Source organism: Hermetia illucens, chromosome 1, assembly GCF_905115235.1.
Source record: "Hermetia illucens chromosome 1, iHerIll2.2.curated.20191125, whole genome shotgun sequence".
In the NCBI taxonomy this organism is placed as follows: Eukaryota; Metazoa; Arthropoda; class Insecta; order Diptera; family Stratiomyidae; genus Hermetia; species Hermetia illucens.
The window spans coordinates 129654890-129870202 of record NC_051849.1 but is presented as its reverse complement, the minus strand read 5'-3'; the positions used below and the strand labels follow the sequence as shown (position 1 = coordinate 129870202).

The 215313-nt window shown below is 42.2% G+C and overlaps 1 protein-coding gene across 2 annotated transcripts; it reads right to left on the bottom strand.

The window, feature by feature from the left end:
- Nucleotides 1–10642: 10642 nt before the first annotated feature.
- LOC119660700 lies at nucleotides 10643–194679 on the bottom strand. Of its 2 annotated transcripts, none has more exons than XM_038069346.1 (7): nucleotides 194574–194679; nucleotides 61783–61932; nucleotides 61498–61661; nucleotides 54480–54585; nucleotides 28888–29219; nucleotides 28495–28741; nucleotides 10643–11229 (listed from the first exon to the last, which is right to left on the bottom strand). In XM_038069346.1, the coding sequence occupies exons 1-7, from the start codon at nucleotides 194584–194586 to the stop codon at nucleotides 10694–10696; spliced, it is 1548 nt and encodes a 515-aa protein (XP_037925274.1). In that variant the 5' UTR covers nucleotides 194587–194679; the 3' UTR covers nucleotides 10643–10693. The 2 variants fall into 2 exon arrangements, with proteins under 2 accessions (XP_037925274.1, XP_037925267.1); XM_038069339.1 differs by lacking the exon at nucleotides 194574–194679 and adding an exon at nucleotides 193867–194441.
- Nucleotides 194680–215313: the final 20634 nt, after the last annotated feature.

The window sequence follows — 215313 nt, the reverse complement described above, 5'->3', positions numbered from 1 at the left end:
TGAAGAGATCGCGGTGTTACGGGATGCATGTTTTCGTGCTAGAAGGATCTGCCAACGATCTAGAGCAAGACCAGACTTCGACGAAAAACGGCTAGCATATGTGAACCTTCGAGGTAAGCTTAAGCAGGCTATACGGACCAGCAAGCGAGAATGCTTCAAGGAGCTTTGCACAGAGGCAGACCAAAGCCCCTGGGGAATAGCGTACAGGATAGTTATGAAGAAGATGAGAGGGCGAACACCACAATTGAGCTGTCCGCATCTTCTGCTCGATATCGTGACGGCGCTCTTCCCCCCGGATAAACGGGAGCGCAAACAACACAAGCGAGCACTCGACGTCTACACCATACCTGCGGTAACTGAGGAGGAACTTATGCAAATTTGCCGGAGAATTGGTGATAACAAAGCACCCGGTCTGGATGCTGTTCCCAATAGAGCCCTTAAACTCGCTGTTAAGACCAGACCCGACTGGTTTATCAGCGTGTTTGAGACATGCATGATAGAAGGAATTTTCCCCGATCGGTGGAAGAGGCAAAAACTAGTTTTGCTCCCGAAGCCGAATAAACACCCAGGACACCCTTCATCATACCGACCGATTTGCCTTATCGACACGGCAGGAAAGATGCTCGAAAGGGTCATCTACAACAGACTGCTCCCTATCATCGAATACAAGGATGGACTATCGGAGCGACAATTTGGATTTCGTCAAGCCCACTCAACGATCGACGCCGTAGACGTTGTTTTGAAGCTGGCTCGAGACGCGATGTCGTCTAAAAAATGCTGCCGTAGTGACGTTGGACATCAAAAATGCGTTCAATTCCGCAAGCTGGGAGTGGATAAAAAGTTCACTGGCTAAAACGGGTGTCCCTAGTTACTTGACTAAGCTCCTCAACAGTTACCTTTCGGAGAGGACACTGTGGTACGACACGGATGAGGGATCCAAGCAGTACACCGTCACCGCAGGAGTACCACAGGGCTCAGTGTTGGGTCCTCTCCTGTGGAACGTCATGTACAATGGGGTCCTTGTCCTTCCCGTGCCAAAGGAGGCCACGATAATCGGTTTCGCAGATGATCTAGCTGTGGTTGTCGTCGCGAAAGAACCTGAAGACGTGGAAATGTACGCTAACGAAACCATTAGCGCCATAAAAGCGTGGCTGGAGATGGTTCAGCTTGACCTTGCGGAACAAAAGACGGAGGCGGTCTTGATTACCAATCGTAGGAAGAGGAATACGATTAACATTCGCGTTGGTGGTCACGTCATCACTTCGAAGCCGGTTATCAAATACCTAGGGGTGATGATTGACGCTAAGATCAATTTCAGGGGACATCTGGACTATGCCTGTGAGAAAGCGGCAAATACCAGCGTATCATTAGCGCGGATGATGCCTAACATTGGAGGTCCAAGGTACAGTCGCAGATTACTTGTAGCCGGAGTGGTTCGCTCCACACTATTATACGCGGCACCAGTTTGGGAGGAAGCATTAGCGTGTGAGAGTAATCGTAGGAGAGTAAATATGACTTACCGCTTAGTGGCGCTAAGGGTGTGCAGCGCCTTCAGAACAATATCAGGCGAGGCAGCGTGTGTTATTGCAGGAATGATCCCGATAGACATTCTGGAGAGACACGCTGCCTGTACGAGACAAGGAAAATGAATCCTCTTGAAAAGGATGCAGAATGCCGAAAGGCGGCAAGGCGAGAGTCGCTGGAAAAGTGGCAGAAACGGTGGGATGACTCGCAGAGGGGTCACTGGACCCACACTTTGATTCCCCGTATTGAAGAGTGGATCCAGCGACGACACGGTGAGATTAACTACCATCTGACGCAATTCCTGTCAGGACATGGTGGTTACAGGAAGTACCTGCACCAATTCAGGCTGGATGATTCTCCCTTGTGTCCTGAATGCGGTTGCACACCTGAGGACCCGGAGCATGTTATGTTTCACTGTCCACGATTTCTCTCAGAGAGGAGGAGACTGGAAGACTCCCTGAAAACCACTCTAAGCCCGCAGAACATCGTCAGGGAAATGTTGAAATCGGAGGGAAACTGGTGTGCGGTGAACACCGCCATCAAACGAATACAAGAGGAACTGGGAAGAGCGGAGCGCGCAAGGAGGACGCGAAGAACGGAAGGCGTGGTCGCGTAAAGCGCAGTCCACCCCGCGAAGTAATGCTTTGCGGCGGTCCCGCGGGGAAGGAAAAAGGAGAAAGTGGGGGTGGTTTTAGTGGGTGAGAATCCCACACGCTGCTGCAACCTGGCGCGGCAGTGTCTTTCTAAGATTTCCACCTCCATCCATAAAAAAAAAAAAAAAAAAAAAAAAAAAGAAGCAGACAGACAGACAGACAGACAGACGGACAGACAGACATCGAATCGATTCTAATAAGGTTTTGTTTCACACAAAACCTTAAAAAGGAAAAAACTGGGCTCATCTGACCTTGTCCAAGATTCTATCGATGTTTGGCAAAGGATAATTGTCGTCAGGAGTAATTTCGTTTAATTTTCTGTAGTCTACACATAAACGAAATTTCTGGCGTCCTGAGGCTTCTTTACTACAATAACTGTAGGAGATACGCATCTGCTGCTCAATTCCCTTACTATTCCCTGTTCTTCTATTCCTTGTTCCAGTTTCCTAACCTCGCCTTGATGTTTAGGCAGTAACCTATGCAGTTTCCCATGTATCGATTGATCCGTAGTGGTTTGTGTTATTGAATCTACGTTTGTTAATTGGTCCCTTTCTCTATAAATTGAATGTTGAAATTTGTTTGGAAGGAGTTGTAATTCGTTTTTTTCTTCATCATTTAAATGGTTTAGGTCCACTTCTTTCTCATTAGGACTAAGTTCACAACAATTAAGAATCATTTCTTCATCAATTGAATAAATAGGGATTCTTATGCCATTGTTGGGGAGAATGCATTTATGGTCAAAATTGAGAGTTCTAACAATTCTGCTTAAAAATTCATACCAATAAAAATGTCAAATGGTCTTTCCTCAAGGCTCTTTTATATTACATAACAGCTTTTTTGCGTCTTTGGAATACTAGTTAATATACCATCGACAGTTTCGGTAGAGAAATTATTTATTGTTTCATCTTGATTCTTTCACAAACTTTGCATTGATCGCAATCTACACTGTTTGAATTAAGTATACTCATGGTTGAGCCGGTATCTATCAAACCATTATAGTTAATATAATCAGTTGCGGGATCGATAAGGAGTCTATTTCTGAGTCAGTTCGATACTTAGCACTTCTTCATTCTTAACTTCCTCTGTTTGTTTAGCATGTGAAATTTGGCCGATATCCATTAGTTAAGGCCTCTAGTAAGAATTTTAAGTTGACTTGAAGGATTAATTACTGGTTTTTGATGCTGTTCTCAACTACGGTTTTGTTCTAGTCCAGGGTTATTATAAGACGATTTTGTTTATATTGAGAGGAATTTGACTGAAAATGATTATTATCTCGGTAAGGAAATGATTATTGGGGTAATTTCTCCGGTTATCGGGCTTCGTTGCTTGCTAGACTGTTAGTACTATCTCGGTTATATCGTTTTTCTGATATTATGAATTCTTTATATAAATTATGGTGATCGTATCCCACATATGAGTACAAAATGCGTTTATTTTAATAAAGGTCAAACAAACTTCTAATTTCTGTAGATAAGTTCCCGCAGAAATTTTGATAACTTAATTTTGTTGACCAAAAGAGTTGATGTTTGATTTGGATTTATTTCATAAAAGTAAAAGTACTGATTTGTTTGGACATACTGTGTTTTACGATTAAAATAAAAAATTCAACTTACTTTAAGACTGGTTATTCTTTTACATATTTCCCTATGGTTAATACCAGGACTGGAATGTAGCTTCAGGAATTCTTGAGCTGTTTTCCAGGTTGCAGGTTTGTTTGTATTACCCAAAATGTTCGCGTTGTATATTATTTGCCATAATCCGACCTTTCTCTCCACATTCACTACCTCTAAATGTGTACCAACCACTGTGATGAATTGGGTTAGGTTCCGCCTATTCCCATCAAATTCTTTGATGCAGGCGACTTCCTTCATCAAATTATTGACAAGCTGATTCTCATATCTGCAAAATTTTGCCTGGCCAAAACTTCAAAATCACTACTAGTCGCTATTTTACCTCCACATCCGTCTTGTTGAACTTTACGGTTTCTAAGGTTTTGTGTAAAACAAAACCTTATTAGAATCGAGTCGACGTCTGTTTGCCTACCTCTCTGTCTGTTACACCCGGTTTATTCGGAGACGGTTAGACCAATTGTAACGAAAATTGGTCAGAGCATGTGGTCTGCTCTTCCCTCCACATACAGTGAGTAGCACTACTTTGTATTAGGTTTGAGGAAGGCTCCCTATACATCCGAAGGTGTGTCCAATTTTTTTTGAGTGAATGTGCCCATGTGGGATATCAAATGAAAGACCTCAATTAGTACTTTTCGAAACTGGTCCCATATTTGATCTCGGGTTAAACGTAGTGAAGCGAGATCTCAAAATACGACCCTGGAAAAGTGGAAAAGGTATCGTTCTCAGAACCAATCCAACTTAAATTTGAATCTGAAAAAATCAGAGTGGAGTATCTAAACGACATCTAGGCCTCAAAATACATTCCATTCCCATTTTTGCACAAATAACATGTATACGTGGTATAAGGGATAACATAAGGCATAATTCTGGGTAGTTTAAAGGAAATCCAACCATTATTAGCAAAGTTGTAGAAGGTGAAACTTTTATAGTTTATGTGAATTTCATGCATTCTACATCGTATATGAGGTCATCATAACATATCAATTCGTCAATGCACCACAACAAGCTGAACTAACATAAATGTAAATATTATATTATATTATATATTATTAGTTTGCTAATCATATCTATATCAATATCAATTACTCAAGACAGACATATGTATGGATTTATAAGAATATGTGAATGAAGCTTTGAGGTAGTGTCTAGCTCAGATAGATATATTTGTACATTGAATAAGCGGTTTTCAATACACATACTTTAAATGAACATATGTATGCTTTTATGCACGAAGTAAATCGGAAATATGTGTACGATAAATTTATATACATGCATATATAAGTATAGTATTCGGCAATAGGCAATGCTTGTTTGATAGACAAAGGGTTGCTGTTTCCTCCTACAATTGTTAATTTTAAATGAAAGTATATATTTCGAGAGCGACTTACCCCCTTCGTGAGTACAAAGCTACTAAAAACAATTGCGCGTTGTACTTATGAAGGGGGTAAGTAGCTCCCGTTACATTTAAAACTAAAAATTGCAGTTCGGAGGAAGCTACTCCTGTTCTATAAATGTTAAGCTAGACTACAAGGAACAGACAAAACTCTAATCTCTTAGCAATGCTTATTTGTTTCGGGTGAGCATAATAACTACGTCTATAATATGTAAGTATATCTTATAATTTGAAAAAATATAGCCACATACAAAAGGGAAAATGTGCGTAGGAAGTTTCTCGAATAAGATGATCAAAAACCCTTAATACCCGAAGCGGCAACTGGCAATTCTTTTATTTTTAGGAATTTCCACTTATCACAACTTTGCAATATTTCTCACAATTATTTTTATTAGCTTTCAACGTTGTAGGCTTATATTATCTCTCCCAATTGAAAATAACCTTTTAAAGAACCCCCTCGTTCTGTATTAGAAAACATAAGTTTAATAACTTTCTCGTCTGAACGATTCTTTAAGGAATCTCCCCGTTTGGCAAGATCCTATCGACTGCGTCAGTGAGATTAGGAAGTGCGAAATTTTAAGTAAATTGATTCCTTCGTATTTGATGTACCCTGCAACTAACTTCTACTTACCTTATCATCATCAACAACGGCGCAACAACTGGTATCCCGTCTAGGCTTGCATTAATAAGGAACGCCAGACATCCCAATTTTGCGCCGAGGTCAACCAATTCGATATCCTTAAAAGCGGTTTGGCGTCCTGCCCTACGCCATCGCTCCATCTCAGGAAGGGTCTGCCTCGTCTTCCTTTTATACTATAGACATTAACTTTATAGACTTTCCGGGTAGGATCATCCTCATCCATACGGATTAAGTGACCCGCCCACCGTAACCTATTCAGCCGGATTTTATCCACAACCGGACGGTCATGGTATCGCTCATAGATTTCGTCGTTATGTAAGCTACGGAATCGTCCATCCTTATGTAGGGGGCCAAAAATTCTTCGGAGAATTCTTCTCTCGAACGCGGCCAAGAGTCCGCAATTTTTCCTACTAAGAACCCAAGTTTCCGAGGAATACATGAGGACTGGCAAGATCATAGTCTTGTACAGTAAGAGCTTTGACCCTATGTTGAGACGTTTCGAGCGGAACAGCTTTTGTAAGCAGAAATAGGCTCTGTTGGCTAAGAACAACCGTGCGCGGATTTCATCATCGTAGCTGTTACTGGTTGTGATTTTCGACCCTAGATAAGAGAAATTGTCAACTGTCTCAAAGTTGTATTCTCCTATCCTTATTCTTCTTCGTGTTTGACCAGTGCGGTTTGATGTTGTTGGTTGATTCGTCTTCGGTGCTGACGTTGCCACCATATATTTTGTCTTGCCTTCATTGATGCGCAGCCCAAAATCTCGCGCCGCCTGCTCGACCTGGATGAAAGCAGTTTATATGTCTCGGGTGGTTCTTCCCATGCTGTCGATATCGTCAGCATAGGCCAGTAGTTGGGTGGACTTGAAGAGGATCATACCTCTTGCATTCACCTCGGCATCACGGATCACTTTCTCGACGGCCTGGTTAAAGAGGACGCTTGATAGCGCATCCCCTTGTCGTAGACCGTTGTTGATGTCGAATGGTCTTGAGAGTGATCCTGCTGCTTTTATCTGGCCTCGCACATTGGTCAGGGTCAGCCTAGTCAGTCTTATTAATTTCGTCGGGATACCGAATTCTCTCATGGCCGTGTACAGTTTTACCCTGGCTATGCTATCATAGGCGGCTTTAAAGTCGATGAATAGATGGTGCAACTGTTGTCCATATTCCAACAGTTTTTCCATCGCTTGCCGCACAGAGAAAATCTGATCTGCTGATTTGCCTGGAGTGAAGCCTCTTTCGTATAGGCCAATGATGTTCTGGGCGTATGGGGCTATCCGGCCTAGCAAGATAGCGGAGAATATCTTATAGATGTTACTCAGCCACGTGATACTTCTATAATTGCTGCACTGTGTGATATTTCCCTTTTTATGTATGAGACAGATAATGCCTCGTAGCCAAGCGTCAGGCATTGATTCGCTGTCCCATACCTTACCCATACTAAACTAACAATATGCCTTTTACTGACTTGAGTCTCAATAGATTGGAACCTGTTAGATACTAGTACATATTCTATGGCAATTAGATTTGAGAGAAAGAATTTCGAGTTCTGTTGAAAGTAAGCAACTGTCGCGACACTGGAATTTATGTATTTACAAAGGAATATTTCGTCTCATGCAACTTGGTCTCAGACTGAATCGAAATGAAATAGTGTTTTTGTCAACCGATCCCAATGAAAGATGCACTATTACTGTCAGCGGTAGTGAGGTGCCCAGATTTGAGCGACTTAAATATCTCGGATCAATGTTATCAGCCAATAGAGAACTAAGTTGTAAAATTGCCTCACTCATTAATGCAACTTCGATGAAGTGGCTTTCCACAACTGGAGTTTTTTTTGATCGACGTATCAATGAACGCCTCAAATCCAAAATATACCGCAGTGTCATCCGCCCTGCCGCTCTCCATGTCTCTGAGTGTTAAACAACTATTAAAGCCGATAAACGGCACCTTAGGTGTAACACGCGCTTTCAATGGTATGGTCATGTAATTCGCGCTAAATAGAATTCACTTGCCAAGATTGGCATAAATATCGAAGACGAGGGAAAAGGTCAGCGTAATGAGTTGCTGCAAGATTTTTTTACTCAACGATTCCAAAATTTTTATTGCCAATGTTAAAAACAAAATTAACATGTCAAATCTGGGAACAGAAATAAAAAGTAATGTTGGAGAAATAGAGCAACTTCAAAGAAACCTGGGCTATGCGTCTCTTCACTGAGGTCGTTGAGGTCGTCTTCGACAACAATAGTTAGTGTTTTCATTTCGGTTCTCTGTGCACACAGCCAATACTTGTCTTTTTATTAATCGAGTACCACATTCAACTTACATTTTTCGAGCCGTGGTACGCCAATATTTAAGGCAGGCGGTAAAATGACGAGCTATACTAAGCCCCGCAAAACTCTACATAACCATTGGTAACGATACGATTACCCACCATATTGGTTGGGGAACCGCCAATAGTAATATAAGGAGTTGGTAGCTCTGCCAATTTGTTATTAAGCATTGTAATAGATAATAAATACACAGTAATAAGAATACTAAACCAATTTCGCCAGTAGGTGCCACCTTATGATTCTAAATATCCAATGTAAAACCCAGACGAAATATCGGTGAGGACTGCAAAAGGAACTTTGAAAACTCTTCTAGATGCCCGACTCCTAGGTGCTGAAATAAAGTGGTAAAACCCAGTCTAACATTACCTATGTGACCAAAAGTAAAGCTGAGAAAATTCCCAAAGTCTTATTCGGGTTCCAAGAGCTTGCCTTCCTTTGTCTTGTTAAATCAAGGCTTTTATGATGGAATCGAAAAAAAGTTTAGGTTAGTATACTTTTGCGAATAGTTGGCTCAGTGCTGTACGTTACAGTTCTAAACGGATTGCTTTTCCAATGGTAACAAATACGTGGTTCGTGGAAACATTTTTTAGGTCCAGAGTTTGCTTATTCGTTCCGTGGAAATGATGAAAAACCAGTATTTTTCTACACAATGAATACTCTTCTCTCTCTCTAGTACAAGTGCATCCCTCTACAGTGAACAGATTGGCATATCGCTTAAATTACTCAGTGCTCTGGTTACAAAATACGCATGCGGTTCACCCAAATACCGTTGAATGGGTTGTGTGTGTGTGTGCTTCTGAGCACTCAGGCCGTGTTAGCCCATTGTACTCGTCTCCCCCGTCTAACGGAATATTCCGGATTCGTTAACGTATCGCAGGATTTCCGTTAGCGGATGTGATGCTACCCGTCGCAATTGGAGTACATCGGCACCAAAGATCTGATGCCTGGTGCGTCCATAGGCGGGGCATTCACATAGGAAATGCTCCGTGGATTCCGCTTTCTCATTACAGGAGGGACACGTATCATCTTCGATAATTCCTATTCTGAACATATACCCAGCTAGTGAATTATGGCCTGTCAGAATGCCGACAATACACCTGCAAGGCCTCCTGCTTTTCGACAGGATAAACTTTGCGGTACGTATGTTCGGTTCTGGCAGGAAAAGTTTGTTGTGTCGAGCAGCATTTAAGCTCTGCCACCTGTCATTATGGGAAACTTGTTCCCAGTTTTTGAAAACAGATTTAGCCAATGCTACTGATACTCCAATTGCTGGCTCCAGTCCCGGCATAGGGGAGATTGACCCCTCTTTCGCTAAAGCGTACGTTGAATGGGTTACTCAGCGATAAACGCGGGCATCCAAGCGGCTACAACGCAGTGTAATACTGCTGCAAGGTGAATGCCGAAAGTCTTCTCAGTTAGTCACCATCATATGGCAGCCATTGCATCTAAGAACCGTAATTAGCCTTCAAGTCAGTTTTCTCCGAATGAGCCAGTTAACACAAGTACTGCTGGCACTGGTCTTCTCTCTTATGTCGTTCTCTCATCGGCCATTGAATCAAAGCATGGAAGTTAGCTTTGATTCAATGATCGATTTACTGGAACTAGAAATGAGTGAAAAAGCTAATCACGAAATACGATATAAATCAAATAATATCTAAATCTATCTATTCAAGCAATGAAGTCAGTCTCAAGGTGGAAAACTGTTACTCAAAGTCAAACATGTCGTAACATATACTTGTATTCAATTTGCATTTCATTGTTGGATTGCTCCACAACTATATTTACACATTACAATCCTTCCAGGGCGGACTATAGCATAGGAGAAGTTTCCATCCACCTCACTATTTTCCTTTCAATGGGCACATTCATTTTTCCATCTATGTAAAATATAAACCTGAAAGACAGTCCGTTGTGACCATTATTGCTCTTCTTTGAGCAACCCGAAGCCCATAAAATATTCTTTATCCTCCATATAAAGGAGTTGAACAGGCAATATAACTTGCCCACTAATAAAGAATGTTCGCATCTGGATACGAGATGGCGGCTATATCCTTTTTCCGACGTAGCGGAAATATGGCTAGGGGAGGGAGATGAACCGGGTAAAAAAGCGACAAACTGGAGCGAGTAGAAACATTTAAGCAGATAACAGTGCTTTACCTTATCTTTATGATAATGACGCCCAAACTTTTTATTTGAATATTATATTCAGCAAAGTGAAAGGGGCCTTCAGTGAAAAAGGAATTCTGCAGACTCCCCGGAAGCCATGACCACAATGCAAGATAATCCACTCGAGTTTAATGGGTATTACACTTTGTTAAGGGAGTTTGTTTCTGTTCAAGCTGTGTAGGTGTTTGAATAAAAGTAATTGATAAACAAAATCACTTCCGCATTGACATTAAGACCGTCGAGTACCAGCCGTGCATAATCTCACAATTTCAGGGCATAAAACGTAAAACGAATCAAATCCTCCTTTTATGTTCCTGTATTTCGGTTTGTACAATTCTATTATTATATGACATCTGTTCACATACACTGCACTTGACTATATCTAAGACACATTCCAATGTTATCTTCAGGGTTACCCTTGCCGACCCCATCGCCAAAATGAATTCCAACCCGAAAGGGGATCACAGTTGATTCAATTCTGCATGCTCCATTCGTCGAGGAACAAAACCTACTTCCGCAATGCACAGGCTCACAGCCGGCCACAGGTCCCAAACTGCCCTCAATAAAATCTTCAATTATGCATGGAATGGTTATCCGGTCGGTGCACATCGAAAATAATTGCCGTTCACGCCGTAAGCTTCTCATATGCCTGCCAAAACCAAATGTGTTGCGGAAGAACGAAAAGATATCGAATCCGCCACGAACGGGGACTGAGCTGGCAGCAGATGCAGGTATGTCGCCACCACCGGAACCCTCCACTGCATCTGGATCATCTGCCTGTGAAGCAGCCGTAGTACCCGCTGTCACCGGGGGGGTTGGCGGTGAGGTCGCTTCTGTGGTAGGCAATGTTGATAGTCTTGTAGCTGCGCTTGACGTAAGGGTCCCTGTAGTGCCTGAAACCAGAGAAAAATTTCATGAAATGAAGGAATGCCTTTTATATATGTATGTATATGAAGAAGGCACATCTGCTACTCAGTATGCGGAATTAAATGATAACCTACTTAAACTTGACTGGGTTTTCAAACTCGATTTTCACATACCATCGAAAGGGAAGTTCTTCACAGAATATATTACACTTGTGAAGCTTTCCTCTATAGAAGGACCATTAAAGAAAGGATTAAAATGGAAACGCAAACTAATTTCATAATCATTTTAAGACTTGGTTTTTCGTCGATGCTTTGTCAAACTGAGTTGAATATAAGCGGAAAAATAGCCGGAGAGGCACGGCCTGGATCCGTTTTCTAATATTGGGACTAGAAGCTTTTCAGCACAGACTACCTAACTGACTTCAGAGTCTTCATATCATCTACTAATATGAAAACTATTACTAAGGAAATTAGGAAAAAATAGCCTCTAATGAGCCTCTTTCGATATAATCTCAACTTCTAAGGCAATAAGTGAATATTCTAGCTACATCTTCTTGCGCCTTAGTTCACAACTCTTGACTCCTCTTCGCTTCCACTACCCGCGCCTACCCAGCACCTGCTCATGATGTTATTCCCTCTTCGAGGGTAGCTTCACTTTCAAAGTAGTTATTATGGTATGGTGACCTGGTATAAGCAAAATCAACTGATGTAACTTTGAATTACCTTCGGAGCTCGGAACGTTCTGGTAAAGGTTCAAGTAACTATCCATATGCTGCTCCCATATAGCCACACAAAAGGAACATGGCTCGGAAAAACCTCAGGCTGTTACTGTTGCTGCGAAAACTGCATTGCTAGATTTTCGGTAAAATAGATATTCAATATTCCAATTATCCTTGGGGCGATCCACTTGCCGACCATTTTGGGAGAATGGATACATGGTGTAGTCAGCAATGCAATAGCCATTCCTCTTTAACGTATGACACTGCCACTTCCGCCTTTCGATCGCATCGCGTACAGGTACCAGGCTGGTGCGACGACCAAGTTCCTTATTTGTAACAGTATAAGGGTGAAGGGTGATGGTCACTTTTCATGTGCTACTCCTATATAGCAATACAGAAAAACCACTACCACAGAACAGTATCAACTTGATCTTGAGGTTGAGATAACGCCATTTCCAGGTATTAGACTAGGCAGCAAAACCCGATCTATCGCTGTTAATGTGTCGGATAACATCCAGTTCCATCAGCTGAAAAAACCCTTCGTAGATATGGAAATAAAGGTTTGGAACAGCGAATGGGGTACAATGCATGCGACGGGGTACAATGTATATAATTAAAGAAGTATCATGCTACTGAATACCATCCATCCTCCGCTATCTTGCAAGGCCGAATAGTCCATAAGACCAGGATATCATCGGCCCATACAGAAGAGGCTTCACCCTAGACATGTCAGTGAAAAGTCAGATTTCCTCTCTCCTCCTCAGTTGCACCATTTTCTAACTATTTTAAGAAAGTATTGTAACATTAGGACAAAGTTGCCTCTTTCGCGTCAATTTACTAACAATCCAAACTGAATATCGGGTGTATACACTAGCAACTATGTAGCTCCATTTACTATGTATAAAATCCGCAGAACATTTATACGCTAAGCGCGGACCCTCCGATTTCCAACTTGTTTAGAAATCAAAATGCTTGTGTCAGTCAAAGTGTAAAGAAATGAAAAAGAAAAGTTTTGAAACAATTCGTATAAAAATCCAATCCATTCACTGTGAATATGGCGTCCAGTAAACGGTCGTGGCAAAAGGGAATGTAATCAAAACGTCAACGGGTCGTATGTATAGGGAGACCTACTTAAAACTCAACGCGAAATGGCGCCATTGTTTTGTTATATGTCAAGGTATTCACAGGCTACACCTTCAACCTTTTTCGAGTTAACAAGACAGACAGACATTGAATCAATTTCGATAACGTTTTGTTTGGAGAAATTGGTGGCTATCGACCACATTCCAGTTAGGTCAATATCCACACTACCGAAGTAAACTTTAGGCAGACCACTTACTTGAGCTATGTGCCGAAATCTATAAATCTTTCACCATTTTGCAGCTTCTTATAAAAAGACTGGCTTCCCTCTATAACTGAAGTTTCCTTTGCTAGGAAGTACTGCACCATTTTGATGCTCATCTGGACCAAAAACATGTAGCCTCACTACCTCGCCTCTCTCAGAAAGATCTGCTGATATCGAAATCCTCTCTTAAGCGAGAAAAGTTGAACAAGCTGGGGGCGCTACTTGTTGAAGTGCATACGTACATTCCAAAACATGAAGTGTTCGTGCGTATCCTAGGCGCAGATAAAATAACAGAGCATGTGCCAATGAATATAAATAAAACAAGTCGGAAAACCGGAAGCTGGACGCTTTAGCTATGAAAGGTTTTGTGTATTTCCTTTTGAGTGTGCATTAGTACATTTGTTGACATTCAAAGCCGGCAGTTGTGAAGCACATACGATCTTCGACTTTCCTTCAGAAAAACGTCGGTAAGGGGGTGAAAACGGGCTAATGGAACTGGAAGAGCTCCTGGACAGGATTTCATACTATAGGCGAACATGGAAAATAAGACAAAATGCGCAGGAAGCAGAGACAACCGCGCTTCCCGAGGAGAACACCACGAGTACCAAACGGACCGCTGACAGCCCATTACAGAGCGAACTTCGTAAAAAACGAAAGGAGGAAGGGGCATCTGAAGGAGACTTCACTCAGGTACGCTCCAGGGCTGAAAATAAGAAGGCGAACAGGATCAAAAGACAACAACACGTCGTGCCATCAGAAAAACCTCTGCCTAAAACTAAGGCGGACGCGAAGGACGGAGTGCCAAAAGAAAACGTGGGGAGACGAAGGAGGACTAGACCGCCAGCTTTGCTTATTAAGCCGACGGAAGGCAAGCCTTTTTGCGGAAGTCCTCAGCGAAATCCGATACAAAATCAAACCCGAAGACAACGAGGCGGAGGTGTCTTCCATACGTAAAACGAAGGGTGGTGGAGTCCTAGTCGAACTAGGCTCGAAGACTATAAATAAAGTCACGTTCTGTGAAGCAGTCAAGGGGCTTCTAGGAGAAAACGCTTTGGTTCGAAGCTTCTAAACAGCGGGAAAATAAGAATTGGTTGGGTAGTGTGTAGGATACGAATTCGGGCCGCCCCAACCAAATGCTACAGATGTTTGGATTATGGGCACACATCTGCAAACTGTCGGGGACCTGATAGAAGGGCAACATGCCGTAAATGCGGTCAGGCAGGCCATAAAGCGAACAGCTGCAATGAAAAGGAAAACTGCGTCCTATGCAGGGACCGTGGCGCGACTGATGAGAGCATTGCGCACACTGCGGGATCGGGGCGGTGTCCAGTTTTTAGAGCAGAACTGGAAAGAGCTAGGATACGGTCAACATGATTCGCATCCTACAAATTAATATGCACCGGAGTGCAACCGCTCACGAGTTGCTAGCGCAGTTCGTTGCGGAGACCAAAGCTGATTTAGTACGCATCAGTGAGCAATACCGAAACAAGGGCCCAGTTTCATGGCACCCAGTCATATCAGGTACCGCTGCCATCTGGGTTCGGGACGGCACCCTCCTGGAGGTTCTTGCCCAAGGCCGAGGGGACGGCTTTGTCTGGATTCGGTGTTCAGAGATAACGTTTTTTAGTGTCTATCTTACACCGAATGAGACGATGCCGGACTTTCGTCGGAGGCTTGATGCTTTGGAGGACGCTATCTTAAGAACGGATGGGCGGATCCTGGTCGGGGGTGACTTCAATGCTAGGGCACTTGAATGGGGCATGCCTCACACAGATTCCAGAGGGAAACGAATTCTGGAAATGGCGGCGAGAACAGGACTGAGTTCTAAACACCGGATCCACCCCAACGTTCCGGTGCCCGGGCTGCGAAGGAAGCATTCCAGACGTGACCTTCGCATCGGAATCACTGGTGTCGCTGGTGGACGGGTGGCGAGTTCTGGAAGACTTTTCGGCAAGTGACCACCAATACATTGCTTTCGAAGTGGTGGACAAAAACTCTCGCCACCTCAGCGATCTTGCTGTGTATGGAACGTCGCGAAAGTGAACACCGGGAAGTTTGTCCAAACTCTGGGAACAGGTGGGGCCACGCTGAAGGGTACTCCTGGGGGCGGTGGCGCCGCAGCTAACACTGTCGTAAATTCAGTTATGAACCTGATAACGACGGTCTGCGGAGCCTCCATGCCCAGGAAGACATCGAGGCGCGGCAAACCTTCCATGTATTAGTGGACAGTGCAAATCGCAGAGCTCCGGAAGGAGTGTCACAGGCTCCGCTTAACACAACGTCTAGGCGACCGCGGGGAGTCATGTACCATAATGATGGAGTACAAATCAGCCAAAAGGAGATTCCGCAGCGCAATAAACAAGAGCAAAGCTCGCTGCTGGCAAGATCTGATCGACGAGGTGAATGGGGATCCGTGGAGACTCGGTTACAAACTTGTAACCCTATAAATCGGGGCTCTGCGGAAACACTGTTCACTTAAGGCCGAGCAGATGGACCGCATTGTAAGGGCACTCTCCCCTGCGCACCCCACATGGGATGATGACGTCGGCGCGGAGAGCGCAGAGTACTGTCCACTTGTCTCTATAAAAGAGTTGGAACAGGCAGTCCTCTCTATGAAAAACAAGAAGGCGCCAGTACCCGATGGTATTCCAGCAGAGGTATACAAACTGCTATTCCGACACCGGCCAGACCTACTGCTCGGCACATTCAACGCTTGCCTGAAAGAGGGCATTTTCTCTGCTCATTGGAAAGTTGCGAGGCTTGCGCTGATCCCTAAAGGGAAAGGCGATCCCGAATTGTCGTCTTCATACCGCCCACTATGCATGCTTGATATTGCTGGGAAAGTGCTCGAAAAGCTCATTAGATGTAGACTCGCTTAGGGCAGGGAGATCGACAATTGATGCTGTCATGCAAGTTGTGGACGCCGTTCGACGAGCAGAGCCGCCGAACTCGACGGGTGGTGCTCCTCGTAACGCTTGACGTAAGAAACGCCTTCAATTCCGTAAGATAGAAATACATTCTAGGCACACTAGACAATACCTTCAACGTGCCGAACTATCTCTTACGGATTTTGAGGGACTATCTGAGGAACCGCCCCCTGCTCTATGAAACACTAGAGGGTCAAAGGTGGATGGAGGTCACGTCGGGGATAGTACAGGGATCCATCCTAGGGCCGGACCTCTGGAACACTACCTATGACAGTCTGCTTAAACTCGACATGCCAGAAGAGTCGGCGCGACCAGGCGCTGGTCGGCTACGCAGATGATGTCGCAGCACTTGTTGCTGGACGCACTGTCGAACAGGCGCAAAGCAGACTCGGCATATTGATGCGACGGGTAAGCGGATGGATGACTACTCATGGTTTCAACCTTGCACTGGAAAAAACCGAAGTAGTCTTCCTGACTAAAAAGAGAATTCCGACCCTGTGTCCCACATCGTTCGGCGAGTCGATAATCGAGTCAAAATCAGCGGTAAAGTACCTCGGGTTGACTCTTGACTCAAAGATGAGCTTTTCTGAGCAAATCCGGCTGGAGTTTCGGCGTTAAGTAGGCTAATGGCAAATATTGGGGGGAGGGGTCCTACGTCTAGTAGGCGACGTCTCCTGATGAGCTCAACGCAGTCTGTCCTGCTCTACGGCGCAGAGGTATGGGCTGGCGCTCTTAACAAGGAGGTATATCGTAGACGCCTCGCGCAAGTGCAGAGACGGGGAGCTTTACGGGTGGCGTCTGCGTACCGCACAGTCTTTGAACCGGCCGTAATGGTGATCGCGGGAGTTATCCCCGTTGCCCTTCTTGCTAGGGAGCGTCAGGCCATATACAAGCGCAAGGGAGATGAGCCAAGGGAGGTGGGTGCTCGCGAAGAACGGCAACATACTCTAGACGAGTGGCAGCTCTCTTGGCAAAATGAAACTAGAGGCAGATTGACTGCACGGCTCATCGGCAACTTAGGTGCGTGACTGAATCGGAAGCATGGTGAGACTGATTATTTCCTTACCCAATTTTTAAGTGGGCATGGAAGTTTTCAATCTTACCTGCACAAGATTGGAAAGGCGCAATCTCCGGATTGTGTGTTTTACAATGGAGTTGTGGACGATGCCCACCACACTTTTTTTTCTTGTGCAAAGTGGGATGAGGTTCGTCAGCAGCTCTATTTAAACACAGGGGATGTCTCTCCAGACAACATTGTGGAAGAGATGCTGAGGAATGCTGACAGGTGGAACCGTGTTGCCAATTACGTTCGGGCCCTTCTCGTTGCTAAAAAGATAGAACTCGACCGGTGGAGGAGCCGGATGGCAGGGGGCTCCTTGAACTGACAGTTCCCTTCCTCCTCTCCCCTCCCGTTGGTGAAAGGAATTTCCTGATTCGAAGGCTCCGCAAGGCGGGCGAGTTCGGGGGCTGGCCCGAAGTAATGTGACAAACGGTTCCAAGCTAGCTCTCTGACGATGGGGAGGTGTTTAGTTGGTAGTCCGACGACGTACCGAATCGGGAGTCTAACACTGTGTGCGTAAATGCATCCACCTACCCTACCCCAAAAAAAAAAGGCTTAAATTTGCACAGAAACGGCGCTTTGTTAGTCTTTCTTCTTCTTTTTCTTCAGCCTTTGTCCCGTTCACAAGCGGGGTCAGCTCGCCGTGATCGGCTTCGCCATTTGGCTCTATCGAATGCCTGATCTGGGTGCAATCTCGAGGCTTTCAAATCTTCAGCCAGCGTATCAAGCCAGCGTTGCTTAGGTCTGCCTTTTGGTCGTTTACCATCGACTTCGATGTTCAGACCAATCCTGGCAAGTGAATTCTCGTTTGCACGTATTTCGTGACCATACCATCGAAGACGCCTCTCTCGCAACTTTTCCACGATCGGTGCAACCCCATAACGATCGCGGATATCCTTATTTCGGATGTGATCTAAACGTGTGACGCCACTAGTCCAACGTAACATTTTCGTCTCCATTACCGCAAGACGCCGTTCATTGTTAGTAATAGCGCGATTTCCAAGAAAAACTTGGCAAGATTCAGGCATGCTCTATAATATGGCCTACATTGCTGCAAAATTTTGTGATTCTAGGATGAAGTTATGGGGGGTTTGCAGTTACTAAAATTCATAGTAATATACTATTATTGACTTTATTTGAACAGATAAGGGTATGGGGGATATTTTGGAGCCTAGGCACCATATAGTGCCAGCCTAATGGTTTTTTTCAGATGTTTCTATTGGGTAATTTCTGAGAATGGCTCCGTTAAAGAAATTATCACTTTCAAACTCCCGCACTCCCCACCTTTCCAACAAATGTCAAAGCTAAGCCCAACTTCGAAAAGTACTGACCGAGACCTTTGATACCCCACGTGACTTTATTTGTTGAAGAAAGTTACACCCTCGTGTACGGGTCCTCCGTTAAGTTCGACGTTGAAGGGTGTAACTCACTCTATGCGTGAGAGTTCACATTTTCCATCCTCCCACCAAGTTTGGTGTCAACCGCTATAGCCGTCTCCAAGAAAAATGTATGTGACAGACAAACAACCAGACAGTAAACCGATTTTAATAAGACTTTGTTTCACACAAAACCTTAAAAAGTTCACATGAAGAATTATTTCAGACAAATAACTGATCGCTTTACATTCGCTAAAGTTACCTGTTGTAAATATGTACCATGTGAACTCACATATAAGAAAGTACACTGTGGCAACGAATGCAAAATGCAATAATTTATAAATTTCTCTGAATAAAATTTAGACTAAGCATAAAATTTTGTATAAAAAACTAATGAGATTAAGGATAAATCGATAAATCGTTCGAAAACGAACGGTCCACAAGTTTTATTGAACCAAACTAGGACAGAAGTACAGCTCTCGAAGCTCCTCTGTGAATGTGGACAACGACTTATGAGCCGTCCACCCTTATTCGCTTGATGCTAAAACTCCATCCTTCAAGGAGGCAACGGTCATACTTAGGTACAATCAAGATGTAACGTAGGTCCAAAAGAATAAGGTCCTTCCAAGACTACTCCAAGTGACTATGAAAATCAATTCAGGCAGTTACGACCCAGGTGTAGGGCAAGTAGACCTAACATAATCATAGTTGATGATCCATATGGACGTTTAATACCTATTGTGTCTGAACCCAATGCGGTCGAAGGGTAGTATAGGTCCCGGGGCGACACGTGGATTGGTACCCACGATGGAGCATAAAACCTGGGAAATGCCTACTGAAACAACACCAACAGCTCTACTACCAAACCCTATCTCCACCTTCACGTGGTGACCGCTGGGAGCTCTTTCGTAGCGAAAAGCTGCAGACGGAGAAGGACGAAGGCGAGTCTCCCGCGTCTAAAAATGGGACAAACTGTACCAACTGGTCCTCCAGATTGGGGGTTGGGTAGAGCTGACAACCCTACACGGAAAACCGAAGTTACGAAGCCACAAAAGGAGCCTCGGACTGGATGGACTTTAAAACGACGAACCCGGCAACGACAACGGATTAGCGATTCGGGCATTTTCTCATGGAACGTGCGCTCCCTGTACAGAGATAAAGCTGATGAGCAGCTAGCCGATACCCTTTAAGTTGACAAAACTGGATTAGTTTTATTATTTTTAGTTGTTCAAAATTAGTATATTTAACTTATAGTTTCAACAACATTTATATTTTGGTTATTACATTTTAACTTTTCATTTTATTTATTTATAACAAAACTTTCTAATTCTATTTTTCAACTCTCTTCACAAAATTTTTTAATTGACATCAGGAATATTTTTTTAATTCGTTTTTTCAAACTCATGGCACACTTTACTCCGATCTTCCACTCCCGTGGCGTGCTACGCAAAGTGGATAGATCCGCGCCATCTATTCGCTCGCACTCGCAACATTCGAAATAAATTTCAAATGCTGCGAATCCTGCCGCGCCACATCACTCCGCCCCCAGATGAAACCTAGGGGTTTCAGCGACTGATCCCCGAACTTCGTTCGCCGTTAATCTGCAAAGCGGACACGACGTTGCTTCGGGGCGCACGCGGGTTTCAGCCTGGACAAAGAGACCGCCTTTTTGTGACCACCGATCTCGAGCTGGAAGAAATGTTCTCCCCGCTCGAGAACGCGGTACGGGCCCTCATATGGAGGCTGCAGCGGCTTCCGGACGGCATCCGTTCTGATCAGCACATGCGTGCATGTGTCCAGTTCCTTGGGCGAACAAGCAGGTATGGACGAGTGTCGAGTGGGTGGTGGCGCCTTGATGCGCCGGAGATTGTCCCTCAGCAGACGCACCAACCTCGACTCCGTGAGACCCGATCTCTTGTCGAAGACCGGATCGCTTGGGAGTCTTGGGTTCTCCCCGTAAACCAGCTCCGCGGGGCTGGCAGCAAATTCCTCTCGGCGGGTTGTACGAAGGCCGAGTAGGACGAGAGGCAAGACTTGCGTCCAGGACGGGTCGTCGCGTGCCATAATGGCGGCTTTCAGCGTCCGGTGCCAACGTTCCAACATCCCATTGGATTGTGGGTGGTATGCCGTAGTCCGCTGGCGTTTAAAACCAAGGAGTTTGCCTAACTCGGAGAAAAGGGTGGACTCAAATTGCATTCCCTGGTCAGTGATGACCACTGCAGGGACTCCAAAGCGAGGTATCCACTCTCGACAGAGGGCTTCAGCACATGATTGCGCCGTGATGTCTTTCAGAGATATTGCCTCAGGCCACCGCGTGAACCTGTCGATGATTGTGAGGCAATACTTATAACCATGCGAGTCTCGCAAAGGCCCTATAATGTCGAGGTGTATGGTGTGGAAACGCTTGGTAGTGCGGGGGAATGAGCCCACTTCTTTCCTTACATGCCTGGAGACTTTACATTTTTGGCATGCGATGCACTCTCTGGCCCAGGAATTGATATCCTTGTTCATGGAGGGCCAGAAGTATTTTCCGGTGACTAACCGGTTTGTTGTCCTGATGCCGGGGTGCGCCAAGTCGTGAACTGCGTGGAACACTTCCTTGCGAAATGTGGCCGGAATGTATGGCCGAGGTCCCTTTTCCGAGTCTTCGCAGCAGAGCGAGAGGTTTGAGCCGAAGATGGGCAACTCCCTAAATTTGTATTTGGGGTTGGACTTGAGGCTCTGAAGTGCTGCGTCATCCACTTGCGCCTTGGCAATAGCCGAGAAATCGAGTGAGGCGGGGATGTTAACTTCGGAGACACGAGACAAAGCGTCAGCAACAATGTTGTCCTTCCCGGACACGTGCTGGATGTCCGACGTAAACTGGCTTATGAAGCTCAGGTGTCGAAGCTGACGAGGGGACGCTTTGTCGGGCTTCTGCTTCAAAGCGAACGTGAGAGGCTTATGGTCCGTGAACACTGTGAACGGCCGGCCCTCTAGGGAGAAACGGAAGTATTTGATGGACAGGTATGCGGCGAGCAGTTCGCGATCGTAGGTGCTGTAGTTCCGTTGAGCGGGATTCAACTGCTTCGAGAAGAAGCTCAACGGCTGCCAAACTTGGTCCACCTTTTGGTGAAGGGCAGCACCTACTGCGATGTCAGAGGCATCAACAAAAACGGCTAGGGGTGCATCTTGCAGAGGGAATGCCAAGAGTGTAGCGTCAGCCAGTTGTTGACGAGATTTGTCAAACGCGCAGATAGCCTCTTCAGACCACACGATCTCTCGTGTGTCCTTAGTTTTGGGGCCAGACAAGTACGCGTTCAAAATGGACTGGAAATGGGCGGCCTTGGGCAGGAAACGACGGTAGAAGTTTAGCATGCCCAAGAACCTCCTCAACTCCCTCACTGTCTTTGGACGCGGGAAGCTAGTTATCGCTTGCACCTTGTCTGGGTCGGGCTGTATTCCTTCAGGGGAAATAAAATGGCCGAGGAATCTCACCTGTTGTTGAAGGAATTTGCATTTCTCAACGTTTAGGACTAAACCGGCCTCAAGGAGACGTTGAAAAATGCACTCGAGATGGGCTAAGTGCTCAGACTCAGTGGAAGAAGCGACCAAAACATCATCCAAATATACGAAACAGAACTCGAGGTTTCGCAGGACTGAGTGAATGAACCTTTGAAAGGTTTGCGCCGCATTGCACAATCCGAAAGTCATTCGGGTGAACTCGAAGAGTCCAAAGGGTGTGCATATTGCCGTCTTTGGAATGTCTTCAGGAGCTACTGGGATTTGGTGATAAGCCTTGGTTAAGTCCAAGGTCGAAAAGATGCGGCAATTCGCGAGGTGATGCGCAAAGTCGTGGATGAGTGGAATTGGATATCGGTCAGGAACAGTCTGTGCATTTAGCCTTCTGTAATCCCCACATGGGCGCCATTCGCCGTTTGGCTTAGGGACCATATGCAGTGGGGAAGACCAACAGCTGTTTGAGGGCCTGCAGATACCCTGTTGAACGAGTTGTTCAAACTCTTTCCGTGCAATTGCCAGTTTCTGAGATGGTAGAGGACGCACCTTCGAGAAGATCGGGGAACCAGTAGTGATAATGTGGTGCTGCACATTGTGCTTCACTGGTTTGGAGAGACTACAGTTGGTAGTAATCTGGCTGAACTTTTGGAGAAGTGCCCGAACACGAGAGTCGGTAATGTCTTCTAAAAGAACGGAAAGATTATTGCCTGGGTGAGATACCATATGTCCCGACGTATTAAGGTTGGTCGTGGAATCTATAAGAGACTTGTTTTGCAAGTCCACCAGCAATCCATAGTGACACAGGAAGTCTGCGCCTAGTATGGGGAAGCTGACATCCGCCAGGATGAAACGCCACGAAAACGTCCTACGCAAGCCAAGACTCACGTCCACTTGCCTATATCCGTAAGTATTGATGCGGGAGGAATTTGCTGCCGCAAGTTTGAGCGGTTGAGGGAAAAGTTGATGATGCTGGGGTACGGGAAGAACCGAAACCTCCGCACCCGTGTCGACGAGGTAGTTGCGCCTGCTGAGGGGGTCGAAAATAGTTAGGCGACGTGGTGCTGCGTTCTGGGTGGCCGCCGCCAAGACCCCCCGCGGACCTAGTTTTTTGCGGTAGGAGAGAATCTACACGGTAGCGTACATCTTGTCGCTTTATCCCCGAATCTGCGGTGGTACCAGCAAATCCCTGGGTCCGTGGACTGTCTTGACGACCTGCTACCTGATCGCCCTTTTCGGATGGCAGACCGCGAGCGTGCTCGCGATCTGGCGCCCGAACGCTGAGCGTCCAACGTCGCCCGCATCTCGGCCATACTGGCTGTTAATGCAGCAATCTCGCGCCTCAATTCACCCACCTCATCCGACGGTGGTTGAACGGCCGCCAAGGTTGGGCGTACGTACACCTCCTGAACCTGGTCGGCCGTCGCTGCCAGTTCCTCCAAGGAACCGGAGACGCAAGCGAGGATCGCCTGGGTGCCCTCCGGGAGCCGACGCAGCCAGAGCGACTTGATCAGGTCTTCGCCGATCTTACTCCCACCCAATTGCCTCATTTCACGAAGCAATTGGCTGGGAGTTCGATCACCTAAGGTTAAACCTGCCAGCAAGTGGTCTAATTTTGCCGACTCGCTTGCCGACAGGCGCCTGATCAACTCGCTCTTGAGCTGCACATACGATGTCGACTTCACCACGTCGGACACCAGAAGTATGGACTCTTCGTCCAGGCCGACCACCGCGTAGTTGAAACGGGTCGCGTCCGATGTGATGCCGGACATTTGGAACTGTGCTTCCAAATGCACGAACCACAGTTCGGGGTTCCGCCGCCAAAACGGAGGGACGCGTACGGCGAGGGCGGTCACTTGCGGGTTCGATGGGCCTGCTGCGTCTTTATTGTCAAAAGACATCTTGTTTCACGAAAAGTACGAGATTGAGATGCAAACGCGGTGAGTTTATACTGAAACGCGGTGAACTTTACACCGACACAGCAGGCCGCACCCACAAATGCACGCACGAAACGAGAAAAAACGAAGCGGACGCTATCCAGCGCAGACCAAAAACACCACCAATGAGAATGGAGGACTCGCGATGGTAAACACCTGCACGCCGTCTCTTGCAGCGATTTCAATTTTTTTTTTTTTTATTACTATTTTTTTTTTTAACTGAATAAATAAATAAATATTATATATAAATGAATAATAATTTCACTTCCTCGACGGCGGTGCTGGTCGAGTTTGTCGGCTATAGCTGCGGCGTTGGCGGTGCCGGGGCCGTTCGTTTGTTGAAGACGGCGTTGATGTGAAGGCGGCGGCGGTGGTGGCGGCTTCTGCTGCAGCGACGGTGGCGGGGTCTTCGGTGTCTGCCTGATAGCGGTGATGCTGGTTGCGGCGACTGTGGACGGCAGCGGTGGCGGCGACGGGGACAGCCGTTTGCTGCTGTTGTTGATCGTTGTGACAATGATGACTAGTCCGGTGCGTGAAAGGTGTTGTGCGGGAGGGCGTGCGTACGGGAAGTCGCGTGAAAATCTACTTCTGGAGAGGGTCCGACGTGTGTCGCACAGTACACTGTGTAGAGAAGGTTTTCTCGCGTTTTTTCTTGCCTCTGCTCCGACTCGGGATGTGGAGATGCGACACGTTTTCGTGATGTTTACAACGGCACTCCACACTCAACTGTAGATGCGAACGCGTGAAAATCACTTGCCGTACGGTCTACTGATGTTCTTGATAGACTTCTCGGTGTTTGGAAGTTCTATTACTGCCGTGTTGCTCGGACGAATTTTGTCGTCAATAGAACTTCACTAATGGCGGCGATGGCGGATAATTTGTCGTTTTTTTACATATCGGGGTCACCAATTAAGTTGACAAAACTGGATTAGTTTTATTATTTTTAGTTGTTCAAAATTAGTATATTTAACTTATAGTTTCAACAACATTTATATTTTGGTTATTACATTTTAACTTTTCATTTTATTTATTTATAACAAAACTTTCTAATTCTATTTTTCAACTCTCTTCACAAAATTTTTTAATTGACATCAGGAATATTTTTTTTAATTCGTTTTTTCAAACTCATGGCACACTTTACTCCGATCTTCCACTCCCGTGGCGTGCTACGCAAAGTGGATAGATCCGCGCCATCTATTCGCTCGCACTCGCAACATTCGAAATAAATTTCAAATGCTGCGAATCCTGCCGCGCCACACCCTGCCCCCTTATAGGGCTGATATAACAGCGTCACAAGAGATGAGATGGACAGGGACCGGTTTCCTGGAGAAGAGTCGTTACACCATATATTGTAGCGGTCCTCCAGTAAACCATGTGCTCGGAGTAGGTTTCTTAGTCAGCCAAAAAATGAAACCTGTTGTTATCGGCTTTGAAAACATAAGCGAACGGCTATGCACTCTGCGCTTACGAGGCAAGTTTAGAAATATAAACCTCATTAACGTTCACGCCCCTACAGAGGAGACTGCAGAATCGGAGAAGGATACCTTCTACGAGGCAGTGGAACGAACCCTCGAAGCCTGTCCCAGATATGATATTAAAATCATAATTGGGGATTTTAACAGCCAAGTAGGGAAGGAGCCAGTACTCAGGCGATACGTTGGCTCCCATAGTTTACACGAAAAAACAAATGATAACGGATTGCGGATTATTCAGTTAGCAGGGTCACACGAAATGGTTGTTGGAAGTACCTGCTTTGCGCGGAAAGCGGTCCACAAACATACGTCCGCCTCTCAAGACGGGATCACTTTCAACCAAATTGACCACGTGTTGATCGAACGCCGCCACCTCTCAGCCTTGATGAATGTCAGAACATATAGGGGGACCAATATAGACTCGGATCACTATCTCGTTGGCATGGTGCTCCGAGCTCGAATACTACCTGCTCTGACAATCATGTGAGAGTGAACACTGAAGCCATCCACAACAAAGCTCTCCGCGACGCCTATAAGAGGGAAATGGATGCCGCAATAACCGCAGTCAACAGAAGACCTGGAGATAAAGCATCAACAAATGAGATTCACAACCACCTGAAGAATGTTATCATGGATACGGCCACAAACATACTTGGCCCCAGCCGCAAAAGGAGTCGGAACGGCTGGTTTGACGATGAATGTAAGCTAGCAACGGAACGGACGGAAAAAGGAAACCTGTGAGAACCAACAAGTCTGTAAACTAGACAAATACAGGGAGCAACCGCACCACGCGCGCAAGTTTTACCAACAAGTCAGTAGGATCAAGCCTTATACATCTCGATGCTCATTCTGCCGAGACAAAGAGGGAAATCTGATTTCCGACAGAATGGGCATATTGGAGCGATGGGTTGAGTACTTTGATGAGCTATTGAACAACCAGAACATCGGCGAGCTAGAGGTCCCGCCAACTAAAGACGACGGACAAATACTGCCACCACCAAGTTTAGGAAAAACAGTCCGTGCAATTCATCGGCTAAAAAATCATAAGTCGCCAGGACCCGATGGAATGACAGTCTAATTGGTTAAATATGGAGGCGACCAGTTACACCAAGTACTTCTTCAACTTGTACTCAAGGTATGGGACAGCGTCCTCTACCTTGCTAGGCTGGATAGCCCCATACGCCCAGAACGTCATTGGCGCATACCAAAGAAGCTTCACTCCAGGCAAATCAGCAACACATCAGATTTTCTCTCTGCGGCAAGCGATAGAAAAACTGTTGGAATATGGACAACAGTTGCACCATCTGTTCATCGACTTTAAAGCCGCCTATGATAGCATCGCCCGGGTAAAACTGTACACGGCCATGAGAGAATTCGGTACTCCGACGAAACTAATAAGACTGACTAGGCTGACCCTGACCAATGTGCGAGGCCAGATAAAAGCAGCAGGATCACTCTCAAGACCATTCAACATCAACAACGGTCTACGACAAGGGGATGCGCTATCATGCGTCCTCTTTAACCAGGCCCTCGAGAAGGTGATCCGTGATGCTGATGTAAATGCAAGAGGTACAATCCTCTTTAAGTCCACCCAACTACTGGCCTATGCTGACGATATCGACATCATGGGAAGAACCGCCCGAGACATACAAACTGCTTTCATCCAGATCGAGCAGGCGGCGCGAGATCTTGGGCTGCACATCAATGAAGGCAAGACAAAATATATGGTGGCAACGTCAGCACCGAAGACGAATCAACCAACAACATCAAACCGCACTGGTCAAACACAAGCACGAACAAGAATAAGGATAGGGGAATACAACTTTGAGACCGTTGACAATTTCTCCTATCTAGGGTCGAAAATCACAACCGATAACAACTACGATGATGAAATCCGCGCACGGTTGTTGTCAGCCAACAGAGCCTACTTCAGCTTACAAAGACTGTTCCGCTCGAAACGTCTCACCATAGGGTCAAAGCTCTTACTGTACAAGACTATGATCTTGCCAGTCCTCATGTATTCCTCGGAAACTTGGGTTCTTAGCAAGAAAAATTGCGAACTCTTGGCCGCGTTCGAGAATTTTTGGCCCCCTACATGAGGATGGACGATTCCGTAGCCTACACAATGACTATGGCAAATCTATGAGCGATACCATGACCGTCCGGTTGTGGATAAAATCCGGCTGAATAGGTTGCGGTGGGCGGGTCACTTAATCCGTATGGATGAGGATGATCCCACCCGGAAAGTCTATAAGGGCAATATGTATGGTAGAAAAGGAAGACGAGGCAGACCCTGCCTAAGATGGAGCGATGGTGTAGGTCAGGACACCAGACAGCTTTTAGGGTTATCGAATTGGTGGACTTGGGCCCAAAACCGGGATGTCTGGAGTTCCTTATTAAGGCAGGCCTAGACCGGATACCGGTTGTTGCGCCGTTGATGGTGGTGATGTGTCTGAACTCGAGAAATACGTCCCGTTATTGCAATTTGCAACTGTAACTTCAATTTCAATCAATAATTCCCATCCATAATGGATAATGTTTTTCCTTTTGTTTACTATATGCACATACTCACCGCCTGGAACAAATATATTTCGATACTCTACCAGATTCCTTTTCATAATTTAAACATTTTTTGTACATAATATTTTTTTTCGCCGTGTAATTTATTACACAAATAGCAGAACCATTGCATAACATGGTAGGTCATCTGGAAACTGCGTATATAGTGCTTTGAGCAAGTTTGCTTTCTCCGGAAATGTCAACTGTTCAAATAACCAATCATTTCAGCAAACAGTAAAAAATAGAGACTATGATTTGCAAACGACCTCGTGCTCTTTTGAAAATATTTTTGCAAACTTTCAGCTCTAATGAAAAAACTGTGGCGCATATGACGCAACAAATTGGAAACTAAATTGAAACTTCTCGTGATGATTTTTGAACAGAACTTCATTAGGGACGAACCTGCTGTTGTTGGACTGGGAACTGTAGTGTCCACAGGACTGCTGAACGGGGAAGCTGGGCTACTGTCAGTGGGAGTCGTCGCTGCATTCATCGCACCGTTGCCACTGCTCAAAGCGCTAGCTCCAATTCTGAAGGACTCTTCGTCACATGGTTCGTATGTTATAGAACACATATCTCTCTCCTGCCGAATGCAAGCCTTGTAGTTCTGGTTAGCCAAATGCCGTCCATTATCAGCGAAATTGAATGTCTGTAAGAATAATAAGTATCATTGCCATATAGTTACCCTTGCCACCACAGATTATTGTTAAGGGTCCATTTTATATGCGGGAGTAGTTCACCCTCTAAACTGGTATTATTACAACAACGTCAATAATGGCTATTTAATGAAATTACCTGGATAATACCTTGTAGTCCGGTGTAGTACTGCAAGCATCCGGCCGGAGCACGCTGGCTGAACGGAATTTGTGTCACTCGAATCTCCCACAAGCGAAACGACACCAAACTGCTTCTTGTGAAGTTCATTAAAATTTCAATAGAATCGCTGGCCACTGCAGCAAGGGCATCCCCATTGACACCATAACCAGCAGTAGATGATGGTGTCTCTCCAAGACTTGCGTTCAGATTTGTTTGGATGCCATTGGCCACTGATGGTGATAAATTCGTTACCTCAGGCTGCCCTTCCCTCTGATGAGCTCTCTTTGGTTTTCCGCCGATGTCGTAATATACTGGGAAAAAAATAAGATGAAGAAAAAAAATTGAATTTACTTTTATGAAAATGTTATATATAAAGTATGTGCCATTGATTTTGTTAGAGGCAGGGCTTAGTAGGTGTAAGAACTTTTTCCTTTCATAATAATAATAATCGTTGGCGCAACAATCCATATTGGATCAGGGCCTTGAAGTGTGTTAGAGCACTTCATTCAAGACCGTAACGGTACACCACAGTACACTGTGGGAGGCAATGTGGTCAGCATTGCGCTCGCCCGAGATTATTACCCTGATTTGACTCAGGTACTCATTCACAGCTGAGTCGACTGGTGTCCGACATCCAATCACGATAACAAATTCCTCTGCCCCCAGCGAGATTTGAACCGCGACCTTCCGCTTCGACAGCCCAGCGCTCTAACCACTTGAGCCATCCGGACACCTTTCATATTTCAAGCAAAATGCATTTAAAACGAAATTCCGGAATGTTAAAAGTCTAGAATTACGGCATGCATGTCACTACTTGTTGAAGTTTTCACAGTATATAATGTGCGACTACGGGTGTCGCTCCCTTCCTTGAATTTATAATAACATAAACCGTAAATAACATACCTATTACAACCAGCATTAAACAAGTCGAAATACCGGAAGCTCGCGCTTCGGGTATAAAGGTTTTGTGTTCCTCTTATGTAGGAAATTTCAACGCACATTTTTCTATCCGTATATAACTACAAATTCAACATAATGTTTCATATTTTTCTAAACTACGAGACATACGTACATATTACAGCCATAGATGCTCCGCTCACCCTAAACAAACAAACTGTCAATTTCCGAATACTGTACACATATATGCACGTATATAAATTGATCGTACCCATATTTCCGATTTACTTCTTATGTCTATCTGAATTAAGCACAACCCGCAAAGTTCATTAGCACGCCTATACTATATACCTACATACGCACATATCTGGTTGGAGTAATTGATATTCATATATAAATGACTAAAAAGCTAAAACAAAATAATTCTTTCATAAGAAAGAATTCATAAGAACTCATTTCGTTGTGGTATTGACGAATTGATATGTGATGATGACGTCATGCATATTATAGGGTACACGAAATTCACAAAAAATTGTGAAGTTTCACCCCCTATAACTTTGTTAATAAGAGTTGGATTTTCTTCAAACTTGACCAAATTGTGCATTATGTTCTTCATTACACGCATGCTAAATTTTATACTTCTGGGATGAATATAAGGGGGGTGCCGGGTAAATTTCTAAAATATGGAAATATACTATTATTAACTTTATTTATGCAGATATCGGAACCAGATATATTTTGAGGCCTAGATTTCGTAAGGATGCACCACTGTATTTTTTTTCAGATTTTTCGGTTGCATAAGTTCTGAGAACGAGACCTGTTACACTTTTTGGGGGTCATATTTTGAGCGCTCACTCCCCTGTGTTTCACCCAACATCAAATATTGAACCAGTTTCGAAAAGTACTAATTGAGACCTTTCATTTGATACCCCACATGGCTACATTCTGTAAAAAAAAAATTTACACCCTCCATTCACATGTATGGGGAGCCCCCCTTAAACTTAATGCAAGATGGCGCCACTTACTGCATGTAAAGGGAACACCAGATTACATACTCTCACCAATTTTCGTGACAATCGGTCTACCCGTTTCCGCATAAATCGGGTGTGACAGACAGACAGACAGACAAACAGACAGACGGACAGACAGACACCGTCTCGATTCTAATAAGGTTTTGTTTCACACGAACCGCATTCCGTAAAAGTTACTTTGGAACCCGTTATTATTATTGAGATAGTGATGATGTTTAATACTCATCTCGAATAAAGGTGGCCCTTTCAGATACTATTTTCTTTGTCAAAGGAAGGAAAGAATATTGACGAAATCAAATGTCCGCAAAATGTTCCTTCATTTCTACCGAGGAAAAATCCAAGCGCTACCTACTGAACACTTCCAGTTGTAAGCAGCCCTTTACTACGGCAACCCTGCATATGAGAGACAACAACATATGCAATGAAAGCATAACAACGTTACTGGTTATAATAACTTCTTCTTCTTTTTCTTCGTAGTCATATAGTGGAGTCGCGAGACTCTCAAATCACCACCAAGCTTATCAGGCCATCGTTGTTGCGGCTGGCTTTTTGTCGTTTTCCATCGATTTTGATGTTCAGATCAACCTTAGCAAGCGATTTCTTGTGAGTGCCAATTACATATCTATACCATCGAAGACACATCTCAGCGAATTTGCATGATCGGTGTAATCCCCCGCGGGTGTGCTCATTTCGGATATGATCATGAGGTATCTCGCCACTGGTGCAAAGCAAAGTATTCGTCCCTATTACCACTGAGCACGGTTCATTGTCTTTTATAGTAGACCAGCACGCAAAACCACTGAGGGCGACAGGGCAAACGATACATTGGCTATAATAACAAGGAAGTTAAATTTACATACTGAGTCCAGTTTCACCAAATCATCACTGGTGGTTCATTTTGCGCCAAAAAGACTTATTAGTGCATTTCACCTGGCTCATACTATAACACAGGCGCCTGCAACCTGAGGAATTTTCTGTGAGGCGCATATATTAAAAGAATTGGGAGCATAGATCTCTAAAAATTCACAATTGACAGTCAACGCCGGCCACTTGTATGTATCGTCTACGTGTACTGCCAAGGATCGACCTGACTATCGTTCAGTAATAGAAAACACTGCTCCTACGCAGACGACGAACATTTGAACAACTGTACCGTACAAGGCAACGTAGTGTGCGTTTCGCCAAAAGAAAATTCCGCACTGTACGAAAAGGTCAATACCGGAACTGTGTTGAGCCTTAGGCCACCGATTCAAGATCTCAACAATGAGTGGCATGGGATAAGCACTCTTTATCGTGCAGAGATTGACTGATGAGACCACCACCAGAGAAGCACAAGTGCTTTGCGACTTCGCGATGACCTCATTTCCAACAGCCGATCTACCTCCGCGTGCAAAAACTTTTGGACAGCTGGCGGTACCGGAGAGCGACGCTGTTTGATCAGTTTTGTATCTTCTGTATCAACGTGATGCGATACCAACGATATAAGTCCTTGTTTCATGAAAGAGGGAAACATGGATTTTCACATAGTCTTGCTCAGCCAGTTTAGCGGAGATACAATTCATCGAAGCTCCGGTGTCCACTAAATCCAGTGCATCCTTATCCCAAAGGGTGGTGTTCGCATATGGCTTGTCCAGCAGCACAACCAACGAAAGGAATTGATGTACCCTCTTACGTGCAACCAAGTAGGAGGGGGTAGGGTAGGGTTTGGGCGGGTAGGTATCATGCAATTCCGACATGCCCATGATTCGCTCTCAAGCATCCTGATACCTCCGCAGCTGAACATGTATGGAAGCCAGTGTCTAGGTACGAGTTCATACGTCTTCCCCCCAAACAAATCCGACAAAGGCGGCAATATGTTAACGGGGGTATAGTGCAATTAGGTTTGTAAGTGTCCGGCGCGCCACATCTGTAACAAAATACTTTATGGGACGCCTGAAATGCCGATTACCAAGATCTCGGCAATTCCAGCACAGTTTAGTAGGCAAAATAGCTTCCAGGTGGTTATCAACCTCTACTACGCTCGAAAACGCTGAATGCCTCGCTCACGATGGCTTTGAGAGCGGGATGAGGGAAGGGATGGAATGAAGGGTTCGGTCTCCGAGGCGTTCCAAACCTACCCCTTCATCCCTTCTCCCTGTCCAGGAACCCCAGTTGTCCAGCTGCCTGACGAAGCTGTGTTGTGTCTGAGCAAAGTTCTCTTAAGCGGAATGCTTAGCATTGCTCGCAGCTCATTGAGCACTTTATTTTTGACTATGGGCGTGGATAGGCGGTCCTCCAGCTGTAGGATGGCCTGGAGATGCTCCGCCGGAGATGCCTACTCAAGGAATGAAATTCCCCTCCCAGGGTATCTTCCGTTAGCATTGCCAGCCGATCCAGGCAACTGCTTATCTACATGGAGTCAGGGGTTCCCAAGAACTCCATCCGTACAGTACCTCACTTACTCGGCCATCTGATCAATTGCCTCCTCTAAAAAATCTGTCCAGATCTTTAGTTAGTCTCCGACCCGCACTCGCAGATGGCAAATACGATGCTCCACCTCGTAGAGTAGAAGAATTACGGTAGGCCCGGGGATCCAGCGAGTCCTCATTTGATACGGTCGCCGAAGAGCGGACCGTGCAATGCTTCGGGGGGAACCTACGTTGCCGGATCTCCTCCCGCAGCCGCTCAATTTGCTGGACGAGTGCAGAGAAACTTGCTTTGTATATGTTACATCCGGTATTTATTTGTCGAGAGGGGAGGAGAGGCGTTTCTAAGTCAGCGCTAGATGGTAGATCCGCTGAAAGCACTGAAAAGGCTACTCTGGCTCCTTTTCCAATCTTATGTCGAGCAACTATTTGCCCTATGGGAATTTAGCCACAGCTCCGCCAAGCTTCTCTAAATGCATGTCAAGATAGTAACGAGATAAAGATTACAACAACAAAAAACTATAAAAAACTATCCACAAGACCTCAAGTCATTAAAAGGATGTTTTAAATTGATCATATACTATAGGAAACTTATTAAGGATTCTACAAAAATAGTAAAACTGATAACATTGTACTTACAAGGTGAAAACGCCCAAGCTCAAGCAAAAATAAGAGCAGAAACATGAAAATCGAGTTAAATAATGAAGCGGAATCTACTATATGGCATAGTAAACCTATCTAGATATACAGATAGCGAATCACTAAAATCTGATAGAAAAATATGGTGTAAACCTGGCACACAAACCAGGTCACCAAAACATAGTAGCCGATGCTTTATCACGACAGTAAATCAATGCAGAATGCAGAATGCAGAGTGCTATACACTCAGAAGAAAATTCGAATCATGAGAAAATAAAAACTACAAACAAACCAATCAACATGTATAAAAATCAAATAATACTAAATGAAAGCAATAATAATGCTACAACCTTTGAACATCTTTTTACGGACTACACCGCATGGAAAATAGAATCAACCGAACCGTTGAAAACAATCCTAAACCCACACACAAGAACAACGATTCATACAACCTTAGAATTCTAGGTCAGAATTGAAAGAAGAAATAATTAAACATTATTTGAATTATAAACTAATATTTTCCCAATTATTACTAGAAAATATAACAGACAAAGAGAAACAAATGTTTTTAACCCAAAAAATGATAATAGACCACATCGTAACCAGAAGAACAACCTAAACGAATTACAGGAAAAATGCTATTGTCCCGACCAAACAAAAAGCAGATAATAACACCCAAACACTGCGAAAATTGCTTGTCAAATAAGTACGAAATAAACTCAAAAAAGCATTTATTAGGGCTAACTCCAGTACTACCAGCAACAGGAGAACATATTCAAATGGATACGCTTTTTGTTGATAACCAACAATGCAGTTGGTGCGTAGCAGGTTTTCGAAATATACCTATCTGCATCACATACCAAACAAATTTGATAACCCAATGCAATTGGAGCAAATATTCAGGATCACCTTCCCAAAAATAACAAGCCTAACAACGGATAAAGAAAGAATTTTTAAATATTCCCAAGGAACTAATAGAGGCCATGCTAATAATAACATTAGTACTCAAAGCAACACAAACAGCTAACATAACCAACGTATCCGATAAAAATGTTATATTAGCCAAAGCAGATGAGGTTTTTTATCTTGGAGAAAGCACAATTACTATATCATAAAACCAACTCAACCCATTATAACCATGGATTATTATTAGTAGAAAATATGGATTACCCTGAATCCATTGACGTACATACAATTAATAGAATAAAAATACTAACGGACCAATTCGATGAAGACCATCACAACAGAAGAGCCATACATTTTCTGTTAAAAGTAATAAAATTCGTAACAGGAAACCCCCACAACAACGCCTCAATTGAAATAAAAGCATCATTAAATAAATTAATCAGTAACAAGGAAAAACAAAGAATGATAAACACTGATTTTGACCAACGTATGGATAACTCCAAAAATCCACTATGCGCTATTTCCTCTTATTAAATGAAATAAACTTCAACTCGAAAAAAATTAGTAGAAGCAATCAATCTATCAAAATCAATCTATCAATCCTTTCGACCGTTACCAAACTAGAAGAGATTAAAAACATAATACAATATGAAAATACTGAAATACCTTAATATCTTAGAATATTCGGAAATCTTTATAATCAAGTTTAATGATAGTATAATTTTTATATTGTGGTCAAAGTGGATTGGTACCCACGATGGAGCATAAAACCTGGGAAATGCCTGCTGAACCAACACCAACAGCTCTACTACCAAACCCTATCTCCACCTCCACGTGGTGACCGCTGGGAGCTCTTTCTTGACGAAAAGCTGCAGACGGAGAAGGATGAAGGCGAGTCTCCCGCGCTAAAAACGGGACAAATTGTACCAACTGGTCCTCCAGGTTGGGGGTTGGGTAGGGCTGACAACCCTACACGGAAAACAACCGTTACGAAGCCACAACAGGAGCCTCGGATAGGATGGATATTAAAACGACGGACCCGGCAACGACAAAGGAACAACGATTTGCGCATTTTCTCATGGAACGTGCGCTCCCTGTACAGAGATGAAGCTGATAAGCAGCTAGCCGATACCCTGTCCCAATATAGGGCTGATGTAACAGCGTTGCAAGAGATGCGATGGACAGGGACTGGTTTCCTGGAGAAGAGCCACTACACCATATATTATAGCGGCCATCCAGTAAACCATGTGCTCGGAGTAGGTTTCTTAGTCAGCCAAAAAATGAAACCTGCTGTTATCGGCTTTGAAAGTATAAGCGAACGGCTATGCACTCTGCGCTTGCGAGGCAAGTTTAGAAATATAAGCCTCATAAACGTTCACGCCCCTACAGAGGAGACTGCAGAGTCGGAGAAGGATACCTTCTACGAGGCAGTAGAAAGAACCCTCGAAGCCTGTCCCAGATATGATATCAAAATCATACTTGGGGATTTTAACAGCCAAGTAGGGAAGGAGCCCGTATTCAGGCGATACGTTGGCTCCCATAGCTTACACGAAAAAACAAATGATAACGGACTGCGGACTATTCAATTAGCAGGGTCACACGAAATGGTTGCTGGAAGTACCTGCTTTGCGCGGAAAGCGGTCCACAAACATACGTGGGCCTCTCCAGACGGGACCACTTTCAACCAAATTGACCACGTGTTGATCGAACGCCGCCACCTCTCAGCCTTGATGAATGTCAGAACATATAGGGGGGCCAATATAGACTCGGATCACTATCTCGTTGGCATGGTGCTCCGAGCTCGAATAACAATACCACCTAGAATCCCCTCTGACAATCAGGTGAGAGTGAACACTGAAGCCATCCACAACACAACCCTCCGCGACACCTATAAGAGGGAAATGGATGCCGCAATAACCGCAGTCAATAGAGGACCTGGAGATGAAGCATCAACTAATGATCTTCACAACCACCTGAAGAACGTTATCATGGATACGGCCACAAATATACTTGGCCCCAGCCGCAAAAGGAGTCGGAACGGCTGGTTTGACGATGAATGTAAGCTAGCAACGGAACGGAAGAATGCCGCATACCGAGTAATGTTGCATTCTCAAAGAACGCGGGCACGCGCAGAGACTTATCACGAACTCCGTCGAGCGGAGAAGCGACTTCACAGACGGAAAAAGGAAGCCTGGGAGAACCAACAAGTCTGTGAACTAGAAAAGTACAGGGAGCAACCGCACCAGGCGCGGAAGTTTTACCAACAAGTCAGCAGGATGAAGCCTTATACACCTCGATGCTCATCCTGCCGAGACAAAGAGGGAAATCTGATTTCCGACAGAATGGGCATATTAGAGCGATGGGTTGAGTACTTTGATGAGCTACTGAACAACCAGAACATCGGCGAGTTGGAGGTCCCGCCAACTGAAGACGACGGTCAAATACTGCCACCACCAAGTTTAGGAGAAACAGTCCGTGCAATTCATCGGCTAAAAAATCATAAGTCGCCAGGGGCCGATGGAATTACAGCCGAATTGGTTAAATATGGAGGCGACCAGTTACACCAAGTGGTTCATCAACTTGTGCTCAAGGTATGGGACAGCGAATCAATGCCTGACGATTGGCAGCGAGGCATAATCTGTCTCATACATAAAAAGGGAGATATCACACAGTGCAGCAATTATAGAGGTATCATGTTGCTGAGTACCATCTATAAGATATTCCCCACTATCTTGCTAGGCCGGATCGCCCCATACGCCCAGAACATCATTGGCCCATACCAAAGAGGCTTCACTCCAGGCAAATCAGCAACAGATCAGATTTTCTCTCTGCGGCAGGCGATGGAAAAACTGTTGGAATATGGACAACAGTTGCACAATCTGTTCATCGACTTTAAAGCCGCCTATGATAGCATAGCCAGGGTAAAACTGTACACGGCCATGAGGGAATTCGGTATCCCGACGAAATTAATAAGACTGACTAGGCTGACCCTGACCAATGTGCGAGGCCAGATAAAAGCAGCAGGATCGTCAACGATCCTTCATGGGTCGTTTACGATACGGGGAGTGGCGTCCCCGAGGTGCCCGAGCAAGTAGTTCTGACCCCCTAGCTGGCATAATACTTGCGTCCTAGGTAGTAGCCTCGAGAAAGTGCCTCGGTGAAGAGCGAACTGCTAATGACCGATACACGCCGGGACACACTGGGAGTCCCCGGAGCCGTCGACAACTCCCTGTCGACGTCGATGGGGTGATGTGAGCCTAGCTCTGCCAAGGTGGTAGTTGTGGCGTGTATCAGGAGCCAGCCCCTTCGGGACCCTGGTCGGGTAGTGTGCATTGAACCGGTGTTAGTAGACCGCGTTGCCCCGAGCGAGCGCTGATCCGTCCGTGAATTCCGGGATCAGCTAAGCGTAGGTCAGGCCTCAGGGAACTGGGGTAGGGGTTGTGTCCCCGAGGGTATACCCGTCCCTGACTATTGCGGCCCGCTCCCTTGCACACGATGCGCTGGTAAACAACTCAAATGGAGAATAAAAACGAACGAAACGAGGAGATAGTGGAAATGGAGAGTGAGCTGGCTGCGTTTATTCGCAGCACGAAAATGCGCCGTTCGCCCCAGCGCCCAGCGAAGGACGCAACAAGGGCTGAAATACCCGACGAGACATCGGGACGCGCAGACGGAGAGAAAGACTCAGAAAGTGATGCGGCACCTGCAACACAGATAGGAACCCAGATCATACAGCACAGTGCTGTAATTGGGGAAAGAGGCACAGTGGAAACTGCCGAAGCTAATAAAATGGTTTCGAATATAAGCCGAGTGGGAGGACTGTCGATTACTCTGGCGCAAGCGGAAGAGGAAAGGCTTATTAAAAAATGCACGGCGGTTGTGAAGCACATGCGATCTTCGACGTTCCTTCAGAAAAACGTCGGTAAAGGGGTGAAAAACGGGCTAATGGAACTGGAAGAGCTCCTGGACAGGATTTCATACTATAGACGAACATGGAAAGTAAGACAAAATCCGCAGGAAGCAGAAGCAACCGCGCTTCCCGAGGGGAACACCACGAGTACCAAACGGATCGCTGACAGCCCATTGCAGAGCGAACTTGGTAAAAAACGAAAGGAGGAAGGGACATCTGAAGGAGACTTCACTCAGGTACTCTCCAGGGCTGAAAAGAAGAAGGCGAAGAGGATCAAAAGACAACAACACGTCGCGCCATCAGAAAAACCTCTGCCTAAGACTAAGGCGGACACGAAGGACGGAGTGCCAAAAGAAAAGGTGGGGAGACGAAGGAGGACTAGACCGCCAGCTTTGCTTATTAAGCCGACGGAAGGCAAGACTTTTGCGGAAGTCCTCAGCGAAATCCGTTACAAAATCAAACCCGAAGACAACGGAGCGGAGGTGTCTTCCATACGTAAAACGAAGGGTGGTGGAGTCTTAGTCGAACTAGGCCCGAAGACTATAAATAAAGTCACGTTCTGTGAAGCAGTCAAGGGGCTTCTAGGAGAGAAAGCTTTGGTTTCTAGTCTGGAACCCACGTGTGCTTTAGAAATACGAGACCTTGACTGTCTCACGGAAAAGAACGAGGTAGAAGAGGCCATTAAACGCGAATGCCCGGAGGTAACCAATGCCCGGATTGGTATCACCTCCGCAAACTCAAGAGGCCAAAAACTTGCTGTGGTGGAAGTTGCCGAGCAATACGCGAGGAAGCTTCTAAACAGCGGGAAAATAAGAATTGGTTGGGTAGTGTGTAGGATACGAATTCGGGCCGCCCCAACTAAATGTTACAGATGTTTGGATTATGGGCACACATCTGCAAACTGTCGGGGACCTGACAGAAGGGCAACATGCCGTAAATGCGGCCAGGCAGGCCATAAAGCGAACAGCTGCAATGAAAAGGAAAGCTGCGTCCTATGCAGGGACCGTGGTGCGACTGATGAGAGCATTGCGCACACTGCGGGATCGGGGCGTTGTCCAGTTTTCAGAGCAGAACTGGAAAGAGCTAGGATACGGTCAACATGATTCGCATCCTACAAATCAATATGCACCGGAGTGCAACCGCCCACGAGTTGCTAGCGCAGTTCGCTGCGGAGACCAAAGCTGATTTAGTACTCATCAGTGAGCAGTACCGAAACAAGGGCCCAGTTTCATGGCACCCAGACATATCAGGTACCGCTGCCATTTGGGTTCGGGACGGCACCTTCCTGGGGGTTCTTGCCCAAGGCCGAGGGGACGGCTTTGTCTGGATTCAGTGTTCAGGGATAACGTTTTTTAGTGTCTATCTTACGCCGAATGAGATGATGCCGGACTTTCGTCGGAGGCTTGAGGCTTTGGAGGACGCTATCTTAAGCACGGATGGGCGGATCCTGGTCGGGGGTGACTTCAATGCTAGGGCACTTGAATGGGGCATGCCTCACACAGATTCCAGAGGGAAACGAATTCTGGAAATGGCGGCGAGAACAGGACTGGTAGTTCTAAACACCGGATCCACCCCAACGTTCCGGCGCCCGGGCTGCGAAGGAAGCATTCCAGACGTAACCTTCGCATCGGAATCACTGGTGTCGCTAGTGGACGGGTGGCGAGTTCTGGAAGACTTTTCGGCAAGTGACCACCAATACATTGCATTCGAAGTGGTGGACACAAACTCTCGGTGTGCGCCACCCCAGCGATCTTTCTGTGTATGGAACGTCGCGAAAGTGAACACCGGGAAGTTTGTCGAAACTCTGGGAAGAGGTGGGGCCACGCTGAAGGGTACTCCTGGGGGCGGTGGCGCCGCTGCTGACACTGTCGTAAATTCAGTTATGAACCTGATAACGACGGTCTGCGGAGCCTCCATGCCCAGGAAGACATCGAGGCGCGGCAAACCTTCCATGTATTGGTGGACAGTGGAAATCGCAGAGCTCCGGAAGGAATGTCACAGGCTCCGCCGCTTAACACAACGTCTAGGCGACCGGGAGGAGGCATGTACCATAATGATGGAGTACAAATCAGCCAAAAGGAGACTCCGCAGCGCAATAAACAAGAGCAAAGCTCGCTGCTGGCAAGATCTGATCGATGAGGTGAATGGGGATCCGTGGGGACTCGGTTACAAACTTGTAACCCGAAAAATCGGGGCTCTGCGGAAACCCTGTTCACTTAAGGCCGAGCAGATGGACCGCATTGTGAGGGCACTCTTCCCTGCACACCCCGTATGGGATGGTGACGTCGGCGCGGAGAGCGCAGAGGACTGTCCACTTTTCTCTGTAAAAGAGTTGGAACAGGCAGTCCTCTCTATGAAAAACAAGAAGGCGCCAGGACCCGATGGTATTCCAGTAGAGGTGTACAAACTGGTATTCCAACACCAGCCAGACCTACTGCTCGGCGCATTCAACGCTTGCCTGAAAGAGGGCATTTTCCCTGCTCGTTGGAAAGTTGCGAGGCTTGCGCTGATCCCTAAAGGGAAAGGCGATCCCGAACTGCCGTCTTCATACCGCCCGCTCTGTATACTTGATACTGCTGGGAAAGTGCTCGAAAAGCTCATCAGAAGTAGACTCGCTGAAGCGATACGCGCTGCCGGAGATTTATCTCCCCGGCAGTTTGGTTTTAGAGCAGGGAGATCGACAATTGATGCTGTCATGCAGGTCGTGGACGCCGTTCGACGAGCAGAGGCACATAGCCGCCGAACTCGACGGGTGGTGCTCCTCGTAACGCTTGACGTCAGAAACGCCTTCAATTCCGTAAGATGGAAAGACATTCTAGGCACACTAGACAATACCTTCAACGTGCCGAACTATCTCTTACGGATTTTGAGGGACTATCTGAGGAACCGCTCCCTGCTCTATGAGACACTAGAGGGTCAAAGGTGGATGGAGGTCACGTCGGGGGTAGCACAGGGATCCATCCTAGGGCCGGACCTCTGGAACGCTACCTATGACAGTCTGCTTAAACTCGACATGCCAGAAGAGTCGCGCCTGGTCGGCTACGCAGATGATGTCGCAGCGCTTGTTGCTGGACGCACTGTCGAACAGGCGCAAAGCAGACTCGGCATATTGATGCGACGGGTAAGCGGATGGATGACTACTCATGGTTTCAACCTTGCACTGGAAAAAACCGAAGTAGTCATCCTGACTAAGAAGAGAATTCCGACCCTGCGTCCCATATCGTTCGGCGAGTCGATAATCGAGTCAAAATCAGCGGTAAAGTACCTCGGGTTGACTCTTGACTCAAAGATGAGCTTTTCTGAGCAAATCCAAGCAGCAGCGAACAAGGCTGCGGCTGGAGTTTCGGCGTTAAGTAGGCTAATGGCAAACATTGGGGGTCCTACGTCTAGTAGGCGACGTCTCCTGATGAGCTCAACGCAGTCTGCCCTGCTCTACGGCGCAGAGGTATGGGCTGGCGCTCTTGACAAGGAGGTATATCGTAGACGCCTCGCGCAAGTACAGAGACGGGGAGCTTTACGGGTGGCGTCTGCGTACCGCACAGTCTCTGAACCGGCCGTGATGGTGATCGCGGGAGTTATCCCCGTTGCCCTTCTTGCTAGGGAGCGTCAGGCCATATACAAGCGCAAGGGAGATGAGCCAAGGGAGGTGGTTGCTCGCGAAGAACGGCAACACACTCTAGACGAGTGGCAGCTCTCTTGGCAAAATGAAACTAGAGGCAGATGGACTGCGCGGCTCATCGGCAACTTAGGTGCGTGGCTGAATCGGAAGCATGGTGAGACTGACTATTTCCTTACCCAATTTTTAAGTGGGCATGGAAATTTTCAGTCTTACCTGCACAAGATTGGAAAGGCGCGTTCTCCGCATTGTGTGTTTTGCAATGGAGTTGTAGACGATGCCCACCACACTTTTTTTTCTTGTGGAAGGTGGGATGGGGTTCGTCAGCAGCTCTATTTAAACACAGGGGATCTCTCTCCAGACAACATTGTGGAAGAGATGCTGAGGACTGCTGACAGGTGGAACCGTGTTGCCCATTACGTTCGGGCCCTTCTCGTTGCTAAGAAGATAGAACTCGACCGGTGGAGGAGCCGGATGACAGGGAGTTCCTTGAACTGACAGTTCCCTTCCTCCTCTCCCCTCCCGTTGGTGAAAGGAATTCCCTGATTTGAAGGCTCCGCAAGGCGGGAGAGTTCGGGGGCTGGCCCGAAGTAATGTGACAAACGGTTCCAGGCTAGCTCTCTGACGATGGGGAGGTGTTTAGTTGGTAGTCCGACAACGTACCGAATCGGGAGTCCAACACTGTGTGCGTAAATGCATTCACCTACCCTACCCCAAAAAAAAAAAAAAAAAAAAAAAAAAAAAAAAAGCAGCAGGATCACTCTCAAGACCATTTGACATCAACAACGGTCTACGACAAGGGGATACGCTATCATGCGTCCTCTTTAACCTGGCCCTCGAGAAGGTGATCCGTGATGCTGAGGTGAATGCAAGAGGTACGATCCTCTTCAAGTCCACCCAACTACTGGCCTATGCTGACGATATCGACATCATGGGAAGAACCACCCGAGACGTTCAAACTGCCTTCATCCAGATCGAGCAGGCGGCGCGAGATCTTGGGCTGCACATCAATGAAGGCAAGACAAAATACATGGTGGCAACGTCAGCACCGAAGACGAATCAACCAACAACATCAAACCGCACTGGTCAAACACAAGCACGAACAAGAATAAGGATAGGGGAATACAACTTTGAGACCGTCGACAATTTCTCCTATCTAGGGTCGAAAATCACAACCGATAACAACTACGATGATGAAATCCGCGCACGGTTGTTGTCAGCCAACAGAGCCTACTTCAGCTTACAAAGACTGTTCCGCTCGAAACGTCTCACCATAGGGTCAAAGCTCTTACTGTACAAGACTATGATCTTGCCAGTCCTCATGTATTCCTCGGAAACTTGGGTTCTTAGCAAGAAAAATTGCGAACTCTTGGCGGCGTTCGAGAGAAGAATCCTCCGAAGAATTTTTGGCCCCCTACATGAGGATGGACGATTCCGTAGCCTACACAATGACGAAATCTATGAGCGATACCATGACCGTCCGGTTGTGGATAAAATCCGGCTCAATAGGTTACGGTGGGCGGGTCACTTAATCCGTATGGATGAAGATGATCCCACCCGGAAAGTCTATAAGGGCAATATCTATGGTAGGAAAAGAAGACGAGGCAGACCCTGCCTAAGATGGAGCGATGGCGTGGGCCAGGACGCCAGACAGCTTTTAGGGATATCGAATTGGTGGACCTCGGCGCAAAACCGGGATGTCTGGAGTTCCTTATTAAGGCAGGCCTAGACCGGATACCGGTTGTTGCGTCGTTGATGATGATGATAATTTTTATATACAAATACCCTGTTATAACCCGAAAGTGAATAATGATAACCCTTGGCGCAACAATCCATATTGGATCGGGGCTTTGAAGTGTGGGCGAGAGCACTTCATTCGAGAACGTAACGGTACACTTATTACCCTAATTTGGCTCAGACACTCATTCACAGCTGAGTCGACTGGTATCTGACGCCCAGTCACGACAACAAATGCCTCTGCCAACTTCCGCTGTGACAGCTCAGCGCTTTAACCACTTGAGCCACCCGGCGTGTGTCAAATGGAATATTTATCTGCAACACCCATAGCAAGCACGAAAAAGACGATGTGAATAAACAAAAGTTTAATAAACAACAATGTTTTTTGAACAAAAATATTTGCAAAATTAGGAATCTAGATAAATGTACCCTAGAACTTAGTAAGTAACAAACAAGCAAACTGTAATCTGGTGCAAGAAAATAATGGTCCTATTCTAGAATTAAAATGAGAAAAAGAAGGAGAAGAAAGAACAGTTTTGAATGATTGTAGGGGGGAGTTTAGGACTCTTAAAGAACCACCAATAAAAACATCAATATATAGTATGGCATGTGGACCATACCCAAAATTGCACACATCGTACTGACCATAAATGACCAACCAGATAAGAATTCCAAAGCAAAAGGGTAATAAAATAATATAAGCATGACAGTTACGAAGGAAGAAGATAAAGGGGAGAGTATAAGTACGCTGAATATGCGACGGGGAGCATACAAATACACTGAATTCGTATTCAGTGTAAGAAAATTCTGTAACTTAAGTGGGTCATCCCGTAAGTCGGATCCACGGAATCGAATTTTTTTTGGCATCAATTGTATCTAGATATAGTGTAGAATCAGAGAGAGTCATTCGGAAATAATCGTGTTAAACAGGTGATAAGTTACATGCCAGATTTATGTCGATCGCCGTAATAAAGCTCGTATTTATCGGTTCGAATGGCGTTCGAATAACTTCCTTAAAAGGACAAGAATTGAAGCCAAGGCCGTACATGTGTTTCTTCAAGAAACCTAAGGTTTATGGAGTAGGTATAGCAGATTAATGGTCAAATAAGATTTTATGGCTAAAAATCGCATTCTACTCGATACCGCATGTTGAAAATCGGGTGCCACCATAGCCCAAAATCTATCCAACGAAATTCTTTGAAATTTTCAGGACTTATTCAGAACATATATCTACGGTCTGCAAACTAGGGTAATTGCGATTCATTCAGTAGTTTTTCTTTATTAATTGAAGTAACCTTAAAAAAAACACCAAAATTCAAAAAAAAAAGTTTAACAAGGCACCAAAAATTTACGTTTTAATATATTTTAATAATCCTGGTTTGCGGACTGTAGTTAAGTCTGTACGTTAAAATGCCGTTTATTTTTTTTCTTTAAGATGATCGCAGCGCCCTCTACCGTGGCAGCAGAAAAACACCTTTTTTTGGAGATGGGTGTATAAATTGCTCTGTATTTCAATAATGAACTTTGCGATCGGGCTCGAAAAAATACTATACACGCTCAAGATATTAATAAATCCATGGTGAAAATTTCGTATTTGTATCTTTCTCCAGTTCTTCACGAAAAATTTCTAAAAAAAAACCAAAAAACGGCCTCCACACAGGATGACTCCCTTAAGTTTTGCCATCAGACATATTAGGTTGTTGCACATGAAATGGCCGATTTGGTACTAAAATTTGAAACGACTGTAAAGCTTACAAAAATTAATTTAATTAATCAAAATAGATGCCAGTCGATTCAAAACACTATTCCCAGCGAGATACAAGAGCATTTATCGTTTCTCCAGGTGCCAGAAAAGAATACTGGATAACTCCAGCTGTAGACCACCAAACAGCATTACCTTCTTCGGGTGGGGGCTCGGTTTCGGCATATGCTTCGGTGGCTCATCAGCATCTAGCCATTGTGCTAATCGGCGATGATTGTCATAGAATTGTCACTTTTCATCACATGTCATTATTCTGTGCAAAAAGGATCGCTTCTGTTGCGGGAGAGTAAAGAACTGCAAATTTCCATTCGAAGCGCCATGTTTTGCTCGGTAAGGACTTGCGGAACCCATTTGTTGAGCTTTTTAACTTTCCAAGTTGTTGCAAGTGCCGATAAACTGTCGAATAGTGTACGCCCAGTTTCTCTGCAATGTCTCTCACGAACTGACGTGTGTCGGATTTCACTAGCAAATGCAGCTCGTCGTTATCAATCAATGATCCTGGATGTCCACGTGGCTCACTTTGAAGGTTTACGTCGCCTGATCGGAATTTTTCGAACCACCGCCGTGTGGTTCGTTCGCTTACCGTTCAGCTCCAAATGCGCTGTTAATGTTCCTGATCGCCTCCGATGCTTTATGACCGAGTTTGCACTCATACAGAAAAAGTATACATTCTTTGCTATTTTTAATCCTTTTTTCCTTTTTATTCACTATTATTATAACGATGGTCAAAACTGAAATGACTCTTCCATTAATTGTAGGAGTATTTATACTTCATTATCCGACACCAACAGCGCCAACTGGTGGTGGGTTGATATAGCAAAATCGCACCTAATTTCACTTGATTGCCAATCGGCCATTTCATGTGCAACAACCTAATAATTCTGCTAGATCCAAATACCATAAAGCATCTACGCTAATTTACAAAGTATTTTTTATTATAATTTGCAATATATTTAAAGATTTGATTCGGGGGAGAAATTGCTAACAGAATCCCAAATCAAGATGAAATAGCATGCGCGAGGATTGCGGAGCCAATCAGAAACTTGGCTTTTATTATGCGAACTCTGAATACCTTGGGCACCTTCAGTTTCAAATAAGACCCCTATCCTGGTGGCCGGGCTAACCAGGGTTTACATTATTCCCGGTCTACTCGTGGGACCAAGGCATGGACTCAAAAGAGAAACACAAACAAGTTGGGAAACTGGAAGCTCGGCACTTCAGGTATGAAAGGTTTTGTTCTTTTCCTCTGATTTGAGTACGGCAATATCCCACTTATACGTAGCCCGTTATACATATGCATTTAGCATGTCAGGCTACTCACTTTAGTGTGATATTGATATTTAGTTGCAGTAAATTTACACGGTAAACTCAGCTTTGAGCCACCGTAACTTTGCTAGTAATAGTATGATTTTGATCTAACTTGGGGATAACACGCTCTACTACTACTACTACAAATTTTTATAACTCTAGGATAAACTTAAGGGGGATTTTTACTCAATTTTCCCAAAAATATAGTAACATACTATTATTAACCTTATTTGAGCAGATATCGATATGGAGAGTATTTTGAGGCCTGGACATCATATAAAGTCAGTTTCGTGATTTTTTTTCAGATTTTTCGGTTAAGTAGTTTCTGGGAATCATAATCATCAACGGCGCGACAACCGGTAACTGGTCTAGGCTTGCCTTAATAAGGAACTCCAGGCATCCCGGTTTTGCGCCGACATCCACCAATTCGATATCCCTAAAAGCTGTCTGGCGTCCTGGCCTACGCCATCGCTCCATGTTAGGCAGGGTCTGCCTCATCTTCTTTTTCTACCATAGATACTGCCCTTATAGACTTTCCGGGTGGGATCATCCTCATCCATACGGATTAAGTGACCCGCCCACCGTAACCGTAACCTATTCAGCAGTCATGGTATCGCTCATAGATTTCATCATTGTGTAGCCCATGGAATCGTCCATCCTTATGTAGGGGGCCAAAAATTCTTTAGAGGATTCTTCTCTCGAACGCGGCCAAGAGTTCGCAATTTTTCTTCCTAAGAACCCAAGTTTCCGAGGAATACATGAGGACTGGCAAGATCATAGTTTTGTACAGTAAGAGTTTTGACCGTATGGTGACACGTTTCGAGCGGAACAGTTTTTGTAAGCTCAAATAGGCTCTTTTGGCTGACAACAACCGTGCGCGGATTTCATCAACGTAGCTGTTATTGGTTGTGATTTTCGACCCTAGATAAGAGAAATTGTCAACGGTCTCAAAGTTGTATTCTCCTATCTTTATTCTTCCTGTTTGATCAGTGCGGTTTGATGTTGTTGGTTGGTTTGTCTTCCGTGCTGAGGTTGCCACCATATATTTTGTCTTGCCTTCATTGATGTGCAGTCCAAGATCTCGCGCCGCCTGCTCGATCTAGATGAAGGCAGTTTGTACGTCTCGGGTGGTTCTTCCCATGTGTCGATATCGTCAGCATAGGCCAGTAGTTGGCTGGACTTAAAGAGGATCGTACCTCTTGCATTTACATCAGCATCACGGATCACTTTCTCGAGGGCCAAGTTAAAGAGGACACATTGATAGGGCATCCCCTTGTCGTAGACCGTTGTTGATGTCGAATGGTCTTGAGAGTGATCCTGCTGCTTTTATCTGGCCTCGCACATTGGTCAGGGTCAACCTAGTCAGTCTTCTTAATTTCGTCGGGATACCGAATTCTCTCGTGGCCGTGTACAGTTTTACCCTGGCGATGCTATCATAGGCGGCTATAAAGTCGATGAACAGATGGTGCAACTGTTGTCCATATTCCAACAGTTTTTCTAACGCTTGCCGCAGAGAGAAAATCTGATGTGTTGCTGATTTGCCTGGAGTGAAGCCTCTTTGGTATGCGCCAATGACGTTCTGGGCGTATGGGGCTATCCGGCCTGGCAAGATAGAGAAGAATATCTTATGGATGGTACTCAGCAATGTAATACCTCTATAATTGCTGCACTGTGTGATATCTCCCTTTTTATCTGAGTGAAATTATACGATGTTTCCAACGATTAATTAATTGAAGTAATAAAAACTTGTTGTTTCTTTTTCGTTGGTGGGGATATTTATTCTGCTAACTTCTTAGCACTGATGAAGGGAACAAGTGGTTCCCGAAATATCGGTATTTGCAAGAATAACTATCCACACCAACGAAAAAGAAACAACAAGTTTTTATTACTTCAACTCCCCTTTTATGTATGAGACAGATAATGCCTCGTTGCCAATCGTCAGGCATTGATTCGCTGTTCCATAGCTTGAGCACAAGTTGAAGAACTACTTGGTCCAATTGGTCGCCTCCATGTTTAACCAATTTGGCTGTCATTCGATCGGCTCCTGGCGACTTATGATTTTTAAGCCGATGAATTGCACGAACTGTTTCTCCTAAACTTGGTGGTGGCAGTATTTGTCCGTCGTCTTCAGTTGGCGGGACCTCCAACTCGCCGATGTTCTGGTTGTTCAGTAGCTCATCAAAGTACTCAACCCATCGCTCCAATATGCCCATTCTGTCGGAAATCAGATTTCCCTCTTTGTCTCGGTAGGATGAGCACCGAGCTGTATAAGGCTTCAGCCTACTGACTTGTTGGTAAAACTGGCGCGCCTGGTGCGGTTTCTCCCTGTACTTGTCTAGTTCACAGACTTGTTGGTTCTCCCAGGCTTCCTTTTTCCGCCTCTTTGAGAATGCACATTACTCGGTATGCGGCATTCTTCCGTTCTGTTGCTAGCTTACATTCATCCTCCTTTTGCGACTGGGGCCAAGTATGTTTGTGGCCGTATCCATGATAACGTTCTTCAGGTGATTGTGAAGACCATTTGTTGATGCTTCATCTCCCGGTCTTCTGTTGACTGCAGTTATTGCGGCATCCATTTCCCTCTTATAGGCGTCGCGGAGGGCTGTGTTGTGGATGGCTTCAGTGTTCACTCTCACATGATTGTCAGAGGGGATTCTAGGTAGTATTGTTATTCGAGCTCGAAGCACCATGCAAACGAGATAGTGATCCGAGTCTATATTGGGCTCCCTATATGTTCTGACATTCATCAAGGCTAAGAGGCCGTTCGATGAACACGTGGTCAATTTGGTTGAAAGTGGTCCCGTCTTGAGAGGCGCACGTATATTTGTGGACCGCTTTCTGCGCAAACCAGATACTTCCAGCAACCATTTCGTGTGACCCTGCTAATTGAATAATCCGCAGTCCATTATCATTTCTATTTCCGTGTAAACTATGGGAGCCAACGTATCGCCTGAATACGGACTCCTTCTCTACTTGGCTGTTAAAATCCCCACTTATGATTCTGATATCATATGTGAGACAGGCTTCGAGGGTTCGTTCTACTGCCTCGTAGAAGGTATCTTTCTTCGACTCTGCAGTCTCCTCTGTAGGGACGTGAACGTTAATGAGGTTTATATTTCTAAACTTGCCTCGTAAGCGCAGAGTGCATAGCCGTTCGCTTATGTTTTCAAAGCCGATAACAACAGGTTTCATTTTTTGGCTGACTAAGAAACCTACTCCGAGCACATGGTTTACTGGAGGACCGCTATAATATATGGTGTAGTGACTCTTCTCCAGGAAACCGGTCCATGTCCATCGCATCTTTTGTAACGCTGTTATATCAGCCCTATATTGGGACAGGGTATCTGCTAGCTGCTCATCAGCTTCATCTCTGTACAGGGAGCGCAAGATCCATGAGAAAATGCGCAAATCGTTGATCCGTTGTCGTTGCCGGGTCTGTCGTTTTAAAGTCCGTCCTGTCCGAGGCTCCTTTCCTGGCTTCGTAACAAGTTGTTTTCCGTGTAGGGGTCTCTCAGCTCTACCCAACCCCCAACCTAGAGGACCAGTTGGTACAGTTTGTCCCGTTTTTAGGCGCGGGAGACTCGCCTTCGTCCTTCTCCGTCTGCAGCTTTTCGTTAAGAAAGAGCTCCCAGCGGTCACCACGTGGAAGTGGAGATAGAGTTTGGTAGTAGAGCTGTTGGTGTTGGTTCAGCAGGCATTTCCCAGGCTTTATGCTCCATCGTGGGTACCAATCCACGTTTCGCCCTGCGAACTATACTACCCTTTGACCACCCCACTTTCTGAGAATGGGTCAATTAAAGAAATCATCAATTTTGACCCCTCCCACTCCCCGCCTTTCTATCAGATGTCAAAACCAAGATCACCATTGAAAAGTACTAGTCAGGACCCTTCATTTGATACCGAATATGACTATATTCGGTGAAGAAAAAAATTATCCCCCTTTTTGGCGTGTATGAGCCTTTCCCTTTATCGGAACGTAGAAAAATGTCACTCGCTGCATGTGTGGGCGTTGACATTTCCCACCTTTTCACCAAATTTCGTGCCAATCGTCATAGCCGTTCTGAGAAAAATGCTTGTGACAGGCGGACATTGAACCGATTTTAATAAGGTTTTGTTTTGCAAACAAAAAACAGACCATAGAAGAAGATGCGGACGAGCTGCTGGCATCCAGCCAGGAGACTGTAGCCGCCGAGGCCAGGACAGTCGGTGCTAAACTTAACACACATACCTCCCGGAGCGAAGCGGCAGCCTAACTAGTAGTTTTCACCATGGAATTCACTTTCGTCGAGCTAGGTCTAGTGAGTATCAGCCATAGTACTCCTAACTCGAAACAGTCGTCATCGAGGTCTCCCCAAAAGCAAAGCATGACAATAATGTCGGCCTACGGAAACCGGGTAAGAAAAGGAGGTCCCCTGGACTTCTACTCAAAAGCCCATGCCGGAAAGCGTCACCATGACTAATCAGACTGAGAGCCTTGGTTATGTTGGTCTTTTCTTCAGCCTTTGTCCCGTTCACAAGCGGGGTCGGCTCGTCATTGTCGGTTTCGCCATTTGGTTCTATCAAAAGCCTGATCTGGATGCGGCGCTTTCAAATCCCTATCCAGCGTATCAAGCCACCGTTGTTTCGGCCGGCCTTTTGGTCGTTTACTATCGACTTCGATGTTTAGACTAATTTTGGCAAGTGAATTCCCTTTAGCGCGAATTACGTAACCATACCATCGAAGACGCCTCTCCCGCAATTTTTGCACGAAGGGGGCAATTCTACATCAATCACGGATATCCTCATTTCGGATGTGGTAAAAACGTGTGACGCCACTAGTCCAACGCAACATCTTCGTCTTCATTACCACAACACGACGTTCATTATCTTTTATATTCGACAATGAATGGTTGATGTTTATCGTCAATCCAATTGTGCTTCCCTTTTTCTCCAAATCTGTGGGTAGTTAGTCAGAGTGCATTACTCGGTGAGAGAGTAAACAGGTGTCACAGCGTAGTTGGTATATTTGGGATGGCTTAATCCATAAAACCGCTCCAAGTCCTCGAGCTGAGGCAGCATAAAAAACATTACCGAAAAAAGAAGAAAAAGTACCGGCAACAAGATCCAACCTTACCGCTCGTTTTAGACTTCAAATTCCCCTGAGGATCTACGTCAATACAGCATCGATGAACTTTTTGCGCCATTATACGTTGCTCTGATAATTTCTTTATTCCTGCAAAATGCTCCGCCTGCGTACAGCATTGCAGTTAAACTCCCCATTCATGCTGTTGAAAGCTTTTTCGAAATCGTAGGAAGCAGATGGAGAGGTGATCTAAATTCCGCAGACTGCTCTACAATGGTCAGTGCGAAGTGACTATCAAACATGGCTTTACTACATTTGAGTACGTTGACGGTAAATATAATTTCATTTCTGTTTAGACGAGCAATCCGTGCCATATCCCCAAGAGGTGGAACTTCACCGGTTGTTATACAATTCAAAATGATGGTAAGATGAAATGGTCTACTTCCTATGACATGGAACATATGCAGTCAGCTAGGCATACATACACCGTTCTGATAACCAAAGTAAGTGCCCTGACTTTAACACCGTATAAGCCTTGCTGTCTTCAACTTTTCAGCTTCTTCGTCACCAAGAGTACAGCGCCTCTCTACAGGGAATGGTTGAAGTAATCCCGCTTATTTTAGTTTATGACATGTTTAAGCTTAACTGTTCCAACTTCCCATGATTCTCTCCGTCTGGCCCACTTAGACCCGCTCATGGAAGGTAGACTTGCCTTCTGATACTGGTCAACCGTTTGTTTAGCTTCAAGTAGGCCTTGAGTGGAACGTGATTCTATTCCGAAGCATTGAAATCACGGGCTATAATTTTTGACTTTCGATCTCTCCCGCCTAAAGCTAAGATGTTTAGTATGAGAAGGGGAGAAGTGTATAAACTTTAGATTCCGTTGATGTTGGTCCTCGCAAATTCGATAAGTACCACTTCTTAGAGCAACTTCTGCTTCGGTGTGAGTAGGTATTAACCTCATCTTTTTCCTGCGATCACTGCACTTTTAAAAATGTGACTGTCCGCAGTATCTTATATGCCAGCGCTTTTCAGGGACTTTCAAAAAATGGATTCCCTACCAATTCCACTTCCATTTTATAGATATGTGGGCTTCTTGCCCGCATCTCCTGAATTTTATGATACTTGAATGCTACCGCACTGGGTAAACCGGAGGTATCTAAACATATCGTTCTATTTGTTTATTTATTTAACGAACAATATACAGAAAAAAATAATTTTTAATTAAATATTATCCTCAGAAGGAGGGGCAAGTAAGTCGCTTAACTTAAGCATAAAACTAAAAGAGGAGACGCAACCTAAGGGCCCAAGCTGTAAGGCGTTGCGCGATCGGGAAGTGAAAGCAGATTTCGAGCTCTACGAAGGCGACTATGAAACTGTCTACACTGCGTGTACTATGGGAGGCAATGCAGAGGCAATTACAGAGTTTGAAAAAGGGTACACACATCAAGAAAGATGCGACGTTGTAGCAGGGAAAGGAGATTGAGGGCGCAAAGTCGGGAAGGATAGCCCACCCGAGTAAAGCTTTTTGGAGAAAAGGGTCCGGATGAATTTGCGTTGTACAGCTCCCAGAGCGTAGCAGTAACGGTTACGGAAGGAGAACCAGAATATAGAGCAATATTCAAGGGTTTTTCTAACATGCAAGTTGAAAAGTATTAAAGAGCGCTGGGTTAAGGTTAAGTCAGAAGAACAACGTAGGATAAAACCAAACATTTTAGAAACGCGAGGCAGTTTATGGTCGTCTAAGTAAAGCAAACACGGATAGGTGAGAATGGAGTGGAGGTCATTGACAAAAAAAAAGTAATAGCCGCGGCCGAGAATAGAGGGAGGACACCAGAAGTAGGAGAAAAAGAACCGGGTGGTAACCATGAAAAACAATCATACAGCAACAATTCGAGTTGAGTAGAGAGAGTTTGGAAAAGAGGACATTGTGGTCAGCGGCATCAAAAGCTTTGGAAAAACCAATGCAAATACAGTGTACATCGTTAAGGTCGTTTACAGTGACGCACATATCTATAATATAAGGTCTTGTGGTACTACGACTTGAATTCCTAAAAAATTTAAAGCATCTACATACGAATGGACTATCTTGGAAACCAAAATATGCAAATGTAACAATACATATGTATACATGAAAGAAAAAATAATATTAACGACTACAAAAAGGAAAGACCAGACCCGGCGTGCGGATGACCCCAGATTGGTTAATTGATCTAAATCTTAAAGAAAATTTCTCTAGTTCTCGCACCTGATCCTGATCCAAGATATTTAAATATTGTTTACTACGTGCATACTCACTATGTTGCCCACTATTTTGACCACATAAAGTTAAAGCTCCGTCCAAACCTCCGGTTAATGAGAACACATCACCGTCACACACTCCAGTTCTCCTATTCGGTTGACCCTGTAAGTACAAACTTATTCGAATTACAAAATTGAAAATTCTCGAAAATGAAATGGACAAATAAACTAAGAAAAGTTTGCAATATTCAGTTTGTTAACAAAATCGCTCGGCCGTACCTCAACTAACATATCCGCCAGGTACCTAGCAAGGACTCCTCTCCTCTCCCGGTCATAGGAATATAGAGTGGAATGAGCGGGCTGACGGATTCGCCAGGCGGGGTACTGCTCTTGGCAGTCCTCCGGCAGGTACAGTCGATGCCTCGCTATTCACTGCCAACGGGGAATCTACGCGCATTACTTAGCAGACGCGGACCTCAAATGTCCAAAGCTCACCACATGTGCCAAGGTAAGGAGGATTTGGCCCGCTGCGATAAGTTACGGAAAAGAAGGGGAAACTTTCTTTGCGATTGCCCAGCATTAACTAGAGTCAGGCTACGGACACTAGGAAAACCATTCTTTGCGGACCTCGGAGAAATTTACAGCTGCAGGGTTGGAGAGTTGCTTTCCTTCGTGAATGCTACGTGCTGGCTGTGAAGATCTGAGCCGGCTAGCCGCTGCCTCCCTGCTCTTATAACAGCAGTCGCAGGCTTAGGCCTAATTGGGCTCCTTGGAGCGGCCACTGATACTTACCCTACCTACATGTTCGGAACAGCATGCAACATGATCAAACCTCTTATCTAATCGGATAAAAAACTCATTCCTATATGCTAGAACTTATAAATGATGTAGATTGCTAACCTGGAACATAATATGTTGATTTATTCGGTGTAATGAAATTGAAAGCCTTCGAAATAACATAACTAGTGAATTTTACCCTTTGACCAGTCAAGGGCATACACTATGGTGCTCTTGTACGAAAGGCAATATTATCTCAGCTACCAATGCTGCTATTCTGTGAGTGAGTGCTCTCATCCCTCAGGCAGGTAATGTGTAGCTGAGGTCGTACGACACTATAATGCTTGAACTGTTTTCTCGAAAGATTGTTCAGGAAAAAGTTAATTAAAAATTAAACGAGGTATATATAAATATAATATCGTAAGTATCAGCAAATTCGAGCAACTGTCATCCAGCTTTCCGCCGACATGGCAATTGAAGTCGTCTGCACTTCTGTTCTTTCGAAGAATCGAAACAAGTCGGGAAACTGGAAGCTGGACGCTTGAGGTATCAAAGGTTTTGTGTATTTCTTTTATAAAAGCATATATTACGTGAGAATTTTCAACAACATTCAAAGTCTTGAATTTGCAAAAAAGCGACAAATTTCACCTATTATGTCTCTGTTAGTAATAGTGCAATTTCCACCAAATTTAGTGAAATCATGCTCTATGTTATAGCTTATGTTACTGCGGTGCTGCTGGGATGACCTTAAGGGGGTTTTGTAGCCAATTACTGAAGATTATAGTAACGTACTATTATTAAATTTATTTGAACAGATATCGGTGTGAAGGGTATTTCTGTGCTTAGGCACCATATAGTGACAGCCTGGGTAGTTTCTGAGAATAGGTTCGTGAAAGAAGTGATCCCTTTCGACCCCCCGCACGCTCCACTTTCCCGACAAATGTTAAAACTAACAGGCTGGGATATCAACCACATGACATTTTTAATGAAAAAAATTTACAGCCCCGTTTTGCATGTATGGAGCGATGTAGAATGATGTAACTAACTGTATGCATTAGTGTTCTCAGTTCCCACCTTTTCCCTGGTGTCAATAGCAATAACCGTTTTCGAAAAAAATACGTGGTGTCAATGGCAATAACCGTTTTCGAAAAAAATACGTGTGACTGACAGACAGAGAAGATGCGGAAGGATCGAAGGAAAGCCCAAAAATTACTCGACGGTAACGTACACAACGGCAGTGGCACCTAACCATATACTCGCAGATGGACAGAAACGCAAGAAATTTCGGTAAAATGAAGACGAAGAAATAGGAAACCAAGAGGTTCTCAAAGAATAAAATAAAAAAAGTAGGCAAGGCAAGGGGAAAATCACTGTCCAAAACGTTAGCATCAGCAGAAAGCTTTCACAACCGAATAAAAAATTTACTTGATGAGAATGCTACGGTTCATGCTCAAAAGCATTAAATCCCTGTAGAGTGCAAGGTATAAGACGAGGTACCTCCCAAGGTAGAAATTTGCAACTACCTTAGCAGCACAGTTTAAGTACATGCCACCGGACATTGGAAAGGACCGATTCGATAGCATGTTACCGAAAAAAAATCTCCTTGCTTCAAGTGCCTTTTGTATGGTCTTCTAACGAGGGAATATACAAGTGCAGTGAATCGATCTGACTAATGCAGGCAGTGTGGGAAAAAGGCTCACATTACCCAAGATTGAGGGAGGGATCTCAGATGGTTGCTGTGCGACTGAAAAGAGGGTAGTATTTCGCCGAAAGAGGCTAACAGTGAGCGGTTGATTCAAATCAACCTCAAGCAATTCTTCCAGAACTTACAAATCGGAAGTGCAAATGGCTATAACAAGCGTGCACCCGTAGGCTGCCAATAGCTAGAGTGGCGCGCTCTATAATGCCTTATGCAACGCCAGTTTGAGAAACTGCATGTAATGCTCAAAGAATGAGTGCGGTTTATAGGAGAACTGCCCTGAGTAAATACTGTGGTTCTGGAAAAGTTTCGGACGAGTGGCCTCCCCAGAATGATACCGGACGACACTTTGCTGGATACCGTGATTGCCTGTATAAGTTTAAACTACTGGATAACTCACCTAACTCGAAGCATGCTTTCCTTCACTCTCATAGATTCGCAGGTGAAAGAAGGAGTCCAGAGGAGACATTGGGAAGAATATTAGCGCCGGAAAGTCAACTGGCGACGGAAGCGGCTGGAACCACGTCTTTCCCGCGATGCAATACTTCACGGTGGATCCGTGGGGAAGAGGACAAGACCGAAGATAAACACCCTGGAATCCTTGGAGAGGATATATGATCCTAGCAATTGTAAAACATGTTCGTCCCCGGCGAAAAGCACACATAGGTAGAAGGTCAATGAACAGATCTTAATAAGGTTTTACTTTACAAACATTTTTAATGAAAAAGGCGACAAACATACCACCAAATCTTCTCAAAAACAAATGAAAAAACTCGAAACCTTCTCAAAAAATACAGGGAGACAACGATAGATCCAATATTCTTAGTGAAACAAATACTGGAGAAATGTTGGGGATATAACATGGATGTCCATCAAATTTTCATTCAATTTCAAGTTCCAATCACAATCACAATGAGTTAGTCTAACCCTGAAGTAAAGATACAAAATCAACTAACAAGATGTTTCAGCACAGACCCCTGATCAAAGCAACGCAGCCCCATAATTTTTCAATATCCCTCAGGAGTATATAATCCGGAAGATGCCAATGAGTCTAAATGGTGCCCTACTGCAAAAATCAACCCAGATAGCTCCTCATGCAGATGTAAGCACGACAGGAATAGAACAGGAACAAGACCCTAGTGAATCTTAACGAGGTAGCGTGACAGACGAAGGCATAGATAAAGAATCGATTTTAATAAAGTTTTGTTTCACAACAAAAAACTCGTTTTTGGCCTTTGTATGTATATGTACATATATGGGCTCTTCAAATTCAAACGAAATATAAAATCTCGACCTATTATAACACTGTTATGCCCTCTTTCATATTTTGCTTACGCCAAAGAATAAATTTAATGGTTTTTTTTAATAAATTTCTAAAATATGGTGGCATACCATAATTAAGTTTATTTGTGCATTTGTACATAGAGATATAATGTACTTGAGGTCTAGACTTTATGAAGGTTCATTGTAGTGATTTTTTTTCAACTCCGCCATGTTATTTACATTGAGTACTAATCCCAAGTCCATGACGAATGGGGAGAATCGTGGAACCAAATTAAAGACACGATCCACAAAGCAGCCTATACAACCCTGCAGTTCACCACGTCGGATAAGCGGCTACTCAAGCAATCAAATGAAGGTCCGCCTCTACCAGAAGTTTCTGAACGACAAAAGGCTGGTCATTTGGTAAATTTATAAGAATGCCAACCGGGAAGCAAAGACAACAATCGCTGTCACCGGAGCCATCCATTACAAAGACCTGTATCGATTTGCCAAAAGCCGACACAAACGTACACAGGGTATTGAACACTTCTGTTGCGTTAATGACAAGAACGGTACTTTGATTATCGACCGACAAGTCGCGACGAATTGATGCAGAGAATTTTTCGAGAAAATTTCAACGGAGTAGTTCATCTCCACTTCGAAAAGCATTGGCGAAATTTTCAGCAATTCCAACTGAAAGCGCCACTGAAGTCGAGGAAGCGATAAAATGAATGAAATCGGGGGAAGGTAACATGTCCTGACGGCACCGCGTCTGAGTTCTTGACGGCGAAAAGCTGGGACCCACCACTGTAACTCAGTGAGTTACTCCATCGTGTTGTTCAAGATTTTAGAAAACCATCTGACTGACAAGAAAGTACCACAGTTCCAATATGGAAAAAGAAAGGTAGTCCAACAGAATGTTCAAATTACCGTCCGATCCGATTGCTGTGAAGATTTTTTAGCACATAATTGACTCCAAGAATGACTTCTCCGAGAAGTCATTGAAATAACCGTGAATCAAGCCGGGTTTGTCAAGAACTGCGGAACTACTAACGCAATACATGCTGCGCGGTTATTCATGGAGAAACACCGTGAGAAGCATCGCTCTCGCGTTTGACCATGTGCCATACGAACTCTAATCTGATATGCTTTATGACAACACCTAGTACCAGAAGAACTCATAAGTTGTGTTCAGTTGCGTTACCACGATCCAAAGAGGAAAGTTCGAAATGCAGCGGGTGTATCAAAACCGCTTCGTGTCTCTATCGGCATTCATCAAGGAAGCTGCCTCCTATCACTCCTCCTTGTTTCTGTTATGCCCACTGTCAGGCGGGACATCCAACGTTCCGCGCCGTCTAGTAGCAAAAATGATGTCGAGTAACTTGTCCAAAAATGGAATCATCGCCTCATGCAAAACGGTCTCACATTGAATCTGAATAAAACTGAGTTTTTAACGACCGATACCCATGAAACAGGCACTTTCACTCTCAGTGGCAGTGATCTGCTTAGAACCGAACGATTTAAATATCTCAGGTCAATGCTATCAGCCAATGGAGAACTGCGTTATGAAAGTGCTTCATACATTAATGCAACCAGGATGAACTGGCATTCATTGTGATCAAAGTATGGTCATGCAATTCGTTTTAACGAGAATTCACTTGCCAAGATTGGTCTCAACATTGAAACCGATGGGAAACTACGAAAAGGCCAATAGCAACAACGGTTGCTTGATCCGCTGGATTTCGATTTGAAAGCCTTGAGACCGTATCCAGATCAGACCTCTGACAGAACAAAATGGCACTTATAAACGGGGCAAAGGCTAAAGGAAAAAGAAAGAAGGTTGTGATTGTTTTTCGGGTTTTTCGGTTGGATAGGTTCTGAGAACCAGAACTGTTACACTTTATGGTGCCTACACTTTGGGTCTTAAATCCTTTATTTCCCAGCTGGTATTTACAATTAGAGTAGTTTATGTAGTCTTGCCTTCTCTCTGATTTGGCTTTCTCTTTTAACATTAGCATTTTATATCAGTGCCGGCTATATGTGGATTTGGAAATTCCATTCCAGTATTGCTCCAGATTTGTGGGTTCGAGAGTACCTGGATCAAACACGTATTCTCAAACTGGCTACCGAAATGTCATGCAAGTATATATCAACAAGTATAATACCTTGGAGACATATTTAGGTGCGGAAATTAAATGAAAATTCACAAAATTGCATTGGTTGCATTGATAATCTCCTAACCTCCATGTTTATAGCAAATAGCTCTGGCACTAGAGGCAATACTTGAAACGGACTAACTTGTACTATCTTATCTAAGAAGTCGAAAAGCGGAAGCTCGGCGCTTTAGGTATGAAAGGTTTTGTTAATCTTTTATGTAATCGCATGTGGGTGCATGATAGTTTAATTATACATAGTTCGTTGAACATACCCAATATTCAGTTCGAAGTGGAGCTGACATTTTATCTCTTAGGGAGTACAGATTTGACGCAAAAAATGCTACTAAACTTTCCAGTATGCTGCTCCATATTAAGGCCTATATTGGCGGAAGACTTTACGGGTCTAGAATGAACTTAAGGGGGTTCACCATAAATTTTAGAAATATATCCATATACTATTATTATTAACTTTATTTGAGCAGATAGTCTAGCTTCAGATTTTCCTGGTGGGTAATTTCGGAGAATGGCCCCTTAATTCAGTTGCAAACTGATTTCGGAAATCTAATCAAAACCCAAATGACTATATTTGGCGGAAACAAAATTACACCTCCCTTTTGCATTAAATAGAACGTAGAAATACAAGCGTGAAAGATCACAGTTGCCACCTTTCTACCAAATTTCATGTCAATATGTATAACGGCTTCTGAGAAAAGTGCGTAAAACAGGCAGACAGTACCCCGGTTTTAATAAGGCTTTGCTTTAAACAAAAAGATAGTTGAACCCCATTTAGCACAAGCCAATGTTTATTTGTTGTTTAAGTAGCAATTGAATGGGACCTAAAAGCCTTTGGTTATTTTAATGAACTTAGGTCCCATATGTGATGGAGCCTAATTTATCAACCCCCTCCATATGTGCTGGAAACTCCCTAAATTCAGCACAAAATCAAAGGATTTTATGCAAGTGAGAGTCGTCCACCAAATCTCACTCTAATAGTTCTAGCCCTTTCTGAATAAATTTCGTGTATCTGAACTGAGCGATATGGGATATGCAACTCGTCTGGATAAACCTTTGAGAGCATCTTTGACATTGAATGGAACTCATAAAAATGTTTCAGCATGGAAAATGGAACGTTTGTGTTAATGTTAGTTTTGCATAGGCATGCAAACTACCATCGACTTACCAACAAAAAATGATTAAAATCTATACGTAACTGGCTGATGTCCTCATTGATTATTCGTATCTTCACCCTGCACGACGTCATGTTCAGTGGTAAAAAGTTGGGAAAGTTCGGCGAGACAATGTAGGTGATATTGTTTTTAATTTCCTGTTCACACTCCGCAACAACTGAAATGAAAACAAACTTCTACATTCCCTGTGAAAACAAAACTTTCACGTCATCTGTTATTTTCTTTGGTGAAAGTGCTTAGGGGATTATGGAGGATGCGAAGGTACGTATGATACTCACAAACACAACACACTCCGAAACCCAAGGCACATTCACCACGAGAACTTCCTCCCTGCATGCGGCATTCATAAACGTTCAGGCAAACACCGAAACGTCGTCCATCACTCGACAAACATTCCCCATCGACTGACACCGGAAAGAAGTTTAAAACTGAAAAGATAAAACAAACAATAATAAACGGCATGAGTTAAGAGGAATAAACACGTACATGAAGACAGGATTAAAAGAGATATGAGGAGAGTATTTTCCAGATAATCTGCTGAACAACCGAGTTATCTAGACGAAGTGGAGGTGAGTGTTCGTACAGGGTTCAACCCAATTGAAATGCAGCCTCGGTTTGTTGGCTCCCGGCGAATGACGAAATTGGAAAAGCCCCAGACGAAAGGAGGAGTATAATTTGGGAAAAACTAATCCAAGAATGTGGAAAACTATTTGCCCCTAAGATTGAGTACGCAGCCTTGAAGCCAATCTTGGGGACTATTTAATTAAAGTATCCAAAAAATTGCAGAAACCCAGAAAAACCTTAATATAATCCAATGTTTGTATTTATGCAACCATTAAATGTAACTTTCTCAACTTATTCATTTATTAATTAATGAATCCCCGTACATTCTCTAATATAAAATAAGTTATTGGGACTGATATGGATATTTAATTTAAGGGAAAATGGAGACTAACGCCATAATTTGTTTTTTGTTGAGCCAAGTCCAATGCTTTAATATCTCTTCGAGTCATATCCATTTGAAATTTGGATACCGAAATTTTGGCTTAAATTTCCCCGTATATTGCTTCATTTACTAATGATTTTTGTTCTTCAGTCAAACACACAACAATCTGTGAGAGCGTGTGGTCTGTCGTTCCCTTAACATCAAGTAAGTGGCGCCATTTTGTGTTAAGCCTAAGGGGGAGCCCCCATACATTGAATGGAGGCTGCAATTTTTTTAGAGAATGTGGCCATGTGGGGTATCTAATGAAAGGGCTCAGTCAGTACTTTTGGAAACTGGTTCCATATTTTATATCGGTTGAAGCGTAGGAGAGTTATGTCCCAATATATGACCCCCAAAAAGTGTAACATATTTCGTTCTCAGAACCTATCCAATGAAAAAAAAATCGTTCCGATATTTGCACAAATAAAGCTTAATAATAGTATATTACCATGTTTTATAAATTTACCGGAAAACCTCCCTTAAGTTCATGCATAAGGGATAACATAGAGCATAACTTTGGTAGCCAAAGGGTAGTATAGGTCCCAGGGCGAAACGCAGATTGATACCCACGATGGAGCAGAAAACCTGGGAAACGCCTGTTGAACCAACACCAACCGCTCTACTACCAAACCCTATCTCCACCTCCACATGGTGACCGCTGGCAGCTCTCTCTTAACGAAAAGCTGCAGACGGTGAAAGATGAAGGCGAGTCTTCCGCACGTAAAAACAGGACAAATTGTACCAACTGGTCCTCCAGGTTGGGAGTTGGGTATGGCTGACAACCCTACACGGAAAACCGATGTTACGAAGCCACAACAGAAGCCTCGGACTGGACGGATAACACAACGACGAACCTGGCAACGACGCATTTTCTCATAGAACGTGCGCTCTCTGTACAGAGATGAGGCTGCCAAGCAGCTAGCTAGACTCGGATCACTGTCTTGTTAGCATGGTGCTCCGATTTCGAATAACAGCACCACCCACAGTCCCCTCTGACAACCAAGTGAGACCTAACAATGAAACCATTCACAACGCAGCTCTCCGCGACACCTGTAAGAGGGAAATGGGTGCCGCAATAACCGCAGTCAACAAAGATCCTCGCGATGAAGCATCAGCAAATGATCTTCACAATCACCTGAAAAACGGTATCATAAATACTAGCCGTATTGTAAACATACTTGGCTCCAGCATAAAAAGAGTCGAAACGGTTGGCATATCGAGTAATGTTGCATTTTCAGAGGACGCGGGCACGGGCGGAGACCTATCACGAACTCTGGTGGGCGGAGAAGCGACTTCACAAACGGAAAAAGGAAGCCTGGGAGAAGCAAAGTTCAGGGGGCAACCGTACCAGGCGCGGAAGTTTTACCAACAAGCCAGCAGGATGAAGTCTTATACACCTCGATTTTCATCCTGCCAAGACAAAGAAGGAAATCTGATATCCGACAGAATGGGCATATTAGAATGATCGGTTGAGTCTTTAGATGATCTGCTCAACAACCAAAATGTCAGCAAGTTGGAGGTCCCACCAACTGAGGACGACGGACCAATGCGGTCACCGCCAAGCATAGAAGAAATAGTCCGTGCAATTCATCGGCCTAAAAATCATAAGTCGCCAGGAGTCGATGGAATTACAACCGAATTGATTAAATATGGATGCGACCAATTACACCAAGTGGTTCTTCAACTTGTGCTCAAGGTATGGAACAGCGAATCAATGCCTGACGATTGGCAACGAGGCATTATCTGTCCCATACATAAAAAGGGAGATATCACGCAGTGAAGCAATTGCAGAGGTATCACGTTGCTGAGTACCATCTATAAGATATTCTCCGCTATCTTGCTAGGCCGAATAGCTCCAGGCGCCCAGAACATCATTGGCCATCACAAAGAGGCTTCACTCCAGGCAAATCAGCAACACATCAGATTTTCTCTGTGCGGCAAGCGATGGAAAAACTGTTGGAATATGGACACCAGTTGCACCATCTTTTCACCGACTTTAGAGCCGTCTATGACAGTATAGCCAGGGTACAACTGTACACGGCCATGAGAGAATTCGGTGTCCCGACAAAATTAATAAGACTGGCTAAGCTGATCCTGACCAATATGCGAGGTCAGATAAAAGCAGGAAGATCACTCTCATTTCAACATCAACATCGATCTAAGACAAGGGGATGCCCTATCATGCACCCTGGAGAAAGTGATTTGTGATGCTGAGGTAAATTCAAGGTGCACCATCCTCTTCAAGTCCACTCAGCTACTGGTCTATACTGACGATATTGACATCATGGGAAGAACAACCTGAGACGTACAGTCTACCCTCAACCAGATCGAGCAGGCGGCGCGAAATCTTGAGCTGCACAATGTCAGCACCAAAAACCAACCAGCCAACAACATCAAACCGTACTGGTCAAACGGAAAGAATAAAGGCAGGAGACTACAACTTTCAGACCGTTGATAACTTCCGCTATCTAGGGTCGAAAATCACAACCGATAACAGCTACGATGATGAAATCCGCGCACGGTAGTTGGAAGCCAACAGAGCCTATTTCAGCTTACAACAAGCCGGGAAACCGGAACCTTGACGCTTCAGGTATAAAAGGTTTTGCGTTTCCCTATGTGAGAAGTATAACGTAGTTCTCCATTGGCTTATAGCATTGACCGGAGATATTTAAATCGCTCAGTTCTGGGCAGGTTACTGCCATTGCCAGAACTGAGCGATTTAAATACCTCGAGGAGCAGACTACTGCCATTGCCAAAACTTGATTTAACTCATGCAATCAGCCAATGGAGAACTGTATAATGAAATTGTTTCACGCATGAACGCAACCTGGATGGATTGGCATCCCCCAACTGGTGTTCTTTGTGATCGACGTATCCGCGCACGTCCCAAATCTAAAATTTACCGCAATGTCGTCCGTCTGCCGCTCCCTATAGTTCTGAGTGTTGGCCGACTATAAAAGACAATGAACGGCGTCTTGCCGTAATGGGGACGAAGATGTTGCATTGCACTGGTGGCGTGAGACGTTTCGATCACGTCTGAAATGAGAATATCCGCGATCGATATGGGTTTGCACCGATCGTGGAAAAACTACGAGAGAGGCGTTTTTCGATGGTGCGGTCACATAATTCACGCTAACGGGAACTCACTAACCAGTGTTGATCAGAACATCGAAGTCAGTGGTAAGCAACCAAAAAGCCGGCCAAAACAATGGTGGCTTGATATACTGGATGAGGATTTAAAAGTCTCGCAATTACATCTTGATCAGGCATTTGATATATAAAATGACGAAACCGATTACGACGAGCCGACCCCGCATCTAGAAAGCGATTTAAATAAATAATTTGATGGAAAGCCCTATATTGATAATAGTCAACATTATACGCTTCACACTCTGAGTTTAATATTATTAGCAAATGCCGAATTTAACTAACATCAAATATAAACAAGTCGCAATAGGAATAGGTTCATCTTATGTAAGAAATTTCAACGCACATTTTTCTATCCGTATATGGCTACTTCTTCTTCTTTTTCTTCAGCCTTTGTCCCGTTCACAAGCAGGGTCGGCTCGTCGTGATCGGTTTCACCATTTTCTATCGAATGCCTGATCAGGGTGCAATCTTAAGGCTTTTAAATGACCATCAAGCGTATCAAGCCACCGTTTTTTCGGCCTGCCTTTTGGTCGTTTACCATCGACTTCGATGTTCAGACCAATCTTGGCAAGTGAATTCTCGTTAGCACGAATTGCGTGACCATAGCATCGAAGACGCCTCTCTCGCAACTTTTCCACGATCGGTACAATCCCATAACGATCGTGGATATTCTCATTTGGATGTGAGTAAAACCTGAGACGCCACTAGTCCAACGTAACATCATCGTCTCCATTACCGCAAAACATCGTTCATTGTCTTTTATAGTTGGCCAACACTCAGAACCATAGAGAGCGACAAGACGGACGACATTGCGCTAAATTTTAGATTTAAGACGTCCGTTGATACGTTGATCACAAACAACACCAGTTGTGGAACGCCGCTTCATTCAGGTTGCGTTAATGAGGCGTGAAGCAATTTCATGACGCAGTGCTCCATTGGCTAAGAGCGTTGACCCGAAGTATTTAAATAGCTCAGTTCTGGGCAAATCACTGCTGCTGGCAGTGATTGTGCCTGTTTCATGGGGATCGGTCTCAAAAATTCAGTTTTGTTTAGATTCAATCTGAGACCGTGTTGCATGAGGCGATCATTCCATTTTTGGACAAGTTGCTCGATATAATTTTTTCTATCAGATGGTAGGAAAACATCATCTGCATAAAGAAGTGTGTAGGGCACAGGACGTTGGATATCCCGTATGACGCTGTCCATAACAAGAATAAAGAGGAGTGGTGACAGAGCGCTTCCTTGATGAACACCTACAGAGACCGAAACGGTTTTGATACACCCGCCATATTTCGAACTTTACTTTTCGGATCGTGGTAGAGCACTTGAACCCAGCGCCTGAGAATATAGTCGATTTGCGTTTTACTGTTCCCACTATAAACTGAAGGAAGATGAGACAATCGTTTGATGAACCATGTATTCATAAGTACGAGGTCATGGGTGTCCGCAAAATCGATTATACGCTCGCCACCCTCATTGCGCGCTCCGAATCCCTTTCCCCCATGGCACCTGTTACCGTCTGCCTTTTCACCCACCCATGGCCATTAATAAATATAACATATAATCGTCCTTCGTAATCACATGCCCAAAAAATGCAGTTTCTTTCTGCAGAAAATTGCATTTATCTATCTGTACTTTTAAAGACATCTTTTCCACTGAGAATGTACAGTCTCTGGCCATATTATTAGACGCACTGCAGATTTTATGCAAAATATTAATTATCGGGGGGTCTTCAGCTTTAAAATTTATTAATAGACACATTTATGTAATTTGTCTGTATAATATAATTAGTTACCCAATCGTTAGCAAAAATAAAACATCATCTTTTTAGTAAAAACGTGTATTTATTAACTGCTAAGGAACTTTGAAATGTATGCCATAAAACATTAATATTTTGTTGAGCCAGATTTTGTGCGCGGCATGCTGTCAATGCAAGATTGTACTGTATCCTGCAATTGAGGATGATGGTTCCACACATGGTCTATTTTTTTTAGGAACTGAGTTTTTGTTGTCATTACCCCTCTAGCCACTTCCCTCTTCATCAGCTCCCACACATTTTTAATTGGGTTCATATCGGGGCTATTACCCGGCCAATCCAATAGGGGGAAATTCTCCTCTCGGAAATAAGGTTTCGCAGATCGCGCCGTGTGACAGGGAGCGCCATCCTGCATGAAAATGAATGGCTCTTCATTCGAAAACCATTTTCTGAGCTGGGGAACCAACCGAGTTTGCAAGACTTCTATATACTGATCTTGCCTCATAATGCCTTTTACCACGTACAGACGTCCAGTACCTTTGTCGCTGATGACTGACTAGATCATAACCTTTGTAGGGTGCTGCACAGTTTGCACAACGCCGCCAGGATTAAATTTCTCTACAGGACTATTCTGTAAAATTTCAAATGTGCTTTCATCGCTAAAGCAGACCTATCAAGAATAGAAAAAATAAATGAATATCCTAAGTATCAGTGCTTATCTTTCATTATTTCGTAGTAAATGATGCATCTAATATCAACTTACCGACCTCCAGAAGTTGACATCTTTATCACGCCACTGGGTGGCCCAATTCTAACACTTGGCTTTCAGCGCAGCCGTTAACTTGGGTCTCTGGGCGGGTCGGCAGGCTTTTGAATGTAGATTCTTTAATTTTCTACGTACAGTGCGCTCAGAACCAATTACATTAGCATCTTCCAGTTCAGATTTTAGATTTTAAATTTTCCTTAGATATCTTTTTGACCTGGTAGTAAAAATGGGTTTCCTACCGCATCTATTCTTTCGTTTTGGGCTTAGTTTATGACCTGACTCCACTTTCTTCTTTATATGATACATCGTACGGTGGCTTCAAACACCTTCAACCTGCTTGATATTTCGCGGTTGGAAAACGTTTTTAGATCAATGAGAGCCTTTACTTCAGCTGTTCCACGCGGTGAAAGGTCGCCTTTTTTACACATGGTTAAAATATTCAACTCTATTATCTTTATTTGTTAAATGCCCTGCACACACAATAAACAAATAGTTCCGTAGTATAAAACTACGAAATAAATTAATACACCGTATAAAACCACAAAAAATACCGTCTGTACCTACAACAGTCGAGAATGCAACTGAAACAAATTTATACTAATTTGGGCTCTTGAGCCAAAATGGTAACACTGTAATGTTTGTAATTTTTTTAATTTTTCATAAGATCAATTCCTACGACGAACTGATACTTTCTGTTTGGTAAACTTGTAACCCTCCAACGCATCAATGCTTCAGGTGGTTGCTTTATTTTCTCTGATGGTCGAGTATGCACTTCCTAATTAATGGAATTTTGACCAGCAATCGTCGAAAAGTGTAAAGAATGGATTTCTATTTTTTTAAAACAATCAAACAATTGATAATGATCCCCCTTGTCGTGATGGGGGAGCCTATCGTAATTTACTACAACACTAAGAGTGTCCAAAAACACATGAAGATGGAGACAAAGGATTGTAACTTTTCAAGTGATAAGAAGCCACAGACTTCGAATCCACCCGCTGCTTTGAGAAATCAGGTCGTAGCCGAGGCACGGAAAAATCTGCAGAAGACAAGCTCTCAATTTCAGTGAATAACCTACACCGGTGTATACGACGCGGTCAGCCAAAAAGGATAATATAGCAACTGCCTTAATGAGAGGAGCTAGAAACCTGCCTACAGCCGGCCTGTTGCCTAACTCTTTTAAAATACGGGAGAGGAAGACTCGGCAGAAGGAAACTTTAGCCGCAGAGGAGAAAGAACAACAGGCTTGCCTGTCAGAACCTATTTTCCGAGGATACCATGCTCTGGGCTACGTGGCTTCTTCTTGGCAGAAGGTAAAGGTAGTCTTCATACCAAAGCTTGGGAAAGATGACTTTTCAAACCCAAAGAATTTCAGGCAAACCAGGTTAACATCATTTTCGCTAAAATGTCTGGAGAGACTGGTTGAGCGTCACATTTGTGAGAAGGCGCTGAAGTCGCACCCCCTAAATGAAAACCAACATGCTTACCAACATGGAAAGTCCTGTGAATCTGCTCTTCATTCTTGGTTTCAAAGATAGAGGATGCAACTATGAAGGGTGAGTACGCCATAGGGGTGTTCGTGGATGACTTTTGACTGTGCGCCCTTCCAAATGCTCTGTTGCCGGCAGAGAGCATGGTGTTGACAAAACTCTAATAAAGTGGATCTACGCCTTGCTAACGCACACGCTGTGTGCTAAATTGGGTGTTGATCGCTATCTAACAACGGAACCGATGAAAGACTGCCCTCAAGGAGGTCTGCTATCGCCACTTCTGGGGAGTATCCCAATCAACTCACTATTATGCGAACTGCAAAATTTGCCAATATACGTTCAAGCTTATACGGATGACGCGGCTGTGCCGGTTGTTGGTCGAGATCTCGGAACGGTGTGTACAAATACACAAAGCACTGTTTATTTGATTAATATTTGATGCCTCAGGCATGGATTTTCACTTAATCCAAATAAAACGGTATTATTTATAAAAAGGAGAAAACTGAATGGTCTTTGCCTTCCAGAGATGAGGGGTGCAATCATTCAACTCTCGGAAGAAGTGAAATATCTGGGAGTTATTCTAGACTAGAAGCTTTTTTGGAACAAACATATTGTTGAATTCTATGCTTCTAATATTCATATTTTGCATATTTTTTTTTACTGTAATATTATACATACAATATACATTATATTGCAATGTAAACGTAAGATATACGCGAATAAATTAATGACCGCATTGAAATCTGCAAACATTATTCCACGTGCATGTAAATTGCAACCTAAGCAGATCAATGTCGCACATTTTTTCCCACAAGGTAGCAAGGTGCATTGTACTTTGTGATCATCAGCATTTTTTACTATTTTCGCGTATGTCTTACGGATGCACAAAATTTGTATTTAAACTAATGGTGGAAAATAAACAGTTCAGTTCGATCGGAAATAAGCCACCTTTTTCTTCTTCTCTAGTGAGGCTGTTGTGTGTGCTGTTTCACCAAACAACATTTGGAAAAAAAAATTGCGGCAAAAGAGTCGCAACATTTATTGGTGACCCCGACTTGATACGGCGTGATTTGTGGACCCAGAAGCAGGAGGCGATTGGGAAACAGATAGAATCGCTCGTGTCCAACTACCGGAAAGATGGAGCCTCGAGAAAAACATTGAATTATTTTCGGGAGACACAACGAAAACTACTGGAACTGTGGGAGCTGTTCGAGCAAGGCGACAGTCAAATACGAGAGCAGTTCGGGGATGATCAAACTCATCCATACTTTGCAAAGCGATACTACCATCTGATGAGAGATGCCTTTCAAAAATACTCGGCGGAATTTGCAGAAAATTTTGAAATACTGCAGGCTCAGTCGGAACACAAGACGATGGAGCAGCAACCAGCGGTCATTTCTCGTGAGGAAGCCGGGCTGCAGAAACAAGTCAGACGACCACAGTCAGTCATAGGAGCATTAAAACGAGTGCTTCAAAATGCGCTTCTGGTGGAGCAATCCCGGCAATACTATGAGTTGCAGGGCACAACCATTCAGCGCTATTGGGATCAGATCGAAGAAATTCACGATAACATCTGGGAGGCATCAGAGGATCCAGCGGCAACAGGATACAATTTGGAGGCTTATACTCAGTTAGAGCAGGAAGTTCAAAATACGCTTGTAATGATAACAGAGACAATTGATTCATTATCCACACAGCGGCCTGCTGCTACTCAGCCGCAACTCTAAAGTCATTGCATGACACCACACAAGAGTGTCTTCAAAGGTTGAAAAATTTGGGAGTTGCGGTGGACACCTGGGATCCACTAATCCTACACATAATACTCAGGAAATTGGATAAAACGACCCTCACATTGTACGAGCAGTCGTTGGCAAATCCTAAACAGTTGCAATCGCTGGCCGAGTTTCTGCAATTCCTAGAAACTCGTTTTCAGTCGCTGGAAGCGCTGGGTGCCAAGAATATTAAAGCGGAGGACAGCAAAAAGAAGCTACCATGAACAACGATGTCAGTTACTACCGTCAGCGTAGGCTGCACAATGTGTAAAGAGGCGCATCAACTCTTTGCATGCAACGACTTTTTGCGTTTGTCACCCACGGATCGTTTTCATCATCTCCGGAAACACAAGCTCTGCATCAATTGTTTGAAAGGTGATCATTTTGCATCATCTTGCTCTTCGAGAGGGTGTACGCAGTGCTACAAGAAACGCAACACCTTGGTCCACTTTAAGCCCCGGGAAGAAACATCATCGGACGACCAAACGCAGAATCTTGAGAAAATTGCCTCGAGTTGAAAGCCTTCTAAGGCGGCAAGCAAAAAGGCTACATTACCGGCGGTTAGCAACGACAGCTATGGACTTGACTGTTACGTGGTCCTTAGTACAGCATTAGTTAACGTAAAGGGACCCGATGGAACTACAGTCAGCTCTCGAGTGATCTTAGGTTCTGGCTCACAAGTCAACATCGTATCAGAGAGACTATTGCGGAAATTAAATATGCCGCTTGCAACTAATGCTAAGCCAATGCGCCTACAAGGAGTGGGACATTCGAAGCTGGAGACGCATCGAAGAGTGAGCGTTGAGGTTCAATCAGGAGTGACCAGGTATTCAGCGAGAGTTGAAGCAATTGTTCTGCCTCAGATCATGGCACCGCAGCCTTCGCGAACGTTTGACGTCTCTTCATTGAATGTTCCTAAAAACATTAAGCTATCGGACCCAAGGTTCAATGAATTGAGACGAATCGATATGCTAATAGGAGCAGAATACTACCATGAACTTTTGTGCGTTGGACAAATCAAACTAGGGAAGAACTTGCCGCTGCTGCAGAACACGTTACTTGGATGGATAGTTACAGGAAAGGTGAAGGAAGGAGATGCATCTGTTGCTACATGCGGCATCTGCACGATGGACGAACCTTTAGAGCGCAGTATTGAGCGATTTTGGCAGATCGAGCAGCTACCAGAGGCCTCCGCGGCACAGACGCCCGCGGAGCAACAATGCGAAGAAATGTTCAATCAGAACACCATCTTAAGCAATAACCAGTTCACGCTTGTGAACGGGACAAAGGCTGAAGAAAAAGAAGAAGGTAAGCTTGCCATTCTCAGATAGTGCTCAGAAACTTGGCTCTTCAGCGGACATCGCCAAGAGCAGATTCTATGCACTAGAACGCAAGCTTGCAAAGAATGGGGACTTGAGAAAGCAATACACCAAATTCATGAAGGAGTATCTTGACCTTGGTCATATGAAGGAAGTCAACCCGGATCAGATACCTCACCCGCATTATTTCTTACCGTATCACTGCGTACTTAAACTAGATAGTACCAGCACAAAATGAAGGGTCGTATTCGACGTATCAGCAAAGACCTCTACGAACGTCTCCTTGAACGACATATTGCATGTGGAACCAACCGTACAAGACGAACTTTTCAGAATTTTATTTATTTATTCGACTGCCGAAGTTTGCATTCAAGGCAGACATACAGATGATGTACCGCCAGATTCGAGTAGAAGAAGGAGAAAGGCGCTTCCATCTAATTTGGTGGAGAGAAGATTCAAGCCTACCTTTAAGATGCTACGAGCTTTGTGCGGTAACCTATGGAACTTCTTCTGCACCATATTTAGCGACAAGGTGCCTTCGGAAGCTCGCTTCTGAAAACGCTACAAAATATCCATTGGGTTGCGAAGTCCTCAGAAGAGATTTTTATATAGATGACTTAATGAGCGGTGCCAACAATCTTACAACTGCAAAGAAAATTCAAAGGCAATTAGTGACCGTCCTGAAAAAATGAGGTTTTAAACTTCGAAAATGGAGTTCCAACCATAACAATTTTCTGCAAGAGATCCCATCTGAAGTTTTGGAGGTGCGTCTTAATGATGACAATGAAGCTTCAATAAAGACACTAGGACTGATCTGGCTGCCAAGGTCGGACGTATTTCAGATTAAGGTGAATCCAATAGAACAGCGCCGAGCAACTAAAAGGACAATCGCCTCGGAAATCGCACAGATTTTCGATCCACTGGGTGTAGTGGCACCGGTGATAATGGTCGCCAAACTGTTTCTTCAAGAGCTGTGGGCACTCAAATATGATTGGGATGCGGCTCTCCCGTTGGAGCTGCAGACACGGTGGTGCACATATCGGGAAGGTTTGCAAAAGCTAGACAATGTGAAGATCCCGAGACATGTGTTCGCTGAAGGAGTGCCAACGTCAGTACAAATTCACACATTTGCGATGCTTCGGAGAAAGCATATGGAGCTGCAGCATACGTGAGATCCATCAAGCCCGACGGTACTGTAATAAGCAGACTACTCTGCTCAAGGTCTCGAGTAGCTCCCATAGCCAAGATGACAGCAGGGATGACGAGTCTCACAATTCCACGGCTGGAACTTTGCGCCGTAGTATTAGCCCTAGAGCTGGCATCCCGTATAAAAGCAGATCTCAAGATCGAAGGAGCTACTTACTACCTATGGACAGATTCGCAAATTGTTATTTGTTGGATTCACGGCCAAACAGAAGTACGTCCAGCCTTTGTCGGCCGCAGAATCACCAGAATTCATGCAATATCAAACAAAGACCAGTGGCGACATGCAAAGTCCGCTAACAATCCAGCAGATGTTCTTTCAAGAGGAACTACCCCAGATAAGCTTCTTGAGCATTACTTTTGGTTCTATGGGTCATTATTCTTACATGGGCGAGAAGCATTGTGGCCTTCGTGTTTCAAGCCGAACACAAACAGGGACGAAGCAAAGGAAAAGAAGGAAGAAATCAGCTTGCCCAGTGAACCAGGTCCAGAACAGGACAGTTTGGGAAGTAGAGAACAGGAGAAGGTGGATAAGATCGTTTGCCCACTAATTTCGCAGCAAGAAGAAGGCAGTTTTGCAAACAAAATTGAACATTCGAATTCGTTTCAACTGCTTCAAAGGGTGACAGCATATTGCCTCCGTTTCATAAAGCTTTTAAGAAATAAGGATGGCAAAACTGAGCCTTCAAAAAGCACTTGTAAACTCGTAAACAATAAGCCATTGACTCCACAAGAATTGGATGCAGCTTTATGGGTTATAGTGAAAACAATCCAGCAGCAAGACTTCGAGGATGATATAACTCATTTAAAACAGCACAAGGAAGTTGACAAGAAAAGTGCTCTTCTGGGACTGTCAGTATTCCTGGACAAGGAAGGTTTATTACGAGTAGGAGAAAGGTTAGAAGCATCTAATATTTCGTTCGAAGCCAAACATCCCGCACTTCTACCTTACGCCCATTTATTTGTGAAAATGCTGATGACCGATTTGCACGTAAAGAATATGCATATAGGGCTTCAGGGCCTACTCGCAATAACGATGCAACGGTTCTGGCCTATAAAGGGGAAAAATATAGCACGATCTATTGTATTGTGTGTGTATTGTGCACTTATTGTATAAAAGCAAGGCCAAAGATGCATACGCAGATGATGGGTAATTTACGACTCCATCGAGTTCAACCAGCGCGTCCTTTCATCAATTGTGGAGTCGACTTTTGCGGCCCCATCTGGATTCACTATCGTTCACGGGGAAGTCGTCCACAGAAAAGTTATTTAGCAGTATTCTGTTGCTTTAGCACCAAGGCTGTTCATCTTGAAGTTGTTAGCGATTTGTCCACGGACGCTTTTCTTGGTGCTCTTAAAAGTTTCATTGGACGGCGCGGACATTGTCAGAACCTTTACTGTGATAATGCCACTAATTTCGTAACGGAACTGATGTCAACGATATACTCTCAAGACGCACAGGAGAGGATTCTAAAGGAATGCAGTGCAAGGCAAATTACATTTCATTTTATCCCTCCCAGAGCACCACACTTTGGTGGTTTATGGGAGGCTGCCGTCAAGTCGGGGAAGCATCTGCTGCAACAAAAGATTGTCTCAGCATCATTAACCTACGAAGAACTATGCACATTGAGCACGAGGTAGAAGCAATTCTCAATTCAAGACCGCTTACAACGCTATCAAGTGACCCAAACGCTTTAGCCGCATTAACACCGGGCCATTTTCTCATCGGCGAGCCATTAAAAGCTACTGTCGATCCACATGCACAACCCTCAAGGGGAGATCTTAACACAAGATGGAAGCTGGTTTCGCATATCAAGGAAGAATTCTGGAAACGCTGGTCCCAAGAATACTTAAGCGAACTTTGGCACCGGAACAAATGGAAAACAACGTCATGAAATATTGAAGAAGAGGCAGTAGTTATCATCAAAGAAGACAACTCTCCCGTCATGAAATGGCCACTTGGGAGAATCATCAAGGTCTATTATGGCGAAGATGGTTTAGCGAGAGTAGCCGACGTACACACAAAGTCTGGCATCCTAAAACGGCCGATTCACAAGTTAGCACCCTTAATTAAGCCGCCAACACAGAATATCGAGGAAGCAACGGAATTTCGTGAGGAAGCTAAGCATGGCAAAAAACGTAATCATAATGAAGGCGAATCGGCACAAGGAGCCTCTGAATGTGAGCTCACAAAGGCACCATCTCGACAAAGGAAGAGGCGAACGGTGGGGAATGTATTGATGGCAGTTCTGTTGACGTCCCTGTTAGTCCCACTTGTCAAGGGCAGCGACGTAGAAGTAGTTAAATTAACTCAACCAGGACTTCACTTCGAAAATCAAGGAAAATTAAACTTGATATCCAATTACTGGAAGTTTATTTCAATCTGCAGCCACACAAGTCTGAATTACGAGTCTTAAAAAAGAGCACAGTAACTTTACAACAGCTTTGCCAGCAGCTCCTCTTCAAGGGCCCATGTGAACAAGTGGTTCATCAAATTCAACACCGCTGCTTACACCTCGCGGAAGAAAACGAGCTACTTGCTACGAAACAAACGCCCGGGACAATGAAACGAGGCGCCTTCAACATTATAAGAACAGTCGCCAACTCGTTATTTGGAGTTCTGGATTCGAATCACGCCACGGAAATGTCGGAAAAAACTGGTTCATGTCACTGCCCCAAAACTAGACTTCTATCTTGGACGCGACGATCAATATCATGAAAGAGAACCAGGAACCAATTGACCAACGATACAAGGCCCTAGAAGAAAAACTTGAAGAAGTGGTAAATCAAGGGAATAATGTCACTGATGCCCTCCATCAATTCCAGCTTCAACAACTATTTCTTTCCTGGTCTATCTACAGCATGGTCCTTATGGGTAGTATAGAAAGGACCCAAACAGCGATACTAGACATGATGTCGGAAACTCACCAAGGACAAATAAGTTACCTCTTACTATCGCCTCACCAATTTCAACCAGGAGGCAACAAAAATAAGGACTCATCTCCCGGCTGGTCTTTATCTGCCTGTGGAACCAGAAGATACCTTTCAGTTATATAGGCTCACGTCGGTGGAAGGCCGCCTGACCGCAAGCTATTTTCCAAATTAAAATACCATTAATCGGCTTGGAGGAGTTCGCATTATTTAGAGTATTCCCGATTTCGACGTGCTATAACAAAACACTCATAAAGGTTCGGCAATCATGCAACTACCTTGCCGTTACCGCTTATCTCGATCGATATTACCCGGTGGCCGATTTCGAACTATCGAATTGCGTAATGGTACACAATTTATCTCGTTTATGTACCCAGTCGCATCCCATTTATTATCACGGAGCAAGTGAGAACAGGTGCGAAATCGACCTCTTGAACAACATCTCGATGCCAAAATCCTGTCAACTGGAACCAATTATGACAACCGCCGCCTGGATAGAAATTCCGAAAACGAATAAATGGATTTATACTGTTACTGAGGAATCATCTTTAAGCATAGTCTGTCCTCATTCCACTAGCATATTGAAGGATCAGGCATCTTAAGTCTCAAATCAGGCTGTGTCGCAAAGCAAAACCACATAATTCTGCAGGCACATCAAACTCACTCCAGCAATTTGACCATCTCCCATTCGAGGTTGATCCCTGTCGATAACAACGTATACGCCACCCAGTTGTCCAAAATCAAATTCAACATAAGTGGGGCCAATCCGCATGCAAACGAAATACAACAGTTAGCAAAGGAAATCAGACAGCAGCAACTTGAACTGCCCAGCAAAATACATCGCCATCAACTTCACAACACTGTTCTGAGTTCATTCGGGCTTGGCCTAGCAGTTCTCACCACCTTCAGCTTAGCGTGGAAATATCGAACCCTCATATGCAGACAACGGAAGACGAAACCGGTACCCGCTCCAAGAGGAAATTGCCCGGACAACTTCACCATACACATCTAAGAATCTGATGACCCTACGTATCATCAGCGGGGGGCAGCATGTTGAATTCTATGCTTCTAATATTCATATTTTGCATATTTTTTTTTACTGTAATATTATACATACAATATACATTATATTGCAATGTAAACGTAAGATATAATAATAATTTTTGGCGCAAAAATCCATATTGGATCTAGGCCTTGAAGTGTGTTAGAGCACTTCATTCAAGACCGTAACGGTACACTACAGTATACTGTAGGAGGCAATGTGCTCAGCATTGCGCTCGCCCGAGATTATTACCCTGATTTGACTCAGGTACTCATTCACAGCTGAGTCGACTGGTATCCGACGTCAAATCACGATACAAATTCCACTGTCACCAGTGAGATTTGAACCGCGACCTTCCGCACGACAGCCTTGTGCTCTAACCACTCAGCTATCCGGACAGATAGATAAGATATACGCGAATAAATTAATGACCGCATTGAAATCTGCAAACATTATTCCACGTGCATGTAAATTGCAACCTAAGCAGATCAATGTCGCACATTTTTTCCCACAAGGTAGCAAGGTGCATTGTACTTTGTGATCATCAGCATTTTTTACTATTTTCGCGTATGTCTTACGGATGCACAAAATTTGTATTTAAACTAATGGTGGAAAATAAACAGTTCAGTTCGATCGGAAATAAGCCACATTTTTCTTCTTCTCTAGCGGGGCTGCTAGAGACGATCGAGCTCGGTACCTGAGTTGGTGTATCACCAAATCAAGAACCCTTTCCCCATTGGTGTTTCACCAAAGGGTTAACATTTGTTAATTGTTCGGTTGGTGTTTCACCAAACAAATATGAAGCGAGCTATCACAGCTTATGGGCTGTGTAGGCGGACCTTTGCCTCTACATGGGGACCTAGGCCTCAGGTAGTAATATGGATATATGTTGCTATCATTAGGCCAATGTTCGCTTATGCATCCGTAGTGTGGTGGATTAAGGTGAACGTCGTCGTCAAAGATCCGCTTACGGGTCGCTTACGATACGGAGAGTGGCGTCCCCGAGGTAGCCGAGCAAGTGATTCTAACCCCCTAGCTGGCATAATACTGGCATCCTAGGTAGTAGCCTCGAGAAAATTTCTCTATGAAGAACGAACTGCTAATGACCGATGCACACCAGGACACACTAGGAGTCCTCCGAGTCGTCGACAACTCTTTTTCGAGGTCGATGGAAGTGATGTGAGCCTAGCTCTGCCAAGGTGGTAGTTGTGGCGTGTATTAGGAGGAGGCCCAGGGACCCTGGTCGGGTAATGTGCATTAAACCGGTATTAGTAGACCGTATTGCCCTGAGCAAGCCCTGATCCGTCCATGAGTTCCGGAATCAGCTAATCGTAAGCCAGGCCTCAGGGAACTGTGGTAGGGGCTTTGTCCCCGAGGGTATACCCATTCCAAACTATTGCGGCACGCCCCCTTGATACGCTGGTAAATAATTTAAATGTCGAACAAAAATAAATCAAATGAGGAGCGCCCCTCGCCCCGGCGCCCAGCGAAGGACGCAACAAGGGCTGAAATACCCGACGAGACATCGAGACGCGCATATGGAGAGAAGGACTCGGAAAGTGATGCGGCACCGGCAACGGAGACGAGAACCCAAACCATAGTGCAGTGTGCAGTGCTATAATTGCGGAAAGAGGCACAGTGCAAACTGCCGAAACTAACCAAATGGTTTCGAATAGCAGCCGAGTGAGAGGACTGTCACTGTGGCGGGAGCTGAAGAGGAACGGCTTATTAAGAAATGCGCGGCAGTTGTAAAGATCGTGCAAGCAGAAGTGTCTTCCATTCGTAAAACGTAGGGTTGGTGGAGTCCTAGTCGAACTAGTCCCGAAGACAATAAATAAAGTTATGTTCTGTAAAGCAGTCAAGGGGCTTCTGGGAAAAAAAGCTTTGGTTTCCAGCCTGGAATCCACGTGCTCTCTGGAAATCCGAGACCTTGACTGCCTGACAGAAAAGAACGAGGTAGAAGAGGCCATCAAACGCGAATGTCCGGAGGTAAAGAATGCCCGGTTTGGTATCACCTCTGCCAACTCCCAAGGCCAAAAACTCGCTGTGGTGGAAGTTGCCGAGCAATCCGCGAGGAAGCTTCTAAACAGCGGGAAAATAAGAATTGGTTGGGAACGAATCCGGGCCGTCTCAACCAAAAGTTACAGATGTTTGGATTATGGACGCACATCTGCAACCTGTCGGGGACCTGATAGAAGTGCAACATGCCTTAAATGCGGTCAACCAGGCCATAAAGGGACCACTTGCAATGAAAAGGAAAACTGCGTCCTACTCAGGGGCCGTGGCGCGACTGATAAGAACGTTGCGCACATTGCAGACTCGGAGCGGTGTCCAGTCTTCAGAGCAAAATTGGAAGGAGCTAGGACGCGGTCAACATGATTCGCATTCTACAAAGCAATATGCACCGCTCACGAGTTGCTAGCGCAGCTCGTTGCGGAGATCAAAGCTGATTTAGTACTCATCAGCGAGCAGCACTAAAGCAGGGACCCAGTTTCGTAGCACCCTGACATATCAGGTACCGCTGCCATCTGGGTTCAGGACGGAACCCTCCTTAGAGTTCTTACCCAAGGCCGAGGGGACGGCTTTGTTTGGATTCGGTGTTCAGCGATAACGTTTTTTAGTGTCTATCTTACGCCGAATGAGACAAAACCGGATTTTTGACGCAGGCTTGATGCTTTGGAGGACGCTATCTTAGGCACGGATGGGCAGATCCTGGTCGGGGGGGAAATCAACGCTAGGGCACTTGAATGGGGCATACCTCACACAGACTCCAGAGGGAAACGAATTCTGAAAATGGCGGCGAGAACAGGACTGGTAGTTCTAAACACCAGATCCACCCTAACGTTCCGGCGCCTGGACTGCGAGAGAAGCACTCCACAAGTTACCTTCGTGTCGGAATCACTGGTGTCGCTGATGGACGTGTGGCGTGGAAGGCTTCACTGCAAGCGGCCATCAATACATCGCCTTCAAAGTGGCGGACACAAACTCTCGCTGTGCACCACCCCGGCGCTCTTTCTGTTCATGGAACGTCGCGAAAGTGAAAATCGGGAGGTTTGTCGAAACTCTTGGAACAAGTGGGGCGCTCTGGAGGGTACTCCTGTCGTAAATTCAGTTATGAACCTGATAATGACCGCCTGCGGAGCCTCCATGCCCAGGAGGGCATCGAGACGTGGCAAACCTTCTATGTATTAGTGGACGATAGAGATCGCAGAGCTCCGGAAGCAGTGTCACAGGCTCCGCCGCTTAACACAACATCTAAGCGACCAAGGGGAGGCATGTACTATAGTGATGGAATACAAATCAGCCAAAAGGAGACTCTGCAGCGCAATAACAAGAGCAAAGCTCGCTGCTGGCAGGATCTGGTCGACAAGGTGAATGAGGACCCGTGGGGACTCGGCTACAAACAAGTAATCCGAAAAATGGGGGCCCTGCGCAAACCCTGCTCACTTAAGGCCGAACAGATAGACCCCATTCTAGTGGCATTATTCCATGCGCATCCCGTATGGGATGATGACGTCGGCGCGGAGAGCACAGGGGACTCCATTTTTCTCTATAAAAAAAGCTAGAACAGGCAGTCCTCTCTATGAAAAGCAATAAGGCGCCAGGGCCCGATGGCATTCCACCAGCGATATACAAACTGGTATTCCAATACCGGCCAGACCTACGCCAGGCGGAAGGGAGATGAGGCAAGGGAGGTTGTTGCTCGCGAAGAACGGCAACACACTCTAGACGAGTGGCAGCTCTCTTGGCAAAATGAAACTGGAGGCAGATGGACTGCGCGGCTCATCGACAACTTAGGTGGGTGGCTGAATCGGAAGCATGGTGAGAATTTTTAAGCGGGCATGGAAGTTTTCTGTCTTACCTGCACAAGATTGGATAGGCGCAATCTCGGATTGTGTGCTTTGCAATGGAGTTGCGGACGACGTCCACCACACTTTTTTTTTTGTGAAAGTTGGGATAGGGTTCGTCAGCAGTTCTATTTAAACATAGGGGATATCTCTCCAGACAACATTTTCGAAGAGATGCTGAGGAATGCTGACAGGGTAGGCTGTGTTCCCCATTACGCTCGGGTCCTTCTTGTTGCTAAAAAGATAGAACTCGACCAGTGGAGGAGCCGAATGGCAGGGGGTTCCTTGAACTAACAGTTCCCTTCCTCCTCTCCCCTCCCGTTGGGGAAAGGAGTTCCCTGAATTGAAGGCTCCGCAGGCCAGGAGATTTCGGGGACTAGCCCGAAGTAATGTGACAAACCGTTCCAGGCTAGCTCTCTGACGATGGTGAGGTGTTTAGTGGGTAGTCCGACGACGTACCGAACCGGAAGTCCAACACTGTGTACATAACTGCATTCACCTACCTCAAAAAAAGGTGAAACAAAAGAGTTTTCACAGTGCAATGAAATGTGTGTCTGGGTATCACCGGAGCCATGAGCAACACATCCGGCGCAGCTCAATTTGCAGCCCTTGGATTTGTTTATTCAAAGCACTGCCATGAGAGCAGCTTATAGATTAATTCGATTTGATCTATGGGAAAACAACGGGCAAGGCGGACACAGAGCATTGGAAGAGTCATTGGGAGAACTAAATCTAGTTTTCTCAATACCTTCCGATTCTCGGATCCCCATACATCTGTTTGGTAGAAGATATGATGTCAGCTTGAAACGAAGAGAAAACTGGGGCAAACCAGAAGAATGCATGCCAGGATATACTGACTTCTTCTACACCGATGGCTCAAAAACAGAAAATGGTTCTGGAGCAACAGTCTTCCTCTCGAAGGAGCACGAGAAGTGGGCTTTACCTTTGGGACAATACGCAACGGTCTTTCAGGCTGAAGTGTATGCGATCTTAAGGGCGTCTACCTGGATGATTAACAAGCGGTTGGAGGGTAGGCGCATCGCAATTCATAGCGATAGTCAAGCTGCATTGAAGATGTTGAGTAGTAATTTGATCACTTCAAAAATCGTTCAGAAATGTAGAAACCGATTAAACTCTGTTTCTAGATTAAATACGGTGGAATTACAATGGTTACCTGGTCATTGTGGTGTAGAAGGAAATAGAATCTCCGATGCGTTAGCAAAAGTGGGTTCAACTTCCCCTTGCCGGGACCGGAACCAGCAATTGTGGTATCAGTAGTATTGGCTGATGCTGCAATAAAAAGCTTAATGCTGCTAGACACCTCAAACCTTTCCTGTCAGAACCAAACAAACATACTGCAAAGTTTATCCTGTCGAAAAGCAGGAAGGGTTGCAGAAGTATTGTGGGCATTTTGACGGGTCATAATTCACTAGCTGGTGATATGTTCAGAATAGGAATTATCCAAGACGATACGTGCCCATCCTGTAATGAGGAAGTGGAATCCATGGAACATTTTTTATGTGATTGCCCCGCCTATGGATGCATCAGACATCAGATTTTTTGTGCTAATGTTCTTCAGCTGCAGCGGGTAGCATCATATCGATAACAGAAATCCTGTGATACATAAACGAATCCAGGATATTTCGTTAGATGGGGGAATCGAGTACAATGGGCCACTAAGGTCTGCGTGCTCAGAGGCTTTTAAAGCAATGAATTTAGCTCTTTGAATAGTAATTTCAATCAGTTGTGTGCGTATGACTCATGTGGTTAAAGCGCTGGGATGTCGTAGCGGAAGATCGCGGTGCAAATCTCACTGGTGGCAGACGGATTTGTTATCGTAACTGGATGTCGAATACCAGTCGACTCTGAGTCAAATCAGGGTAACAATCTAGGGCGAGAGCAACATTGGTCACATTACCTCCTACAGTATACTATACTGTAGTGTACGGTTAAGGTCTTGAATGAAGTGCTCTAACACACTTCAAGGCCCTGATCTAATATATAATAATTTCAACCAACGGGAGTTGTTTCGAGATTAATTACAAAAACTCGAGACTCCTATTGTCATTGCTTGTTGCTCAGATGTATTCTGGCGCATAATGTTAGTGTCATGGTTTCTGTTGTTTTTTGGTTTTGGATGCCTATGAGAATCACAGAATCGTTGTACATTCTCTACCTCCACAGTACGGGCTATAGTCTATTTGACCTACAAGTTTGACAAGATTGTCCAGAATTCGTCGAACAAATAGTTCGACTTTTACCTGAATTGTTACTATTTTCTTGCTTGAATCGTCTGATCTTGTTAGTCTGGGTTGTCGTTCTAGTGCCATGATGTATAATCCTACCAAGTTTGGTTGAAATCGCACTATTACTAACAAAGTTACAATAGGCCAAAGTTATCGCTTCTTTGCAAATACAAGACTTTTGAATATGTAATAAGTTCTGTTTCTTGATTGCAGAAGAATGGCTGCTAAGAATTGAATGATGATAAATATCAATCTAGGTATCTCTAAAGATGCAGAGAACACCTACCTGACAAAACCGCTGGGTCGCAGTTAGGATGACACCGTCTTTGCTGTCAATATACACGCAGGTCGATTTTCCGCGCACAAAATCGCGGCATTGTACATAAACTTCAACTTTCTACAATTAGCTTATGTATCTTCCAATATTTTACGTCATGAAATTTATACAATTAAGTGCCACTAACAGTGCACACACTTCCGGCTTATATTCAATTTTTATGAATGGAACCTACGAAACAAATGCAAGCGACATTAATAATTAGCACTTGCAACGCAAATTCCCAAAACGAATTCATTCAAATTGATTACATTCAACAATAACTGTCGAAAACGAAAAGCGTCGTCATATTGCAAATGATACAACAAACTCTCTCTCACGCATCGCAAAACTTCGATTTTCCCAACTTTTCTGCGTGCCGCATTGCGCATCCGACTTGTTGTATATTGCCTCATTCAAGACCGTGTAATGAACTTCATTTGACAGTTCTCTCATTGCGGACGCACGCAGTCGCTCCGAGACCCTAATGGATTTTTCCCCGAAAATGGATATTCTCACAAAATATGAGCAAATATTACATGCTAGGTACTAACGAAACAAATGCACACTCAAATGTCTTTATAAAAGAAATACACAAAACCTTCATTCCCTGTTCTGTATATTTCGTATGGTTCCATATCAGGTCGAAATTTAAGTTTCAATTGTCGTTTTATATTTTAGTGATCACTGGGATTGGCTTTACCCGAAAAATTAATTGTCCTAGTCGCCGCTTTCCTCAGCTCTTCGTCGCTGTAATCTTTTCCCCTTTCATAGTTTTACTTAAAAGGAACTGCAGAAAACAAAGGAACTACTTTTATAAAATCCAACCTCAACAGTAGATTTCGGGAGTCACTTGATCCCTTCATCAATGTTACATCTCCTGTGATGTAGCACTGATGGAGGGAATAAGTGGTTCCTGAATATAGCTTTATGTATATAAAATAAATAATACTATCGAAAAAGCAAAAACTATCTAGTTATTTCAAATAATTTAATCGCTGGAAATAGCACAAAATTACACTTTGATCATTTTGACCCGCTATAATCGTGTTCGTAGTTGTAGAATTTTCAGCAAAATTTCCAATATTTACCTCACACTTTTAGTGTTTTGTGTGAAACAAAACCTGATTAGAATCGGTTCGATGTCTGCCTGTGCATCCCTTTACATATAATGAGTGGCGCCATTTTATGTTGAGTTTAATGGTGGGCTCCCCATACGTGCGAAAGGAAGGTGCAAATTTTTTTTCACGAAATATGGCCATTGTAATGTAATAATGTAATAAACTTTTCGAAACTCCATATTTGATATTGAGTGAAACACAGGGAAGTGAGTGTAATAAGTCTCATTCAAATCACAGTGATGCATCTAATGGAAATCTAAGCCTCAAAATACATCTCATTCCGATATTTACACAAATAAAGTTAATAATATTATATTAGCATATTTTAGAAGTTTTTCCGGCAACCCGCGAAGGAAATCGAACTATCACAAATTATAGGAAGCAAAACTTCCAGAATTTATGTGAAATTCATGCATTCTAAATCGTTTAACGAATTGGTATTAATACCACAACAAGCTCACATGAACGGAAGGTAGCAGGAGAACATTTCGTTTTAGCTAAGGAAACATTGGTTGAGCTTAATTCAGATAGATATACATTTGCACATTAAACCAGTGGTATTCAATATATGTACTGCGCACTCCAGATATCCCGGTTCTGTGTCGAGGCTCACCAACTCGATATCCCTAAATGCTGCCTGGCCTCCTTACCTACGCCGTCGCTCCATGTCAGGCGTCGTTATGTAGGCTACGGGATCGTCCATCCCATATAGAGGCAGTGGCAGTGGCATATAGAGGGCCAAAAATTCTTCGGAGGATTCTTCTGTCGAACGCGGCCAAGAGTTCAGAATTTTTCTTGCTTAAAACCTAAGTCCGAAGAATACATGAGAACTGGCAAGATCATTGTTTTGTACAGTAAGAGCTTTGACCGTATGGTGAGACGTTTCGAGCGGAACAGCTATTGTAAGCTGAAATAGGCTATGTTGGCTAAGAACAACCGTACGCGAATTTCATCATCGTAGCTGCTATCGGTTGTGATTTCCGACTATACGAGTAGATAGGAGAAATTATCAACGGTCTCAAAGTTGGATTCTCGTATCTTTATTCTTCCCGTTTGGCCAGTGCGATTTGATGTTGTTGATTGGTTGGTTTTCAGTGCTGGCGTTGCCACTACATATTTCGTTCTGCCCAAGATCTCACGCCGCCTGCTCGATCTGGATGAAGGTAGACTGTACGTCTCCGGTCGTTCTTCCCATGATGGCGATATCGTCAGCATAGGCCAGTAGTTGGGTGGACTTAAAGAGAATTGTAACCCTTGCATTTACTTCAGCATCACGGATCACTTTCTGGAGGGCCAGGTTAAAAAGAACGCTTGATGACCGTTGTTGATGTTCTGGGCGTATGGGGCTATCCGGCCTAGCAAGATGGCGGAGAATATCTTATGGATGGTACTCAGCAACGTGATACCTCTATAATTTCTACACTGTGTGGTATCTCCCTTTTTATGTATTAGACAGATAATGCCTCGTCGCCAATTGATTCGCTGTCCCATACCTTGAGCTTAAGTTGATGAACCTCTTGGTGTAATTGGTCGCCTTCATATTTAACCAATTCGGTTGTAATTCCATCGGCTCCTGGCGACTTATGTTAAGCCGATGAATTGCACCGACTATTTCTTCTATGTTTAGTGGTGGCAGTATTTGTCCGTCGTCTTCATTTGGCGGGACCTCCAACTCGCTGATGTTCTGGTTGTTTAGTAGTTCATCAAAGTACTCAACCCATCGCTCTAATATGCCCATTCTGTCGGAAATCAGATTTCCCTCTTAGTCGCGGGAGGGTGAGCATCGAGGTGTGCAAGGCTTCATCCTGTCGACTTGTTAGTAAAACTTCTGCGCCTGATGCGATTACTCTCCGTACTTTTCTAGTTCACATACCTGTTGATTCTCCCAGGCTTCCTTTTTCGATCTGTGAAGTCGCTTCTCCGCTCGCCGGAGTTCGTGATAAATCTCCGCGCGTCGCCGTGTCTTTCGTGAATGCAACATTACTCGGTATGTAGCATTCTCCAGTTCCGTTGCTAGGTTACATTTATCGTTAAACCAACCGTCCGGACTCTTTTTGCAGCTGGGGGCCAAGTATGTTTGTGGCCGTATCCATGATAACGTTTTTCAGGTGATTGTGAAGATCATTTGTTGATGCTTCATCTCCGGGATCTCTGTTGACTACGGTTATTGCGGCATCCATTTCCATCTTATAGGTGTTGCGGAGGGCTGTGTTGTGAATGGCTTCAGTGTTAACTGTCACCTGATTGTCAGAGGCGAATCTAGGTGATATTGTTATTCGAACTCGGAGCACCATGCCAACGAGACAGTGATCCGAGTCTATATTGCTCCCCACCCATATGTTCTGACATTCATCAAGGCTAAGAGGCACGTAATATATGCATATATTATATGAGAGTATCCACTTTCGGGTAATATTGACATTCATAGTCTTGAATTTGCAATGAAGCGACAAATTTGACCTATTATAACTTTGTTAGAAATAGTGCGATTTTCACTAAACTCGGTAGGATCATGCTCTTCGTTATAGTCTACATTACTAGAACTGAAATTTTGTGGGGCTGGGATGAACTAAAGGGGGGTTTTGCTGCCAATTACTAAAAATTATAGTAATATATGGTTATTAACTTTATCGGAAAGGATGTCGGTATGGAGGATTTTTCGGAGCATAGGTACCATATAGTGGCAGCCTCTTGAGCTTTTTCAGGTTTTTCGGTTAGGTAATTTCTGAGAATGGATCCAATAAAAAAAAGGTCAATTACAACCCCACGCACTCCCCACTTCCAACAAATGTCAAAACTAAGAACGGGTACTAACCGAGATCTTTCATTTGGTACTCCACATGACTATACTTGGTAGAAAAATGACACCCCCGCTTTGAATGTATGGGGACCCGCTTACATTCAACTTATAAGGATGTAACTCACTGCATGCGTGAGCGCTCACAGTTCCCACTTTTACACCGACTTTGATGTCAATCACTACAACCGTTTCTGAGAAAAATGCCTGTGGCGGACACACCGACAGACGGACAGACAGACAGATGCATAAACAGACAGACAGTAAACCAATTTTTAATGAGGTTTTATTTTACACAAAACCTTAAAGACAAGCACACAAATGAACATTCTGTTCCCTCAATTTGAGTAAGAATTCCGGCCCTACAAATCGAAGGATAAAGTATTAAAATGTGGAATTCCGAACAGTGTTCCTCTCCGTCCTGGATTTCTCCATGATAAATAATTCCTCAGTTCTTGACAAACCCTGGTTGGTTCATGATCATTTGATCGATATCGTGAATGTAGTTGTGTATTCATGGTTACCAATTACCTCTTTCGACTTTGCTTTATGTCGAGTAATTACCAGAAGACATTTTTCTTAGCATCGCCCGACATGTCTGCCATACCTATACATCCATAAGTCAAAAAACCCTACTTACTTTCCATCTTTACAGGGGCCCGTCCTCCTTTGTTGACTGAGATTATGGCCCCTGGGGCCTATTAAATCTCATGAACATTTATTTGCTAAGAAATTCAATGAGTTTTCATGATGGGCCTGTCACGGCACATGAAAACGAAAGCAGTCAGGCTCCAACTTTACTTATCCCTGATCTCGGCATTTTTTTTACGAGTGGTTACTGTTTCCGTATATGTTGATTGGTGAAAGCACCTTGAAAGTAAGTTTGGCTCCGGTGTTAGAGTCGATTTGAAATTAGATTTTGACGCCCAGATACTATGCCTCAAATGTCCCAAATATTCACCACTACGAGAATCCTCGCTATGGAGAAAAGAAGACTTTCTATAAGTAACTGGAATTTAGGGAACACGAGCGAAAAGTAAGTATAATCTGGCCTTGTTTCCAGAATGAGCTCTATAACAGATTATTCGGGCATATTATCGATTAAGAACTGTCGAAACAACAGAAGAAGTTTATGAATTTCTGCCAGCTTCACCTCCTCCTCGCCAAGAATCTCTCCCACCACCTTCAACATACATCAACGGGGACCTTAGTATAACTTTGAACTGTAAAATATCCGGTGAATGAACACATTAAATTTAAAATCGACTACAGTGCTGGGCAGCCCCCGGAACCGTGACCATTATGACGAACACCGAAATGAGTACAATTATGGTTCATATGCTTTTGCCTCCATCATTAGAAAGTTGCAAGAGAAAGAACTGCACCAGACTTGACACACTCGACGTATTCACACATAACCCATTAATAGTGCTCAATATGCAAATTCTACAAATGCTAGTACTGAAGTAGTAGTATCAGCCCCAAAATTTGTACTATGCCCGCCATATTGGAGAATCATAAGGAAATTGATCACCTCAAACATTCAAGTTACATCACCACCTATCTCCTTCATGTGATCTGCTTGCTCTCGCCCAACATAATCTGCAGCAAATGAGTAATTCACAGGGAGCGACTAGAAGGCGAAAGCGACAGTGCAAAGGTCGTAAGAAAGGATAACAAATCATACTGCTAACTATACCATGCAGTGGATTCCATTATCGCAACATGCCTGCCGAATATGTTACCCTAAAGTGACCCGGCACCGAAGAGCAAAGGGGCATTGTTTTTAGGAAGCCTTGGAAATAGCCGAAATACATTGACCAAAACCCACAACGATGGCTTGTGGGTATAGATAGTTTGTTATGCCTCACAGACTGACAATGACTACCGTCGTGCAGAGTAGGTTGGTACATGAAGTGGGGGTATATACTGCATCTAGACTACTAAACTCAAAGTACTATGCGCATTTTGGCAGCACGATTACTGAATTGATTAATTGATTTCGTAACCCCCGGCAAATCCCGGTCTACATGGATGTGTGTTATGCTTTGTGTTTGCCTCGATACTATAAGTTTATCACAGCACAGCCATCAATTGCTGTTAATGAAACTAAAGAGTCTTACTCTTACTGAGAATCCAGGAAGGTAAATAACAGTGCCAAGGACTAGGATACGGCTAATATAGTGTCCCAAAAATTAATAAGTCTGAATCAGAAACTGCGAACGCCAAAATCATATTACCATATTGAGAACTGTAAGCAATTTAGACAATCGGAAGGATACGTCAGAAATGGTAAGATCTATCTTCCCGCGATAAAAATATATTAAGAAACTTAAGATTCATTCACTAGTAATTGGTATTAACAATATTACTGGAAAAAATTAGTCCAACCGTCGTGGATGATGCTGTATTTTGATACCGCCTCTTCACCACCAACCTGGGGAGGATCACTTGTTCTCACAATGGCCTCGTGGCTCATCTGCCTTCCACCTTCCGGAATGGTAATACTCGATTAACCGAGCGAAGAAACCAAAGGCAACTAGTTTAGCTAAGGTGCCCTTAATCCGATGTATTTTGAGCTAAATCTACAACTATTGTTATCCCATTGGTCGCAGAAAGCTTGCCTTAATACTGTTGCTCTGATTGACCACCTGGAAATTGGATAAACAGGAGCAGCATTTCGTACACCGCCTCAATGAATCTTCCTCATCTATATGTATAAAATATTGTGGCAGGTGCGATTGTCACCAAAATTTAATCCTATAGCCCAGGAGATGGTTTATGTAAAGTTTGCATGAAATGTCAACATCGGATTTTTCCATATAAAACGTATATCCGTTGCGAAAGCAACTACAAATAAGTAGGTGCCCACGAGCGCCCGCTGTATGTATATTGTACTGATGTTATACGTAAGACAAATACCCGCTGTAGCACATTCACGCATGTCTATTGCCAAATACCTATTGACTGTCAGTGAGTGATCATATTAAAGTTCTTTTCATCGAACTCGCATTGTAAACAGAACCTTACTAAAATCGGTTCAATCTCTGTCTGTTCGTCGCCTCTATCATAAGTTTTTCTGCGATAAAACGCACACCAACTGGCATATTTATAGGAATCCTAAATCGGGAAGCAAAGAAAGTGGTCGCTGTCACCGAGCGGTCCATTGGAAAGATCTTTACGACAAACTGGACACTCGGGATGGCGATAGAGATCTGTATCGAATTGCCAAAAACCGAAACAAACGCACACAGGATATCGAACGCTTTTGTTGCGTTATGACAAGAACGGTGCTTTGTTTACTGACGTCGAGGCGTGACAGATAGATAGCAAGAATATTTCGAGTAAATTTCAAATGAAGACGGTGCTCATCCAATCATTCTCAACATTGGCAATGAAACGAATGAAATCGGGGAAAACAACAAGACCTGACGACATCGCATCTGAGCTCTGGAAAGCGAAGAGCTGGGACGCAACACTGCGGCTCAATGAATTCTTTAATCGGATTATCACAGGAAGGTAGAACACCGGTTACTTTTCCACACTATGAAGACTTATAAACACATTGTTCACAATTATATTCGTAAAATCGTTGAAATAACCATGAATCAAGTCGGATTTGCCAAGAATTGCGAAACTACTAACGCAATACACGAGAGAAGCATTGCCTTAATGTAACATAACCGTAACGTCCCCACGTACTCGAGGAGGGCGATCAGATCCGAGTCTGCAAGGGACTCATCTGAAGTGGCTCTGTCACGAAGCCTCGCCGGAGGTAATCTGGTACCATGGGAACCGGGATGGCCCTCTGAGAGCATATATGCTCCAGGAGAATTCCGGAAGGATGTGTTCTCGGTATGAAGGCTGAGCCTGCACTCAGTATAAACCAGTACCGCTGTGCTTGCATGGCGGGGCTCTGATTGTGGTCCCAAAATCAATCCGTGTCCGAAGAGGACCGTGGGATTATGCCTTCACGGCAGGTACTCACGTTAAACCCTCAGGACTTTCATGTTAGCGCAACTGGTGCTCAGAAGTGGCGGTGAGGAAGACGGGGCGGCAACCCTGTCGGCCAAACAAAAACCAAGTGGCCGAGGAGAACCTTCATAGTGGTGGCACCAGGAGACGCTGTACTTACTTTGGCTTGCCGGCCGTGATGCAGTAGGAGAATGCTCCAAAAGCCCAATCAGGGCGATCAGACCCGAGTCTGCACGGGGGGCCTGAAGTGGCAAATTGGTCACAAAACCTTACCGGGGGTATACTGGTACCACAGGAACTGGGATAGCCCCTGGACTCTCATATTTCAAGTGAACTCCCATTGTATGCGAGTACAGCTCGGTTATTGGGAGTTCCATGGGGGTTGTGGTTATGCTCAAGCGAGAAGAGACCTTCGGGCCTCGGCGTGGTGTTGCGTTTCAACACGCGTGCCATACTCCTTAGTTCGGTAGAGATCTGGGTGTGTCTTGCATCTACCAGTATGAATGAGAAGCCATGCACTTGGTATAGACTGGTACCATTGTTGCTTTTCTCAGCGCGGGCCTGATTGTGGTAACAGAATCAATCCCTGCCTTGAGAAGACCGTTGGATTAAGTCGCAAGACAGGTGCTCACGTTAAACCCTCAAGAACTTAACTGTTAGCGCAACTAAAGTCGAGGGGCAATGAAACGAATGAAAACGGGGAAAGCCACATGACCTTACGACATCGCATCTGATTCCTTTAAAGCGAAGAGCTGGGACCCAACACTGGCGCTCACTGAATTCCTTAATCGGATTATTCAGGAAGGAAGAACACCATCTGACTGGCAAGAAAGTGCCACTGTTCCAATATGGAAAAAGAAAGGTAGTCCAACAGAACGTTCAAATTACCATCAGATCCGGTCACTTTCCCATACTATCAAGATGTTTGAATGCATTCTTGACAACCGTATTCGCGAAATCGTTGAAATAACCGAGAATCAAGCCGGATTTGTCAAAAACTGCGGAACTGCTGACGAAATACACGCTGCGCCCATATTCCTTGGCGGAAATATACGCGATAGACAAATGTGCCTCCTTTAATGTGCAAAGGAACTACATGGGGCAGAACATAGCTATTCTCACCGATAGCCAAGCAGCGATCAAGGCACTTAGGTTCAACCAGGTGAACTCTAAACTGGTATGGAAATGCCTTAAGAGACTGAATACACTCGGCTCGTCCAACAAAGTCTGGATACTTTGGGTTCCAGGCCATGCTGGGTTGGAAGGCAACGAGGCAGCGGATGAACTAGCCAAGAAGGGAGCAGGGACGCCTTTACACGGACCAGAACCATTCTGTGGAATCGGAAACGGTTTCATGGCTATGAATCTAAGAAATTAAGAGAAACGGTTGAGGGAACTATATTGGGCGGGCCTACCAGGGATCGAGCAGTCCAGGGTGCTTATTGGGGGATACGAACCCATGCGTACAAAGGATTGCTTAAACCTCACCAAAAAGAACCTCCGAATCATAGTGGGAATTCTCACTGGTCATTGTCAGCTGAACTATCACCTAGGGAAGCTAGGGATATCTACGGACACTGCCTGCAGGTTTTGTGGGGAGAAGAACGAAACTTCTACACACGTCCTGGGACAGTGTCCGGCACTTGTGCAAAGTAGGTCGAGATATCTGGGAGAACACTTAATACTAGATGCAAAGCTGAAACATCTGGAAGTGGGGAATATACTAAAGTTCCTAAAGGTTACAGGCCAGCTTGAGATACTAGGATCAATTGGTACACTATAACCAGTAAAACGGGCACAATAGTTCTTCAAGGACGCGGTGCGACTTTCCCTTAACAGAATAATAATAATACTCGCGCACGCGGAGAAACGCCGTGAGAAGCATCGCCCTCTTTACATTGCATTTCTGGATCTAGAGAAAGCGTTTGACCGTGTGCAACACGAACTCATCTGGTATGCTTTAGGACAACACTTAGTACCAGAAGAACTCGTGTGCTGGGTTCAATTGCTCTACCACGATCCGAAAGTTCGTGGTATGGCGGTGGTATCAAAACCGCTTCCTGTCTCTGTAGTGTTCATCAAGGAAGCGCCCTCTCATCACTCCTCTTTATTCTTGTTATGGACACTGTCATACGGGATATCCAACATTCAGCGCCCTACACACTGCTCTATGAAGATAATGTCTTCCTAGCACCTAATAGCAAAAATCACCTCGAGGAACTTGTCCAAAAATGGAATGATCGCCTCATGCAACACGGTCTCAGATTGAATCTAAAAAAAACTGAATTTTTGAGACCGATCCCCATGAAACAGGCACAATCACTGTCAGCTGCAGTGATCTGCCCAGAACTGAACGATTTAAATACCTCGGGTCAACGCTATCAGCCAATGGAGAATTGCGTTATGAAATTGCTTCACGTATTCACGCAATCTGGATGAAGTGCCGTTCCACAACTGGTGTTGTTTGTGATCGACGTATCAACAAACATCTCAAATCTGACACGTTTTGATCACATCCGAATTGAGGGTATCCGCGATCGTTATGGGGATGCATCGATAGTGGAAAAATTGCGAGAAAGGCGTCTTCGATGATATGGTCATACAATTCGTGCTAACGAGAATTCACTTGCAAAGATTGGTCTGAACATCGAAGTCGATGATGAACGACCAAAAGGTAGGCCGAAAGAACGGTGGCTTGATACGCTGGATGGTCATTTAAAAGCCTCGAGATTGCATCCAGATCAGACATTTGATAGAGCCAAATAGCGAAACCGATCACGACGAGCCAGCCCCGCTTGTGAACAGAACAAAGGCTGAAGAAAAAGAAGAAAAAGGATTATCCGTATTCCAAGTGGAATCTCAACTGCCGAAGGAATTCGGCCTTCGGTGTTGTTCTCCAAAGTCTGGAGGTTATCTATAGAGGATGAATTGTGGATCTAGTTTCCCCTCCACATTGGATGCCACGGTGGCCAAGTTTCTCGCTACTGGGACGATGCACTAGCTGGATAGGGATGGGTGGAGGACCCTTGCTCCCTTTCTGCACCCAAGACCCTTCCAAATTTCAATTTCTTCTTATCTATAGTTATTTCCTCCCCATTACCAGCTTTTTTTCCACGGGTGGCCGACAACTTTAGACACTTTTAGTATGCCGAAATAAGTAAGTACTATCCCGAAGCGAGCCAACGTAAAGAATGAATGAATCTCCCGGGCAGCTTTGCTCCGAGTAGTCGCACACCCACCTAAGCGACCCTCTCCAGTTCTCGTACTTTGTTTCTGTTTAAGGTTTTGCGTAAACACAAAACCTTATTAAAATCGGTTTACTGTCTGTCTGTCTGTCTGTCTGTCTGTCCACGTATTTTTCTCGGAGACGGTTATAGCGATTGGCATCAAATTTGGTAGAAAGGTGGGAACTGTGAACGCTCACGCATATAGTGAGTTACATCCGTTTACGTCGAATTTAAGGGGGGGTCTAATTTTGTATTTTTTTTTTCATCAAATATAGTCATGTGGGGTATCAAATTAAAGGTCTCGGTTAGTACTTTTTGAAGCCGGTCTTAGTTTTGACATTTATTGAAAAGGTGGGGAGTGCGAGGGATTGAAAGTGGTCATTTTTTTAACGAACCCATTCTCAGAAACTACCCAACCAAAAAATTTGAAAAAAATCAGGGGCCTGCCACTATATGGCGCCTAGGCTCTGAAATACCCTGCATACCGATACCTAAAGTTAATAATAGTACATTACTAGATTTTTTAGTAATTGACAGGAAACCCCCCTTAAGTTCACCCTAGAATCACGAAATTTTGCAGCAATGTAGGCTACAGCATAGAATATGATCCTGCCAAATTTAGTGAAAATCACACTTTTACTAACAAAGTTATACTGGTTCAAAACTGTCGCTTCTCTGCAAATTCAAGAATATGAATGTAAATATTACTTGAAAGTGGAATTTTCACATAATATATGCATATTTTACGTGCTACATGCTAATGAAACAAATGCACATTCAAATGTCTTTATAAAGGAAATACACAAAACCTTTCATACCTGAAGCGCTGAGCTTCCGGTTTCCCGACTTGTTTATATATACATTTCTATTCACGTCATGCATGCCGATTGTATTATAGAAAACACAAATTTGAATAAAAGTCGAGCCAAGGATATCGAAAGGGCCTGTATTAGCTTTTACACTAAACAGGTCAGTTGGTTTCAAGCCGATTTTGGCGTCTTTAAGAATAGAGTTCTGCTGGGTCCATGCCTAAGGCTATAAAGCATAGCAACTCCAGTTGGCCTTAAGCCGTAGTTAGTTTCGTTCATTTTTGTCCGATGGATTTTCTAAACTCATCAACCAGTGAGTGTACATTTATGTAACCGTCGATTTTGGTTGTACACAATAATATGATAATTTCTTTTAGATGGCTCTCGTTGAAATGAGCGACCTCTTTCTAAACCGCTCTACTGCTTATGTCAAAACTATAGGCCTACTAAGCTAAAACACCTATCGCATTTCTTCAACAAAAACGTCCACAGTATGTACTCCAGGAACAAGAAATCGTGTGTATATATAGTGCAAGAATCTCGACAATTCAGAGAAAAATCTGCCTTGAAAAAACAATTTGAGCTTAAGGAACTGGGTAGAGAATCCATGCAGTGACGAAAATAGGCGGAGGATGTGTTTACTGTTGCTTCGCCCCACCCGCCTTCATTTTGTCTGAATTACAAAACATGCTCGACAACCTTGTTCTCGGCGTAAGCGGATGAAGCCCACAGATAATTGGGTCTAGAATGGGGTAGCGAAGGGACTAATACCAAAAGCAAAAATCTATTACAGGCTTTTGCACATCTAGACGTAATTCTAGCTAACGGAAATAGTGTAAGCACCTTCCGGATAGCCAGTACTGGCTGAATCATACATTTGACCTGATCTGGCGACCTGGACTTTAGCGAGGAGTGATCACCAGCCAATTAATTTCGGAACTATGACAAGAGCCGCCCAACAACATACCAATGCCGAGAAGGACATCCGTCAGGTTTAGCATTGAATGAGAAAACCTGCGGCTAATAAAGCACTAAAGGATTTAACGCGTCCATGCCTATGAGATACGCCTCCTTAAGCTGGCTATCCGGCGGAGTAAGAGTGAATGTTTTAAAGAGCTGGGCTCAGAGGCAGGTGCAAGACGTGTTGATTCAGAGGCCGCCCGTCCCTACAGATTACGTGACACTTTCCAGATATCTCTGAATAGGAGACAATTTCTGCAGTATACAGTTACTACATAGATTGCTGCCGCTTGTTGATACCCAAGGAGGCCTTTCAAATCAGCAGTGTAGGTTCGGTAATTTTGCATACGAAAATAGAGTTTCTTTTGGTTTTCACCCTCAGCAAGAATTTTATCTTATCCCTCTTCATTGATTCTTTTTGCATTGTATTCAACGAACTGTACGTAACATTCCTGCAAAAAAAAACAAAAAACACACAACTCCTTCTACTTACTTTCTGAACGCTTACCTATGTATTTCGGTGTCCGTATTTCAATTTTGCTCACTGAAGGTTATTTCTTCTCAATCATTAATACGGCAAAAATGATAGCAAGGAATGCCAGGCCAGGGTAAGTACTATCACCGAAGACCTTAAATACGGTAGCTAACGGTAATGTGTACATACGATTACAATTCCCCCGTGACGTCAAAATCCTATAAATTGTTCAGTTGTCTGCACACGCATACTTGCATAAAGAGATTTCAAGTTTCTCTGAACAAAAAAGTAGTCCTTGGAACGTTCGATGCAGATACTTCGCATTAGTCCCCTTTGTGCAGACTTAAATTTATTCTCGTATGAAAATTTGTTTGGCAGTAGTGAAAGCGAAAATAAGCATAACACAAATATCCCTTTTTCCGAATCAAAAGAGTATCACTTTTCGCCCGTTTCATGAATATAACAAACGTTTTTTGTGCAAAGCACTCACGGTTTCCTCCTATACAAATATCTGACATTAAATTTGCATTACAAGACGATATTCTCGGAAAATATCGCACCACCATCTCCCGTTACCGTAGCATCTGAAGTTTGTTGTGTATATTTCGACCATAAGGACTGCAAGCTGCTTCGTTTTTGCGGCACTTCTGAAACTTCCCGATCTGCCACCGAAAATGTAATCGTGTGAGCGTTCCGGACAATATTTCTTTTCCCACGTTCGAATATACCGCAATATAGGATTCAGATGGATTTAGCAAAGCCATGAGCCTTACCCTAAAGCGCACTTTACAGTAAAACAATCTTTTGTCTGCTAACGTGCACTAACTTATTTGAAATATTAATTTGATGCTAGACAAAACACACAATTTTCCGCCGAGTATTCTGTAATCGACTTCCCACCGTCGTCATATGCTGGCCTAATTTAAATTTGCCACATATCCCCAGTATCGCGCTATATTAAAATACGCAAGTATATAAAATTTTCATAAAGCTAAAAAAATGAAAAACGAAAAAACTTTTCATGTCCTCAAGGTTATCATCAATTTCAAAAGTTTCCCTACGTAGTAATGGTCCAACGGAAAAGGACAGGATTTCTCTCCAAGTGGATATTTTGTTGTTGCTGAAACTTTCCTTTCGTGAAAAATTTTTCAGTCTGATAAGCGGAAATGGATATCTTCTTTAATTTGAATCTTCCTTATTCGCTTCCCACAAAAACTTTCCAAAAAGATACGATTTCAAAAATTTACGTTTTTGGATCTTTTATCTGTTAAGTTTCTTGCAGCATGTGTATGCGTAGGAAGGCTAGAAATCCGAGAAAATACCACTAAACTTCTCAATTCATTATTATTTGTGGCTACCTCTCCACTAGCATCCCCATTCCGACGTAATGTGTGCCTATAAATTCTGTCGGTGTTGAAACATCAAACCTGAGTTATATTTTCTATGAGGCACTAGCACAAGTCCTGATTTGCAAATATACTCCGTAGGGACTAAATATATTATTCTTTTTTAAAAAATATGATATGGAGGCAGAAAGCCTGGCTTGAAGCTTCAGGGATGAATAACATTGGGTTTTACATTAAGAAACTCTCAAGGATATGTACAAAACCAAAACGCTTTTCAACGTTTATTTCATTTACAGCAATTCCCATTTTAGTTGATTCAGGCACTTTTTCTAATTTTGCCTCACTGTAATATAGAAACTCAGGGATTTATTGATAAATTTTATACACTGATGTACAATGTAAAAAAGTAAAAGTGGTAAAACACGCCATGTTTTCTATGAAATCTTAAGGGGGTCATCCCATGTGAAGGCCGTTTTTTTTGCCTTTTTTGAAAAATTATTTTGGAGGACTGGATAAAGATAGAAATGTGATTTTTTCACCATATATTTATTGATATCTCTAGTATATGTGATGAATTTTTCAGCTTGATATCGTAGCTAGTTTTCGGAATATGTGTCAATTAATGCACCCATCTTCAAAAGAAGGTGTTTTTCTGCTGCCACGCTGGAGGGCACTGTGTTCATCTGAGGAAAAAAAACTAAACGGCATTTTAATGTGGATAATATTCCACGGTCCGCAAACTAGGATAACTAGAAAATATTAAAAGGTAAATTTTTGGTGGGCTTTTAAACTTAATTTTTTGGATTTTGGAATTTTTTTACAGCTTTTTTTATGAATAAAAAAAACGACAAGTCCGATTGCAATTATCCTAGTTTGCAGATCGTACAAATATATATTAAAGAAGTGGTGAAAATTTCAAAGAAATTGGTTGGATAGATTTTGAGCTATGGTGGCAGCCGATTTTCAAGATGCAGTTTCGAGAAAAACGCATTTGAAAATTTAAATGTGATTATCAACAGTAAAATTTTAACTCACCATTAATCTGCTGTACCTGGTCTATAGAGAGCACCCTCGGTTTTTTCAAAAAATTCTTGTAAGGCAGATTGTTGCTCTCTGGTTTCAATTCTGGCTCTTTTAGCGAGGTCAGTCGACCATAGTTCGGACCGCCAAATTCGCGCTTCATTACGGCGGTCGACATAAACCTGATATATGTGACCAACTTGACATCCGATTGTCACTAGGATTTTGAGAATGCCATTGAATCCTTCATTGAAAATAATTACAGCCAGAAAAGTAGCTATTCCTACGACCTTGGCCCCAGAATGAAGGTGTTTAGGAGCAAAAGTCCAGATCAATGCATTTAACGACTCATTGTTATTCTGGGTCTCTGCTCCTAAACATCTGTTCAAAAGATCATCTCGTGACAAATCTTTGCAGATTGGTTTGATAACTGTTTGAACTTCTTCAGTCAAAGGTGCCTTCTCGTAGTGGAAACTATCCAGTTCTCCTTTAACTTCCGCTTTGCGCCATTTGCACCAACTGTCCTCGCCTGCTGGACAATTTTGATGCTGAGGATTTTCGTCTGTAGAACATTTATGGAAGAAAGTCGCCCAAATTTCTTGCTTCATTCCTTCTATTAAATTTGCGTGTCGACGAATAGCTAGCCCAAAAAATGTAGTGAGGTCGTTAATAACCTTATCAGTAAGTTTTCCAGCCCCTTTTCCACCAATGCCTTTGTAATTCTTCTTTGCATTTCTAAGCCGCGTTCCCATTCTATTCTCAACATGTCCTACGCATTCCTTTTTTACTACTATGTATATTTTATATTTGCAAAAATTTGCAGAAATACCGGAGAAAACTCCAGTAAAATCCAATATACTATATACAAAACTTGTCGCAATTGGAACATCCATGTTCATACTTGCTAAAAGTTTCTTTGCTGATGTTGATGCGAAGTCTTCTTTCTTCTTCTCTGATAAGTATCAATTCCCATGAACTACTCGTTTTCTAGTGCGAGCATGACGTTGAACGTTAAAGCGATCACCCTTCGTACGATCCATTTAAAAAAATCATTGAACACACAAACAACACAATACTTACAACAAAATATAACTGAGTATAGCTTGAAAGCCTTTCAGTTGTCACTCTATACTGGATTATCCTTTTTATTCCCAACAGCAAATAAGTTTAGACAATTGATTGGTTTTTCATCTTTTTATATTTATATCTGTGTTCGAATTTATAAGGCTTAGGTAAAAAACTAAGAGGTAAAAAAAGATTCGATGCTCTTTCTCATGGAGTACTCTAGCCGCGGGTGCAAACTCCTTACCTGTTTAACACTGTAACGACTGAACGACGCGGAATATCAGAAAATCTCTTTGCCCACATATTTTTAGCTTCCTTTTCGAAATCTTCCCTGGATATTCATTTTAGTTTGTTTGCTCTCTGTTTCTTAATCAGTTCTATTTTCTCCGTACTTTTTAACTGATAACTTCTGTGCCAGATGCAAAACGCTTTCAAAAATTAGAATCCTTCAGTGAAGTACAGACAGTCTAAATTCAATAACCGTAGAACTTATATTTGACATTTGTTAAAGTTTTTAGATGTTTAACTTTCTTTACTTCGTGTCACCGTATGCTCGTTAGAGGCAGAAGTGAGACTCGCTTCATGTGTTTCTCTTCTGCCCCTAACTCATGGCACACTTTTCTCGCCGGTCCTCCACTCCCGTGGCGAGCTCCGCAAAGTGGATAGATCCGCGCCATCTATTCGTTCGCATTCACAACATTCGAAATAAATTTCAAATGCTGCGAATCCTGCCGCGCCACATATTCTCCACTATATATAGATACAACACGTGCAAAAAAAATCGATTTCGCCAACCCGACACACGGGACGATCCCCTTAAAATAATAAAACAATTGCAAAAAGGTGTATATACATCCGCGATAATGACACCGAATTACATTCTCCTGAGTAATTAACTGGGGGTTTCCCCGATAACATATCGAGTGATTGAAGAAATTCGAATTACAGGTAGGTAAAAAAGAAGAAAAATCATTCTCTGATCATTCGAGTGTGAACATTTGACATTTGTCCTGCTCTTCACCAAAGGGTGAACCAAGTCTGGCAGCCGTTGAACTTCTTCTTCAGACATTCAAACCCCGCTCAACGAAACTACAGCATCTACGATCGAGAACTGCTCGCCGCGTACTTGAGCATTAAGTACTTCCGTTTTTCCCTAGAATACAGGCTGCTCACAGTATTCGCGGACCATAAGCCACTCACATATGCTTTGAAACAAAAGCCCGACAAAGCGTCCCTCGTTAGTTTCGGCACCTGAGCTTCATAAGTCAGCTCACATCCGACATACAGCACGTGTCCGGCAAGGACAACATAGTTGCTGACGCTTTGCCACATGTCTCCAAGGTAAACATCCCCGCGTCACTCGACTTCTCGGCTATCTCCAAGGCACATGTAGATGACGCAGTACGTCAGAGCCTCAAATCCAACCCCAAATGTAAATTTCGGGAGTAGCCCATCTTCGGCTCGAACCTCTCTCTTTGCTGCGAATAGTCGGAAAAGGAACCCCGCCCATACAGTCCGGCTAGCTTTCGTAAGGAAGTGTTCCACGCGATTCACGACGTAGCGCATCCAGGCATCAGGACATGAAATCGGTAACTCACCGAGAAATACTTCTGGCCCTCCATGAATAAGGACATCAACTCCTGGGCCAGAGAGTGCATCGCGTGCCAGAAGTGTAAGGTCAACAGGCATGTAAGGAAAGAAGTGGGTTCATTTCCCCGCATTACCAAGCGGTTCCACACCATATACCTCGACATCGTTGGCCCTTTGCGAGACTCACACGGTTACAAGTACTGCCTTGCAACCATCGACAGGTTCACACGGTGGCCTCAGGCAATACCTCTTAAAGGACATTAGGGCGCAATCTTGTGCCGAAGCCCTCTGTTGATAGTGGATTCCTCGCTTTGGTGTCCCTGCAGCGATCATCAGTGATCAGGGAATTCAATTTGAATCCACCCTTTTCCCGGAGTTAGGCAAACTCCTTTGTTTCAAACGTCAGCGGACCACCGCATACCACCGTGGCATATTCGAACTCGCCACGAGAGGGGAAAACCAGCTGTGAAAATGCCGTTGGTTAGCTGCAAACGGGTCTTAAAAACTCGATCGCCCTTTTCTTCTGACCGCAACTTCCATCGGCGCAGGACGTACCTTGGAACATAGTAATAGGGAAGTATTCTCAGTATACTGTGATAGAACAGCATACAGTTTTGTAAGAATTCGTATAAATAGTGACTTTGAGAATTAATAAGAAATTAACGGGATCTATTGCCTTATAATTGGAACGTTCAAGTCCGTCGGTGTTTCCAATAGGAAAACTTCCCAAATCCTGTTGCTTTCCGCATTTTCACTCAAATGTCAAGTAGATCTGCTCCAAAGATCGACAACGCTTGTGGAAACAATGGGTGTGAAATTAGTGATAAAAAATTAGGGGGACCAACCAATTATAGTAGAGGTTAATGCTGCCAATCAATTGCAAGATGACACTGTCAAAAGGCTTGTAGTAGGATCATGCTGGGTAGCGGAGAGCTGCGGGTGACAAAGTTATAGCTTTTTTTTGAATAAAGTCACAAAAGAAAAAATAAGTGCATCTTATTTCACACGCAATAAAGTGGGATTTTCTTTGTTTTATGCTCACTTGCTTCTTCAAGTTTAACAATAATGACTCGTAGATACTCTATTCTAAATGTAAGCGCAGGACTTACTTAATTTTGTTGAAAAATTTGAATATATGGGAAACCGCTTGCTATCCTGTTATTGTGATGCCCCAGACATTTGAAACAGTTTAAAACGTTAATGTAAGAAAAATGGTCCAGAGCCAACAATAAACCAAGAAGCAGCAACAAAGAGGCGCCAAATCTCGTTGTGCACCTTTCGGATAGGGATGAGGTAGGTAAGTGATATTGGGTGCCGGTGTGTCGATGTCGCCTAGATAGTTTTCTTGTGTGTTTCGCACATTTGGAATCAAAAAGATTCCTTTTGATAAATTTATATTGCCAAATATAGTAATATACCATTATTAACGTAATTTAATACTTCAGTGTATGTTACCTACACTTTGGGTCTTAGTTACTTCTCATCTCATATGAAAAGCTCGGCTCAAGTATCAAACGCCGCATGACCATATTCTGATAAAAAAATGCACATTCCTTTCAGAAACATGGACCCCCCCCCCCCCCCAAACGCAACATAAAAGCTTCCCACTCACTGCATGTGTTACAGGTGTTATCAGGGCACAGGTTTCCACCAAATTTCATAACGATATCTTTATTCGTTGAGTAAATTGAGTGTGACAGGCAGGCAAACAGGCAAGTAGACCGACAGCCTGTGAAAATTGTTAGATGTCCCAACAGACGCTACCCCGAGTAGCGGATAAGGGTCTACCTGTTAACGTGTAAATATGTATTCATACACTTTCATTTCAGACTGTTCAAAGACCGGTGTTTACTCATTTCTAGAGCGTGGACCAAGTGGCTATGAGAAGGATACCCAGAACATGAAACCATCATGAAAGACGAGAGAAGGAGTAAATTTACGGTGCAGGGGCTCGGAACAATAATCCAGCCGGCTTTTAAGAGTGAGCAAGCGGACTTGCGGTTGGCGATATCCCTCGACTGCAGTGCCTCGGTGGTGGACAACTTAGTTACCGTGGCGTCTAGTACTACAACTGATTAAGATTTAGATTAAGCATTTAAACATGGTTCCACCTTACTGAGAACACCAGTAAAAACACCAAGGATAGATGAGCTGAAAGCATTCAGTGCCAGTATGGCCCTTGCAGGGATGATTATGAAAGTAGGATGGTCACAATATATTAGGTTGTTGCAAATGAAATGTCGGATATTTGAGTAAAATTTCAAAAAACTATAACTTTTATGAAAATTAATTTTATTAGTCAAAATAAGAACCAGCAGCTTCAATGCACTTCTCCCAACGAGATACGAGGGCATTTATTCCAGTTTCGTAAAAGTCTGGGTTTCTAGAGCTAAGAAATTCTTCAAAGGCACTTTTGACAGCTATTTCATTGCTGAATTGTTTCCCCGCCAAAAAGTGATCCAAATGCTTAAAAAAGTGGTAGTCGGTTGGCGAGAGGTCGGGTGAATATGGTGGATGAGGAAGAGTCTCATATCGTAATTCATTTAATTTTTGGACCGTCATTCTGGAAACATGAGGTCGGGCGTTATCATGGAGCAGTATCACTCCATCTCTGTTGACCAATCTAGGCCGCTGAACACGTAATTTCTTGTGCATTTCATCAAGTTGGGCACAATATTTCTCTGCATTAATTGTTTCACCACGCTCCAAAAACGAATAATGAATAATTCCAGATGCAGACCACCAAACAGTTACCATTACCTTCTTCGGGTGAAGGCTCGGTTTTGGCATGTGTTGTGGAGGCTGATCGGCATCTAGCCATTGCGCTGATCTGCGACGGTTATCATACAATATCCACTTTTCATCGCATGTCACTATTCTGCGCAAAAAGGGATTGTTCCTGTTGCGGTTGAGTAGAGAACTGGATATTTCCATTCGCAGCGCCATGTTTTGCTCGTTGAGTTCATGCGGAACCCACTTATCAAGCTTCTTCACCCTTCCAAGCTGTTGTAAGTGCCGAGATACTGTCGAATAGTGTACGCCTATTTTCTCTGCAATGTCACGAATCGATGATCGGGGATCAGATTCCACTATCAAACGCAACTCGTCGTTGTCGATCGATGGTCCTGGGTGTCCACGAGGTTCACTTTGGAGGGTCATGTCGCCTGATCGGAATTTTTCGAACCGCCGCTGTGTCGTTCGTTCGTTTGCTGCGTCAGCTCCAAATGCTCTGCAAATGTTTCTGGTTGCCTCCGCTGCGTTGTGACCAAGTTTAAATTCATATAGAAAAAGTAGACGTTTTTGACTCCCTTCCATGCTTTTTTCTTTGAGTTTTACTTGGAACTTCAATGACGATTGAAACTGAAATGACTCCTTGATCGAACGGACGACTATTTATACTCAATTATCCCATACCACCAGAGTCACCTTGCGGCAGTTTTAAACATTAAAATCATAACTAACTTCACTTCATTGAAAAATCCGACATTTCATTTGCAACAACCTAATATTTTTAGGAGCAATGGCTCGATCTTGATTTATGCGGGGCTAGCTTGGGTAAAGATATGGAAAATCGGATCTAACACTAACAAACTAAGCGTGGTCTACAGAAGAGCAATTCGAAGGGTGTGTTATGGCTTCCGAACTGTCTCAGATCAAGCGGCGTTCTTCATCTCGAGAATGACATCGATTGACATCTTGGCAGATAAGATGGTAAACATATTCAATGCAAAACCAATCTGTTTTTTTATATCAGACGAAGAACGCCGAAAGGGGGAAATCTGTAAATAGAAGACAAGAACGCTAGAAACACACAAGGAAGGATCGTGGTCCTTCCATGAAGGAGTGGTGGAAAAAAACGGCAACGTGAGATCAATTATAATTTTACCCAGCTTCTCGCGGGGCATGGAGTATATCACCAGTACCTGTGCAAGTTTAAAGTTGGCACCTCACCCGATTTTCTAAACTATAAGGGTGTCCCCGATTATCCAGAGCACATATTTTTTCTCTGTCCAAAATTTATGGACCTTAGGCGAGCTGCTTGTTCTGGAAAATCTGATGCGCAGAAAGCAAGCATGTGAGGGGCATTGGGATGCGATCAAATCGATCTAGAGCAAACTACGAAACGCAGAAGAGACCGGGAAATCGCCGTTACGTACGCAGCGTAGAGAAAAAAGGAAAAGAAATATTACGATGACACCACGCGACCCAGCCGCATTCGCGCGCTTCTTCAAAAATACAGCAACACAACTAACTATAACTAACTAAGCGCGATATACCCAAAGACGCACAACATCAAGCAATCCTCAACTCCTACTTTTCTGGGCCCAAGACCAAAGGCTCGCCCGTGATTGTGTGGTTTACAGAAACCGTCCAGGCATTTGATTTGCCAAACGACAGCTGGCGGACGTTACGCTCGTGGCATTCCTAGCCATATTCATTGATGCCTCAGCCATCGCAGTAGCCAAAAGGTGAACTAAATCTGGCAGCCGTTGAACTTCTTTTCCAAGAAATTGAATACAACTCAACGGAAATACAGTACCTATGATCGTGAGTGGTTAGCCGCGTACATGGCAATCGCCCAAGCACAGAAGGATGACGGAGTGCTTCTGATCCAACTAAGATTGAATTAAAGAGAGTTAGAGCTTTTCTGTGGAGTTATTTGTGCAGCAAGACACGAAACAATACCGTCGTCATTGGCATTTCACGTGGGAAATTAGTTTTGACAGTTTTATATTTTTATGAGCATTAGTTGCCGGACTACTGAAGTTTCTTGCCTCGAGTTGTGAAGTCATACAACATGGTGAGGGCTTTTCAGTCTTTTCAAACACATAATTTCTGTGAATTCCGCCATTAGTGAAAATAAGGCAGCGAGTCTATTCTGCCGAAAACAAAGGAACTTGCCGTGTCAAAGCTTGGAAGATAGTGCTCATATCTATCATTAAGCCTAATAGCTTTTATTGGTAAGTGCATCTCCCATATCAAATTTTACAAAAATTTGTCTTTAATACACTACATACGCCACGCGGACATGCATTGAATGTTCTAAACAAAAGCTCAACAGGTAAAAGGCCCATATCCGAAAGCTTGTCACTTGCAGTAAAGCTGAAACTTCGTTTCCTCGTTATCCGGTTGGCTTATTAAAGTTGGTCAGTAATTATGCTTCGAGAGTAATTTTATGTGATATGATATGTGTATGTAATTGGAACTTTTGACATTGGTTATAGACTAACCTTCACTTGAGCAGGTTTCTAGACTAATTTCCAACTACTAGTAAGAGATAGTCTACATTTATTCCTTCCTTACATTGTATGTAAGCCAGACCATTCATCATAATGCAAGATTTCGTACTGAATTAGGATGCGAATGAACAAGTGGAATAGACAACTTTGACCTACTATACTTTACTAATAATAATAGGATTTTCACTGAAGCATTATTTCCTGAACAGGGTAGCCCATTCACGATCGAAAAAGTTGTAATGGTGGCTAGCATCACTTGTTTGGGGGAAAATTGTTTTCTGGAATGTCCACTTTATCTTTTACCGCTACAAAGTTATAGTATTTTTAATAAATAGTGCCAGAAAGCTTGACCTTACCACCAAAATTACAATTTTCAACTGCGCTATCATTTAATCCCGGATGTGATACCACATTACATTTGCCATTGTAAAGGTCACCGTCACTCTGAAGATATAACTGTTCAAAGTCTAAAGAAAATTCATAAACGGTTTTTCGTTTCAATTTCAAAATGCAATATTGTAAGTGTTATCTCGCGACTACTATTTGCATTGTTGAATGGGGGGCTATTCTGCTTCTTACCCTTTAAGAGGGGCAACAATTGTATTCGGGGCTACGCCATGCAGTGGAATCCAATCTCCCAAGATGGCCGACAAGCGATGCAGAACAGCAGGGGGAGGGGTTGGTAACCATGGATCCTGTTTCTCAATTAGTGCGGCCAATCATTAGCAGATGGTGGACTCGAAACCATTGGGATACAATGAATTCATGTAGAATACAGCACTTTGACATTCAATAACTTTGTGAGTAATAGTTAGATCGCCTTCAAAGCAGATTTGTATATTATCGCTTATACTGATGCTAAATTTCATAATTCTAACGTAAACTGAAGGAGAGTTTCCGAGTATATTTCTAAAATATAGTTATATGCTATTTTTAACTTTTTTTTGTGTAGATATCGTAATAGAATGTATTTTGAGACCTAAATTTTGTAGATATGTCTTGCTGCAATTTTTTTTAAATTCTTCCGATGGATAGGCTTTGAAAACGAGACCTGTTTCACTTTTTGGGGCACACGTTTTGAGTTCTCACTCCCCTGTGTTTTAATCAATATAAAAAAGATAATTTTTGAAAAGCACTACTTGATCTCTTTCGTTTGATACCCTACATGGTCATATTCTGTGAAAAAAGTTTGCCCCGCTAAAACCCAACACAAAAGGGTACCACTGCATGCGTAGCGGTTCACAGACCACATATTCACAACAAATTTCGTGACTTTAGCTCCAATCGTTTCGTAGTAAATCTCGTGTGGCAAACGGACAGGCAGACACACAGGCATTGAACCGATCCTAGCCAGATTTTGTTTCACATATCCCTTTAATCTTTTGCATATAAATTTATATCACTCACTGTATGTGTAGGATTCCATAGCTCTTATATGTTGAGCGGATTTCATTTGAATCGGTTTAGCCGCTTTGGAATAAAATGTGTGTGGCAGACACTTAGTAGTCGGTGAGCACTATTTTTCCAACAAAATGTTCTTAAATATATTCCCCAGATATTAATAGAAGGAATAAGCTTTCTAGCAATTATTTCGATCTTTTAACTCACTTGAACTGGAATTTTTTGTTTAAAATTACAACTTCTTTTGGAAAGCTTTCTAAAAACTGAAATTTTGACTATTCCTTCGATTAATAGCTGCATTCATTAATCAACATCATATTTTTTTCTCATTTCAGATAATCCAAACGCGCTGTTCACCGCCAGACACCTTTTTGAGGAGAACCACCAAGAGATTGTCTACAAGAGCCGTATACTATAATATTTTTAAAAAGGGACTACGCAGTTCAAAATATAAGAAATGCAGGACCGGTACACGTTTTTTATGTATTTATTAAATAAAATGTCCCATTCCAAGCAGGCTCTCGTATTTGTGCATATATCGATTTCTTCCTCGAGCTGATAAGCAATGTTAATTGGGTTTTTTATACAAACGTTTTCTTGAGAGTAGCTCTGAAGGTATTAGAGCGCTTCATTGAAGACCGTAAGGGTATATTACAGTTAACTGTAAAAGACAATGTGGTCAGCATTACGCTCGCCCGAGATTATTATCCTGATTTGACTCAGGTACTCATTCACAGCTTACTTATCTAGAATCCGGCATCCAGTCATATAATAAATCCGTCCGCCAATAGTGAGATCTAAATCGTGACCTTCCGCTACAACAGCGTTCTAACCACTTGAGCCATCCGAAACTTTCTTCAAAGTACTTTTTGAATATTGCCCACTTTGTTAGTCTATTGGTCGGCCTGCGAGAATAACCTTTTCTCCTCACTTTTCTCCCGAACAGGAACACTTATTGATGCAAAATTTGGTAATCATGGTGGCTTACAAAAGTGGGGTGATACATTTTTTTACCCTATATAGGAATGTTGGGTATCAAATGAAAGGTCTCGATTACTACTTTTCGAAATTGGTCTTAATTTTTTTATTTGCTGTAAGGGAGGCTAGAATGATGCCAATTAGTTCAAGGTGCAATTCTCAGAAATTACACAACCTAAAAATTTGAAAAGTTGTTGTGGCTCCTGCATCTAGGCCTCAAAATACCCTCTAATGCCACATCTGCTCAAATAAAGTTAATAATAGCATATTATTAGTTTTTTTAGTTTACTATGTTCGTTAAGTTCATTCCTAATCCAGAAAGTTTCTGGTAGTATAGGTGTTCTTATGCAGCACCGCTTTGGGATATTTGGTGGAAATTCCACTAATATTAGCAAAGTGAAGAAGGTCAAACTTGGCCCTTTTCCATCAATTTACAGCTATCTACAAGATAAAATGTCAGAGCACTTCAAATTGAGCATTAGGCGTACTCAACGCATACACACACCAACTATATACAAATGCAGTCACTGTTTACGACAACTTTCATAGCTGAAGCGCCGAGCTTCTGGTTTCTGACATGTTTAACACTAGTTCGGGGCGGGCAATATATTGAAAAAATCTTCACAGCTTTGCTAAATAATTGCACACCTATAGTCACAATTTCTGTAGGTCCTCCCTGGTTGCTGGGATATGAGCAAAAGCTGCCGATTTTATCGTTGGTAAATACGGCAAGATGGCTTCCTGAGATAAGCCAGTGGCGGATGTAAAAATATTCACACCTGTAGACAATCAACATCAAGCGAATGCGTTTTTGTGGGGAAGCTAATGAAAATATGTAAAAAAATATGTAATTACTGTTGAAAGCATATTGAAACATTTTTAACAGAAGGGACATTTTTTAAATAACAGCAATTTTAAATGCCAGGAAAAATGTTTTCTCTCACATTTTGAATTTATATTCATAAATACACGTTCAGAAAATGGAGCATAAAGTTTTGAGGACATCTGGCATATGAGAGTAGCTCTAGAGCTCAAGTAGGATACCAGGTTGTTTGTCCCGGGGGGACTGTTACTCAATAGACAATCAAATTACTGATAGAACAAAAAAATCGCAACTTAGTAAGCCGCATGTTTCCTGGTAAGGATACTTTACCAGAGGTTTAGGGAGTGCATGATATTTCCAGTAGCCGAGGAAAAGCTGCGGGAAAGATATGGTAGGATTGGCGACAACGAAGCCTAGCTTTGGATAGCATCCCTAACAGAGGTTGGAGAGTGTCTGTGAAAACTAATCGTGGCCTTTTCTTCAATATATTCAAGACGTGTTTAAAAGAAAGACTACCCCCTCCCAAGGGAAAAAGCAAAAGTAGATGTTCTTCTTCTCCATGAGTACATTCGTGCTGGGTCCATTATTGTGTAATATCGTGTATGACGGCGTACTTGTTCTTCTCCTTCCCAGAACAGGCTACAGCAAAGTAGTGGAAGCGGTAAACTCCTGACTAGAAACAGTCGGGCTCACCTTGCCGGGCGAGAAAGCAGAAACGGTCTAGATAACTAAGAAGAACACGGTGAAGGTGGAAGTCGCCTCTAGTACGTCTATCAAATACTGGCAGGTAATGATTAACGTTGAATTTTAAAAAACACTTGAATTATGCATGTCAAAAAGGAATTAGCTCCACTTCGGCACGTGCAAAAATGTTGTCGAATGCTGGCGGGCCGAAACACCGTAGGAGATTGCTTCTAGTCAAAGTGATGTAATGTGTTTTTCTTAACACTTCACCTGTATGGGTGGAAGCTTTAACAAACTCGCGGAGACTAAAGCAAGTAAATTCGATTTACCGATTGATGACTTTCGGGGTTTGCAGCACTTTTAGAACCACATCGGATGAAGCAGTACTAGCATTATCGGACATGATCCCAGTAGACCTTTTAGCAGAAGGGGCGATGTAACGGAGGATCCAGCATATGCGCTGTGTTATTGTCTTTTTAAGATTTTTACACCTCCGCGTATAAACAAGAAAACATCCAAAAAACATGCAAACATTTAGACACAAGACTACTAGTGAAGGTACTGTCGGGCAGTTCGAATCGACGATTCGAATGTTCATCATTCTGTGCGGCTGTGGTGATGCAGTTAAGAGTTCAAACAAATGGAATATCCTTGAACTGCAAGTGAGAACACACACTTAGACAATCGGTAAAAAAACTTTCTCAAGTCAAAGTCAAGTTAACAACCCACTATAGAGCCAAATACTCCATTTCTCAAGTAAGGCGGTTCGCAAATTGCACAGCGCAGCAAAGCAAGAATTTAGATACACGTGTCCAAAAAGTCGCATCACATCCACGTTCTGACCGGTTAGCTTCAGACCAAGCCGAACTGATCGTGGAAGACAACCTTAAATGGTGCAGTCTATTCAATGTTGATTTGATGACCAGAGAACTGAAGATTGAGATGCTAACCCAAAATGTGTGCTGCTTGTGATTTTTCGCGTATAAATCGAAGATATCAACTACGTCATGAAATGATACAAAAATGAGTCAGTGTTAATCCACCTGTGAAGCGGCTTTATCATCATCATCAAAGGCGCAACAACCGGTATCCGGTCTAGGCCTGCCTGGTAAGGACATCCCAGTTTTGTACCGAGGCCCACCAATTCGATATCCCTAAAAGCCTACGCCATAGTTCCATCTCAGGCAGAGTCTTCCAGATCTTCTTCTTCATTATAGACTTTCCGGGCTGAATCATCCTCACCCATACGGATTAGGTGACCCGCCCACCGCAATGCTGAGCCGGATTTTATCTACAACCAGATGGCCGTAATATCGTTCACAAATTTCATCGTAAGAGATGCTACGGAAAGGTCCATCCTAATATAAGGGGCCATAAATTCTTCGAAGAATTCTTTTCTCGAACCCGACCAAAAGTTCGCAATAGTTCTTACTTAGAACCCATATCTCCGAGGAATATATGAGGACTAGCAGAGTCGTTGTTTTGTACAGTAAGAGCTTTGGCCCTATGGTTGAGACATTTCGACCGGAACAGTTTTTGTAAGCAGAAATAGACTCTGCTGGCTACCAATAACCGGGCGCGGATTTCATCGTCATAGACGTTATCGGTTTTGATTTTCGACCCTAGATAGGGGAAGTTATAAACGGTCTCAAATTTGTGGTCTCTTGTCTCTATTATTCTGGGTTGACCAGTACGATTTGATGTTGTTGGTCGGTCGGTTTTTGGTGCTAAAGTCGCCACCATATATTTCGTCTTGCCTTCATTGGTGTGCAACCCAAAATCTCCCGCCGCCTGCTCGATCGGGGTGAAAGTAGATTGTGCATTTCGGGTTGTTTTTCCTATGGTGCCGATATCGGCAGCGTAGGCCAGCAGTTAGGTTGACTTTAAGAGGATAGTGCCTATTGCATTAACATTATTGACGTTGAATGGATGCCGAATTCTCTCATACCCGTGTACAGTTTTACTGTGGCTATGCTATCATATTCGGTCTTGAAGTCGACGGAAAAGTGGTCCAACTTATGGCCATATTTTAACAATTTTTTCATCGCATACCGGATAGAAGCGGCTTAGGGCTAATAGTTTTCACTAGGCATTGATAAGACCCTGATTTTGACAAGCGGCGATGTGTGAACTCACTGCTCATTACCGAGAACAACATTTGCCGCTCGTAAGTAAAGTGTCTCTCTGTACGAAACGAACATGCAAGTTCATATTAAACGAGATTCAATGCTTAAATCACATTATCGGCAAAAAAAGCAATTCGTATTGATCCCATAAGGTATATGGCCTTTCAAAATTACAGCAACCCAAAGCCCTCAACATGCAGATTTTATTGGATTTGCGGGCGGAACCAAAAATTTGACTATACTGCCAGTAGACTTTCAAAGAAACCTCAATACTAAGGCCTAAGGAAGCTATTTACACCTTCAATACCTGCTTGAATATATGTCAGGAAGTGAGAAATTTTCAATATTCAATGCTGCACTTTTCCATTCCAAATATTCTTTTATATATCTGAAATCTCTGCATATAGAAATTAATAATGATATTCCAATAACTAAAAGAACTAAGAAGCAAAGCGAACGAAAAACGTCTTCATGGACCCCGCCGCTCATATAAGTTCACTTTATATGATGACGACAGCATACACGCCTTGGAGTGAAACAAATTAACGTGGAATGCAATAATTTGACTTTGAATAACTTTGTTAATAATAGTTGGATTACGTCCAACCTTTCCAGAATTATGTTCTCTATAGATTACATCAGTTAGCGCGATAAATAACAACGGAGGTATGATCAAAAAAATTTAATTACCTGAATTTTCTATATAAAATTTAATAAAAATAAAATCTGTTTGTCTCATATAAATTTAAAGTAAGCCAAGTCCTTTGAGAATCTACTTTATTTAAGCCTTCGCAATGAATTCAAAAAATTTTGTGGGTTTAAAGTGCGTAGTTTGGGAAAAAAAGTTCGATTTGCCCTAAAAGGGGGAAACTTTTGTTTCTTATGGCACCTTCTACTCCCATCCCAAATTTTATGTCAATCGGTCTTGACTGAAAGAAGTCGGAGGTGACACCCGATTTTCCGCTTCAATGAGTGGACTATTTATAATCTCAGACAGATTACTTTATTATGGCGCAGGATGTATAGAAAGTGGAGAATTTGCTATTAACATAGCATGTTGGTCCCAAGCCCAGGTAAAGGAGAAGGGTTTCAGGTAACGTACTTCATATTATCCTGCTGGAACGTCTACCGCAGTCGATGCGTCTCGGTCCTGCCGAGAAAAGGGTAAGGGTTCTTGACCCATGGACGGAGTCAAGGCGTAAGTAAGTTAGTCCGAGCAAAACAAATACGCGTCTGCATGCTAAATATTGACACCCTAACTGGAAAGACCGAGAATCTCGCAAGAGTCTTCCGGAAAAGACACATTGATATCAGCGCTCTGCAAGAAATGATCTGGTGTCAACAGCTACAACTTAGAATGCGAACGCGGTAAAAATGGTTACAACCATTTTTTTTTATCTCAGAGGGTTTCCGTGATGCCATTAAAAAAATCGAACAATTTGATGACCTTCTGATGAAGCTCATTATTATATCAGCTGATTGGACTATTCATTTCTTTAGCGCGTAGGTACCACAGACAGGTCTTATGCCAAGAATGACGCCTTCAGGCAACTTTTCGTTGAAAAGACCTGCAACGTACCTGCTGATGTCTACATATATCATTATGGTCGCCGACCTTAATAATCATTGAGGTGAAAATACAGGTGGTAACAGGTGCCATGGGGGAAAGGGGTTTGGAGCGCGCAATGCGGTTGACGAGCGTATAATCAATTTTGTGGACACACATGACCTTTCACTTATGAATTCATGAGTCATCAAACAATTGTCTCATCTTCCTATATATTCTATTATATTAGGAATAGTGAAACGCAAATCGACTATATTCTGGTAACACGTCAATATTGTCTATAAGACCATCGCACCTCAACATCGGCCGTTGAGTGCCGTCTTGCGAATCAACCGACCGATAAAACAACGTAATGAACGCACTGGCCCCCAACAAAGAAGAAATGATCTCACTTACACGATTATCAACCATTATCATTGTGCAAGAATCGAGGAACCAAATTAAAGACACGATTCACAAAGCGTCCTCTGCAACCCTCGGGATTACCAAGCCAAGTAAGCGGTTCACCAACCGATATACTCGTGAATAACGATGGTGAAATTAAAGTACGTGAAAAAAACGCCTCGACCACAAGTTTCTCGACGATAAAACGCTGGTCAATTATCAAATTTATAAGAGTGCCGAGCGGTCCGTTACAAAGATCTTTACGATAAACTGGACACTCGGTATGGCGAGAGAGATTTGTATCGATTTGCCAAAAGCCAACACGAACGCACGCAGAATATCGAACACTTCTGTTGCGTTAATGACTAGAATGGTGCTTTGCTTACCGACTGTCGACCCCCAATACATAGATGGCGAGCAGATTTCAACTAAAGAATTTGTTCATCCTCCACTTCCACAGTGATTGCCGACATTTAGAGCAATTCCTCCTGTCAGCGCAACTGATTTCAAGGAAGCCATAAAACGAATGAAATCGGGGAAAGCCGCGAATCAAGCCGAGTTTGTCAAGAACTGTGAAACTACTGACGCAATACACGCTGCGCGGTTACTGATTGAGAGACACGCATTGCATTTCTGGATGTGGAGAAAGTGTTTGACCGTGTGCCGCAAAAGCTCATCTGGTATGCTCTACGACAACACTTAGCGCGAGTAGAACTCGTACACTGGGTTCAATTGCTCTACCACGATCCGAAAAGTAAAGTTCGAAGTGTGTCGGGTGTATCAAAACCGCTTTGTGTCTCTGTTCGTGTTGATTAAGGAAGTGCCCTGTCAACATTCCTCTTTGTTCTTGTTATAGACACTGTCACACGAGAGATCCAACGTCCAGCACCCTATATATTGCTTTATAAAAATGATGTTTTCCTGGCGTCTAATAGCAAAAATTGATCTCGAGCAGCTTATCCAAAAATGGAATATTGGGCTCATGCAAAACGGTCTTAGATGGATCTGAATAAAACTGAATTTTTATATATATATTTATAACTTGACCAATCTCCATGAAACAGGCACAATCACTATTAGTGCCAGTAACCTTCCCAAAACTGAGCGATTTAAATACCGTGGGTGAATGTTATCAGCTAATGGAGAACTGCGTTATGAGGTTGCTTCACGCAATAACGTATATTTTTCTAATCAAACAAACCGACCGTAAAAGAACAATTTACTCACCACATTCAATAGTCCCATCGAAAAACCTGGAACGCGAAAAGCACATTACCCTAGACCCCATCCAGATCAGGCCTCTGCCCGAACAATATGGAACAATCGATCAAGACCAACAAACTCCGATTTTGAATAGGACAAAGCTAAAGAGGAAGAAGAATGCAGAAAAAATCGCCCTCCATCCTTTATAGAAGGTTGGTGCTCCACCGAATAACCAAAACTACAAAAAACAGACACAAGAATAGAAAAAGGCAACACTATGAAGAATCTTCAGATTTCCACAGTTTGGCTAAAATGCTTCAACTCCTGACCAGTAAATCAATAGCACATTATTACAATAACAATTCAATATTCAAACAGCCGGCCAAAGAAATGAAACGTAGTTTACGAGCCTATTTGAAGAAATCGGACAATTTAAATAAAAAGCGAATTTCAATTAATATCTAACCCAGAAAAAGAAAGAAAAGGTAGTACCAATAACTTCAGAAATCAGCTGAGTTCCTACCCGAAGAAATAATCTAATTTTGACGGTTTAAGGTTCAAAGAACATCCTAAGTTGCTCTACTGTCTCAGCTGAATCTTTGCCAGACACTTCAACCTAATGGTTCGATGCGAAATGTTACAAAACTCGACGCGACTTAATTTGACCAGAAGAGCAGAAAGTTCTCACTCTAGAAGGATTTATCCAAATTAGATTAGACGACACGAACCGGTGTGTAGGCGACCTTATCATATTTCTAGCTATTACCTTACCTCCGACTTCGCTTTGTAGATACCAACTACATATCTTCCTCAATCAGGCTTAATACCCCAATCATATTACCTGGCAGTGTCTTTATGTTAAAATTGCAAAAAAGGGTCCTTTTGCAGGTTGGCGCTCATCTACGTTAAAAAAACAGGAGAAGATGAGGTGGTAAATTATCAACTCAGGTGCTAACATGGCGCCTATCCATCATTGTTGAGAACTGTGATATATATCCCCCGCATCATACCTCTCAGGAAACACAAATTGATTTCCTTTCCCATAGCCCACTTCTCTTCTTCAGGTGTGCGTAAAGTGTCAGATGCACGCACGGATATGTGTGGGCGTACGTCACACTCCAGAAAAGTTTCCGCTTTAGGTGCGAACGACCATGCAGCCTGGAACACAACTTGCTTCAATATTATTGGAAATTTACGATAGAAGGGTCCCTGCCGACTGGTTTCATTTGCACAGATTTCGATATTCAGTTTTATTATTCAGGAGAGGGCTGCGGTAATACAAGCGAGCCTTAATATAAAATATGTATGGCTGCAGGAGGAGCACAGGGAAACTTCCAAGTTACATCGACGCCGTAATGAAGTTTTGTTTATTGTTACTGGCAGTGGGCGAAAGTGGGGCTAAGTAGTTAATAGACGATTTTGGCAAGTTTATTAAATTCAAGAACGCAAGTTCATCTGCATTCCTTCGGGAGAAGATAGTCAATCTGTCTTTTGGTTTAGAGAGAGGGAGGTATCAATTTAGTGTTTGTGTGTAATGTTTGCCCCTTGAGAAATATGAGTGATCATATTAGAAGCTACCGAATGGCCATAACTTTATGACGCATTAGCAGCACTAATATGTGGACACCTACATGCATTCATACTATTAATTAAATAAAACATTCGTAACAACTTGTTCGATTTATATCACGTTTCCATTCAAGCTTTAGTCGAGTGAGTCCTTATTTCCCGGAGTAGACGTATGAAAGGCAAGTAGGTTTGCGTGACCTCGTGCCCATTCATTTTGTGAAATTTTCAATTTGCGCTTTCCATGTACATACTTTTGCAGTATTTTGTTTCCTTTCGAAACGCAATTACATTAGCCTCTCTTCGGAACGTGACTGCACCGAATTTCAATTGCGAATCCTTTTCACTAAGTTACGTAAGTAAAAGAAAAACTATGAAACTTTTCTGTACTTCAAATTCGCAGAACATGTCGGTAGTACTTCAACTGTATTTCTATCCATTACAGTTCTGCAAATTTCTACCCGAATTAAATCAGTATTTATAATAAAGTTTAGAATAAGAATAAATATAAACAAAAAAGAAAGAAATGTTCAAAAAGAAACGAAAGAAGAAAAGACTTACACTTTTTACACCCCGAGCTCTGCGTGGCGTGTATCTGTTGTATTTTATGAAGGACATTACTTGTCTCAAAAAAAACAAAATATATGTATATAGAAACGTAATAAGGTCCTGGACTGGTAAAAATATACCAGAATACTTTTTGTTCCTTTCCTTGTTTTTGCTCCTGAGTCTTTCCAGCGACGCACACGCGAACGGAACAATGTCTCGCACACACTCCGACCAGAAATTCTTGGAGGCTACAAATGCGATATTCTCTGTATGTCACACATTCAATGGGGAAAGTGTCCCCGCAGCTCCACGAAACTAAACTTCACCACAAATCATTACAGAATTTTTCCAGCGAGAAGCTGACGAAATTCATATCGGCGGCTCCTCTCTGACAAACGTTTTGCCGTTCGTTAATCACCCCCTTTTGGCAGGTTATCTTTTCTTTCGCTTTTCATCCTGCCGCCTCACACCCATCTACATATTTCGCAAAACTTGATTAACGACGTTTTAGAACACATATTGGTAACTACAAAGTAGAAAAGATCGCCCTTCGTCACAACATTGAAAACTATCCACCGCTATGTTAGCTCATAAAACCAATTCCCCGACGTTCCGACTACGCCTCCACGACATCCATCCCCTCGCTTGCCAACTTCCTTTCAGGAATCCAACGTTTTCCAACTCTCTTCTTGCCAAAAAATCCACTGCGATCCACGTATTGCGAGAATGGAATGCATTCTTCAAGCCAGGATATTATTTGGAAGAGATTTGAAAAGAAAATCTACTTGGTAACAAACAAATGCAGGAAGCGGAAATTCGGGAGTCGAAGAAACTACTTTAAACGTAAGCAATTGGACGAATTCCACGATAAGCGGTTCAAGTAACAACGACGACATTTTGAAATGCCGGTATTCTATCCAAAATTCATTGGAATGTATTCGAATGATGATTTATGAACGATGTATTACGACATTTTTGGGACAAAGCTTCAATTTATTTTTAAAAAAATATGCCTAAATCACTACAAAATTCACTGGGATCACTGTATTTTCGAGCTACTAGTTCTTGCAAGACTCCTGTTATCCACCGCCTCGCTCGCGAAGTTCACAATCCCATCGGCCGTTGATCAGCTTTGCCCTACGAACGGGTCCCCATCCCGCTACACTAGCCTTGAATTCGATTGAACTTCGAGAGTTCATGTTGCTGCAAGATGCGCATGCGCCAACGGATGCGGCAAATCATTCCCTTCTGTCAAGATCAATTTGTCCGAATGCATTCAGTAATGTGCAAACTGCGGCGAAAGTTAGGATAATTGCACATTATAAAATGCCTTATTTGAGCAAATTAATTCAGAAAAAGGCGAATGAGACTCCGCTCCCGTCGCGAAGGCGCGGTCACAACAAATGTCCAGAAAAATCGGACGCAAGGAAACCGAATCTTCAGCGGAAAGTGGAGACAAACTACTAACCCAGACAGATCTGCTTGACATCATTCTTACTGAAAGGTTTGGAGAAATTCACATTCGTAGGAAATCGCTAGGTTCGCACCCACTAAATGAAAATCAATATCCTTAACAACTTAAAAAGTCCTATGAATCTGTTCTTTATTGTTCAATTTCAAAAGTAGATGATGCAACTCTGAAAGGTGAGTACGGGTTTGGCTCTTCATGGACATTGAACGCGCATTTGATAGCGTTCGTCTTCAAAAACTTTGTGATAACTTCAGAGAGCATGGTATCGATGATACTTTAATTAACACAGAGACTAATATGTGCTCATGTGGATGTCGATTGCTATCTAACAGTAGAAGCAATGCAATGCTTCCCCAAAGGGTGAAAGGGTGAAATATCTGGGAGTCACTCTAGGAAAAAAGCTTCTTTGGAACTAACATGTATAATAGAAGTAAAGTTGAAACGAGCTCTAACAGATTATGGGCTGGGCAGAAGGCCTTGGAGTCTATATGGGATGTGAAGGCAGAGAGTACTGAAAGAGTTATTGGCAGAGCTCACCTACGGGTGTGCTATCTGGTTTAATTTGAGTGCTAGCCAAATGGAGAAAATAAGGATCTTTGAAAGAAAATGCCTGCGTGCTTGCACGGGGCTTAATAGGACTGCTTCGTCAAACTATGAGCACTATGTAACTAATGAAGTAATGTATGCAGCTGCTGCTGTGCCAAGAATCGACACAGTTATCGTCAGATTGATTCGAAATCATATAGTGCGATCTGCTTCGCATGGTGAGAACCCTTGGGTTTCGCAGCCGTTCTACCCAAATGATGGGTATTTCGAGAAAACTCTCACGACAGGCTTCATTCCTCCCGAAGCGTTCGTGTATCTTGACAGGAATGGTCTAATTCTTGATTCTGCCGGTGATCCGGTTATGTATCATATACATAGACGGGCCACGGACAAAAGGATAGAATACCCCCCGAATTTGACAGTGGGGGCTCCGGGATTCGACTGGAGATACTCCAGAGCGAGAGCAATTGATATTAAGCGAGATGGAAAAGAGAAATCCTGGTACTGGTGGCTGCGGGATGCCGATTAGCGGTGGCCGTGCTCAGTTCTGCCATTTGCTTCTTGGTGGGGCTTTGTAAATATGTGCATATTGAATGGGTGCTGATTTTGTCTCCAGTTGTAGCTTATAAATATACACGTTATTATTCTTTGTTTTTTTTGTATGGATGTTATTGTAAAAAAAAAAAGAAAATGTATAACATAAAATATATAATTATGATAGTTTTAAGAACAATAATTTAAGTTAAAAGTATCTTTTGAAGCGATCAAATATTTATTATTACTTTTATATTTCTTTATTTGCCACTAAGGCCAAGTGAATTCTGTCGGGTTTTTGACCATTTCCCGACAACTTATTGTAAAATTGGATTTTTATTTCTTACTGTTTCTCTTCTCTGTCTGTAAATTGCTATTCGAAAACTTTGAGAGCCCACAGTGGCCATTAGATTTAAGTTATTTTTGTTATTTTAAAAGATTCTTTTTTATTGTTCATTTTTCCAATCTATATACTATTGTTACCTATTTCTTAAAAATAAAAATGATTTTAAAAACAAAAAACAAAACAAAGTTATTGGCAGAGTGAATTCAGTTCTTACAACGCCTTCTGATTCTTGAGTTCCCATATATCTGTTGGTAGATGATATGAAGTTATTCTGAAATGTAGACAAAACTGGGAAGTCCCAGAGGTGGAATATAGTCCCATGGTGGAATATACGGAGAAGTTCTACAACTATCGCTCAAAAACAGAACAGGTTTCTGGACCTGGATCTACCTCTGTTGAAGGGCAGGCGCATCGCAATCCGCGGCGATAGCCAGGCTGCTCTAAGAACGTCAAGTAGTCCTTTGATCATTTCGTAACTCGTGCAGGAAGGTACAAACCGTTTGAACTTTATTTCTAGATTCAATGCAGTGGAACTATTCTGAGTACCTGATCACTGTACCAGAGTTTTGCTATTAAAATTTTCAAAAGATAATTAAAATGGCAATAAGATATTTTGGTTTCTTTTGATTTTTCAGCCAACTAAACGGTTATCATTTTTTTCGTTAGACAGGTCCGTTGAAATATAATCAATAATGAAATCGAAAACAACAGAAATCCTTGATTCGTAACGATATCCAGTAGATGTTCTAAAAACAACGATAAACGGGGTAACATTATTCATTCATCAGAGTACATAGACATGACAGCGACCAAGTAGATTCCATTCAATAGGAGATTAGATACTGAAATCAGAACTAAATTGAAGCACGTGGTGCCGTTTAGGTTGGTTTTGAAATCTATACTTCTCCTTTTATGATTTTGGACTCCAGGCCCGTTCTGCTTCGATTTACCAATTCACAGTGTAAAATGAGAAACACAATAGCGGAGTTAATGCATGCGCGCTCAGTGAGAGAGCTGTCAAATAAAGTTCATTACACGGACTTGTGTGAAGCAGTATACAAAAAGTCCGCGCGCAATGCAGCACGCAGAAAAGTTCAGAAAATTGAATTTTGGCGATCTTTTCAACTGTTGCTTTTGAATCTAATTAATATGAACGAATTCGTTTTGAGAACTGCAGAAGGCACTATTTGCATTGCTAGTACTAATTATTGATGCCACTTGCGTTAGTCCCGTCAATTCCATTCATAAAAATTTAATTTAAGCCAGAGGTATGTGCACTCTTGGTGGTGTTTAGTGGTATGAACATAACATAAAATATAGGAAGATATAGGAAGATGCATGTATTAATTACGTAAACTTGAAGATTATGTGCAATGCCGTGATTTTGCGCGCGGGCAATCGACTTACGTGCATATATTATGTTTTAAAAATCAAGCAATCAATGTCACTAAGTGTGTTAAGCCTCGGGCTTAAATTCAATTTTTATGAATGAAAGCGGGGGGACAAATGCAAGCGACATAAATAATGACCACCTGTAACGCAAATAGTGCTTCTGTAGTTCTCAAAATGAATTCATTGTAGAAAATGAGGGTTTTCTTCAGGTACTGGAAGAGGTGGACAAATCTGATTATGTACTTCTGTTTTCGCTTTGAACTTGCGAATGAAATTATCATATTTCTTATTCGTCGCTCCAAACAATGCCATTTGCGAACGTGTGTTGCATCTCCGAATATGCTGTAAGAAATATTTGGATTCTTGACTAACTCCAGCAATATGAGTTAGAAGTGACTCTGACAGCTCAGTCAATGGTGACAAAGTGACTTTGCCAGTGAAACAGCACATCCCAGGTATTTCTTACTGAAACTACAAAACGCAGCACCTACACAGCCATTAGGCTAATGAGTACATTTCAGTGCAATTTGAAATTGTAGTCTTCATATTAATTGGATGCTGCTGTATTGGGATCGATTCTCATTCTTAATCGAGCCTGTAATGAACGTTCAGCTTCACATCGTGTGTCTTGCTCTCCGAGTATTACAGCAGCTCTGAAAGTAGACGCTTTTGATAGAAGATTTGTAATTCGTACACCATGTTGTTGTGATGTTTGGGGAGCCCTTGAAGTGGAAGCTCAAATTCATAGGTTGTTAAATCATCCATCTCGCTTTTCTAATGTTCCAGCAGAAGCTCTAATCCAATAATTTGTTGGCTTAGGTGTTATTATTCTCATGTTTCAGCAGCTGCATACATGCAAAAGGGAAGTGTACGTAAGTTGCGACATTTAATGCCAAGGAGGAGAGTGGAACTGAAAAGTGGTAATTTCTTTCACTGACCCATTCTTAGAACCTAACCAACCGAAAAATCTGAAAAATCAGAAAGCTGCCACTTTGCGATGCCTGGGTTCCGAAATATCCTCCATACCGATATCTGCTCAAATAAAGTTAATAACAGTATATTGCTATAATTTTTAATAATTGACTACAAAACCGCACTTATCAGTAATATACGTTATAATGGAAAGCTTGATCCTAGCAAGTTTGGTAGATATCGCCCTAATACTAACGAAGTTCTAATAGGTCAAAGGTGTCGCTTTAGCAAATTCTAAGACATTGAATCTCACTAGCAGGTTAAAGTGAATATTCTGGCATACGCAATATATGCATATATATTACGTACTAGGTGCTAATGGGACAAATGTCTACTCAAAGCGTCCAGCTTTTTGTTTCCCGGCTTATTATATAATAGGTAGAAGATTAGCGGGTAAGATTTCTTATAATTTTAACTTGAGGTTCAACAAGTGCAGTGCTTTCCTGTTATTTTTTTTATATACTGTGCAGCCTTCTTTCGAATGAAACATCATATATTATTGTTTCGAAGTTTGATCTTGGTCCAATGCTAGATTTTGCAACTTGAGGCAATTGAGAACCATTGGTTCTTATAGTTGGGCGTCATTGAATTATATTCCCCCTCGACAAGAAGTATCTCTATACACATCTTTTGGGCACATACCTATCTCACTCTTTCAGTGTCTCTCCGCCTCGCTTCCTTCAATAGCTCGGTTTGTATCTCTAAAATTGTGAAGGCAACTGTAATATTCGTTTTGAGAATAAGCTACTTCTCCTTCCATTTGAACTCGTATTTCACTTCAGAATCGTTCACAATCTTCTGGACTACCCAATCCAAACGAATTAGATACTATTTGTAGCAATGACGAAGTAATTTCCTTAATGCTGCCTTGTTTGAAACACGTGAAGGATTTCAATGGACCACGATATCTTTCCTGAAACACTCCCACTACGCTGATGACATCAGTTTGTTCCCTTATTAACCAGCACCGAACTGAATACTACTCGCGTATCAACAGCGCGGGATCCGCCTTCGTTGCATTGTCTAAAATCTAGTAATACAGTTGTACCAAAATCAAGTTGATACTGTTCCGTGCTAATGTTCTCTCTGATTTGCCTCTTTAGGAGTATATACCACTGTTACTCAAAAACTCAAAGCCTTCATCAACACTTGTCTGCGACGTGGCATCGGGGTAGGCCCTGGTACAATTTCGGCCAGTTGCCAGTTGCGAACGAATCAATCAAAAGGCAGAATTGGCAATGGATAGGTCACACATTAAGAAGGTGCAACAATTTCATTACTGCCTAGACAATGCTGTGAAACCCACTCCCCCAAATATATTGAGGGTGATGACGAGGATATCGCTTCCGGAGGACTTGGCGCAGAACAGTAGAGAGTTCAGGTACATTCAAACGAACCGTGAGCGATGGTGCATAGGCGTGGTTGACTCAATATGCAACTTCAAGGGGTGTATGTATTCGGAATTGGAACATACCTGTCCGTACCTACCGAAGGATGTGTCCCACTTTGACTACAGAAATGTTACAAAAGTATATAGCAGCGAAGGAATAGCGGTGTGATTTGATTATTTTATTTCTCGCCGAGAGATGCGATTTTAATATCAGCTTCATATGTCACAGAAATACCGATAGCATAGCATGTTGACATCACTATCTCCATCGTAGATTGTTTGCGGAATGCCTAAGTACTTGTAGACCAAATTCCACCCGAATATCACGTCTGACCATGTAAACTATGATAAAAAATTTTTAAGGTGCTTATCAGTGCCTGCAAGGAACTTGATGTCATCTAAGTACATCCCTCTACAAAACCATGTCTTCTGACATTATTCACAAAAAAGGAAAAGGGGCTCATTAAATACTTCTGGAAAGTTGGGCTTTGAAATGTTGGTAGACCTAGAAGAGTGCAATGACGGGGTAGTATGCCACTCCTTCATAACTATCGCCAAAAACTTTTCTAGTTTGTAATCTATGCGATACAGACGTAACACATCGATTAGTCAGGTTTAATTCATTTAGCAACCAACTGGTTTTATTTGGCCTCTAGTTGTCCAGCTTAGCAGCTCTTCTACTCTACGGACAGAATGCCATTAGTCTCAAAGTGCGAATTGATCTACATTCCACTAATAACATTATGAACTTGTAGATAATTGGTAAGCAAGTAATCGCTATTAGTTCTGCGAGGCCCAGAGTCTTTTCAGGGACAAAGCAAGTAATCTTGGCACTAGAAATAAATATTTTGGTGCGTAGTGAATCGCCATTCCGTTGAAATCTATATTTGTTCTTAATAATAGCTTGTAATCCGCGTGGCATTGCATTTACGAAGTTTTTTTGTTGCACCTCTTGAAATGGTTCTCCATTCTTCCTGAAGAACAATTTATAAGTTGCTTTTGTTTGATTTGTCCGGGACAGACATATCCCCGATTTTATTTTCAAATATGTTTCCCAAGTCCTCCATAACGTCTACCTTCTTGGAGACTTGGAGAGTAGCGACAATTTTGTTTTTATTGTGTTTCCGGTCATTATATTGACAATAAATGTAATCTGTAGATTGGCCTAAATTTTCCCCGCTTCTGTGAAGATGATATTTGAATATATTAATATAGGCCTTATGGTAAATATTCCCATCGAAAATGTGCAAGTCAACCGTGAATTGTAAAGTGCGCGAGTAAGGAGTCAAAATGTGCACACTTAAAGTAAGACAGGACTCATTTTCGGAAACTACCCAACCCAAACATCCGGAAAAAATCAAGAAGGTGCCCTCAGATAAAATCTAGGCCTCAAAATGTGTTCCATTCTGATATCTGCTCAAACAAACTTATTAATACTATATTACCAACATTGAGGAATTGACTGGAAAACCACCCTTAAATTCATCCTAAGACCACCAGCATAGCGGACAATATTTCGTATACACCTACCAAATTTCATGGAAATCTGGCCATCAACGCCAAAGTTATAGCAGTGCAAAGCCATGCAAATAAGATTCTGACGTCATAATCAACGAGAATGATTGACATTCGAGTGAACAATATAAAAATTCCACTCGTAAAGAATCTACTTCTCCTCAGGCCTTTCTAAGGGTTTGTATGAAACAAAACCTTATAAGAATCGATTCGATGACTGTCTGTCTGTCACACCCGATTTATTGGAAAACGACCAGACCGATAGTCACGAAAATTGGTGATATCGTCTAGTCTGTTATTCCCTGTACATGCAGGAAGTGGCGCTATTTTATGTTAAGTTTGAGGGGCATACATATAAATGGAGAGTGCAAAATGTTTTCCACAGAATGTAGCCATGTGGTATATCAAATGAAAGGGCTCAATATTTGATATCGGGTGGAAGGTAGGAGGGTGAGGGCTGAAAATATGACCCCCAAAACGTATAACAGGTCTCGTTCTCAGAACCTATCCAACCGAAAAACCTGAAAAAAATCACAACCGAAATCTAGGCCTGAAAATACATCCCGTTCCGATATTTGCACAAATAAAGTTGATAATACTATCCTGGCATATTTCATGCTAAAAGTACAAAATCAGGTACTTGCAGGATAACAGGAAGTTTAAATTGAATGCAACTATTATTAACAAAGTTATAGAAGGTGAAACTTTTACATCTTGTGTGAATTTCGTACATTTTAAAACGTTTATGCCGTTATCATAACATATCAATTCGTCAATACCACAAAAAAGTGAGCTCACGTGAATGGGAAGTCCCAAGAAACATTTCGTTTCAGTTTTTTAATCATTTAATATCAATATCGATTACATATGTATATTTTTATATGTAACATATGTATGTGTTTGTATGAGAATAGTAGTAGTAGTAGTGCTTAATTCAGTTAGATATATTTATATATTAAAAAAGCGGTATTTAATATACGTACTTTAGATGTACTTATGAAGGAAGTACATCGGAAATATGTGTACGATCAGTTTATATACATGCATATATAAGTATAATATTCGGTAATAGGCAATGTTTGTTTGTTTGTTTAGGATGAGCATAACATCTACGTATATCTTGCAGTTCGAAAAAGTATAAAGGAATATTTTGGGTTTGTAGCCATATACAAATTCGTAGAAATTTTTTTTTACATCAAATGAACACTAAACCTTTATATACGAAGCGCTAGCTTCCGGTATTCCGACTTCTTTTCATTTATTTAAAAAAATTCTAACTTAATTACGGAAAAGGTAAGCAAACGAATACAATACTTTTTTGGTACACTGTATGTGTTGCTTCAACAACGACTTACACTAAAGTTCCTTGTTTCTTATGTTTATGGGACTGAGACCGAAAAAATCACTGGTCAATGGAGTGTTGGGACCAAGAAGAAAACAATGGTCTGCAAAAAAGTTTGGCACCACCAGAAAAAAATCAGATCCTCTTCATAAAATGTACCAAGAGGCGCCACGACCATTCTGAATAAGTTTTATATTTAAAAATAAATCTTTGAAATAATAAATGTGACTTCACATATTTTTATATGTACTATTTATATCTCTTTTGAGTAATACCGTTGGGAAAAACAGATATCTAATTTGTGCAAAAACATGTTATGCTACGGCAAAGCGGAATTCATTTTTAAGGTTTTGTGTAAAAATCGATTCACTGTCTGTCTTTCTGCCAAACGCACTTTCCTCCAAAACGGCTAAACTAATCTGAACGAAATTTGGTGGGCTTAGTTTCTATGGAACTATGGTGAGTGACATGAATTTACGTGGTGTTTAAAGGGGGGATGTACATTTTTTTCATGGAATATAGCCATGTTGAAAGGTCTCGGTTAGTACTTTCCGAATCTGATATTGGTTTTGCTGTAAATTGCAAAATGATTGCAATGAGTAAGGAGACAAAATGTATAGACTTAAAGTGAGACAGGACTAATTTTCGGAAGCTACCTAATACAAAAATCCGGGAAAATTCAAGGCGTTCTTATATGAAATCTAGGACTCAAGATATGTCCGATTTCGATATCTACTTAAAGAAACTTACTAATACTATATTACCCACTTTTAGAAATTGACTGGAAAACCCCCTTAAATACATCCTCGCCTCCCATACGCATGCTAAGGTTCAGGCAAATCCGCCGATTAACGCCCAAGCTTCTGCAGTTCAAATCAATTTCGCGCGAATTTACTGCATCTGAAGCCATGCCATGGAACGAGAATAATTGACATTCGCTTGAAATATTAAAGTCCCATTTATGAAGAATCTAGTTATCTCCAGGTTTTTCAGAGTTTTGTGTAAAACCCTTATAAAAAATCTAAGCTTCAAAATCTGTTCCATTCCTATATCTTCCCAAATAAAATTACCAATAGTAAATTACCAAGTTTTATAAATTGATTGAAAACCCCCCTTAAGTTCACCCTAGGCGTTTTGCACGGGCATGGAGGACAGTATCGCACACACGCATGTCAAATGTGAAAATCTAGCTATTACTGTCTAAATTATCAGTTCAAACTTATCAACTTTGTGCGAATTAACTATATACTAAACCATGCAAATAAGATGCTGACGTCATAATTAACGAGAGTAATTGACATTGTGTCCGGATAGCTGAGTGGTTAGAGCACAAGGCTGTCGTACGGAAGGTCGCGGTTCAAATCTCGCTGGTGGCAGAGAGATTTGTATCGAGATTTAACGTCGGATACCAGTCGACTCAGCTGTGAATGAGTACCTGAGTCAAATCAAGGTAATAATTTCGGGCGAGCGCAGAGCTGACCACATTGCCTGCTACAGTCTACTATAGTGTACCGTTGCGGTCTTGAATGAAGTGCTCCAACACACTTCAAGGCCCTGATCCAATATGGATTGTTGCGCCAGCGATTATTATTATTAATTGACATTCGAGTGAAATATTAAAATTCCATTCATGAAGAATCTACTTCTCCCAGCCGATCGATCGAATCGATTAAATGTCCGACTGTCCGTCTGTCCGTCTGTATGTCTCTCTACCACACCCGATTTATTCGGAAACGGCTGAGCCTATTCATACAAATTTTCGTGAAAATATGTGGTTTGTGTGCCCCTTTACATGCAGCAAATGCCTCTATTTTGTGTTAAGGTTGGAGGAGGCTCTCCATACATGCGAAAGTGGGAGTAAATTTTTTTTCACAAAATATGGTCATGTGGGATATCAAATGAAAGAGCTCGAATAGTCCTTTGCGGTCTTATTTCTGATATTATACATAGGGTAGATAGACCTCAAAATGTGTGCGATAATATAAGACATAATCATGAAAAGTTTGAAGGCAATCCCACTGTTATTAACAAAGTTATAGAAGGTCAAAGTTTCGCTTTTCAGGTAAATTTATTGCACTCTTAGACGTGTATGACGCCATCATCATATAATATAAAGTGAACTTATATGAATGGCGGAGTCCATGGGGACGTTCAAGTTTCCCTTTTCTGGCTGTTTTAGTTATTTGCATATCAGTGTCGATTACACGAGGGAGACATGCGCGGTAGTAACCAATCTAATTGTCATGTGTGTACCTGGTTTTTTAATTTACGTACGTATTTTGTGCTCGAAATAAAGTGGAAAAGCTTGAAGATTTATTAATCCGGTAATAGACCATGTTTATGAACACGGTATTTATGTCGTTGATATGTATGTACATATGGGTATCGTAGAGTTTAAGAAAATATTGCGGATTATATTGTATTCTTAGCTACATATGTATGGATGGATTGTGAATTGCTCACATAAGAAGAACACAAAACCTTTTACCGGCTCCCCATACATACAAAGGGGGGATTCAAAATTTTTTTCTTCACCGAATATACTCGTGTAGGGTATCAAATGAGAGGTCTCGATTTGTACTTTTGGCGTGAATTGTAAAGTACGTGAGTAAGGAGTCAAAATGTACGCAATTAAAGTGAGACAGGACTCATTTACCTAAAAATCCGAAAAAAATCAGGGTGAAATCTAGGCCTCAAAATATGTCCCATTCCGATATCTGCTCAAATAAATTTACTAATAGTATATTACTACTTTTTAGAAATTTACTGCAGACCGCTAATTAATTAACAGCGTCCTAAGTCATACAAATAAGATGCTGACGTCATAATTAACGAGAATAATTGACATTCGAGTGAAATATTAAAATTTCATTCAAGAAGAATCTAATTCTCCCTAGCGCTTGTTTATATTTGATGTTGGTTAAATTCTTGGCATTTACTAGTAATATTAAACTCAGAGTGTGACACGTATGAGTTTGACCATTATCAATACAGGGCTTTCCATCAAATGATTTATTTAAATCGCTTTCTGGAAAATTAAGGGCAATGGAATTTTTAGCTATGTGACACAGAACTGTCGTGCACTCGTCGCTCCTCACATCTTTTTCTTTTTCTTCAGCCTTCAATTCACAAGCGGAGTCGACCCGTCGTGATCGGTTTCGTCATTTTATTTTATCAAATGCCTGATCAGGATGTAATCGCGAGACCTTTAAGTGTCCAGTGTATCAAGCCACCATTGCTTTGGCTGGCTTTTTGATTGCTTACCATTGACTTCGATATTCTGACCAATACTGGTTATTGAATTCTCATTAGCGTGAATTACGTGACCACACCATCGAAAACGCCTCTCGCGCAGTTTTTCCACAATCGTTGCAAACCCATACCGATCGCGGATATTCTCATTTCAGACGTGATCAAAACGTGTCACGCCGCGATTTTAATACCTCGGGTCAATGCTATAAACCAATGGAGAACTACGTTATGCTCCTCACATAGGGAAACACAAAACCTTTTATACCTGAAGCGTCAAGCTTCCGGTTTCCCGACTTGTTTAAATTCAGCTCATGAAAAACCATCTAAATAATTTAAAATTAAGAAAATAGCTATTAAAAAATTTGTTTGCAGACCTGTGTTACCAGTTTTTTTATATATTATATAAGTTGTCCTCAGTACCTTCGTAGCTGGGGACTGAAATCAACAACGAACACTGCAGATAGCAGCGATACTGATAAAAAGAGGTCTCATATAACGTTTTGATTGAATATTTTGAAAACTGAATATTGAATTATTGGATGAGGTTAATTAAGAAGAGTTTATTTGAGAAATTAACATCCGCGAAATCATCCAAAGGTAGAAAAAGATATTAACCGCTTTTTGAAGGGAGAACTATTGAAGCGCAATATAGGAGTTTGTATTTTATGAAATGGTGCGAATAGAAATAGTTAATGGCATAATAGAAATTTCTGTTGGCTTGATCATCAGAACTTTTGCACGAATTACCTTCATTACTTTATACCATCCTTAAAACTTAGACCAATAAATTTAATCAGAATATTGAGTGTGCCTTGGGAATAAGAGGCGATCTTTACGCCAAATAACCGACCAAATACTGTTTACTCAGCGCATCTTATCTCTTATTGTACTTTAAAACAGAAAAGCGCTATCACGCTCAACCAGAATCTTTTTGAAGCTATATAAGTCACTGCTATTTTGAAAGCAATTTCCTACTATCCATGCAAATTGCTTAAACCAGCACCGTGTATATCTAAAACTTAAGTTTAAAACTAACATGCCCACAGGAATGTAACGAAGAAACCATTAAATGTGATCCATGAAAATAATAGCCAAATGTTTTGAGAGTTAGTGTGGAAACTCATCAACATTATTCATTTGAAAGCGATTATTTTTTTCAAATATATTTCTATTTCCATTTGCAACCAAGGAATTTCCAATAATTTCTATCCACGAAAAACGAGGACAAACTCATCTGGATTCAAATATTTAGTGACCACCGGACCAAAATGAGCATTTCACTGGAAGTAGTTTTTAAATCCTGAATCCTTAAATTGGCCCAGCAAGTTGCCTAGGGGACCATAATCATATGCACAAATAGTTGACAATGTTCCAAAACACTGCACACATTGTGCAGTTTGTCATACGCCCCAAGCTGCTGCAAAATATCCATTCAGCTAGCCGGACCTAATATAGAAATTTCGAATTTCCTGGCGTCCACTAGAATGCTTTCGGAGCAGACACACCGGTTTCCCATTATTACGGTTCTCCTCAAATTCCTAGCACACATGGGATCGTCCGCATGTGTCTGTCCTTAAAAGCGTACATATGTGAAATAATTTGCATATCGGCATTTAAGGCGAATTCAAGATGCTGGCGGGCAAGCAACATTGAACATTGTTTTCAAAAGATTACAAGAAATTGATGTTTAACGTGTAGAATGATATGTTGAGCAGAATATCCTGGAGGCGAGCCCGAAAAAACCTTACATAAGATACCCTTCATCGTGCCTTCAAACCGTTGTTTGATGCAAAATAAGATTATTCAAGGGAAAGCTCAATAGAGATATCTTTTATAATAAGTTGTTTTGAAATCAAACTCTGGGCGAAAAAGATTACTTTTCGTTTTGACAGTAATTCCATAAGGACACAAATTGGAAATTGATACGAACTTTATCTGTCCGATGCAGACTTACGTCTCGGGAGGCTGTAAGGATACTAAACATGAATTTATATCAGCACAAGAAAAAAAAACATACGTAAATTTTTTCCCTCAAAGGATAGGCGCTTCAAAAGTAATATCTTTTGACGAAGGCCTACTTATTTCCACATGGGCGTTTGGTTTAGATACAGCAGATATTGCAACAATGGTTACAAAATAGCTGAAAAAATGAAGAAAGTAAATCATACTAGTAAGAGACATCCAGTAATCATGTAGTTATTGTAAAGTAATGGAGAAACACTGTATAGATAGTTTATCTTCCACTCTCCGTGATTAAGAATGTTTTGGTGGGAACCATCCTGAAAGAAGAGCTATTCCAACATGCGGGGGAATACCTAATTGCTTAAATGACAGAAACCAGCTAAACATTATGAAATGGTGACGGTCGTATTGCTAGCTGAGTGTGTTCAGTAAAATTCGTTTTCACATCAATGATGTACTAGGTTTTATAGGAATTCTCAAAGAGTACCTTTGCTGACTTCGTGACTATCATCACTGTAAACGGCGCAACAATTAGTGTTAAGTCTAGGCCTACCACAGAAGGAACTCCAAAAAGAATACACAAGAACTGGTAAACTATTTTCTTGTATAGTCAGAGCTTCCCCCTTACGGCGCATCATTTGGAGTGGAGCAGTTTTGATAGACTGAAATAGGCTCTGTTTGCAGCCAAGAATCGGTCACGGATTTGGTAGTTATAGCTATATTCGGTTATGACTTTTAACACTGGATAGTAGCAAATTACAACGGTTTCAAAGTTGTACTCTCCGATCTTCATTATCTTCACTTGACCAGAGCTATTTGACATTGTTTTTAACTAGGTTTTCGGTACTGGCCACCATGTATCTCGTCTTTATTGTTGTGCAACCCAAGTTCTCCTCCTCATCGCCGCCTATTCAATTTGGACAAAGGCAGTTTGACGGCTTGTTTTTTCTATTCTGTCAATGAAGTATGCCAGCAGCTGGGCATTTACGTCAATATCGAGGATGACTTTCTCCAAGGCCGGTTTAAAAATTATGCATGATGAGGTATCCCCTTTTATTAGACAGATGATAGTGAAAAGTGTTTTAAGTGATCTGGCTGCTTTTCTGTGGCCTCATACATTGGTCAGAGTCAGCTTAGTCAGTCTTTTTAAGGTTTTTCGTGAAACAAATCGAGTGTCTGTCTGTCCGACTGTTCGTCTGTCTGTCCGACTGTTCGTCTGTCTGTCTGTCACACACGATTTATTCAGCACGACTGTCACGATAATTGGTAAGAGTGTGTGACCTGCTATTCCCTTTATATGCAGCAAGTGGCGCCATCTTGTATTAATTTTAAGGGAGGGCTCCCCATACATGTAAATGGAGGGTGTAAATTTTTTTTCATAAAATATGGTCATCTGGGATATCAAATCAAAGGGATCAATTAGTACTTTTTAAGATTTGCCATCAGGTGAAACATTGGGGAGTGACGGCGCAAAATATAACCAGCAAAAAGTGTAACAGGTCTCGTTCTCAGAACCTATCCAACCGAAAAATCTGAAAAAAATCACAGTAATCTCTACGAAATCTAGACCTCAACATACATCCGGTTCCGATAACAAATAAAGTTAATAATATTATATTTCCACATTTTAGAAACTTCCCCGGCAACCCCCCTTATCGTCATGACAGAAGTGCATGGCATTGGCATGGGTGTAATAAAGAACATAATGCACAATTTGGTTAAGTCTGAAAGAAATCCAATTATTATTAACAATGCTATAGGGGGTGAAACTTTCCCATTTTTGGGAATTTCGTGCATTCTACAACCTGTATGACGTCATCATCACATATCAATTCATCAATACCACAACGAAATGAGTTCTTATGAATGGGGTCGTAAAGAATTATTTTGTTTTATGTTTTTAGTCATTTGTATATGAATATCAATTACTCCAAACAAACATGTGTGTATGTAGGTATATAGTATATGCGTGCTAATGAACTTTGCGGGTAGTGTTTAATTCAGATAGATATATTTGTACATTAAACCAGCCGTATTTAATATACGTACTATATATGTACATAAATGCTTTTTTGCAAGAAGTAAATCGGAAATATGGGTACGCAAATAAATGTAGTGTTCGGAAATAGGCAGTTTGTTTGTTTAGGGTGAGTATGCTATCATAGAAGGCTTTACAGTCGATAAAAATAGGTTGCAATTAATACTCATATTCCAATTACAAGATAAAGGGTCTCTGGTTTGAATGGCCGGTGTTGAGTTAGTGAGAGAATACACCGAGAACTCCCCACAACTTATAAATCCGCACGCATAAATAAATCTGTCTTAGCAAAGGGCTCCCCAGCAAAAATGCAAGTTGACAAATGGCTGCCAAAGGCTATTCACGTGTTTGCTGTCCATTGCCTTCGACTTCCATTCATCGGTTCGCTCCTGGTCTGACTTCACTCCACTCAGAGTTCAGTAGTCCTGAAAAATTCAGTGCCATACAGAAACAAAAAGGATTCAACGAAACGGGAAAATATCTCTTCGTATGCGGATGGCCTTTGAGCTGATAGTGCCTTAGGATTAACGCACTGGCAACGTGCTATGCCACCCTTCCACTACCCTCAAAGGCTTTATTAGTTTGAGATCAATGCAGTACAGATTTAGGACATCGATTAATCAGTTCTGGATGCTTTCAAAAGCCTCGGCATAAACCATGTAATGTAATCATATCGTCTTTTATCACTGGCCCAGCATAATATCTTTAGCTCCAATGCTATAGAACTTATTTTACTGCAGTTATTCGAAAGGTTTTGCTTGTTCAAATCAATTGTAGTGCCTCATGTGCCGCATATTTTAAACATGTATAACGTCATAGCCGTGTGGGTAATCAAATAAAAAATGTCAAAATTAGTACTTTCAGATTAGTAGGGATGAAATGTGCAAACCTAAAATGAGTCAGTACTCATTTTAGAAAACTATCCATCCAAAAATCTAGAAAAAAACAGGGTGATGCGCGCACATATATCTTAAATCTAGGCCTCAAAGTATATACAATTTTTGGTCAATTGTTGTATTAACAACTTTTCAAACTGATCAGTTCATCCTAGAAGTACCAATATAGAGGATAGTATCGCGCATAATGTGGAAATCTGACTATTAGTATCAAAGTTGTAGTAGTTTTAAACTATCACTTTCCCTCGAATTTACTGCACCTTAACCCATACAAATAAAATGTTGACGTCATAATTAAGGAAAGTAATTGTAATACTCATACGAGTAAAATTCTAAAATCCCATATACGAAAAAGCTACTTTACATCCATTGAATTTTTGCATCTGGTTTACGTAAACTTTTGCACACTTACTAACAATGTTGAATTTATTACTTTCAAGAGCATATTACATATGTCAACGGCTCTTCCAAATAGTGCATCTAACGTAATCTTGCCGTGTTTCTAGCGATTAAATTATTTGAAATAATTAGATGGTTTTTGCTTTTTCTCTAGTGTTATTTATTTTATTCGCATAAACCGACATTCACAGAAATCACTAATAATTAAAAAACTCTGTACAAATGGAGCTACCATGAAAGCTTCTCATGTAAGAAACACAAAACCTTTCATATTTAAAACGCCCATCTTCCGGTTTCCCGGCTTGTTATTCTTTTTGTTTGGTGATTGTTTAGTGAACTTCGAAAATTGAAAATACATACATATGCAAATCCAACAGGAGAAAAAACCGTGGTACAAATGGTTGAAATTTTTTTGTATGATCAATATTTTTTTTGTCGAAATCAGTCATAAGGAATGCATATACATCAGATATTTGCAATATCATGCGAGATAGCAGTGTGAAGTGTTTTTAAAGTCCGTTTAATTCTGAATTCAAGCGATTTATTTCATTTCATAATCATATGGCGCAGCAGAGTTGGCAACATGTGCAATGTTACGAAAACGAGCGGATAGATGACGCCACTGGCGCTCTCCGTGCGTTTTAGAACTCGCCACAGGAGTGGAGAGCCAGCGGTGAAAAAGTGCCGTTGGTTGGAGACAGAGGGACCGCATGGGGAACAACCGGTCTCTTCTACTCCAGCCTTCACCGCAGACAGTCAGCGCTGTACTTTCGACGACAACTTAGTAAAAATAACAATCCAGAACACATTCTGTATCGTTCGCGACTCCTATATAAGTCAGAAAAGCATATAAGTGTATCATTTTATTGTTCTTGCAAATTGTTTAAGGAGTGTAAAACAAGAAGAACGGTTCTCTCTCACAGCAGAAAAGTTTATCTGGCTGCACTTGATTGATTTCGATTTTGAGGAAAAGTTCATCCGTTAATTAATTCAGTTAACAGCTAGAAATAAAATTTATTTTTTAGTGGACATTAATCTGGCACTTTTTATTTTGACAATTATAAAAAAGAACAATCATTCAGGCCGCAATCCGTCCAGTGGATCCGTAACTTCCGTTGTCCGTGTAGGATTGCAGAAAATATAAAAATAAAAACGCATCATGAGTGCCCAGAATTCTCTCTTCAACGTGAATGAGGATTACAACCATATCTAATGAAGTTTCTCGCCTAAGCCGCATATGTTGGCACTCAGGAATGCACTTCTCCCCTCCTTGCAGCACTGAACTTTTGTATTATATAAGCCCAGCGGTAGAAGACGTGAGTTCTCTGTCAGATTGATCTGCACCGTGAGACTGTGCTTCAGAGTAAGGAGCACAAAAATTACTCAGTGGTACGCCCCAAAGGGGATTTCTAAAACGATGATGCTCTCTTGAAACAAAAGGAGCGTAAACATTCGCCACAGAAGAGACCATATATAGGCAAAGTGATTTTTTGATATTCGGAGTCGTTCGGAAATAATAGTGTTAAACACGTAATAAGTCGCATGTCAGATTTATGTCGATCGCCGTAATAAAGCTCGTATTTATCCGTCCGAATGACGTTCGAATAACTTTGCTAAAAGGACAAGAATTGGAACAAAGGTTGTACATGTGTTTCTTGACGAAACCTAAGGTTTATGGACTAGGTATAGCTGACCACTAAGGTCAGTTAAGATTTTACGGCTAAAAATCTCATTGTACTTTTTAAATGCATTTTTCTCGAAACTGCATAGTGAAAATCTCCTGCCACCAAAACCCAAAATCTATGCAACGAAATTGTTTGAAATTTTCACGACTTATTCAGAACGTATTTCTGCGGTCCGCGAACTAGGATAATTGCGATTCATTCAGTAGTTTTTTATTGATTGAAAAAACACCAAAATTCACAAAAAAGTTGAACAAGGCACCACAAATTTAGTATTTAATAGTTTTTAATAATCCTAGTTTGCCGACGTTAAGTCTGCACGTTAAAATGATGTTTACTTTTTTCATTAGGATGATCGCAGCGCCTTCTAGCGGGGCAGCAGAAAAACACCTTTTTTGGAGATGGGTGTATAAATTGCTCTGTATTTCAATAATGAACTATGCTATTGGACTAAAAAAATTATTACGCATGTTCAGTATGTTAATAAATATATTGAGAAAAATTCATAATTGTTTCTTCATCCAGTTCTTCATAAAAAATTCTTAAAAAAGCGGAAAAAAAGCAGTCTCCACACGGAAGGACCCCCTTAACTGACCACGAAACAAAGACTTATGGAGTTGAGAGATATGAATATCACTTTCACTGAGAGCCAAGTGCAGGAGCGAAAATACCATAATAAAGTACAGCCCTGCATAACATGCAACGCGGTAAAAGGAATTTCACGATTGCGTTGGTTATGGCAGCGCAAACTGTGCAAATATACCGATTCACAACCATATATAGCATGACGAAAGAGCTTGCATGTAATTGCTAGTATTTCGATGACCCTCTGAATGAAGTCTGTCTTTAATTCTCACCTAAGATGATGAGCATCTAATGAGGTGCGAAAAGCACTTCCTCTCTACATCAATACATTCAAGAGTACCAAAGTCAGTGGTGTTGCCGATTACGTATGGGATATTTCTCGGAGGATAGAAAAGGAGGATTATTAACATTCCATAGAAGAACATGAGTGAAATAAGAGCGGGGGGGAGGGCGCCATAATTATCACAAAACACCTCCAATCATGATTGGCAAAGAGTATAATGAGCGTTGACGGAGCGAATTGGCACCGCCAAGCACAGTGTCACACTTATCCTAAGAACTCAAAGGATTTCGGATGTGTTCACCGTGCGGGTCATCTTCGATTCAACTTCGAAACTTCTGGATACACGCCTTTCCCATAAAGCAAATGTTCCTAACCTATCTTATAAAGTAAAGTTTTCTTTCCCATTCCTTCCTTCCTAAAGAGCTTGTAATTTTTATGGTTTTGTGTAAAACAAAACCTTATTAAAATCGATTTACAGTTTGTCTGTCTTTTTTTATGGATGGGGTGGAAATCTTAGAAAGACACAACCACGCCAGATTACAGTAGTGTGTGGGATTCTCACCAACTAAACCACCTCCACTTTCTCCTTCTTCTTTCCCCTCGGAACCGCTGCAAAGCGTTACTTCGCGGGGAGGACTAAACTTGTGCGCTCCGCTTTGCTAAGTTGCTCGGAACCGCTGCAAAGCGTTACTTTGCAGGGAGGACTAGACTTGCGCGCTCCGCTTTGCTAAGTTCACCCTGTATACTTTTGTTTGCGGAGTTCACCGTACAGCAGTTTGGCTTCGACTTCAACATTTCCCCGACGATGTTTTGCGGGCTTATGCTGATTATCAGAGAGTCTTCCAGGCTCTCTGAATAAAATCTTGGACAGTGGAACATAACATGCTCCAGGTCCTCAGGTGCGCAACCTCGTTCATGACAAAAGGGAGAATTATCCAAACTGAATTGGTGGAGTTACTTCCTGCAACCACTAAACCCTGACTGGAATTGCGTCAGATGTTAGTTAATCAATGCAGGGAATCTAAGTGCCCAGCGAGCCTTCTGCGAGTCACCCCACTGTTCTTGCTAATTTTCCGGTGACTCCCGCGTTGTCACCTTTCGGTATTCTGTATCCTTTTTAGGTAGATTCATATTCCTTTTCTCATACAGGCAGCGTGCCTCACTTGCCAGAATGTCCATCGGAATCATTTCCGCAATGATACGCGCTGCCTCGCCTGATATTGTTCTGACGGCGCTGCACAACCTTGCCGCCACTACACGGTAAGTCATGTTCGCCCTCTTCCGATTGCTCTCACACGCAAGTGCTTCATCCCAAACTGGGACCGCATAATATATATTGTGTGGCGCAAACCACTCCGGCCACAAGTAATCTACGACTGTTTCATGGACCTCCAGTGTTAGGCACCATCCGCGCTAATGACACACTAGTATTTGCCGCTTTGTTACGGGCACAGTCCAGGTGTCCCTTAAAATTGATTTTAGTGCCAATCAGTACTCCCAGGTATTTAATAATCGGCCTCGAAGTGGTGATGTGGCCACCAACACGAATATGAACCGCATTCCGATTTAACTAAAATAGTCCATTTCTTTGCAAACCACAATTTTTAGGTACACCGGAACATAGACTAGGTTTTTTACAATCAATACTCGATAGATATTTACACGTTAGAGGCAGAAGAGAATCATCTCGCTTCATGTGTTTCTTTCTGCCCCTAACTCATGGCACACTTTGCTCGCTAGTCTTCCACTCCCGTGGCGAGCTCTACAAAGTGGATAGTTCCGCGCCATCTATTTGTTTGCATTCGCAACATTCGAAATAAATGCTGCGAATCCTGCCGCGCCACACCGCTCCCTACAGTTGGTAATCAACACCGCCTCCAATTTTTGTTCCGCAAGTTCATGCTGAAGCATCTCCAGCCACACTTTTATGGCACTAATGGTTTCGTTAGTGTACACTTCAACGTCTTCAAGTTGTTTCGCGTTGACAACCATGGCCAGATCATTTTCGAAACCGATTACCGTTACCTCCTTTGGCACCGGAAAGGGCAAGTATCACGTTATACATCACGTTTCACGGGAGAGAACCGAATACTTGCTACGTTTTCTGCGCTCCCCTTTATCCGGGAGGAATAGCGCCATCATGATATCGAGCAGAAGATACGGACAGGTCACTTGTGGTCTTCGCCCTCTTATCTTCTTCATAACCACCCTATACGCTGTTCCCCAGACGCTTTGATCTGCCTCAATACAAAGTTCCTTGAAGCATTCTCGCTTGCTGGTCCATGTAGCCTGCTTAAGCCTATATGTACTACATGTACTTGCCGTCCGTAGAAGTGTAGTCTTCCACTAGATCATTGGCAGATCGTTCTAACTTGAAAACATGCAGCCCGCAACTGCGCAATGTTTTCATCCCATCAACAGTTTAACCGCCTTTTTGCGAGGACTCGCCGCTCTCATTATGCGATCCGTAATTTGCTCTACTTTTTCTGAAGCCGCACCGCCGAGATTGTGGCCTCCCAATAGCATCTCTATGAATGCATCCTCTTAAAACTTTTCTACGGCGTATGTCCCATATTCGATCGGGAGGAGCATTGCCTGATGGTCGCTATGAGTATAATGCGCACTGACAAACCATGCCATTCTCCTCGCCAATGTGGTATTCACATATGCCAGGTCAAGTATTAATCCCAACCCTGTCCCACGAAAGGTGGACACATTTCTCGTATTTGCAAGCATCAAGCCTAGCTCCGCGAAAACCTCGAGTAGGATACGGCCACGCGTTGAAATCACCCGCTATATATATATGTAGATGCCAAATCCAATTTCTGACAACTGCATCACCGTTTGATTGGCTTGATTTCCACAAGCCCATATTGCCGTCTCGCCAGTTACACCTATAAGCCAGGCACCACTCTTATTGTTGCGATAAAGCTCACTGATTATGACAGCTTCGATTCCCTTCTCATGGATGGTCTGCGACAGTAGGTCTTGCGCTGCCTAGCAGTGGCTGAGGTTGATTTGTATCAACCCCATTTCATTACTGCATATAAGACTCTCCTAAACACTGGGCAGCTGCTGATGCCTTCAATGTGCCTACCGACGACGCCCATTTTCCCCTTCCATAGCATACACGGGATGTCCGGATGACTCAAGAGGTTAGAGTGCTGGGATGTTGTAGCGAAAGGTTGCGGTTCAAATCTCACTGGTGGCATAAAGATTCATTATCGTCATTGGATGTCGGATACCAGTCGGCTCAGCAGTCAAATCAAGGTAATAATCTCGAACGAGTGCAATGCTGACCAATTGGCCTACTACAGTGTATTGTAGTGAACCGTTTCGGTCTTGAATAAAGCGCTCTGGCACACTTGAAGGCTCTGATCCAATATGGATTGTTGCGCAAATTGAGGGCATCTAAAGCAGTACTTGGCGAGTAGCTGTTGCCTGAGTCCGCAAACGACCCAACTTATTATTCTTTATCAGCCGCCAACAGTTTCAACGCTGCTTCAGCTGGATGCCGTTTGCGTAGCTTTATATGCCTTCCTCATTACTTTGATCGTCGAATTTTGCAAACCAAATAGTCCGAACTGCTTACTCGTGATTTCATCAATGTCTTTACATTATATCACAAGCTCCTGCTGGCCCGTATTTGTGCCGTCTCCCCTAAGGACTTCTCCACCTTGACGAGGAAATTTTCAGTTGTTTTGCTCAGAGACTCCTTTTGGGAAACGTCAGATTCAGCTCACGCTTTCTCCAAAGTTCACCAGCTCTGGATCTGATTTGACCTTGCTGAGGATTTTGGCATCTTTCATATCACCTTTTTTCGAAATTCAATCAATTCAGGCCATAATCTTCTTTCACGCGTCTTATTTTTCCTTCCGCAATCCATGGTCTATGCTTCCTTGAGTCCTTTTTGGGGCTTTACCTTCCTTGGGTCGATTTGAACCGGCGCCACTGTTTCTATGATTTTGGTCAGGAGCACCTGCTTCCACCGAGGCATTGTTTTCGTCCTTGGCATTAATGGAAAATGCACAAATGGCTGGGAGCATGTTCTTAATGCCTTGATGCCTGGTTCACATTGTGTATGTTGTTTATGAATCCGGACAACTCTATTATTTTTCCTCCGAGTAGGGCAAACGATGATTCATCCGTATTCTGACACTGCTCCTCTGCTTGTATCTCCCACTGGGCCTTTGCGGGAGCTTCCCTGATTTCCTTCTTTCACCAACGTTGTACTGCGACGTATCCACGTCAGGTGTAGTCGCCCCACTATGGGCTAATGAATGACCAGTTTGTGAAGCATATTTCTACACTATATGGGTTCTAGGCGCCGAAATACCCTTAACACAGATTTCTGTTCAAATAAATTTTATAATATTATATTACTATAATTTAGTAGTTTGCTGCAAAACTTCGCTTAAACTCATCTTAGAATCACCAAATTGCAGAAATGTAGGCTACAATATAAAGCATGGTCCTACAATTTGGTGGAAATCGCAATATTATTAATAAAGTTATAAAAGGTCAAAATTGTCACGTCTGTGCAAATTCAAGACTTTGAATGTCAGTATCACGCGAATATGGATATTATCAAATAATATATTCATATATCATATTACGTATTGTTGGGTCAAATGTCCCCTCAATTGTTCTTATAAAAGAAATACATAAAACCATTCATACTTGAAGAATGTAGCTTCCAATTTTCCGACTCATTACATTTACCTTAAAGTGATAGTCTCTGGGATGATTGCGTTCGTTGCGTTGCGATTTGAACCGCGACCTTCCGTACGACAGCCTTGTGCTCTAACCACTCAGCTATCCGGACACAAGTACCCTTCCAATTATCGGGGGTTTACTTCATGATGACTTGCCATAGCAGTCCTTATTAGAGGCGATACATTTCAGTAGTAAGATAGTTTCGAAATTTGCAGTTGCTCCATTAGAATTGAAATTTCATCGGATGTTGCTCTCCCCAGAATCGTAGTGTACTGCTGAGCTGTTCATGATGAGAAACCTACCGGTAACGTCTCTGACAGCACCATCGAAGCCATCTCCATCGTAATGAGCTGTACTTTAGCGAAATTATTGCTAATTGCGGCCGCTTCTGCCTTCCTCACTAACGCATCAGTAGAACTCCTTTTAATGTGGCGTACACTATGCTGCAATTCTCACACCTTTTCACTCCTAAATGCAGTCATCAATAAGGCTCGCAACTCTTTGTGTTCATCGACCTGCCCACACATTTCTCTACTCAGCCAGCTCTCGTAAGACCTTTTTCAGATAAAGCCACCTGCCCCAGAGATATGGATACTTTTAATATTGATAAAGGGCTTATTATTATTTTGGGAATTTGTGTTAATTGTGCTGCTGAATGACAGTCGACGCTCTGCTACAATGCATCGTAGTAGAGACAAGCGAAGAAAGTGATCAATTATCAGGGAACTTCTTGAGACCGATAGCACTCCTATGCTATGCATATTTAGGAGACAATTTTAAGCATGGTGCTGATGGCGGTTTGGTCGATATTCGTTGCGCATCAGTCGCAAACCAATTAACCTTGTTCAGTCAAGGTCCTCAAATCAGCAGAATATTGCTTTCCAGAGTACAGAAGAATATTGCTGCAAGAGGCAAATGACTACTCTCCAGAGACCCGCCATCTTAATCGCTCAAGGTGGAGAAAGAGAGCATTATATGGCCCCCGAAAAACATGCGCTTATTCCAAAAACCAAGCCTAAACCGTTTTTGATAGCCAGCCTTCGTAATTCAGTCCCTATCAGATTCGAGACATTTCGGTAGTAAGGTAATTTGCGGTTGCTAGCCCACAAATGGCTATCCCATTGTGTACTTTAAACGCTAACTCACATTGATTGCTGAAATATTCATTACTTCGCTAGCTAAGCTGACACGGAAGAATTTGTGATTTCGGGCAAACATAGCACCTACTTCCCTTCAGACAATGACAAAGTACACAATCAAGAATTTCAGTTCATTGAGTTAGACACATATCTACAAGTTGTTTTCTATAATCAATAGCAGCAAACATAAATACCCAAGGTATTCATCAATGTATTCCTGACACAGCTCTCTAAATAGACCGCAAGCAGGAGAATCAGAAAAACAGGTTGATTAATTTCCCATCGAAAAGGCAATGTTCATCCCCCCTGACTCTACGGGGCCCATACTTCCTGCATCTTTCGAAATGATAAATCCAAAGGAAAACCTTTTCTATCAGCGGAACAATAATTAGAAATGGGATCACGTTTTCTCGTAGATATGTTTCGTGGCCGATTGTATTGAATCCCCAAGAAAAAACCGTAAAAAATCAATAGTTTCAGAAAAACCCTCATTCTGTTCACATATTTCTGATTTCTGCTTACCAAGCGGGACCATATTCATGTATATATTATATAAATTATAGCCAACTGCCTCCATTCACTCCATTTGTGAATTTTTGTGATTTTGATAGAAAAAATGCTTTTGTGCTCATCCCAATGTTGAACGGTTGCAACGGAGTTTTCATCCCGAAAATTGAAACCATCCCAATACGCCTAGGAAAACATAAATCCCTTTCACAATATGCTCCAACGCCGATACAATATTTCAAGGGTATCTATTCTGAAAGCGTCGGTAAAATTGGAAAAAGGCAAGGTAAGGATTTTATCCTTTTGCAGCATCCCCGTAGGAAGACCAAGTGTAGGTGCACACTTCTGGCGTATCTTATGTTACGGTGTCCTGCTGGGACGGTGAAAACACAATTTCCTGAATCTGAGTCATAAGTATTGTATTATGTATTGAGGAAAGGGCACGATTATAATACCCCAAATAAAATGTTTCTTTATGTAGAATTGTGGAAATTGCAGACTCCTGGCGAGTACAAAGGAAAGTGGTACCCAATTAGTCATGCGGATGAATGTTCGAGGCACATTTGCAGACTTGGGTTACCGACGTGGGGGCTGGGTAAATCTGAGTTTGCCGAATCGTGCCTATCACTTGATGAAAGGGGCTCGGTAACTGTAGCGCTACATTTGAACTTGTAACTTTCCGCTTCCATTCCAAGCCCCAGTGACTTAGTTGCCGAAGGTGGTAAACTCTATTCAAAATGTTCAGCTTTACCACTGCATATTCATAGCTCTTAGAAAACTTTGATATTGCAAGTATGAGTTTCCTTTGAAACTGATGGCATATTTGGTAGATTACCTGCTTGATAATCACGTGTAACTGAACATTGTCAATTGGAAATTGAGACATTTCATTCCATTCTTCTACTCTTGAACCCTTTAGTTGCGGCCGTCCCCTCTACTGTTCCGACTATGAGCCTTACACACTGAATTCTTTAAGGTAGCTGGAATTAGAATCCACATCTCTGATAGAATTTCAAGTTTATAGTTTTCTTCGCCATTTTTCCTTCCTTTGGCAGCAACTGATTTATGTTAGCGTGTTTAAGGGTTGCTTTTAAGCTACTCTGACTCATATCGAGGAGACAGTCACTGGTTAATCGTTTTGGTCTGTTGGAGTCACTTGTCTTCTTAATTTCTCTTTTACGATTGAACCTTGCTCAATTTTGCTCGGCAGATATTGCCTCATAACACAAATGCTGACTAACGGCCGAAATCGTTTTGTGAGCACAAATTCGTTTTCAAGTGTCTGCGTTTTTGGATTCGAATAAACCTTTCTATGAAGCAAATTTTACCCAAAGCTAATTGACCCATCTCAAATTTTTTTATGTGATTACTAAAACCTTAACAAAAGAGGAAAATCGCCCTTGGTTTAAGCATTACTTCTTTCCGCGTTGATTAATTGAAATTTTTTAAAATTCTCTATTCATTCTCCTTAGAATTCACTGCGTTCCCATTCAGGGGAAACATTAATAAAAATCCCGACTATGACATCTTCAATGCTTTCTGACAAAAGATGTCTTGAAACGAAAAAATATAACATTTCAGGGCAAACGATTTTCTAAAGCGCCGGGCCATTTTTCATTTTGGCTGAATTTTATGGCTCCTGCATTGCTTAGGAAACTTGAGATGTTTTCCATTAAAAAGGTTATCTTATTGTTTTATGATATCGAATCAGTGTTTTGGAGCTCCAAGTTTGCAAACTTTCAAAAAACGTGATTATGATTAAAACAAGTTTACTTTATTTTGTGTAAAATTCCAGGAACAAGTCGGCATACCGCAAGCTGGGCAATTCAGGTATAAAAAGTGTTGTGTTTGCCTATATCAACTATATATATCAACTTCGAGCGCGTGGCAGTTGCACTTGCATAATAATTTAAAATTCAAATTACACAAATAATTTTTAGGAATTAAAATTCAACGCCGTCTCTGTCGCTAGTAGTAATTTTTATTCGGCGGGTATATACATCCGCACTGAAGAAGGAATCAAGTTTCTCCCGAAATACCGATATATGCCGAATAAAAATTACTACTAGCGCACGGTTGTTGGCAGCCAACAGACCCTATTTCAGGTTACAAAAAAGTTTCCGCTTGAAACGTCTCATCATAGGGTCAAAGCTCTTACTATGCAAAACAATGATCTTCCCAGTCCTCATATATTCTTCGAAGACCTATAAGTCTATAAGGGCAATATATATGGTAGCAAAAGAAGACGAGGCAGACCCTGCCTGAGATGGAACGATGGCGTACGCTAGGACGCCAATCAGCGTTTAGGGATATCGAATTGGTGGACCTCGGTGCAAACCCGGGATGTCTGGAGTTCTTTATTAAGGCAGGCCTAGGCCGGATACCAGTTGTTGCGTCGTTGATGATGATGATGACTAGCGACGGGACGGTGTTGAGTTTTAGGGGGTCATCCCGTGTGAAGGCCGTTTTTCGTTCTTTTTTTTGGGAATTTTTGTGAAGTACTGAATGATAGTAATAGGCACGAAACTTGGCAGTATTATGCACGAGGATGTTCACTGTGTTGCTTCAAAATTTGGTACGCCTAGGATGAATTTAAGGAGGGTTTTCCAGGCAACTTCAAGAAGTGGGTAATATATTATTAGTGAGTTTATTTGAGGTGAAATGGGAATGGGACATATATAAGCGCATCATTTTGATTTTTTCAGATTTGTGGGTTGGGTAGTAGTAGTTTCCGAATATCAGTGCTTTCTCACGTTAAGCGTGCACATTTTGATTCCTTACTGGCACATTTTGCAATCTATGTCAGAAGTTCCCTTTTGACCTTTCATTTGATACCTCCCATGACTCTATTCGGCGAACAAAATTTTTATATCTCCCCTTCGCATATATGAGAAGCCTCCTTCAACCTGCACGTAAATTTATGTGACCCATTGTATGCATGGGATTTCATATTGCCTATCCACCAAATTTCATTCGCATCGGTTTAGCCGTTTTGGAGAAAAGTGCGTGTGACAGCTTGAATTGATTTTAATAAGGTTTTGTTTTACACAAAACTTTAAAAATGAAAAAAATATTCCTTCATTAATTGCTTAACTAAAAATGTACATATGTACATACATATCAAAGACATGCATATTTTGTTAATCCTAAGTTAACAAGCTTTGCCCATCCAAATTGATCTAACACAAATTCATGGATTTCCGCTTTATTCCGTGCGCAAAAACGTCCATACGTACACAAGCGTCCATCCTATTGAACATTACTCGCAAACTTCATTAGCACATACATGTATATACACACGCATGCTTCGAGCGATTCATACTGACATATAATCCCATGGACGTTTACACCGTTGCCTTATATTATCCTTTATATCAGTACTAAATTTTATACTTCTAGGAAGCAAGCGGAAGGAGCGGGTATCGGAATGAGACGTATTTTGAGGCCTAGATTCCGTATAGATGCACCACTAACAAGTAATGTTTCACTTTTTGGTTCATACTCCCATATGTTTCATTTCATATCAGAAATAAGATCAGTTTCGGAAGTACTAATCGAGTCCATTCATTTGGTACCTCATTTGACTATATTCGGTGAAAAAAAATGTTACACCCCCTTTCGCATGTATGATGAGCACCACTTAACCACTTAAAAATAAAAGACATTTTAACGTGCGGACTTAACCACAGTTCACAAACTAGGATTATTAAAAAATATTGAAAAGTAAATTTTTGGTGCTTTGTTATACCTTTGTTTTGGAAATTTTGTTGTTTTTTCGGAGTTTTTTAAGGTTTTATTTGGAAAAGTCTACGTTGGGATTTAGGGGGTCCATGTAAAAGGGCGGTGTAAAAATTTGGGTCATGTGGGGTATCAAATGAAAGGACTCGATTAGTACTTTTCGATGCTGGTCTTGGGTTTGAGATTTGTTAGAAAGGCGGGGATTGGGAGGGATAGAAAGTGATGATTTCTTTAACGCACCCATTCTCAGAAACTACCCAACCGAATAAAATATTCTCTATTTCGATATCTGTTCAAATTAAGTTAACAATAGTATATTACCATATTTTTGGGGAAATTGAGTAGAAACCCCCGTTGAGTTTATCCTAGAGTTATAGAAGTTAGTAGTAGCATGAAATATAATATGAAGCATATTATCCCCAAGTTTGATCAAAATAATACTATTACTAACAAAGTTACAGTAACTCAAAGTTGACTTTACTGTGTAAATTTACTACAATTAAATATCTATATCACACTAAAATGAGTAGTCAGACATGCTAAATGCGTATACATAACGGGCTACGTACAAATGGGATAGTTCTGCACTCAAATATACTCACAGAAGAAGCAAACGAAACCTTTCATACCTGAAGCTCTGAGATTCCAGTATCGGAAGCTTGCGCTTCGGGTATAAAGGTTTTGTATTTATTTTACGTAAGAAACTTCAACACACATTTTTCTACCTGTATATAGCTAGAAATCCAACATATTCGTTCATATCTTTACAAACTAAACGACATACGTACATATCACAGCCATAGATGTTATCCTCACCCTAAACAAACGAACTGCCTATTTCCGGATACTGTACATTTATATGCACGTATATAAACTCGTACCCATATTTCCGATTTACTTCGTGCACGAAAGCATACATATGTATACATATAGTACGCATATTAAATACGGCTGATTTAATGAACAAATATATCCATCTGAATTAGGCACTACCCGCAAACTTCATAAGCACGCATATACTATATACCTACATACACATATTAATAATGATTGGATTTTCTTCAAACTGATCAAATTGTGCTTTATATCATCCGTTACACCCATGCCAAATTTTGTACTTCTAGGATGGATATAAGAGGGGTTGCCGGGTAAATTTCTAAAATATGGAAATATATTATTACTAACTTTATTTGTGCAGATATCGGAACCGGATGTATTTTGAGGCCTAGAGTTCGTGGAGATGCACCACTGTGATTTACTTCAGATTTTTCGGTTAGATAGGTTCTGAGAACGAGACCTGTTACACTTTTTGATGGTCATATTTTGAGCCCTCGCTCCACTATGCTTCACCCGATATTAAATATTGGAGCAGTTTCGAAAAGTATTAGTTGAGCCCTTTCGTTGGCCACATTCTGTGAAAAAAAACTTGCACCCTCCATTCACATGTATGGAGGGCCCCCTTAAACTTAACACAAAATAGCGTCACTTGCTGCGTGTAAAGGGAACAACAGATCACATACTCTCACCAATTTTCGTGACAATCGGTCCAGCCGTTTCCGAATAAATCGGGTGTGACAGACAGACAGACAGACGGACAGACTAATAAGGTTTTGTTTCACACAAAACCTGAAAAACGGTCCAATGAATCGCAATTATCCTAGTTTGTGAACCATAGAAATATGCTCCGAATAAGTCATGAAAATGTGAAAGAATTTCGTTGTGCAGTTCCGAGGAAAACGCATTTAAAAACATTAACCACAAAATTTTAACTGACTATTAATCTGCTATACCCATAAACCCATGAATCTTCGGTTTCTTAAAAACACACATACAAGGCCTTGGCTTCAATTCTCGCTGTTTTAGTGAAGTCAGTCAAACGTTGTTCCAACCGGTAAATTTGTATTTCATTATGACAGTCAACATAAACCTGACATACGACATTTTATAACGCCTGCTTAACACTGTAATTTCTAAACGCTCCAAATATCGAAAAATCGCTTTGTCCAAATATTCTACATTTACATATCTAGATACAATTAATTAGAAAAAAATTGATTCCTCGGGTCCAACACACGGGATGCTCCTTAAATTGCTAGCTTGTTGCTTTGGAAAGTAGTCAGTCGATTGTAGTTAATTACATATGATTCACACCAGCAGTTCAACATTATTAGCAAATTTGAAGAAGTTCACGTAAAACAGATAATAACAAGTCAGAATACCGAAAGCCAGTTCAAGAGAATTCCATGTTCATTTAGGCTTAGCTGAGAATTTTATTGACCTGTTTTTCGCTGGTGAATATTTTTAATAAATGCCTTTCACATGCTGATTTGAACTAATGATGTTGCGGCTTGTCGGTAAGTGGCTAGTGCTTTCAGTTCAACTGGATTGCTGGTTCTTCCAGCGTAACTGGCAGGCCGAACTGTTCGTGGATGGCGGGCTTAAGAATGCTAAACATTTCTTCATTTATTCCTAACCCCCAAGATATATATATTTACATATTAAAGGCAGATATTGTTCTCATCTTAACAAACAAACATTACTTGTACCCTATGCGCCATTGTATATACACATATATGCATGAAATTAATAGAAAGCATCTCAATAATTGTTCTCTTTTATCTGTACGCATTTTTGCTCTAATAGTTATATTTTTTCAACTTACGCTCACGCTCATCTAATTAATCTCATTACGTCTCTTGTTGCAGTGGTTGTGAACAAAATGTTCCAAATACATGTATTTATCATCATCATCATCAACGGCGCAACAACCGGTATCTGGTCTAGGTATGTCTTAATAAGGAACTCCAGACATTCCGGTTTCGCGCCGAGGTCCACCAATTCGATGTCCCTAAAAGCTGTCTGGCGTTCTAACTTACGCCATCGCTCCATCTCAGGCAGGGTCTGTATCATCTTCTTTTTCCACCATAGATATTGCCCTTATAAACTTTCCGGGCTGGATCATCCTCATCCATAGGGATTAAGTGACCCGCCCACCGTAACCTCTGGAGCCGGACTTCATCTACAACCTGACGGTCATAGTATCCCTCATAGATTTCGTCGTTTTTAGGGTACGGAATCGTTCATCCTCATGTAGGGGCCAAATATTCGCCTCTCGAACGCGGCCAATAGTTCGCAATTTGTATTGCTAAGCACCAAATCTCCGAGAAATACATGACAACTGGGAAGATCATTGTTTTGAACAGCACGAGCTTTGACCCTGTGGTGAGACGTTTCGAGCGGAACAGTTTTTGTAAGCTGAAATAGGCTCTGTTGGCTCCCAACAACCGTGCGCGGATTTCAGCGTCGCAGCTGTTATCGGTTGTGATTTTCAACCCTAGTAGGAAGTTGTAGTCTCCTATCTTTATTCTTCCCGTTTGACCTGTGCGGTTTGATGTTGTTGGTTGGTTGGTTTTTGGTGCTGACATTTCCATCATATATTTTGTCTTGCCTTCATTGATGTACAGCCTAAGATCTCGCGCCACCTGCTCGATCTGGATGAAGGCAGTTTGAACGTCTCGGGCGGTTCTTCCCATGATGTCGATATCGTCAGCATAGGCCAGTAGTTCGGCGGACTTGGACTTAAGGAGAATCGTACCTCTTGCATTTACCTCAGCATCACGGATCACTTTTCCCAGGGCCAAGTTAAAAAGGACGCATGATAGGGCATCCCCTTGTCGTAGACCGTTGTTGATGTTGAATGGTCTTGAGAGTGATCCTGCTGCTTTTATCTGGCCTCGCACATTGGTCAGGGTCAGCCTAGTTAGTCTTATTAATTTCGTCGGGATACCGAATTCTCCCATGGCCGTGTACACTTTTACCCTGGCTATGCTATCATAGGCGGCTTTAAAGTCGATGAAAAGATGGTGCAACTGTTGTCCATATTCCAACTGCTTTTCCATCGCTTGCCGCAGAGAGGAAATCTAATCTGTTGCTGATTTGCCTGGAGTGAAGCCTCTTTGGTATGGGCCAATGATATTCTGGGCGTGTGAGCCCATCCGGCCTAGCAAGATAGCGGAGAATATCTTATAGATGGTACCTCAGTAAATGCTGCATTGTATAATATCTCCCTTCTATGTATGAGACAGATAATGATTCGTTATCAGTCGTCAGGCATTGGTCCGCTGTTCCACACCTTGAGCACAAGTTGATGAACCACTTGGTGTAATTGGTCACCTCCATATTTAACCATTTCGGCTGTAATTCCATCGGCTCCTGGCGACTTATGATTTTTAACCCGATGAATTGCACGGACTGTTTCTTCTATACTTGGTGGTGACAGTATCTATTCGTCGTGTTCAGTTGGCGGGGCCTCCAACTCGCCGATGTTCTGGTTGTTCAGTAGTTCATCAAAATACTCAACCCATTGCTCCAATATGCCCATTCTGTCGGAAATTATGTAGATTTCCCTCTTTGTCTCAGCAGGATGAACATCGAGGTGTGTAAGGCTTCATCCTGCTCACTTGCTGGTAAAACTTCCGCGCCTGGTGCGGTTGCTACCTCTACTCGTCGAGTTCACAGACTTGTTGGTTCTCCCAGGCTTTCTTTTTCCGTCTGTCAAGTCACTCCTCCCGGCGTTTGTGATAAGTCTCTGCGCGCGCCCGCGTTCTTTGAGAATGCAACATTACTCGGTATGTAGCATTCTTCCGTTCCGTTGCTAGCTTACATTCATCGTCAAACCAGCCGTTCCGACTCTTTTTGTGGCTGAGGCCAAGTATGTTTGTGCCCGTATTAATTATAACGTTCTTCAGGTGATTGTGAAGATCATTTGTTGACGTTTCATCGCCAGGGTCTCTGTTGACTGCGGTTATTGCGGCATCCATTTCCCTCTTATAGGTGTTGCGGAGGGCTGCGTTATGGATGGCTTCAGTGTTAACTCTCACCTGATTGTCAGAGGGGATTCTGGGTGGTGTTGTTATTCGAGTTTCGAGCACCATGCCAAGTGATCCGAGTCTATATTGGCCCCCTATATGTTCTGACATTCATCAATTTGGTCAACTTGGTTGTGGACCGCTTTCCGTGCAAACCAGCCAACAAATATTTCGTGTGACACTGCTAATTGAATGATCCGCAGTCCGTTATCATTTGTATTTTGGTATACGCTATGGGACCTATAACAACACCAGGCAACGTATCGCCTGAACACCGACTCCTTCCCTACTTGGCTGTTAAAATCCAAGTATGATTTGGATATCATATCTTGGAGGCTTCTAGGGTTCGTTCTATTGCCTCGTAGAAGGTATCCTTCTCCGACTCTGCAGTCTCCTCTGTAAGGGCGTGAACGTTAATGAGGCTTATGTTTCTAAATTTGCGTCGCAAGCGCCGAGTGCATAGCCGTTCGCTTATGTTTTCAAAGCCGATAACAGCAGGTTTAATTTTATGGGTGACTATGAAACCTACCCCGAGCACGTGGTTTACTGGATGGCCGCTATAATATATGGTGTTGCGACTCTTCTCCAGGAAACCGGTCCCTGTCCAACGCATCTCCTGTAACATTATTACATCAGCCCTATATTGGAACAGGGTATCGGCTAGCTGCTTGGCAACTTCATCTTTGTACATGGAGCGCACGTTCCATGGGAAAATGCGCAAATCCTTATTCCTTTGACGTTGTGGAGGTGGAGATCGGGTTTGGTAGTAGAGCTGCTAGTGTTGGTTCAGCAGGCGTTTCCTAGGCTTTATGCTCCATCGTGGGTACCAATCCTCGCTTCGCCCTGGGACCTATACTACCCTTTGACCATATTTATACAAGTCATTAAGTAAAGACGGCAATGTATTCTAAATGTGAAATATAAGTAGATGTAAGGATATTCTAAGGAACTCGCTTTGTTTTCGCTAATATTTTGAAATTGTCATTTTTTGAGGTTTTGTGTGAAACAAAATCTTATTAAAATAGAGTCATACAGTTTACATACATGCGAATGGAGGGTGCACATTTTTTCAGAATGTAGCCATTTGGCGTGTCAGACGAAGGGGCTCAATTAGTACTGTTCGCAACTGGTCCCATATTTGACGTCGGGTAAAACGAAATCACAACCGATAACAGCTACAATGATGAAATCCGCGCACGGTTGTTGTCAGCCAACAGAGCCTATTTCAGCTTACAAAAACTGTTCCGCTCGAAACGTCTCACCATATGGTCAAAGCTCTTACTGTACAAGACTATGATCTTGCCAGTCCTCATGTATTGCTTGGAGGCTTGGGTTCTTAGCAAGCAGAAATGCGAACTCTTGGCCGCGTTCGAGAGAAGAATGCTCCGAAGAATTTTTGTCCCCCTACATGAGGATGGACGAGGACTCCAAGTAAGAAACTCGAAATATGTAACAGGTCTCGTTCTCAGAACCTATCCAACCGATGAATCTGAAAAAATCACAATGGTGTATTTCAACGAAATCTTAACCTCCAAATACACTCCGTTCCAATATCTGTACAAATAAAGTTAATAATGGTATATTGGTATATTTTAGAAATTTAGCCTACCTGCGTAAGTGATAACATAAGGCGTAACTTTGGCAAGTTTGAATTAAATCCAACTGTGATTAACAAAGTTGTAGATGATGAAACTTTTACATTTTGTGTGAATCGCGTACATTCTAAAACATATGTTACTTCATCATAACATATCAATTCGTCAATAGTACAATAAAGTGAGCTCACGTGAATGAGAAGGAAACATTTCGTTTTAATTGTTTAATGATATATATGTCAGTATCAATTATTCCAGGCAGACATATGTATGTATTTATATGTATATGTAAATGAAGCTTTGGGGTAGTGCCTGATTCAGATAAATATATTTGCACATGGAACAAGCGGTATTCTATATACGTACTTTATATGTACATCAGTATACTTTTACGCACGAAGTAGATTTGAAATATGTTTATGAAAATGAAAAATATATATATTTACAGCTACTACGCCCCATCAAGCCTGACACTGTTTGAATTCGAGCAAATGCCTGACAATCTTCTTCTTGACGCAAGAGGTTGAAGTCCAAAAGTGATTGCTGGTGATTTCAACGCTTAGGCACTTGAATGGGTTTGCAAAGAAACAAATGCAAGGGCCTTAGTCTAATAGAGACTTTTGTGCACTTTTATATAGTCCTGGTGAACTACGAACTACTGTCCGATTAGTGATCCGGCCTTTGATCAGCTTGCTAACAAGCCTGAAGAGCGGCTCAGAAGGTGGTATGTAGAATTAATCAGAAACAAAAAGAGTGCATCTATACGGAAACCCGCCAAACCCTCGAGCGCGGCATCCAGCGAAGCAAAAGGAGATGTTTAAGGAGCTCTACTTTGAAGTGGATATAAACTCGTGGTGGAATGCCGATAGAACTGTGAAGTGACAATTCAGAGACCGTTCATTTCAGCAGATCAGGTGCCCAACCCTTGTCAAAAATCATCCCGGGGCTATTCCCCCAGCAAGAGAGGGTTACAGGCACTTTTCAGTCACCCCTGAATAAGACAGCAATTTCACCAGTCACCAGACACGAGCTGCTGGAGATCAGGGGAAGCATAGTAAAGGTCTCGACGGTGTACCGAATAACGCCCCTAACCTTCCCATGAAATCCAAACAGGGCATGTTCGCTGAGTTGTTCGAAGCGTGCATGTCCAAGGGGATATTTTCAGTGGCATGAGAGCGACAGAAACTTGTACTGGTGCCCAAGTCTGACAAACCTCCAGGTTCTGGACACTGTGAGGGAAGTGTTAGAGCGGGTAATCTATAATAGATTACTTCCGATTGTTGAGAACCAAAGCGGCATGGGATCCATAAAGAAAGATCAGCAATTGATTCCATCAAATTGGATATTGATTTGGTCAAAGATGCAATACACGGAAAGGGAAGTTCCAGCAAACATTGCGTGGTAGTAACACTGGACACGAAAAATGCATTCAATTCGAAAAAATGGAATATAATACGGAAATCCCCAGTTAGATCAACTATAATCTCAACCAATTTCTAACGGGGCATAGAATATGTCGACAGTACTCTTACAGGTTTAAACTGGATACCTCACCAGATTGTCCGAACTGCAATGGAGTCCCAGAGGACTCAGAGCCACTGTCCAAGATTTGCGGAAGAAAGGAAGAACCTAGAGAAAACTCTAGGAGAAGTGCTGGTACCAGAAAATCTGGTGTCGAGATTGCTAGTACGAGAGGAAGATTGGGATGCAATCAACTCCATGATCGCGTATATCCAGAACAAACTACGAAAGGCAGAACAGAGGAGAAAGCCGCGGTTAGGCACGCCGCTTAGAGAAGAAAAGGGACGAAGCTAGGGTGAATTTACTCCGGTTATGCAGAGCAGGGGGAAATTCGGGAGTGGTTTTAGTTGGTAAAGATCCACACACCGGTGTATCCGGTTCAGCGTCTGCTGAAGATTTCCACCTCCAGACAGACATACATTGAATTGATTTTAATAAGGTGTTGTTTCATACAAAACCTAAACAAGCCGGAGTCCCGGAAGCCAGCGCTTCGGGTATAAAGGTTTTGTGTTCATCTTATGTAAGAAACTTCAACGCACATTTTACAAAACATATGTACATATTACAGCCATAGATCTTATACTCACCCTAAACAAACAAACTGCCTATTTCCGAATACTGTACATTTATATGCACGTATATAAACTCGTACACATATTTCCGATTTACTTCGTGCACGAAAGCATACATATGTATGTATTTTTTTTTTGTGCGTACACGGAGGTGGAAAATCTTAGAAAGACACGTCCGCGCAGCTCCGCCGCCCGAACGGCAGAACAACAGCGGGCGCGTGTGGGATTCACACCCACTAAAAACCACCCCCGGTCTCTCCAGCCCCAGCCCCGCGGGACCACCATTGAGGTATTACTTCGCGGGGTAGGTTTGCCCTTAGGCACTCATCCTTCTCCTATTTGCAGCTTTCCTCCTTCTTTGTTCTTTCAGCAACTCCTCCTGCATTTGGATGATTGCGGAGCTAACCGCAAGCCACTTCTCCTCGGACTCCAGCATCTCAGTAATCAAGCTCTCCGGGGTCACGCTCCTGCCCAGCACCTGGTTTAAGCTCTTTCTCTCCATCGCAAATCGTGGGCAGTGAAACATCACATGCTTTGGATCCTCCGGTATGCCATCGCATCTGGAACAGTTCGGAAAGTCATCCAACCCAAAGCGGTGCAGATACTGCCTGTAGCAACCAGCGTGTCCCGTGAGGAACTGGGTAATGTGGTAGTTGGTATCCCCATGTTTTCGCTCAAGCCACACCCTAATGTTGGGAATGAGCCTGTGCGTCCACCGACCTTTCGCAGACTCGTCCCATCTGCGTTGCCAGAGATCAAGCGACTCTGACCTTGCCGCATTTCTACGCTGTGCATGCCCCTCCATATGTCTTGCATTGTACAGGACACTCATTTCTTTGGCCAGAATGTCAACCGGGATCATGCCTGCCACCACCAATACTGCCTCATCTGATGTGGTTCTAAAAGCAATGCAAACCCTCAAAGCCATCCGCCGGTAAACCGAGTTCACCTGCTTCCGTCTCTGAGAGTTTGCAAGCGCCTCTGCCCACACAGGCGACGAGTAGAGCAGGATGGAGCGCACCACTCCGGCTAGCACCAACCTCCGGCAATGTTTCGGCCCACCAATATTTGGCAACATTTTTGCAAGTGCCGTGGTGGCACTGGCTGTCTTTTGGCATGCATACTCTAGGTGCTCCCTAAAACCCAATTTGGTGTCAATTATTACCCCCAGGTATTTGATAGCTGACTTTGATACGACCGTATGTCCACCGACCTCCACTTTTACAGTGTTATTTTTCCTGCGTTTCGTTATCAAGACCGCTTCCGTTTTCGCGTCCGCCAAGGTCAGCCCGGCCTTTTCTAGCCAGGACTTTACCGCTCTCACTGTTTCCGTTGCGTAAACCTCCACATCTTCTGGGCGTTTTGCTGCAACAACCACAGCTAGGTCATCAGCAAAGCCGACAATCGTAGTCCCCTCTGGGACGGGAAGAGCAAGCACCCCATTATACATGATATTCCACAACAGGGGACCAAGCACCGATCCCTGTGGTACCTCGGCTGTGACAATGTACTCTTTGGGGCCCTCATCCGTCCCGTACCAGAGAGTCCTCTCTGAGAGGTAGTTTTCCACCAAATTCGCTAAGTATCCGGGGACACCTATGTCAGCCAACGCCCCTTTGATTCTATTCCAGTTGGCCGAGTTGAATGTGTTTTTGACATCCAACGCCACCACGGCACAGCAGCCGCCAGAAACCAGTGCACCTTTTGCCAGGTTTACCACCATGCCAATTGCGTCCACCGTAGAGTGGGCGCGTCGAAAACCAAACTGGCGTTCCGACAAACCATTGCTGGCTTCGACGATGGGCAGAAGTCTGTTGTAGATGACTCTCCATCATCTTCCCCATTGTATCCAACAGGCAGATAGGACGATACGACGCTGGGTTTCCAGGTTGCTTGCCAGGCTTCGGAAGCAACACCAACTTTTGCTTTTTCCACTGGGCAGGGAATATTCCTTCTTTTAGGCACGCCTCGAAGGTGTTGGCGGAAAGGTCGGGCCTAGTCTTCACTGCCAGTTTCAAAGCTCGGTTGGGGATGCCATCCAAACCTGGGGCCTTGTTGTCACCGACCCAACCACATATTTCCCGCAGTTCCTCCACAGTTACAGGCGGTATTATGCCGTCATTTGGCTGGACAAAAACTTGCCTTCCCCTATTTTCGTGGTGAGGGAACAGAGTGGTAACAATCTGCTTCAGGAGGCGCGGATAGGTCACCTGGGGTGATTTCCGCAGCCTTTTCATCACCACTCTGTAAGCCTCGCCCCAAGGGTTTATGTCGGCATGGTCGCACAGCTGTTTGAAGCAGTTCTTTTTGCTCCTCCGAATGGCTTCCTTTAGGCGGCCACGCAATTGCTTGTGTGCCTCCTCTCGACCGTCGCCATCGGGTTTTCCCCTGAGTCTCTGGCAAAGCCTCCTTGCCCGAAAACATGCGGCTCGCAAACTTGCGATTTCATTGTTGCCTACTGGGGAGCAATCGCCTTCTGGGCATAGTAGCATCGCATGCCTCCGTCACCCATCGAGTGATCTGGGTGGCATTCTCTTCGGAAAACGTGTCCCCCTCGAACGCTTTCACTGTCCAGCCAAGCATACCACCCGGCATTCTACGAAAACTCTTTTTCGAGCTCGATCCGCCCTTGATCTCTATGCAGATTGCCTGGTGGTCGCTGTGAGTATAGTCCTCACTGACATGCCAAGCGATTCTACTGGCTAAAGTGGCACTCACGTATGTCAGGTCCACTATAGACCCCAGGCCCCTTCCCCGGAAAGTGTACGAAGACCCAACATTCGCCAATACCACGTCCAGCTCCGCGAATGCTTCGAGGAGAACACGTCCCCTGACATTAGTTATCCGGCTGCCCCATTCAAGAGCCCAAGCATTGAAATCGCCTCCTATTATGATCGGCCAACGTCCTCTTGCATCCAAAACAAGAGCAGCAAGCATCCGCTCATACTCGACGAGTGTAGCGCTGGGTGGAGCATAGCAGCTGTAGATGTGGATGCCCTTCACCTTCGCTCTGATGAAGCCCTCCTCCGGGTGCTCCATTATTTCCTGGAAGGCTTGTTCTCCACAAGTTCACAGCGCTGCTTGGCCCGTTTGGTCTTTGACCCAAACGCTACCACCGCGGTTTCGGTATGGTTCACTTAGTATGGCCACATCGATGTTTTTCTCGCGGATGGTTTGCGCGAGTAGATCTTGCGCCGCCTCGCAGTGGTTGAGGTTGATTTGTATCAACCTCATCTGCGATTTGTGCTAAGGGCTCTCCTGTATTCCGGGCACCTGCTGCTGCCTGCAATGTGCCGATGGTCCACACCCTCCTTTCCTTTGCACAGTAGACAATTTGGGTCAGCTCCGCAGTCCTTGCTGATGTGGCCTTCCACTCCGCATCTCCTGCATTGCTTTGACCTGTCATTTGGGTTAGTGCATGACTTCGCAATGTGACCAAAGCCAAGGCATCTAAAGCACCGTTTTAACGCCACCTGTTCCCTAAGGCGACACATAACCCAGCCTATTCTCACTCTCCCTGCTGCTAACAGTTTGAGTGCGTTCTCCACTGGTAGGCTGATGATGGCGGTTTGTGTTCCCCCATAGGCTTTCCTTAGCGTTTTCACCGCTGACTCTTGTAGTCCGGCAAGATCGAACTGTTTCTCCAACGCTTCGCGAACCTCCTCCTTCGTCGTGATTTCATCTATATCTTTGCAGATTATAGTGATCTCCGGCCTGCTAGCTCTTATGTCGGCTTCCTGCCCTAAAGTCTTCCCGATTTGGCTTAAGAATTTTTCCGCGGTTACATCCTTGGATTTCTTAAGTTCCAACATAAGATCTCCCTTCTGCGACCGTCTAATACGGCTGACGTTGTCTCCCAAATTGGTGAGTTCGGGGTCTGCCTTCACTTTCCTGAGAATGTCGGCGTATGACCCTTCGCCTCGTTTGGAAATGAAAATCACCTCCGGTCTAATCTTCCTCCGATAATTTCTTTTCCGCGGTTTTACCTTCCTCCAAGCTTCCGCATCCGCCTTTGAAGGTTCGATCCCTTTTCTCGAGGTGGCCACTGCAGTATTTTCCCTGGTAGCTTCAGACATACTTTTCATGAACTCCGCCTTTTTCGGAGTTGAGTCCTTTTTTCTTTTCGGAGTTTGCTGGCCTGTTGAGTCATTCAACTTCTCGCGCAGCCTCTTCCCCGGTTTCTCCCCTTTTGTGTTTTGAACCGGCGTTACTTGAGTTGCCTGGTTCACTTTTCCAATCGGCGACTTCCCTACTCGTTCATCCTGGGCCTTGCCGTACGTCAAACGGATGCCTCTTATCATGGCCCTTATATTTTGGTGAATGTTCCTGCGCTCCTTTATAAACTCACACAGCTCCATGATCTTTTTACCGAGGGCAGTAAAGGCAGCTCCAGACTGATCATTGCCCAAAACATCGCTCGGGTGAATCGGCGTCAGCGATTCTTCCGCATCGAAGACTCCCGCTATACGCTTCCCACTTGGGGTAGCGATCGTGGGGGCTTGTGCCCGTGTGGGAGGGGATCTGCGAAAAATCGAGCTCCTTCTGAACGGATCCATCACTGGAGTCAGTTCAAGTTCCTCCCGTACGCTTGTAACATTAGATGCCACAGTAGCCAAGGTTCCCACTACTGAGGCACTGCGGTCGTTGGATATCGACGGCCGGGAGCCCGCTTGCTCACTCCCAAAAACCGCCGGCACTGGGTTTCCGAAGCCCTGCACCGTAACTTCATTCTTCTTCTGCTCCTCCATGTTTGGTTTTATTTCTGGGTATCTTTCCCATAGCCAATTTTTATCCACGGGTGGGCGTTTACTTCCCACCTACCCGGCCTGCGCATAAACATGCCCATACACGCACATCTCCGGATGCGTGCATGTGCATGGGCATGACACATTCGCCGAGCATTCCCTTAACCGCACATACATATGTATGTATATAGTGCGTATATTAAATAGGGGTAGTTTAATGTACAAATATATCTATCTGAATTAGACACTACCCGCAAACATATACAATATACCTACCTGCACACATGTCTGTTTGGAGCAATTGATATTCATATAGAAATAACTAGAAAACTAAAACAAAATAATTCTATACGACCCCATTCATAAGAACTCATTTCGTTATGGTATTGATAAATTGATATGTGATGATGACGTCATACAAGTTGTTGAATGCACGAAATTCCCAAAAAATGACAAAGTTTCACCCCCTACAACTTTGTTAATAATAATTGAATTTCTTTCAAACTTCACCGAATTGTGCATTATGTTCTTTATTACACCCATGCCATTTTGTGCTCCTGGGATGAACATTTCTAGGTAAATTTCTAAAATGTGGAAATATAATATTATTAACTTTATTTGTACATATATCAGAACCGGATGTATTTTGAGGCCTAGATTTCGTAGAGATGCACCACTGTGACTTTTTCAGATTTTTCGGTTGGATAGGTTCTGAGAACGAGACTTGTTACACTTTTTGTGGGTCATATTTTGAGCCCCTCCCCTATGTTTCCCCCAATATAGAACCAGTTTTGAAAAGTACTAATTGAGCCCTTTCACTTGATACCCCATATAGCCACATTTTATGAAAAAAAATGTTCCACCCTCCATTCACATATATGGGGAGCCCCCTTAAACTTAACACAAAATGGCGCCACTTGTTGCATGTAAAGGAACCAGCAGATCATATACTCTTACCAATTTTCGTGACAATCGGTCAATAAAACGGGTGTTTCACACAGACAGACAGACAGACGGACAGACAGAGACCGACTCGATTCTAATAAGGTTTTGTTTCCTACACGCGGTATGGGCGCAATGCTGGCATCTATGTTGTTTGCGAATTAGTAAAGTTGGTAATGTAATATTATTAAATTTGTTTGAGCAGATATCGGAATAAGACATGTTTTGAGGCCTAGATTTCATATAAGCATGACTTTCAGATTTTTAAATTGGGTAGCTTCCGAAAACGAGCGCTGTCGCACATAAAGTTTGCAAATTATTACTCCTCACTCACTCAAAACTAATCTACTTCTGAAAGTACTGATAGAGACCTTTCATTTGATATCACACACAGGGGAAGGTGAAAAAATCGCTCCCCCCTTTAAACTGCTGCAAAATTTATATCACTCACTGTATGCCAGGACCTTCATAGTTCCCATATGTCCGAGGTTTTGTATAAAACATAACGAAAAAAGTATAAAATACCAAATGTTTCCAAGAAAATTGTAAAATAAAGAAACAATTCCTAAAAGCTTAATTTTGAAGCAAAATAATTAGCAAAAGAAGTTTATATGTCTCAAACAAAGATTATACTGGTATCAATATAAAAACAAGTCGGAATACCGGAAGCTGGTGCTTCGGGTATAAAGGTTTTGTGTTCATCTTATGTAAGAGACGCACATTTTTCTGTCCGTATATAGTTACAAATCCAACATAATCCTTCATATTTTTCCAAACTACGAGACATACGTACATATTAGAGCCATGGATATCACGCTCACCTTAAACAAACAAACTGCCTATTACCTACTGTACACATATATGCACGTATCTAAATTTATCGTACCCATATTTCCGATTTACGTCTTATATCTAACTGAATTAGGCACTACCCGCAAAGTTCATTAGCACGCATATATTATATACCTACATACACACATGTCTGGCTGACAAATAACTAAAAAACTAAAAAAAATAATTCTTTGGGACCCCATTCATAAGAACTCATTTCGTTGTGGTATTGACGAATTGATATGTGATGATGACGTCATGCAGGTTGTAGAGTGCACGAAATTCACAACAAATTGTAAAGTTTCACCCCCTATAACTTTGTTAATAATATTTGGATTTTCTTCAAACTTGACCAGACTGTGCATTATATTCTTCATTACACGCATGCCACTTCTGTACTTCTGGGATGAACATAAGGGGGGGTGCCGGGTAAATTACTAAAATGTGGAAATATACTATTATTAACTTTATTTGTGCAGATATCGGAACCGGGTATATTTTGAGGCCTAGATTTCGTAGAGATACACCACTGTGATTTTTTTCAGATTTTTCGGTTGGATAGCTTCTGAGAACGAGACCTGTTACACTTTTTGTGGGTCATATTTTGAACCCTCACTCCCCTATGTTTCATCTAATATCAAATATTGAACCAGATTACTAAGTAGTACTAATTGAGACCTTTCATTTGATACCCCACATGGCTACATTCTGTGAAAAAAAAATTTTCACCCTCCATTCACATGTACGGGGAGCCCCCCTTAAACTTAACACAAGATGGCGCCACTTACTGCATGTAAAGGGATCACCAGATTACATACTCTCACCAATTTTCGTGACAATAGGTCTAGCCGTTTCCGAATAAATCGGGTGTGACAGACAGACAGACAGACAGACGGACAGACGGACAGACGGACAGACGGACAGACAGACACCGTCTCGATTCTAATAAGGTTTTGTTTCACACAAAACCTTAAAAAGTACACAGTTTACTTGCAGCAAACAAAACAGCTTTGCATATAAACAGTGGGAGAGTGGCCATTTTATCCTGCATGGCCAATTTCCCCCACAGGTGGGTCTTTCGTCCGGATAAAGGAACACTCAACGGATGTGTTGTAAACATCCAGAGAACGACGCGCATAGGAATGCTAATGCGCAGGTCGAATACAAAGGCCTACCCGGAGATAAAATAAGCTGTAGAACTAAATATTGAAGGCGGATAGGTCAGTTTTTTTAAGGAAGTCCGAAGACATAATAACAGGGGTTTTTAGAAACGGCATGTACACCGAAATTCGGAATCTGATGACCGCAGTGTTTCAGTAGCGGGAAACTTGATTATGGCATCTAATTCTACAGGATATAATGGTAAAGAGAAATGCGGCCCACAGGCAGGCCAGACGAGGGTAGCTTTCGGGGGATACAGAATATAATTTTCTATAGAAAAAATTTTCAGATCAGATGCGTATAATTTTCATCCCGAACAAAATTTTGATCATGGGTCCGGATTTTCTCTCTACGGCCCTGCCCACTGCGGATTATTTTCATAAGAGCTCAAAGTTTGAAACGTCACCTCCGACGACAACGTTGTCTCTTGTCAGACGAGACTCATCGTAGGGCTCAAAAGGGACGGCAGATAGTCCCCAGATCCACATCAAGCCTGCTGGTGCAAATGGCCAATGTACAGTGCAGCAAATCAGGGCAACGATTCTTCCACAAAGGAACAGAGTTCATGAAGGAGGAGTGAAATATCCACGGAAATATCAATGGAGGACCACGCACAAGCATGGCAAGTGACGGGGGAAATCCACAAGTTAAGGGAGGAGCAAAAATTTTAAAATGGGAAAGTGGCGGTACTAGTTGGGATGCTAGAAGCTGGGCGCTTAGGGTATTCAAGTTTTGTATTAATATTATGTGAGTAACTCTCTATGCATGGTTTTCAATTCGTACATAGCTAAAAATTCCAAATATTTTATCATAAATTGCTAAACTCCAAGGTATACATACATATGTAAACATAAATTTTATGCTAATCCTAAATAAAAAAATTTTGCCCATCCGAATTGATCTAACGCACCTTCACGCATCTCCACTTTACTGCACAAAAGCTAATGTACTAACTTACATCCATGTTCATATTATTGGACTCTATTCGTAAACTTTATTAGCACATACATATACATACACACAAATGCAAAAGTTTGACATTCTATGACTTTGTTAATAATGATGAATGTTGAACTTCTGTGGTTCGGTTAAAATATTCTAATATACTATTATTAATTTTATTTGTGGAAATATTGTAACTTGATTTCTGATTGTTTAGATTTTCCGGTTGGATAGGTTCTGAGAACTAGACGGGTTTTAGTTTTTTGGGGTACACATGAGCCCATGCCTTTTGCTTTTTTAAACTGGGAAACTGGAAACGCTTTCAACTTGGCCGTTACAGATTTTCAGATGTCCGGAACAATTTGTAATGATATTAGTGGAGATAGGAGATCCAGTCGATCATCCTGAGTGGCCGATAACGACCTAGAGGGCAGAGCTATCCCAAAAATCTAAACAAATTGGCAAAATTGACCGTGAAGGTCCGCCCACAAAGATTGAAGCTCTATCAAAGTGCTCGGTCGACACGTTCTTGCACGCCTCTGTGCTAGCCAGGCTCGGGAATGTGGGAGGGTCCTTTGAGCGCTTTGATCCCTCACGCTTCATTACTTAAAACAACGTGCCTTTTCCGATGCGTGGGTCCGCACCGGATTTTAAATTCGACTCTAAGTAGGATTTCGCGACGGCCTATCGAATGAAAACCAGAACGCGAGCTAAATTGGAAAATAAAAAAAAACCGGCTCGACCGCGCGCGTGGAGCCGTAAGTCTCCGGATCCGAGTGCCGCGATCAAGGAGGGGAAGATCCACGACGGATCACCGTCTCAATTGCCGTCTCTTCCGCCTCAGATCTTGTACGAGGCGCGGCCTCTGAGGTTCCCACCCTTCCTCGACATCCTCCGGCCAGTGATTCGTTTAGAGGATGTCCCTTACATATGAATTCCGCGGGAGTAAGGAGGAACTAAGGGGAGGAAGTCCTCAAACTACTTCAGATTATTCAAAATTCATTGTTTATAAAATTCTATGATATTAGCCATAAACACAAAAATGAAAATAAAAATAAACAATTATTCAAATACAAAAAAGAAAATAATAAAACAAATGAAAAATAAATAAAAATAAAAAAGAAAATAAAATAAAAGAAAATCCAAACAATAACTCACCCAGGTCGTCACGCCGAGCTCGGTTGGCGGCTGGTGTACCTATTTTATTGTTTTTAAAATTCAAAATATTAATTATTACAAGATATATAATCACACAGCGCGGGAATTCCAAACTCTACTTCGCCGCCAAATATTAACTTTAACTCATTTGAAAATTCAATTATGCGTCCCTTCAATTGTTTTCTATGTCTTTGTTTCAAATCACTGTGCCTTTATTATCTGCTAACGATTGAACTTATTCACTGCACCTCTGCTTGAAAATCACTTGCGCTCCCGAGCCCTCGTTCAACAAACACTTCCGTTCCTTTTTCCTCTTCTCCAAAACTTTTCCAATTCCTTTTTCTTCTTCTCCCAGACTTGTCCAATTCCTTTTTTCTTCTTCTCCCAGACTTGTCCAATTCCTTTTTTCTTCTTCTCCAGCCAGCAAACCAAAAAACCAAACTCTTTTCTTTTCTCCGTCCTCACTCCGCCACCCAAAAAACCAAACTCCTAGTTATTTTTCTGTGCACCGTTTCCCTCACCAAGCACCGCTTCTATTCCCGCTACATAGCCTTTCTCACTCGCTAGGCAATGTTGCGGCAACATGCGCATGCGCCTGCGGATGCGGCAAATCATTCGCCTCTTGTCAAGATCAATTCGCTCGAATGCATTGAATAATGTGCAATCTGCGGCGAACATTAAGGCAATTGCACACTATTAAATGCATTGTTTAAGCAAATTAATTAAGAAAGAGCCGAATGAAATTCCGTTCCCGTCGCGCAGCCGCGGTCACTACAAATTGATTGATGAGTTACCATCCTCTCTAATTTCAACTTTGGAAATGCAAAGTATTCTGGGGGACTCAAATCCGAAGAGTAGAAGGAATGGCTCAACTGGGATATATAGTATATACTTTTTTTAGCCAGAAACTGTTGAACAACAGTGGTCGTGAAAGAGGAAAAAGTTACTATCTTTCGCTGCGTCTGGCCTCAAATGTTGGATACGTTTGCAAAAACGGCTCAAAATTTCCTTATAAAGCTTGGGAGTGACAATTCGACCCTTCGTAACAAATTCGTGGTAAATGATCCCTTTGATATCGAAAAAAAGGGCATTGTCTTCACTTTCGACTTGTAAATCGAAACTTTTTTGAAGGCGCCGGGTTCGGTCCACGCTACTTTGCGCTCTGGTGCTTTGTTTCCGGATCATAAGCGACCATTGATTTTATCCAATCCAGGAAATATGGATCATTTGCGATTATTTTGAGAAGATCTTCGGCATAAGTGAGGCGACGTTCCTTTGATTCGGCAGTTAACGCATGCGTTCCGGTTTTTTTTTTTTTTTTTTTTGAAGCGTAGTCTCAAAGCTGAGAGCATAGAAATCAAGCTATCTAAGAAATAAGTTCAAAAATCGGCAATGTAGCGGTGTGCGTTCCTGTGTATAGTATAAGGCAGGAATGCGTTTAAAAAAGTAATTCTGCCAGCAATCTAGTGGATAAAACGAGAAACGCATGGGAATGTTTATGATAAGTTTAGTCGTGCTATACGTGCTACCAAGAGAGAGAATAATATAATACAATGCTTTAAAGAACATTGCGGCTCTAAGCTTGCTGCTTCTATGTTTGGTAGAAAAAGTTTTCCATGCTCTATGGAAACGGCAGAAATTAGTTTTCCTACCAAACGCTAACGAGCAACTAAGAGGTACCTCATCAACCAGCCCGACTTACCTTAACAAACACGATAACAAATATGGTACAGAAGGGACTGCTTCACGCTGAAGATGTTTCGTTATCGAAAACAGACTATAATTGATTAGTGCAATGTGCGCACCCTACTCGCCAAAGGTACCAAAGATTGCCAGAAAGCTCGTTTTCTCCAACTTGAGCGGGAATTCCAACTATATAAACTGGACATCCTGGGCCTAAGCGAAGTAAGATCTTGCGGGAATGTCCTTTGTACTCTGGAAAGTCGAGTAGTAGCAGACGCGAATATGGAGTCAGATTGTTTTTGGTGGCTATCACAAAGCGCACTTGATCTCGCAGTTGGTTTCCGACAGAATTCTGACTGCAAAATTCCCGTCCAGGTTAAGAATATAATGGAGAAGGATGCTTTCTGCGAGAACTACACACAGTTCAGGAGAGGCTTCTTAATCTTTATCATCTCATGGTGGCATACATTCGTTTACGTGCTGAATCGGCCACAAGATAGGAGAACTGTGACCACTGCGTCATCGTTACATGCGGATACCGGCTGTTCGAATAAGCAGAAAATAAATCATTTCGGTCATCACATGGAATAAACCTGCTGGCCTTTATGTCTCCCCGCAGAGTTATTTGTCCCTGCACATGCAGTTACCCCAGAGCTGCTACTTCCATCCTTTTTCCGTCGTATCATCGGGGTACGCCCGTCAGGTACTATTACTCTCGCAAATGAAGAAATTGGTCAGCGCACAGAGCTGGCACATGTACACATTGTGATCGGAAGACGGAAATGGCAGTGGGTAGATCATACATTAAGGAGGGGTGTTAAGCAGTGGAATATACTCTCCCAAGATAACTAACGGGTTGGTCGCCCCACGGAAACTTGACGCAAAGCAGTAGAGAAGAGGTACAGGCGCCTCAGAAAATCGTGGTGGAAGCTGAAGCGCATTTTAGGTAACCGCAAACGATTTCAAGTAGGTGTTGATGACGCGCTATACCCCACTAACGGGTAAATGGCAACCATATTTATATGGGAGCCATAGTTTTGTTTTAAACAAGTTTATCTACAATGACCCCCATAGATGTAGTATTGAGCCGGGCTCAAGACGGGGCATCCTTCCAAAAATGCTTTGCTATCCAAGTTGAATGTCAAAAATGCATTCATTTCAGCCTAGGAACGGATAAAGAAACTCATTGCTGGGTCCTTACTGTGGAAAGTTATGTACACTAGGATCGCTGTCTTTGCGCTGCCGAAGGAAATTACGATAATCGAATGACCGAAGTAGTTAAATTGATCCGCTTTGTCATCCCTGCGCGTTCAAAGTGTTTTTGTGGTATGGGACCACAACCGAATCGGAAAGTCATTTTAACATTCCGCTGGATCACCTTTCCTTTAGCGATCATGGTATATTTCAATAACTGAATAAAAATTAGCTAACCTTGCTCTATACACGGTAGCGGTCAGCTCATATATGAGCACAGGGTTTCATCCACACTTTGGCGCTATTGTTGCCCGCTGCTTCAGCTCCCCACGAATTTCCCAGAAGCTTACAATTTTCTTCCAGTATCCTGTACCTGAAAAGCTTTCGCGTATTACCGCAAAATTGAGTTAATCATAAATCAACTTAACTTAATTTGAATTAAATTCCGTTTCGACGAGCCACCTTATTTTCTTATTTAATGCAGCACCAGTGGTAAGCCATAATCACAATACATACTTTTAGCAAATGCGTACATAACAATAATAAAAATAATCGCTGAAAAAGGAGTCCTAGGTCGCAAACTCAGAACGAAGTAAATTTCCAATATTTCCTACAAACACGCTACCGGGCCCTAGTACCTTGCACTCAGGATGTAAGAAATATGGCACATATATCATACAAAGGAACGTCATCGCTTCCTCCCTGAATGTTCGGATTTGTGTTAATTGCACTGAACTTGAGAATAATGCGATGCTTGCGTCCCCTATTTCCAAGCAGATAGCTTTTTATATCCTTTACATGTACGTAATTGCCGAGATGCTGGCTTCTCACTCCGCTTCCATTAGCCTAGTCGCAATTAGTCAGGCTAGAAGCGAGATGAAGGAAAGCAGCCCTCGCCCTAGTCACAGGGTTTAATTGATTATGATATTTATGTGAGTCTTCTGAATAATCCTGCTTATGTTTATTGCTAAGTGTTCTAAGGAAATTCTACTACCTCTGAGTAGTAGTCGAGGGATAGGTTGTTGTTGACTGCCTCTAGTAGCATACGGAGAAGTGTACTTATCAGGGTTGCTGGTGTATAATGGTTAATTGCCATAATAATTAGGGTGGTGTTTGTTTAATTGAAATAGCGAGATCAAGGAATGTCTTTTTGTAAGTGCTCGCCTTTTTCCTTCCACTTTCATTTTGTCACAATTAGATACCAGAACGAAGCTAGGGCCTGTTTTCCTTCGGTAGGAAAATTCGGAATTCTGACAGTAACAAAGGAGTTTTACAATAATTTTGACCTGAGTTTTCATCTACTAAATTTTTGTTATACAATATAATAATCACATAGCAAAAAAATTAATGGCGTCCGTGAAATGTCGGATTAGATTATTATGACAAACGATTTTTCAAGATTGTGCAATTGTGGATTAATTCGACTTCTAGTTATTCTGCATTTTGTAGAAGGCTCCCAGCAAGGTAACTCCACAAGTGATTCATTGAAAATTTCGAGATTCTAATTGGTTTTAAGGGGAAATACCTCTAACCGGTTCAGGAAACTCAGAATTCTTTGCATCATAATATGTTGTTAATCTTCCTTTACAAAGAAGCTGAAGGATTACAATATGCGACGCAATCGCTGAAAGGCTGGAAATCCTCACAATTATCGATTGTTCGTTCTTAATTATTATTTCAACGCGTTTTTCTCAAAATAATGTTTTTCAACTTGGCATGCAAGATAACTCAAAAAGTACTTCCTTGATTTTACTAAAATGCTGCAAACACCGGAAGCTCGTGCTTCCGCTATAAAGGTTCTGTGTTCATCTCTTACAAGAAACTTCAACGCACATCTCTCTATCCGTATATAGCTACAAATACAAAATATTCCTTCATCATTCATTCATTCATTTTTTTCCATGTAAATATTGTATTATAGCCATAGATATTATCCTCACCCTAAACAAACAAACTACCTATTTCCGAATACTGTACATATGTACGTATGCGAGTATGAATTGATCGTATCCATATTTCTGATTTACTTCGTGCGCAAAAGCATACATATGTACATATAGAGTACATATCTTAAATACGGCTGATTTAATGTCCAAATATATCTATATTATTTAGACCCTACCAAACTTCATTAGCACGCATATGCTATATACCTACATACACACATGTCTGTCTGAAGTAATTGATATTCATATACAAATGACTAAAAACTAAAACAAAATAATTCTTTTCCCCCCCATGCATATGAACTTACTTCGTTGTGGCATTGACGAATTGATATGGGATGATGACGTCATATAAATTTGTAGAACCCACGAGATTGAAAAAAATGACAAAGTTTCACCCCCTATAACTTTGTTAATAATAATTGGATTTCTTTCAAACTTGACCGAATTGTGCATTATGTTCTTTATTAAACCCATGCCATTTTGTGCTTCTGGGATGAACATTTCTGGGTAAATTTCTAAAATGTGAAAATATAATATTATTTACTTTATTTGTGCAGATATCGGAACGGGATGTATTTTGAGGCCTAGATTTCGTAGAGACGCACCACTGCGAATTTTTTCCGATTTTTCGGTTGGATAGGTTCTGAGAACTAGACTTCTAAGAAGTTTTTACACAAAACCTTAAAAATAGGAAAATTAAAGAAATATCAAAATAATGTAGAAGAGTGAAATAAATCTAATATCAATATATAATAAGAATAAGAAAAACGAAAACGGAAAGGAGAAAAACGTTTGAATACTCTTACCCAGAGCCTTCCTTTTTACATGAGATACTAAAACACAGGAATGAAAATTCTTCAGTGAACGGACAAAAAGAAGAAATTAAATCGAAAACTTCGTTCTATTCAAGTTTCGTATAAAAGATAAATAATAAAAGTTGGATGTTGCACTTATAGAACCCAATTCTTGCCCAAAAGTTTCTATATTTACGGTTAGTACTGATACGATCGGCAGTATGGACTTTTAGCAATTATATTCCGAAGAGAAGCTTAATCCCTTCTTAGGGGATTTTACTGAATAACGCCATTTATGCGCACTTCTGTTTGTTTTCTTTATGTGGTTAACTGTTACGTGTTTCCCTCAATATATTCTCGTGATTAAGATAAATTATATTACACATTTTATTTATGGTGTTCCCATTAAAAATGCAAACTTTGTCTCTTATTTTTTGTTTCGTTTGCGGATTGCTGTTCGAGTGTACATTTAGTGTAAGTATATTGATAAATTGCCGTGTGTGATATTTAATTTTCATTCCTCGCCAAATCATAAATTTAAAACCACTTCCCTGTTGAGCTCCGTCACCCAGTCATACCGATTGCCCACTCTTCACGCCACTAATCGCACACTTTTTACGCAAATTCGAATGCAATTACTGCATACACTAACATTAATTCGCAATTTATGTCTTTTCTTCAGAAAAAAAATTACAACCCTCTACTGAACAAAATTTCCACGAACTCTTCCTCAGGCGAAAGAACAAATCTTTTCCCAAACATCTTCCGCTGTCAAAGACCAGCACCCACCTCCCAATACCAACTGATCAGCTGCCAACCTCAACAGCCGGACCCGGTCCCGCTAATTCTCACTTTTGCAGACTCTAACCTTGAACTTAGAAATTCAAGGTCGGCGGAAGCAAAAGCAAAACCTGCAACAAATTGCATTACTTGCGACGCGCATTTCTCCCAGCAAAGGGCAATCACTTTGCCTACATTCAATAATAGGTATCGGTAAATCGGGGCAAGTTTATGCACAAGCTAGGGAGGAAACGAACATTTTGCCCGGCCAATTCTTGCTGGCACTAATAGAAAATTATTAATATATAGAAATTGAATCGTTGAAATCAAAATGGATTTTTGGGATCAGGGGAAAATGACTATTATTACTTACTGTTGCCCATGTCGCAAAGCCTGGGACGCAACAAAACCTCGATTTCAAACGAATGTGGAAACACCATGTGCAGTAATAATAACAGGACCGTTGCAAGAGCTGCGGAGCTTTTTTCGTTTCACTTTATAGACTTCTCACTATCGAGGAGTAGAAAGTCGACCAACCTTACGGCTATGCATCTGGCTGGAAAACACTGAGTAAAGGTCAGGTAGCTCTGTTCGCTGCGTATCTCATAGCTTCCAGGTTTATTTTTGAAAAGGCGTACTCTGTTGTAATTCCCAAAAGGGAAAATAGTCATAAAATTCAGCCACGAATCATTTGGCCTAACTTTTTCCAAAAAGGGAATCATGGAACGCCTGTAGCAGTTTTAGGGAATCAGATTACAAAACCGGCTGAGGTCTTCAGCAAAAGTACTACGATATTTCATGTGGAGATATACGGCATTTTTTTTTTTGATAACAGGAAAACGGCTCAGAGAAAACGGAAGTCGAACCTATTCTGACGGTCAAATTGCGTTGCCAATTAAATGACCAGTCACGACAAAGCTACTACTAGTTAGTGCTGATACTGAGTAGATTTAATAAAATATTCCTGACTAAATTCCAAATGATTTTTTTTTAAGATGATTTTAGATTTCCCCCTAAAGGTCTAGTACTGCAGTGATGGAACCTGAACTCTAGAATAGGCGATGCTTAGGTAAATTTTACGGTAATAAGCTGTCATCAGCGCAAATTACATCGGCATGACATTAAAAACAAAATGGTAGGTACAGACCAATTTCAACGGTGATTTATTATACCAGATTTAAAATAATCTCACGATATTGATCCAGCGGATCATTTTCGTCTCCATTACACCAAGGCGGAATTCGTTGTCTTTGGTTGCTAACCAGCACTCAAAATCATGAACTGCGACACCGCAAACCACACTGCGGTTCACTATTGACAGAGAGCAACGTTCTGAACAGGTTACCGACAGTGATTGTGCCTGTTTCATTAGGATCGGCTGACAAAGTTAAATAGCGAGAGGGCGCTTCCTTGGTGAACGCCAATAGAGACACGCAGCAGTTTGGATGTATCTTCCACACTTTGGTATCTCTTCTATAGGTCAGAGCAACGGGAAGTAACCCAGTACACAAGTTCCTCTGGCTCTGGGTAGGGTCAAAGTGCATGCCAGATAGGCTTGTGTGGCACGCGGTCAAATCTAGATTCAGAAAAGCAATATCGGGAAAGTACTGCTTCTCAAGATATTTCCACGGGAGCCTTTGTATGGAGTGTATGTAATGGGCAGGAAACATCTTCTTCAAGGTTGATACGACGGCGGTAAACAAAATTTATTTAACATAACGGGTAACAATTCACTCGATATTTTCAATATTCCAAGGCTTTCAGAAACGGCAAAATCGATGAGTGCGTGGCCTACCAAAATAGAGTAGCTTGCAGGGTTTATTTGCCACGTTCACGTCCTATGTTACAGTTTTTAGTACCGCAATATCGAATCTTGCGGCAATCCTTGTCTCAAAAATCCCTACACATTTCAGGACAACACCAAGAACAGTTCCGCCGCGTCACCTGAGGTGTAAACGTTAGCATTGTTGGGGGGATGATATTCAGCCTTGGTGAAGGTGAAAACATAATGGCCCCCGAATTATACAGTCTACTCTGACAATCAGGTGAGAGTAAAAACTGAAACCATCCACAAACAAGGCACCCGTAACCTCTATAAGGTGGAAATGGATACCACAACTACGGCAGCTATTTGATCTCCTAGAGATTAAGCATCGGCAAATAACAACATTATTATTGGTATGACCACAAACACATTTGCAATTACTGGTTCGATAATGCTGTAAACTAGCGATTTCACAGACCAAGAAAGGCAGAACTGTGTGATTCAAAGGGTTTGTGTAGTCACAAACGGCAGAGATTAACCGCACTAGACGCGAAAGCCAGCAAACCGGGAGGATGATTCCACTTACACCTCGTTGCACCTACTGTCGAAAGAAGGAGCTGAAAAATGGAAATCGGATGGGTAAATTGGAGTGACAGGTTGAGTATTTTGGTAAATTGCACAACAATCAAAATTTTGGCAAGTTGGATTATGCAAGTTGAAGAAAACGGGCAAATGCTGCCATCAACAACCATAGAAGAAACGGTCCGCGCAATTCATCAGTTTAAGAACCATAAGTTGACAGGAGCCGATGGAATTAGAGCCAATTTGGGTAAATATAACCACGGCCGACTATACCAAACGATTCATCAAGTTAAAGTCAAGGACAGACAAAATATCAATGCCATATATAATATATAAACAAGTCGGCGGCGATAGAGTCGGAGTAAAAATAAGAGTTGTGGAATTCAGGGTTAAGATGAGTAGCAGCTAGACAAAAAGAAAATCAAGAATTAAATTTATATAACTTTACTCTTTTTATTGATTATGTGAGAAATTATGGGTCACCCGATCCAATTAAGTAGGTTATCCTAATCTCATTGATTAGAGCTCCTTTCTAAGGAAACAATAGTAGCAAGTAAAACATCGACCCTTCCGGAATATGCTTGAAGACTCAATGAGGCGAAATCAACAAACACGGCCGCCACATCAGGGACAATTACGAAAAAACCTAAATTCCCTTAATATTAGTTTTAACACCAGCATAGCCATTACCCCGACTATTACTACAAAAGAAAACATATGTTAGGAATTTCATAGAACCTAAAATGCGTTAATTATACATACGCGCCATCGTACACAGTTTGCACTTCAATTCCCCTCAAAATTTCCCGAAGCGCCCGCACTCCTTCTCCCAAGTGCTCTTATCTCCTTAATGTGAGACCTATCCATTGCCACTACTGCCTTCTCATCAACTCGTCAACGGGGGGTAACTGCCCTGTGCCCTCACCAAATTATTTTTCCGAAATAGTGTCAGGATACCCTAGCATATGACACATTGCAGACAAGTGTGGAGGAAGGCTTGCAGCTTTTGACTAACAATGGAGTCACTTTCCATGTGCTACTCTTGTATAACGACGCAGAAACAACATGAGCAGTGAACAGTTTCGACTTGATCTCGGTGTTGAGATAACTGCATTTCCAGATTTGAGGTAAGGCAGCGAAAGCGCATCTGCCGCTGTTAATGCGCCGAGGAACATTCGATAGAAAGCACACGTTCTGGATATAAAAATTCATTGAAGAATTCGAAGCTCTGCCCATGTAGACAGGGAGAACGCGATGACGTGTCAAACTGGGAAACTTGGTTTTGTCAGTAACAAAACAGAAAATTATCAAATGTTCCGAAACCGTTCAATTATTTCAATCTTGCTGAAATAATGAACTGTAAGAAATTCCGATATTTCCCATACCTCCTCACTCAACATATACCCCGTTCAGTTTTTAAACTATCGTGCTGGCCTCTCCCATGAGGTTAAATGAAACATTTGAGTAGCAAGCAATCCGGTTGATCTCCCACGACCCACACAAACTTCATACAAAAAAGTTTTCGCACTTCACATTAAAAGTTTTATGCAAACTCAATATTTCGCTTACTTGAAAGTTCCATCCACTCCCACTTCAATGTTGTTTGAAAGGGTTGAGTTTTCAGGAGGAAACTATAGTACACAAATCGAACATTTTCCAAAAGCAATGGCTACCATGAAAATAGTTTCTGTATTTTCGAAACAGGAGAAAAGGTCAACAGTTTTCCACTTTGATAGTTTTTATTTTCGAAAAAAAAGACTGTCTAATGAAATAAACACCATGAGCTAAAAAATATCTAAAAAATTACAGATTTTTTGTGATTTTTGCTTGACCGATTGTTTGCATACCCCGGCTCCATTTTCCCTTATTCACAACTTAGGCCATCATACATACATATATAACGTGGGCACAACCAATATACAATTGGCCATTCCACGTTCGCAAGAATACTCATAGCAAACGGATGGAAAAAGGATTGAAGAAATTGTTGACACTAAAATACATCCCATAGATATATATACGAGTAATATGTACTTCCCTTTGTTTTTCGACAGGAAAAATCATCATCAATCATAATCAGGATTATACATATGAGATAAGATAAAAGGAGGAAGCTGATGATACCAAAAAGAAATCAAGGGGTCAAATAAAAGCTGCAGCAAAAAGAGCAAAGCATCCGATAAAATGATGGGGATGTTATTGGGAGCCCCAACATTTTCAAATTGTTGGGTAATAGAAGAAGCATAAAAACTTATTTTGCAGTTCGTGGTTCGACAGAATTTCCCTTCAAAGATTATAAAGTGTGCGACCACTTCAATACCGACATCGAAGGTGCTCGCAACCATGTGGACGCACACCAATGCCCTTCATCATATACGCGGCACTAACACCAGCCCTTATGCGCGGAATTGTGCTCGGGCAACTTTCGTCGCGGCCGAACTTGTGCAAGACTTTTCCATCTGCATAAAATTTCAAAGAATGTGATGGGGTTGAACCTCCTTTGTAGATATACTCTTCTTAGAGTAGAGTTTCCGAATTACGATCACCCGTAGTAATAGATACTATGGGAATAAGTCAGCGGAAAAGACATCCACTAAGTAGATAAGGGTTTGGCAAAATGAAAAATCACCGGAATACTCAAGTGATATTGAAAATATTCAATTCCCGTCCTATCGTATGGCAATATTGAAATCGGCACTATGTGTGTTTGAAGAATGTTTCACCGGATACTTCCTAAGATTCTGCAATTCAGTAACAATATTCAATTGTTTTTAAGGTCTCCCAATACATGCAAAAAGGGGGGGGGGTTACAATTTCTTTTCGCAGAATATGGTTATGTGGGTTATCAAAGGAAAGTATAGAAGTATATAAAGGACCGAAGGCTCAAAATGTATGCCCAAAAAAGTGCAACAGGTTTCGTTCTCAGAACCTACCCAACCGAAAAATCTGAAAAAATCACCATAATGCAGCTATATGAAATCAAGGCCTCAAAGTACATCCCGTTAAGATATCAGTTCCAATAAAGTTAACAATAATATATTACCATATTTAAGAAAGTTACGCGAAAGCCCCATCTAAGGTCACTCTAGGAGCACCAAAAGCGACAATATAGAACACTGTTTTGAAAAGTTTGAATACAATCTAACTATTAGTAACAAAGTTACAGAAGGTCAAAGTTTTTTTTCGCGTAAATTTACTGCACTCTAAGACCTGTATGACTCTGGCAATGTGCAGTGTCTGTTTATTTAGAATAAAACACATTAATTATGCCTTTGATATGTACAGTATGCAAAATTCGTATTCGTACACCCTATATTTTGCGGGTTTTTGGGTTATTTCTGAGAAATGATAGAAAATTCGTTCAATCCTATATAACAATTTTTTACATAAATATGTATGTAGTTGTTATAGAACATTAATCTTAAATTTTATTTACACTCGTTTGTTCAAGAGAACAATTTCCAAATTCAATCGAAGCAAAATTCGTATTCGTACACCCCGACTAGCGGCTTGAACTCAATCCCTGTACGATATTAATCATTTTGCACTGTAAAATTCTAACGGTAAATTCTTGAAAAAGTGTGGTTGACAGTTCGAGCTAAAGTGTTTTGGGAATTACAAATAAAGAGTTAATTCTTTAACAAATTTTCCAAATGAGTCGAAAAGGTAGTGAATTTTCGAACAGTGATCGTAAGATAGTGATACAGCTATACAAGGATGGTAAATCCTTGAGACAAATTGCAAAAATGATGCATAGGAGTCACTCGACAATTCAATCTGTAGTAAAGATTTACAATTCGTCTGGTAGAATCGAGAAGAAAAAAAGAAATGGAAACAGATTAATTTTGTCAAGGAGACACCAATCCTTTGTTCGGCGTGTTGTTCGACAGGATAACACGATAAGTGCAGTGAAATTAGCAGGACTTTTGCAAAACCAGTTCCAAATTAAAATTACACTCCAAAGTGTTCGGAATTATTTGCGTAGATTCGGTATACAGAGCCGGACTCCCGCTTCTAAGCCATTTATCAATAATGTCAATAGAAGAAAACGGTTAAACTTTGCAAAAAGATATCTAAACAAGGATTTTCGTTATTGGAAACGAGTAATTTTTTCAGACGAGTGCAAAATTAATCTAAAGTTGTCGGACGGACGGGTTCGTATATGGCGAGAAAAAAATACGAGGCTATATCCAAAAAACATGCTTCCTACATTTAAGCATGGAGGTGGTTCGTTGATGATTTGGGGATGTTTTGCAGCTTCTGGTGTTGGAAACTTGCATTTTATTGATGGAATAATGAACGCGAAGCAATATGTGCAAATTCTTAAAACTAATTTACATCAGAGTGCACAAAATTTAGGAATTCGTAGGAAGTATATATTTCAACAGGACAATGATCCGAAGCATACGGCACTTCACACGCGGCTTTGGCTACTCTACAATTATCGAAAGTGTTTAAACACGCCTCCACAGAGTCCTGACGTTAACCCAATAGAAAATTTATGGTCTATTTTCAAGAAGAATCTAAAAAATTACAGTATTAGGAATAAAGAAGACCTGAAAACTGCCTTGCAGACCGAATGACAAAATATTTCACCGAACTTAACCCAAAAATTAGTTCAATCAATGCCAAATAGGCTTAGAGCAATAATAAAACAAAAAGGATTTCCCACGAAGTGCTAACACTATATTTCTAGCACATTTTTTGAAGTCTGTAGGTGTACGAATACGAATTTTGTTTTGAGTTTTATATGAATTACTGTTTTTATTATTAAGTTTAAAATATATTTTATACTTGTTATTATGTACATGAATTAACCTCTTCATTTGCTATAATAATATACAATTTATTTATCTCTTAATGTTATATTTGACTTAAAAATAACAAATAATAGGTAAAAAAATGGGTGTACGAATACGAATTTTGCATACTGTATGTACCTTGGAGTTTGGCAAGATATGAAGGAATATTTTATATATTAGTTATATACGAATGGAAAATCGGGTATAGAGAATTTCTCACATAAGATGAACACAAAACCTTTATACCTGAAGGGCCCAGCTGCCGGTATCCCGACCTACTATATGTATGTGTTTAAAGAATCGTTTGGTTTATTTAGGTCGAGATTCGATTTGCAGTGCCAAGAATTACTGATGGCTGACGACAAAGGTAAGTATGGAACAGCTTCTGAGCAACGTAGTCACCCATAATTGGTATTTCCATTCTGGGATTTGGAAAGTATTCAGAAGCAAAACGAAATACAAAACAGACTCCTCGCGATATTGGTGGAAAATCGATTCCTGGAAGAATTCGAAAGCCACAAATGCAACATCAGCTAGAGATTCAATAACACACCCTTGCATGCGCATAAGGAGAAAACAAAGATGGGAGATCGCTGAAGGAATCATGAAGGTTATGGAAACCGAAAAGGCAGGAAGAAATAGGAGAGTAGGCAGGAAGGCATAGGAAAGTAGAGCTGTCACAGATTGAGGAGGAGAGGTTGGACAATCTATACCTGGATCTCCTAAGTTTGTCCGTAGACACCGGGGCACTAATAGTTGATTTTGGAAGAGCAGGGCGACACTTCGACATTGAAAAATAGTTCCAAAAATTAATGGAACTTATGACCATCACTAACGTAGCTCAGGCAAACAGGTAATTTCCAAGCAGGACATTTAAATAGTGTCGGCCCAAGAACCTTCGGTGTACCGGAGACAGGTTCGCGGTCTACAAGGAAGAAGAATGCTGGCACTTTAATGCTTTCGAGGATTCTAACCGGAGATCTCGTGGCTGTCCATGTTTTTTTGAAGGTCAGCAGATTGTTAAACTGATAAAGAACTACGATAGGAAGGTGCTACAACTTTTCATTGGCTGCGATGCCAACACAGAAAACAAGATCTAAAAAAGCAGTGAAACTAGTTGTAGGAAATGAGTAGCACTTTCTTGAATTTATCGTTAACAATAGGTTAAGCAGGACGATGCCAGTTATAAGCAGCAGGATCACTCTCTAGACCATTCAATATCAACGAAGAAGATAATATTTCAGCTTACAAAATCTGTTTCGCTTGAAACATGTCACCATAGCGTTACCGCTCTTAAAGACAGACAATATTTTACCAGTTCTTATGTATTTAAGTGTATGGGCCGCATTCGGGAAGAATTTTGCGAAGGGGCAGGTCCATAAGCGACGGACGACTCCGAAATCTATATAACGACGAAACCTATGAGCAATACCACGAGCGACCGTTTAGTAATCCAGCTTAATAGGTTGCGATGGGAGGGTCAACTAATCTGTATGGATGAGGATGATCCGGCCTATATCTATGGTAGAATTAGAACACTTGGCAGATTCTACCTCAGATAGAACAATGGCATAGGTCAGGACCCCAGACAGCTTTTAGGGATAGCGAATTGGGGGAACTCGGGGAAAAATCAGGATTTCTGGAGTTTCAACACCGGATACCAGTTATTGCGCCGTTGACTAAAAATATGCAATATAGGAAACAAGACCGGTCCCTGATATAACCCTAGATAAAACTCTTATGAGCGGGCTTGTCTGGAGCTGGAGGGTGTGAGATGAACTTTTGATATCGGATTACAGAATAATCAGATTCAATGTTGAGAGCAGCTCTGAAATTAAAAAAATAGTACGGAACCACCGTAAATAGGAGTGAGAGTCCTTTCTAACACAATTGGGCAATATCATGGCTCACCTAGAGTTGGAATGGAACCAGTAGTAGAGTCACCATTGACACAAACGAAACCAGTTGTCTAGGTAAGAAAATAACTTCAACAAAGTACTTAACAAAACTAACCAACCAACCGATACCATCATTCCAAAAACAAGTAAAAAGGGTCCGTGTCACCTTAAATCTTACAAACCGATTGCTCTGAGAATGCTTTATGCTGCAAGTAGGAGTGGGTCTTAGACAACTACAATAGAACTATCCATCGCCAGCATGTTGCCGGGCAGGGCGATCAATCAAAACTGTCCGATATTAGTTGATGATTGTATTATACGATGCAATTGATTCCAAGGAAATTTTTTTGTTTTCGTTGGTTAAGATTAAAAACGCTTTTGATATCACAACGAATGCAGAAATACAAAATGCTCTTCGGCAAGGCAGTGAAGAACATCCTGCCCTTCTGGATCGAACCAGATAATAATAATAAAGACAAGTAGAACTGCCAACAGCAAGTAGTTCTTTTGTCAGAAACATAACACAAGGCTCATAGGATGGCGAACTATCACCAACAATGAATACTATATTAGTTTATGACCTCCAAAGGGAGCTACCAAATACCGTAAAAGAAAGATCAAATAATACGCTGCCGATATCATTATTAATCTGCAACGGTAGGTATAATGACACCATATATTACGAAGGGGGAATCACTAGTAACTGATGCAGGAGGACAGGGCTATGCATCAATTCCACCGAGACCGCTATTGTACCATTTACTAGGAAGCGCAAGCTTGATCACTTGAGAGCCATTAGGTTGCATAGCATAGAAATTAAACAGACAACTGGCCAGGGAATGAGAAGAATCGCCGTTATATGGGCTAGAGCCCTTTTGTGGAATTTGGCAATAGTTCGTAGCCATAATAATAAAAGAGGGACGCGGAATGATTGGAGAACTATACTGAATGAACTAATCGGGAGTGGAGCAGCCCAGAGTACTCAGATATGAGCCAACTCGAGGAGAAAAGCATTGTGATCTAGTCGGAATATTCACGAGTCACTGTAAGGTATACTACCACCTGGGAATATCTACGGCAGTGTCCGCATACATATTCTATAGGGAAAGTAACCTTCGTTATGTGACAATGTCCGGTACTTATGCAAAGTACGTAAATGCATCTGGGAGAATACTTAATACCAGACCCTAAGCTAAAACACCTGGAAGTAGGAGACATCACAAAATACCTGTCGTTTATAGGATTGATCGACATACTATAGTACACTATACCCATCAAAAGGGCACAATAATTCTCGTAGGATGCAATCCAACTTCCCCTGATACCGTTAGTATTAACACCGGAGCAAAATTATAGATAATTCTATGCAATCAATGTGTATGTTAACTACATCAAGCGATACTCTTAGTTCTACTTACTGAAGCAAACGTTCGCGTTACGAATGGATTTTATGCACTTCTCTGTAATTACAAGTGTTCTCATTTACGTACATACATGCTTTTGAGCACGGAGTAAGACAGAATATTCGAATGCGGTCGAGCAATTTAGGTGCATACATTTATATATGTATGCATTAGAGCACAGTAATAGGCAATGTTCGTTTGGTGAGAATGAGCGCAATATTTTTGTCTTTAATATGTACATACAGGTATGTATATGTTGGAGTTTTGTAATACATGAAGGATTATTTCGTATCCTAAACTATGTATGAATGGAAAAACGCACTTAAAAATTTCCTCATACAAGATGAAAGCAAAACCTTTATACGCGAAACGACCAAATTCGTTTCATGTGTCTGAGGTATCTCGGCATCAGCATTTTAGTTCTCTTTGTTCAGTGACGAGCGGATGAAAAATTAATTTCCCTACATTCAGTATATTTTAGCATTGCTTACCTAACTCTCTTCATAACCTTCATTTCCCTCCTTACAATTTCCTATTTGCCATTCCGATATTCACTCCCTTTCGAAATATTAATTAAAAAATGGCAGTGCTTACTACCTTTTTAACTTCACACGAAACCTTAAAACTCATTTAAAGTTGAATATATCCAAATTTCGAACACTTCGAAAAACATTTATTCACCTTTGTTGTTATCTACCCATAATTTTAAATTATGTTGCCCATTGCGAAATGCAATTCTAACATTTGTTAGTGGGTGAAGCAACACATTAAACTTATATCAAAATCTAGCTGGTTGGTCGGAAACCCTTTTTAAGGGCGACAGAGATAGGAATGCAGTTGATGATTTGGAATTGAAACCTAGAGGGGTTCACACGTAAAATGCAGCGGTAGATAAGTTAAGGCTGTGTACACTATTTTAGCGGTTCTTAACATAATCTATTCAAGTATTTCGAGCCAGTGCTTCTTTCTTTCGAATCTCGTAATTTCCTCTTTTCCGTTGTTCGTATAGTGAAAATAAATCGAAGAAACGAAGCTGATCCCATCCCCTTTGTCGCTGCTAAGACATCTCAAATTAAAATTGTCTTCGGTGACATTTCACGCAATTACTCCATCTTCCTGCTTCCTGACTTGAGCCATCGCTCCATCTCAGGCAGGGTCTGCCTCGTCTTCTTTTTCTACCATAGATATTGCCTTTATAGATTTTCCGGACTGGATCATCCTCACCCATAGACATTAGGTGACCCGCCCACCGCAACCTGCTGAGCAGGATTTTATTCACAACCAGAAGGGCATGGTATCGCTCATAGATTTTGCCATTCTGTAGGCTACGGAATCGTCGTCCATCCTCTCTTCGAAGGATCCTTCTCTCGAACGCGTTCAAGAGTTTAAAAAAATGCAGGCCTCCGAGGAATACATAAGGACCGGAAAGATCATTGCCTGGTACTGTAAAAGCTTTGATCCTATGGTGAGACATTTTGAGCGAAACAGTTTTTGTAAGCTGAAATGGGTTCTGGTGGCTGCCAACAACCTTCAGCGGTTGTGATTTTCGACCCTAGATGAAAGAAATTTTCATCGGTCTCAGATTTGTAGTCTCCTCTCTTTATTGTTTTCGTTCGGCCAGCGCGATTGGATTTTGATGGTTATTTGGTCTTTGACGTTGTCAGCGTGTACTTCGTTTTGCCTTCATTAATGTGCAGCCCGAGATCTCAAGCCAACTGCTCGATCTAGATAATGGTAAACTATACATATCGGGTTATTCTTCCCATAATGTCAATATCGTCAACGTATGCGTATTGGGTGGATTTGAAAAGGATGGATCGCGAAACACTTTTTCGAGGGCCAGGTTAAAGAGGACGCATGATGGGGTATCCCTTTGGCTTCGACCATTGTTGATGTTGAATGATCTCGAGAGGGATCCTGCGGCTTTTATCTGGCCTCGCACATTGGTCAGAATCAGCCTAGTCAGTCTTATCAATTTCGCCGAAATACCGAATCCACTCATGGCCGTGTACAGTTTGGCTATGCTGTCATAGGTGGCTTGAAACTGATGTCCATATTCCAACAGCTTTTCCATCGCTTCCCGCTGGGACTTTGACTTACAGCACTGCGAATTTTGCAGCCCAAGTTGGTGCGTCTAGTTGGTGTTATTTTGAAGAACTAAAATTCAACTGCCAATAAAAAATGGACTCCCTTAGAGTTTCTGTATAACTATGTACACCTTTTAATATAAGGCTTAGTCGCGGTGAACTAGCTGCGGCATTTGTTAAAAAATCACTGAACAAACTGAAAACTGGAGAAACATTCCGTTCGACTGGACTGCGCACTAAGAAATGAATGAATGCATTTTTTAAACATTATTCTACATTGAATTTAAAGGGGACATGTAAAAGGTATGTATAAAACTACATGCAGCGAGTATAGTCATGTGGTGTATCAAATGAAAGGAAGCCCTATATTAGTTTTGATATTCGCTACAAAGGTGGTGAATATTTTGAAAGAAATATCTCGGTCCACCCACATGGTACCTAGGCCTGAAAATACACTCCCTACCAATATCTGTTTAAAAAAGCTAGTGTGCTACTATATTTATTTTACTGTATTTTATAAAAAATTAACTAGTAACCCCATTATGTTTATTCGAGAATCATTTAGTTTTGCAGCAGCATAGGCTATTTTATAGAACATAATACAATGATAATATAATAAGTAAATAGTTATGAAAGGGAAAGTTGTCACTTTTGTGCAAATTTATTGCAATATAAGACTTTGAACGTTAGTATCGCACTAAAGTGAATGGCCAAACTAAACTAAACATTACAAACTAGGTACAAATGAGGCAAAAGCCCACACAAATATTCTTATATAACACACAAAACGTTTCATAGCTGAATCGTTCAACTTCCGGTTTCCCGACTTGTTATATATATAGATTGTCAATTATCGAGTTCTTGGAACAGGACTTGTTCTCCGTCCGTCTGGGCTGCATAGCCAACATCACTCGCGCTTGAAAACATGTTTCTAGTTGTTTTTTTCTCAAGAGCATAACGTACAAGATACAATGCAGAAAAAAATTAACGAAAAGTCTTCATATATATACATGCATGGGTTTTCGCATCTCAGCCCGTTCACTTTATTGTGGGATTGGTATACAATACATCGCTACAGCAAACCAACAAATCTGTGAATTTAAAAAGCACACGGAGCAGCCGCACCAGGCGCGGAAGTTTCACCAATAAATCAGAATGTGACGGACAGTTGCACCATCTTTTCATCGACTTAAGACCGCCTATGATAGCATAGCTAGGGTAAAACTCTACACGGCCATGAGAAAATTCAGTATCCCCTAAAACATATGCCATATCATACGTCCTCTTGAATCTGGCTCTGGAAAAAGCGATCGGAGATGCAGATGTTAATGCAAGAGGCATCATCCTCTTCAAGCCCACCCAACTACTAGGCCACGCTGACGGTATTGACATTATGGGAAGAACAACCCGAGATGGACCTCATTCAGATCGAGCAGGTGGCGCGAGAGAAAGTAGTAACGGTAGCACCAAAACCCAAGGAATCAACAACATCGAATCGCACTGGTCAAATAAGAACAATAAAGATAGGCAACTAAACTTAAACCGTTAATAAATTCTCTTATCGAGAGTCGAAAATTACAACCGATAACAGCTACGACAATGAAATTGCCTATTGCAGCTTAAAACAAGTCGGGAAACCGGAAGTTAGACGCTTCAGGTATGAAAGGTTTTGTGTATTTCTTTTATAAAGAGATTTAAGTGTGCATTTGTCCCATTAGCATGTAGCACATAAAATATGCATATATTATGTGAAAATAGCCACTTTCAAGTGATATTGACGTTCATAGTCTTGAATTTGCAGAGGAGCGATAGCTTTGACCTAGTATAACTTTGTTAGTAATAGTGCGATTTTCACCAAATTTGGCAGAATCATGCTATATTGCTGCAAAATTTTGTGATTCTAGGGTGAACTTAAGGGGGGTTTCCTGTCAATTACTAAAAATTATAGTAATATACCCTTATTAACTTTATTTGAACAGGTATCGGTATGGAGGGTATTTCGGAGCCTAGGCAGATTTTTCGGTTTGGTAGTTGCTGAGAATGACCACTTTCAACCCCCGGCACTCCCAACCTTTTCAACAAAAGGCAAAACTAGGACCGGCTTCGAAAATTACTAACCGAGACCTTTAATTTGATACCCCACATGACTATATTTGATGAAAAAAAATGTACACCCCCCTTTTGCATGTATGGGGACCCCCCACCCCCCTTAAATTTGTCGTAAAATGATGGATATGCGTGAGCGTTCACAGTTTCCGCCTTTCTACCGAATTTGGTGTCAATCGCTATAACCGTCTCCGAGAAAAATGCGTGTGACGGATGGACGGACAGGCAGACAGACACACAGACAGTAACCCGATGTTAATAAGGTTTTGTGTTTACACAATAAGGTTTTACACAAAACCTTAAAAACTGTTCCACTCGGCTCGTCTCACCATAAGACCAAAGCTCTGACTGTACAAAACAATGATCTTGCCAGTCCTCATGTATTCCTCAGTGGCTTGTATTTTTAACAACATTTTGCGAACCCTTTCCGCTTTCGAGAGCAAAATCCTTCGAGGAATTTTCGGCCCCCTAAACGACGAAATGGATAAAATCCGGCTTAATAAGTTGGGGTGGACAAGTCATTTAATCCATATGGGTGAGGATGATCCCTCCCGGAAAGTCTATAAGGGAAATAACTATTGTAGAAAAAAAGACCTGGCAGACCTTGCCTCAGATGTAGCGTTGGCGTAGGCCAGACGCCAGACAGCTTTTAGGGATATCGACCTGGTTTTCTCATATAAATTGAAAGGTTTCTCATATAAGTGGAAAGTAAGCCGAATCCCTTGAGAATCTACTGTATTTAACCCCTGGCAATAAATTCTGGAAATTTGTTGGGTATAGAATGCTTGGTTTCAGAAAAAAGTATTATTTATCCGAAAAAAACTTTTTATTAAAAAAAAATTAGTGAAAAACTACTGACTTAACATTGTATGGAGAAGAAAGCCACATTTTTGTGCTTTTGTATTTTTTCACTCTTTTTAAGGTTTTGTTTAAAACAAAACCTTGTTAAAATCGATTCAATGTCTGTATTTCTGTCTGTCTGTCTGTCACACGCATTTCTCTCCAAAACGGCTAAACCTATCCGAACGAAATTTGGCAAACGGATGGGAGCTATGAAATCCCACGCATACAGCTAGTGGCATAAATTTATGTGCAGGTTAAAGGAGGCTTCCCACATATGCAAAGGGGAGATATAAAAATTTTGTTCGCCGAATATAGTAATGTGTAGTATCAAATAAAAGTTCAAAAGGGAACTTTTGGCATAGATTAGAAAATGTGCGAGTAAGAAGGGGGGCATACATGCAAAGGGGGGATTTCACCGGATATAGTTGTGTAGGGTATCAAATGAAAGGTCTCGATTTGTACTTTCCGAAACTGACATTAGTTTTGGCATAAATTGCAAAGTGCGTGAGTAAGGAGTCAAAATGTATGCACTTGAAGTGAGACAGGACTCATTTTCCGAAACTACCCAACCTAAAAATCCGAAAAAAATCAGGGTGGTGCGCTTAGATGAAACTAGGCCTCAAAATATGTCCCATTTCGATATCTGCTCAAATAAACTTACTAATAGTGTATTACTACCTTGTAGAAGTTTACTGTAAAACCCCCCTTAAATTCACCCTAGGATCCCCTTAAATTCACCCTAGGATCCCCTTAAATTCACCTAGGACTTTTGCACCAGCATAGAGGAGAATATTTTCTATATAAGTGCTAAATTTAGTGGAAATCTGGAAATTAACGCCAAAGTTATAGCAGTTCGAACTTAGCAATTTCGCGCGAATTTACTGCTTCCAAAGGTATGCAAATAAGATGCTGACGTCATAATTAACAGGAATAATTGACATTCAGGTGAAATATTAAAGTCGCATTTATGAAGAATCTATTTATCTGCAGCCCTTTTTAAGGTTTTGTGTAAAACACTTATGTGAAATCTAATCTTCGAGAGATGTCCCATTCCGGTATCTGCTCAAATAAATTTACTAATAGTATATTATCAACTTTTAGAAATTGACTAAAAAACTCCCCTTAAGTTAAGGTTTACTAGATTTTGCACCGACATAGAGGGCAGTCACGTGCATACACATGCCAAGTTCCATGAAAATCCAACTATTAGTGTCAAAGGTATAGAAATTGAAACTTATCAATTTCGTGCTAATTAACAGCATCCCAAGCCATACAAATAAGATGCTAACGTCACAATTAACGAGAATAATTGACATTCTAGTGAAATATTAAAAATCCATTCAAGAATCTAATTCTCCCTAGCCCTTTTTAAGGTTTTGTTTGTAAAACAAAACCTTATTAAAATCGGTTTACTGTCTGTCTGTCTGTCCGTCTGTCTGTCTGTCTGTCTGTCTGTCTGTCCGTCACACGCATTTTTCTCGGAGACGGTTGTAGCGATTGACACCAAATTTGGTAGAATGGTGGGAACTGTGAACGCTCACGCATATAGTGAGTTACATCCTCTTACGACGAATTTAAGGGGGGGTCCCCATACATGCAAAAGGGGGGTGTAAATTTTTTTTTTATCAAATATATGTGGGGTATCAAATTAAAGGTATCGGTTAGTACTTTTCGAAACCGGTATTAGTTTTGACTTTTGCTGAAAAGGTGGGGAGTGCGGGGGGTTTAAAGTGGTCATTTCTTTAACGAACCCATTCTCAGGAACTACTCAACCGAAAAATCTGGAAAAAATCAGGGGGCTGCCACTGTATGGTGCCTAGGCTCCGAAATACCCCCCATATCGATACCTGTTCAAATAAAGTTAATAATAGTATATTACTATAATTTTTAGTAATTGACAGAAAAACCCCCCTTAAGTTCACCCTAGAATCACAAAATTTTGCAGCAATGTAGGCTACAGTATAGATCATGATCGTGCCAAATTTGGTGAAAATCGCACTATTACTAACAAAGTTATACTAGGTCAAATCTGCGCTCCTCTGCAAATTCAAGACTATGAATGTCAATATCACTTGAAAGTGGCTATTTTCACATAATATCATATATGCATATTTTACGTGCTACATGCTAATGGGACAAATGCACGCCCAAATCTCCTTATAAAAGAAATACACAAAACCTTTTATACCTGAAGCGCTGAGCTTCCGGTTTCCCGACTTGTTTATATTTGATGTTGGTTAAATTCTTGGCATTTGCTAATAATATTAAACTCAGAGTGTGAAGCGTGTGAGGTTTACTATCATCAATACAGGGTTTTCCATCAAATGATTTATTTAAATCGCTTTCTAGAAAATAGAGGGCGCTGGAATTTTAAGCTGTATTACACGGAGCTATCGTGCACTCGTCGCTCCTCACATCTTTTTCTTTTTCTTCAGCCCTCAGTTCACAAGCGTGGTCGGCTCGTGGTGATCGATTTCGTCATTTTATTTTATTAAATGCCTGATTATGATGTAATCGCGAGACCTTTAAATCTTCATCCACCATGGTTTTGGCCGGATTTTTGGTTGCTTACCATTGCTTTCGATGTTCTGACCAATACTGGTTGTTGAATTCTCGTTAGCGTGAATTACGTTACCACACCATTGGCTGATAGCATTGACTGGAGACATTTAAATCGCTGATTTCTGGCAATGGCAGTAACCTAACCTTCGAGATATTTAGATCGCTCAGTTCTGGCAATGGCAGTAACCTGCCCAGAACTGAGCGATTTCAATATCTCGGGTCAATGCTATAAGCCAACGGAGAACTACGTTGTGCTCCTCACATAGGGACCTTTTATACCTGAAGCGTCAAGCTTTCGGTTTCCCGACTTGTTTATTTTTTGAGATATTAAAATATAAAATATTTGGGAAAAGCTACGCATATCAACCAAATTTTTGGAATTTATTTCGAGGAGTTAAATACAATATATTTTCAATGGATTCGGCTTACTTTAAATTGATATGAGAAAATCAGGTTTTACTTTTATTGATTCTTATATTCAGGTAATTACATTATTTTGATTACAGCTCCGTTTCTGTTTATCTCACTGACCCCACTTTCAAAGTTTTCTTAAACACTTTAAAAGAGCTTTGGTGATTAGTGCATGGTTTTCGAATTATTTGCGAGAAACCGTTGAAAGAAATTTTTTCGATGAAAATACATGTTTGAACATGAATAACTTTAAAACTACTACTTGTACGAAAAATCTTCACTAAACATGTTTTGCTTCGAATTGACCAGTTAATCGATTTCTGTCGTCATTTCGAAAAAAATGTCCCACCCCGAAGGCGGGGGGGGGGGTTCGTATGCCTCCACCCTAAATTTCATGTCAATGGTTGTTGATTGAAAGAACTCGGAAGTCGCACCCGATTTTCAACTGACTAGACGATATTGAAAACTAATTCATCTGCAGCCAAAGCTTTGAATAAAATATAAAATTATTTTCTACATTGACGACGGTAAGCAAATACAAAGTGTTCATGTAATTTCTTATGGATTTCGTGGAGACAGCCATGAGAACTTATCATGGAAAGTGAAATTTACAAATATTTAGGTTTGAGAATATGAAACGGCATGAAAAACCATTCGTAGAATTGCCTGAGGCACTATCAATGCGATTCACTCGCAACACTTCGACAATATAAACTGTTTAACTGGAAAAACTCACCTTTACTTTTACGTGGAATTCCAATATTCTGGCGGGAGTTTTGCCTCGGAACATTCCAACGAAATGATTCAAGCCCGGGAAGTTTCTTCATTTCCACATCAGATTCTTTGGCCTTCACATCGTCAACCTCAACTTGATTACTTCCTTCCACATTCCAAATGTCGTAGGCTTTCATAGGCGGCCAATTTTTCGAATGCAATGGAGGAACCGCTGATAACGACCAATAGACACACGAAATAATGATAGCACTCTGCACCAAAATAACACTAAACATGATTATGAAATTATTAACATGATAACATCACTGTGGCCCCAACAAAGTGAAAACTAAACATTCCGCACTCAACAATTTCAAACGAAACCAGAACCTGGCAAATCTGCTTCCAGGAGAAACTACCAAACACTAAAGTGGCTCATTCTCAGGGGCCCAGCGAAAGGCATCAAGATTCTTAAGATATCAACTTGATTACGCGCAAATTAGCAGCCCAACAATTCCCGCGCGCAAGATCAACCTTAACAAAGTTAATGCACCTCCAGATTACACTACAGTCCAAGAACCTGAGTTCGCAGCACCGTGAATTGTGCCAGTAAACTGAGCAATTTCTAGGTCAGGTAACTTCTCGATGGTGCGTTTATGAGGAGGAGATTCATCGCGGAATTACCGAAGAAAGCAGATGTAAAAACATGTAATGTTTGCATTTACTTACCATATGTGCACATACTCGAATCTCACACTAACATATATGGTATTACTGCTTAAGAGTACCGCAAATCAGGGTTAAAACGATAATTGACATTACTTCTCATTCATACTTCAAGGGAATTATGAAACATTTAGAAGAAGGTCGCCAATATCCCAAATCCATAAAGTTCAATGAAATCTAAACGTTCACAATCTGAATATGAGCCAGCGATTGCTCGCCGAGCAGTAACTGTGTTTTTGGCCAACTTTGCAAACGACTGTAACTGGTATCAGCCTCACTCGAACTGACCTTAGCGACCTCTGTAAATCGTTAACCGCAGGGGCATATGGCAAACTAGTTGTTCACGATGCAGAATACTTTTCACTGAAAGGTTCTCCCTTCAGGCAAGTGACTTAGAATATTTTTCTAAATTAGACTGAGGAAACGGTCAGTGCTTCTTTATGATAATAAGTGATGCACTCTTCTACTCAGATTATGGGGATATAAAAATTTTATTCATGCAACCATAGACGTGACATTTTCCCAGTCCTCTTGGCACTGTCAAACTGGGCGAGTAGAGAAACAGTTTTTCAGGCTCACCTAGCTCTGATCCTTGTATTTGTAGGTTCCTTTTATTTTAACTTCATTTATGGAAGTAATTATATAAGGTGAAATAATGTATGTGTGCATCAAATCAATCAACAGAAAAGAGGCTGCCGAAGCCCTGGATCCAAACAACTCTATTTTTATTTATGAATTGATTGGTACTGACTCCGCCAGTCATCAAAGTAGGTAGCAGACTCAAAACCACTCAATTCCCAAATAAAAATACGAGACAAGTAACTCTATCTTTATATGAATCACCGTTCGAAAGCATTTAAAACAACCTGATTCATAATCCTTAGATATGCGTAGGAGATTTATAATGAGGACCACTTCCGTTCTCGTCTCCGCTAGTAATAACCCAACACCGTTCCATTATTGAGGGAGTTACTAGTGGGAAAAAAATAGGACTAAGATCCGCCTTTAAGCCTTGGTACAACTGTATAGTCACAGTAGTACAGTTGTTGAAACCATCCCTGAACACCGTTGATTGGAGCTCCTGCTGTGGGTCATCCATTTAGTCAGCACTCAGACCATTGCTATGTAGTCAGTGTGAAGAATGGTGTTCCAACGTGCACTCTACTCGCAGGAGGGGAGGAATTAGGCTTATCAAGTTCAGCACGAACCGCTTCCAGAATATGGCTGACAATAAGCACAGGGAAAACAATTTTACTAAGAGATGTTGATGACCCTTGACCATCATAGAAGGTGAGAAGTCCAAAGAGACTTAAATAAATAACTGCCAAGACCCCAGAAGAATAAATCGGTTAATAATATCAGCGCAATTAAAAAGCACCTTCGAGAAGTATAATAACTAGGCGTTAATATCCTCAAACTGAATCAACTTAATTATGAAATCTACAATAGGTCTCCTGCAATCTTTGCTGCTGGTGTAAATAAAATAAGAAAAAAATTCAGAGTATCCAAATCATATGTACATATGTCACTGAAAACCCATACAATGAGAATATTTGTGTTCTACAATATGTGGCTGTTTGACTGCCTCAAACTGTAGAAGAAAAGAAAGCCTTATGTTCCATTTTGGGAAGGCTATATGAAGAAGACTCTAATTCTTAATTTGGCCTTTTTGGTAATTTTAAATACCGTTCTAGCAAAACATCGCTTTAGCCGCGTTCTCCGGTTAGTGGCTACCACAGTTTTACTCGAAATAGATAATTCAGGAATATTATACTATTATCTGCAAATACCAACCCTAGAACAATTTTCTGAGGTCTTGTGTACTTGGATCACCGATACTTGAAACAATTTATACTAAGCGCAACCGAGGAGAAGTCTGAATTTATGTGCCAAAAGTCAACATAAAAAGGTATTCTGATGCATAAACCTGTCAACTGAGGCAATGCCCGATGAGTTGTTTCTGCTCTAAACAAAACCCTTCGTAATGTTTAAAAAAATTGTGCATTTAACGCAAATGAAGCACCGCTAGACCATATATTATAGCGGCCATCCAATAAACCAGGTGTTCCGAGTAGAATTCTTAGTCAGCCAAAAAATGAATCCTACTTTTATCGGCTTTGAAAACATGAGCGAAAAGCTATGCACTCTGCGTTTACAAAGCAAATTTAGAAATATAAGCCTCATTAACGTTCATACCCCTACAGAGGAGACTGCAGGGTCAGAGAAGGATACCTTCTATGAGGCAGGTGAAGGCACCCTGGAAGCCTGTCCCAATTATGATTTTGATATCGATATTAACAGTCAAGTAGGGACGGAACCCATATTCAGGCGATAACTTGGCTCCCATAGCTTACATAAGGATACCAATGATAACGAACTGCGGATTATTCAATTAGCAGTGCCACACGAAATGGTTGTGGAAAGTCCCCGTTTTGCGCGGAAAGCCATCCACAAACATACGTGGGCCTCTCTAGATGGGACCACTTTCAACTAAATTGACCTTAATGAATGTGAAAAAATATAGGGGGGCCAATATATTATAGACTCGGATCACTATCCCGTTGGCAGTGTTCCGCGCCAGAATAAAACACCGCCTACAATCTTCTTTAACAAACACCGCGCTCCGTAACACCTATAAACGGGAAATGGGTGTCGCAATAACCGCAGCTAACAGAGGTCCTGGAGATGAAGAATCAACAAATGATCTTCACAACCACCTGAAGTTATCATTAATATGGCCACAAACGTACTTGGCCTCAGCCGCAAAAAGAGTCGGAACGGCTGGTTCGACTATCTTACATTCATAGCAGCAATGGAACGGAGGAATGCCGCATACTAGGCAATGATGCACTCTCAAAGAACGCGGGATTCGCGCAGACGTATCACGAACTCCGTGGAGTGGAGAAACGACTTCACAGAAGGAAAAAGAATGTCTGGTAGAACCGACAAGACTGCGAATAGAGAAATGCAAGTTGTTTTCACCAAATATAACAATGTTGTGTATCAAATTAAGGTCTCAATTAGCACTTATCGAAGCCAGTCTTAGTTTTGATATTTATTGGAAAGGCGAGGACTGCAACCCAAAATACTAGATATCAATATCACGCTAAAATGAATAGTCTAAGATGCTCCTGTGTGGAGTTGCCAAATCTCCCATCAGGCGCGTCCCTTCGTGCGGATAAGGGAATGCTCGGCGAATGTGTCATGGGCATGCACATGCACATGCACGCATCCGGAGATGTGCGTGTATGGACATGCTTATGCGCAGGCCGGGTAGGTGGGAAGTAAACGCCCACCCGTCGATAAAAATTGGCAATGGGAAGGACACCCAGAAATTAAACCAAATATGGAAGAGGAGAAAAGTAGTTTTTTTACGGTGCAGGGCTTCGGAAACCCAGTGCCAGCGGTTTTTGGGAGTGAGCAAGCGGGCTCCCGGCCGTCGATAACCAACGACCGCAGTGCCTCAGTAGTGGGAAACTTGGCTACTGTGGCATCTAATGCTACAAGAGATAATGGTGGAGTGGAAATTAGGTCCACACCGGATCCTTTTAGGAGGAGTTCGAAGCTTGGGAGATCACCACCGAGAACAATGGTTCTTTTTGGTAGTCGAGATTCGTCGCGGGACTCTGAAAGAAATACGAATAGTCCCTTAATCGAGATCATTCTTTGTGGCGCAAGGCGCTAAAGCAAACGGGAACATACCGGAATGGCGTTCGTTACACTCGGGGAACGAATAAATGAACTGTGCGAGTTCATCAAGGAGAGGCGGAATATCCACCAAAATATCCGAGCCTTGATAAGAGGCATTAAATTGTCTTATATCAAGGACCTCGAAGAAAAGAATTCCCAAGCGTCAGTTGGCAAGGTCACAAGGGAAACGCAGGTGACGCCTCCCCGTGATAAAGCAGGCGGGAAGACAGGAAAACGGGCTAGAGACGGTACCAGCGAGCCTCTTGGACCACAGCAAGTCCCGAAGAAGAAAAAAGCCTCTTCACCAAAGAAGGCGGAGCCGGCGAGGGTACCCGCGGAAGTCGGTAATCTCACGATTGCAGCCACAACACCTACAAAAGTGGAAGAAACCAACGCCCGGAGGCCCGAACAATGGACTAAGGTGAGCAACAAGAGAAAAAAGGACAAAAAGAAGCTCCGCCCGGAAATAATAATTATTTCCAAGAAGGGAAATATGTCCTATGCCGACATCCTCCGAAAGGTGAAGTCAGACCGGGAATTGAAGGATTTGGGGGATAGTGTGAGCCGTATCAGGCGAACACAGAGAGGGGATCTGATGCTGGAGTTAAGTAAATCCGCCGACAAGTCGGCTGATAACTTCCGCGGGCAGGTGGAAAGTGTACTTGGAAGGGAAGCTGAGGTAAGAGCTCGGAAACAGAAGATAGTGGTTGAATGCAAGGACCTAGATTAAGTCACCTCACGGGAGGACATCTGTGCTGCGTTAAAGCAGCAGTTCAAACTTGGCGATATAGACCAGAGTGCCATAAAAAGGATGAAGAAGGCATATGGTGGCACACAGACCGCTATTATTAGTTTGCCGGCGGAATCAGCTATTAAGTTAATTACCGCGGGCAAGGTAAGAGTAGGTTGGGTCGTGTGCAGGCTCAGGGAGCAAATATCTCTAAAGAGATGCTTCAGATGCCTCGATTTCGGCTATTTTGCGGCGGCATGCACTAGCCAGCATGATAGGTCGAGGAGTTGCAGGAAGTGTGGGGAAGAGGGCCACCTCATCAAAGATTGCACCGGAGATCCACGGTGTATGTTATGTAGTGGGAAAGAGGGCGTGGACGGCCGGCATATTGCGGGAAGCAGCAGATGTCCGGTATATAGAAGGGAGCTGAACCGCACAGGCAAATGAGATTGATACAAATCAATCTCAATCACTGTGAGGCAGCTCAGGACCTGCTCTCGAGAGTCGAATGTCGATATCGCGGTTATTTGCGAGCCGTACAGAAACTACGGCGGTGCGACTTGGGCGGTGGATGCGTCTGGCAACGCCGCAATCTGGGTGTGCGGAAGACAGGCCATTCAAGAAGTCATGGCCCCCCCGGCAGCCGGTTTTATAAGGACGAAGGTCAACGGTGTCCATATTTACAGCTGCTACGCTCCTCCTAGTGCAACCTTAGCACAATATGAGGAGATGTTAGACAGTCTGGTGTTGGACGCTAGAGACCGCAGCCCTAAAATCATTGCGGGCGATTTCAACGCGTGGGCCCTGGAGTGGGGAAGCCGATCGACGAACACCAGAGGTCAAATTCTGTTGGAGTCATTTGCGGAGCTGGACATCGTGCTGGCCAACGTTGGATGCGTGCTCACCTTTCGAGGAAGGGGTCGATTGTTGACCTGACATTTGTTAGCACTTCACTGGTGAGGGAGATGGCTTGGCAAGTGAGTGAGCACTACACCCCACAGTGACCACCAGGCCATCTTCCTCCGCATTGGGAACCGGGGAAGCAGTCAACGACGCTCTGAAGGTGGAAAGGCTAAGGCGGCTGGCTGGTCTATCGGAGCTTTCGACGAGGAGACATTCCTGCCCGCATTGGAGGGAGCCCATGATCCGGATGGAACAGCGGTGGAAAGGGTCACACAGCTGTCTCAGCGTGTAACCGACGCATGCGACGCTACGATGCCACGACGACGTTTGCACCACGGCAAGAGGCCAAACTACTGGTGGAACACGGAGATCGCTACCTTGAGATCCTCTTGTCTCCGAGTGAGAAGACTTTCCCACAGGACAAGGGGAAGGCCGGAGCACCAGGAGCGTGAGGAGGAATACAGGGATCTGCGAAGCAACCTTAAGAAGGCCATTCGGAGAAGCAAGCGGGAATGCTACCAGAAGCTCTGCATGGAGGCTAATACGAATCCATGGGGTACAGCCTACCAAGTTGTAATGAAGAAGATCCGCGGGCGAAAATCACCTCAGGTGACATGCCCACGGCTCTTGTTGCAAATAATTACAATTCTTTTCCCGCAGCAGGAGCAGGACGAAAGAGAACCCCAACTGGCAGCTCAGCAGGACGTCTTCTCGATCCCTGATGTTACCGAAGAGGAACTTTGGGAAATCTGCAGACGTATTGGGGAAAGCAAGGCTCCGGGATTGGACAGAATTCCGAACAGGGCTCTGAAGGTGGCGGTCAAGGCCAGACCAAGGTGGTTCGCAAGCACATTCGAATCGTGCATGGCGGAAGGAGTGTTTCCCGCCCAGTGGAAGAGGCAGAAGCTGGTCTTGCTACCGAAGCCCCGAAAACCACCCGGCGTGCCCTCTTCATATCGCCCTATTTGTCTCTTAGACACCACGGGGAAGATGTTGGAGAGGGTGATATACAACAGGCTGCTCCCGTTCATCGAGCTTGCGGGTGGTCTTTCAGAGCGCCAATATGGGTTTCGACGAGCCAGTTCTACGGTCGATGCAGTAGCAAAGGTCGTGGAATTGGCTCGAAATGCAATGGCCATGGGCAAATGCTGTGCTCTGGTGACGCTGGACGTCAAAAATGCTTTTAACTCAGCCAACTAGGGCTGGATTAAGGGCGCTTTGGCCAAACTGGGTGTTCCTAGCTACTTGGCTCGGCTCATCGAGAGTTACTTTTCGGACAGACTTCTCTGGTACGAGACGGACGACGGGCCGAAGGAGTACATTGTGACAGCAGGTGTGCCTCAAGGTTCTGTATTGGGACCGCTGCTGTGGAACATAATGTACGACGGAGTGCTTGGCCTTCGCGTGCCGGAGGAGACAATGCTGATTGGTTTTGCGGACGACTTGGTGGTAGTTGCAATTGCAAAGCATTACGAGGACGTGGAGCTTTATGCAAATGAAGCCATTCATACCATCAAGTCATGGTTACCAATGGTCAAGCTGGACCTGGCGGACGAAAAGACGGAGGCGGTCCTCATTACCAACCGTAGGAAGAACAACACGGTTACCATCCAGGTTGGTAATCGTGAGGTCGTCTCAAAATCGGTTGTCAAATACCTGGGGGTGATGATCGATGCCAAGCTGAGTTTCAAGGGACACTTGGATTATGCGCGAGAGAAGGCAGCAAACGCCAGCTCATCCCTTGCAAGGATGATGCCTAACGTGGGAGGGCCGAAGTATAGTCGCAGGCTACTCATCGCGGGAGTGGTGAGGTCGATCCTGCTATACGCGGCCCCTGTCTGGGCGGGAGCGTTGAACCACGCTGTCAACCGGAGGAAGATATGTTCGGCATACCGGCCAATTGCGCTAAGGGTGTGTAGCGCATTTAGGACGGCGTCGACGGAGGCAGTGTGTGTTATTGCAGGAATGATCCCTATAATTCTTCTAGCGAGCGAAGCACACTGGCTCTACAAAAAACGGAAGGCAAATCCAGCCGAGGTGAATGCGGATTTCCGAAAAGCCATCAGGAGAGAGTTGTGTGGCAAGTGGCAACAACGGTGGGATAACTCCGACAAGGGCAGGTGGACCCATACATTGATCCCGTGCATCGAGAAATGGGTCAACCGAAAGCACGGAGAATTGAATTACCACCTGACACAGTTCCTTACGGGACACGGTGGCTATAGGAAGTACTTGCATCGCTTCGAGTTAGACGAGTCTCCCAACTGTCCTGAATGCGGTGCTACACCCGAGGACCCGGAGCACGTTATGTTCCATTGTCCCAGATTTCTGGAGCAGAAAAGGAGGTTGAACAGCATCTTAGGGGCGGACATCGAGCCCTCCAAGCTGGTGGAAGAGATGTTGAAGTCGGAGGAAAACTGGATGGCGGTAAATGAGGTAGTAGCCGTGGTGCAGACAAAACTCCTGGAGTTGGATCGAGCTCGGAAGGCGGCGCGACGGAGACGTGACATGGACGAGCTGGTATAGCGAACCAGAGCCTCCTCCGCGAAGTAATACTTCACGGTGGTCCCGCGGGGAGGGCCTCTTACCTCTTCAAGCTTAAAACAAAACCTTATTAAAATCGAGTTGATGTCTGTCTGTCCGTCTGTTTGTCACACCCGATTTACTCGGAAACGCCTAGACCGATTGTCACAAAATTTGGTAAGAGCCTGTGATCTGCTGTTCCCTTTACATGCAGCAAGTGGCGCCATTTGGTGTTCTGTTTAAGGGGGGCTCCCCATACATGTGAATTTGTGGTGTAAATTTTTTTTCATAAAATATGGTCATCTGGGATATCAAATGAAAGGGATCAATTAGTACTTTTCATATTTCCCATCAAGTGAAACATTAAGGAGTGACGGCGCAAAATATAACCAGCAAAAAGTGTAACAGGTCTCGTTCTCAGAACCTACCCAACCGAAAAATCTGAAAAAAAATCACAATGGTGCATCTCTATGTAATCTAGGCTTCTAAATGCATCCGGTTCTGATAATAATAGTAATAGTAAATAGTAAAGTTAATAATAGTATATTTTCACATTTTAGAAATTTACCCGGCAACCCCCCTTATGTTCATCCCAGAAGTATAAAAGACATAGGTGTAATGAAAAACATAATGCACAAGTTGGTAAAGTTTGAAGAAAATTCAACCATTATTAACAAAATTATAGGGAGTGAAACTTTGCTATTTTTTGTGAATTTCGTGCATTCTACAACATGTATGACGTCATCATCACATATCAATTCATCAATACCACAACGAAGTAAATTCTTATGAATTGGGTGGAAAAGAATTATTTTCTTTTAGTTTTTTAGTCATTTGTATAGGAATATCAATTACTCCAAACAGACATGTGTGTATGTAGGCATAATGAATATGCGCGCTAATGAAGTTTGCGGGTAGTGTCTAGATAGATATATTTGTACATTAAAGCAGCCATATTTAATAATAATAATAATAATCGTTGGCGCAACAATCCATGTTGGATCAGCGCCTTGAAGTGTGTTAGAGCACTTCATTCAAGACCGTAACGGTACACTACAGTAATGTGGTCAGTATTGCACTCGCCCGAGATTATTACCCTGATTTGACTGAGGTACTCATTCACAGTTGAGTCGACTCGTATCCGAAGCGCGAACTTCCGGTATTCCGACTTGTTTGTATCTGTTGTAGGTTAAATTCTTCGCATTTGCTAATAATATTAAACTCAGAGTGTGAAGCATATGAGGTTAACTATTATCAATACAGGACTTCCCACCAAATGATTTATTTAAATCGCTTTCTAAAAACTAGAGTGCAATGTAGTTTTTAACTATGTGCCACGGAGCTGTCGTGCACTCGTCGCTTCCCACATCTTCTTCTTTTTCTCAGCCTTTGTCCCGTTCACAAGCGGGGTCGGTTCGTCGTGATCGGTTTCGCTATTTTTTTTTCATCAAACGCCTGATCTGGATGTAATCGATCGAGGATATCCTTATTTCGGATGTAATCAAAACTTGTCACGCCACCAGTTCAATGCGACATCTTCACCTCCATTATCGCAAGACGCCGTTCACTCTCTTTTGTAGTCGTCCAACACTCAGAACCATGGAGAGCGACAGGACGGACGACATTGCAGTAGATTATAGATTTGAGACATTCGTTGATACATCGACCACAAGGAACACAAGCTATGGAATGCTACTTCATCCAGGTCGCATTAGTGCGTGAAGTAATTTCATTACGCAGTTCTCCATTGGCTGATAGCATTGACCCGAGAGATTTAATTCGCTCAATTCTGGGCAGGTTACTGAAGCTGACAGCACTGAGTAATTTTAATATCTCGAGTCAATGCTGTCAGCCAATGAAGAACTGCGTTATGCTCCTCACATAGAGAAATACAAAACCTTCTATACCTGAAGCGCCAACCTTTCGGTTTCCCGATTTGTTATTATTATATTACATATATTACAACATCGTCTTTAAACAAATAATATATTGAACACGGGTTCGCGATAATAATAACAATCGTTGTTGCAAAATTCTATATTGGATCAGGGCCTTGAAGTGTGTTAGAGCACTTCATTCGAGACCGTAACGGTACACTACAGTATACTGTAAGAGGCAATGTGGTCAGCATTGCGCTCGCCCAAGATTATTACCCTGATTTGACTGAGGTACTCATTCACAGCTGGGTCGACTGGTATCCAACGTGAAATCACGATACAAATCCCACCAGTAAGATTTGAACCGCGACCTTCCGTACGACAGCCTTGTGCTCTAACCACTTAGCTATCCGGACACTCGCAATAATGGAGACGAAAATGTAGCGTTTCAACCATGTTGGCGAAATCACGCGCGTAGAACCCAGTTAGGATTGACATAAACATAGAAGCTGATTGGAAACGACCGAAGCAAGTTTGAGAAGCTCTCCACTAGGACCAAGCTTATTATCATCAAAATAGTGCTAATTGGGCTCCCCAGTGCGACGACTGATACCTACCATTACAACGCAACAAGACAGAAAATTAGTAATCAGTCAGATGGTCTCTTTACTTATAGGTATTTCCTGCAACGATTTCAGCAGAGTCATAGTTTTACCATACTATGCGTTTACACCATCGCTATTGATCACAGAATTGACTCTAATAGACAGCGTCGAGATAAACTTCGGAACTATGTATCCCCTGGGCAGACGATATCGGGCACCCATGAAAGCAATAGAAAATCCATGTAGTCTGTATTGTTATTTTACTGTGCCGTAACGTAACGTGCCATATTTGACAAACATATATATATTATTGTCTGGTTCAAGCTTTGGGACATAAATCCCAAAAAGTTGGCATTAAACCTCAGTAAGCTGCGTGAAACTGAGCTAAATGAAACTATATCTTTCCAGCATGAAATTCGATCGAGCCGATGAAATGCACCAGCCTCGATCTAAATTCATTACAACGAGTCCTCAATACGAGTATCTATCAATGAATCTTCTTGTATGTGTAAATGTTCTCCATCATCATATTTTACTCAACTCCCACGATGGACGCGGATTGACCGACACTACTTTTGCCTTTCGCCTATCCAGCAATTTCAGTGGCACAATAGCTATTAGAAACGAATTTTGATCGGTGCGGCATTGGTAACCATATACAAGTCATGGTTGGTACTGTCATTGAATTCCCATTTGCATGTTAGTTTGAATTTTTCCCCTTACCCATACTGGCAAGCAAGATAAGTGATCTCGAGCAACTTGGCCAAAAATGGAATAATCGCCTCATGCAACACGGTCTCAGATTGAATCTGAATAGAGCTGAGTTTTTGAAGACGATCCCCATGAAACAAGCACAAACACTGTCAGCGGCAGTGAAGTTCTCAGAACTGAGCGATTTAAATATCTCGGGGCAACGCTGTCAGCCAATGGAGAATTACGTTTAGAAATTGCTTAACGCATTAGCCCAACCTGGATGAAGTAGCGTTCCACAACTGGTGTTCTTTATGATCGACGTATCAACGAACGTCTCAAATCTAAAATTTACCGCAATGTCGTCCGTCCTGTCGCTCTCTATGGTTCTGAGTGTTGGCCAACTATAAAAGACAATGAACGACGACTTGCGGTGAAGGAGACGAAGATGTTACGTCGGACTAGTGGCGTCCCAAATTTTGATCACATTCGAAATGAGGATATCCGCTATCGTTATTGGGTTGCACCGATCGTGGAAAAATTGCGAGAGAGCCATCTTCGATGGTATGATCATGCAATTCGCGCTAACGAGAATTCACTTGCCAAGGTTGGTCCGAACATCGAAGTCGATGGTAAACGACCAAAAGGCAGGCTGAAACAACGGTGGCTTGATACGGTGGATGGGAATTTGAAGACCTCGAGATTGTATCCAGATCAAGCATTTGATAGAGCTAAATGGCGAAACCGATAACGACGAGCCGACCCAACTTGTGAACGGGACAAAGGCTGAAGAAAAACAAGAAAACCTGGGAAAACAGTCTTTATGGAGATCGTTAATCATAGACCTTAAGAATGTATGCTTTCTTTCGGACAAATCTAAGTCAATGTATAAAGCTGATGCCTGGTGAGCATTTAAAGAAAACTACTGATCACTAGCTGAAGATTTGGCAGCCAAGCTCATCCTGTCGCGTTTTCAGTTAGCGAAACTGAATGAAGTCTTCAATCTTTTCGAAGACCACGTGGCCCAGGCTTCGTTGTAATGCTTATAGGGTCCATTGACAATTGCACAAATCGTAGCAGTCGCAAAGTGTAATGAAGATGAAATTTACTGCGACTTGCTAAAATATGGTAATATGCTATTAATAACTTTATTTGAGCAGATATCGGAATGGGATGTATTTTGAGGACCAGATTTCGTACAGCTGCAGCATCATGACTTTTGTCAGATCTTTCGGACTTACGACTCCTCAATCCCTAAATAGAAATTCTTTTTTTAGAGAAAGGAAAATTTGCTTAGACCTCAATTTCACCTACGTATTATACGTACATACATAACGTACCATCTTGCTCGAAATGGAAACTGCAAGTCTGTTTAATGGGCGTATATGGAAATGGGTATCAAGAGTTCTTTTGTATTATATCTTTGCTAATGAAGTTTGTATCTAACATGGCAGAGCACAAAGCTATAATTTTCCTTTCGGTAAAACTGTAATGTGTACGGTATGATCACCTACTGATCTGCAGCGCTAGAAACAAGATGTAGGTAACGACTTTACACCATGAAGGTGCAATCCATTGTAAACCAAGATTTCATGCCTCCGATACAAATAATTATCTATCTTGCTTGCTCATAAATTCTTAACAGGTAATCTGTCTCCAGCCGAGAATTTAAACTGAATGCATTTAGCTCATAAGGCGTAGTTACAAATCAAGACAATTTGAATTAACCTTATACACTTTAAGGAAGCTATATCTTTAAAGGTGGTAAATTTAACCGTGAGAGAATTTAAATCAGAATGTTTTAACAACTTTTGAGATATTATTTATAAAGAAAAGTAAGCCTTTTGGAACAAATTTCATGAAAATTCGAGACTTTGATTTAAATTGCTCACTTCGCACAATAATATTCATTTTAAAATTTTGTGCAAAATAAATAGAGCAAGTTGGTCAGTGCCAATCTTTTGCCTCACATTTCCCTTTCTGTCTGTTGGACGCACTTTCATCAAAAATGATGGTGCTACTGACATGAAATTAGGTGAAACGTTAAAATTCTGAATCCACAGGCATGTGGTGAATGACATAGTTCTACATTAAGCTTAAGGAGCGTCCCGATACATACAAAAGGGGCATGCAAATTTTTTTCACTGAATATAGTCACATGGGTTATCAAATGAAAGTTCTCCATTATTACCATCCGAAGCAGGTTTCAGTTTCGACATCAGTTCAAAAGCCGGGGTATGAGTGCCAGAAAGCTATCACTTATTGGAGAAGTATATGTTTTCTAGACCTCAAAATACTCCCCGTACTAATTTCTCCTCAAATAAAGACAATAGTTGTATATTCTCACTTATTGCAATTTACCAGAAATTCCTCTTGCATGCAAGGAGTGCATAATTTGGCAGTAATATAAGTGTCCGAATGGCCCAAAACGTTAGCTCTTGTAGCAGAAGGTCGCGGTTGAAATCCCACTGGTGGCAAAGGTACTTTTATCGTAATTAGATGTCAGATACCAGTCAACTCAGCGGTGAATGAGTGCCTGTATTAAATCACGGTAATAATCACGGGCGACCACAATGCTTACCACACCGTCTCCTACAGTGTACTGTAGTGCACCGTCACGATCTTAAATGAAGTGCTCTAACAAACTTCAAGGCCTTGATCCAATTGAATTGTCGCGCCAGCGATTATTATTATTTATATAAAGCATCACTCCAAGAATCTTGATGGAAATACAACCATTTTTAAGGAAATTGTAATAAGTAAAATTTATCTACGGTATGTACATTTCCGGCGTCCCCGGAGAGCAACCTATAGAGATTATTCGAAGAGGCAGCCAATATTGTCAACGCCAGACATCCCTTTGTAAGCTGGATGGAATTGTAATAAATTCAAACCAGCCCAGCAAGCATCTAAATGCAACTAAATGGAAGTACTCGTCGACACGTGCCAGTTTGCCTCTTTGCTAGCCAATTCCAGAAGATGTTTCATGTTCTCGAAACGATCCGAAAAGTAAAGTTCGAAGTTTCGTGGATACATCAAAATCGTTTCGAGTTTCAATCCATGTTGATCAAGAAAGCGTTCTCTTGCTACTTCTCCTTGTCCTTATTATGGACGCTGTCATACGGGACATCCAACCTCCAGCGCCAAGCACACTACTCTATGTAGATTAGGTTTTCCTATAGTCAAAAGTGAAATGATCGCTTCATGCAACACAGTTTCATGAACCGATCCCGTTGAAAAAATAATAAATATCTCGGATCAATACTATTAGTAAATATTGAACAGCGTCACACATCAGCTCAATTTGGATGAAGTGACATTCTAGATCATGAATTCTTTGCAATTGCATCTCAAATTGAAAATTTACCACAGTGTGGTCCGCTCTATCATCTCCTATGATTCTGAGTATTGGCCGCATGACACCATCCAAAATGAGGACATCTACGATCGGTATGGGATCGCACCAATCGTAGGGAAATTGCGAGAGAGGCATCTTTGATGGTATGGGCATGTAATTAATGCTGACAAAACCTCACTTGTCTAGATTATTCTCTAGCAATTACCAGCAAGAAACCAACAAAATCACCGATGCTACTAATCAAGAGCGTTTTACCCAAACATGTCCTAAATCTTATTGGTGGGCGATCCTACCTACTAAAAAAATCCTATCTACTAAACAAATATGTATCGAACACGTTTGGAGCATGTTTTGAACGAGACTGTGTGAGAGCCGTGAGAGATCTAGGTACAGCACCTGACAATATTATGGGAACTACAACCATTTTCTTGAGACGCCAAATTTCTTTGATTTCCCGAGACAGTGCCTAATACTTCACCTTTTTCTTTTCATTTTCGTTCATTGTTGCTATTATGGGAAATGGCAGCATCAAAAATGTACGCGAAGTAACCCGTCTTGTCACCTAACATCAGACTTGTTATGTAGTAAATGAGGATCAGTTGATACTTCCAAACTTTATTTAAGAAAATTGGTGTTTTAAAGCGTAGATGTCATATTGGAGCCTAACTTTAATTTTTCGGCTGAGCGGTTTCTGAGAATGACCCCCTAATTTAAAGGACTTCTTTCTAAGCTCCTCACCTCTTGGTTTTGTAATTCCTATCAAATCTAATTGATTCTTTTTTTATACCTGATATGACTATATTCCCTGAGAAAATATACACCCTTATTTTGCACGTATTGAAACCCCCACCCCACTTTGCCAACACTCAACATAGAACTATATAAACGAAACCAATACAGCTGGCAGGCGAGAAAGCAGAGACATCTATATTTTTGGTTACTATCCTCCTGTGACAAAAGAAAATCCTATCATTTGCAAAGGAGGAGTGAAAAACGCTAGTGAAAATTTTATTTCCCGCATTTACCAGATGATTCGCTATAATGCTGAACAGGAAAATGAGACGCAACGGGAAACAATATCATTATCATTAAAGTGGACCCAGTAAATTTCTGGAAAATATACTTATAATAAATATGTTAATAGACTATTATTAAACTAATTTAAATAAGTATCGGTATGGAGAATATTTTTAGGCCTAAATACCATGTGGATGGACCACCCTTTGCAAAGAATGTCAAAACTAAAATCGGCTTCGTAAATTACTAAGAGACCTTTCATTTGATACCCCACATGATTATACTCCGTAAAAAGAAAGTATACACCCCCCTTTTACATGTATGGGCCCCCCACCCTTGAACACAACATGGAACTATGTTACTCTATGCATGCAAAGAGACTCACAGTTCCCACCTTTCTACCAAATTGTGTATCAACTGTATCCGAGATGTAAGGTGTGACAGGCCGACAGAGAGTAAGCTAAAATCGGTTCACTGTCTGTTTGGTCTTGAAAAGCAACCAGTGCAAATTTAGGGGAAAAGATAGCCGAAACTAGCTGTGCAATACTGTTTCGGAAAATAATGAGTAGACTTTTTTGTCTGAGATGGGATGTATGTTTAGTGCGGGAGAGGATCGCAAAGGACTGTAGAGGAACTTCATTGCACATAAAAAACAAACAAGCATTATCTACACAGCACACTCATGTATACATATATGAACGCAATCGATCAATAGTATTCAATATTTCCTCTTCACTCCGAGTACAAATTCATACGTGCATTATATGTACATAAATTAAACAAACTTCATTGGCATATACAAATATATATGCCTGTCTCCAATAATTGATACTGATATGCACATAACTAAAAAAAAAACCAAAAATTAAAAATTAAGATGTCCTCTCGTGACAGACCGCTCGCATGAGATGAAAGAGATTTGTTGACGCCGTACCACAACTTTTCAAAAAATGTCTTATCTTATCGCTTATATTCATACCAAATTTAGTGCTTTTAGGATGAACTTAAGGGGGTTTTCCGGACAAACTTCTAAAATATCGCAATATGGTAATGTTAACTTTAGAATGAGTAGATGTATTTTGAGTTCTAGATTTCACATAGATGCATCATTCCGATTTTTTTCAGATCATTCGGTTGGATATGTTCTGAGAACAATACCTTTTTCACTTTTTGGGGCGCGGTTGAACTCTCACTTTTGTGTTTCCCTATGTGAGGAGCATAACGTAGTTCCCCATTGGCTTATAGCATTGATCCGAGATATTGAAATCGCTCAGTTCTGGGCAGGTTACTGCCATTGCCAGAACTCAGCGACTTAAATATCTCGAAGGGCAGGTTACTGCCATTGCCAGAATTCAGCGATTTAAATATCTCGAGTCAATGCTATCAGCCAATGGAGAACTGCGTAATAAAATTGTTTCACGCATTAATGCAACCTGGATGAAGTGGCATTCCCAAACTGGTGTTCTTTGTGATAGACGTATCAGCGCATGTCCCAACTTTAAAATTTACTCCAATGTCGTCCGTCTGTCGCTCTCAATAGTTCTGAGTGTTGGCCGACTATAAAGGACAATGAGCGGCGTCTTGCGGTAATGAGGACTAAGATGTTGCATTGCACTGGTGGCGTGACACGTTTTGATTACGTCGGAAATGAGAATATCCGCGATCGATATGGGTTTGCACCGATCGTGGAAAAATTGCAAGAGAGGCGTTTTCGATGGTGTGGTCACTAATTCACGCTAACGAGAATTCAACAACCAGTATTGGTCAGAACATCGAAAGCAATGGTAAGCAACCAAAAAGCGGGCCAAAACAATAGTGGCTTGATACGCTGGATGGGGATTTAAAAGCCTCGAGATTACATCCTGATCAGGCATTTGATAAAATAAAATGACGAAACCGGTCACCACAAGCCGACCCCGCTTGTGAACTGAGGGCTGAAGAAAAAGAAACAGATGTGAGGAGCGACGAGTGCACGATAGCTCCGTGTAATATAGCTAAAGATTCCATTGCCCTCTATTTTTTAGAAAGCGATTTAAATAAATTATTTGATGGAAAGCCCTGTATTGATGATAGTCAACCTCACACGCTTCACACTCTGAGTTTAATATTATTAGCAATTTAACCAACATCAAATAAAAACAAGTCGGGAAACCGGAAGCTAGACGCTTCAGGTATGAAAGGTTTTATGTATTTCTTTTATAAAGAGATTTGGGTGTGCATTTGTCCCATTAGCATGTAGCACGTAAAATATGCATATATTATGCGAAAATAGCCACTTTCAAGTGATATTGACATTCATAGTCTTGAATTTGCAGAGAAGCGACAGATTTGACCTAGTATTACTTTGTTAGTAATAGTGCGATTTTCACCAAAGCAGGATCATGCTCTATGCTGAAGCCTATATTGTTGCAAAATTTTGTGATTCTAGGGTGAACTTAAGGGGGGTTTTCCTGTCAATTACTAAAAATTATAGTAATGTACTATTATTAACTTTATTTGAACAGGTATCGATATGGAGGAGGAGGAGGATATTGTGACAGCCCCCTGATTTTTTTCAGATTTTTCGGTTGGGTAGTTTCTGAGAATGGGTTCGTTAAAAAAATTACCACTTTCAACCCCCGCACCCCCCACCTTTTCAACAAATGTCAAAACTAAGACCGGCTTCGAAAAGTACTTATCGAGACCTTTAATTTGATACCCCACATGACTATATTTGATGAAAAAAAAATTTACACCCTCCCTTTGCATGTATGGGGACCCCCCTTGAATTCGTCGTAAAAGGATGTAACTCACTATATGCGCGAGAGTTCACAGTTCCCACCTTTCTACCAAATTTGGTGCCAATCGCTACAAACGTCTCCGAGAAAAATGCGTGTGACGGACAGACAGACAGACAGACAGACAGACAGACGGACAGACAGTAAACCGATTTTAATAAGGTTTTGTTTTACAAACAAAACCTTAAAAAGGGCTAAGGAGAATTAGATTCTTCTTGAATGGAATTTTAATATTTCACTCGAATTTCAATTATTCTCGTTAATTATGACGTCAGCATCTTATTTGTATGGCTTAGGATGCTATTAACCAGCACGAAATTGATAAGTTTGAGCTTCTATAACTTCGACATTAATAGTTGGATTTTCATGGAACTTGACATGTGTATGCACGAGACTGTCCTCTATGCCGTACACGTAGGATGAACTTAAGGGGAGTTTTTTAGTCAATTTCTAAAAGTTGATAATATACTATTAGTAAACTTATTTGAGCATATACCGGAATGGGACATCACTCAAAGATTAGATTTCACATAAGTGTTTTACACAAAACCTTAAAAAGGGCTGCAGATAAATAGATTCTTCATAAATGCGACTTTAATATTCCACGCGAATGTCAATTATTCCGGGTAATTATGACGTCAGCATCTGATTTGCATGGCTTTGGAAGCAGTAAATTCGCGCGAAATTGCTAAGTTTGAACTGCTATAACTTTGGCGTTAATTTCCGGATTTCCACGAAATTTAGCACGTATATACGAAATATTGTCCTCTATGCTGATACAAAATTCGGGAATTTAAGGGAGGTTTTTCAGTAATATACTATTAGTAAGTTTATTTGAGCAGATATCGGAATGGGACATATTTTGAGGCCTAGATTTCATCTAGGCGCACCACCCTGATTTTTTTCGCATTTTTAGGTTGGATAGTTTCCGAAAATGAGTCCTGTCTCACTTCAAGTGCGTACATTTTAACTTCTTACTCACGTACTTTGCAACTTATGCCAAAACTAATGTCGATTTCGGAGAGTACAAATCGAGACCTTTCATTTGATACCCTACACAACTATATCCGGTCAAAAAAATTTTTGAATCCCCCCTTTGTCCACCAAATTTCGTTCGGATCCGTTTAGCCGTTTTGGAGAAAAGTGTGTGTGACAGACAGACAGACAGACAGACATTGAATCGATTTTAATAAGGTTTTGTTTCACACAAAACCTTAAAAATGGAAAAGTACTAATTGAGCCCTTTCATTTGATACTCCATACGGCCATATTCAGTCCACACCTTTTCACCAAATTACGAGATATGGAGTTCAGCTGTTTCTGAGTAAATCGGTTGTGACAGACAGACAGACATTGAATCGATTTTAATTTTATGAAACATAAAACCTTAAAAATGTTTACATGGAATTCCAAATGTAGGAATGGAGATAGCGATTCTCTTGCTGAAAACATACTGGAAAAGCTATCATAACGGCGATAATTACAGCGAGCAAAGCATCGAATGCGGCATATGGGATCCTCGAAATTCACTCAACACTCCACTAAGCTGTCTTCAGTCAGTCCATATATATAACCAACTTCGATCCATTCGATGAAGACGATATCGTATATAGTATGTATGACAGGCAAGCAAATAGATAAATGGTAAACTGAGTCTAATGTGGTTTTCTTATGGTCGTTTCTTAACAGAAACAACACTCAGTTTTCCAGAATCAGAGAACTTTTAAAAAAAATTAAGAAATGGTTTCATAGGCGTCGGGTTTTCCTCAAATTTTGAGGAGAATTAAACCCACACATCATACATCATGCAGAGGAGCGTGCAGAAACTGATTGGATGGGCACGATTCACTGAGCCTCCATGATATGTAATCCATTCGGTTTATTTTCAGATTAATACTCGACATATGGAACAAATAACGACGAATACCCGTATATCATTACCAATATGAATAATGGCATATGTAGAGCATCTATGTACAATAAAGTGAATGGAAGGAATACAGATATTCGTGAAACGAATAAGCATTCGATAAGGAATCAATCAGAACTGTCACTGGAATCTTTTGGGAACAGCTGGACTAAAAATGGAGGAGACTTTCTTAGTTAAAGGTGAAAGATTCGCATTGTATGGATATTCATCATTTTCCAATTTGTTACTTGTTTTTGCGCATATGCACGTAATGAATATCTTCAATAAAACCACATCAACCTTAACCAAATTAGTTAATGGAAATACGTCTGAAAACAGGATATTCTCAGATATCTCATTCTCATATGAATCATGTAAAATTGCATAACATTCTCCTTTGCTTTGCACTCCATTCCATAAAGCAACACCCTTATTCGAATCGTTGACTGAGTGATTGTTGTACCACCCAATTTACGCAAATAATACTCCGTTCTAGAATTAAGTTGTGTGAGAGGTATACACGCAATGGTCGTTTGGTGCGAATAATTCGGACGAGGAATACGACTTTGAACAACTTTGTCAACAGGTGTAGGTTTTGCACCAAATTTTCCATATTACATCTACTACTGTGATGATTTCGCAGTTAATTTCCAATATTAATAAT

What these genes read in the sequence shown, in the direction of transcription:
- LOC119660700 (XM_038069339.1), bottom strand. Translation starts at nt 194,140, where the DNA reads ATGTTTAGTGTTATTTTGGTGCAGAGTGCTATCATTATTTCGTGTGTC. An exon ending in AATTCCACGTAAAAGTAAAG is followed by an intron (nt 61,933 to 193,866) that starts GTGAGTTTTTCC and finishes TTATCTTTTCAG; the next exon opens with TTTTAAACTTCTTTCCGGTG. An exon ending in TTTCGGAGTGTGTTGTGTTT is followed by an intron (nt 61,662 to 61,782) that starts GTGAGTATCATA and finishes TTTTCATTTCAG; the next exon opens with TTGTTGCGGAGTGTGAACAG.